Below are 273,168 nucleotides of genomic sequence, written 5' to 3'. Positions count from 1 at the left end.
CACAGCCATCTCATATTCCCTGCTTTCCACGCCCACAGGCGCCTATGATTGGTTGCAGTGAGACACGCCCCCACGCTGAGTGACAGTTGTCACACTGCACCCAATCACAGCAGCCGGTGGGCGTGTGTATACTGTGCAGTAAAATAAATAAATAAATAATTAATAAAACCGGCGTGCGGTCCCCCCAATTTTAATACCAGCCAGATAAAGCCATACAGCTGAAGGCTGGTATTCTCAGGATGGGGAGCCCCACGTTATGGGGAGCCCCCCACCCTAACAATATCAGTCAGCAGCTGGCCAGAATTGCCGCATACATTATATGCGACAGTTCTGGGACTGTACCCGGCTCTTCCCGATTTACCCTAGTGCGTTGGCAAATCGGGGTAATAAGGAGTTATTGGCAGCCCATAGCTGCCACTAAATCCTAGATTAATCATGTCAGGCGTCTCCCCGAGATTCCTTCCATGATTAATCTGTAAATTACAGTTAAAAAACACACACACACCCGAAAAATCATTTATTAGAAATAAAAAACACTAACAAAGTCCCTCATTACCAATTTATTAACCCCGACAAACCCTCCATGTCCGGCGTACTCCACAGTCCTCCAGCGTCGCATCCAGCTCTGCTGCATGGAGGTGACAGGAGCTGCAGAATACACCGCCGCTCCGGTCACCTCCACGCAGCTAATGAAGGGAATAGCGCGATCAGCTGCTGTCAGTCAGGTAACTCCCGGCCACCGCTGGATCCAGCGGTGGCCGCGATTAACCTCAGTGACAGCAGCTGATCGCTATACTCACCTCAGTTGGTGCATGGAGCTGACTGGAGCGGCGGTGAGTAGCGCGATCAGCTGAGCTGTCACTGAGGTTACCCGCGGCCACCGCTGCATCCACCGCTGGATCCAGGTAACCTCAGTGACAGCTCAGCTGATCGCTATACTCATCTCATTAGCTGCGTGGAGGTGACCGGAGCGGCGGTGTATTCTGCAGCTCCTGTCACCTGCATGCAGCACAGCTGGACGCGACGCTGGAGGTCCGTGGATTACGCCGGACATGGAGGGTTTGTCGGGGTTAATAAATTGGTAATGAGGGACTTTGTTAGTGTTTTTTATTTCTAATAAAGGATTTTTCGGGTGTGTGTGTTTTTTAACTGTAATTTACAGATTAATCATGGAAGGAATCTCGGGGAGACGCCTGACATGATTAATCTAGGATTTAGTGGCAGCTATGGGCTGCCATTAACTCCTTATTACCCCGATTTGCCAACGCACTAGGGTAAATCGGGAAGAGCCGGGTACAGTCCCAGAACTGTCGCATATAATGTATGCGGCAATTCTGGGCAGCTGCTGACTGATATTGTTAGGGTGGGGGGCTCCCCATAACGTGGGGCTCCCCATCCTGAGAATACCAGCCTTCAGCTGTATGGCTTTATCTGGCTGGTATTAAAATTGGGGGGGACCGCACGCCGGTTTTCTTAATTATTTATTTATTTATTTTACTGCACAGTATACACACGCCCACCGGCTGCTGTGATTGGGTGCAGTGTGACACCTGTCACTCAGCGTGGGGGCGTGTCTCACTGCAACCAATCATAGGCGCCGAAAAGCAGGAAAGCAGAGAATACGAGATTGATTAATGAGCGGCCGGCTTTTTCAAAAGAGGAAAAGCCGCCGGAACAGTGTGAACAGCCGTGCAGCGCCGCGCCGGAGATCGGGGAACGGTAAGTAAGAGAGAGGGGGGAGAATGACCGACAGACTGTCAGAGGGGGACAGACAAGACAGAGAGAGACAGACAGAGCGAGACCGACCGACGGGAGATAGAATGAAAAAAAAAATGACCGACATCGTTAGTAAAAAGCACAAAACGTGCGTTTTGGACATCGGAGTGCCACACAATGTTTTACGTAAAATCTTTCATGTATTAATCTCAAAAAGTAACATACACCAGCTCTATCTCACTATTGGGTATGTGCCCTTAACATTTCCGCCATGAAAATTCATTTTGGTGTCATTTTGGAAGGTTTTCTGGTGAGTCCGTAAAAATGGCGTAAAACTCGGACAAAATTGTTCACAGCTGTGACTTTTGAGTGATAAATGCTTCAAGGGGTCTTCCCCATGCTGTTGCCATGTCATTTGAGCACTCTTCTGAGACTTTTGTGACATTTTTAGGGTTTCTACATGCTGCCGGGGGGTCATTTCACAAAAATACTCGGGTCTCCCATAGGATAACATTGGGCTCGGTGCTCGGGCCGAGTACACGAGTATCTTGGGATGCTCGGCCCGAGCCTCGAGCACCCGAGCTTTTTAGTACTCGCTCATCACTAGTTAAAATAATGTTATTTTAATTTTATTAAAATGTTCTAGCACACTATTTGGCTCAATTTTTTTTTTTAATTTTCCTCCTCCAAAACCTAGGTGCGTCTTATAATCAGGTGCGTCTTATAAAGCGAAAAATACGGTAATTACCTGGTGGTTATGAACACAATGAGGATGAAAATGTAGAATTTGTGAAAATGACAAGAGGAGGAGAGAACAACTTTTGGTGTTTCCCCTTTATGTAGGAACCTGTAAACCAAAAAAAGTAGATTAGTCTGTGTTGACAGTCTGCTCCACAGTGTGGGGGCTTCCTAAAAAGGGGTGGGGGAGGGGGGGAAACCTACCAGTGCTGGTCTTTTGAGTGCCTGTGTATTTGCTTTTGGAGACCTGATAGATTGGCGATATTTAGGAAAATGTCCTAAAAATATTAGTAGATTGAAATTAGTACTAATAGATAAACCACAGGAATACAAGTGTTACTGGTGGTGATAGAAAAATACCTGATGATATGAATGCTGTCTTTAGGATATAATATGTGTGCTGGTTTCAGCAACTACATAGGATAGAGATTGAAGTTTCACCTGGTAAAAATGGTATAAGATATTGAAAGAGTATGAATGGAAATAAATAACCATATGGAAATAAGGGACAGTATAAAAAAAAGTATCTTTATAATCTATATACAGTTAGGTCCAGAAATATTTGGACAGTGACACAATTTTCGCGAGTTGGGCTCTGCATGCCACCACATTGGATTTGAAATGAAACCTCTACAACAGAATTCAAGTGCAGATTGTAACGTTTAATTTGAAGGTTTGAACAAAAATATCTGATAGAAATTGTAGGAATTGTACACATTTCTTTACAAACACTCCACATTTTAGGAGGTCAAAAGTAATTGGACAAATAAACCAAACCCAAACAAAATATTTTTATTTTCAATATTTTGTTGCGAATCCTTTGTAGGCAATCACTGCCTTAAGTCTGGAACCCATGGACATCACCAAACGCTGGGTTTCCTCCTTCTTAATGCTTTGCCAGGCCTTTACAGCCACAGCCGTCAGGTCTTGCTTGTTTGTGGGTCTTTCCGTCTTAAGTCTGGATTTGAGCAAGCGAAATGCATGCTCAATTGGGTTAAGATCTGGTGATTGACTTGGCCATTGCAGAATGTTCCACTTTTTTGCACTCATGAACTCCTGGGTAGCTTTGGCTGTATGCTTGGGGTCATTGTCCATCTGTACTATGAATACGCCGTCCGATCAACTTTGCAGCATTTGGCTGAATCTGGGCTGAAAGTATATCCCGGTACACTTCAGAATTCATCCGGCTACTCTTGTCTGCTGTTATGTCATCAATAAACACAAGTGACCCAGTGCCATTGAAAGCCATGCATGCCCATGCCATCACGTTGCCTCCATCATGTTTTACAGAGGATGTGGTGTGCCTTGGATCATGTGCCGTTCCCTTTCTTCTCCAAACTTTTTTCTTCCCATCATTCTGGTACAGGTTGATCTTTGTCTCATCTGTCCATAGAATACTTTTCCAGAACTGAGCTGGCTTCATGAGGTGTTTTTCAGCAAATTTAACTCTGGCCTGTCTATTTTTGGAATTGATGAATGGTTTGCATCTAGATGTGAACCCTTTGTATTTACTTTCATGGAGTCTTCTCTTTACTGTTGACTTAGAGACAGATACACCTACTTCACTGAGAGTGTTCTGGACTTCAGTTGATGTTGTGAACGGGTTCTTCTTCACCAAAGAAAGTATGCGGCGATCATCCACCACTGTTGTCATCCGTGGACGCCCAGGCCTTTTTGAGTTCCCAAGCTCACCAGTCAATTCCTTTTTTCTCAGAATGTACCCGACTGTTGATTTTGCTACTCCAAGCATGTCTGCTATCTCTCTGATGGATTTTTTCTTTTTTTTCAGCCTCAGGATGTTCTGCTTCACCTCAATTGAGAGTTCCTTAGACCGCATGTTGTCTGGTCACAGCAACAGGTTCCAAATGCAAAACCACACACCTGTAATCAACCCCAGACCTTTTAACTACTTCATTGATTACAGGTTAACGAGGGAGACGCCTTCAGAGTTAATTGCAGCCCTTAGAGTCCCTTGTCCAATTACTTTTGGTCCCTTGAAAAAGAGGAGGCTATGCATTACAGAGCTATGATTCCTAAACCCTTTCTCCGATTTGGATGTGAAAACTCTCATATTGCAGCTGGGAGTGTGCACTTTCAGCCCATATTATATATATAATTGTATTTCTGAACATGTTTTTGTAAACAGCTAAAATAACAAAACTTGTGTCACTGTCCAAATATTTCTGGCCCTAACTGTATGTGCATTTCTCTTTTTGTATTGAATTACTGAAATAAATTTACTTTTTGATATTCTATTTTACGAAGATGCACCTGTATATTTTTATCTCTTCTCCTTTATTTAAGTATCCTTTTTAGAACACTGAAAAATCTTAGATTGGTGGACTCTTACTGCTAGTAAACAGAGCAATCACTAGAAGGGGTATACTAGTTCCTTCTCACCAGAACAGCCATAGATAGTTGTTAAGTGTTAAATGTATATTCCCATCTTAAAAGAGGATGTTGGATATTTTGTTTACAGTCTGTTACCCAGGAGACCGACCACCGCTGCACTCTATGTTATAAGCACTGCAATGAAGTTGACTTGGATTATGGGATAACAGTGCACTTCAGTAGTCCCCATCCATCTTAAATCTTGTGCTTGCAAGATTAATTCATACAGGCTCTATCCAACAATACCCACATATGAAGATGGGAATAACCCTTTAAAAGCTAGAAAACGTTTTAGACATAGAAATATTCTTGTAAGACATGCACTGTACAATATTTCTAAGTGTGTACAATGTTGAGGACTGTTGTTGGACACCCGTTCCCACTTAATAGTCTTGTTTTATTTTACTCCATATCTATGAAATATGGACTCTTAAGAAGAACATTACAGTTAGAAAGTTGTGTTTAGTCTCACAGGGCCAAGCAATAGAATATCAATGAGTGTATTTATACACAGATTAATGCTTTGCTTGTGCATGTACTTCTTCCAGGCAGGCTTTCACTGCTCTGAATGTATGGTCTGTGTTCCAAATGTTGGCAAAGTTGTTAAGCAAAGAACATGAGACTGAGGAATCGGTCAGCCATCTGAAAAGGGCTATATCCACTGAAGACATATCATCCCTGTGTCAGGACCTTCCTCTCATTACCGTATTAAAACAAATCATTCATTAGTATCTGTCGGGAGCGTCCCCTCCAAACCTTCACTGGAGGGCATTCTGAATGAAAACATGAAGTTTGCATGTGGTGTTTCATTTTTTGCATAAACATACAGAGAACTAGTTATAAACCGCATGCATCGAGGCCTCTTAAAACCAGGGGTGGAACACAGTGAATAAGCATAATGGAAAGATTTGTACTTCTTGGTTGGACTGACTCCTGGCTACGGCTTACAATTACTGATCAAAATGCTGCAATATGCAAGTGGTATCAGAAACATAGCTTACACGAACCATTATGTACAGTGCTGGCCAAAAGTATTGGCACCCCTGCAATTCTGTCAGATAATGCTCAGTTTCTTCTTGAAAATGATTGCAATCACAAATTCTTTGGTATTATTATCTTCATTTATTTTGCTTGCAATGAAAAAACACAAAAGAGAATGAAACAAAAATCAAATCATTGATCATTTCCCACAAAACTCCAAAAATGGGCCAGACAAAAGTATTGGCACCCTTAGCCTAATAGTTGGTTGCACAACCTTTAGCCAAAATAACTGCAAACAACTGCTTCCGGTAACCATCAATGAGTTTCTTACAATGCTCTCCTGGAATTTTAGACCATTCTTCTTTGGCAAACTGCTCCAGGTCCCTGAGATTTGAAGGGTGCCTTCTCCAAACTGCCATTTTGAGATCTCTCCACAGGTGTTCTATGGGATTCAGGTCTGGACTCATTGCTGGCCACTTTAGTAGTCTCCAGTGCTTTCTATCAAACCATTTTCTAGTGCTTTTTGAAGTTTGTTTTGGGTCATTGTCCTGCTGGAAGACCCATGACCTCTGAGGAAGACCCAGCTTTCTCACACTGGGCCCTATATTATGCTGCAAAATTTGTTGGTAGTCTTCAGACTTCATAATGCCCTGCACACGGTCAAGCAGTCCAGTGCCAGAGGCAGCAAAGCAACCCCAAAACATCAGGGAACCTCCGCCATGTTTGACTGTAGGGACCGTGTTCTTTTCTTTGAATGCCTCTTTTTATCCTGTAAACTCTATGTTGATGGCTTTTCCCAAAAAGCTCTACTTTTGTCTCATCTGACCAGAGAACATTCTTCCAAAACGTTTTAGGCTCTCTCAGGTAAGTTTTGGCAAACTCCAGACTGGCTTTTTTATGTCTCTGGGTAAGAAGTGGGGTCTTCCTGGGTATCCTACCATATAGTCCCTTTTCATTCAGACGCCGACGGATAGTTACGGGTTGACACTGTTGTACCCTCGGACTGCAGGGCAGCTTGAACTTGTTTGGATGTTAGTCGAGGTTCTTTATCCACCATCCGCACAATCTTGCGTTGAAATCTCTCGTCAACTTTTCTTTTCCTTCCACATCTAGGGAGGTTAGCCACAGTGCCATGGGCTTTAAACTTCTTGATGACACTGCGCACCGTAGACAGAAGAACTTTCAGGTCTTTGGAGATGGACTTGTAGCCTTGAGATTGCTCATGCGTCCTCACAATTTGGATTCTCAAGTCCTCAGACAGTTCTTTGGTCTTTTTTCTTTTCTCCATGCTCAATGTGGTACACACAAGGACACAGGACAGAGGTTGAGTTAACTTTAATCCATGTCAACTGGCTGCAAGTGTGATTTAGTTATTGCCAACACCTGTTAGGTGCCACAGGTAAGTTACAGGTGCTGTTAATTACACAAATTAGAGAAGCATCACATGATTTTTCAAACAGTGCCAATACTTTTGTCCCCCCCTTTTTTATGTTTGGTGTGGAATTATTTCCAATTTGGATTTATGACAATTTTTTTTTTCTTTTTTCATTGAAGACAAATTAAATGAAGATAATAATACCAAAGAATTTGTGATTGCAATTATTTTCAAGAAGAAACTGAGTATTATCTGACAGAATTGCAGGGGTGCCAATACTTTTGGCCAGCACTGTATAAAGAACATACTAGTCCAAATAGAAATGGTTAATACAGGCACTAGCCAAGAAGATTATTCTCCATACACTATGATGGTGCTCAGTAAGAATATGTACAAAGATCAATTTTCATTATAGAAAAGAAAATGTAGTGCACTTACCCATTCATTAAAACTTCAGCAGACTTTATTCCAATTATGTAAAATCACAGCGTTGTAGCATGTGGAATTCTAGAGAGTATGGTCAACAACTGTTTTGCCCTAAGCAGATGCGTCTTCCTCATTACAGGCACCGCCACAGGTAACACACCTGTTTTATTCACTCACAAGGGTAGGGCATGAGCTGCCCCTGGCTGTTAAATCCCCCAAATGCCGCTACCAATAGCAATCGCAGCATTTAGGAGGCTGGGAGAGGGAGTGTTCTCCCTCTCCCACCATACTGGCTGCCCCGCAACGTCATATCAGGTTGACGATCATTACCATGGCAACTCTAGGTCAATTAATGACGGGTTTGCCAGCTACAGTAGCCTGTTAGACCATGCCAAGAGCATGGTCTAAAAGGCATTCTGTCAGTGTAACACCGACTAAAAAATATATTTAAAAAATCCCAAAATGAATGAAAAAAAAAAATATACCAATAAATTCATAAAAAAAAAAAAAAAAGTGTACACATTTTTAGTTCGCATCCAGAATCCAACCCAATCTATAAAACTGTCACACTGTTTAACCACTTCAGGGAACGGCATAGGAAATATAAACCTGCCAAAAAATATCCTTTTTCATCATACTGCCAAAAAAGTGGAAGAGATATAAATGTGATATCACTGTAATCGTACTGGTCCGAAGAATAAAGCGGTCTTATCAATTTCGCCACAAGATGAATGGAATAAAATAAAAACCCCCAAAAAACCTGAATTGCTGAGTTTTGCTCATTCTGCTTCTCAAAAATTGGGATAGAAAGCAATAAGAAAATGTGCCCAAAAAGGTTACCAATAAAAACATGAACGCATTCCAAAAAAACCAAGTCCATGACTGTTAGCGGAAAAATAAAAAAGTTATAGCTTTCAGAATATAGCAAAACAAAACAAAATCTTTTTTCTATCAAATTATTTTTATTGTGTAAAAGCAGCAAAACAAAAAATATGAAATCTGGTATACCAGTAATTACAATGACCTGAAGAATAAAGCCATGAAGGCCCCGCTTCTGATCCCTGGACCAGCAGATGGGTGAGAACATTCATTTTTCCACATATTTTACTATTGCTACTACTGAAATACTTTTCCACTGCATGTCAGCATTATTTGGGTACTGCATATTGGTATTTTATATTTGGTTTTATTTGAGCACTGTATGCATTATTTGGTTTGCAATACGTGGGCACTGTATATTGGCATTATTTGGGGACCATATATTAATTTTATTTGGGCATTCTGTGTTGATATTTGTATTGTTGATAATATCCGAGTGTCTGCTTATAAGTCTTTGGCTTTACCCAGAAAGAAACGAGATAGGATGATGAAGCTTTACATTTATTCCACATACTCTCCACTGATGTCAATACACTTCTTACATCGGTATTCCAAGTTCTGAAAGCCTAGCAAAAAGAAGGATTTCAGTTGTGCCTCAAACCAGGCATCTGTAGCAGCCATGGCATCAGAAATGGTGTGAAATTTGGTACCCTTGAGGGGTTTCTTCAGGTTTGAAAACAGATGATAGTCGGAGGGAGCTAGATCTGGTGAATAAGGTGGGTGGTCAACCAGCTGGAAGCCCAGCTCTGCCAGTTTTGCCGTGGTCGCTTGTGCAGTGTGAGCGGAGGCGTTGTCCTGCAGGAACAATATTCCTTTGGACAGCTTGCTGCGCATTTTGGCCTTCAGAGCTGCCTTCAATTCGTCCAAATGTTCAATGTAATACCTTTCATTGATGGTGGAACCCTTTTGAAGGTAGTCCACTAGCAGCACGCCCTCCTTATCCCAGAACACAGACGCCATCACTTCAGTGGCTGATTTTTGCACCCTGAACTTCTTAGGATGAGAACCACCGTGCCTCCACTCTTGACTGCTCCTTGTTTTCAGGGTCATACAAATAAATCTAGGTCTCATCCATAGTGACCAGTCGATCCAGGAAGTTCTTATCAGTCCGTAAACGCTGATAAATGGACCGGGATATTTTCAATTGCATGCTTCTCTGATCTGTTGTCAAACATTTGGGGACTCACAATGCAGATAGCTTCATGATGTCCAAATATTTATGGATAATGACACAAATACAATAGTTGGTAAGAGTTTGGGCCCATTCCTCCTGACAGAACTGGTGTAACTGAGCCATGTTTGTAGGTCACCCTGCTCGCATCTTCCTTTTCAGCTTTGCCCATAAATTTTCAATAGGATAGAGAGCAGGGTATTGTGATGGCCACTCCAAAACATTGACTTTGTTATCCTTAAGCCAGTTTGTAACCAGTTCCAACTTTAAGTTCCTGGCTGATGTCTTGAGATGTTACTTCAGTATTGCCATCTTCTTCCCTCATGATGCCATCTATTTTCCGAAGTGCACCAATCCCTCTTGCAGCAAAACAACCCCACAACATGATGCTGGCTCCCCAGTGTTTCACAGTTAGGGTTTAAAATAGTCTCCCTTTTTACTACAGATGTATCAATTGTCATTATGGCCAAAAAGTTCAATTTTAGTTTTGTCAGACCACAGGACGTCTCTAAAAATGAAGGTATTTGTTCCTGTGTGCATTTGCAAGCATTGATCTGGCTTTTTTTTTCTTTGAGTAATGGCTTCTTCCTCGCAGAGCGGCCTTTCAGCCCATGTTGATACAGTATTAATTTCACTGTGGATAATGACACAATCTTACAAGCTCCTGCCAGCATCTTCACAAGGTCTTTTTTTTTTGTTCTTGGGCTGATATGCACATGCCTGACCAAAGCACGTTCATCTCTGGTACACCGAACCTGTCTCCTTACTGAGCAGTATGATTGCTGGACATTGCCATCTTGTTTGTACAGATGAATGAGGCAACCTTAGTTACCTGGAAATTGCACCCTAGGATGACCCAGATTTGTGCAAGCCCACAATTCTTTTCCTGAGATCTTGGCTTTTTTTTTTTTTTTACTTTCCCCATGATGCTACACAAAGAAGCAGTGTGTTTCTGGTGTGCAATAAAATATATCCACAGTTGTGTCTCTAATTAAGTCAGATGTTGCCAATAAACTTATCGGAAGCTTCCAAAGACATGACATCACCATATGGGCTGTCCCATATTGTTTAAAGGCATAGCATTCTTAGTGTACAGTCATATGAAAAAGTTTGGGCACCCCTATTAATGTTAACCTTTTTTTTTTATAACAATTTGGGTTTTTGCAACAGCTATTTCAGTTTCATATATCTAATAACTGATGGACTGAGTAATATTTATGGATTGAAATGAGGTTTATTGTACTAACAGAAAATGTGCAATCCGCATTTAAACAAAATTTGACCGGTGCAAAAGTATGGGCACCCTTATCAATTTCTTGATTTGAACACTCCTAACTACTTTTTACTCACTTACTAAAGCACTAAATTGGTTTTGTAACCTCATTGAGCTTTGAACTTCATAGGCTGGTGTATCCAATCATGAGAAAAGGTATTTAAGATGGCCACTTGCAAGTTTTTCTCCTATTTGAATCTCCTATGAAGAGTGGCATCATGGGCTCCTCAAAACAACTCTCAAATGATCTGAAAACAAAGATTATTCAACATAGTTGTTCAGGGGAAGGATACAAAAAGTTGTCTCAGAGATTTAAACTGTCAGTTTCCACTGTGATGAACATAGTAAGGAAATGGAAGAACACAGGTACAGTTCTTGTTAAGCCCAGAAGTGGCAGGCCAAGAAATATATCAGAAAGGCAGAGAAGAAGAATGGTGAGAACAGTCAAGGACAATCCACAGACCACCTCCAAAGACCTGCAGCTTCATCTTGCTGCAGATGGTGTCAATGTGCATCGGTCAACAATACAGCGCACGTTGCAAAGGAGAAGCTGTATGGGAGAATGATGCGAAGCCGTTTCTGCAAGCACGCCACAAACAGAGTCGCCTGAGGTATGCAAAAGCACATTTGGACAAGTCAGTTACATTTTGGAAGACTGATGGACTGATGAAACAAATATTGAGTTGTTTGGTCATACAAAAAAACGTTATGCATGGAGGCAAAAAAACATGGCATTCCAAGAAAAGCACTTGCTACCCACAGTAAAATTTGGTGGAGGTTCCATCATGCTTTGGGGCTGTGTGGCCAATGCCGGCACCGGGAATCTTGTTAAAGTTGAGGGTCGCATGGATTCAACTCAGTATCAGCATATTCTTGATAATAATGTGCAAGAATCAGTGACGAAGTTGAAGTTATGCAGGGGATGGGTGTTTCAGCAAGACAATGATCCAAAACACCGCTCCAAATCTACTCAGGCATTCATGCAGAGGAACAATTACAATGTTCTGGAATGGGCATCCCAGTCCCCAGACCTGAATATCATTGAAAATCTGTGGGATGATTTGAAGCGTGCTGTCCATGCTCAGCGACCATCAAACGTAACTGAACTGGAATTGTTTTGTAAACAAGAATGGTCAAATATACCTTCATCCAGGATCCAGGAACTCATTAAAAGCTACAGGAAGCGACGAGAGGCTGTTATTTTTGCAAAAGGAGGATCTACAAAATATTAATGTCACTTTTATGTTGAGGTGCCCATACTTTTGCACCGGTCACATTTTGTTTAAATGCGGATTGCACATTTTCTGTTAGTACAATAAACCTCATTTCAATCCAGAAATATTACTGAGTCCATCAGTTATTAGATAGACTATATTACGTACCGGTAATGGGATTTTCCTGAGTCCACGACAGCACCCACGAGAGAGGGATCCGCCCCCTTCAGGACAGGAAACCTACAGATAAAAAGGGGCGGTCCCCTTCCCTCATCAGTTGGTTGCAGAGACCGGGAGAGGAACCGGCAAAGAATTAATAAATAAAACAGACCAATCCCAGGACACCAAAGCGTGAGAAAAAACAAACAAAGGAAGGGCAGGGGTGTAAAGGGGTGCTGTCGTGGACTCAGGAAAATCCCATTACCGGTACGTAATATAGTCTTTTCCTTTCGTCACGACAGCACCCACGAGAGACTTAGAGAGAATACACACTGAGGGCGGGATAACGATGTGAAGAGCCAAGCTGCCAAACGGAAGGTCAGTGGAAGAACAAAAGGCCAGCCGGCAGAGCCCGGAAAAGTGGAAGGAGAAGACCAGGTCACAGCCTTACAAAACCGTCGAGGAGACATCCGCCACAGCCACCAAGGAGGAGGCCACCTCCCAGGAGAACGATCCGTCACCGAGGAGGACAGTAGAACAGGCCGCACCACAGACGCGAGGGAAACAGTAGCCCACAGCCATCGGGGCAAGGGACGACACGACACCAGAGGAGCACAGCCGGAACCCTGAAAGACAAAAAACAAAAGACCCATCCAGCCGCCAAGGGGCCGCCGAGCGATCCAGAAGGGGGGGGGACAGCGCCCCCCCAAGCAAGGACGCGAAATGAAGGAAGGGAGAAAGAGCACACGACAGAGAGGGGCTTGAAGGGCGCAAGGGCAGGGCGCCCAACCCTAGAGCAAGACCCCAGGGAGGAGAGCCGGTATACGGATCGGCCGGCAGCGGCCCCCAGCCGGAAGGAAGCGCACAACCCCGCAGAACCCGCAAGACGGGATTTAAACAGGGCGCCCAGGGCAGAAACAGGCACCCGGAGGGGACCGACCGAGAGACCCATAACCCTTCCCGACAGGAGAACGGCAGAACAGAGGACAACGGAAGACAGCAGAAGAGGAGGTAGGAAGGGAGGGCAGGAAGAGCATCCACAGCCGACCACAAGGTTGGGTGCGGACTGACAGCCTACAGTGCAGCAAGGACGGGAAGGCAGCAACGCCCCGACAAAAAACACACCGGCAAGGGGAGTCCCGCGACGCGGGGGGAAGGAAGGGACTCCGTGACAGGAGGGCTGGCCGGGACGGAAGAACCTAGGGGCCCCGAACAAGCACGGCACCCAGGAGAGAGAACCAGGGACGGCAGGGCCAGAAGGGAGCAGCAAGGAACACCAGAAGCGAAGCATGAAGCCCGAGGCGCCAGGCCCGGCGCAAGGCCAGGGAGGCGCAAGGCGGCAGAGGCGGAAGACCAGAACACAGGCCCCCGCGGTCCAAAGGCCAAGAGGCACAGAGACCAAGAGGCCCAGAGGCCAAGAGGCCCAGGGGCCAAGAGGCACAGAGGCCAAGAAGTACAGACGCACAGAGCGCCAGACGCACAGAGGGCCAGAGGCACAGAGGGCCAGAGGCACAGATGGCCAGAGGCACACAAGCCCAGAGGCACAGAAGCCCAGAGGCACAGAAGCCCAGAGGCCCAGACGGCCAGAGGCCCAGACGGCCAGAGGCCAAGAGGCCCAGAGGCCCAGAGGCAGGAGACACAGAGGCCCAGAGGCACAGAGGCCAAGAGACACAGAGGCCAAGAGGCACAGAGGCCAAGAGGCACAGAGGCCAAGAGGCACAGAGGGCAGAAGGCACAGAGAGCAGGAGGCCAGGAGACACAGAGGGCAGGAGGCACAGAGGCCCGAGGCCAGGAGGCACAGAAGCAGGAGGCCAGGAGGCACAGAGGCGCAGGGCCCGGAGGCCCAAGGCCGGGAGGTCCAGAGGCCAGGAAGCCACAGAGGCCAAGAAGCCACAGAGGCTACAAAGGCCAGGAGGCCCAGAGACCAGGAAGGCCGGAGGTCAGGAGGCAAGGAAGCACAGAGGCCAGGAGGCCCGGAAGCACAGAGGCCAGGAAGCACAAGACCTGGAAGCACAGAGGCCGGAGACACGAGACCAGGAGGCAACAGAGGCACGCGGCCAGGAAGCACAAGGCACAGAGGCAGGAGGCACCGAGGCCAGGAGGCACCAAGGCCAGAAGGGAGAGAAGCCCGAGGCCAGGAGGCAGAGAGGCCCGAGGCCAGGAGGCACAGAGGCCCGAGGCCAGGAGGCACAGAGGCCCGAGGCCAGGAGGCACAGAGGCTCGAGGCCAGAGGGCACAGAGGCCCGAGGCCAGGAGGAACCGAGGCTCGAGGCCAGGAGGCACAGAGTCCCGAGGCCCGGAGGCACAGAGGCCAGAGGCCAGGAGGCACAGAGGCCCAAGGCCAGGAGGCACAGAGGCCCCAGGCCAGGAGGCACAGAGGGACAGAGGCACGAGGCCAGGAAGTACAAGGCCAGGAATCACGAGGCCCGGAGCACGAGGCCAGGAAGCACGAGGCCAAGAAGCACGAGGCCAAGAAGCACGAGGCCAAGAAGCACGAGGCCAGGAGGCACAGAGGACCGAGGCCCCGAAGCACAGAAGCCCGGAGGCACCGAGGCCAAGAGGCACAGAGGACAAGAGGCACAGAGGCCAAGAGGCACAGAGGCCAAGCGGCACAGAGGCCAAGAGGCACAGAGGCCAAGCGGCACAGAGGCCAACAGGCACAGAGGCCAACAGGCACAGCGGCCAACAGGCACCGAGGCCAACAGGCACAGAGGCCAACAGGCACAGAGGCCACAGAAGCCAGGAGGCCCAGAGGCCACAGAAGCCAGGAGGCCCAGAGGCCACAGAAGCCAGGAGGCCCAGAGGCCACAGAAGCTAGGAGGCCCAGGAGGCCACAGAAGCCAGGAGGCCAGGAGGCCACAAAAGCCAGGAGGCCAGAGGCCACAGAAGCCCAGAGGCCACAGAAGTCAAGAGGCCCAGAGGTCACAGAAGCCAAGAGGCCCAGAGGCCACAGAAGCCAAGAGGCCCCGAGGCCACAGAAGCCAAGAGGCCCAGAAGCCACAGAAGCCCAGAGGCCACAGCAGCCAAGAGGCCCAGAGGCCACAGAAGCCAAAAAGGCCCAGAGACCACAGAAGCCAGGAGGCCACAGAAGCCAGGAGGCCCAGAGGCCACAGAAGCCCAGAGGCCCGGAGGCCACAGAAGCCAAGAGGCCCGGAGGCCACAGAAGCCAACAGACCCGGAGGCCACAGAAGCCAAGAGGCCCGGAGGCCACAGAAGCCAAGAGGCCCGGAGGCCCAGAAGCCAAGAGGCCCGGAGGCCACAGAGGCCAGGAGGACCCGGAGGACACAGAGGCCAGGAGGACACAGAGACCAGTAAGACACAGAGGCCAGGAGGACACAGAGGCCAGGAGGACACAGAGGCCAGGAGGACACCGAGGCCAGGAGACCACAGGGGCCAAGAGGTACAGAGCCACAGGGGACAGAAGGACACAGAGGCCAGGAGTCCACAGAGGCCAGGAGTCCACAGAGGCCAGGAGTCCACAGGGGCCAGGAGTCCACAGGGGCCAGGAGTCCACAGAGGCCCAGAGGCCACAGAGGCCCAGAGGCCACAGAAGGCCACAGAGGCCACAGGAGACCACAGAGGCCACAGGAGACCACAGAGGCCACAGGAGACCACAGAGGCCAGGAGGCCACAGGGGCCCAGAGTCCACAGAGGCCAGGAGGCCACAGGGGCCAGGAGTCCACCGAGGCCAGGAGGCCACAGGGGCCAGGAGTCCACAGGGGCCCAGGAGCTCACAGAGGCCAGGAGGGCACAGAGGCCACCGAGCACAGACCAAGAGGGCACCCCAGCGCACACCCCAGGGCAGACACCACCAGGACGCCTTCCACAGAGAGCAGAGGCGGCCAGGAATCCACAGCATGTGGGACGCTGACGGCAGAGGGACCGTCCCAGAAGGGGACCGACCCCGGACAGGAGGGCAGGGGGAAGGGCTGGCAGAGATCCACAGCCGAGCCCCCCCGATCCGCAGAAGCAGGAGCACTGCCAGGCTACCGCCGTGGAGACAGAACGCGGACGCGGCAGGTCCAGGACACCCCCTCACGCGAGCACACGCCGTGCAGCTGTGAAGACGCAGGCACGCGTCAGGGAGAGGCTCCGGCCCGACCGCCATATCAACTCACCATCACCCGCAGCGTCCGGCCAGGATGGAGGGGACCACGGGCTTCACCAGGAACCTTCCCGGCCGCTCTCCCGGAAGCACTCCTGAGCACGTCCGGGTCACTGCAGCAGGGAGCGTGCGCCGACGCGGCAGGGGCCGGTAGAAGCACGCTCTGCTGCAGGCGTCATATCTCTGGAGGCAAAGCCGGACCAGGAGAAAGAGGACGAGGTGCACCGGAGGACGGAGTCCACAAGGGGAGCTCCACCGACCGTGCTTCCGGATCCTGAGCTCCGCCGTTCCCTTGGAGACTGCACGGACTCAACTGGACCCAGGTACTGTAGGTTCCGATCCCTGCAGGACAGGAAACCAACTGATGAGGGAGGGGGACCGCCCCTTTTTATCTGTAGGTTTCCTGTCCTGAAGGGGGCGGGTCCCTCTCTCGTGGGTGCTGTCGTGACGAAAGGAAAATATGAAACTGAAATAGCTGTTGCAAACAACCAAATTGTTACAAAGAAAAAAGGTTAACATTAATAGGGGTGCCCAAAGTTTTTCATATGACTGTATGTAAACTTGACTTTACAGAAAGTATTAAAATTTCCTTAAAACATTCTCGTTCTCTCATTAATCTGACATTTGGCAAATTAACTAATTTTGGTAATCCTAATTAACCTAAAATGGGAGAAGCTTATTCTGATTTCATGTCATATAGTGAAAAAAACATGTATATGTGTCTTTTTAGATAGTGTATGTAAACGTCTGGTTTCAACTGTATCTTTCTATCTAGATAATATACAACTCCCCTCACTGTCTGCAGATTATAGAGAGATCAGCCATGACGGTGGAAGATTTTGAGGAAGCATTGAGTAAACCTCAGAATTAAAAAGTTCTGGGATCTAATGACTTCAAGGGGATTTTTTATAAGGAATATGTGTAAATATTACTTTTAAAATTGCTAGTAGCGTTTGAGGAGGCTGAATCAGTGGAGTTTTAACCTACCTCTATGAATGAAGCAATTATATTACTTTTGTTGAAACCAGGAAAAAGTTCAGAACATCCAGATATTGACCAACATCCTTGCTTCTGTTAAACGTAAAATTGTTAACCAAAGTGCTTGCCAACAGACTAAGGCGGGCTTTGCACACTGCGACATCGCAGGTGCGATGTCGGTGGGGTCAAATTGAAAATGACGCACTTCCGGCATCGCATGCGACATCGCAGTGTGTAAATCCTAGATGATACAATTAACGAGCGCAAAAGCGTCGTAATCGTATCATCGGTGCAGCGTCGGCGTAATTCATAATTCCGATGTTGTTCCTCGCTCCTGCGGCAGCAGACATCGCTGTGTGTGAAGCCGCAGGAGCGAGGAACATCTCCTACCGGCGTCACTGCGGCTTCTGTAGGTTATGCGGAAGGAAGGAGGTGGGCAGGATGTTTACATCCTGCTCATCTCCGCCCCTCCGCTCCGATTGGCCGCCTGCCGTGTGACGTCACAGTGACGCCGCACGACCCGCCCCCTTAACAAGGAGGCGGGTCGCCGGCCACAGGGACGTCGCACGGCAGGTGAGTGTGTGTGTGAAGCTGGCGTAGCGATAATTTTCGCTACGCCAGCTATCACCACATATCGCTGCTGCGACGGGGGCGGGGACTATCGCACTCGGCATCGCAGCATCGGCCTGCGATGTCGTAGTGTGCAAAGCCCGCCTTAGGCTAGTTTCACACATCCGTCTTTTCGCCGGATTGGCGGATCTGGCGCATTCCGGTACAGTGTATACAGTACAATGGCAGTGCGACAAGCTCCAGTCACATTCTGTCATGTGACCGGAGCATGTGACCCGGAAGTTGTCGCGCTGCATTTGTACTCTATCACACTGTACTGGAGTGCGCCGGATCCACCAATGCGGCGAAAAGCTGGATGTGTGAAATGGCCCTAAGAGTAAAATAATAACTGAAGTGATCCAGGAAGAACAATCAGGATTTATGCCTAATCAATCTACTGCTATTAAAATCTGAGACGTCACCTTAATTTACAACTGTGCAGTAAAGACACTAGACATAGAGCAACAATGTTCCTTGATGCTGCAATGACAGCATCAAACACAATTATTTGTGGATAGTACTAAACAGAATGGATTTTGTCAATATGTTCATAACTAGAGATGAGCGATGTTCGAGGTTCGCCAATTTCATGTTCGAGTGATTTTGGGGGGTGTTTGAGTCGTTTGACGAACTCGAATGATTTGGTAAAAGTTCGGCAGTTCGAGTTATGTTTGAGAACGGTTCGAGCACCAAAAGCGTGGCTTTTCACAGTAATTATGTGCGCACCTTTCGTATCTGCATGCGTCCTGCGTCCCCAGCACAATCCCTCTCTCTTTCCTACTCACCGATCACGGGTGTCTCGCTGCACGGCTGTCACAAATCTCCAGCGGCATTTCCTCTTTTGAAAATGGCTGCCGCTTCATTATTCAATTAGTTATTCCATGCTTTCCCCGCCCACCGGCGCCCATGATTGGTTGCAGTCAGACACGTCCCCACACTGAGTGACAGCTGTCTTACTGCAACCAATCACAGCCGCTGGCGGGCAGGTCTATATCGTGCAGTAAAATAAATAAAAAAAAAAAATGCGGTTACCCCCATATTTGATACCAGCCAGGCTAAAGCCACACGGCTGGAGGCTGGTATTGTCAGGATGGGGAGCGCCACATTATGGGGAGCCAACCACCCTAACAATATCACCCAGCAGCCGCCCGGAATTGCCGCATCCATTAGATGTAACAGTCCCGGGACTCTACCCAGCTCATCCTGAATTGCCCTGGTGCGGTGGCAATCGGGGTAATAAGGAGTTAATCATGCCAGGTTTCTCTCCGAGACACCTTCCATGATGAAACTGTAAGTGAAAGTAAAGAAACACACACAGCGAAAAATCCTTTATTTGGAATAAAAGACAAAAAAACACCTCATTTACCTTTTTATTAAACTCCCCAAACAGCAATCCAGGTCCGAAGTAATCCACACGACACTGTCAGCTCTGCTACATGAAGATGACATGGAGCGATCTGTGTCCTCTCCACATAGCACCTGAAGTGAGCCGCACTGTCACCAGACTTCACTCTGCAATGTAGACATCAAGATTACCAAATATGCCTATGTTTCTCATTAGAGCCAGTGGCTCAATGGATAGAGCTCCTGTCTAAGAAGCAGTAGTTCACGGGTTCAAGTCCCGGCCGTCCTGGTAAAAAATGTAATTTATTTTAAATTATAATTATTTATTTATAATTATAATTTAATTTAATTATGCACTGAAGGGAGGAGCCGGACATCAGCTGTGAGCCGCGGAACACACCTCTAAAATCGGAGCAGTTCACGAAATGAGGCTGCATTGCTCTCTCTCTCCCTCCCTCTCTTTCTCCCTCTTTCTCTCTCTTTCTCTCTCTCTCTCCTTTTCTCTCTCCTCTCTCTTTTTCTCTCTCTTTTTCTCTCTTTCTCTCTCTTTCTCGCTCTCTCTCTCTCTTTCTCGCTCTCTTTCTCTCTCTCAAATTCAAATATGCTTTATTGGCAGGACCAAATACAATTAGTGTTGCCAAAGAAAGAGAAATACAGTAAGTGTGGTGGGAGGGGATCAGGGTTATAGGGAGTTAGGGGCTCAATTTGGGCTCTGAAAGTCCTTTTAGGGACCTTATGTTCCCCTCAGCTAATAACATGTGGTGACATATTGGGCGGCGATCTCCACCATTGATTCCTCTTCCCCCAGTAGGAAGCGGAGTTTCATCTCCTCATCGATGGATCGAAAGTCCGGGGTATGAGAGGTAAGTTTCTGGAAGTGGGAGGCCCTCACAGCTGAGTATTTGTTACAGTGCAGCAGGAAATGCGCCTCGTCCTCCAGAGCCCCCTGTTGGCAGTGCTGGCACAGTCTCTTCTCCCGTGACATGTATGTCTGTCGGTGCCGCCCTGTTTCCACCTCTAGGCTGTGGGCACTCAGTCTTTACAGGCTCAGTGTCTGCCTGTCTTTGGAGTGGCGTAACCTTTCCAGATATGGGGCCAGAGTGTAGTCCCTCCGCAGTGACCGGTAGATGGTGAGTTTCTGGGAGTTCTCTAATTCACTCTTTCAATCCTCTATGTATTGCATCTTGCAGCTCTCTGAGATCTCTTTTATTTGAGCTTTTGTCAGGGTGTGTTGCTGACTTTGGCTGTACTGGCTGCCGGGGTTCCTGGCTTGCTCTGGAATCTGGCTCAGCAGGGCTTTATGATGGTAGTAGCTGGGGTTGCTGTTCTGTATGTGTGCCTGGTGTGATAGAGCCCTCTTTTTTTTTAATCCAAAGATTTTTATTGTTTTCAAACAAGAAGAAAGACATTACAGAAAAGAAAAGCATAACATCATACAACGGGCGAGTCAGGGCCACATGAATCTTGACCACTGGAAAAGGGGGGGGGGAGGTATGGGGGGGGGGAGGTATGGGTGGGAGAGGTATGGGTGGGAGAGGAGGGGGGGAGCAGGTAACTTACAACAATACACGAAGTTAACTTATTGCATAAGGAAACAGAATTGGTCCGAATGACACGTTATATGACTTCCCGTCCAACCTACTACACAAGCAGGTTGTTACAATTTTAGAGGGGGTGAGGCCCTGGGAAAGGCTGACCACATCGCCCAACGCTTTTGAATTTTTAAGGCCAAGGAGGCGCTACTGGCTAACAGAGTTTCATAATGGAAGTGCGTGTTGATTCTAGCTATCACTTCCTCCATAACCGGTATCTCAGGGGATTTCCACCTAGCTGCGATACACTGTCTGGCTGAGATTAGGATATGAGAGATGCACTGAGCAATGGGGGCTGGAAAGGCGTCTAAACCCATATGTAGAATCCCCATTTGAGGTGAGGGAGGGAGTCTAGTCTCACACACTTCTGCTATTAGGTCGAAGACCCGATTCCAAAAGCTGAGAATTTCCGGGTAAGACCACCAGAGTTGCCCCATCATGCCACAACCCTTCCAACAAAGGGGAGAGTAATTTTCCACAAACCTAGCTATCTGAGCAGGACACCTATACCATCCCATGTGTACTTTCTTAATCTGCTCCAAATGGTTGAGGCAGGCGCAGGACCTAAGCACCACCCGTGAGGCCGCATGCCACTGATGGGCTGGCAAGGAGAGGGATAATTCTCTTTCCCACTTTGTCATGTATGGTAGAGTCTGTCCTACCATTAGAGAGGTGAAGTGGCGGTATAATAAGGACATGCCTCTGACAGATGTCGAGTCCTTCAGAAGAAAGTCTGCCAAAAACTGATGTCTTGATGTTGATGAACTCAGGCGGAAAGTGCTTAAAAAATGCCTAATTTGAAGATATTGGTAGAAGACCTGCCTGGGTAGGTTGAATTTAGACAACAGCTCAGAAAAAGGTAAGAAGGACCCCCTGTCAAATAAATCTGACACTCAAAGGGACGCAATTTGTCCCCAAGCCATAATGTCGACATCAGGAACAAAAGCTTTAATGTCCTTATAGGGTAGCCTCCATATCAAACCGGCCATGAATTCCGAGGACCAATTCCTCCAGCGCCACTTCACCGCCTCAACCGTGCCCAGAAAGGTATGTGGGACTGCCTGATTTTGAATCAATGCCCCCAGCAGCTTTTTTGTGGATCCAAATGGATTGCGGTATCCCTCAATCTGCAGCCATCTATGATCCTCCGCCTCTCTCCACCAGTCCCTGACTGACTCCAAAACAGCCGCCCTGTGATATGACACCACATCAGGCACACCCATTCCGCCTTCTCTAAATGGGAGGTGAAGTGATTGTAAGGGTATTCTTGATTTCTTACCAGCCCAAATAAATTTGCGGATGAGGCTTTGTAGACCTGTCAGGGAGTATCCCGGAATTTTCAAAGGGAGGCATCTAAAAAGATATATCAACTTTGGAAGGTATAGCATTTTAAAAGAGTGTATTCTGGCCAACCACAACAGGGGCAGCGCAGAAAAGCGCGAGAGCTCTTTTCCTGGTTCTTTATTCAGCTCTGAAATATTTTTCCTTACCAATTGTTTAGTTGTTGTGAGATGGATTCCTAAATAAGGAATACTGTGGTCCTCCCATCTAAATGGCAATGTTGTGGCGAGCCTCTCCCTTTCGACCCAGGGAACAAAGAAGGGAAGAATTAAGGATTTATTTGCATTAAGTTTGTAGAATGAAACAGCAGAGAATTCCTTAAGAACTGATAAAACATTATTTAAAGAACCTTGTACTTCTGAACAGGAAATAATTATATCATCAGCATACAATCCCACAACATGCTCAACTTTACCTACACCCCCACAATACCTTTATGCATCCGGATGTACTCCGCCAGGGGCTCCACCACCATAGCAAAAATTACCGGGGAAAGGGGACACCCCTGGTGGGTACCATTGGATATAGAGAAGCTTCGCGAGGCAAACCCTGAGGCGAGAACCTTGGCGTTAGGGTTAGAGTACAGGGAGAGAATTGCTGTTAAAATTGGCCCCTGAAATCAAAATTTCTCTAAAACACTCCTTAGGAACCCCCAGTGCACCCTGTCGAACGCTTTTTCCGCGTCTAGGGACAGGAGAACACTGGGGACCTTTCTATTCTCTATCACAGCTATAAGGTCTATCAACCGTCTGGTCCGATCCTTAGCCTGCCTTCCGGCTACAGACCCCACCTGATCTGGAACTATCAAGGAGGGAAGGATCCCATGTAGCCAAAATTTTTGCATAGATTTTAAGATCACAGTTGAGCAGCGAGATAGGGCGGAAGTTACCTGGAGAAGTGGGGGGCTTCCCCGCCTTAGGGAGAGTAATTATGGCTTCTAAGTTGGAAGGGGAGACCGAGGAGTTATTTTGCCAAAATGTAAATGTCCTGCGCATGTAAGGGCCCAGGAGATTCACAAACTGTCTATAATATGAATTAGAAAAGCCGTCTGGGCCTGGAGCAGAATGCGTTTTAGTAGATCTGACCGTTTTTTGGATTTGTTCTAGAGAAAAAGGGGCATTTAGAACCTCCAGATCCACTTGAGACAGGCTTGGCAGCTGTAATTTTCCCAGAAAGGTATTAATAGCTGCCTCTGTTGGCTGCGGGATGTTCGGGTCATCTTTTAAATTGTAAAGGCCTTGGTAGTAGTCTGCAAAGGCATTTGCAATATGGATAGGATTTTTGATTATGGAGTCCTCTGGGGTTTGCAAAAATTAAATTCTGGACTTCATTTCCTGGCTTTTAACCCTCCTTGCTAAAATGGATCCGGCTCTATCTGCCAAGGAGTAATGTTTGATTTTTAAAGCTCTAAGATTTTTTTCATATTTAGAGATAAGAATTTGCCTTAGCGGTGACCTCAGCTCTTTTAATTGGGCCAAACGCGAGGGTAGGGGGGCAGTTTTATTTAGAGATTCTAAGGTTTGGATCTGGGCAAGGATATTCGCTGTCAACTGTTCTCTTTTCTTTTTTTCCATAGCAGCAATTTTAATACAAATTCCCCTAATTACCGCCTTATGAGAGGACCAAAGGATCTCATCCAAGACTGAAGTGGGAGTGGGGAAGGGGGAAGAGCAGGATAAGTAAAAGAAGAAAAGCAGTAAATGACAAGAATAACATGTAGAAAACAGGACTTAAAACCAAAATACAGTAGATTCTGAACAGTCAAATTCACAGCTTTATCAGAAAAGCTGTTTCACCACCACCACAAAGGGGGGTAGCTGGTGGCTGAAAATGAAACTGAGCCACTTGGGGCCACCTGGTAACAGAAAATAAAAAAAACAACAGACCAAGATCTTGAGCAATGGTGAGCTGGCTCTTTATATCAGGATTGGATCCATTCCTCTGAGATCTTTGCCATCTGGAAATTGCCCTGCAGCCCCAAGTTGTGGGAGAATGTTCCAGGATTCCATCAATTTTGCTAGCTGGGCTGGAGACCAACAAACATGGAGGGCACTATTATATGAAACTGAAAGTGACTGGGATGCCCCAACGGTACTTTATTCCAGCATCTCTGAGAGCTTTGGTAAGTGGAGCATATTCCCTTCGTTTTGCAAGTGTCCCTGCAGATAGATCCGGTAAGACCACAAGGGCGGCGTACTTTTGGGGTAGATCCGGCTGTCTCCACAGGGGTTGTAAGAAGGCTTCTTTAGACTTAAAAAAATGAAGTCGGGCTAGGGTATCTCGTGGGATGTCAGCTCTAAGCGATCTGGGCTTAGGTACCCTGTGAACCTGATCCACCATGAGGCTGGCTGCCTCTGCCTCCGGGAGCACCACAGATAACAGGCCCTACAGATATTCCGGCAACTCTCCATCAGACACCAACTCGGGGATTCCACAGATCCTCGCATTGTTACGGCGGGACCGATCCTCCAAATCAGTAACTTTAGCTTGTAGGCTGTTGACGTGATCCTCTAAGGCAGAATGGGCATCTATAAGATCATTATGGGATTTGGTCAGCTCCGCCATCTTAGATTCTAAGTGAGCCGTTCTGTCCCCTATAGCCGTTATGTCTCCCTGGATCCCAGTCAGCATACCTCTCAGATCCTCCTGTAAAGAAGATCTCAGTGCAACCAGCAAGCTTTGCATTGTTTTCTTCGTCAGCGGGATGTCTGTCGGGTCTGGCGCCGTGTCAGAGGCTGCCACTGAGGCCCTTCTGGAGGAGCGAGAAGAAGTGGAAGCAGGGGAAGTTGCCATCTTTCCCTTCACCATGCTGCCGTCTCTGAGGAAGAAATCTGTAAGTTTGGCTGGGGATGGGCGTTTTGCAGCTTTCCCTCTGGTCATCTTGATCCCTGAGGACTCGCAAATGAAGCCTTCACCCCAGGTCATGAGAGAAGGAGGAATGAATCTGTTTGAGCTGATTTTAGAGCAGCTTGCACAGGAGCTCAGGAGTTATGCAGCCAGGACCATAAGCAGACAGGCCACGCCCCCAATAGCGCCCTCTTGTGTTTACTGAGCCATAAGGGGAATCGGCCCAGCTCTGCCCGACAGGCTATGTTTGAGGTGCTGAGATGGACTTGGAGGAGATATTTACAGAACTCCATGTGGAAGACTTCGGTAGGGCTGGAATCCCACTTTGTGTGGTCTGGGTAGGTCACTGGGCCCCATACCTCACTGCCATACAGCAGTATAGGGGTGATGACGCTGTCAAATATCTTGAGCCAGACTCTCACAGGTGGTTTGAGGTGGTACAGTTGTCTTCTGATGGCGTATAAGGTTCTGCACGCTTTTCCTTTCAGGGCTTCTGCTGCTTGCTTGAGGCTCCCGTTATTGCTTAGCTCAAGACCGAGGTAGGTATAGTTGCTGATCTTCTCCAGTGTGGAGTCATTTAATGTGAAGCAGGGAGTGGGTATTTTATTCTGGTTCCTCTTCTGAAACACCATGACTTTGGTCTTCTTTTGGTTGATGGGAAGCGCCCATGTGGTGCTGAATGTTTCCAGTACTGCCAGGCTATCTTGGAGGCCTCTTTCGGTTGGGGAGAGTAGCAGGAAGTCGTCTGCGTACAGCAGGAACTTCACCTCTTGGTCATGCAGACTGAGGCCTGGAGTGGGGGAGGACTCTAGAGCTGCTGCTAGTCCATTTATATAGATGCTGAATAGAGTTGTATAACAAAGAAAATCCAGCGCAATCCTCGGGGTATAATAAAAGTCCAAAATTTATTTGAAAATTTCCATTAAAATACAGCGATTTGGCAGAAAAATGGGATAGGAGTATACCTCATTGAACTACGCATTTCGACACATAGTCTTAAGGCCCTGTCACACACAGAGATAAATCTTTGGCAGATCTGTGGTTGCAGTGAAATCATGGACATATTGTTCCATTTGTACACAGCCACAAACCTGGAACTGATTGTCCACAATTTCACTGCAACCACAGATCTTTCGCAGATTTATCTCTGTGTGTGACAGGGTGTTTAGTCTTGTTCAAGTGAGGATTAGAATGTCGGTTGTTTTAAAGGAAACACTCACACCCATGCTAATCACTAGCATGTGTGTGTTCCCTGCCAGAATTGTAGCATGTTAAAAACCAAAGAGATACAAATGAATAAAGTAGAATATATACAGGAAGGGAGAATTTAAAAATTATCCATAGCCTGGGTAGGGATGAATAATATTGGTAGATCTGCGGTTTTATTCATTTTCATAACTATTTCATGTGGCTCATATTTTATCATACAGTTCTGTCATTCTATATGTACATAACCCATAAATTGGGATCATTTTATATAAACTGTCCTTATACATTATTTAATGTTCCCCACTATTAACTATTTACCATATTTTTCGCTTTATAAGACGCACTTTTGTTCCCCCAAATTTTTGGGGAAAGTAGGGGGTGCGTCTTATAAACCGAATATACGGATTATATACTGCAGGGTCCAGGGGAGGTGGGGGCCGCTCTGGAGCGGTGCTGGGGGGGCTGGTGAAGCTGAGGGAGGGAATCCTTGATCTCCTGCTCCCGCTCATATAATATGCAAAGCCGCTGTCCATAGCTGTGGTGCTGAAACCGCACCGCGGCGATGGGCTGGGGGAGCATATTATACCTGCCTGCGCCCCTTTGATCGCACATGCACCCCTGTGTTAGCTATGGCCCCCATGCTGCTGCCCATAGTAAAATAAAAAACTCTTTACTTACCCCCTCCAGCGTGTCTCCCTTCTGGTGCTGTGATCAGGCATGCAGAGATTTCACTCTGCTGTGCTGATCACATGACCGGACCGTGAACCAGGAAATGCAGGCAGGAGCTCAACCCTGAGGAGGGGGACACGAGGGAGCACAGTGCTGGAGAAGGTAAGGAAAGAGTTTATTTTACTAAAAGCAGCAGCCTGGGGGCGATATCTAACACAGGGGGCCGTGTGTGTCAGCCACAGGGGGGCCGTGTGTGTCAGCCACAGGGGGGGCCGTGTGTGTCAGCCACAGGGGGGCCATGTGTGTCAGCCACAGGGGGGCCGTGTGTGGCAGCCACAGGGGGGGCCGTGTGTGGCAGCCACAGGGGGGGCGTGTGTGGCAGCCACAGGGGAAGGCCGTGTGTGTCAGCCACAGGGGGGGGCTGTGTGTGTCAGCCACAGGGGGGGGGCCGTGTGTGTCAGCCACAGGGGAGGCCGTGTGTAGCAGCCACAAGGGGGCAGTGTGTGGCAGCCACAGGGGGTGTGTGCCAGCACAAGGGGGCTATATTCAATATAAGGTTGCCATATCCAGATTAAGGGGGCTAATTTTAGGATGGGGGGGCTATAAGGGACATATACCCTATATGATTTGTTAGACGGACACTGGCATTATAAGACAGACCCCATTTATTAAAAAAAAATCTCTATTCCTTCACCAAATTTGGGGGTGCATCTTATAATCCGGTGCGTCTTATAAAGCGAAAAATACGGTACTTTAATTGTTTATATTATACCAGTTATCAGAAAATTTTATTAAACTACATGAACCACATATGAAAATATCCATGAAAATAGGCAATGATAGTGCCATTAAGAAAAATCGCAGATCTGTACAAAAACTGCTTGCGATCATTATTTATTAAGGAGGAAACTACATTAAATACAAATATATATTGAATAGAGTTGGGCTCAGGCTGCAGCCCTGTCTGACCCAACGGCCCTGTCGGAAGAAAGCCGTCCTCTTCCCGTTCACCTTCACGCTGCACCGGTTCTCAGTGTATAAGCTCTTGATTACGTCATAGGTTCTGCCACCTATTCTGCTCTCCAGAAGTTTCATGAACAGGCCAGGGTGCCACGCAAATGCCTTTTTGAAGTCCACGAAGCATGCATATATTTTCCCCTGTTTTTTGCTGCGTACGTGGGTCTTGATGAGGCTATGCGGGGTATAGATGTGATCGGTGGTGCGGTGGTTTGGCATGAACCCAGCTTGGCTTCTGCTGAGGCTGTCACCCTGGCTGAGGAAGGCGATAATCCTTTTATTAATGACACAGATCCCTCTGTAGTTTGCTGAATCATGTCGGTCTCCATTCTTGTAGATGGGCGTTATTAGACCTTGATTCCAGCTTTGAGGGAAGTAGCCGGCACACAGGACGTGGGTGAATAGTTTTGCCAGTGTTGCATGTAAATCTGGGGAACTGTATTTGATCATCTCTGGCAGGATGCCGTCACTGCCCGCGGCCTTCTTGCATTTCATAAATTTGATTTTGTCTTTTATTTCCAGCACACTGATTGGTATGTCCAGAGGATTTTGAAAGTCCTTGATTGTCTCCTCCATGTCCCTGAGTTTAGTCATTAGATGGTCCTGGTCTAGGGTTAGGTCTTCTTATGGGATATTCTTGTAGAGGCCCTTAAAGTAGCTGTGCCAGATGTTGCCATTTTGAATGTGTAGGGTGCTTTGCTTGGGATTTTTACCGATATGGCTCCATGACTCCCAGAATGAGTTGTCCTGGAGGGAGTCTTCGAGCTGCTGCAGTTTGTGGGAGATGTGCTTTTGTTTTTTCTTCTTGAGGTTTTGCTTGTATTGCCTCTGTAGGGTGTCATGGACCACTCTTAGGTCCTTGTTGTCGGGGTCTCTGTTTTTGATTTGAGGCTACCCTTAGGGAGTTGCGCAGTGCCTTGCATTCTTTGTCAAACCATTTTTGCCCTTGTTTAATTGTAGGTCTCTTGGAGTTGGTCCTTCTGAGGCCTGCTAGCTCTGCCATGGTATACAGGATGTTGTTAAAGTCATTCACTGCCCGGTTGACCCCTTGCTGGTTTGATGGATAGGATTTTGTGTGAAAGTTTATCTCTCTCTCAGACCTTGCGATGATCAGCTGACGCGGTCACCTGACGGAATCAGCTGACACTATAAGTCGAGCGGTGAGGCCGGCTTTTTACCGCCCGGCCGGCTAAACTATCAGCTGATGCTGTCGGACAGGAGTCTGCACAGAAGTGTGTAGTTTTTAGGTTGTTTTTTTTTTTTTTTGCACTGATGCATCAGCTGATTGTATAAAAGCCATTTATACAATCAGCTGCTGTGTCATGTGATTCAGGCCCTTGAACCTGACACATCATCTGATCGCTTTGCCTTCCAGCAAACCGATGAGATGACATTGAATCCGGATTGGACGGCGCGGGGTTCTTTATTTCAATAAAGATGGAGTCACTAATTGTGTTGTGTTTTATTTCTAATAAAAATATTTCTGTGTGTTGTGTTTTTTTTTTTTAAGCTGTACTAGAAATTCATGGTGGCCATGTCTAATATTGGCGTGACACCATGAATTTTGGGCTTAGGGCCAGTTGATAATATACAGCTAGCCCTAACCCCATTATTACCCAGCAAGCCACCCATCACCAGGGCAGTTGGAAGAGTTGGACACAGCGCCAGAAGATGGCGCTTCTATGAAAGCGCCATTTTCTGGGGCGGCTGCGGACTGCAATTCGCAGCAGGAGTGCCCAGAAAGCTTGGGCACCCTGAGCTGCGGATTCCAATCCCCAGCTGCCTAGTTGTATCTGGCTGGACACAAAAATTGGGCGAAGCCCACGTCTTTTTTTTTTTTTATTTTATTTTTAATTATTTCATGAAATTCATGAATTAAAAAAAAAAAAAAAAAAGGGCTTCCCTATATTTTTGGTTCCCAGCCGGGTACAAATAGGCAGCTGGGGGTTGGGGGCACCCGTAGCTGCCTGCTGTACCTGGCTAGCATACAAAAACATGGCGAAGCCCACGTAATTTTTTTGGGGGGCAAAAAAAACCTCCTGCATACAGTCTTGGATGGAGTATGCTGAGCCTTGTAGTTCTGCAGCTGCTGTATGTCTGTATGGAGAAGAGCAGGCAGCAGCTGCAGAACTACAAGGCTCAGCATGCTCCATCCAGGACTGTATGCAGGAGCTTTTTGCCCCCCCCCAAAAAATGACATGGGCTTCGCCATATTTTTGTATGCTAGCCAGGTACAGCCGGGAGGTGCGGCTGCCCCCAACCCCCAGCTGCCCATTTGTACCCGGCTGGGAGCTAAAAAAAAAAAAAATAGGGAAGCCCTTTAATTTCATGAAATTTAAAAAAAAAAAAAAAAACAACAAACATCGACATGAGTTTCGTCCCATTTTTGTGTCCAGCCAGGTACAACTAGGCAGCTGGGGATTGGAATCCGCAGCACAGGTTAGCCCGAGGTTTCTGGCCCCCTCTGCTGCGAATTGCAGTCCGCAGCCGCCCCAGAAAATGGCGCTTTCATAGAAGCGCCATCATCTGGCGCTGTATCCAACTCTTCCAGCAGCCCTGAAGCCGGGTGGCTTGCTGGGTAATAATGAGTTAATACTAGCTTTGTTTTACTAGCTAGTATTAAGCCAGAGATTCTTAAGGTCAGGCAAGTTTGACCCGGCCATTAAAAATCTCCAATAAAGGGTTAAAAAAAAAACAACAAAAAAACACCACAGAGAAAAAAATACTTTAATAGAAATACACAGACACATTTAGAGACTCCATGTTTGTTTATTACTCTCTGTCAGCCCTCCACGATCCTGCTCTTCTGTCTTCTTTCTCCTTCAACCCATGCAACTCTGCTACATCAGACAGCACTGCATGGGAGGAAGACGCTGCTGCTCAGAGCAGTCTATTCACTCAGTGAGTGAGCAGAGGCTGCGTGCTGTAAGCGGTGACGTCACCTCTGACAGGCGGGTTACCATAGCAACGGTGCTCCGATCACGTGATTCCTGGTGCCGCTATTTAGCGGCTGTGACAGCTAGTCCCTGCATGTGGGCTGACTCTGTAAAGAGCGCACACATGCAGGAACGTGGAGTCGACCATGTGCCAGAGCATTTCGCCAGTACACGGAGATGCTTGAACGATCACCGCGTACCGGAGAGATGCACTGACAGGACCTAGCAATGACGTCTAGCCATGTGACCAGTCTGTAGCCAATGAGATAATATAGACACGTGACTGGTCACATGCTATTTTGACGTCACGATAGGTCATCAGTGTTGGTTACCGGGAGGACTCAGCGATTATCGGATGGAAAAGCGGTGTTAGACAGAGTGCAGGACGCATCGCGGGGACCTGTAAGTGTTATGGCAATGTTTATTAACTGTATGTGTACATGTATAATGTGTTTTTATGTGTTTGTGTTTGCCTCCCATTGTTTTCACTGGGGTTCGAGTGGTTCGTCGAACGGTTCGTTGAACGTTCGTCGAACGGGGCCTCCGTTCGATAAACCGAACCGAACTCGAACGCCAGGGGGGTGGCTCATCTCTATTCATAACTTTGGTTAAATTACTTTATGGATCTTCAACTGCAAGGTGGCGAGTACATGGTCAATTATGTCCGCTTGCGTTAGGTAGGGGCACTAAAAAGGATTGCCGCAGTTGGTCCATTATATTTTTGAAACAAGTAATGCTGTATCTAAGATTCCAATTCATGAATAACATATGATAATGTCAGATGTTCAGAAATAGCTACTTCCCTTTAGAAGTCTGATATATCAATGGCGCCCTGACTGGTGGAACAGAAGTTATCAACAGGAGCACATTCAGCATGAACCACATCCTGGTAATGTATTCTGTTAAGGCCTCCTGATAAACCTGTGAGGCAGGAGAAACACGTTGAGGCCAAGATACGATATCAGACTTCTAAAGGGAAGTAGCTATTTTAGAAAATCTCTGACATTATCATATGTTATACATGAATTGCAATCTTAGATAGTTATTTGTTTTAAGAGTATAATGGACCAAGTACTTTAACATTATTGGTGGTTACTGGTGGCGTCTCTGGCTCTTTGTAAAACACTCATTAGCATAATAAACACTGTTACACCAGGGTCAGGGACCCGTTTGCTAAGTAGTGGTCAAGCGATTTATTTTGGCAGCATACTGAGATGTTCATGATAGTTTTTGTATTTATTTAGTGGATTGGTGGTGGTTTGGTACCCATACGGTGAGGGAGTGATTCAGGGACTCAAAAGGGAGAGACATCGGTGAGCCATTTACGTTGGGTGCCGACCTCCGAAGCCAGGTAGGGTGGTTTATTAGGGATAGTGGCAAGGCATTTGAGGCCTATTTATCTGGACCTGCAGTACTGTCATTTACCCCCTCCGTAAGCCCTGCCCCCACTGTGGGATCCATTTTAAGGGGGAGTGTTTGTGTGTTTATATCCCTTAATATTAATAGGCTGGGGTCTTAATATTAAGCCCCTTAATATTAAGAATATTGAATAAAATTGTGATTTTAGGAATTTTTGTTTTTGTTAACTTTAAAAGATGACATTTCCTTTGTATTATAGGCAAAAAAAATAATAAATTTCATCTTTTACATTTTAAAAATTACAAAAAGGAAAAATGGGACTATGCAAAAGTTTGGGCACCCTTGGAGATTTGTGTGTTGAGATAATTTTGACCAAGATTTCAGATTTTAATTCACTATCATTGTTAAGAAAGACCAGAGGATGCAAATTTCACAGCTTTATAAAAATCCAGCCTCCTGTAACCTTGTGCGAAAAAACAGCATCCATAGGTTTTTCTAAGCAGCTGTCAAGCACTCTTAAAATGAAAATGGTGGATACTACAAAGCAGGAGAAGGCTATAAGAATATAGCAAAGCTTTTCAAGTTACCCTTTCCTCAGTTAAAAATGTAATTAGAAAATGGCACTTAACAGGAACAGTGACGGTAAAAGGTAAAGTCTGGAAGACCAAGCAAAATTTCTGTAAAAACTGCTCGTAGGAATGCTGGAGAGGCAAATCAGAACCCCTGCTTGACTGCAAAAAGACCTTCAGGAAGATTTAGCAGACACTGAATAGTAGAATAATGTATCACAACTCCAGAGACATCTGCACAAATATGGACTTTACGGAAGAGCTATCAGAAGAAAACCTCTCCTGCGTCCGCACCATAAAATTCAGCATCAGAAGTATGCAAAACAACATCTAAGGCTGGAAACACATCTATGCGAGTAAAATCGGTCCGACTGGGCTGAAAAATACTCGGCTGATTTTAGTTCACGTTAGGTGCAAGTGCGATGCTTTTTGCTCGCGTGTGTGTCGCGTTGGCGATGCTAGTTTCATGCAACATCTTAATTATATAAAAGCTATTACACATCTGTCATTTAATTTACCTTTGGGAATGTGATGTCACATTCATCTGTTGAATATTTAATGAGCGAAGTTACTGCCACACTCGCAAATGTGAACGCTGGTGCGCGTGTGTGATCCTACTTTTAATCCCCTTCCATAGGAAATCATCGGGACAAATGGTGCGAGAAACTCGCAAAAAAGCAGCATGCTGCGATTATTTTCTTAGTCAGATTTGGACTGAGAAAAAAAAAAATCGCAGATGAGAGCTGAATCATTCACTAACATGTGTCCGATTCCAATGCGAGTTTTTCTCGCATTGCTCTACTGCGAGAAACTCGCAAGTGAGAAGCAGCCCTAAGCAAGCCTCAAGCATTTTGAAAACAAGTGGACTGAGAAGGTTAAACTAGAACTCCTTGGTCACTAGGTATGTGTGGAGGAAAAAGGGCACAGAATTTCAAGAAAAGAATATCTTGCTAACCGGTAAGCATGAGGGTGGATCAATAATGCTTTGGGCTTGTGTTGCAGCCAATGGCATGGGGAACATTTTACGGGTACAGGGGAGAATGGATTCAACGAAATTTCAACAAATTCTTGATGCAAACATAACACCATCTGTAAAAAAGCTGAAGTTGAAAAGAGGATGGCTTCTACAAATGGATAATGATCCTAAACACACAACAAAATCCATAATCCTTTTCTGTGGCTAAGGGTCAAATTCACGGGGACCGCAGTGCTTGAGCAGGCAGCCACGTCTTGCTGGCTCTTTAATCCCCCATGTGCACAGCGATAATGTGCATGCAGCATTCACTACTGAAAGTTGCATGCACATACCATTGGTCCAACATAAGGATGTACTTTATGGGCGGGTTAGTGTGTGATACGCTCCCATTCTACAGAGGTAAAGGAGCTGCAGCATCACCATCCCCAGTGCTGTACAAGCCTCCTGGTGCTGTCCCCCCCCCCCCCCAGTGCTGTCCGTGCCACCCTCCTGTGATGTCTATGCTCCAAGCTCTCCTGTGATGTATGTATGCCCCCAGCCTCTCCAGCGATGTGTAGATGTTCCAGTGTCTCCTGTGATGTACATGCCTGAGCGACTACTGTAATGTATACGCCCCCAGCTTCTCCTGAGATATATATGCCCCCCACCCCTTCTATGATGTATATGCTGCCAGCCACTTCTGTGATGTCTATGCTCTAAACACTCCTGTGATGTATATACTGATATAAATATAATACTGTAGCCTCATGTCTCCTGTTATGTATATATGCCCCCAGCTCCTCCTTTTATGTATATACCCCCACCCCATCATGTGATGTATATGCATCTAGCCTCTCCTGTGATGTCTATGCTCCAGGCTCTCCTGTGATGTATATACAGAAGCCCCCATGTCTCCTGTGATGTATATGCCACAGCCTCTACTGTGATTTCTATGACCCCAGCCTCTCCAGTGATTTATAGATTACTCAGCCCCTCCTAAGATGTATAAGCCCCTGTCACTCCTGTGATGCATATGCCCCCCCAGCACCCCCTGTGATGTAAATGTGACCCCATGTCTCCTGTGTATATATGCCCCCAGCTTCTACAGTGATCTATATGCTCCCAACATCTCCTGTGATGTATATGCCCCCAGGCTCTCCTGTGATTTATATACTGTAGCCCCAGTGTCTCCTGTCATTTATATTTACCCCCAGCCCCTCCTGTGATTTATATACCCCCAGCCTCTCATGTGATGTCTATACTGAAGTCCCCATGTCTCCTGTGATGTATATGCCACAGCCTCTCCTGTGATGTATAGATGACTCAGCCCCTCCTATGATGTAAAATCCCCTGCCACTCCAGTGTATATATATATGTGCCCCCATGTCTCCTGTGATGTATATTCAGCAGTCCCAGTGTCTATGTAATGTATATGACACGCCCAGCTCCAGGGCCTGTGGGTACTAGTTACTGGGCCGGACCAGTCCGGTGATGTTGCGTCTGCACGGCTCGGTTCCGTGACCCTGGTGATGTCTTTCAATAATAAAGGGATGATTATTGTGATGATGGGAGTTGTAGTTAAAAGTGGAAGTTTGTGGTGCCACCTGTGGTACTGCGGCTATGTTGGCCACCACTGTGCTGTGTATTCCCCGGGGCAGATGTTGATAACGCAGCTGAGGTGAGCTTGAGGCCCGGGGATCATGAGAGGGTGCGGGAAGGATGTAGACAATACTGGGGGTTGCAGTCAAAGTCTTTACTCACAGTACCAGTTCCAAAGGTGTACAGTAAGCTGGCAATCACCCGCAGTATGCTGGGATCCACAGTGATGGGCTCCCGCCGATCCTGGGCAGCTCAGGTAAATACCGATACACCCCTCAGATGTGCCTTTCCTGGTCGTCTCTACTGCGCTGACTCTCACCCTCCTGTCCCGAATGACTATCGGTCATGCGCACTAAGTCAGTTTGAAGGCGGGAGGCGTACACCCAGCTTCATAGTGCGCATGACCGAAATTCCAGGGTCATACGCACTGAGCCTAAATCCAGCGTCGGGAGTCGATGGCAGCGGAGAGGCGAGTGAGATCATCTTCTGACGCTGCGCATTCAGTAGCACGTTAGCACACCCACAGGGGCATGCTAACATGCTGCTGGGGCCGACTAGCAAGGGAAGCTATGCCCTTCGGACTAGTCCCCGCACTCATTAACATTCGATAAAAGATCTTGAGAAATACTTTTTCTAAAGATCTCTTTAGCTATGCTACCAGATGCAGGGACGCTTAGGCAGGGATTAGCAATATGCACCCAGAACCGCTCGTGGTTCTGGATGCATATTGGACCTGACAGGTTCCCTTTAATTAATTGTTTGGCAAAAAAAAGGAAGGGTACCCCCCCAAACCCCCCCCCCCCCCCGCTTTAGGCCATAGTAGACAACCAAAACAGGGGAAGGTTGCACATTTTGCACAGTGGTCCTGCTGGAGCTTAGTTATACCACTCACGGTAAGATCTAATGACAAATGTGGTAATAACAGACAAATGTTGGTGGTAAGATTAAAAATATTAAGTAGAACAAAAAAAAAGAAATATCAGAACATATTCTGTTTTATTTAAGGCATAAAATAGGTCATAAACATTACATGTTCATTGGTTAAAACAAGAAAGTAATAGAACAGTGGTAATAAGTTTCTGAAAAATATTAAGTGCTTTAAAGTTTCTTGCAAATTGTTTTATCTGTAGAAGTTCAAATTTAGAATTGAAGATAACTACTGTGCCTGGACAATACAATCAAGGGAAAAAAAAAAAAAAAAAAGTGTATTATGGTGTTCGTGCAACAGTATTTAATATTCACTACTGTTAGTCTATCCAGGCCCGCTCAATAATTAGAAAACACATCTTATTTCCTTCCAATAAGTGCTAGTACCCTTAATTAAACAAGAAATCATTTCATTATAGAGCTTGAGGACAACGGAAGCGTTATAAAGGACGAGCTCTTCTCCGGGTTACATGGAAATCAGGACATCAGTTACAGGTTGATTCTCTCTCCGTGCACAACACGTGCTTTAGCCATCCATGCATCCTGATGAAAAAAGAAAAAGTCAGTAAGACAAGAAAATGTAAAACTGACATGTTACAGCAGCAAAATGAAATTAATATGACACTTGGAATCCATTTGTATAGTACCTCCAATGCATTGCTAAAAATAAAATAAAAAAAAAACCAAAAAACAACAAACCCAAGACCATTTACATGGGCTTTAATGGAGGCAAGAGTAATCTATACAAAGCAATTTGTAATTTGCAGGATAAATTATATTACATACATTATTTAGCTTTTATATACACAACACGTTTGCTGGTCCCAAGTTACAGCCTGAAATATGAACACATACAGTCATGGCCGAAAGTGTTAGCAGATGTTTATTTCCCTTGTGTGTATTGGAACAACACAGAAAGAAAAAAAAAAAAGAAAAAATATGCAGATTGGACATGATGTAACACAATTCCAAAAATGGGCCAGACAAAATTGTTGTCACCCTCAACTTAATATTTGGTTGCACATCCTTTGGAATAAATAATCAATCGCTTCCTGTAACCATCAATAAATTTTGCAAACTATGACCTCAAATCCTTTGGTAATCTTCAGATTTCATGATACCTTGCACACAGTCAAGATACCCAGTGCCAGAGACAGCAATATAACCACAAAACATCTTGAGGGTACTTTACACGCTGCGATATCGGTACAGATATCGCTAGCGAGCATACCCGCCCCGTCGGTTGTGCGTCACGGGCAAATCACTGCCCGTGGCGCACAACATCACTTACACCTGTCACACGGACTTACCTTCCCTGCGACGTCGCTCTGGCCGGCGATCCGCCTTTCTAAGGGGGGGCGGTTCATGCGGCATCACACGGCAGCCGTCCAATAGCAGAGGCGGAGCGGAGATGAGCGGCCGGAACATGCCACCCACCTCCTTCCTTCCTCATTGCTGGTGGACACAGGTAAGGAGATGTTCGTCGTTCCTGCGGTGTCACACATAGCGATGTGTGCTGCCGCAGGAACGACGAACAACATCATACCTGCAGCAGCAACGATATTTGGAAAAGGAGCGACGTGTCAACGAGCAACGATTTTTCACGTTTTTGCGCTCGTTGATCATCGCTCCTTGGTGTTACATGCTGCGATGTCGCTAATAGTGATGGGTAAAATGCGATTTTTTGGTGAGCCGGCTCTTTTGGATCGGCTCACCAAAAAGAGTCGGCTCTTTTGGCTCCGAAAACGGCTCTTCATTTCCTATTACCTTTGGCTTTAAATTTGAAGCCCAATTCTGGTATGTTTTAACCCATGATTGTATACCTTTTAGTAAAAATCTACACATGTGCCAATTTATGACATAAAACAGAATAGTTTCCAGAATAACCAGATTTTATATTATTTGCTGTAAAAACTTTAACAAACACAATGTTTGATAAAAAAAAGTGCAGAAATCAAACAAGTGCAATTCAATTAGCTCAACACTACTGGCAATTGTATGCAGAATGGGATGTGATGTGAGAGGCTGCACTGCCTGGTATAGGACTAGTTCTGTGCATGAAGTTGGTCCCTCAGATTGGCACTGCTATCATGTAACAGGGGCTGCTGGGAGGTTATTCACATACCAGCAACAACAGAACCATTCCAAGTTGCACTAGCTAATGGTGCATTTACACAGTCGATGCAGCACCCGAGCCTGCGATCCAGTGATGCTCCATCCAGCATCGCGGATCATTTGTTCTCTTCCATTCAAGTGAATGGGAGAGAACAAGGGACGCACATTTACATCCGCTGTTTCTCCCGCGCTCAGCGAGGATTTACAAACTGGCGGTAAATAACTATAATCAGGCTAAATCCAGATGTCAGTGTTCCTTTAATAAAGTGCCTGACTGCTGCTTGCTTGTCACAGATTGGAGGGGGCGGGGCTGTGAGTCAGTGCTATGTGCGGCAGCAGGAGGAGCATTCTCAGTCTCCTGGATAAGATCAGAGTGACTACTGCCGGGAGGGAGGGGCCGAGAGGGGCGGGGCAAGAGGGGAGGGGCGGGGCAAGAGGGGACTGACTGTGGAAGGGAACTGGCAAAGAGCCGTTTACATTTCAATTGGCTCCCTGCCAGGAGCCGACACATATGATTCACTATGAAGAGCCGGCTCTTAGAGCCGGCTCGTTCAGGAGCTACCCATCACTAGTCGCTAACAACGCCGGATGTGCATCACTAACGACGTGACCCCGACAATATATCGTTAGCGATGTCGCAGCGTGTAAAGCACCCTTTAGGAACTACAGTCAAATCTAGTGGCGGTTTGGTGTTCTTTTCTTCGTAGGCCTCATTCAGTTTTCAGTAAACAGTAAAATGATATGATTTACCAAACCACTATCATTGGTCTCATCTGTCCACAAGAAGCTTTCCCAGAAGGATTTTGTCTTACTACATTTTAGCAAATGGCCTTCTAGCTTTTTTTAGGTCTGTCAACAGTGGGGGGTTTTCAGGATCTCCTGCTATAGTGTTTCTTTTCATTCAAATGAGGATGTATAGTTCACCCTCACACTGATGTCAGAAAACCCCCATTCTACTATATCCTGATAACACTGCTTCATGACCTTTGTGACAGCAAGTTATTAGGTTGTCACCAAAAGGTCTCTTCATTGCAAGAATCTAAAACTGAAGAGGGGACAGGCTGGTATGTGTGTGCAGTGTGTGTGTGGATGGATGGATGATAGTTAAGAGATATATAAATAAAGGATAGATTAAAGATATATAATTAGATAGACACACATATTACACACATGGTTTGGAGAATTATGTTGATGATCCAGAATGCAATATGATTATATTTGAATAAATGTTGATTTTCCTGTTCCGAATAAATGTGGATTGTTCATGGAATAAAAATTGACATCCCTGGAAAAAAGCCTTAGGCCATCTTTCAGATAAAAAAATAATAGCCATCTTATTTTCAGAGAAATATGGTATTAGTATTGCTAACACATCAAGGGCCACTAGATAGTGCTAGATTAACAGTTGACAAAGTTATTCTAGTCCAGCGCTGTATTCACAGTTCTGCCTGTTGTAAATGCAAACACTAGCAACATACTGTATGTCAGAATACACAGTCATGGCCAAAAGTTTTGAGACCGACACCAACTTTAGTTTTCTCATAGTTTGCTGCTTAACTGACCTATTAGTCAGATGTTTCTATGGTAACTGAAATACGCTAAGCATTTTAAATAAACTGATAATGTGCCCTATCAATCACTATTAATGGTTCGACCTACCATGGCAGTTTGCACCCTATAGATAAACGTAAATGGCGTGCTCGCTCACAGACAACTGTCCCAAGGATGCCCTACATGTTCCTCATACAATATATTCAATTAACTGAACAGATCTCCAACATGATATACAGAAAAAACAAAAAGCAGCACCAAATGTGCACTACAGCACTAAACATTCCAAACTGTACTTATTTTAAAAATTTTGAGATTTTTGGCAAAAAATTGCAATTTCTTGAGCTGCTTCGCCACGTCACGGCAAATCTCATTTGAAGCAGTCCTACACTAAAATATTTTTATAAAATGTGCCATACGGCCTCACATATGAATAGTAGAACTGCTCCTAGCAGCACTCACCTGGTCTATTTCAATCCCGTACCCATGACTGAGTCATGGCTGTGGGCGGGACAGGTCCAAGCAAATGCTGCATGAAGTAAATAGCCTGTGGACAAAGCCTGATGACTCAATGTGAACAGTCACCAACCGCCAAAATCTAGACAGATGGAATACATCCCAAATTGGGGTGCAAAGCAAGGTGGAGGTCAACCACCGACCAATTCAATGAAGAAAAAACAAAAAGCAGCACCAAATGTGCACTACAGCACTAAACATTCCAAACTGTACTTATTTTAAAAAAATTTTGAAATAGACCAGGTGAGTGCTGCGAAGAGCAGTTCTACTATTCATATGTGAGGCCGTATGGCACATTTTATAAAAATATTTTAGTGTAGGACTGCTTCAAATGAGATTTGCCGTGACGTGGCGAAGCAGCTCAAGAAATTGCAATTTTTTGCCAAAAATCTCAAAAATTTTTAAAATAAGTACAGTTTGGAATGTTTAGTGCTGTAGTGCACATTTGGTGCTGCTTTTTGTTTTTTCTTCAATGATATACAGAAATAACCTCTCTGAATATTGATTCAAATAACTTCTTTGATGTGTCAAACAAATACACAAGGCTGATACTCAAGTATATATAAACAAAAAAGGACACTTTGGAAAATAAATATTTCACATTGACAGCATGAGTCTGTTGTAAATCACCATCCACAGACTGCACCTCAACACATTTCTCCTCAGGATAGCGGTTCATCAGGAGGCCCATGGAAAGGAGAAATAATAGATGTCTTCTACATACCCATCAGATAGATTAGAAACGGGGACAATTGTCTTCACCTTACTTCTGCATCAACCTGATCCTGCGTCGCCATCTTGTGACCGTAACTACAGACTGACTGGAAGTCAGAAGTTATGTCACAAGCTCTCAATGTAAGACAATGAGATACAGTGCATGCCCATGATCAGTATTTGCAGCGGTTTGGACGCAGCATACGTCAGCTGCATCCAAACCGCTGCGGTGTACAGTACAAGCATAGTGGACAGGATTCCTAGAAATCTCTGGCCCACTGTGCTTGTTTTTTCTGCAGCAAGCACTGACCTGCGGAGCGTCTTTCCAGACCACAGCATGTCAATTGTTCGCACTGAACCCTGATCGTGGGTACTGACAGCTGCAGTCTCCTGCTTTCTCCTGCAGAGGAGATGCGCGGCCCCCCTGGTCAGGACTCGCTGCGTTCTGAACGCAGGAAGTACTCATCGTGGGCACATACCCTAAGAGATTTGTGACCTCCAGCTCACTCAATGAAACACTGGAGCGAAGACCGACAGGAGTGATGGCGATAACAGATGAAGACGCTGGCGGCCAGAGGATTTAGATTAGAGGCACCACTCCAGCAGTGAAAGAAAAAAGAAAAAAAATGCTGGAGTGGTGCATTAACACATTGCAGTACGGTTCTTTAAAGAGCTCAACTGAGTATGCTGTCTTACAGGCAATGCTTTAACACTAGAACTACTGGACTCGTGACACCTATATAGAAATACAGTTAGGTCCAGAAATATTTGGACAGTGACACAAGTTTTGTTATTTTAGCTGTTTACAAAAACATGTTCAGAAATACAATTATATATATAATATGGGCTGAAAGTGCACACTCCCAGCTGCAATATGAGAGTTTTCACATCCAAATCGGAGAAAGGGTTTAGGAATCATAGCTCTGTAATGCATAGCCTCCTCTTTTTCAAGGGACCAAAAGTAATTGGACAAGGGACTCTAAGGGCTGCAATTAACTCTGAAGGCGTCTCCCTCGTTAACCTGTAATCAATGAAGTAGTTAAAAGGTCTGGGGTTGATTACAGGTGTGTGGTTTTGCATTTGGAAGCTGTTGCTGTGACCAGACAACATGCGGTCTAAGGAACTCTCAATTGAGGTGAAGCAGAACATCCTGAGGCTGAAAAAAAGAAAAAATCCATCAGAGAGATAGCAGACATGCTTGGAGTAGCAAAATCAACAGTCGGGTACATTCTGAGAAAAAAGGAATTGACTGGTGAGCTTGGGAACTCAAAAAGGCCTGGGCGTCCACGGATGACAACAGTGGTGGATGATCGCCACATACTTTCTTTGGTGAAGAAGAACCTGTTCACATCAACAACTGAAGTCCAGAACACTCTCAGTGAAGTAGGTGTATCTGTCTCTAAGTCAACAGTAAAGAGAAGACTCCATGAAAGTAAATACAAAGGGTTCACATCTAGATGCAAACCATTCATCAATTCCAAAAATAGACAGGCCAGAGTTAAATTTGCTGAAAAACACCTCATGAAGCCAGCTCAGTTCTGGAAAAGTATTCTATGGATAGATGAGACAAAGATCAACCTGTACCAGAATGATGGGAAGAAAAAAAGTTTGGAGAAGAAAGGGAACGGCACATGATCCAAGGCACACCACATCCTCTGTAAAACATGGTGGAGGCAACGTGATGGCATGGGCATGCATGGCTTTCAATGGCACTGGGTCACTTGTGTTTATTGATGACATAACAGCAGTCAAGAGTAGCCGGATGAATTCTGAAGTGTACCAGGATATACTTTCAGCCCAGATTCAGCCAATTGCCGCAAAGTTGATCGGACGGCGCTTCATAGTACAGATGGATAATGACCCCAAGCATACAGCCAAAGCTACCCAGGAGTTCATGAGTGCAAAAAAGTGGAACATTCTGCAATGGCCAAGTCAATCACCAGATCTTAACCCAATTGAGCATGCATTTCACTTGCTCAAATCCAGACTTAAGACAGAAAGACCCACAAACAAGCAAGACCTGAAGGCTGCGGCTGTAAAGGCCTGGCAAAGCATTAAGAAGGAGGAAACCCAGCGTTTGGTAATGTCCATGGGTTCCAGACTTAAGGCAGTGATTGCCTCCAAAGGATTCACAACAAAATATTGAAAATAAAAATATTTGGTTTGGGTTTGGTTTATTTGTCCAATTACTTTTGACCTCCTAAAATGTGGAGTGTTTGTAAAGAAATGTGTACAATTCCTACAATTTCTATCAGATATTTTTGTTCAAACCTTCAAATTAAACGTTACAATCTGCACTTGAATTCTGTTGTAGAGATTTCATTTCAAATCCAATGTGGTGGCATGCAGAGCCCAATTCGCGAAAATTATGTCACTGTCCAAATATTTCTGGACCTAACTGTACATGGTGCAAAGTAGTCAAAATGACTACCTCAGTAGTTCTAGTGTTAAGGGAGAAAAGTATACAACTTTTTCTTTCAGGGAACATTGCCTATATGACTCCATCAGCTGGTCCCTTTAAGGAGAAGCAGTTCTTTCCCCACATTGCTTCCAGGTAGTTGTACACTGCTGTACAGTGGTGATGATGGGCAGAGACTGAATCAGGCTGTCTGCCAATGAGTTTCTGCCTTAACATCCCTGATTTTGCTTGTTACAAGGTGGTACACTGACTTATATAGCAGCAACCTCACTTAGGTGGTACGTAAAGAGATCGTTTGTTATAGGAGGAGGTTAATTTGTGTGCTTTCCATAGAGAATCTTTACAAAATTAAACCTTTAAAATCTTGTGATGAGCTCTAAGCTCTTTCCCCTGGGACTACATAGTGACAGCATGTTATTTGCAATGAGACGGTGTGCTCCATTAACCCCTATCAGCCCTTTAAAACAAACGGTAACAGTAATGTCATACCCTTAAGGATATTTCAGATTCCATTCCATAACGTTTCATTGCAAGTTCCACAACCTCTTTCTCAATGCTTTCCTGACTTGTTCCCTTGACATCTATGTAGTAACAATCTGAGCTAGCGTAATGGCAGGAAATTGCCTGTAATGACAAAATATCCACAAAACAGTGATTTATCTTCACATGGAAAAAAAAAGTAAAAAAATAGTACCAATTCTAAAGCTTACAAATTAAAAGATAGAATGTGCAGCAGAAAACTGAGAAGTACATTATGTGCTCAAAATAGTAAAGGAGGACACATTGAAGATAATAAAAACATCTCAATAAAATAGAATATCATCAAAAGCTTAATTTATTTCAGTAATTCAATACAAAAAGGGAAACACATATATAAAGTCATTACAAACAGAGTGATCTATTTCAAGTGTTTATTTCTGTTAATGTTCATGATTATGTCTTACAGCCAAATGAAAACTCAAAAGTTATCTTAGAAAATTAGAATAATTACCACAAAACACCTGCAAAGGCTTCCTAAGCCATTAAAATGGTCCCTTAGTCTGGTTCAGTAGGCTACACAATCATGGGGAAGAATGCCATCTTGACAGATGTCCAGAAGGTAGTCACTGACACACTCCACAAGGAGGGAAAGCCACAAAAGGTCATTGTTAAAGAAGCTGGCTGTTCACAGAGTGCTGTATCCAAGCTTATTAATGGAAAGTTGAGTGCAAGGAAAACGTTTAGTAGAACAAGGTACACAAGCAACCGGGATAACAGCAGACTTGATAGGACTGTTAGGAAAAAGCCATTCAAAAGTTTGGGGATATTCACAAGGAGTGGACTGCTGCTGGAGTCAGTGCTTCAAGAGCCGCCACCACACACAGATGTATCCAGGACATGGGCTACAACTGCCGCATTTCTTGTGTCAAGCCACTCATTACCAATAGACAACGCCAGAAGAGTCTTACCTGGGCCAAGGAGAAAAAGAACTGGACTGTTGTTCAGTGGTCCAAGGTGTTTTCAGATGAAAGTAAATTTTGCATTTAATTTGAAAAATAAGGCCCCAGAGTCTGGAGAAAGAGTGGAGAGGCCACAATCCAAGCTGCTTGAGGTCTAGTGTGACGTTTCAACAATCAGTGATGGTTTGGAGAGCCATGTCATCTGCTGGTGTAGGTCCACTGTGTTTTATCAAGACCAAAGTCATCGCAGCCGTTTACCAGGAAATTTTAGAGCACGTCATGCTTCCCTCTGCGGACAAGCTTTTTGGATATGGAAATTTCATTTTCCAGCAGGACTTGGCACCTGTCCACACTGCCAAAAGTACCAATACCTGGTTTAATAACCACAGTATCACTGTGCTTGATTGGCCAGAAAACTGGCCTGACCGAAACCCCATAAAGAATCTATGGAGTATTGTCAAGAGGAAGATGAGAGACACCAGACCCAACAATGCAGACGATCTGAAGGCTGTGTGAGACTGTGACCGGGGTTATCTATGACGGCCGGTATGTCTCGCCCAGGTTGTGCTCACTCCATGATAGAAAGTAAATCCACTATAGGGTTAATGCTGTTTCCCTACAGACTGAAGGAAGGGTTAAATAGAATCAGGAACAAGGGCAGGTGTGCCGGGTGTGAGGGAGTGAACAGAACTCCCTGAGTTTTCTGCTGGAGAGGCACATGTATTGTGTTATGGACTTTTGTTTGAAGATTAAAACCGAGTGCTGTGAACCTATATGCCTGGATCCCGTGTCTTCTGCTGCGCAGCCGACCGTGCTACCTCACATATGGTGGAGAATGCGGGCATCACAGCCGGTGAGGTGTAGCATCCATCCCTGGTGACCCAGCTGCGCATGTCCTGGATTCGAGCGGCTATACTACAGCCCAAACCCGGCGACGCCATGGAGGACATACTAAAGCATTTGGCTCAGGCTAATGCACAGCAACAACAGGCTAATGCACAGCAACAACAGGCTAATGCACAGCAACAACAGACCAATGCACACCTGCTCCAATCCTTGCAAGTGCAGGAAAAAAAATTCCAAGAACAGATGGATCAGGCCAATGCACGTCAGCAGCAAGCCTTGCAATTGCAGGAAAAAAAGGCACCAAGAACAGATGGTTCTCCTGGCCAAGTCGATCCGTGCCGGACCGGCAGCAACAACCCCGGGACCGGGTGATGACGGCAGCGTCCGGAAAGCGGTGAGACAAGCGTTGCAAAAGATGACCCCGGGGGACGATGTGGAAGCGTTCCTGGCGGTGTTTGAGCGGGTGGCCGAGCGGGAAAAGCTGCCGACCCCCCAGTGGGCTGAGGTATTGTCGCCCTATCTGACGGGGGAACCCCAAAAAGCGTACCTGGACCTCTGTACCGAGGACGCCATTGACTATGTGACCCTAAAAGCCGAAATACTGGCACGGTTGGGGGTGAATACCTATGTACGGGCTCAGCGGGTAAATCAGTGGTTCTATGAGGAAGCCAAACCCGTACGCTCCCAGGCCTATGACTTGTTGCATCTTGTAAAAAAATGGTTGCAGCCTGACACTCTGAGCCCGGCGCAGATGGTGGAAAGGGTAGTAGTGGATCGTTTTGTGCGCACTTTACCCGTCACCGTTCAACGGTGGGTAGGACAGGGTGACCCGAGTACCCTGGACCAGTTAGTGTCCCTGGTAGAGCGGCATGTGGCTACGCAGGACTTGATACGGGACACTGAGACTTTGCGTACCGCCCGTCGGTCCGGCCCCTCCAAGCCTAGGGCCAAGGACCCACCGCCGACAACGGTGCAGGAGTCCCCTACCGTCCCGCCTGAGGCCGCGGCCGCCAATCCTGAGGTCCGGAAGGTTCTGTACCCTAAACGACAACCCATCAAGGGTGTTTCCGTCCCCATTAGATGTTGGCGGTGCCAGCGGGTGGGACATATGGAAGCCCAGTGTCCACTCACCACGGAGCCCATGGATTGTGGGGTTACCCGGCGGGGTTCAATGTATGCTCAGGTGGTGTGTACCGCTGACCTGGTCTCCCCAGAGACGGAGCCCCACTTGTGCCAAATACAGGTGAATGGATGTCCGGTTACAGGATTGTTGGATTCCGGAAGCTTAGTGACCCTTGTGCGATCCACCTTGAGGGCTAAAGTAAAGGCCACAGGACGTACCGTGGGGGTGGTTTGCATACATGGGGACCGCCGAGACTATCCCACGGGGATTGTCACCATCACAGCACCTTGCGGTCAGGTGCAACATGAGGTGGGACTTCTTAACACTCTTCCCTATGACGTGATCCTAGGAAGGGATCTGCCCTATTTTTGGACTTTATGGAAGGGACCCCCTAAGTCTCCTCAGATATTGGTCAGTCCGGGACCTGAGCCCTACAATCCTGAATCCGGGACACCTGCCGTAGGGGTCCCCATGATAGGGACAGAATGTGAACCCGATAGGTCGCCCCTAGAGGTATTGGCAGGAGAGGCTGAGACGGTCGAACCCATCCCGGAGTTGGAGGCGTCCCCGGATACGTTTGGGACTGCCCAACTCCAGGACCCTACATTAATACATGCCCGGAGTCGGGTGACAGTAATTGACGGGGTGGCACAGCTGCCCGGTGCCCAGGTAAGGTACCCCCATTTCGCTCTTAAGCAGGATTTACTCTACCGGGTAGATGAAATACGGGGCGTGGGGGTAGAGCAGTTGGTGGTGCCCCAGCCGCATCGTCGGCGGGTCCTCGACTTGGCTCATAAACACCTGATGAGTGGCCACCTGGGGGTCAAGAAAACGCAGGAGCGAATATTGCAAAGGTTCTATTGGCCCGGAGTCTTTGGGGAGGTAAAACGGTTCTGCGAAACCTGCCCGGAGTGTCAGCTTACCGCACCCCTGACCCATTTTCGCAGTCCGTTGGTACCGTTACCCATTATAGAAGTCCCTTTTGAACGGATTGGGATGGATCTGGTGGGGCCCCTCGTAAAGTCCGCTCGAGGGCACCAACACATCCTAGTGATCGTTGACTATGCCACCCGGTATCCCGAGGCGATACCTCTCAGACATACTGCAGCAAAGCTTATAGCTCGGGAGTTGTTTGCTGTGTTCTGCCGGGTGGGGTTGCCCAAGGAGATCCTTACGGATCAGGGGACCCCATTCATGTCTAAAGTGACCAAAGAGCTATGCCGGCTACTCCAGATCAAGCAGTTGCGTACGTCTGTGTACCATCCTCAAACGGACGGTTTAGTGGAGCGTTTCAATAAAACCCTGAAAACCATGCTAAAAAGGGTGATTTCAAAAGACGGGAAAGACTGGGATATGATGCTTCCCTATTTGATGTTTGCCATCCGTGAGGTGCCACAGGCATCCACGGGGTTTTCGCCTTTTGAGTTGTTATACGGGCGACATCCCCGGGGATTGTTGGACCTGGCAAAGGAAACATGGGAGCAAGAGCCCACCCCCCATAAAAGTGTGATTGAACACATTTTGGGTATGCAGAACCGCATAAGCGCGGTCATGCCAATTGTGAAGGAGCATTTACAGGAGGCTCAGGCCGCGCAAAGCGGCCGCTACAATAGACAAGCCACCGTGCGGACCTTTAAACCCGGGGATCGGGTGTTGGTATTAATCCCCACGGCGGAGAGTAAATTCCTGGCTCAGTGGCAAGGCCCCTACGAGATAAAGGAAAGAGTCGGGGTGGTTAACTATAAAGTATTGCAGCCCGGTAGGCGGAAACCTGAACAAATATACCATGTCAACCTATTAAAACCCTGGCAGGAACGGGAAAGCCTGATGGCTGTTTTTTCCCCATCTCCCTCCTCTTCGGGTCCTTCACCTCCGGCTCCAGCGACCTCCGGAGAGGACGAACCGGAAGTAAGGATTGGAGAAGCCCTCACCAAGACTCAGAGGCGAGAGGCCAGACGGTTGGTTCAGCAGAACCCCGATGTCTTCTCCGAGCTGCCCGGTAGGACCAGTCTGATACGACATGATATTGTCACCGAGCCCCACCTGAAGGTACGCCTGAAGTCATACCGGGTACCGGAGGCTCGACGACAAGCCATATCGGAGGAAGTAAAGACAATGTTACGCCTGGGGGTCATCGAAAAATCCCGGAGTGAATGGGCTAGTCCGATCGTCCTAATACCAAAACCCGATGTCTCCTTAAGGTTCTGCAATGACTTTAGGAGATTGAACGAAATATCCAAGTTCGATCTCTACCCCATGCCCAGAGTGGATGAGCTGATTGATAGGCTGGGACAGGCGCGGTATTTTACCACGCTCGACCTGACCAAGGGGTACTGGCAGGTGCCACTGACGGAGTCCGCCAAGGAGAAAACCGCTTTTGTTACGCCGGAGGGTCTCTTCCACTATGTTGTCTTGCCTTTTGGGTTACATGGCGCTCCAGCCACGTTCCAGAGGTTGATGGACTTAGTGCTGGAACCCCACCAGGCGTATGCATCAGCGTACCTTGATGACATCATCATTTACAGCTCCGATTGGCAGACCCACTTGGAACAGGTACAAGCGGTGGTGGACGCGCTTCGAACAGCCGGACTGACAGCCAATCCCAAGAAATGTGCATTGGGACTCACGGAAGCCCGCTACTTGGGCTACGTGATAGGCCAAGGAGTGATTAAGCCCCAAATTAACAAGGTTGAGGCGATCCAGAAGTGGCCTAGACCCCTGACCACGAAGCAGGTTAGGGCCTTCCTGGGTATCGTGGGGTACTACAGGAGGTTTGTAAAGGATTTTGCGGGACTATCAGCCCCCTTGACGGACCTTCTCAAAGGCAAGAAGTCCGTCATGGTGCGCTGGACTCCGCAGGCCGAGGACTCCTTCCGGGCCCTGAAGGAGGTCCTGTGCGGACAGCCCGTTCTGGTCAACCCTGATTTCCGGAAGGAGTTCATTGTACAGACTGATGCCTCGGAGGTCGGCCTGGGGGCAGTACTGTCTCAGGTGGTTCAGGGGGAGGAACACCCCGTCACCTTCTTGAGTAGGAAGCTCACCCCTCCCGAGCGGAATTATAGCGTAGTGGAGAAGGAGTGCCTGGCGATCAAGTGGGCCTTGGAGTCCCTACGCTATTACCTGCTGGGACGGCAGTTTCGCTTGGTGACTGATCACTCTCCGCTGGTCTGGATGAGGTCCGCCAAGGAACGGAATGCCCGGGTTACCCGGTGGTTCCTTTCTCTGCAGAACTTCCGGTTTACGGTTGAACACCGGGCCGGTAGGTTGCAGGGCAACGCCGATGCCTTGTCCCGCGGCCCGTGTTTGATGGCTGGAGTTCAACCCCGCACGCTTGAACTGAGGGGGGGGGTATGTGAGACTGTGACCGGGGTTATCTATGACGGCCGGTATGTCTCGCCCAGGTTGTGCTCACTCCATGATAGAAAGTAAATCCACTATAGGGTTAATGCTGTTTCCCTACAGACTGAAGGAAGGGTTAAATAGAATCAGGAACAAGGGCAGGTGTGCCGGGTGTGAGGGAGTGAACAGAACTCCCTGAGTTTTCTGCTGGAGAGGCACATGTATTGTGTTATGGACTTTTGTTTGAAGATTAAAACCGAGTGCTGTGAACCTATATGCCTGGATCCCGTGTCTTCTGCTGCGCAGCCGACCGTGCTACCTCACAGCTGCTATCAAAGCAACCTGAGCTTCTATAACACCTCAGCAGTGCCAGAAGCTGATCGACTCCATGCCACGCCGCATTGATGCAGTAATTCATGCAAAAGGAGCCCAGAGCAAGTATTGAGTGCATTTACTGTACAGACTTTTCAGTATGCCAACATTTCCGAGTTTAAAATAAAAATTTTTCAGTTGGTCTTATATAATATTCTAATTTTCTGAGAGGACTTTTGGGTTTTCATTGGCTGTAAGCCATACTCCTCAACATTAACAGAAATAAACACTTGAAATAGATCACTCTATTTATAATGACTCTATATATGTTTCCCTTTTGTATTGAATTACTGAAATAAATGAACTATTGATGTATTCTAATTTAGTAAGATGCACTTGTGCATTACAGAAGCACTCCCACCAAACTTTGTATTTCCTAAACCTGTATAAATATATAGTGTATATGTAGTGTAGAATAAATGCAGTAATTTACCTTATTTGCCATCTTGCCCTGTTTCCAGCACTATTACGGTCCTTTTATCATACACATGACTGCTATCCCGACTCACTAAGTCGCTTTTTCAATGCAAGTGCCAGAATGAGACTTCATAGGTTTACCCTGTAAAAGCGTCTTTCCCTCTCGCATAGAGCGTTCTGTGAGCAGGCAAGTCAGAAAAGCAGTCACGTCACCCAGAGTGGCAGTGGAAACCATGGAAGACTATGACTGATAAGTATTTTACACATACATTTACACAGGTTTAGACAATAAAAAGTTTGGTGAGTGGTTCTTTAAGATGTTGGATTTTTAGTACGAAAGCTTAGGAAAGAATATTATAGGGATTGTCCACTAGTAGGACAATCCCTTCTCATTCCTCGGGTTTCCCTCAACTAAAATAAAAAAAAGCCTATACTCCCCTCCTGTTCTAATATGGGCCCAGCAGTGTCAGGGCTCACGTTCATAGGGGTCATGTGAGGTTGTGACGACACATTAGCCCAATCACCGCCATCTTCTCTCTCCCGACCTTTGGACATATGAATCAAATCAACAGGAAGTGAGAGATGTGGCTGACACTTCCTGTTGATAGGGCCGGCTTCTCTCTTCCTACTTTCAGACGCCGGAGCAGATTGGGCTCATGTGTTGTCCCAACCTCACGTGAGCCCCATGAACGTGAGCCATGACATCTCTGGATCCCTACTGGCACGGGAGGAGAATATAGGCTTTTTTACCCTATTTAGGGCAAACATGAGGAATAACAAGGAACTGCCTTAGTATTGGAAAATTCCTTTACATATAGTGTTATGGAAGTACAAGCCATCAATGTACAATACAGTACTTAAAGAGAACCAACCATCAGCATTTTCCTAGATCAACTAAAGCCAGTGCTATACTGGCGCAATCATGCTAATGCTAAACATACCTTTAGTTGTGAAATCGGATGTATAGTTTCTGAAATAAAGTAAATAAATAAAGTAAATTTTGTGAAATACACTTATTTTTTTGATAGGTGCTGCAGAATATCGAATAGGTGCGTCGGATTTTGCAAGTTATTCCTGCCCCTGTCTGCCTTGCTTCCCCCTGTCCTTCCTCCTTATGTAATAACAAAAACAGGTGGAGGAAGGACAGGTAGGCAGAGAGAGGCGGGAATAACTAGCAAAACCCAACCCACCTATTAGATATTCTGCAGCACCTATCAATCAAATACCAGTATATTTTAAAAACTTTACTTGCCTGTATTTCAGAAATTATACATCTAATCTCACAATTATAGGTATGTTTAAAATCACAATCCTAGCGCCACTATAGCACTGGCTTTAGTTTATATATGAAAATCCTGGTGATGGGTCCTCTTTAACATGTTATGTTGGTCTTATATTAGGTTATTTTGAGGTTATTACTTAAGCAGCGCAATCTTTTCTTTTACCTTTCTGAATCCAGCTGTCTTGTTCATTCCAGATCCATGGATAAGGGTGGGATGAAAGAACACGGTGTCTCCCTTTTCCATTGTCAAATGGACTCTAGGTAGATTTGGATCAAAATCTCGAACTCCATGGTACAGCTTATTGACACCACCCTAAAGACAGAAAATCTACTTGTATTACTGGACACTATTGAGTTTAAAACCACACATCTGCGCCTAACCCCTTTAAAGGTTTATTTTTTATAGTGCATGGGAACTGAGATAAGAGGTTGTTAAGAGGTGGAGGAGATCCATAACATTCCCCCAAGTGGGGAATAATATGGGCTCTGATATCTAGAATCATTGGCAAGCCAGTGGAGAGCTACAGGATTGTGTACTGAATCTGGTACCAAACAAAATAACTAAATGTTTACACAGATGAATAAATGTTCGATTAGCAATAAACGACATTAAGAATATGTCTCATAAGATATATTCAGACTAATTACTATTCATATTATGAGTAGAGATGAGCGAACCGGTCCCGGTTCGGCTCGAGGTCGGCTCGCCGAACGGGGGTCCCGTTCGAGTTCGGTTCGTCGAACGTTCGACGAACCGAACTTGAACGTATAGGCTAGAATGGGAGGCAATCACAAACACATAAAAATGCATGATAAATGTACACAAACAGTTAATAAACATTGCCATAACACTTACCGGTCCTCGCGATCCCTTCTGCACTCTGTCTCCTGCCGCTATTCCATCCGATGATCGCTGAATCCTCCCGGTGACCGGCACTGCCAGCAGAGATGCAGGACCTATCGTGACGTCAAAATAGCCATGTGACCAGTCACGTGGCTATTATCTCATTGGCTACAGACTGGTCACATGACTATGACACGTCATGTAGGACCTGCGAGTGCATCTCTCCGGTACACGGTGCACATATGTGTATCGCCGTGTACCGGCGACATGCTCTAGCACACGGTCGACTCCCCGTTCCGTTAGGGACCGGCTGACACAGCCGGTCATTAACGGAGATCACCGTTGCCATAGCAACGCAGTTAGCGGTGATGTCACCGCTAACCGCGGCTCCGAGAGCACCGTTGCTATGGTAACGCGTCTGTCAGCGTTACCGCTGTTACCGCTGACAGCCAGCACTGATCACTCATGGAGTGAAGGCTGCACGATTGTAGTGAGCATTGTAGTGAGGATGGAGGTTCCCCAGCCCCAAGTGATGAGCTGGTGAATCTCATCCTCACTACAATCGTCACTACTACTACACTAGAAAGAAAGAAGACAGAAGAGCAGGATCGTGGAGGGCTGACAGGGGGTAATAAAGATGGAGTCTCTAATGTGTCTGTGTATTTATTTCTATTAAAGTATTTTTTCTCTGTGTGGTGTTTTTTTTAACCCTTTATTGGAGATTCTTAATGGCCGGGTCAAACGTGCCTGACATTAAGAATCTCTGGCTTAATACTGGCTAGTAAAACAAAGCCAGTATTAACTCATGATTACCCAACAAGCCACCCGGCTCCAGGGCTGTTGGAAGAGTTGGATACAGCGCCAGATGATGGCGCTTCTATGAGAGCGCCATTTTCTGGGGCGGCTGCGGACTGAAATCCGCAGTAGAGGCGCCCAGAAACCTCGGGCTAACCTGTGCTGCGGATTCCAATCCCCAGCTGCCTAGTTGTACCCGGCTGGACACAAAAATGGGGCGAAGCCCACGTCATTTGTTTTTTAATTATTTCATGAAATAAGTGAAATAATTAAAAAAAAACGGGCTTCCCTATATTTTTGGTTCCCAGCCGGGTACAAATAGGCAACTGGGGGTTGGAGGCAGCCCGTGGCTGCCTGCTGTACCTGGCTAGCATACAAAAATATGGCGAAGCTCACGTCCTTTTTTTTGTAGTTTTTTGGCAAAAAAAATAAAAAATGCTTCCCTGGATTTTCCATTGCCAGTGAAGGTAACACCAAGCAGTGGGGGTTAGCAGCCAGTAGCTGCTTGGATTACCCTTAGCTAGCAATACAAAAAATGCAGCGGGAGCCCATATATATTTTTTTTAATTATTTATTTAAATAACTAAAAATAAAATGGGCTTCCCTGTATTTTGATTGCTGGACATCACAGTGCTGTAAAAATAAATCTTTAAAAAAATGACGTAGCGCTCCGCGGTATTTTTGATTCTCAGAGCAGATAAAGCAGACAGCTATGGGTTGCCACCCCCATCTGCCTGCCGTTACCTTGGTTGGCAATCAAAATACAGGGAAGCCCATTAATTTTTTCTATTTAAAAAATGGTTAAAAAAAAAAATGACGTTGGGTCCCCCCATTTTTGATAGCCAGCTAGGGTAAAGCAGACGGCTGTAGCCTGAAAACCACAGCTGGCAGCTTTACCGTGCTTGGGGATCCAATGTGGAGGTCCCCTCAGGCTCTTTTTTATAATTATTTTATAAATATTAATAATTACACAATAAAAGTAGGGTCCCCCCCAAATTGGATCACCAGCCAAGGTAAAGCGGACAGCTGTGGTCTGGTATTCTCAGGGTGGGAAGGTCCATAGTTATTGGGCCTTCACAGCCTAAAAATAGCAGGCCGCAGGCACCCCAGACGTGGCGCATCCACTAGATGCGCCAATCCTGGCGCTTCACCCCAGCTCATCCCGTGCCCTGGTGCAGTGGCAAACGGGGTAATAAATCAGGTTGATACTAGCTGTAAAGTCACCTGAGATCAAGCCCAGCAGTTTGTGATGTCATGGCGTCTATTAGATACCCAACATCATAAACTGTCAGTACTAACAAAAACAAAAAAAAAAATCGACAAAAGAAATTTATTTGAAAAAACAGTCCCCAAAACATTTCCTCTTTCACCAATTTATTGTAAGAAAAAAAATAAAGGGGTCCCACGACGACTCTGGACCGTCTAGAATATGGGGGGGAGACACTCAGGGAACGTATCCCCCATTTTCTAGGAGTGCGGACCCTTCATGTGAGGAGTGTGGGTGCAATGAATCTGCACTCACTCTCCCCGGGTCCACAGCAGCAGAGTCCATGTCGTAATGGTTGCTACCAAAGCTGCAATGCCCTGCTCATGAGGTAAGGGCATGCCTAATCAGAAGAACTACTGTGGAGGAAGCTCTGCTCACTGGTATATAGGTGCTCAGAGGTAATAATAGATAAAATTAGTGAGTAACCTCGGCACTCTAAATCTCCCAGACTAAGTCAGTAAGTCACAACGGATAGTAATGCAAAATCACTCTTTATTGGTCCGTATTAAGAAAGAAGGGAATTTTGTTACTTACCGTAAATTCCTTTTCTTCTAGCTCCAATTGGGAGACCCAGACGATTGGGTGTATAGCTACTGCCTCCGGAGGCCACACAAAGCATTACACTAAAAAGTGTAAGGCCCCTCCCCTTCTGGCTATACACCCCCCGTGGGATCACGGGCTGCTCAGTTTTAGTGCTAAAGCAAGAAGGAGGAAAGCCAATAACTGGTTTAAACAAATTCAATCCGAAGTAACATCGGAGAACTGAAACCGTTCAACATGAACAACATGTGTACCCGAAAAAACCAAAAATCCCGAAGGAAACAGGGCGGGTGCTGGGTCTCCCAATTGGAGCTAGAAGAAAAGGAATTTTCGGTAAGTAACAAAATTCCCTTCTTCTTCGGCGCTCCATTGGGAGACCCAGACGATTGGGACGTCCAAAAGCAGTCCCTGGGTGGGTAAATTAATACCTCAAGTTAGAGCTGCAAAACAGCCCTCCCCTACGAGGAGGCAACCGCCGCCTGCAGGACTCTTCTACCTAGGCTGGCGTCCGCCGAAGCGTAGGTATGCACCTGATAATGTTTGGTGAAAGTGTGCAGACTCGACCAGGTAGCTGCCTGGCACACCTGTTGAGCCGTAGCCTGGTGTCGTAATGCCCAGGACGCACCCACGGCTCTGGTAGAATGGGCCTTCAGCCCTGATGGAACCGGAAGCCCAGCAGAACGGTAGGCTTCAAGAATTGGTTCCTTGATCCATCGAGCCAGGGTGGATTTGGAAGCCTGCGATCCTTTGCGCTTACCAGCGACAAGGACAAAGAGTGCATCCGAGCGGCGCAGGGGCGCCGTGCGGGAAATGTAGATTCTGAGTGCTCTCACGAGATCCAACAAATGCAAATCCTTTTCATACCGATGAACTGGATGAGGACAAAAGGAAGGTAAGGAGATATCCTGATTGAGATGAAAAGAGGATACCACCTTAGGGAGAAACTCCTGAATCGGGCGCAGCACTACCTTGTCCTGGTGAAAAACCAGGAAGGGAGCTTTGGATGACAGCGCTGCCAGCTCGGATACCCTCCGAAGAGACGTGACCGCTACCAGAAAGGCCACTTTCTGTGAGAGTCGAGAAAGTGAAACATCCCTCAGAGGCTCGAAGGGCGGCTTCTGGAGAGCAACTAGTACCCTGTTCAGATCCCATGGATCTAACGGCCGTTTGTACGGAGGGACGATGTCACAAACCCCCTGCAGGAACGTGCGTACCTGAGGAAGTCGTGCTAGACGCTTTTGAAAAAATACCGATAGCGCTGAGACTTGCCCTTTAAGGGAGCCGAGCGATAAGCCTTTTTCCAAACCAGATTGCAGGAAGGAAAGAAAAGTAGGCAATGCAAATGGCCAGGGGGACACTCCCTGTGCCGAGCACCAGGATAAGAAAATCTTCCACGTTCTGTGGTAGATCTTAGCAGACGTGGGCTTCCTAGCCTGTCTCATGGTGGCCACGACCCCTTGAGATAATCCTGAAGATGCTAGTATCCAGGACTCAATGGCCACACAGTCAGGTTCAGGGCCGTAGAATTCAGATGGAAAAACGGCCCTTGTGACAGTAAGTCTGGCCGGTCTGGTAGCGCCCACGGTTGGTCGACCGTGAGATGCCACAGATCCGGATACCACGACCTCCTCGGCCAGTCTGGGGCGACGAGCAGGACGCGGCGGCAATCGGACCTGATCTTGCGTAGCACTCTGGGCAAGAGTGCCAGAGGGGGAAACACATAGGGCAGCTGGAACTGCGACCAATCTTGCACTAAGGCGTCTGCCGCCAGAGCTCTGTGATCGCGAGACCGTGCCATGAAAGTTGGGACCTTGTTGTTGTGCCGGGACGCCATTAGGTCGACGTCCGGCCTTCCCCAGCGGCGACAGATTTCCTGAAACACGTCCGGGTGAAGGGACCATTCCCCTGCGTCCATACCCTGGCGACTGAGGAAGTCCGCTTCCCAGTTTTCTACGCCGGGGATGTGAACTGCGGATATGGTGGAGGCCGTGGCTTCCACCCACATCAGAATCCGCCGGACTTCCTGGAAGGCTTGCCGACTGCGTGTCCCGCCTTGGTGGTTGATGTATGCCACCGCTGTGGAGTTGTCCGACTGAATTCGGATCTGCTTTCCTTCCAGCCACTGCTGGAAGGCTTGTAGGGCAAGATACACTGCCCTGATTTCCAGAACATTGATCTGAAGGGTGGACTCCTGCTGTGTCCACGTACCCTGAGCCCTGTGGTGGAGAAAAACTGCTCCCCACCCTGACAGACTCGCGTCTGTCGTGACCACCGCCCAGGATGGGGGTAGGAAGGACCTTCCTTGTGATAATGAGGTGGGAAGAAGCCACCATTGAAGAGAGTCCTTGGCCGTCTGGGAAAGGGAGACTTTCCTGTCTAAGGACGTCGACTTCCCGTCCCATTGGCGGAGAATGTCCCATTGAAGTGGGCGCAGATGAAACTGCGCAAACGGGACTGCCTCCATTGCTGCCACCATCTTCCCCAGGAAGTGCATGAGGCGTCTTAAGGGGTGCGACTGGCCTTGAAGGAGAGAGTGCACCCCTGTCTGTAGTGAACGCTGCTTGTCCATCGGAAGCTTCACTATCGCTGAGAGAGTATGAAACTCCATGCCAAGATATGTTAGTGATTGGGTCGGTGACAGATTTGACTTTGAAAAGTTGATGATCCACCCGAAAGTCTGGAGAGTCTCCAGCGCAACGTTCAGGCTGTGTTGACATGCCTCTTGAGAGGGTGCCTTGACAAGTAGATCGTCCAAGTAAGGGATCACCGAGTGTCCCTGAGAGTGCAAGACTGCTACCACTGCTGCCATGACCTTGGTGAAAACCCGTGGGGCTGTCGCCAGACCAAATGGCAGGGCTACGAACTGAAGGTGTTCGTCTCCTATAACGAAGCGTAGAAAACGCTGGTGCTCTGGAGCAATCGGCACGTGGAGATAAGCATCCTTGATGTCTATTGATGCTAGGAAATCTCCTTGAGACATCGAGGCAATGACGGAGCGGAGAGATTCCATCCGGAACCGCCTGGTTTTCACGTGCTTGTTGAGCAGTTTTAGGTCCAGAACAGGACGGAAAGAGCCGTCCTTTTTTGGCACCACAAACAGATTGGAGTAAAAACCTTGACCTCGTTCCTGAAGAGGAACAGGGATCACCACTCCTTCTGCCCTTAGAGAGCACACCGCCTGCAGAAGAGCATCGGCTCGGTCGGGATGTGGGGAAGTTCTGAAGAACCGAGGCGGAGGACGAGAACTGAACTCTATCCGGTACCCGTGAGACAAAATGTCTGTTACCCACCGGTCTTTGACCTGTGGCCGCCAAATGCCGCAAAAGCGGGAGAGCCTGCCACCGACCGAGGATGCGGAGAGAGGAGGCCGAAAGTCATGAGGCAGCCGGCTTGGAAGCGGTTCCTCCGGCTGCTTTCTTTGGGCGTGAGTGAGTCCGCCAGGAATCTGAGCTCCTCTGCTCCTTCTGAGTCCTTTTGGACGAGGAGAATTGGGCCCTGCCCGAACCTCGAAAGGACCGAAACCTCGACTGTCCCCTCCACTGTTGAGGTTTGCTTGATCTGGGCTGGGGTAAGGAAGAGTCCTTACCCTTGGACTGTTTAATGATTTCAGCCAATTGCTCACCAAACAGTCTGTCTTGAGATAATGGCAAACTGGTTAAGCATTTTTTGGAAGCAGAATCTGCTTTCCATTCCTTTAACCATAAGGCTCTGCGTAAAACCACAGAGTTGGCGGACGCCATTGACGTACGGCTGGTAGAGTCCAAGACCGCATTGATAGCGTAAGTCGCAAACGCAGACATTTGCGAGGTCAAGGACGCCACTTGCGGCACTGATGGACGTATGTCCACCTGCGCCAGACCAGCTGAAATAGCTTGGAGTGCCCACACGGCTGCGAATGCTGGAGCAAACGACGCGCCGATAGCTTCATAGACAGATTTCAACCAAAGGTCCATCTGTCTGTCATTGGCATCTTTAAGTGAAGCCCCATCTTCCACTGCAACTATGGATCTAGCCGCAAGCCTGGAGATTGGGGGGTCCACCTTTGGACACTGGGTCCAGCGTTTGACCACGTCAGGGGGAAAGGGATAACGTGTATCCTTAAGACGTTTGGAGAAACGCTTATCTGGATAAGCATGGTGTTTCTGGACTGCTTCTCTGAAGTCAGCGTGGTCCAGAAAAGTACTCAATTTACGTTTGGGATACCTGAAATGGAATTTCTCCTGCTGTGCTGCTGCCTCCTCCGCTGGAGGAGAAATATCCAGCAGTCTATTGATGGCCGCTACAAGATCATTCACCATGGCGTCACCATCAGGGGTATCCAGGTTGAGAGCAGTCTCAGGATTAGACTCCTGATCACCTAGCTCTGTCTCATCATACAGAGAATCCTCTCGCTGAGACCCTGACCAGCGTGATGACGCCGAGGGTCTCTCCCAGCGAGCTCGCTTAGGCTGCCTGGGACTGTCGTCCGAGTCAGAGCCTTCAGCCTGTGATGCCTGGGACCCCCTTGGAGCACGGATTAGTTCCAACTGAGGGGGACCGGGGAACATTGAATCAGCAGTGCCCATGGTCTGAGTGACCTGCCTGGACTGCAAAGTTTCTAGAATTTTTGTCATAGTCACAGACATCTTATCAGCAAAAACTGCAAACTCTGTCCCCGTCACCGGGGCAGGGTTCACAGGCGTCTCTGCCTGGGCCACTACTAGCATAGACTCCGGCTGACGTAGAAAGCCTGTGCCTTGGCACCCTTGCTTTTTGCGGATGACATGCTGTTGTCTCCTCAGAGCAATATAGGGGTATAAGCCAAGAAGCGACCGTACAGTGCAATATATAGGTACAGACAAAAGTACACAAAACAACACTGTGGCACTAGTGGGGTCAGCACCTAGGTGCTGCTTACCGCCCGCTTAACAGCGGGTGTGTGGTCGCCAGAATCCCCTGTCTGGGTCTCCCAGGGCTATGTCCGTTCTCCAGCTCAGACTGCGTGCAGGAATGGCTGCCGGCGTCCTGTGAAGAGGGGCGGGCCGTGGGCGTGCTGCAGACAAAGAGCGGGAAACTGGCGTCCCACTGTGCCCAGTGAGAGGGCTGGAGTATGTAAATAAGACTCCAGCCCTCGGCGCTGACTATTGTACAGCGTCTCTCCCCTTCTCTGACTGACAGGGCTGGGGGCGGGAACGAAACGTAACTAGGCCGCAGAAGCCGGGGACTAGATTTATAAGCGCTGCCGTCGTAAAAGCACGGTCGGCGCGAAGTCCTCGGCGCACCACAAGTCTCAGCCACGCCGCAGTCTCCGGGGGCGGCCGGCGCGGTAGTTCCCCACACAAACTCACTCAGCTAAGCTGCAGTGAGTATAACCCAAGCGCGCAGCGCTACTGTCCCCGGCGCACTAGAACACCCAGCAACGCTGGAGTGTGTCTGTGCCTGTCTGTACGGGGACACAGAGTACCTGAATGTTGCAGGGCCTTGTCCCTGACGGTACCCAGCTCCGTATCCAGCAGGATCTCCGGGTCTGTGGATGGAGCCCGGCCTCAGAGCCTGGAGGCCGGTAAGATCCCACTTCACCAGAGCCCTCAGGGGGATGGGGAAGGAAAACAGCATGTGGGCTCCAGCCTCCGTACCCGCAATGGGTACCTCAACCTTAACAAACACCGCCAACAAGAGTGGGGTGAGAAGGGAGCATGCTGGGGGCCCTTTAGCATGGGCCCTCTTTTCTTCCATCCGATATAGTCAGCAGCTACTGCTGACTAAACAGTGGAGCTATGCGTGGATGTCTGACCTCCTTCGCACAAAGCTTGAAAACTGAGCAGCCCGTGATCCCACGGGGGGGTGTATAGCCAGAAGGGGAGGGGCCTTACACTTTTTAGTGTAATGCTTTGTGTGGCCTCCGGAGGCAGTAGCTATACACCCAATCGTCTGGGTCTCCCAATGGAGCGCCGAAGAAAAATTTTTTTTCATAAGCATATATGTTTTTGTCCAAAACAAGTTACAAATGACGTTTCAGCCTGAGCCTTCGTCAGATTGGACTTATCTGCATGTAATCATGAAAAATGACAATAATCAGTATCACATAAGAGTGAGAGAACAATAACATAAACTCGAACAATGTAGAGGTACAATTGGGATGCAGCAAAAAAATTGCAACACAGCAAGAAATGAAACACATGATACAAATGTCATAATACAGTACAAGGACAATATAGTAATGACAAATATGGGGTCAGAGTAGGCTTAGACAGCTCTGGTACGAAAGAGATGTCAATCATAAAGTAACATGTGCAGTAGGTGTAGAGCTACAGTATGCATAGCAGAGCTAATGGGTAGACCGACCATAGAAAAAGAACGGCGAAAAAGTGGAGAAAAAGTGGAGAAAAAGTGGAGAAAAAAATGGAGAAAAAGTGGAGAAAAAGTGGAGAAAAAGTGGAGAAAAAGTGGAGTAAAAATGGAGAAAAAGTGGAGAAAAAGTGGAGAAAAAGTGGAGAAAAAATGGAGAAAAAAGTGGAGAAAAAATGGAGAAAAAGTGGAGAAAAAGTGGAGAAAAAGTGGAGTAAAAATGGAGAAAAAGTGGAGAAAAAGTGGGGAAAAAAGAACGGAGAAAAAGTGGAGAAAAAAAGGAGAAAAAGTGGAGAAAAAGTGGAGAAAAAGTGGAGTAAAAATGGAGAAAAAGTGGAGAAAAAGTGGAGAAAAAGTGGAGAAAAAGTGGAGAAAAAGTGGAGAAAAAGTGGAGAAAAAGTGGAGAAAAAGTGGAGTAAAAATGGAGAAAAAGTGGAGAAAAAGTGGAGATAAAAAGTGGAGAAAAAGTGGAGAAAAAGTGGAGAAAAAGTGGAGAAAAAGTGGAGAAAAAGTGGAGAAAAAGTGGAGAAAAAAATGGATAAAAAGTGGAGAAAAAGTGAAGAAAAAGTGGAGAAAAAAAATGGAGAAAAAGTGGAGAAAAAGTGGAGAAAAAAATGGAGAAAAAGTGGAGCACCCTTTGGTGCCTTTCATGTGGCACTAAGGGGTGCTTAGCTTTGTATTTAGCCAAAAAAATGAAAAAAAAAATGACGTAGGGTTCCCCCTAGTTTTGTAGCCAGCTAGGGTAAAGCAGACGGCTGCAGCCTGCAGACCACAGCTGGCAACCTCACCTTGGCTGGTAATCCAAAACTGAGGGCACCCCACGCTGTTATTTTAAATTAAATAAATAATTAAAAAAAAAACACGTAGGGGTCCCCCAAAATTGGATCACCAGCCAAGGTAAAGCAGACAGCTGGGGCCTGATATTCTCAGACTAGGGAGGTCCATGGTTATTGGACTCTCCCCAGCCTAAAAATAGCAGGCCGCAGCCGCCCCAGAAGTGGCGCATCCATTAGATGCGCCAATCCTGGTGCTTCGCCCCAGCTCATCCCGCGCCCTGGTGCGGTGGCAAACGGGGTAATATATGGGGTTAATACCAGGTGTGTAATGTCACCTGGCATCAAGCCCTGGGGTTGGTGAGGTCAGGCGTCTATCAGATACCAGACATCACGAACCCAGTCAGTAATAAAAAAAAATAGACGACAAACACATTTTTATTTGAAAAAACACTCCCCAAAACATTCCCTCTTTAACCAATTTATTAGAATGAAAAACAAATCCAGGTCTGGTGTAATCCAAGGGGTTGCCATGACGATCCACACTGTCCCAGTCAATGAAGAGCAGGATGTTCCCCATTGGCTGGGAGAGCAATGCAGTGACCTGAGCTAACATCAATGGGTCAGCCCAGGTCACTGCAGGGCATGACAAGTGCTGCTGTCAGCGAGGTACATTACCTGCGCTGATCTCCTGCACACTGACAGCCCCTGTCACTAAGTTCAATGACCGCCGCCTTCACAGCCAAGAATCGCGAGAGGCCCGTGACGTGACCGCTAGTCAGTCTCGGGTCGGAAGCGAGAGAAGGTGATGTGACAAGCGGCGGCCATGGAGGACAGTGACAGCGCTGAGGTCGGGATGGCGGGACTTCATCACCGCAGGCAGGGCCGGCTCCAGGTTTTTGTGGGCCCCGGGCGGAAGAGTCTCAGTGGGTCCCATACACACGCAGACACACACACATACACAGATACATACACGTACATATACATATTTAAAGACAAACTCACAAAAATACATATAAACAGACAAATCTATACAGTCATATACACTGACATACATAGATACACATCATACATGCATACATACATACATACAGACACGCATATTGCTCTGCTGCATATATACATACATACAGACACGCATACTGCTCTGCTGCATATATACATACAGACACGTATACTGCTCTGCTGCATACATACATGCAGACAGACACGCATATTGCTCTGCTGCATATATATATACAGACAGACACGCATACTACTCTGCTACATATATACATACAGACACGTATACTGCTCTGCTGCATACATACATGCATACATACATACAGACACGCATATTGCTCTGCTGCATATATATATACATACATACAGACATGCATACTACTTTGCTACATATATACATACATACATACAGACACGCATACTGCTCTGCTGCATATATACATACATACAGACACGCATACTGCTCTGCTGCATATATACATACAGACACGCATACTGCTCTGCTGCATATATACATACAGACACGCATACTGCTCTGCTGCATATATACATACATACATACAGACACGCATACTGCTCTGCTGCATATATACATACATACATACAGACACGCATACTGCTCTGCTGCATACATACATACATACATATAGACACGCATACTGCTCTGCTGCATATATACATACATACATACATACAGACACGCATACTGCTCTGCTGCATATATACATACATACATACAGACACGTATACTGCTCTGCTGCATACATACATGCATACATACAGACAGACACGCATATTGCTCTGCTGCATATATATATACATACATACAGACATGCATACTACTTTGCTACATATATATACATACATACAGACACGCATACTGCTCTGCTGCATATATACATACATACAGACACGCATACTGCTCTGCTGCATATATACATACATACAGACACGCATACTGCTCTGCTGCATATATACATACATACATACAGACATGCATACTACTTTGCTACATATATACATACATACAGACACGCATACTGCTCTGCTGCATATATACATACATACAGACACGCATACTGCTCTGCTGCATATATACATACATACAGACACGTATACTGCTCTGCTGCATATATACATACAGACACGCATACTGCTCTGCTGCATATATACATACATACATACAGACACGCATACTGCTCTGCTGCATACATACATACATATAGACACGCATACTGCTCTGCTGCATATATACATACATACAGACACGCATACTGCTCTGCTGCATACATACATACATATAGACACGCATACTGCTCTGCTGCATATATACATACATACATACAGACACGCATATTGCTCTGCTGCATATATATATATATACAGACAGACACGCATACTACTCTGCTACATATATACATACATACAGACACGTATACTGCTCTGCTGCATACATACATGCATACATACAGACACGCATATTGCTCTGCTGCTTATATATATACATACATACAGACATGCATACTACTTTGCTACATATATACATACATACAGACACGCATACTGCTCTGCTGCATATATACATACATACAGACACGCATACTGCTCTACTGCATATATACATACATACAGACACGCATACTGCTCTGCTGCATATATACATACATACAGACACGCATACTGCTCTGCTGCATACATACATATAGACACGCATACTGCTCTGCTGCATATATACATACATACATACAGACACGCATACTGCTCTGCTGCATACATACATGCATACATACAGACACGCATATTGCTCTGCTGCTTATATATATACATACAGACACGCATACTGCTCTACTGCATATATACATACATACAGACACGCATACTGCTCTGCTGCATATATACATACATACAGACACGCATACTGCTCTGCTGCATATATACATACATACAGACACGCATACTGCTCTGCTGCATATATACATACATACATACAGACACGTATACTGCTCTGCTGCATATATACATACATACATACAGACACGTATACTGCTCTGCTGCATATATACATACAGACACGCATACTGCTCTGCTGCATATATACATACATACATACAGACACGCATACTGCTCTGCTGCATACATACATATAGACACGCATACTGCTCTGCTGCATATATACATACATACATACATACAGACACGCATACTGCTCTGCTGCATACATACATACATACATACAGACACGCATACTGCTCTGCTGCATACATACATGCATACATACAGACACGCATACTGCTCTGCTGCATACATACATACAGAAACGCATACTGCTCTGCTGCATACATACATACATATAGAAACGCATACTGCTCTGCTGCATACATACATACAAACACACACCTTGCTCTGCGGGGCCCACACACGCGGCTCCGGGGGTCACACACACGGCTCTGCGGGGCCCACACACGCGGCTCCGGGTGTCACACACGGCTCTGCGGGGCCCACACACGCACGGGGGGACAGGGAGGGGCGGGGAGGGAGTGATGTCCCACATACTGATCAGGTCACGGTGCAGATGGGGCCCACACAGCGCCGGAGGGAAGCGATGTGCTGGGGGTCGCTGGCTGGCACTGTGACTCCTTCATCTGTGCGACCGAGCAGGACGCCGGGCGGTAGCTCCGCCCACAGATGATGCTCAATGCAGGAGAACACAGTGGCCTTAAAGGGCCGGCAGGCACAGTTTCCAGTGCCAAGGACTGCTGCCCCCGGGCCGACCGCAGGTAAGCCGAGCGGGACCGTCTGTGTGTGTGTGTGTGTGTGTGTGTGTGTGTGTGTGTGTACATGCCGCGGGCAGGAGGGGGTGGAGCGAGCTGAGCGGGGAAGTGTGGGCTTCCTGCACGTAACTAGGGTAAACATCGGGTTACTAACCAAAGCGCTTTGGTTGGATACCCGATGTTTATCTTGGTTACCAGCTTCTGGCAGGCTGCCAGCGATGGCTCCTGCACACTGTAGCTGTAAAAAGCCCTGCTTTTTGCTGCTAGAACTGTTCTCGAACGTATCTAGAACTATCGAGCTTTTGCAAAAAGCTCAAGTTCTAGTTCGATCTCGAACAGCCCCCAAAATCACTCGAGCCTAGAACTGGAGAACCTCGAACCGCGCTCAACTCTAATTATGAGCAAGGCAAATATGACTTCTGGCCTAATGCTCTAATAAAAAGCTACAAAAATGTTGCAATTAGCAAATTCAATAACATCCAATTATATCCCCAAAAAAGCACACCAAGCAGTGAACGGGGTAAAGAAAAACAACTAATATGTGGAATAACATAAGAAAAACATAAACAAACATTTACAATAAAGATGACATTTCAGTATAAAAGGTAGTAGAGCGAGACAATACAACAACTACCGTATTTTTCGCTTTATAAGACGCACTTTTGTTCCCCCAAATTTTGGGGGAAAGTAGGGGGTGCGTCTTATAATCCGAATATACGGGGGGGGTGTATATATATATATATATACACACACTACAGAGTCCAGGGGAGGTGCGGGCAGCTCTGGAGCTCTGCTGGGGGACTTATGAAAGCTGGGAGCAGAAGCCTTTGATCTCCTGCACCCGCTCATATAATATGCACAGCTGCTGTCCACCACCATGGTGCTGAAAGTGCACCGCGGCGATAGGCTGGGGCAGCAGTGTATATTATATCTGCCTGCCCCTTCTTTGATTGCACATGCCCCCTCCCCCGTGTTAGCTATGTCCCCTATGCTGCTGCAAACAGTAAAATAATAAACGTTTTACTCACCTCCTCCAGCGTGTCTGCCAGGCCTCCCTCCTGCTGCTGTGATAAGGCACAAGAGATTTCACTCTGCCGTGCCGATCACATGACCGGCCGAGAACCAGGAAATGCAGGAGGCTGGAGATCAACCCCGAGGAGGGGACACAGACAGGACAATGCTGGAGAAGGTAAGGAAAGTTTATTTTCCTAAAAGCAGCAGCATGGGGCGATATATAACACAGGGAGCTGTGTGCCAGCAATAGTGGGCCATGTGCCGCTACATGGGGCCGTGTGCAGCCACATGAGGCCGTGTGCCAGCAATAGTGGGCTGTGTGCAGCCACATGGGGCCGTGTGCAGCCACATGGGGCCATGTGCCAGCAATAGTGGGCCGTGTGCAGCCACATGAGGCCATGTGCCAGCAATAGTGGGCCATGTGCCGCCACATGGGGCCATGTGCCAGCAATAGTGGGCCGTGTGCAGCCACATGGGGCCGTGTGCAGCCACATGGGGCCGTGTGCAGCCACATGGGGCCGTGTGCAGCCACATGGGGCCGTGTGCAGCCACATGGGGCCGTGTGCAGCCACATGGGGCCGTGTGCAGCCACATGGGGCCGTGTGCAGCCACATGGGGCCGTGTGCCGCCACAGTGGGCCGTGTGCCGCCACAGTGGGCCGTGTGCCGCCACAGTGGGCCGTGTGCCAGCCACAGTGGGCCGTGTGCCAGCCACAGTGGGCCGTGTGCCAGCCACAGTGGGCTGTGTGCCAGCCATAGAGGATGTGTGCCAGGCATAGGGGACATGTGGCATCACTGGGCCATATCCAGATTCAGAGGGCTAATTTTAGGATGGGGGGGGCTATGAGGGACATATACCCTATATGATTTGTCAGACGGACACTGGCATTATAAGACGGACCCCATTTATTAAAAAATTCTCTATTCCTTCACCAAATTTGGGGGTGCGTCTTATAATCAGGTGCGTCTTATAAAGCGAAAAATACGGTACATATAGGGAAGAGTAGAATATTTATCCTAAAAAAATAAAAAATAAATCACTTATTTACCATGCAGCATATATTCAGGTTCAATTGTGCAAATTGCTGACCTTACCCATAATGTATTTTGCAAGTTTAGCCCACCATTATGCCCCGTTACTATATGTAGTCGCTACTCAATCTCGGCTTCCTTCAACTCTTGATGCCATCTTTATAGTAAGTAAATGTTAGTTTCTGTTCTAATTATGTGGAATTCAAGTAATGAATAGTTTTTTTTTATTGGCCCATTCACTCATTAAAAAGCTTTTAGGATGTGTTGGCATTAAACTCTATTTGTTCCTTATTATCTTCAAAGTAAAATATTAAATGAGCAGGTAAAAAACATACTGACTGCAAAGTCTTCATCCAAACCATTACTTAAAGGGAACCTGTCACCGTTTTTTCGGCCTATAAGCTGCGGCCACCACCAGTGGGCTCTTGTATATAGCATTCTAACATGCTGTATATAAGAGCCCAGGCTGCTGTGTACAACATAAAAAACACTTTATAATACTCACCTAAACCGGTTGCTGCGGTGGATGTGGCTCAGATGGGCGTCTTCGTCCTCCGGTGCCATATTTGTCGCCGCCTCTGTTGTCCTTCTGAAGCTGTAGTGCATGACGCGTCTGACGTCATCCATACTCGCCGGCATTCAGGTCCTGAGCAGGTGCACTTTGATCTGTCCTGAGCAGGGTAGATCAAAGTATTGTAGTGTGCATGCACGGGACCGGCGAGTGTGTATGACGCGTCATGCACACAGGCTTCAGAAGGAGGACGAAGATGGCCGAAAGAGGAGGCGCCCGCACCGGAGGACGAAGACGCCCATGTGAGCCACATCCACCGCAACGACCAGTTTAGGTGAGTATTATAAAAGTGTTTTTTTTATGTTGGACACAGCGGCCTGGGCTATTATATACAGCATGTTAGAATGCTGTATATAAGAGCCCACTGGTGGTTGCCGCAGCTTATAGGCTGAAAAAGGATTCATATGGCCTTTTCGTGTCAGTCTTGATGTGTCAGTCATGAAAAGGTGTGCACCATGTTCCATTGCAAAGAAATGTACCCCACTAAAATACTGTCATAATTTACGCCAAAATTCTGCTGAATTTGACGACTGTGGTCGGCCATGCTGCTTCCCATGAAGCTCCGCTCATTTTTCAAATAGTTGGTGGCACTGGATAGGACTGATATAAACTCACTAAAGGTCACTTTTTTCTCCAGAAATCCGATTTACCTAAAAAAATTTGTATTATTTATATAAATTTGTGAAAAATGTTTAAAGAAATGGTCCGTATGCAAGTTAAATATCTAAGTATTTCGTCTTGATTTTTGCTGAAATCATAAAACTGCTCCTTACCTCCCACTCTGGATAATCATGCTGTTTGAGGACCCCCTTGTGAGTTCCTGGTAGGACCACAAGGCATCCATTGCTTCGGTCAATACGCTCCATTGCTGTCCAAGCACAAACCATGAGGTCTGCAGGCCTGAATGGAAAGTAATGCAGATCCTGATGAAGAGGATGCCGGGAGGTCTTCTTACCTGGAATAAGAGTTATTTCAAATTCAGAAATTGATGTTGTAATCAGTCACATAACTAAGTACCCAGGGGTGTACATAGAAATCATGGGGCCTCATAGCAGAAGTTTTAATTGATGATTTAAAATAAATAAATAAATAAATAAATAAAATAAATAAAAAAAATATCACCAAACAAAAAATTCTGACAATCCATAAATGTTAAATAGTAGCACTGTCTAGATAAGACATTCGTCCCTGCTACATTGCTTTTGCTTGGCATCAATGGTTCTCCTGGTTTGGAGAAGACTTCCTCTCCATGGGCTTAAAAGGTTACCCTAAGGCCGGGGCCACACGGGGATCTACTGCGATCCTCTCATGACACTCTGCTTATGCTGGCAGCACAGCAGGAGCCGAGTGTTATGCGAGTGTCACTGCTGCTGAGGTCCGATCATGCGATCCGACCTCAGCTGTGGGGGGCGGGCCGGCACTGAGGAGGGGAGGGAGGGATTTATCTCCCTCTCTCCTCTGTAACCGGCAATTGCCATTCTCGCCCTGCACTCGCGGTACACCAGTGTCCTGCGAGTGCAGTTCGATTTTTCTCTCGCCCTATAGACTTGAATGGGTGCGAGAGAAACTAGGATCGCATTACAGTCGCAGTATGCTAGGACTGTTTTCTCAGTCCGATTAGGGCTGAGAAAATAATCGCTCATGGGTGCTGACACACAGGCTAATATTGGTCAGAGTAGAATGAGATGTTTTATCGCACTCCACTCGCACCGATTTTCATGCCGTGTGTCTTAGGCCTAACGGGAATGTTTATCGGATTCTTTGTATACTTTTCCCATCATCTACTCTACATGCATGGTGAGGATGGAAGGCGTCATATTGAGTATTTTCACCACACTGAATATTATAAAAACAAAACCCCCCAAAATAATGGAAGAATTGTTTTTTTCCCATTTCACTTCACAATTTTTTTTACCCGTCTTCCAATATACACCCTTCAGCATTGAATTTGCAGTGCTAAGAAGGAAAAGTCATGAAGTTATAGAACTCAAAGGATTGATAGACATGTTAATGAAACGCGGATTATGGAAAAAAAAAAAAATGAATGGAAATGATCATTTCAAAACATCTTAATTTATTCAGTATTGGATAAAGATTTTCAAAATACAACAATAACCAAAAATATGATGTCATATGAATTCCATTAACAACACAAAAAAAACCCCCACCTGATTCCACTTGTTTCCCTCAGTTAAAATAAAAGACCCTGTACTCACCTCCCATTCTGATGCCATTCCAGTGCTGTTGGTAACCGCGGTTCGGGGCTCACATGACATTGTGTCATCATGGGAACTCCGCATTCAAGCACCGCCAGCTTGTCTCTCCTTGATTTCAGACCAAATGAGCAATCAATAGGAAGTAACAGCTGCAATATCACTTCCTGTTGATTAACTCATTTGACCCAAAGGAGGTGGGAGAGAAGCCGGAAGTGATTGGAAGTGGGGTTCATGTGACATCAGAATGTCACGTGAGCCCCGAATTGTGGTTACTGACAGCATTGCATTCTTACAGACAGCATTGCGCATTGTTTTTAGCATCTTGCTGGATGACCGGGATTTAGTCTTCTAATGTAGTCACTCTTCCCTTACCTTCTTTCATCCTCTCATTTACTGTTTGTACATCTTGTTTTTTTATTATCAGGGACATGTTCTCTTTAAGATTCCCCATATGCATATTCAAGGAGGCCAAAGTGGTGTTGCAGTGGGAAACTGCTGCAAATACATTCCTTAAGGTTGGTTCAGTTTGCAAAGCCTCACCCTCCACAATTCTCAGATCAGAATCCAGCTGCACTTCAGCGCTGTTGGTAGGCAGAATTTCTGGAGAAGCAGGACAGTCAGTTTTGAAGGGAGGCAACTCCATCTTAGAGTCTTCCTCTGCTCCATGAGCTCTAGGATACACCGGCTACTCTCCCAGCGCAGAAGATGAATCCCGGGTCCCTGAAAAGATACCCTTGCAAAAACACTCCAGGCGAGCTATGCTGCCCTATCTTTTTCAGACGGATCCAGTGGCACCATATTGGAAAGGCAAACATCGCGTCCCGCTCTGCTTTTTTGCTAAGTCATTATATTGGCTATTGTGCTCTCTGTTGTTTTTGGAGGAACGCTATCAAATCCAGGAGGCTTTTAAGTCAGAGAGACAGGTGTTCAGATGGTTAAATCTGAATAATTTCAGGAGCTCCTCAGCACACGTTTGCTTGCATCTCCCTGCTAGGTATGATCCAGAAATACACACACTTACACGCCTTCGCTGCTATCAATGAGGTTATTACCGATTACCTGAAGAATCTTCTGCCATGTTGAATGTATTTGGGCATGCAAGTCATGAAGATCTGATAACAGTAGCTGCCTTTTCAATTGCCAGGCAATGATGTACCAGATGTGCTCGATGGGTGACCAATCCAGAAACATTGCAGGCCATGATTCCATGTTTAGGCAACATGCGGCTCAGCATAGCCCAAGCAACATGCGGTCTAAAGCTGCTGTGTAGAAAAAGGACTCCTTTGAAGAAACAGCCATACAATGGTTTCACAACCAAATCACTAACTCTGAGCTATTAGTAAACCAGAAATGAAGACTGGAGGGGTCTGGCCAACAGCCATTGTGCCACTAGAAAACCATAATTCCAGGAGTAGGATTGAAGACTGGTATGATTTTCCATTGTGAAGACATATTCATGGCGTTGCACATGGGATCTCGTCAGGGTCAAAGAATGAGACGTAGTGATCTATTCTGTACGGTAAGTGAAACTGGATGTCACATAACAAGCCTAAGGCAAAACTGTCTATACAAACAAACTGAAAGTGATTTCACGACATTGAGCAAAGAGCAAGATGTCTACCTATGAGTGTTCCACTGACCTCATGCCACCATTCTCAAAGGCTACTATGGTTAAAAGAAAGATGGTAATGGAGATTGGAATAGAAGAAGTCTGACTTCTTCAGAAATGAGTCCCGCTTTTGTATTAGACACAATGTTAGCCAGAGATTGGTCTAGAGACCACATGGGAAACACTATGAAGAGGCCTTGATGAGGGAACATGAAAGTGTCCCAGGAGTCTTCTTCAAACACAATATCGTCATGCAGCATGTTGCTGGTGCTACTATGAGCAGCCTGTGTGGCCTAAACGTGCTATCATGGCTTGTAGTGGCCCTGAACTTGTCTCCCATTGAACACATCTGAGAAATTATTGGCTGGCAATTGCAAAGAGAGCTGCCAACAGTGGAGATTGAAAATGTGCTTGCCCAAGTGCATTCAGTGTGGCAGAACATTACTCAGACAAACAAGAATAACCTCACTGGTAGCATGTCAAAGCATGTAAATGTGTATTCTGTATGGGCTGCTCAATACTGAATAAATCCAGACGTTTAGAAAATTTAGTTTCAATTTTTCATCAATTGCATATAATATATCTATCAATCCTGTGATTTCCATAATATCATGACTTTTCCTTCTTGGTGTTGCAACGTAAAGTATTGAGGAGTAGAGGTTTTTGCAGTTATGTCTTGGCTCCTGCAGCCTGGCTACTATCGTTAGTGAATGGGTGAGTGCTATAAAGTTTTATGACCTATGCCTGGCAGTAGGATGCCTAGTTTAGTGCAGCCTGCAGCACAGACTTCTAGTGGTCTGTGCTGCAAGTTAACAGAAAAACCTCTAAGGCCTTGTGCGCACTAAGCGTTTTTGCTGTGTTTTTAGCGGCGTTTTTTACCGCGTTTTTGTGCTGAAAACGCAGTGACATTGCTTCCCCAGCAATGTCTATGGGTTTTCATAAGTGCTGTCCGCACACAGCGTTTTTTTGTAGCTGCGTTTTTGTGGTGACCACAAAAATGCAGCATGTGAATTATTTCTGCGTTTTTCACTGCGTTTTTCACTCATTGAGTTCAATGAGATGTTCAACAACGCAATGAAAAACGCATATAGCTGCGTTTCTATGACTAAAAACGCAGCTATAAACGCAAGGGGTGGGCAGCAAAGTGACGTGTACAGGAAGAGGATTCCTTCTGTTGTTAAACACAGAAGCATGAATCCTCCCGGTACCGTCACCGCTGCGTCCACAACCCGCCCGGTGCCATGTCAGCTCCGTGCGGCGCCATGTCTGGGCGGGAAGTGGAGGCAGCGGCGAAAACCAAAGTGAACAGTAGAAAAAAAAAAAATGTCATACTCACCTGTCTGCAGGGTCCCGGTGCCATGCCCGCTCCTGTCCCGGTACCGCCGCTCTGGCTGTGTGCAGTCTCCCCGGGGCACGTACGAAGCTTGCGGGACCTGGCGGTGGATCACCTGATGCAGTCACCTGACGCATCAGCTAATCGTAATTCTCGCGGTGTCGCCGGCTTTTTCGCGCCCGGCCGGCTATCAGCTGATCCTGCCGTCAGGGGACTTCATCAGCTGATTACCGGCAGCTCCTGCAGCGATGGGACAGGATCAGACTCTCATCCGATCGCTCCAGGAGCTGCCGGTAATCAGCACAGACGTGAGTATTTATTTATTTATTTATTTTTTTGCACTGATGCATCAGCTGATTGTATAAACGGCTTTTATACAATCAGCTGATGTGTGATGTGATTCACGTTGTTTAACCTGACACATCATCTGATCGCTTTGCCTTCCAGCAAACCGATCAGATGATATTGGATCCGGATTGGACGGCGCGGGACCCTTGACCCAGGATTATTGCGGAGGGGGTTCTTTATTTCAATAAAGATGGAGTCACTAATTGTGTTGTGTTTTATTTCTAATAAAAATATTTTTCTGTGTGTTGTGTTTTTTTTTTTTATCAGTACTAGAAATTCATGGTGGCCATGTCTAATATTGGCGTGACACCATGAATTTCGGGCTTAGGGCCAGCTGATAATATACAGCTAGCCCTAACTCCATTATTACCCAGCGAGCCACCCGGCATCAGGGCAGCTGGAAGAGTTGGATACAGCGCCAGAAGATGGCGCTTCTATGAAAGCGCCATTTTCTGGGGTGGCTGCGGACTGCAATTCGCAGCGGGGGTGCCCAGAAAGCTTGGGCACTCTGCACTGCGGATTCCAATCCCCAGCTGCCTAGTGGTACCTGGCTGGACTCAAAAATTGCGCGAAGCCTATGTCTTTTTTTTTTTTTAATTATTTCTTGAAATTCATGAAAAAAAAAAAAAAAAAAATATTTTTGATTCCCAGCCGGGTACAAATAGGCAGCTGGGGATTGGGGGCAGCTTGTACCTGCCTGCTGTACCTGGCTAGCATACAAAAATATAGCGAAGCCCATGTCATTTTTTTTTTCTTTTTGGGCAAAAAACTCCTGCATACAGTCCTGGATGGAGGATGCTGAGCCTTGTAGTTCTGCAGCTGCTGTCTGCTCTCCTGCATAAACTAGTTCTGCAGCTGTCTGCTCTCCTGCATAAACTAGTTCTGCAGCTGTCTGCTCTCCTGCATACAATGAACATTTTGAAGAAGGAAATGACATCAGACCTTTTTTTTTTTTTTTTCATCAACAATCTTTAATGGCATTGTGCACCGATTAAAAACGCAGTGAGCAAAAACGCAGCAAAAAAAACGCACCAAATCGCGGTAAAAACGCATGAGTTTGTCGCGTTTTTTAGCCGCGGGTGCGTTTTTTGAGACAAAAACGCACATAAAAACGCAGCGTGAAAAAAAAAAAAAACGCCTAGTGCACGCATACCCTAATAGAATTATTTAGAAAAATGATTATACTGCAAAGTCCTACTCTGATAGTTTTTTAAAGTGGAGATGTGCTTTACATCCCTGATCGCTCGTCTGTTCATTAATGTTGTGCAAATAGCATCTGTATAAAGAATTGTGTTGTGAGACTTTTCTTTTTAGAGTTTATTTGGATCTTTAGTTGTCTGCTGTAATAGAGCACTTCATGTTTATTGGAGGAATTAAAAAGAGGTGGTCCACTACATAGCATAGTGGCCACGTCGATTTAAAGCGGGGAAAGAAGGCTTTTTCTAAATACCTTCTTTTTCCAATTTAGCCTGTGAGGCCCAATCGCTGGTGTGCTCATCCCCATCATATGACCCGGGTTGGTGCGGCCTCTGATGTCCAGTGATGTCACGTCAACTTCCAAAATTGGAAGTTGATCCGACATCACCGAAGCGAAATCCAGTCTCTGTGTGTGACTGGGCTGTGGGTGGAGTTTCATCGCATGCTCTGCGCACATAGCCTATTTCCATGCGTAAACGCATGCGTCCTGTGTCCCCAGCAAATTCTGTGTAACTTGTGCAAATTCCATCCGCACATTGCGTTTTAGAACGCAGCGATTTGCATGCTGAAATGTGTTGCCGAATCGCTGCGTTCAAAAAGCAACATGTCACTTATTTTGTACACTTTGGATGCTGCTCGCACTCTGTCTATAAGGAGAAAAAGCATCCAGAGTGCATGAATTCAGCATCAACTCTGCAGTCACAATACATACGTTTTGAAAACGCACATGCACGGCCAAATCGCTGCAGAATTTTCTGCATGACACTACGCAATGTGCGCACATAGCCTAAAGGTGAGAGTGTGTGAGATGTTGAGCTGTGATGTGAGATGAAACTCTGCCCTTTTTTCCCTGCTTTTAAATCAATGTGGCCTATGCTTTGTAGTGGATCAACTCTTTTAAGGAGTAGTTATTTACTGCACTTCTATACACTAAACAAAAACAAACACAACACTTCTTTTTACTCCCATTTTTTAAAAGTGTTTTTAAAGTTTCCTGCCAATATCCAGCAACTTCACACGCAGCCATTGAAGAGGAGTGGGCCAATATTACACCATTAACAACCTGGTCAACTCTATGCTAAGGAGATGTGTTGCATTGCATGAGGCAAATAGTGGTCACAATGCAAATATAGAAAGAATCAGGACATGTTGAAGTGCGGCTTGGCACACGCAAAACGGCTGTCGTCTAGACATTCTCTGTTCCCCCTTCCCTACACCCCGCAATTTGGTGATTTTATGGATTTAAAATAAAGAATCATAGACACAAATAGTGAGTGCTGCTGCTTCAATTCTTACTATTTTTGCATTGTCATGAGTTTTAACTTTATGTAGCTCACCGCCTATAGTCCTTTTTACTATCAGTAACATTGTTGCCAAGTGGGTCTAGTGAGTGGGCAAGCGGTTAGTGCTGGACCTGTACATTGTTGCAAATAGTGGTCACACCAGAAACTAACTGGTTTTCGAACCCTCCCAGTACTGTAAAATGGCACATTTTAGAGTGGCCTTTTATTGTGGCCCGCCTAAGGCAAACCTGTGCAATATTCATGTTGTATAATCAGCATTTCAGCATCTTGATATGTCACACGAGTAAGGTGGATCCACTACCTCGGCAAATGAGAAGTACTTACTAACACAGATTTAGACAAAGTTTAAGAATGATATTTGGGAGAGAAAAAAAAAAAAAAAGAAGGTCTTTTTTGTGTACATAGATAAAGTCATGGATATTTGAGTTCAGCTCATGAAAAATGGGAGCAAAAAAAAAAGTTTCTATTTTTTGTTCAGTATATAACTAAACTGGAAACAAGCCAGTCTCTTTCATTTTACAACCATGGAAAAAAAAAAAAAAAAGGAAATAAATGTGTTAAATTACTAGTGTGCAGTTTACATCAGCGATACAAAGAGTAACCCACATGATTATTATTAATAAATAATAAACACACAAAAACAAATACATAATCAGTTATTGCTAGGATTGTAGAAATCATTTATTAGGCTATGTGCGCATGTAGCGTTCTGCCCTGCAGAAATTTCTGCAGCTATTTGAACAGCACACGTGCGCTTCAAATCGCTGCAGAAAGAGTCCGTAATGAAAAAAAAAAAAAGCCGATTCCATGCGCTCTGAGTGCAGCCCCTCCCATAGACAGAGCAAGGGATGCATGCAGAGCGCAGGAAAGAAGTGACATGTCACTTCTTAGAACGCGCGCTTTGGGCAGCAGCCGAAGCGCTGCGCTCTAAGACGCCACGTGCGCAGTTGCGCACGTCTCCTGCATAATCTTCATAGATTATGCTGGGGACGCAGGACGCATGCAGTTACGCTGCGGTGCAGATCGCAGCGTAAGTGCATGCAAATACGCAACGTGCGCACATAGCCTTAGTCTTTTAGAATCTACTTGCCTGCATCTGGAGGCTTATTGATCAGCATAGTGTGCATGGACATGATGTTAGGGCCAATGAAGCACTCCACATACTCAAGAATCTAAGAGACAAGAACAAATTGTCAACATACAGTACTATGCAAAAGTTGTAGAATGGTGAGTAAAGAATGCTGCAACGAAAGAATGCTTCCATAAATAAAAGGTGTTAATAGTGGAGTTAAAGTCTAAATCAAATTGCATCATTTTGTATAACAACCCTTTTCCTTTAAAACAGCATTAATTCTTCTAGAGTCAAATGTACAAAGTCAGGTATATGAGTAACCAATTGCACCAAACAAGTGATAATGATCATTGGTATATGTAGGTTGAAATACAGTTATTAACTTGAACACAAGGTGTATAGAAGGTGTAAAAGTAGATTAAGAAAAGCCACTACTGCTACAGAAGGTGAGGTTGTGGAAGAGATAGTTATGTCACAGGTCACCATTGCAAGACAAATTGACACATCAACATGCCAGATAGTTATACAGTGGATCCTTGGTTAATGAGAACAATCCGTTCTGGGAGTGTGCTTGTTAACCAAGTTACTCGTTCAGCAAAGCAAGATTTCCCATAGGAAACCTTGTACTTCATCAACAAGGTCTCTCCCAGGTAAATAATTCAAAGTAAGCTGGTGTTTAAAGATGTGCTGTCCAAGCTCTTTTGAAGAAGTACAAAGAAATGGGCAAAGTAGACCCAGTGAACGGGAAAGAAAATTTTGTGCAGGAGATGTAAAAACACATCATGCTTATTTCTCTTTGACACTGGAAGACGTCCAGCAGAGCAACGAGTTAGACCAGGGTTCCCCAACTCCAGTCCTCGAGGGCCGCCAACAGTGCATGTTTTCAGGATTTCCTTAGCATTGCATGGGTGTTGGAATCATCAACTGTGTAGGTGATTAAATTATCACATGTGCAATACTAAGGAAATCCTGAAAACATGCACTGTTGGCGGCCCTTGAGGACTGGAATTGGGGACCCATGAGTTAGACCCAGCTATACCCATCTACTATTTGGAGAATTCTAGCTAGATGTGGTCTTCATGGAAAAAAACTGTGGCCAAAAAGCTATACTGTTGATATAGAACCCAGACCATGTGACTCAACCATGCACTAAAATCTAGGTTCTGGGATGAAAAAAAAATGTCAAGAGGTCCTCTGATGAGTCAAAATGGGAAATACTTGGCTGTAACTAACAGGCAGTTTGTTTGATAAAAGCCTGGAAAGCAGTACAAATTTAGTGTTTGCAGCCAACAGAGAAGCATGGTAGAGAAGCCTTGCAAGTCTGGGGCTGTATTTGAGTTCGGAATTTGCTGAAAAATGAAGCTGAGAATAAAAACAGATACTTATCCATCATGACAAAAAAAAAAAAAAATTGAGTTTACCACTGACTACCTGAATTCCTAGAGCTCTGTCATAACCAGTCCACACGCCAGCCATGTGTCTGGCAAACAAGTACCGTATTTTTCAGATTATAAGACGCACTTTTCCTCCCAAAAATTTGGGAGGAAAATGGTGGGGTGCGTGTTAAAATCCGAATGTAGCTTACCGGGAGGTGGAGAATGGGCGCTGTGCTGGCTGCTGTGGGAGCTGTGGAGCAAGGTTGTGTGGCGGCTGAGATGCTCTGTCAGCGGTGCGGAGCTGTGCTGGCTGCTGCGGGTGAGATGCTCTGTCGGCGGTGGCGGGCTGTGCTGGGCGCTGTGTGGAGCAAGGCAGTACCAGGGTGGGATGCTCTGTTGGTGGTGCGATCTTCAAATAATGCCACCAGGAGTCGGCGCGTGCGCAGGTGCCGTTTCCAGGCATTGTTTGAAGCTTTGTTGGTGGTGTGATCATTTCACCCCTGCACTGCCCTGTTCCAGACAGCCAGCACGAACAGCCACACAGCAGCCAGCACGGCCTGCCACGCTGCTGCCATCATTGCCCTACTCCAGCACCCCCCTTCCCGCCTCCTGTGACACCTGCTCCACCACTGCTGTCGCCCCCTACGGTAAGACACCATTGAAGTATAAGATGGACCCCATTTTTTTTTTTTAATCTCTATATTTGTGGTGCGTCTTATAAAACAAAAGATACGGTAATTTTTTTTTTTTTTTTGTTACAAAAGTGGCTTCCGGACTAAATGAATAAAATCCAACTATTTATTGAAAACGGCTATTAAAAGTCCATACTGGAACAGGAATAAGGTATCTTATAAATTTCAAGTGTCCACTACGCTAATAATAATATTTATACATTTATATAGCACCATTAATTCCACGGCACTTTACATATATTGTGAGCCCCAATGGGGACAGTATTGTAAATCTAAATTCCCTATCAGTATGTTTTTGGAGTGTGGGAGGAAGCCGGAGTACCCGGAGGAAACCCACGCAAACACAGAGAGAACATAAACTCATTGCAGATGTTGTTCTTGGCAGGATTTTAACCCAGGACCCCAACGCTGCAAGACTACACTGCTAACCACTGAGCCACCGTGCTGTCTATCATCTATTATTAAGAGTGCAGTGGACGCTTGAAACGCGCAAGATGGAAACGTGCAGTGGGTGGGAGGGAGTTGGATTTTTCTTTTTTTTATCTTTTTACTTATCCATCATGATATACCATCAGGAAAGCGTCTTAACTCCAGATGTATTCTGCAGCAGGACAACCTCAATCATACAGGAAATTTAATTGAAAACTATCTCCAATGTACAGAAGAACAAAGAGTCGTGAATGTGATGATTTGGGTCTCCACAGAACCCGGATCTCAACATCCGTAAGGAGGTGGACAGGCTGCTACCGCCCCAAGCCACATTACACATTGACTCTGTGTTGAATTACAAGACATGACAGACATTTGCACAATCCTACATCCACAGAAGATCTGTGGTTAATTCCTGAAGTTTTTTCAAAAACTGTGTGCAAGTGTAATTCACTTTCCCTTTCTTTTGCCTTGTGTAATTTTATGAGATTTTTGGAACAAATTCTTCAAAATCACACAGGTGGTTCATAAAAGTTTACCTTTGTTAAGACTTCAGTGCAAAAAGGCTCATATTCCGCTAAAATGTCTGAAAAATTTCTGTAGAACATAAACACCCCAAAACTTCAGGGGGGCGTGGAGTACATTTCAAAAAAGCCACAATTGATGAATCAGCTGTAACCATGAGGAATCCCCAAATCAAACCCACCATGACGAACATAAAAATAAACAATAATGCACAAATGAAAAATATGTGGAAAAAACAAAACAAACAAAGTAGACAAGAAAAGGCACAACTGCAATAATAAATCAGTTCCTATATATCAATCTGTGTAGCCACTTCAGGTATATAGCATGCTGCCTGCAGATCAGACACCATGTCCCCATGTTCAGTAATAACATTGTAATATTTGGATTCCTAACATGTTATTTGAAGCAGTTCTGAGGTAAGGCAAAGCATAAAAAGTACATTTACAATTAAATCTTTCAATATGTGGGGGGGGGGAATCCTAGAAACAATGCAATTCCCATCTGTAAATACCCGTGGCAGGCTGCAGTATCGGAATAATTCCGGAAGCTCCTGGAAGTCCTGTACTTTTGTAATAGCTTTTTGATCCGGAACAAACTCTGAGTTCAAAATGGCCACATCTCGCATAGCAATCAATCCTGGTGCTGTCAGTTCTTTTTTACAAACTTTCTCAAAGACGCCTCTGGAAATAAATAGTGATCAATCAGTAATGGAAAAAAGAAAAAAAAAAAAAAAAAAGTAAATGACTGTCTACAAAGCTCCAATGTATTACCTTAAAGTGTACCTGTCAGTCCATGTAACTTTTCAGAAAAGAGGGAAAAAAATATATATACTTTCATGTGTGTGTATATGAGGGGTTAAGGCTATGTGCGCACGTGTGCGCTCTGCATGGCACCTAAAAGGTGCCCTCCAGAGCGCAGCTGAAAAGCTCCGTTCTGAAGCGCATGGTGCCGGCAGAGAACGTGTGCTCTGCCTGAAGCTCCTGCCATAGACAGAGCAGGGGCTGCAGGTAAAGCGCACAGAAGAAGTGACATGTCACTTCTTAGAACGTAGTGATTCGGGAAGCAGCCGAAGCGCTGCGTTCTAAGACGCCACGTGCGCACGGCCCCTGCACAATCTCCATAGATTGTGCAGGGGACGCAGGACGCATGCAGTTACGCTGCGCTACAAAGCGCAGCGTAACTGCATGAATTACGCACACGTGTGCACATAGCCTAATACTGTTTCTACAAAGCTCTCCACAGTGCGGCACCCTCCTACATCTCCACCCTTATCTCTGTCTATCACCCTACTAGTTATCTACCCTCTGCAAACGATTTTCAACTAACACCCACACTAATCCAAACTTCCCACTCCTGGCTCCGAGACTTCAGGCCGCTTTACACGTTGCGATCTCACTAGCAAGATCGCTAGTGTGGGTACCCGCCCCCATCGTTTGTGTGTCACAGGCAAATCGCTGCCCGTGGCGCACAAAATCGCACTGACCTGTCACACATACCTGCCTAGCGACGTCGCTGTGACCGGCGGACCGCCTCCTTTCTAAGGGGGCGGTTCGTTCGGCGTCACAGCGACGTCACTAAGCGGCCGCCCAATAGAAGCGGAGGGGCGGAGATGAGCGGGACATAAACATCCCGCCCACCTCCTTCCTTCCTCATTGCGGGTGGCCGCAGGTAAAGTGAGGTTCCTCGTTCTTGCGGTGTCACACAGAGATGCGTGTTGCCATCAATAACATCGTACCTGCAGCAGCAACTATAATTGGGAATAAGGGGGCATGTCATCGATTAGCGATTTTGAATGTTTTTGCGATGATTCAAAAATCGCTCATAGGTGTCACATGCAACGACATCGCTAACGCGGCCGGATGTGCGTCACAAATTCTGTGACGTAGCGTGTAAAGCGGCCTTTCTCCCAAGCTGCACCAATCCTCTGAAATACTCTACGCCAAGAAACCAGGATGATCCACAACTTAAACAGCTTCAGACGCTCCCTAAAAACACATCTTTTTAGGGTGGTCTATCACACCCCCTAATCAAATTAACTCCAAATAACTCCTCTCCACGACTTCTCACAACATAACTCTCCAAGCTCCACCGCAGCCAAAAGCATCTCAAAGATTGGCTGACTGGTTCAGGCAGCCTTTATCTAACCCCCATTTCACCTGTACCCTGTCATCCCCCCACCTTATTGTAGATTATAAGCTCTCACGAGCAGGGTTGTCTTCGTTGCTTTAAATTATTATATTTTCTATAACTATTTTTTGTATATGAACCTCTGAATTGTGAACGCTGCAGAATATGTTGGCGCTATCGAAATAAAGATCACTATTATTTCTGGCCATTCCTCCCTCTACAGGCTCTAATTTTCAGTTGTCGCTGAGTTAGTAGGTGGAGTCTAGCTACTGTAATATTTCCCATACACCGCGCACAAAGTCTTGAGGGCATTCTACTCTTATTCCTCTGTGTAGCACACAGATAAAATCAGCAGTAGTATGGAAGACATTATACAACAGAACTGAGCTGTGTAGCTGTGAATCCAGCACTGGAGGGAGGAAAATAGTGCAAGAGCTTCTTGGCTCAGTGCCTCTCCTTCCTCCTCCATAAATTTTAATAGGAGTTGTATACTGATACTTGAGTGGCAGTCCGTGTACTCCAGAGGCAGGGGCAGAAGAAGCTGCTCATAAATGGAGAAAGATGATGATTTTCCTATGTATTACAAAGGTTTTTATATTTGATTGTACTGTGTAAAGTTTGATGAAACGACTCAAACCACTTAACTAAAGGAGAAATCTGCTAAACAGTAAATCAGGCTGTACCTAAAGTCATCCAAATCCTCGTGTGATACCAGGTTTTTAATAACAAGGAATCCATTATCCTCATAGAACTGTCTCTGCTCTGTTGTCAGGCGATCATTGTCCAAGGTATAGCTATTGGGAATAAGCACAAAAGCAAAGACAACATTAGATGTTTTTGAAACACAGATTGCAAGAAAACAACCCAGAAATATAGGCGACAGGTGATATATGATCTTTAGACTTTTCTTATTGCTTTTTGAAAGCAGAAGAAAATGTGCATGAACTTTGTCTAAAGGGCAAACTATGGATGTGCATGCTGTCCCTGAACTGTAATCAGTCCTCATTGCTTCTCCCCATCTTATAGCACCATACATAATATCAATGACGTAGTCTATCACCGACATACTTGAAATCTTGAGCTATGTATTCCTGTTTGATCTATTTTTATATATCGATTTCTTTCAGCCATTTTGATTTTTTTTTCTCCTTCTTCCCTTACTCTATAACGTCAGCCTGCATGCCATAATGAATGCCATAACTGTGAAACGCTGTCTAATCTTCTCAAACATCATGTGATGAAATGAGGAAGCCCCATAGATATTCAATGTGCATATCAGTGGGATTGGCCAAATTTGTGTATAGAGGCCCTAACGTTTGACTGATACAGGGCTATATGAACATATACATACATAAATTTATTAACATGCACAGAAATCCATACACATAAGTTCAGATCACAGAGAAATGACTGTAGAGAGATGACCTAGGTCCTGTTCTTCCGAAAGGTGTCCAGAATCTTACTCCATCCATCAGACATGTATGACATATCCTACTTCTGTTCTTATATCTACGTTCTTTCCTTATTAGATTGAAGGTTAAAATGAACTTACTGAAACCTTGGTGCATGGGTGGCTGTTGTAACCTGTCCTGACACAGGAACTGCCGTCTGAAATTCTATGTAAGGAAAAAACAATTCTGCATCTGTACACACACACACACACACACAATTCCATTACTATGACACTGACAGGATCTGTCAGTTGCAGGATTAAAGGGAACCTGTCTTTAGAGTCCTCCTGCCCGAACCATGGGCAGCATGACTCAATCAAAGCTTCACTGTGCGATTGCAGTTGTGTATGTTTTACTCTATAATGCACTGGCGTTTCACAAAAAACAATTTGAAAAGTTTTCTCCCCATTCTCTACCTTTTGTTGAATAAACAAACTAAAAAAGGTTCTGTTACACTCAGCAAACAACACAGGTTTGGCCTGTTCTTTTTCTAGAAATGCGGAAAACAATTTAAATGTGAGTCCTCGGTGAAGATTTCTTTTTTTAAAGAAAAAAAACCAAAAGAATCAAGTTTTATTCACAATCAGTGAAGATTTCAATTTACGGTCTGTCTTTAATAGTGTCATGTATGAGATTTCTCTTAGGAGCCTGATGGAAACCTTGTGCCGAGCTTGAAATGCGTTGTTTGCTTAGGTCACTAAAGAAATATTAAAATTACTTATACAGAGTATTCACTGTAGACATGGTAGAGGAGCGCCCTTGAAGAAACCAGACGTCTATTGGAATCTTCTTTGGATTCACGTTTTAAGTCATTTGCACATCGGGCGAGATTTGGGACGGCAGCTACCCCAGACTAGTCAGCCTTTCCCTATGGTCCCTGACTGACTTTTTAAACTATGTTTTCCCATGAAATACCGGAGCCTTTCAGAGTAGAGCCATAGTCTGCTACAATCTCACATCCAGGCTGATTCATGCCGGCTGTGGTTCGGACAGAATAAATATAACAACGGGTTCCCTGTAACAAATGGTCATATAAAGTTACCTTACATGCTTCAATAAGACACAAAACAGCGATTTGTTCACTTATGGTGATAGATAAAATGGTGCACACAAGTTATTTTTGCACAGCAAAACCCTTTTAATAAACATTTACGCACAGCAAAACTAACTATTTTAGCTTACCTAAATCGAGAAGTCTGCACATGGAAGTTGGTAAACAAAATATTTTAAAATTGGTAAATTAATGCATACAAAGCTAACCTAAGAAAATGCCAAGAACCTCCTAGAAAAAGCGACAACACAGAAGACAAGCTACACGTGGTGTCAGTAAGGTCACATACTGTATCTTATCAAGAATATAAATCGGTATTAGTCTGTACATGGAAGTAAGGGCAGTGACCTGTGTTGTGTAACACAACTGTCTGAAGTTCATCATTTTCACCTTTAGTAACGCAACTGTGATAAAAAAAAAAAAAAGGTTATTAGAAAGCTCCTAAAGGTAAAATTCTAACTAGCGTCCAGAAAGAAGCGCTATCACGTATGTATTTACTTTATGTATATTATGGTCGGTTAACTTGAATGGCAAGAACGAGAACAAAAATGACCCACAAAATAGTCTTTGGTTCACATTCTTCACTCTTTAGACAGGTGTGACGCCTTGGCCTATCAGGTCATCACAAGGGTAATGTGCAACCTGCCCTTATGCATGGTACCTGCTCCTCCTTGGTTACGGGTCCTGTCGCTTTGGTGTTGATAAGAACAGGTGTACATAAATCCTGAGGAACACTCTGCAGCACGCCCACCAGACACCCATTGGGCAGCCTGAGGGGAATAGGGCAGCCCAAATGGAGGGATGGTAGAAGGAGGGCCAGAAGTGTCAGTAGTCAGTGAGTAGTCGGTTCGAGTGCAGCAGTGACAGTGAAAGGTCACGCTGCGGAGCTGGGCTCCTGTACCCGTCCCAGGTGCCGGACGTTGGCCTGGCCTGGAAGGAGCTGGAACCCCGGTCGCAGGGGGTAGTGGCAAGGAGCACGGTACTACCATGGAGGGCAGTGCGGCGGCCTTGTGCTACAACCGGGCAGGGGCCAGGGCACGACAGTGTACGCGGACCCTAGGCTGGGAAGTAGCTTCACGCAGCCCAGTAATTTACCCGACGAGAATGGAGTCTTCACGAGCCGTTCTCCACCCACTCCAAAAATCGGGGTACTAGCGCAACGAAAGGGATAGGACTTCCCGAAATCGGCCAGAAAATACTAAGCGTAAACCCTGAGAGCAAGCTCACTCCGTTAGCCACGCGGGTGAGCAGGACCCAAGTAATTTCAGGCAAAAGGGATCTACACAGAGTAAACACAGTGCCAAGGGACAAGGCTTCAGACCAACCAGCAACGCCAAAAGGGCACGGACCCAGCGCGCTCCAACAACATCTACTGGGCATTCAGGACTTTGGTTTACCCGTTGTCACTGTCAGAATTCCTGGACTGTGTAAGTTGTGCCCCTCTCCTCCCGTCAGGTCCCCATCCTTCCAGTACTGAGCCCCGGGACACCTTCCCCCTGCCCACGGAGGGGTTAACATCAGAGCTGCCACCCCATCGCTCCCCCAAACGCGGCAGCACGGTATCCCACATTACCACGACCCGTGGGAGGCGTCACGAACTTTGTTTTTCACCCCCCTTTTGTAAATAAATTTTTCCCCCCTTTTTCATTTCGAGCGGCCGCGCGACCCCGCCTCGGGTCCGGAGACCCCTCGAGCCACTGCGGATCTGGGTCCGAGCAGCCCGTCGCCTGTCACAGGGGCGGCACACCGGTACTTCACAGAAATAGGAGGGGAAGCAAATACCTCCCAGCATGGAGATAAAAGGAAAGAGGGAAACATAAAAAGTTGCCCCGCACACCGTTGTATTTTAGGCTGCTTTCACATTTCGTTTTTTTAGCTATATTCAGTGGTCCCATTGGAGCGTCTGTCCAAACCCCCTTCAAAACGTGTTTCGGTCGCATGCACCGACAAGGCCATTGACTATAATGGGGAAGACTGAGTCAGCGTGTGCTCTGTCTTGCACCATTTTCGGGCATACGCGCTTTCTGCAGACGGACACCCAGACGTAGCAGACTATGTATACGCTTTCTGCAGGTGGACACCCAGACTAGTCTGGTTTTCCGCCTGCAAAAAGTGTATATGCCTGAAAATGGTGCAAGACTGAGCACATGGTGACTCCGTCTGCTCCATTATAGTCAATGGCCTTGTCGGCGCAGGCGTCCGAAACACATTTTGTGGGGGTGTTCGGACAGAAGCTCTGACGGGACCACTGAATGGAGGTAAAAACGAAATGTGAAAGCAGCCACAGAAAACTACTCTAACCTCGACTCATCTTTTGCATGTGCCAGCACACAAAAGTGGAGTCCATTTGTGTTTCCATGCAGCACGGTACCCCTTTAATGGCCTGCGTAGTTCCCACCACGCACACAGTATAATGCCACCACAGTGCCCACCATACAGTATATTGTCCCCACTAGTAGATTCCCCACACAAACATTATGCAATTATAGCAAGACCCAAAGAGTTATAGTACCAGCCAGTCTATATATTAAAAACCCCCAGAAAAGAGAATTTGTTAGGAGCCATTTCTAGCACCGCACTTAGTAAATCAGTGTATTATCTGCACAATGCTGCAAAATAAATTAGAGCCATACAAATATTAATAAAAACTATCCCGTACAAGTCCCTAGACTATACATTTTCATTATACAGAAATATAGCCTATATAATAAAGCATGAAATGGGATACACAATTGTTCACTCCTTAGATGTTGCTTAATGGATACCAGACCCAGTTAACCTATCAGAGACCCTATGAGAGACTCCAGGTACTTGAAATCAGCACCCGAGCACAACACTTAGACATATTGTTTATGCATATATTTCAGCAATTGTAATTTAAAAAAAGAAAAAAAAAAAAACCTTTCAAGTTTATATGCAGGTTTTGCCATGGATTTAGTCGTAGAATTGTAGCAGATGTCAAGAGTGAAATCTCCAATGATGGGACATGCTGCATATTTGAAAATCCACACCGCTTATCAATTTATATGCAGCAAATATCTGCCACTTTTCCACTTTCAGTTAAATTTCATCCCGGAGCGCAGTTTGCTATAAAAAACAAACAAACCACGCTGTACTTGTCGTACCGGGGGTCCACTGATGAGTCTCCGCTGCTGCTCCTGGTGCCTGGCATTGGCTGCGGCACCAACATCACGTCAACAGCGTGGCAGCTAATCCGTGAGTTCAGCAGCATATAAAGAATCTTCCTTTCAGAGCCACTGACTTCACTGATTGGCTGCTGCACTGTCTACGCCGAAGCCAATGCCGCGCACTGGAAGCAGCGGTGGAGACAGAGAAGGGGAATAGGATGTGGTTTGTTCTTTTCTAGCAAACTGCTAAGGAATAAACATTTACTTGAAAGGGGAGAACCCCTTTAAATCCGCATTTACCTTCCAGGTACAGTATGGGGACTCCCAGCTGCTCCCATGACAGATGATGTCTGGGGAGAGAAGGCTCCAAAATGCCTGATCTTTTTGTTACAGCAAGAGAAATGTTTCGACCACAGGAGTTTGACAGTGGTGATCTCTAAGGGTATTTGCGCACGTTGCAGAAATTTTCTGCACAAAAAAAAAAAAAAAAAAAAAAAAAAGAAGTGGAGAATAAAATGCACCTTGTGGCCAAAAAAGAAAAAAAAAAAAAAAAAAGCATGCGTTTTTTGGTGCTTTGTTTAGTGAATTCAAGGGTTGGAAGTGCTAACACGCAGGAAATTAAAAAAAAAAAAAAAACCAGAACAGTTGACGTGTTGCTTTTTGTTCTGCACCAAAAAAATGTAAAGAAAAAAAAAGGGACGTGCACAGCATTTCTGATTTGTCAGACTTTTCTGGGATAAGGATGACATGCAGAATTAAGCAACAACTGCACAAAAAAAAAACAAAAAAAAACATCAAAAACTGCACCGTGTACACAGGGACTTACCCTTCTGAAAATTTCTAACCACAAAGCAAAGCGAAGTGCATAGTATCTGGAAAAACCGGGAGAGAAAGCTGCCTGCTTTTACAGCTGACATGCACATGGGCATGTGAAGCCCCACAGGTGCCGTTGCTGCTTCGGTGCATTACCTTCAGGGACTCCACGTGGCGGGACGGTCTGGTCACAGGTAAGATGTCTAAGGATTGTCGTGACGCCACTCTCGGTATTGCGGTCATTGGGGACCGCCACTGCAGATTAAGGGGTGCCTGGGGCTGATTGTGGGTGCAGTCAGTTGTAGTGGCCTCCCGAGAATGAAGCAAGCCCCAGGGCCCTGTGTAAGTGTGTGGAACCACAAGGCGCAGAATGACTCAGGCACAGTCCAAACAGTCTTTCAGGGATTTTACTCACTGACGGTGGCAGGGTGAGTAACCCGGGCGTAGCTGGGATGAACCAGGCTGGAACGAGGTGTTCTTCAGGCTGACTTGTGAGGGTGGCTACTGACTCGCCTTCTTTAGCCCTTTTGTGTTTGTGGTGACCCCGACTTGCAGTCCCTACGGGGGTCACCCAGGGAAGTTACTGCTCCCCTCGTTTCGGCCCATTTGCTTGTAGCCTGGACCAGGTCAGAGGCACCACAGGCACAGCATGAATGAGACATTCCCTGCAGGTTTGTGTTGATCTCCTCGGGCAATAAAAACGGCATGAAGGTACTACACTTTCTATATACTAAACAATCCGGCAGGGAGATACAAGTTCTATTCAATGACCCTGTAGACTTGGGCACTAGTGGTCATCATCCTGACAATATCCAATAGTGTTAAAAGCAAATACCAATAGGTCACCTGGTGTTGACCCCCATAGTAGACAGACACGTCAGATCACTAACTGTCAGCTGCACAGCGCGAGTAGCAGTGCTAAAAAGTGATACATCAGATGGGCTAATCCTGAGTGAGAAAGATCAAAGGATATCTGCATCAATGGTGGCTCTGCTGTAAATACGTAGCCGGCATCATAGGGATAAATCCTCCATATAAAGCCAGGGTCACACTGGCGTATAGCTTCATATATGATATGCTAATGTTACTGGGCTCAGACTCTGCTGTGACTGTGATCCAAGTAAATATACAAAAAGACTGACCTGCAGATCCAACAGGTGACAACAGGTGCTAGCTGATAACACTTTAGAACTACAAAACATATACAGCTGCACACTGAAATGATAATGAATAAGGGAACTCTGGTATTGCATTACTGCTATAGGAATATTTGAAAGAAGAAATAAAAAAAAAAATAAAATGATATTTAGCATCTGTATTGGCGAATGCATGTGAGCCCAGTCACCATGGCAAGGTAATCTCTGTATATCGGGAACCTAACCTGAAATGCCACTATCTGGGTTAAAAACCACCATGTCTGGGCAGCTAGACTAAAAACCTAACTTGATATGCCACTATCTGGCATTCCAAATATTCCTATAGCAGTAATCCAATACCAGAGTTCCCTTATTCAATGTTAGCATTTCAGTGTGCAGCTGTATATGTTTTGTAGTTATAATGTGTTTTCAGCTAGCACCTGTTCACACCTGTTGGATGTGCGGGTCAGTCTTTTTGTATATTTATAGTGCATCTCTCCGCCCTACAACCAGGCAGTGTTCACGCCCCTTTATAGCTGGAATCTAGCTGCCCAGACATGGAGGTTTTTAACCCAGATAGTGGAATTTCAGGTTAGATTCCCGGTATACAGAGATTACCTTGCCGTGGTGACCGGGCTCACATGCATTTGCCAATACAGATGCTAAATATCTTTTTTTTCTTTCAAATATTCCTATAGCAGTGATGCAATACCAGAGTTCTTTTATTCATTGTTAGCATTTCAGTGTGCAGCTGTATAGGTTTTGTAGTGTAATCTGAGTGACATCTACTGTGATCTGATTCTATCATATGCGATAATCAGACCACAGGTGATGAGAAGGAGAGATTAATTTCTCCATCTTCTCCATTGCCTGTATGTGTACATCAGACTGCACTCGGATGTCATCAGTATATTCCGATGTTTCACATGCACCTATAGACTTGTATGGCTGCATGTGATCTGAGATACACTACCAATTACAGCATGCAAATGAGAATCAGCATGAGAAAAATAAATACAAATCAATCTGCATATCTGGTCTACTTCATTGACTAGCATTTGTCCGAGTGTACTGTGAGGTTTTATCGTGTTGCAATTTAAACACTAATGTGAGTGAACCCCAAGACTTTGTCTATACCTATAAACGTATCAATAGAATAAAACACTGAAAATCGGTCTCCAGAGGAATGCATTTTAAAACTACTTTTTCACAAGAAAATAATTCATACAAAATGTCAGGCTAGAAGAACAGACACTGAGCTCTAATTATTCTGACAAAAGCCCTGATCAGGGACTAGTGAAAAACCCTTCACACCTTCCAGACCGGGATTGTGTTTACATGGAAGTCTATGTTATATCACCATAACACCTAAGATGGTCCATGGTGGGTTCAGTAATACAGCTTGGGGTCCAGCTGCCCCTGCTGTAAAAGGGCTCTAAAAATCCTACAGTGGGCAAATAAGTATTTGATACACTGCTATTTTGCAAGTTTTCCTATCTACAAAGAATGGAGAGGTCTTTACTATTTAACGTAGGTACACTTCACATTGTATGATACTTAATTTGCATTTTATTGCATGAAATAAGTATTTGATACAATAGAAATACAGAACGTAATATTTAGTACAGAATCCTTTGTTTGCAATTACAGAGGTCAGCCGTTTCCTGTATTTCTTGACCAAGTTTGCACACACTGCAGCAGGGATTTTGGCCCACTCCTCCATACAGATCTTCCTCAGATCTTTCAAGTTTCGGGGCTGTCACTGGGCAACATTGAGTTTCAGCTCCCACCAAAGATTTTTTTACTGGGTTTAGGTCTGGAGACTGGTTAGGTCACTCTAGGATCTTAAAATGCTTCTTACGGAGCCACTCTTTAGTTGTCCTGGCTGTTTTTGGGGTCATTGTCATGCTGGAGGATCCAGACACGACCCATCTTCAATATGCTCACTGAGGGAAGGAGGTTGTTGGCCAAACTCTCACGATACATGACCCCATCCATCCTCCTTTCAATACAGTGCAGTTCTTCTGTCCCCTTTGCAGAAAAGCACCCCCAAAGTATGAGGTTTCCACCCCCATGCTTCACGGTTGGGACAGTATTCTTGAGGCTGTACTCATCCTTCTTCTTGCTCTAAACATGGCGAGTGGAGTTGATACCAAAACGTTTTATTTTGGTCTCATCTGACAAACAGGCCCGCGCATGTGGTAGCATGAGCAGGGGGACCTTGCGTGCCATGCAAGATTTTACCCCATGACAGCATAGTGTTACTAACACAGTAATCTTTGAGACTATGGTCCCAGCTCTCTTCAGGTCCTCTCATGCAGTTCTGGGCTGATTCCTGACCTGTCTCAGAATCATCCTTACCCCACGAGGCGAGATCTTGCATGGATCCCCAGGCCAAGGAAGATTGGCAGTCATCTTGTGTTTCTTCAATTTTCTAATAACTGCAGTTGTTGCCTTCTCACCAAGCTGCTTGCCTATTGTCCTGTAGCACAACCCAGACCTGTGCAGGTCCTACAATTTTGTCCCTGGTGTCAGACAGCTCTCTGGTCTTAGGGTATGTGCGCACGTTGCTTTTTACCTGCTTTTTTGCTGCTTTTTCTTCTGCGCTGTTTAATGCCAAAATGGATGTGTTCTTCTATTCAAGCAAAGTCTATGGGAATTTGGGTTTCTTGTTCACACTATGTTGTTCAAAATGCTGCCTTTTTGTGGCAGAACTTTGGTCAAAAACTCAGCTTTTCAAAGAAGCAACATGTCAATTGTTTTTGCCATTTGGGTTTTGCACTGCAAAGCTGAGTTTTTGACCAAAGTTCTGCCACAAAAAGGCAGCATTTTGAACAACATAGTGTGAACAAGAAACCCAAATTCCCATAGACTTTGCTTGAATAGAAGAACACATCCATTTTGGCATTAAACAGCGCAGAAGAAAAAGCAGCAAAAAAGCAGGTAAAAAGCAACGTGCGCACATACCCTTAGCAATGATGGAGAGGTTGAAGTGTGATTTATTAAGTGTGTTGACAGGTGCAATTAATACAGATAATGAGTGCAGAGTAGATGGGCTCTTAAAGAAAATTAACAGGTCTGTGAGAGCCAGAAGTCTTTCTGGTTGGTAGATGATCAACTATTTAATTCATGCAATAAATTGCAAATTAATTAGTTAAAAAAAAATAAATTAAGAATCAAACTGTGATTTTCTGGATTCTGTCTGTCACTGCTGAAGTGTACCTACGATAAAAATTACAGACTTCTCCAATCTATGTAAGTGGACACTTGCAAAATTGGCAATGTATCAAATATTTATTTTCCCCACTGTGCTGTACTATTGCCATACACAGATATATGGAGACTGTACCACTGCCCTATATGGATGGTACACAGATATATGGAGACTATACCACTCCCCTATAAGGATGGTACACAGATATATGGAGACTATACCCCTGCCCTATATGGATGGTACACAGATATATGGAGACTGTACCACTGCCCTATATGGATGGTACACAGATATATGGAGACTGTACCCCTGCCCTATATGGATGGTACACAGATATATGGAGACTGTACCCCTGCCCTATATGGATGGTACACAGATATATGGAGACTATACCACTGCCCTATATGGATGGTACACAGAGCTATATGGAGACTGTACCACTGCCCTATATGGATGGTACACACAGCTATATGGAGACTATACCCCTGCCCTATATGGATGGTACACAGATATATGGAGACTGTACCCCTGCCCTATATGGATGGTACACAGATATATGGAGACTATACCACTCCCCTATATGGATGGTACACAGATATATGGAGACTGTACCACTGCCCTATATGGATGGTACACAGAGCTATATGGAGACTATACCCCTGCCCTATATGGATGGTACACAGAGCTATATGGAGACTATACCCCTGCCCTATATGGATGGTACACAGATATATGGAGACTGTACCCCTGCCCTATATGGATGGTACACACAGCTATATGGAGACTATACCCCTGCCCTATATGGATGGTACACAGCTATATGGAGACTGTACCCCTGCCCTATATGGATGGTACACAGATATATGGAGACTGTACCACTGCCCTATATGGATGGTACACACAGCTATATGGAGACTGTACCACTGCCCTATATGGATGGTACACAGATATATGGAGACTGTACCCCTGCCCTATATGGATGGTACACAGATATATGGAGACTATACCCCTGCCCTATATGGATGGTACACAGATATTTGGAGACTGTACCACTGCCCTATATGGATGGTACACACAGATATATGGAGACTGTACCACTGCCCTATATGGATGGTACACACAGATATATGGAGACTGTACCACTGCCCTATATGGATGGTACACACAGATATATGGAGACTGTACCACTGCCCTATATGGATGGTACACAGAGCTATATGGAGACTGTACCACTGCCCTATATGGATGGTACACAGAGCTATATGGAGACTGTACCACTGCCCTATATGGATGGTACACAGATATATGGAGACTGTACCCCTGCCCTATATGGATGGTACACACAGCTATATGGAGACTATACCCCTGCCCTATATGGATGGTACACAGATATATGGAGACTGTACCCCTGCCCTATATGGATGGTACACACAGCTATATGGAGACTATACCCCTGCCCTATATGGATGGTACACAGATATATGGAGACTGTACCACTGCCCTATATGGATGGTACACACAGATATATGGAGACTGTACCACTGCCCTATATGGATGGTACACACAGATATATGGAGACTATACCACTCCCCTATAAGGATGGTACACAGAGCTATATGGAGACTGTACCACTGCCCTATATGGATGGTACACAGAGCTATATGGAGACTGTACCACTGCCCTGTATGGATGGTACACAGAGCTATATGGAGACTGTACCACTGCCCTATATGGATGGTACACAGATATATGGAGACTGTACCCCTGCCCTATATGGATGGTACACACAGCTATATGGAGACTGTACCACCGCCCTATAAGGATGGTACACAGAGCTATATGGAGACTGTACCACCACCCTATATGGATGGTACACACATATATGGAGACTATACCACTGTCCTATATGGATGGTACACAGAGATATATGGAGACTATACCACTCCCCTATAAGGATGGTACACAGAGCTATATGGAGACTGTACCACCGCCCTATATGGATGGTACACACAGATATATGGAGACTAACACCGCCCAATAAGGATGGTACACAAAGCTATATGGAGACTAACACCGCCCTATAAGGATGGTACACAAAGCTATATGGAGACTATACCACTGCCCTATATGGATGGTACACAGAGCTATATGGAGACTATACCACTCCCCTATAAGGATGGTACACAGAGCTATATGGAGACTGTACCACTGCCCTATATGGATGGTACACAGAGCTATATGGAGACTGTACCACTGCCCTATATGGATGGTACACAGAGCTATATGGAGACTGTACCACTGCCCTATATGGATGGTACACAGAGCTATATGGAGACTGTACCACTGCCCTATATGGATGGTACACACAGATATATGGAGACTGTACCACTGCCCTATATGGATGGTACACACAGATATATGGAGACTGTACCACTGCCCTATATGGATGGTACACACAGATATATGGAGACTGTACCACTGCCCTATATGGATGGTACACACAGATATATGGAGACTATACCACTGCCCTATATGGATGGTACACACAGATATATGGAGACTGTACCCCTGCCCTATATGGATGGTACACAGAGCTATATGGAGACTGTACCACTGCCCTATATGGATGGTACACAGAGCTATATGGAGACTATACCACTGCCCTATATGGATGGTACACAGAGCTATATGGAGACTATACCACTTCCCTATATGGATGGTACACAGAGATATAATGACTGTACCACTGCCCTATACAGATGGTATACACAGATTCTAGACGGCTGTACTATTGCCCTATACAAACAGTATATACAGATATGAAGACTGTACCACTGTCCCACACGAATGGTATACACAGATATATGGCGGCTGTACCACTGCCCTATATAGATGGTATACACAGATACAGGACAGCTGTACCACTGCACTATACAGATGGTATACATAGATATATGGCAGCCGTACCACTGCACTATACAGATGGTATATACAGATATATGGCAGCCGTACCACTGCACTATACAGATATATGGCAGCCGTACCACTGCCCTATACAGATGGTATATACAGATATATGGCAGCCGTACCACTGCCCTATACAGATGGTATATACAGATATATGGCAGCCGTACCACTGCACTATACAGATGGTATATACAGATATATGGCAGCCGTACCACTGCCCTATACAGATGGTATATACAGATATATGGCAGCCGTACCACTGCCCTATACAGATGGTATATACAGATATATGGCAGCCGTACCACTGCACTATACAGATGGTATATACAGATATATGGCAGCCGTACCACTGCCCTATACAGATGGTATATACAGATATATGGCAGCCGTACCACTGCCCTATACAGATGGTATATACAGATATATGGCAGCCGTACCACTGCCCTATACAGATGGTATATACAGATATATGGCAGCCGTACCACTGCACTATACAGATGGTATATACAGATATATGGCAGCCGTACCACTGCCCTATACAGATGGTATATACAGATATATGGCAGCCGTACCACTGCACTATACAGATGGTATATACAGATATATGGCAGCCATACCACTGCCCTATACAGATGGTATATACAGATATATGGCAGCCGTACCACTGCACTATACAGATGGTATATACAGATATATGGCAGCCGTACCACTGCACTATACAGATGGTATATACAGATATATGGCAGCCGTACCACTGCACTATACAGATGGTATATACAGATATATGGCAGCCGTACCACTGCCCTATACAGATGGTATGTACAGATATATGGCAGCCGTACCACTGCACTATACAGATGGTATATACAGATATATGGCAGCCGTACCACTGCACTATACAGATGGTATATACAGATATATGGCAGCCGTACCACTGCACTATACAGATGGTATATACAGATATATGGCAGCCGTACCAGTGCACTATACAGATGGTATATACAGATATATGGCAGCCGTACCACTGCACTATACAGATGGTATATACAGATATATGGCAGCCGTACCACTGCACTATACAGATGGTATATACAGATATATGGCAGCCGTACCACTGCACTATACAGATGGTATATACAGATATATGGCAGCCGTACCACTGCACTATACAGATGGTATATACAGATATATGGCAGCCGTACCACTGCACTATACAGATGGTATATACAGATATATGGCAGCCGTACCACTGCCCTATACAGATGGTATATACAGATATATGGCAGCCGTACCACTGCACTATACAGATGGTATATACAGATATATGGCAGCCGTACCACTGCACTATACAGATGGTATATACAGATATATGGCAGCCGTACCACTGCCCTATACAGATGGTATATACAGATATATGGCAGCCGTACCACTGCACTATACAGATGGTATATACAGATATATGGCAGCCGTACCACTGCACTATACAGATGGTATATACAGATATATGGCAGCCGTACCACTGCCCTATACAGATGGTATATACAGATATATGGCAGCCGTACCACTGCACTATACAGATGGTATATACAGATATATGGCAGCCGTACCACTGCACTATACAGATGGTATATACAGATATATGGCAGCCGTACCACTGCACTATACAGATGGTATATACAGATATATGGCAGCCGTACCACTGCCCTATACAGATGGTATATACAGATATATGGCAGCCGTACCACTGCACTATACAGATGGTATATACAGATATATGGCAGCCGTACCACTGCACTATACAGATGGTATATACAGATATATGGCAGCCGTACCACTGCACTATACAGATGGTATATACAGATATATGGCAGCCGTACCACTGCACTATACAGATGGTATATACAGATATATGGCAGCCGTACCACTGCACTATACAGATGGTATATACAGATATATGGCAGCCGTACCACTGCCCTATACAGATGGTATATACAGATATATGGCAGCCGTACCACTGCACTATACAGATGGTATATACAGATATATGGCAGCCGTACCACTGCACTATACAGATGGTATATACAGATATATGGCAGCCGTACCACTGCACTATACAGATGGTATATACAGATATATGGCAGCCGTACCACTGCCCTATAGAGATGGTATATACAGATATATGGCAGCCGTACCACTGCACTATATGGATGGCATACACAGATATATTGGAGATACATGCATACAGCAGCCATAGCAATAAGTGTCAGAGAAATCACTAACATTCTCCCATACAATGTGCAGTCCATGACTTGTGGAGCTGTGGCACATGCCCGCTCTGTGACTCCTGCTGTGGGCGTTAGATGCCTGTGCCAGGCTGCCCTTGCTTGTGCCCAGCACTCAGCCCTCCCTGTGTGCTCGGGACTGGTGTATACAGAAGGATACGAGGTGTCTGTGGAGCACGGACAGGCGGCCTCCTCCGGGAGCGATCCCACAGCCCTGGGCCTGCATGCTTCTACGGTCCGCCGCCTACTTCTCGGGTGTAGGTCACACCGGCCTCCCTCCTTGCCTGATAAACCTCCGTCCCCGGAGCCTCCTCCTACCGACCGGAGCCTGCACCGCCCCGAGCAAAGGGCAAAGAGCGCAGCCATAGCGGGCCCTGCACTACCCGGCGGAAGGGCACACACCAGCCCAGGGCAGGCGGCCCCACAGCACGCAGCGATCGTTACCGAGCCCAGTGCCGCCTGCAGTACACAGAGCCCATCACCTCAGAATAGGAGGCGTTAGGTTCCAAGTGTCAGGTGTCAGTCCCTCACAAGAGCTCTGCATGCTGGAGTGAATGGAAACTTTTAATCCAGCAGGGACTGATATCAATAATCCAGTTCATGAACCCACAATCTGGGGGGTATCTGGGGGGTATCTGGGGGGTTTTAGGGTATACAGTAGGTATAGTATTTTGCTTTGCACTTTAATTCACTGTGGGTGATTTTGGATGTTTTGGGGTTTTTTTTAAATAAGTTGTTTAAAATTGCTGTTTTAAGGGTTATATATTTTGTTATGCAACATTTTTCCCTTTAGCTATAATTTTTGGGTTTTAGGGTATGCCCGCACACTGCGTTCTTGATTTGACAAAAAAAATGCAGCCGCTGGCAGACTTGGCAACTGTAAACACTGCGTTTGACAAAAACGCATCCAAAACACGTTTTTTTTAAAGGAGAAATAAAATCTGATAGGATAATTAATAGATAGCTAGAATAGAAAAAATAGAAAGAAATAACAGAATAGCTCGATAGAGCGACAGCTAGCTTGGACAGCTTTTTTTTTAAATTTTTTGGGGTACAAAAATGATGTGGGGTCCTCCCCATTTTTCTAAAACCAGCCAGGGTACAGCAGACAACTGGGGGCTGAAATTATTAGGGTGGAAAGGGTCATCGTTATTTGGCCCTTTCCAGCCTAACAATAGCAGCCCACAGCCGCCCCAGAAGTGGCGCATGCATAAGATGCGCCAAATCTGGCGCTGAACCCAGCCCTTCTCGTTGCCCTGGTGCAGTGGCAATCGGGTAATAAGGAGTTAATGGCAGGCCACAGCAGCCACTAGATCCTATATTAGTGATGACAGGCATCTATGAGATCCCGCCCCCATCACTAATCTGTAAGTAAAAGTAAATAAACACATACACCCCCAAAATCCTTTATTTGGAATACAATACAAAAAACACCCTCTTTCACCACTTTATTAACCCCTAAACACCCCTACTGGTACGAAGTAATCCAAATGAGATTCCACGGTGATTCAGCTATAGTACATCCCTGACCTGTCACAGGAGCATCATAGAGCAAGACTGCCCACTGACAGCAGGCAGTAGACCTCAGAGGTTCACCCGAGTTCATTCTCATCGCGCCACTCTGTCTCTGTGTCACGGCCTGATTTGCGGTCACAGGTGAAGGACTCCAACTGTGACCGGAAATCACCTGAGTGATGACACCGCTGATCGCGCTGCTCACTTCAGTCACTTAGGTGATTTGCTGTTACAGTTGGAGAACTCCAGCTGAAGCAGTGGCTAACCTGAGTGACTTCACTGCTGATAGTGCGACTCACTCCAGTTTCTGTGTGGAGCTCACAGCGGCAGTCTTGCTCAATGGCGCTCGCTGTGAGTGTCAGATGTAGCAGTGCTGGAAGCGTCGTGGGACCAAGTATGGATTACGTCGGACGTGGAGGGGTGTTTGGGGGTTAATAAAGTAGTGAAAGAGTGGCTTTTTGTCTTTAATTTCAAATAAATAATTTTTTGGGTGTTTGTGTTTATTTACTTCCATTTACAGATTAGTAATGGGGGGGGGGGTGTCTCAGACGACTGGCATCACTAATCTAGGACTTAGTGGCCGCTATGGGCTGCCATTAACTCACTATTGACCTGATTGCCACTGCACCAGAGAAATCGTGATGAGACGGGTAAAGTCCCAGGACTGTCACAGCTAATGGATGCGGCAATTCCGTGTGGCTACTGGCTGATAATTTTAGGCTGAGGGGTTCCCAATAACACGGGTCTCTCCAGCTTCAGAATCCCAGCCCTTAGCTGTGAGGCTTTATCTTGGCTGGGTATCAAAATTGAGGGGGACTGCACGCTGTTTTTTTAAAACTTATTTTACTTTTGATATACACCCGCCCACCGGCGGCTGTGATTGGTTGCAGTCAGACAGGTGTCACTAAACGTGCAGGCGCGTCTGACTGCAACCAATCATAGGCGCTGGTGGGCAGAGGAAGCAGTGAATATGAGATGAGTCTAATGAGCGGGTGTAGTGAATATGAAATGAGCCTAATGAGTAACCGGCACTTTCAGAAGCAGGAGAAGCTGTGGGAACAGTGTGAAAGCAGCACCGCACCAGTGATTGGTGAGTATGACAAAAACAAGACAAAATGGTGACAAAACGTGACCAAAAACACAAAAAGAATGAACATGCTGCATTTTTTTTAGGCAAAGATTTTGACATACAGTGGAACCTTGGTTAATGAGAACAATACGTTCTGGGAGTGTGCTTGTAAATCAAGTTACTCATTCAGCAAAGCAAGCTTTCCCATAGGAAATCATTGCAATGCAGACAATTCGTTCCACAACTTGTTAAATGTCCCATCCTGGTCCTCTATTGTGCCATTCCACACATGCAGAAACACACACAAACACACACACACACACACACACACACACACATATTATGCTCACCTTACCTTCCGTTCCATCGCCGGCCCGCTGGAACTTGCTGTTCGCCAGTACGGGATGTGTATCTGGTAACCATCACGACGAGGGAGGAACTTCCGCTGCCAGAGTGCTGACGTCAAAGGCAGGAGCCGCTTGCCTCTGATTGGCCAGCACGCTGCCTTTGAGTAGCGGCTGACAGGGGAAGTTCCTGCCTCGTCACGATGCTTGCCGATACACAGCCTATACTGGCGAACTACAAGACCCAGGAGGCCGGCGATGGAACGGAAGGTACACATATCATGCTCACCTTACCTTCCATTCCATCGCCGGCCTCCTGGATCTTGCAGTTCGTCGAGAGGATTCCTCCCTCGTCGTGATGTACCGGCGAACTACAAGAACCATCAGGCCGGCGATGGAACAGAAGGTAAGGTGAGCATAATACTGTATGTGTGTGCGTGCGTGTTTGTTTGTGTGTGTTTGTGCGTGCTTGTGTGTGTTTGTGTGGACTGCAAGTGCGGGTTAGAGCGCGGTGGATGTATGGAACCGGATGTGTGTGCGGTGAGTATTTTGCTCGTACAGCAAAGCTTTCTCGTAAACAGAGTTACAAATTTACAGAAAGCTTTGCTCGTTCAGCGAAATTCTCGCTAACTGGGTTACTCGTTAAGCGAGGTTCCACTGTATATTTTGTCAAACAAAACGCTGCCTTAAAAAATAGCAACGTGCGGATGAAAATTTTGATTTCTCATGGACTTTGCTGGTGAAGCAAAAGCATGCAGTTTGTGAATGACACAGTGCAGTTTAAACGCAACCAAAACGCAAGAAAAAAACGCAACATGCGCACATGGCCTTAGGTCCAGTTGCCAAATCTTTGTGATTTGTCTCTCTTTTTTTATAATTGAAGTGTAGATGGATCCGCTCATCCCTAATGAGGAAGATTTGAAGAAAAACGGTTGTAATTTTTAAATATTTCACTGGATATTTTTGTCCAACACCTTTAACTAGAGGGGTTGTCAACTACTAAGACAATCCTTCTCATTCTTCATGTTCGCCCCATAAATATAACAAAGCCTATACTCCTCTCCGATGCAGGCGCAGTTCCCGCAATGTTTGAATTCCTGAGGCCCACATGACATTGTTATGACACATGAGACCTGCAACCAATCTGCGCCCACTTCCTTCTCTCCAGCTTTGGACACTTAAGTAATTAAAGAGGTTGTTCATTACTAGGGCAAACCCCTTCTGATTCCACTTGATTCCTCCAGTTAAAATATAAGACCCTGTACTCAGTTCCCGTTCTGGCGTCGTTCCAGCGCTGTCGGTAACCGTGGTTCGGGGCTCATGTAACATTCTAACGTCACATGCGCCCCTACTCCAACCACTGTCGGCTTCTCTCTACATGCCTTCTGATCAAATGAGCAATCAACAGGAAGTTGGTGGCGGCTGCAGCATCACTTCCTGTTGATTAACTCATTTGATCCAAAGGTGTTGAGAAAGAATCCGGCGGTCATTGGATGCGGGTCTTGAGTGACGTCACAATGTCACGTGCGCCCCGAACCGCGGTTACTGACAGCGTTGGAATGGCACCAAAATGGGAGAGGAGAACAGGGTATTTTATTTTAACTGGGGGAAAGAAGTGGAATCAGAAGAGGTTGTCCTAGTAGTTGAGAATCCTTTTAAGGCTATGTGCAAACACTGCATTTTTGTGTGACCACAAAAATGCAGCGTTTTTGGCCGCTAAAAAACGCACAAAAAGGCACCCGCGGTAAAAAAAAAAAAAAGAATAAAAAAAGTAGACGTTTTTGCACAGTTATTGCTGCGTTTTTGTTCCTGCGTTTTTTCCAATGCATTGCATGGGTGAAAAATGCTGGCAAAAACGCAGAAATAATTGACATGTTGCATCTTCGTGGTCATCACAAAAACGCACCTAAAACAAAACTGCACTGTGTAGACAGCAAAAATGAAAACTCAAAGACTTTGCTGGGGAAGCAATATTATGCAGTTTTTAGACCAAAAACGCACCCAAAAAACGCGCGAAAATGCGGCAAAAAACGCACTGTCCGCACATAGCCTAACAGGAAGTGAGAGAAGGAAACCGGCACAACCTCTAGTTAAAGAGGTTGAACAAAAATATCCTGTGAAACATTTAGGAATTGTAACCATTTTTCTACAAGTTTTTTATAAGTAATGTTTGTAACAAGTAATGAAGGAAGGCTGAAGGGGGTAGCGGAGACTGAATAATGGAAATATACACTGACGAAGAAGGGGAAGGAGCAAATTTGATGACAGTGACAAATATTTGGTTGATAAATTGTAGAGACTGTTATTTGCTATTTTGATTTGTTGACCCTTATTTTCTTCATTCTGTACCCTATTTTACCATTGCAAGAAAATAAATAAAAATATGGTTTAAAAAAAAAACCAAAAAACACCTCTCAGTTTCCTATGAACACCAGCCACAGGCTAGTTTTCACAGGAGTACTTTAATGACAGACACAGGAGTCTTCAGCAGAGCCCTGACTATCATGACAACCCATTGGTGTCCCACGGGACCACCAATGAAAAGTCAGCACGGCATGTATGCCCTTTGCTGGGCCCGTTAAATGCACCTGCAGAGATTCACAGCTACATTTAATAGGTTAATCTATTAGAGGCAGCTGATTGCTGATTAATTTGAACCCGCATCAAAGGCTGGGAACTGACCTATGATGGCATTATGGGGTGAATATTTGGACCCTGGAATAGAAGATCTGGAATTTAAGGAAAAGACCAAAAGGTGCTGTCTCCAGTAATAGGATCGTCCCTAAATACCAAGCTCTTGTCGGCAAGTCTGAAGCTATAGGGATAACCCTGGCTCTATCCTCCCTTATATCACTATAGCTTTGATATTAAATTCAGCGGTGGAAAGGCATAACTCAGGGAAAATCTCCATTCCTGGATGAGGACATCTATTTCTAGAGACTGGTCCTGTTTTTGGTTTACAGAAAAAAACCCAAAAACCCTTGTCTTTTTATTTGCCCTTGTGGCAAATAATTCTACTAGTGTCCCCCACTTTATATGATCATGATGTACACTGCTTGATTTAGACACCATTCTGGCTGGGCCAGGGGCTGGCGACTGAGGAAGTCTATGGATTGCAGATAGGGCTGAGGGCTTTGCCTTCTAGGAGGTCTATAATCTGACTGGTCATTCTCAATAGATCTGCTGACCTTGTACCCCCATGGCGATTTAGGTGAGTGACGACTGTAGTATTGTCTAATTTTATCTGGACATGTTGACCCATTATTTGAGGGAGAAACTTCGAAAAGCTTTGAGAACAGCTGATAGTTCTTTCAGATTGGAAAAATTGCTGGACGAAGAACTTTCATCTTCCCTGCGCTTTCTACTAGCCTGTACGGTCCCCCACAACCATAGGAACTGGCATAGGTCCTTATTGTTGGGTGTCACTCTCCAGGGAACTCCAACAAAAAAGGTTTGACCTGATCAGTCACCATCCTATTCTTTCAAGTGTCCTTGGAGGGAGTCACCTGGCAGTCTGATGCACGTCCTAGTCACTCAAGCTACTTAAAATCAACACCTAACACCATCTGGAGTGGCTCTGCGCCCACTGTACCCCCGGAATGTAGGTGGTCAGGGAAAATAGGACTGACATAGCACATCTCAGTCTCCCTTGACCGTGAGATTAAATCCTAAACCAAATTTTTACCTCTGGCAGTAAACAACACAGGTGTCTGACACTAGAAGGGAGTTAATTTGATTTTGCATAATTTAAAGTCATCCAAGTGTGTAAGAATTTCCTGCATCCTTGTTACGTCAGGGCCACTATGAGGAAGTTGTTCAAGCAGTAAATGAAAAAGGATACCCTTTTTTATTATAAAAGCCACCATTTTGAAAACTATTGAGAGCCTGAAGGGAAATTGAAATTTAGATAACTTTAGGTCGGTAGATCATGGCTACTCTTAGAAATTTTTGGTGGTCAACTCCTGAAGAATCGGTATATGGTAGTAAGTGTCCTGGATATCTAGTATAGCCAGAGATTTGATGTAACCTCCTTCCAACGCTGATTAAAACTGTCTAAGGGGTACTTTGCACATGACATCGCAGGTGCGATATCGGTGGGGTCAAATCGAAAGTGACGCACATCCGGCGTCGCTGTCAATATCGGAGTGTGTAAATCGTTTTTGATATGATTAACGAGCGCAAAAGCGTCGCAATCGTATCATCGGTGTAGCGTCGGTCATTTCCATAATTAAGGAAGGACCGATGTTACGATGTTGTTCCTCGTTCCTGCGGCAGCACACATCGCTGTGTGTGAAGCCGCAGGAGCGAGGAACATCTCCTACCTGCAGCTCACGCTGGCTACGTGGAAGGAAGGAGGTGGGCGGGATGTTTACATCCTGCTCATCTCCGCCCCTCCGCTGCTATTGGCCGCCTGCCGTATGACGTCGCTGTGACGCAACACGACCCGCCCCTTTAGGAAGGCGGCGGGTTGCCGGCCAGAGCGACGTCGCAGGGCAGGTAAGTGCATGTGAAGCTGTCGTAGCGATAATATTTGCAACGGCAGCTATCACAAGATATCGCAGCTGCGACGGGGGCGGGGACTATCGCGCTCGGCATCGCAAGCATCGGCTTGAGATGTCGTAGTGTGCAGAGTACCCCTTAATCTCTCCCCAACTACCTTAATCATTTTTGTTTTTTTGGTTAAATCTGGGGACTATTTTTTTCCCTGGAAAACCTCCACTTTGGCTCTTTCCTCCTGGGGTTTCAATCCCTTTCAAATCTTCATCTACAAAAGGATTTACTGGGTGTACTTGAAGGAGGAAACACTTTTTTTTTATCATTAGCAGCCCATGCCAACAAGTCATCCAAGAATGAAGCAAACACATTTTCCCTCACAGGATCAATTCTTAAACCAGAGAGAGCTCTGTGTCTGTGGGATGAGTGGATTAGGGATATGGAGCAAGAGGCTAACCTAACTTCAGCTGCCGAGAAACCTGCTGCCTTTTGAATAATGGGTAGATAGGCTAAGCTTTGCTCTCTGGGGGAGGGGGTGGGTATTCATGAGTTGGTGACACAGCTATTGTAATCATAAAATCAGGGATCTAGGTGTGCAGGTACCTGTAGCTCCAGCATCCCTGCACTGCTTCTGCTTCTTCCCAGCAGGGACACACACTCACTGCTGCGGCCGGACTGCACTGCTCTACATTTTCTCCCCGCAGTACAACAGGTGTGAGTCTACTTCCTCCGCCTCCAAGGGCCTGTGCACACTACACAGGTCCCCCGGGAGTGTACTTAGGGCGTGCACGCATGCATATATGCATGCTTGCACTCTTAAAGGGCCAGCCCACCTATTTGCAGAAGTGCTTCTCAGCCTATGGCTGAGGAGCACTAGGTACTTAAGGTACCCTCCAACTAGGGGAGGTGCCTGAGCAACATGGTCAGTTAGTTATTCCATTATATAGAGAGAAGGTCTGCACACCAGTGACAGTGCAAGGAGAATAAATGTAAAGCAGAAACTGCTGTATGAATACTGGCATAAAGAAATACAATAGCTATATGTGAGAATGAAAATATGACAATGGAATCTGCATAACTGCCATGAACTTAAGAATAGAGAGAAATTTAGCTATTGAATTAATCAATACAACAGAGCCCCAACACCTCATCACGGTATTCTCTTACATTGGGGTCCCTAGCTAATGTGTGTCCTCTCTTGCAGTTAAAAAATTTACAGTGTGTGGGAAGCTGAGACCCAGGCTATATATGTATAATGTGGACTGGCGATAGGTGTGGGTTAGTTAGACCAGGTCTGTCTAGCTAGATAGTGGTCAGATCTCGTTGCACACTGTCAATTACCTGTAACTGTGTCCACCCCCCTGTACTTGTCATCTTGTCCCGTTCTCGCCTGCTCCTGCTGTCCTGTCTGCCTCAGCCATCCTGGCTGCAACTGTCAGAACTAGAGTCTTCCTGTCCGCCTAGCGGTCCTGTCTGTCTCAGCCGTGCCTGCTGCATCTGTCAGTACTATAGACTCTGCTTGTCCGTAGCGGAGCCCGCCCCTGTCCTGGGGCTCAGCTGCCACAGTCCCGGACACTGCCCTAGAAGTGGTATCTGATGTTTACTCAGTAGGTCCAGTTGGCGAGCGTAACCGTACCCACTATACTAGGTTTAAAAAACAAAGTTTTTGACTGCCTAGCTCTTCTAAGAAAATTGTTTAAAATAACTGAGTTATCAGTGGTTGATACCTTTTAATGGCTAACTGAAAAGATGGTAATAATAGCAAGCTTTCGAGACTACTCAGGTCTCTTCATCAGGCCCAGTATAACAAAATCTGAAGAGTAGCTCTTCTAAGAAAACTCTTAGGTTTATCAACCAAGCCTAGGTCATAGAACGGAATCTCAGGAGATAAAAACATCGATCTTTGGGGCATTATCACTGATAGTTGAAACTTTTTCCTCAAACTGATATTTGCATCTGACACTCTTTGGAACAAATCCTTTTTTATTAGTTGTTTTCTATTCTTTCATAATTACGGCAGAGACATTTTTATGGGTAAAGAATGTCCTTTTATTCTTAGTCTCTTGTCCCCAGGACATAACGTCCTGTATGGACATCAATTTCTTGACCTCCTCAATACCCATAGTGGCCCTAGTAGCATTCAGTAATTGACTTCTATCCTCGGAACAAAAAAAATGGTTTCCCTGATCCCTCGCCTTTGGAAGAGGAAGATGAAGCTTCTAAATCTGACTCCCTGCTATTGAAGTTTTTGTGATCTTCACTAGAATCTGAATCATTTGAATAGAGATCCCTACCCTGTGATGTACTAGGAGTGTAATATTTCCCGGCCTGTTTCAGTTTCTTGCTCTAAAGGGTATTATGAATTTTCCCTTTAATCATCGGTCTGATAGATTTAAACATAGATGGGGTCTCAGCAGATATTGTCTCCTCAATATACTTTTGAATAGAAGCTTAGTGTAAGAGGCACACAGTTTAGATTTACAAACCCCTCATTCCTTAAACCTTGTTTTCGCTGAGGCATTCCTTGACCTTTCCCCCCCAAATTTTATGAGGTAGCTATCACAATTCACTTTTGTTTAGACTATCCATCCTGGCAGCAGAAGAGTCTATGAGGAGAATCCTCTCTCCCACCACCAGATCTGTCCGTATGATCCTGGGCTGGCTGCCAATCCACTCCATTCCTAAATATAGTCACTTGGAAGAGCCCGTCTCCAGCTAATTGCTTGCAGTGATCACCTGCGCCTTGTGCCTGTGGGCTGTGCTTCCTGAATAACCTTCTAGTCTAGTCTTTTGATTCTCCCACCATACGAGTGCACACATGCACTATTGATGTCCTTCCGGCACATAGAAAGGCACTGAGGCTTGCGAGAAGCCCTCACCCACTCGCTGCCTTGCACACGAAGACTCATGGCTGAGGCCACGGAAGACTAATCTTGGACCTGCACAATGTTTTTAGGTCTGAGCCCGGTCACAACTGATGGTAAGCGGACTTCTCACGTGCCCGGGACGTGGTCCTACTGGGGAAGCTACCCTTTACCAGTTGCCCTGTGGGAAGACAGCCTCCTGTTTGGCAAAGAAAACCTATTTTTGCCTGATCCCAGGTACTCCATATGAGTCCACAAGGACTCGAACAGGAAATCACTTAAGAATGGTGGGAAGTTCTACCTTTTTGTATCCATACCTTTCCTGTCCTAGAAGGCTGGCCCTCTCTCATGGTGTTGTCATGTGTGAAGAGCAAACAAAGAAATATTCCTGTCCTGAGATAATCCTATAAATGTTTTCCTGCTATGTACTCTTTAATGGCTGTGTCTGACTGTGCAGGACATGTTCTGAGCATACCACATCTCCTGGGCAGGGGAGGACCCAAAAGACAGTACACAGACATTCCATCATGGGATCAAAGATGCTACTTTCTGTGAGGTAAAACATTTTTAAAAACCAATCATCAAAAGCTTTACCTCACAGAAAGAATCAGAGGTAATCCCATGCTATAATATCTGTATATTCCTTTTTGCATCCTCCCCTGCCCAGGAGCAGTGGTATGAGCAGACCATGTCCCTAAATGTCAGCCACAGCGATTACACAGTACAAAGCAGAGGCAACTTTACAAGGTTATCTCGGCATAGGAACATTTTTGATTCACACAACTAATTGTGGAACCGATTATTCCAACACTTATTGATTAAATTGTACATTGTTCGTAGGACAACTGTTGAATATAAAGCAATAATCAGAATTAAAACGGATATCCTACGAACAAAGTACATTTTGATCGATGGATTTTGGAATAATAGCTTCCACAATCAGATGTGTTAATCAAAAGTGTTCTTATGCGGAGATAATCTTAAAAATGACTCCTTGCTATGTACTGTGTAATAGCTGTGCCAGACTGTCAGGGACATGGTCCGCACTTACCACAGCTCCTGGGACAATTTTTTTTCAAATCTGACATGTAAATTTATGTGACAATAACTCGGTAATACTTCCAAAGTATCCCAGTGATTTTGAGATTGTCTTTCATTATGTACTTTATGTTAATGGTAAATTTAAGTCAATCTAATATATAAAGCTGAATGTGTGTATGTATGTCCGGGATTGGCATCTGCACCGTCGCAGCTACAGCCACAAAATTTTGCACACTCACATGTCTGGACCCCGAGAGCGTCATAGGCTATGTTTTGAGGGGAAATTTTAACCCCGCTCTTTACAGTTATTCACCAAAAAACCTGCCTCCATTAAAGCGAATGGAGCTGGGAGCCACAGTGCAGCCAGAACTTCAGAAGAATGCGCGGCCACGCCCTTATATGGAATGTTGGCGTGTCACAATGCAGCCAGGGAAAGAGGCAGACACAGACAGGGAAAGAGGCAGACACAGACAGGGTAAGAAAGACATAGACAGGGTAAGAGACAGACACAAAGAGACAGACACAGACAAAGAGACAGACTGACAGGGAAAGAGAGGGAAAGAGAGGGAAAGAGAAAGACAGGTTAAGAGACAGACACAGACAAAGAGACAGACTGACAGGGAAAGAGACAGACAGGGAAAAAGAGGGAAAGAGACAGACAGGGTAAGAGACAGACAAAGACAGGTAAAGAGAGACAAAGAGACAGACACAGGGAAAGAGACAGAGGGAAAGAGACAGACAGGGAAAGTGACAGAGAAAGACAGACAGGGAAAGAGATAGATAGACAGACAGGGAAAGAGACAGACAGACAAAGAGAGAGAGAGAGAGAGACAGACAGAGCTATACACAGAGGGGGAGACAGACAGAGAATGGGAGAGAAATAGAGAGACAGTTACAATCCCGGGCAGCGCAGGGTGCCATGTTGTGAGGCGAAATTTTAACCCCGCGCATTCCAATTTACCAATCAATTTTGCCCCTACAGTTAGGTCCAGAAATATTTGGACAGTGACACAATTTTCGCGAGTTGGGCTCTGCATGCCACCACTTTGGATTTGAAATGAAACCTCTACAACAGAATTCAAGTGCAAATTGTAGGAATTGTACACATTTCTTTACAAACACTCCACATTTTAGGAGGTCAAAAGTAATTGGACAAATAAACCAAACCCAAACAAAATATTTTTATTTTCAATATTTTGTTGCGAATCCTTTGGAGGCAATCACTGCCTTAAGTCTGGAACCCATGGACATCACCAAACGCTGGGTTTCCTCCTTCTTAATGCTTTGCCAGGCCTTTAAAGCCGCAGCCTTCAGGTCTTGCTTGTTTGTGGGTCTTTCCGTCTTAAGTCTGGATTTGAGCAAGTGAAATGCATGCTCAATTGGGTTAAAATCTGGTGATTGACTTGTCCATTGCAGAATGTTCCACTTTTTAGCACTCATGAACTCCTGGGTAGCTTTGGCTGTATTCTTGGGGTCATTGTCCATCTGTACTATGAAGCGCCGTCCGATCAACTCTGCGGCATTTGGCTGAATCTGGGGTGAAAGTATATCCCGGTACACTTCAGAATTCATCCGGCTACTCTTGTCTGCTGTTATGTCATCAATAAACACAAGTGACCCAGTGCCATTGAAAGCCATGCATGCCCATGCCATCACGTTGCCTCCACCATGTTTTACAGAGGATGTGGTGTGCCTTGGATCATGTGCCGTTCCCTTTCTTCTCCAAACTTTTTTCTTCCCATCATTCTGGTACAGGTTGATCTTTGTCTCATCTGTCCATAGAATACTTTTCCAGAACTGAGCTGGCTTCATGAGGTGTTTTTCAGCAAATTTAACTCTGGCCTGTCTATTTTTGGAATTGATGAATGGTTTGCATCTAGATGTGAACCCTTTGTATTTACTTTCATGGAGTCTTCTCTTTACTGTTGACTTAGAGACAGATACACCTACTTCACTGAGAGTGTTCTGGACTTCAGTTGATGTTGTGAACGGGTTCTTCTTCACCAAAGAAAGTATGCGGCGATCATCCACCACTGTTGTCATCCGTGGACGCCCAGGCCTTTTTGAGTTCCCAAGCTCACCAGTCAATTCCTTTTTTCTCAGAATGTACCAGACTGTTGATTTTGCTACTCCAAGCATGTCTGCTATCTCTCTGATGGATTTTTTCTTTTTTTTCAGCCTCAGGATGTTCTGCTTCACCTCAATTGAGAGTTCCTTAGACCGCATGTTGTCTGGTCACAGCAACAGCTTCCAAATGCAAAACCACACACCTGTAATCAACCCCAGAATTTTTAACTACTTCATTGATTACAGGTTAACGAGGGAGACGCCTTCAGAGTTAATTGCAGCCCTTAGAGTCCCTTGTCCAATTACTTTTGGTCCCTTTAAAAAGAGGAGGCTATGCATTACAGAGCTATGATTCCTAAACCCTTTCTCCGATTTGGATGTGAAAACTCTCATATTGCAGCTGGGAGTGTGCACTTTCAGCCCATATTATATATATAATTGTATTTCTGAACATGTTTTTGTAAACAGCTAAAATAACAAAACTTGTGTCACTGTCCAAATATTTCTGGACCTGACTATCTACATAATGGGGAAAAAGTGAAACGAAAAGTGTTGGGGGCAAATTGACAGCTGCCAGATGTGAACAAGGGGGACTTAAAAAAGGAGGCGATGGCGCCAAAGAGTATATACCGTACAGTTGCTAAGGTGGGGCCCCGACATGGGATACTCACCACACCTGGGGATATGAACACACACACACAAAATGCGCCACACACTACCACGTGCTTGAACACATATACCACCCTCAGCACACATATACCAACCTCACCACATAATCGCCCTAAAACACACACAAGTCTGGTATTATCCTTCAAAAATAAAAATCTGATTAATAAGCAGCCAAACTACAAGAACAACAAATGCACCATATAGGAAATACGGCAGCTGTCAGTCACATGACCTGTCTATTTTGTGTATGTGTGAGCTAATATATACTGTCAGGGGGGAGGGCTTTCTGTTGCCTGGAGATTTATCAGGCTGCCAATAGCAACCAATCACAGCTTAGCTTCTATTTTGCTACAGTTAATTAATCTGAGCTCTGATTGGTTAATATAGGCAACAATTTAATAATTACATTTCTATCTATTTGGTTTGTGGTTTTTTTGTGCAGAATACATTTTTGTTAACAGCAGTTATTAACCCGGGCGAAGCCGGGTAGTACAGCTAGTAGATTTATAAAAATACATGACATTTGTTTTTTTGGGTTTTTTTTTTACATTTTTCAAACTTTGATTATCCCTTTAATAAAGATAGTCAGACAACAACAATAATAAATAATAATAATAATAAGTTAATAAATAACATTTACCTCATGTCTGCTTTAAATCAGCACCATTTGAAAAATGTCCTTTTATTTTGTTAGGATGCTAGAAGGTTTAAAAATATGGCCGCAATCTTTCATTTTCTTCAAAATGGGATTAAAGATGGGATTAAAGCGCGAGCCCCCATGCTGTTAATCATCTAGATGCTGTAGCCACTATTGACAGCAGCATCTAAGGGGTTAAACGGCCATGGTTGGTGCCAGCATTGATGGTGGCTGATGCAGCAGGTTGTCATCTGTAGTATACAGCACAGTTTCTGCATTTTCACCCATTGGGAGAGGCTATATCTCCGGTCAATAAAAAGATGTATTTGTGGACACTAAGGGCATGATCTGTATAACTAGTATTGACTAGAATTAAGCGGTTACTGCTAATACATGCTATAATAGGGCTCCACTTTATTAAAAAACGTAAATTAAGTTTATAAATCATACCGCACCTGGTATTCAGCCTGTGTACCTTGATCAACAGCTCACAACACAATATTTCATGGTCCCACCACAGTATATAGTCCCCACACAGACCCCAAAGTAGTATTATGTCCCAGAGTTTGAGGTCACGCAGCCCCTCCCATGCAGTATGAAGTCCTTACACAGTCCTCCTCATAGCATGTTGTCACACAGTCCCTTCCACACAGAATGTCATTACACAGCCCCTGCTTGCATTAGAATGTCCCCAAAATTACTAGAATACCAAAAATTTGAAACAAAATAAACCTACTCACCTAACCGTGTTCCATGTACCGAGACTCCACACCACAGCTGGAGCGATTTAACATTGGGGAGCAGGATGTCAATCAACATTACTCTGGCAGTCACGTCCTATCTACAGAACAGCCCGAAAGAGGAAGAGCTGCTGTCAGGTTTCTGGGTCTTCCATTGAACCTTCTGGTTTGTTGCCTTAGTCAAGATGGAGTTTGCTGCTTCATTATTACCATAAGTTTCTGGTCAGTCTGCCTATTTAAGTTCCGCTTCTTCTTTCATGCCTTGCCATATATTTGTTACTTAGGCCTAAGCCACACGGCGAGAAAAACTGTGCGAGTGGAGTGCGATAAAACATCGCATTCCACTCGGACCAATTTTAGCGATTATTTTCTCAGCCCTAATCGGACCGAGAAAACAATCGCAGAATGCTGCGACTGTAATGCGAGACTCTCTCTCTCGCACCTATTCAAGTGTATGGGGAGAGAGAAAAATCACACTACACTCGCGGTACACCGGTGTACCGCGTGTACAGAGCGAGAATGGCAATAGCCAGCTACGGAGGAGAGAGGGAGATAAATCCCTCCCTCTCCACCTCAGCACCGGCCCTCCCCCCGCAGCTGAGGTTCGCTCGCACAGTCGGACCTCGGTCGCACGGATACTAGCATAATACTCGGCTCTGCTGTACTGCCAGTGTAAGCAGAGCGTCATGCGAGGATCGCACTAGTGCCCCGTGTGGCCCCGGCCTTACTTTGCTGCTCTCAGTGGATCTGGTTCCACTGACTAGTATTGCTGCACACTTTGTTGGCTTCTAACAACTGGCTGCCCCGGCTCCTCTCCTGGCTTCCAGATCTACCTCTGCTTCATCTGTTCCCAGCAAGCTTGCTCAGTTGGAGGATCGCTGGGTTTGCTGCAGTTTCCTGGCCTCTCCTCAGTAGGACCTGTCTCTTTTCTGCATCAAGGGACTAGCTCAAAGAAGGAACTCTCAAGTCTGCCTGCAGTTATACAACCAGAACTTGCGGCAAGTGCGTACATTCTCCTATAGACTTTTCCCTGCAGTTTGGGTTGTGCTACTAAGGACTGTTTTCTGGACTTGTTTTCAGCTTCGTAACTTACCCGCTCTACACTATGTGTGAGAACTTTTGCTACACTGTTATTGCACCCGTGTGAATACAGACTTGTTTCAGTGATGGTCGCACTGTGTATAAACTATTTTCTGACTTAAGGAAGATCTTGCTATGAACTTTTGTAGACTTTTTCCTTCACTTCATCCACCTGCTTATACTTGTGTCTAAACCTGTTTTTGTGTGAACTTTTCTGCACTGTTAGGCTGTGTGCGCACGCTGCGTTCTGACTTGACAAATAAACTGCAGTGTTTTGACAACTGTAAACACTGCGTTTAACAAAAAAAAATGCATCCAAAACGCAAGCATTTTTGACGCGTATTGAATGCATTTTTGACAGTGTGGTCCCACTCTGCTCTGCTACATCCCCGTAGAGCATGGCTGGCTGTGAGACAGAGCCGCAGAATGAACTCGGATGAACTTCACCCAACTTCATTGTCATCGCGCGGCTCTCTCTGAGTGCCGTGGCCTGATTTGCAGTCACCGGTGAAGGACAGGTTACCAGTGGCCAGCTGGAGTTCTCCACCCGAGACCGCTAATCACCTGAGTAAGGGCACCGCTGATCGCGTGGCTCAGTCACTTGGGCGACTTGCTGTCACAGTTGGAGGATCCAGCTGTGGCCACGGGTAACCTGAGCGACGTCACCGCTGAAAGCATGACTCAATTCAGTTGCTCCGTGGAGCTGACAGAGAGCGGTCGTGGTCTGTGGCCGCTCGCTATCTGCTTCCGATGTAGCAGAGCTGAAAGCGTCGTGGGACCTCGTGTGGATTACGTCGGACTTGGAGGGGTGTTTGGGGATTAATAAAGTGGTGAAAGAGGGTGCTTTTTTTGTCATTTATCCAAATAAAGGATTTTTTGGGTGATTGTGTTTATTTAACTTATAGATTAATCATGGGGGGTCTAAAAGAAGCATGCCATGATTAACCTAGGACTTAGTGGCAACGATGGGCTGCCATTAACTCCTTATTACCCAGATTGCCATCGCACTAGGGCAATTCGGGATGAGCCGGGTAGAGTCCCGGGACTGTCGCATCTAATGGATGTGGCAATTCCAGGCGGCTGCTGGCTGATATGTTTAGGCTAGGGGCTCCCCATAACGTGGGGCTCCCCATCCTGAGAATACCAGCTTTCAGCCGTGTGGCTTTACCTTGGCTGGTATCAAAATTCGGAGGGACCGCACATAGTTTTTTTTTTATTCAATTTACTGCACAATATAGACCCACCCACCAGTGGCTGTGTTTGGTTGCAGTGACACAGCTGTCACTCAGCACGGGGGCTTGTCTGAATGCAACCAATCATAGGCGCCAGTGGGCGGGGGAAGCAGTGAATATGAGATAGAATAATAAGCAGCCGGCACTTTCGGAAGAAGAAGAAGCCGCCACAGTGTGACAGCCGTGCAGCGCCGCATCGGTGATCGGTGACTATGAGAGAGGGAGAGAGGGAGAGAGACCGACAGAGACAGAGAGAGACCGAAACAAGAGACCGATAGAGACCGACTGACAGAGAGAGACTGACCGACAGAGAGACCGCCCGACAGAGAGACAGACCGACCGACAGAGAGACAGACCGACCGACAGAGAGACAGACCGACCGACAGAGAGACAGACCGACCGAGAGACAGACCGACCGACAGAGAGAGAGACCGATAGAGAGAGAGAGAGACCGACCGACCAACAGGGAGAGACTGACCGACAGAGAGACCGTCCGACAGAGAGAGTGGGTGCAAAATGCAACCAAAACGCACTGAAAAAAAACTGACATGCTGCTTTTTTTACGCAACGATTTTGTCAAATATTTGGCATCCAAAACACTGCCAACAACAAAAAAAAAAAAAAAAAAAAAAAAAGCAACGTGCGCAAGGAATTTTCTGACTTCTCATAGACTTTGCTGGGGAAGCAGAACGCATGCATTTTGTCAATGACAGCCAAAGCGCAGGAAAAAACGCAACGTGCACACATAGCCTTACTGCACTTGTGTGAATACAGACTAATTCCAAACTGTCTTCATCTCAGTTCAGTCCCACGCCACCAGGTTCCTAGGTATCCACTAAATTTTAACAGCTGCTATGTTTATGTGGAGAAGCTGAATCGCCAGCAGGAGCAATCCAGGTAGAAAAGGCAGGTACTAAGTAACTACTGGCACCTGCCTATTAATTTTTACTAAATAGTCCCGGATAAGTCCTTTAATAATTAATACGTTTACTGTATGTGAAGATAAGGACAAATACAGTTTACTGGAGAACCATTGCTTACCACTACACTATTGTAAATGGTAAGAAGTCAGTGATCCTGTGCAGATCAGAGGTAGAGCTACAGAAGGACTACCGTAGTACTGGCATGGATGGTTGGGGAAATAATTGCTACATCTCATTTAATACTAAGGGAAATAATTCCACCTGTTCCCAGGCGTGGGCTGTGTCCACAATATCAGCGTTGTCCTGGGTTTTTGAAGGCAATGGTGTAGCCTGCAGAGCTAGTGCTGAACCACCAGAATCCTAATGGAAACCTCACAGGTTCCATTTGAAGTCGTTTTCAGAACAGATCCATCCTACCACTCATGGTACCTAAAGAGGAATTCCCATCTCAAATATTTTTGTCATATGCAAACACACTTTAGAGACCCACATCTAGTTTGAAATTGGGGTTTCCTTACCTCTGTCAATGGGGAAGTGGAAACATGTCCAAATCTATATTTTTCCCCATGGAGTTCAATACATAGTGGAGCAACAGTGACTGTGGAACAGGAGTCCATGGAAGATGGAAAAAGACTTTTAAAAGAAATCTGTCACCAGTTTTTTTACCACCTAATCTGGAAGCAGCATAATGAATAAGGCTATGTGCGCACGTAGCGTTCTGCCCTGCAGAAATTTCTGCAGCGATTTGAACAGCACACGTGCACTTCAAATCGCTGCAGAAAGAGTCCGTAATGAAAAAAAAGCCGATTCCATGCGCTCTGATTGCAGCTCCTCCCATAGACAGAGCGGGGACTGCAGGTAGAGCCAAGGAAAGAAGTGACATGTCACTTCTTAGAACGCACGCTTCGGGCAGCAGCTGAAACGCTGCGCTCTAATACGCCACGTGCGCACGTCTCCTGCATAATCTTCATAGATTATGCAGGGGACGCAGGACGCATGCAGTTATGCTGCGCTGCAGATCGCAGCGTAACTGCATGTAATACGCAACGTGCGCACATAGCATAATGATGTGACTTCATGCTATCACAGTTTTATCAGCAAGAGATTAACAATATAGCATTGGTAAACCTGCTGTCCTGTAGTCACCCATATTCCTCAGCTCTCTATAGTCCTGTCCCCACCATTGATTGGCAGCTTTCTGGGTACACCGTATAGGGAGAAATCTGTCAATTAGTGGTGTAGATGGGGTTATAAAGACCTGGATATTTATCAAACTGCTAGATCAGCAGTAAATAAATTGGTGATTTTTATAAAAACTGCATTAAATCAGACCAGTAAGTGATAAATCTCTGGAGTTAGGATCATTGCCCCTACATCATGCTGCTCACAGATGGGGTGTGGCAAAAACTTGGCGATGGGTTCCCTTTAAGATGGGAAACCAAGTCTATCAACTTTTTTTCGCCAAGAAAAGAACAAAACACACACAGGTTGTACAAGAGCAATAAAAAAAATTAAATATTTATTTGAATAACAAGTTTGGAGTTTAAGCTGCAATGTTGGCAATGTCAATTTTCTTTTTATTAGATCACAAACTCATGCACCAAATTGGAAAAAGGAAAGAGCTACCAACTACTTAACAGCTGCTGATTTATAAAGAAAAAATATAAAGGCATGTAATCACTATACAAAATATAAAAATGTATGAAACACTATCAACCACAGAACAGAAAAGTCATTGATTATACTTAAAGTGTTGTGTACTTACTGTATGTGTGCGCACATTTAGAATTACTGAAGTGACTTAAGTTACCTTTAGATTTCTTTGTATGTGGTCTGCAATAATGTTGTACTTTAAACAGATCTAACCACGCGGCAATTTTATGTGCTACTAATAAGAAAAAACTTTGTTAATATGGTAAATATGAGATTTACAGAGGAGAAAAAAAATTCTTCTTAAACAGAAGTGCTTTAAGCTAATGGTGCACCCTTAAGACCCTTCAATGCCGCAGTAAAATGTGTACCTAGCATAGAAATGGTAAAAGAGCACTGCATTAAAGGAGGAGTGGAGGGTACAAGGCTATAAGAGCGCAAGTCTAAATAAGTCTAGTTTTTTTTAATAATTAAAAAAAAAAAAAAAAAAATCATGCACCCTCCTGCTATGATCCACAGCTAATTTATTTATTGCCTCTCCATAATGACCTCCAAAGCCATCCAACATTGTCAGATCAATAGTGATAAATACACATATATAAATGAAGACACTAACTGCTTCTTTGACACTACGAATGGCAATGTCCGTGCTGAGTGAAAGCACCTTTAAAAAAAGAGCCTATGCGGCAAGAGATAAGTGTCTATAGATTCAAAATGAATCAACTGTATCGGATAACAATTCTTCAACTTAGAAGCTGCCTCAATATTAGGTGCATCTTCAGTTAATGTAACAGGAAGGAGGGAAAAACAGACAGATTATAGAAAATAAAAAACAAACAAACAAAAAAAACGAACAAAAGGCAATGATTTTTTTTTTACTTCTTAAATCCTACCCATTCGCATAACTGACTCAAGGCCACAAAATGGGCAGACACAATGATATATATTTATATATATTTTTTTCTTTACAATTATTTAAATTGTATGATGGTAAAGTATAAGGTCTATTTAAAAACAAAACAAAAAAAAAGCTAGGTAAACCTAAATTAAGAGGTGGCGCCAGGCGTTGGGTTTACATTTTGAGTAGCAACTTGGGGGGCAACTTCTATGATTCGTGGCTTATCTATGATTCTGGCAGTGCGGTTGCCCTTTTCTACGATTCCAATGATCCATGCTTGATGACCTTCTCCATACTTTGGTGACTTGATCTCAGCACAAAACCGTGCAGCCTGTTCTCGTGGTAGACAGATTAAGAGACCTCCTGCAAAGACAAGAAATTGTGAATATTGCAGGCTAAACATTTACTGTTTGTATGGATTTAAAAAGACACCTAAAATCAAATATATACCATATTTTTCGTTGTATGAGACAAAACCCAAATTTAGAGTTAAATGGTTAAAAAAAAAAATATAGGGTCAGTCTTATACTACGGTGGTGTCTTACTGGAGGGGGGGGGGTGGGAGTGGTGGTTGAGCGTGGTCACAGGAGGCAGGGGCGGCGCTGCAGTAGGGTGATACTGCAGGCGCTGCGGTGGGGGCTGTGCTGGCTGTGGTGGGGACGCACGGCTGTGGAGAGCAGGGCAATGTGGCGGGTGTCACAGATGCTCTGTCGGCGGTGCGGGCTTCAAAGAAATGGCGCCCGGAGTCGGCGCTGGTGCAAACTGAGCTCTAGGCTAAATGACAAGCCGAGATCCCATCTGCACATGTGCCACCTTTGGGCACCATTTTTATTAAGTCCACTGCTGGGAGATCAATGGGCCGGAGGCGGCGCGTGTGCAGATGAAATCTTGAGCCGAGAGCCCCACCTGCGTATGCGCTGACTCCAGGCGCCATTATTTGAAGCCAGCATCACCGACAGAGCATCTTACCTGCCACACCACCCTGCGCAACACAGCCCACACCACAGCCAGCATAGCCCCCATTCTCCATCCCACGGTAAGCTACATTCACATTTTAAGACGCACCCCTCATTTTCCTCCCAAATTTAGACGAAACCACTCACTATAATGAGTTAGATGGATACACTTTGGATTTCGTTTGGCATCTGTTCTGGTGGTATCGATCATTTTTAGGTGATGTTGACAGAACTGTATTTGTCCACACTTGTGGGTTAAAGAGAGATGCCTAAATGATGGAACACCGCTGAAACAAAGACCAGACGAGTACAAAGCGACTCCATCTGCCTTATTATAGTGAGTAGTTCCATTGGGGTTTTTGCCTGAATTGTATATTTTGGGATTTACACAGAAACCCAGACGTAAGCGCTCAGTGGAGAATAGAGGACAAATGGCATCAAGCCTTATTATGATTTCTGAGCGGTAGATAGACAGCACTACAAGAATAGGTCTTATGTCTATTTTTATATCTCTTAACCTTTTAGATACCGCTGTCGTCATTGAGAACAGTATTGCAGGGGTCAGTGCTCGCGGGTGTCAGCAGTTATGTACAGTGGTCACCAGCGGGGGGCGCTACCCACTGACTCCTAAGGTATAATGTCACTAAACGACCGCCGTTAAAAGGCATTAAAGGGTTAAATGGTTTTTCAATAAAAACAGAATATTCTCAAGTTAGAGCCACATTTTACTTTTAAATATCCTGAGGGTGTAGAATTTACATGAAAAAGGAAAAACAGACAAGAAGCAAGCTAAAGTAATATTTAAAAAAGGTATTGGACAGGTTTTCCTGCAAGTATTTTAAAAATGAAAATATATATATGTTTTGGACTTATTTTTACCAGCGAACCTCTTGTAGTGGAGAGAGGGGCTTTTAGTGACTTACCTGACGTCTCGGGGCAAGATCCATGCATAAGACCAAACATATTCCCACAAGCCTTGCTAACAGCGGCCATTTTCGCCAAAACAGGAAGGTTATGGATGACAAAAGAAACTTCATTCCGCTGCTGTTTGGCCAAGTTTTGTGCATGTCCTAAAATCCCGAAACCTGTTATATCAGTAGCAGCATGTGCATTAAACGTGTGCATAAGACCAGCAGCTAGAAAAAGAGGTGAGAGACAACAATATTAAAAATGTATGATCAGATAAGAATGAAATTAGAAAAGAAACAAGTAAATTGGATTTCAGCAATTCTTGAATACATACTAAAAGGCTGTTAATACGGTACATATGCCTACTTCATTTTTTTTTTTTTTTACAGTATATTCTACTACAATACCAGTGATAGTTGAACATCAGAATCTAGTTTGGGATTGCCAACTCCCTTGAGAACTGCTTTTATGCTTTTTATAACTGGTTTACAGAGGTAAAGCTTGGTCTAAATGAAGATTTCTGGTACTTGACATAAAATCTTTTTTTTCCAATATCCTTCAATGGAAGGGGACCCAGGAACTATTGGTTAAGTCTGCTGCCACCTTGAGGCTGACACTAACAAATCATATAATTAAAAAAATGTCGGCTCCTCCCTAGCAGACTATACCTACTGAAGCAATGGTGTGTGCATGTAAAACGTAGAAAAGGTGTGAACCAATGACCAAGTATCTGCCTTACAACATTTCAAAACAAATGCCCAGTAAGGAACAGCCCAGGAGTCGACAACAGCCTATGTAGAGTGCGCCCTAACCCTAAATGGGGAGATCTGAGCTGCACCCTATATTCTTCGAGATTGTCTGATTGAATCCAGGGAGGAATGTCGTCTTAGAGACAGCCAGTACTCTGTATGGGTCTTCCAGAATGACATATAAGGAATCTCACCTTGTAAATGGAGATGTGGCTGACAAATAGGAACCTCCAGCATGTGCAAAGCTCTCTCAGTAAGATGAGAGGGTGAGGGGCACAAGTAAAATAAGAATATGTCGTCATTAAGATGCAAAGCAAAAACCATCTGAGGGAAAAGACTCAACCAGCCACACCACCACCTTGTTCAGGTGCAGGATGAGATAAAGCAAGTGACAAGAGGGCAGCCAGCTTAGAAACCGCCTAATGGAGGTACTTGCTATAGGAAAAGCCAACCTACAAGAAAGATGGAAATGAGAGGCGTCACTAACTAGTGCAAAGGAAGGTGACAAAAGCACATCCAAAACAAGATTCAGATGCCAAGGATCAAGAAATCTGGTATGGCGGCCTCGTGGAAACCACTCTGTGGAGAAAATTCTTGATTTGATTTTTAACAAGGCAGATCTCACAAATAGAACGGCCAAGGCGGAAACCTGGCCCCTGATGGAACTAAGTGGAGTCCTGAGTCCACACCCAATTGCAAAGAGGAGAGAAGCATCATCAAGAAGAAAGATATTGTGGCACCGCTGCTGGTTTCAAAGCAAGAAAAATAGTCCTTCCAAGTGCAATAACATATATGCCACAAGGAGGGCCTTCATGACTTAATCATAATCTGGAAAACGGGATCCAAAAGGCCTGATGCCCTCAGTATCATGGCTTCAACAGCTATTTTGTTAAAGTGAATGACTGTGAATTCTGATGGCAGAGCAGTCCCTTGGGAAAAAAAAATCATCTGGATGGTCTGGGAGAACCCCAAGGACGTCTGCCAGGATGTTGACCAAGTCCACATAGTAGGATCTATGAAGCTAGTCAGGCGTGATTAGGATGATGGGCAACCCTTCTGCCATAATCTTCTTGAGAAACCTGTGTAGCAGCAGTAAAGGTGGAAACAGGCATGGGCGGGTGAATTGTGACCAAGGGACTGTCAACACATCAGCCACATCCACATTTCGATCTTATGACATGGTCACAAACCTTAGGACGTTGCGGTTAAACCTGGATGCCATTAGATCAATGTATGGAGAACCCACTGAAATAAAAATCTGACTGAAGACTACTGGATAAAGCACTCTCCGATGGATAACCTTTAGTCGCTTAAAAGTAAAAAATCAACAACCCAATTGTCCACTGTGGGCATGTGAATTGCCAAGATCAACAGTACTGGACAGTATCCCTCTCAATCAAAAGTCTTTGTGACCTCTTCCATGGCTAATCGACTCAGAGTTCCACACTGTTGGTTGATGTATAAGAGAACAATGACATTGTTGGACTGAATCCATATGAGTAAACCCGAAAGCAGGTACAGTCAGTGAAGAAGTGTCAGGCGGATGGCTCTGAGTGCAGTGATTGGGAACAGCCTGTCCCATCTCTTTCATCAGCCCTGAATGGAAGGAGAAGTGACAGAAGACTGCTCCCCAGCCGAGGACACTCGTCTGTCGTCAGAATCTGCCGATAAATTGGACGTGATGGACTGGACAAAACTGGATATTATGGTGGGTTTTCTGGAGGGACGGAATCTGAAAAACCTTTCATGTAGGAGCATGGCAAACAATGCTGTAACTGGAGAGGACTTCTCTTATCCAGATTTTGTTGGCCAACCCTAGCCATGCATCCTGGAAGAGAAGGAGATGGCCACCCACCTGGAAGAAATTCCCGAGTGTGTAGCTTGTCACACATTCGTGGAACTGATGAGACCCGCGACGCCGATATATACTGCTAAACCTGGACAGAGAGCAACGTGCTCTTGTCCATCATGGTCAAGAACAGTTGAGAACCCTAAAACAGAAGACCTGTAAGAAATCCCATAGAAACGAGATCAGGATGTGAAATTATTGAAATGAATGTCCTTCCTCATATTTTATATCTCCTTCAGACTCTGCCTATTAAACGTCTTCGATCCTTTTTTAAATCAGTTGATTCTCTGCAACTACTGCATTTCTCTGAAAATAAGACACACCCCGAAAATAAGACCTAGCAAGATTTTACAGGATTTTCAGAGTATGCTTGAAATATAATCCCTATTCTAAAAATAAGCCCTAGTTACAGTCAGGGCTGGCATTAGGGGGAGTGAAACTGTGCAATTTTTGCCAGACCCCCACTCTTTTACGTACCCCAGCAGTTGTATTCTGGGGTTAAGATTGTTTAAAAGACCTTTGATGACTTCACAGTCATGTGACATTTCAGGAGTCTAAAAGAACGGAATATGAGACAGGCTGATATGCAGGACTAGCATTAGGGGGAAGAGAGCAAACTGGGTAATTTTACAGGGCCTTCATTCTCCTAGGGGCCACAGTGTTTATATCCTGTTGATAAAACTGCTTAAGGACCTTTGTGAAATCACGTCATGTGACTAGGTTGTCACCAAAAGTGCAGGTGTCTAAAGCTGAAGAGGAGATAGGCTGGTGTGGGTGTGTGGGTGTGTGTGTGTGTGTGTGTGTGTGTGTGTGTGTGTGTGTGTGTGTGTGTGTGTGTGTGTGTGTGTTGGAGAGTTACGTTGATGTTCCAAAATGCAATATGACTATTTGAATAAATATTGATTTTTTTTTTTTGTTCAAGAATAAAATGTTGATTGTGTTTCATGGGAAAAAAAAATCCCTTGAAAATAATCCACAACCCATCTTTAGGAGCAAAAAATAATAGAAGGTCCTGTTTTATTTTCAGGTAAACACTATAGGCTGTTTTGGGGCAAATAAACCAGCTAGAATTGTATGGTCCCTTTTATATCTACCTAAAAATAGGCATGGTTTGGGTTTCCCGAGATTAACCCCTTCACGACCTATGATGTATATATACGTCCTAGGCTGCCTCCCTCTGGCGAGCCCACGGTCATCCCCGCACATCAGCAGACATGTGCAGCTAACAGGCACGGGTGGTTTTCTGATCTTCCAGCGCCTGTTAACCCCTTAGTGTTGTCAAATTTAACAGCACGATCGACCATGCTCTGGCAGGGATTGCACAGTTCCCAGTCGCCATGGATGGCCATATGACGCGATCACGGGGCGCCAATGTGTTATGACAGCGCGGGATCAGGTGATAACTGATATCAATGGGAATGAACTAGAAATGTGTAACAAATTCCAATAAGAATATTTTTTAATTAACGTTAATGTCAACCCCAAACAATTAATAAAGTGCATGCAACATTAACTTTATCATTTTGGTTTGTGGTGTGATTTTAACTTTTATTAATAAAAATATTTTTATTGGGAATTATATGTTACCCAAGGTTTAGGGCTAATCAAATTGAAGTGGATAGAGACTGGCCATCTCGTGAAACTTTACAGGACATAATTTCAACTCAATTGGGAAGATGGCGTTCCCTTCCAAGCTATGCTCAGTATAGGCATCATCAGTTTTTGAAATCTCTGTGAAAAAAGAGATATGTCATACACTTTCATCAGTATACTATGTTGGTTAATCCGATGAATCAACCATCCCACCCAGATTCTTTTTACAGTGGGAGGAGGATTTGGTTATTATTTCCCTCTTATCAGAACACAGAGTTAAAGTTGTATCCTTGGCATATAAATTCTCACTAAGTGCACAATTGCAGGAAACATATAAAGTTTTGTCAAGATGGTATAGGGTCCCGACAAAGTTAAACAAAATGTTCTCATCTACTAACTCAAGGTGTTTGAGGTGTAGATCTCATGAAGGTGATTTTCTTCACATTCTTGGTCTTGTGCAGTTTTACGGTTGTTTCGGACCAAAGTGAGAAGTGTGATTCGATTGTCATAGGCCTTACTTCAGATATGAGTCCTGTGCTCTTCCTCATTCAGCTTTGTGGAATATCTATATCCTCCTACAAACGCTCTCTTGTAAAATTTCTGCTAAAGGCTGCTACAGCATGTATACCACTGTTGTGGAAGAAAACTATCCCTCTCAGTTTGTTCCTCTGCATTTCTAAAAGGTATGTGCCCACGATTAGGACTCACTGCGTTCAGAACGCAGCGAGTCCTGACCAGCGGGGCAACATGTCTCCTCCACAGAAGAAAGCAGGAGACCACAGCTGTCAGTACCCACGATGAGGGTTCAGTGCGCTGCGGTCTCTTGCTTGTGTTCTCCCTACGGAAGATGCAGGCAATTCCGCAAACAATTGACATGCTGCGGTCTGGAAAGATGCACCACAGGTCAGTGTTTGCTGCGGAAAAAAGAAGCATAGTGGGCATGGGATTTATAAAGATCCCGTCCACTATGCTTGTACTGTACACTGCAGCGGTTTGGATGCAGGTGAAGCATGCTGAATCCAAAACGCTGCAAATACTGATCATGGGCATGCACCCTAAGGCTAATTGTGACTTGATGCCCTTTTGGGTGGGTGTGAATGGTCATCTAATATAAATTATAACTGTCCTCTTTTCCTTGTTTGACTTTATTGTGATATAATTGTCTACTTTCATTCTGTCAAAATTGTTTGGCTATTCATTTCCTAGTCATGTTAAAGTTTTATTGCTAAATAAAGCATACAAAAAAAAAAAAAAAGCAGCAAGATCCGCCTTCCAGGGGGTGAGCCACAGAATGCAGCAGAGAGCCACACGATTGCTTGCCACCTGATCAGAGCAACTGGCCTCATCCAAAGACGCTGAACACCAGTATATGCTTGCTTGAGCAATCTGGTTGTCTTTGTCCACTATGTCGGGCCACCTAGCAGGAAACAGCCTACTAGGCTGTGACCACAGCTGCTGAAAGTGCACAGGTAGTGCAGATGCCACGAACGGAGCAAAGGATGGACAGCTGGATAAACAATCCTGCAGAAATATTCAGGAAAAATGCAGACCGCCAAGACCACGGGAAGTGGATGGGGCAGGGCCTGCAGGCGCTCAATCATCTGCTCTGATTGGCTGAGGACTTGCCAGTCACACTGATTATCCGAGAGGTGAAAACACAGGCCATGCTGATTGGCAAGTAGATGGGCGCAAACCGACAACGTAATTTCATCAGGATAGGTATGAAGGCTGGTTGCAGTGGTGAATCGCTGGTGAGAGGGGATTGGGGAGGGACTATTCTGCCGGTGGACGAGCACCCAACAATTAAGCTAATAAACCAGGTAGCGCACAAACGTCAGATGCCCTGACCCAGCCAGCGGCCATGGCCAACCGGCTATGTATAACATGGTCTGAAGAAACAAAACAAAAAACCTCAACAAAACGTATAATGGCCAACAGACAAGGACAGGCACAGTGTGAAACACACACCATCACACAGGACTGCACACACTCTGAGAAAAAGCCAACACTTTGAAAAGTTTCAAATAAGGAAACATTTTTATCTCTATTGGCACTGCCATGTTTCCCCTACCAACATATGTCTAACACAAATTTCTGGGGCCTTGGAAAGATATCATTGCAGAAGGTTGGTTTATATGAATGCAGGTAGAGGTAAGCCATGTGGGTGCCAGAAGAAAGGACTATGGTGTGTGTTTTGGGGGGAGGTTTCGCAGCAGCATATTCACACTCATCTCTGCACCATTTGTGGATTACTAGATGTGAATATTTTCTCAGTTTCTGGTGGATTTGCTCTGTTTAAACTCACTCTTACTGTGACCGGTTCAGAATTAATGCAGAATTCTCAAGTTGGTGAGATTTACTAACCTCCAAAATGTGTCAGTGACTGCCACAGTAGCTTGAAATTGTACTGCAGGCATAATTTTCCATGGAGCTCTAGGCTTAGTGGATGTACATCCACTAATAAAAAAACAACTATGTTATGTTAAAAATATAAATCAGCATTTAAAATAAAATCTACAGTCATCACACCCACCCAAGCACTGATAAGATTAAGTATCTTTATTACCCCACGTAACTAGAGTAAAGGTTAGCTGGTAAAACTGATCTTTATACATACAGTAGAAAAATACTTAATGATTAAACCATTACATAAACAGCTGCTGACAGCAAAATAATTGTATAATGTAGGCACACAATGACATGATAAATATTTATAATATCTTTTCTTAAAAAAGGTTGTTGTCCTGTGGACATTACATATGAGAACAGTGTTACCCCTATGGTCGGTCATTTGATGGTCCAGACTGGTAACTAGTGTGTCCAGTGTTGAATCACTGAGCTCAGGTGACAAACAGAAATGGACAATGTAAGGTTAAATTCACACAGTGAGTTTTTCGCGGCGTTTTTGCGCATTTTTCGGGTGCGTTTTTGCTCAGAAAACTGCATGAATTTGCTTCCTCAGCAAAGTCTATGAGTTTTCATTTTTGCTGTCTGCATACAGCGTTTTTTTTAGCTGCGTTTTTGTGGGCACCACAAAAACGCAGCATGTCAATTATTTTTGCGTTTTTCACTGCGCTTTTCCACCCATTGAGTTCAATGAGATGTTCAAAAATGCAATGAAAACCGCAAATTGCACGTTTTAGTGCGTTTTTATGACTAAAAACGCAGCTATAAACGCAAGGGGTGGGTAGTAAAGTGACATGTACAGGAAGAGGAGATTCCTTCTGTCAGTAAACACAGAAGCGTGAATCCTCCCGGTACCGCCACCGCTGCTTCCATTTCCCGCCCGGTGCCATGTCCGCTCCCGTGCAGGAGGTGGAAGTGGCTACTAAATCAAAAGTGAACAGTAGAAAAAATCTCATACTCACCTGTCTGCAGACTCACGGTGCCATGCTCCATGCCGTCAGAAGACTTCATCACTGATTACCGGCAGCTCCTGCAGTGGGACGGTAGTCAGCACGGACGTGTGTAGTTGTTTGTTTTGTTTTTTTGGGTTTTTTTTTTTTGCACTGATGCATCAGCCTAGACTGTACAGCGAGCGAGCGCCGAGTGACAGATTCCCCGGCGATTGCAGTCATTTAATGACAGCTGCAGACAGGCCAGGGTGATCTCCGGAGTTCAGGTGAGAGCACCCGAGATTAGCCCGGGATGTCTGCAGCTGTCATGAACTGAACCACAAGTGCCGGGGAATCAATCACTCGGCGCTCGCTGTAAAGTCCAGGCTGCACGCCGGAGCTCAGGTGAGAGCTCCGGAGTGCAGTGCAGGTACCTGAATCCAGGCCTGGCATTACTGGAGATTCCTCCGGTAGCCAGTCCGACGCTGCACAGAAGTGTTTAGTTTGTTGGGTTTTTTTTTTGCACTGATGCATCAGCTGATTGTATAAACGGCTTTTATACAAATCAGCTGCTGTGTCATGTGATTCAGGCCTTGAACCTGACACATCATCTGATCGCTTTACCTTCCAGCAAACCGATCAAATGATATTGGATCCGGATTGGACGGCGCGGGACCCTTGACCCAGGATTACTGCGGAGGGGGGTTCTTTATTTCAATAAAGATGGAGTCACTAATTGTGTTGTTTTATTTCTAATAAAAATATTTTTCTGTGTGTTGGTTTTTTTTTTTTTATCTTTACTAGAAATTCATGGTGGCCATGTCTAATATTGGTGTGACACCATAAATTTCGGGTTAGGGCCAGCTGATAATACACAGCTAGCCCTAACCCCATTATTACCCAGCGAGCCACCCGGCAGCTGGAAGAGTTGGATGCAGCGTCAGAAGATGGCGCTTCTATGAAAGCGCCATTTTCTGGGGTGGCTGCGAACTGCAATTCGCAGCGGGGGTGCCCAGAAAGCTTGGGCACCCTGCATTGCGGATTCCAATCCCCAGCTGCCTAGTTGTACCTGGCTGGACACAAAAATTGGGCGAAGCCCACGTCATTTTTTTTTTTAATTATTTCATGAAATTCATGAAATAATTAAAAAAAAAAAAAAGGGGGCTTACCTATATTTTTGGTTCCGGCTAGCATACAAAAATATGGCGAAGCCCACGTCATTTTTTGGGGGGGCAAAGAAATCCTGCATACAGTCCTGAAAGGAGGATGCTGAGCCTTGTAGTTCGGCAGCTGCTGTCTGCTCTCCTGAATACACTATTGGATGGAGGATGCTGAGCCTTGTAGTTCTGCAGCTGCTGTCTGCTCTCCTGCATCCACTAGTGGATGGAGTATGCTAAGCCTTGTAGGTCTGCTCCCCCTGACTCTCCCTCCAGCATACAGTCCTGGATGGAGCATGCTGAGCCTTGTAGTTCTGCAGCTGTATGCTCTCCTGCATACCCTTGTGGAGAATGAAGAACATATTGAAGAAGGAAATGACATCAGACCTTTTTTCTTTTTTTTTTCAACAATCTTTAATGGCATTGTTCACGGATAAAAAAATGCATAAAAACGCAGTGAGCAAAAAGCGCACCAAAACGCGGTAAAAACGCATGCGTTTTTGCCGCGGGTGCGTTTTTTGCATCAAAAAATGCACAAAAACGCAGTGTCAAAGAAACTCAGTGTGTGAACTTAGCCTAAGGGGCTGGCTGGCAAATTATGGCCTGGAGGCTAATAACACAGCAGTGGCCCTTGAACAGTGGCCCATCCTTATTGCATTTACTTCCAGATACTTCTTAAAGGGAGTAGAGATCAGAAGGTTTTAAAAAGATAAAGTTGGAGTAATGAAGGGATAAATGCCAAATGCTCGTGACCTCAACTATGCAAATCGCATACTTCCTATCACTATGCTGGGAATACAGAGGAATCATGACAGTGTGCGCATAGCAGACTATCACTATTCAGAGCAACTATAGAAATAGGACCACACCCCAGAAAATGGAGGGTGTATGGATTGGAAACTGTAGGTCATCCTTATTAATTCACATAGACAAAACAGTCCATCAAAAGAAGCATCACTACCTTTTTTTTGTCTAAACCTTTAAAATGGTTAGTGTAGTGCCAGTGTGTTTTATAGTCACTGGTCGCCATCTGCCCCGGTGTCCAGCGTTGTTCCGCTCCTCTTCTGTGTCACCTGACCGCTCTTCAGACTCTCCGACTCAGACTGGGCTCGGTATGGCCCAGAAGTGGCTTCTACAACGCAAGTCTATGGAGAACAAGGCTCTATCAACTTACATTGCAAAAGAAAATTCCAGGTCAAATAGAGTGTAGTGTGACCCCGAGAGTCTGAAGAGCTGTCAGGACACAGAAGAGGAGCGAAACAGCGCTGGACACCGGGGAAGATGGCAACCAGTGAGTATATTAACACAATTACACTACACTAACATCTACACAGGATTAGGGGAAAAAAAAAGTTAACGGGAGGCTTTTTTAAAGCAGAATATAAGTGACATACAGTTAATATTCTTTCCTTGTAGTAGACCTGATTGCATTTAGAAATATGGAGCATAATAAGTGACTGGTATATGACAGATCAGTGATACATAATCTTGTACCGTAATATCTGATGTCAGTGCTCACACTGTTTCATATAAGTCACATAATATCCAGTATACTTCATGTAATACATGATGTGCACAGACATCAGATGGTATATAGGGTACATGATTATATATCACTGATCTATACCAGTCACATTCTGTACACTGTATGTGCTATACTTTGTGCACAGACAGCAGAGGTTTTATACAAGATAAAATAACACTGGTGTAATGTCTATAGTCAAAGTATAATACCATATATACTGACAATTATAATTCTGTATACACATCTGATAGCACAATATAATACATGCAGTTTACAGGATTAGAAATATTTTTTTTTATTTAGTGCCAACATATTCTGCAGTGCTTTACAATTCTGAGGGGACATTTACACACAATAAAGACTTTATAGAGTAATATATACATTTAACAGATACTATAGGATAATACACTGGTGTAGGATATACTGAAGCTACAGATATCGTATATCAGTCAAATAATTTCCTGTAGGTTTGGACACACCTTCTCTTCTCTAGAACAACTGTTAAGAGGAGACTTTGTGCAGCAGGCCTTCATGGTAAAATAGCTGCTAGGAAACCACTGCTAAGGACAGACAACAAGCAGAAGAGACTTGTTTGGGCTAAAGAACACAAGGAATGGACATTAGACCAGTGGAAAAATCTGTGCTTTGGTCTAAGGAGTCCGAATTTGAGATCTTTGGATCCAACCACCGTGTCTTTGTAGAAACGGTGAACGGATGGACTCTACATGGTTGGTTTCCACCGGGAAGCATGGAGGAGGAGGTGTGATGGTGTGGGGGTGCATTGCTGGTGACACTGTTGGGGATTTATTCAAAATTGAAGGCATACAGAACCAGCATGGCTACCACAGCATCTTGCAGTGGCGTGCTATTCCATCCGGTTTGCGTTTAGTTGGACCATCATTTATTTTTCAACAAAACAATGACCCCAAACACACCTCCAGGCTGTGTAAGGGCTATTTGACCAAGAAGGAGAGTGATGGGGTGCTACGCCAGATGACCTGGTCTCCACAGTCACCAGACCTGAACCCAATCGAGATGGTTTGGGGTGAGCTGGACCGCAGAGTGAAGGCAAAAGGGCCAAGTGCTAAGCATCTCTGGGAACTCCTTCAAGACTGTTGGAAAACCATTTTCGGTGACTACCTTTTGAAGCTCATCAAGAGAATGCCAGAAATGTGCAAAGCAGTAATCAAAGCAAAAGGTGGCTACTTTGAAGAACCTAGACTATAAGACATATTTTCAGTTGCTTCACACTTTAAGTATTTCATTCCACATGTTTTAATTCATAGTTTTGATGCCTTCAATGTGAATCTACAATTTTCAGAGTCCTGAAAATAAAGAAAACTCTTTGAATAAGAAGGGGTGTACAAACGTTTGGTCTGTACTGTACATAGAATGGTAGAAAATCCGACGTCTGTAGTCATAGTACAGTATACACAATCGCATATCCTGTATATGATGACATTGGATGTCTGTAGTCAGCACATCATATTAATCTGTATGCTGTATGTACTATACTATGTGCATAGACATCCAATGTTATATACATATACAGTATGTGACTGGTATAATATCAACTGTCAGTTTATCACACACACCAATCACATTCGCCTGTATACTGGATGTAATATACTATGTACATAGAATGGTAGAAAATCCGAAGTCTGTAGTCATAGTATAGGAAACACGATCGCATATCCTGTATATGACATCGGATGTCTGTAGTCAGCACGTTATATTAATCTGTATGCTGTATTTACTATACTATATGCATAGACATCCAATGTTATATACATATATGTGACTGGTATAATATGAACTGTCTGTACTCAGTTTATCACACACACCAATCACAATCACATTTTCCTGTATACTGGATGTAATATACTATGTGACTAGTAGAAGATACACTGTGACTACAGATGTTAGATATCATACCATCACATATTACACTGTATATAACAGCTGTGCGCATAGTATATCACATACAATGTACAGCATTATATGTGACTAATATATTTTATACTATTTGTACACACATCAGATGTTATATATGGGATAACACTGTATGTGATGTATTTATCATACTTTCTACAGACATTATATGCAGGTAATATATGTGATGACATATATTATACTATCTCTACATAAAGCAGATATTACACCATTCACATATTATCCTGTAAATAACATTGGATGCAAAAACAGGAGGACAAAGTGGATAATATGCAAAATATTACATATATTTATTAAATATATAGGTATGTATGGCAGAGAAGGTAAAACAAAGGCATGAAAATGCTGGCACTAGAAGGTTACAAGGAGTACTGTGGGTACATAATCACAATCATGATAGGTTGCATGGGTAAGTACAATAACAACAATCATGATTGTGATTATGTACCCACAGTACTCCTTGTAACCTTCTAGTGCCAGCATTTTCATGCCTTTGTTTTACCTTCTCTGCCATACATACCTATATATTTAAAAAATATATGTAATATTTTGCATATTACCCACTTTGTCCTCCTGTTTTTGCATTTGATCCATGTGGTTTGCATTTCTATCCACGGTTCATCTCGGATGTTTTTTCCGTGGCTTTCTTTCTATATTATGATTGTACCCTGATGGATGTTTATTGTAAAATAACATTGGATGTCTGTGCACATAGGATATTAAATAGAGTATACAAATTATTATGTGATTGGTATATATTATACTGTGATACATACATCAGATGTCATATACAGGAGAATATGTAATGATATATATTACACCATGACTGTGGACATAAAATATTACAACATCACATATCTTGTATATAATATCTGATGTATAAGATATATCAGTGATATATATTTCATGTACACTGTATGTAATATACTATATGTGCATTTATACAATATATATGCACTGACTGATCATTACTGGACCTGTCTACAGGACTTGAATAATATAATGTATGACTAATTCCTGCTTTACAGGAGTCGATCTATCGTGTGATAGCACGAGCGATCATACCCGCCCCCGTCGGTTTTGCGTGACTGGCAAATCGCTGCCCATGGCGCACAAACTCGTTTAACCCCCGTCACACGCTCTTACCTTCCGGACGACCTCGCTGTGGGCGACGAACGTCCACTTCCTGAAGTGGGAGGGACATTCGGCGTCACAGCGACGTCACACGGCAGCCGGCCAATAGAAGCGGAGGGGCGGAGATGAGCGGGATGTAAACATCCCGCCCACCTCCTTCCTTTCACATAGCCGGCGGGTGCCGCGGGACGCAGGTAAGCTGTGTTCATCGTTCCTGTGGTGTTACATGGAGCAACGTGTGCTGCCTCGGAAACGATGAACAACCTGCGCCATTAAAAATAAACGATATTTTGAAAGTAAACAAGTACACGACTCACGAGTTGTGAGCGATACTGCATCGCTCGGAGGGGTCACACGAGACGACGTCGTGCGCTATGCCGGATGTGCGTCACGAAAACCGTGACCCCCGACGACACATCACACGATAGCTCGTCTCGTGTAAAGCAGGCATTAGTCTATGTGATATATGATGTCCTGGAGCCAGACTAAGGAGCAGTCAGACTAAGGAGCTCACTGTTAGTTACTGCTGCAGCCTGAACTTTCCTACAGATTGGGTGATGCAGGAGCTGATGACTCCCACTGGTAGACCTGAGACATGGGAAGGTTCAAGCTGGTGCAATAAATCAGCACACAGTGCCTCAGAGCATCTGCTAACATGACAAGCCGGCCATGTCAGAGACCTCCTGCGACCGCCCCCTACATTCTGCTCTGCTGACCTCATGAGTCAAGCTCCTTTTGATGGAAGCAGACCAGCAGGTGCACTGGTGATGTAAGATCGGCAGACACGCCCACACAGCAATACTGAGAAGGCCGGGACAAACTTCTATAGGTTTAAAAGTAGATGGGTAGTAGCAAAGAGATTTTAGTTTTAAAACTCTTGGGTAATGTTTAAGATGGGATATTGGGGGAGGGGGTAGTGTCCACTGGAATAAGATAAAAAAAACAAACCCTACAGAAAAGCCAACAGATAGCGCAATTATTTCTTATGCGTGTCAATGACAAACTTAAAACATACTGGTAAAAGAAAGCCAACCACTAATTCCCTGTACTTATACAAGAGGTGTTCAGTAAGTTACGGTATCTACCCCAGCATGTACTGTCAGTTTTAGAGAGCTGAGCTTTTCTGTACATGTTCAGACACTGTAGAAGTTCACTGATGAAAGCACTAGAAGTGACAGGATGGTAAGTGCAGTACAGAGCAGATGTACAAAGAAAGCGAGAAATTTGGAGCGTCGCTACGTGACTAAATTCCTTAAAAGGGAAGAAAAGAAGCCTAAAGAAATCCCTGAAAGGATGATTGCTGTATATAGTGATGATGCACCTTCCTACTACCAAGTTTTGGGCCAAGCAGTTTAAATGGGTAGAGAATCAATTGAAGATAACTCGATCAGAGAACCTATCAAAGCATCTTCAGGGGGAAATGTTCCAAAAAGTAGAGGCTATGATTTTGGAAGATCATCAGGTCAAAGTTTGTATTATAACGCAAGAATTAGGCATTTCAGTTAGTATGGTTTCCAGTATTATACGATGTTTTGAAGATGTCAAAAAGGTGGGTGCCACATACGTTGATTCCGGATCAAAAAAAATATCTGTAATTTAGCCAAGAGAATTTAGGAATGTGTATAGACACCACCTAGATCCCGAGACCAAACATGAGTCCATTCAATGAAAGCACTAGAGGCCACCAACTCCAAAGAAATTGTGTGTCCAGCAGTAAGCTGCAAAGATCACGGCAACAGTTTTATAGGGATACAAAAGGCGTTTTATTACAAGAATTCACGTCACATAAGACAACAATTACCGAAGACACTTCTGCTTCAACAATAAAGGAATTACAAGTGGCAATCAAAAAAAAAACAGCGTGGGAAGTTGTTGGCATGTGTGTTGCTGCTTCACAACATTGACAGCTCAAAAGGCTCGCAAATCCAAGCTGCTGTCAGGAAATGCGGCATCATGGAGTGCAAGGGTAGGCCCTGTGCGCACTAGAAAAAGGATTTTTCTCAAGAAATTTCTTGAGAGTTTGAAAGATTAGCGAACTTGCGTTAAAAAAAAACGCACCGATAATGCACCAAAAAGCGCATGCGGTTTTGCCGCAGGGTGGTCTCTGCATTTTTTACCATTATCTATGGCAAAAAACGCAGGTACCTGCAGAAAAGAAGTGACATGCCCAATCTTTATCTTAAGAAATTCTGCAGAAAGAATGTTCTTGAGAAACAAAAGCAGTGTGCGCACAGCTATTTTTTTTCTCCATAGGTTTTGCTGGGCAATGTCTGCAGAAAGGTTACAACCATTTTCTCAAGAAATTTCTGCAGCAAAAATGCCAAAAAAGCGGGTAAAAACGCAGTGTGCGCACAGGGCCTTAGGCGGGCTTTGCACGCTGCGACATCGGTAACAATGTGTTACCGATGCTGCAGCGATAGTCCCGCCCCCGTCGCACGTGCAATATCTAGTGAAAGCTGCCGTAGCGATTATTATCGCTACGGCAGTTTCACACGCACATACCTGCCGTGCGACGTCCCTCTGGCCGGCGACCCGCCTCCTTCCTAAGGGGGCGGGTCGTGCGGCGTCACAGCGACGTCACACGGCAGGCGGCCAATTGAAGTGGAGGGGCGGAGATGAGCAGGATGTAAACATCCCGCTCACCTCCGTCCTTCTCATTGCAGCCGGCGGCAGGTAAGGTGAAGTTCCTCGCTCCTGTGGCTTCATACACAGCGATGTGTGCTGCCGCAGGAGCGAGGAACAACATCGTACCGGTCGCTGCACCGGCATTATGGAAATGTCGGAAGCTGCAGCGATGATACGATAACGACGCTTTTGCGCTCGTTCATCGTATCAAAAAGGATTTGCACGTTGCGATATCAACTGCGACGCCGGATGTGCGTCACTTTCGATTTGACCCCACCGACATCGCACGTGCAATGTCGCAACGTGCAAAGCCGCCCTTAGGGGTACTTTGCACGCTGCGACATCGCTACTGCGATATTGTCGGGGTCAAATCGAAAGTGACACACATTCTTCTATTGGCCGCCTGCCGTGTGACGTCGCTGTGACGCCGCACGACCCGCCCCCTTAGGAAGGAGGCTGGTCGCCGGCCAGAGCGACGTCACAGGGCAGGTATGTGCATGTGACGCTGCCGTAGCAATAATGTTCGCTACGGCAGCTATCACAAGATATCGCATGTGCGACGGGGCAGATACTATCGCGCTCGGCATCGCTAGCCGATGCTAGCAATGTCGCAACGTGCAAAGTACCCCTTAGGGTTACGTTTTTGAAGTGTTTTTTTTTTTTTTTTTAAAGTAAAAGCTGCTTTTTACAATACCAGCAAAAGCTACGAACTTTCAGAAATCTCATGCTTTTTTCCTGCCTGAAAAGGTAAACTGCTGTGTGTTTGAAAGACCAACATGTGAACTTTATTGAAACATGTACTTTAGACAAATTACACATTAGTCTACACAAACAAAACTACGCAAAACCTTCTTTTGTAAGCAGCTTTAAAACTGACAAAAGAGCAGATTTTGGCTGCAGAAAAAAAAAAAATGCCGCAAAAACGCAATGTGTGAGAAAAGCTTTTCTGTGAATAACCTGCCTCTGCTGAATGAAATCTCAGCAATGACATGTTATTCACAGACAGGAGGCAGACAGAGGGGCGGAGGAGTCACAGACAGGGAGAGGAAAAAATAAAAAAAAGAATGATATAGCTCCCCATGCGGCTCAGGGAGTGTTGAAGCCGGGAATTCCTTTGCGATCACATGTGATAATCCAAAATATGAGAAAAAAACATCAAGTTTCATAAAAATGGAAAAACGTTATTTGAAGAACATTAAAAAAGAATCTATGTCATAGAGACTGACAAGCAACGCGTTTTGAACGCAAGCCAAAGGACCTAACGCACAATGCTTTTAGCCTTAAATCTCCATAACATGGAATCTTTTTTACAGTTTTTCAAATAAAGTTTTTGCATTTTTATGAAGCTGGATATTGTTGTCTCTTGTTAGTGTACTGTCCGGCCCCTGTGCACCGAAACCTAATTACCGGAAAACTTCAAATGGTGATTACAGAAAAACAATAAAGTGCATTGATCCACCAATCAGTATTACAGCTCCATTACAATCATGTCTTAACTTTACATTAGAAAATCGAGCGCACAGATTCTCTACGTCTACATCTTCAGGTACCATGGTTGATATACAAAATGTTTTTTTTTTTTCATCCAGTTCTATATTAAGTGCAAGTTTGGAGATCAGGAATATTTTTTATCTTTAAACACACATGAATAAAAGCTATATTTTATTTTCATTTTTGTCAGGGTTCTCAACTTGTCAATGTTAAAGAGCTTGCCCACTACTTGGAATACCCCTTCTTTCCCCATGTGCGCCCACATGAAAACAAAGCCTATACTCACCTCCAGTGCCGCCACAGTTCAGCGATGTCGGAACTTTGGTTCCCGAGGAACACATGACATTGTTATGACACACAAGCCATGGGACCAATCAACATTCACTTCCTTCTTCCCACCTTCATGTGGTTAAAGAGATCTGTCACCTGATTTTTAACACCTAATCTGAGAGCACCATGACGTAGGAGCAGAGATCCTGATTCCAGCGATTAGAGGACTACTTGGCCTGCTGCCAGGTAGTCCAGTATATTCATAAGTTCCATATAACTACTAGATCTGCAGCAGAGAAAATGCTGATTTTATCAAAATGGCAGCACACAACTCAGTAAGTGCATAAGTGCATCCGCAGCACTCACTTCCTATTATATAATGTATAATATAATAATATTTATTCATTTATATAGCGCTGTTATTTCCACAGCGCTTTACATACAATGGCAACACTGTCCCCATTGGGGCTCACAATCTAGGTTCCCTATGAGTATGTTTTTGGAATGTGGGAGGAAACCGGAGAAGCCGGAGGAAACCCACGCAAACTCCTTGCAGATGGTGTCCTTGGTGGGATTTGAACCCAGGACCCCAGCGCTGCAAGACTGCAGTGATAACCACTGAGCCACCGTGCCCCCCTATTAGTGATTTAACCATCAGAAGCTGGGGAGACAGAAATCGGTGCAGACTGGTCACGGGGCTAGTGTGTCATAACAATGTTATGTGGGCCCTGGGAATGAGAGTTCTAACATCACTGGAACCGCACTGTCACCAGAGTCGAATATATACTTTGGTTTTTTTATAGGGGGCGAACATGAGGAATGAGAAGGAGTTCTCCAAGTAGTGGACAACTCCTGTAAATTTAGAAAACAGCAACAGATCGGCAACACATAAAATAAGCAGTACCTGTTCGGTTTAACCGTGCCATGTTCATCATTGCCTCCTGATATGCTAACTCCACATCTTCTTGTGTAACGACCAGCTTTATTTTATTCCATTTTTCTGGCTGGTGGTGTTGAAAAAGAAATAGAATTCAAAAATTAATACAAAATATCACATGGTGTCTCAATCTTTGTAAGTTACACAAAGAACAGCAAGTTGGTGGGAAATCCCTTTTGAATGGAGGATTGGCCTCCACTTCATTCTCGGTCAATGTGATTGTCGGAAACAGCAGAGTGCAGTACTCTGATTTTTCTGCCACTCTCTGACAAAAAAATGGATTGGAAGGCCAAGCATGTGCAACTATGCATCATTCAAGACTATGCAGTCTTTGGGTCCTGGAGCTCTGTACTCAGGATTATTGGGGGTCCCAGCAGTTGGGCCTCAGCAATCAGCAAGTTATCCCGTGTCCTATGAATAGGGGATAACTTGTAATCTTGGGAAAACCCCTTTAATGTGGGGGTTACTTGTATGTAAGATCTGGAGAATGATCACAATGATATGCTGTGTTAGCACTGGTCTTGTAGTTCTTTAAAAATGGAAACGTTCCTTAGTTGCGCAGCAGTATACAGAGATCATTATCACATTACATAGTCCTGTATCTTAGTAAGGCAGTGAAATAGACTGACTGTTGATCAGAGCAATAAAACACCTAGAATAATTATTATATTGTATAAGCATGAGGGTATAGAGAAGCTTACTTACAATATCTAGCCATTGATGAACTGCTACTGCAACTTGGGTCCCCAAAGGCTTGGTCAATACAAGGACATCCCCAGGTACTGCATTGTCTGGCCTGTGTGGATACACGAGCAGACAATGTATGCCATGCATAGAAATGTAGCTGTCAAATTCTCATTTTGTATCCTGCTCGCTAGTGAAGGCTTCTTCGCAGACTATACGATAATCTGGTCTACAACATGACCGCTGATGGAGGAGCATGTGACTGGACCTGTCCGCCAGCCTCCTCCAATTGGAAAACACTGCACATGGAAGAGTTGTATCTTAAAGAGATGGCTGAAGTAGGGGCATGTGACCATACTACTCTATCATCAGCCTTTGTGAAAAACAGTGCCGTCCGTGAAGAAGGCTGCACCGACAAGTCCAGGAGGAGAACCTGTAATACCTATATATTATTATATGTCACAAAATAATGCCCCCAACACGTTTAGTTGAATAAAGATAAAGCAGACAACCCCTTAAAGTTCATATTAATAAGGCTCCTTACTAATGAAAATAAAGGTTTCCTGCAGTCAGCACAATATTTTGTAACACCTTGTGTGATCCCATGAGTTAAAATTCGCTCAATAAGCAGGTCACACATTGTAGGCCAATTCACAAACATGGGTAGGTCTAAGAAGCAGGTCTGTCCATGGGGCAGCCCACAAGGACAGACCCGTGGCCTCTGCAAGCAACAAGGGCAGGGAGCGGTAAAAGGCACAATTTGTACACAAGCTAAAGAACAGCATTAATATTTGATGCATTGACATTTCACATGTCTACAAAGCCCTTGTTTGATATCTATAAGTGCAATAGACATTCATTAAAGGACAATCCCTTCTCAATCCGAGTGTTTGCCCTAGTTAAAATAAAAAAACTAAAAAAAAAACCCAAAACTTAGGCCACGTGCAGACGTTAAGGAATTTGATGACTTTTTACTTCTGCATTTGTAACCTAGGAGTGGGTAATAAATGCAGAAGTGGTGATGTTTCTGTTATACTTTTCCTCTGATTGTTCCACTCCTGGTTTTAGCTACAAATACTGAGGGGAAAAACTCACCAAATACCACTTGGCCTTATACGTACATCCCATGTTGGTGCCATTCCAGCGGTGTCGGCAATCGCTCTCCCGGGGCTCATGTGACGTTGTTACATCACGTAAGACCTCCACCCAATCAGTACTGGCTTCACTATCCCCATCTTCGAACCTGAGTTGCCACCAGTCCAGAATTTCCAGTACAGTTCATAAAAATGAGACACTTTTTTGCTTTCACTGTAAACAAGAATTTAAAGGGAACCAATCACCAGGATTTTCGTATATAAGCTAAAGCCAGTGCTATACTGGCACCATCAGGCTGATTCTCTCCATACCTGTAGTGGTCAGCTCGGATGTTTAGGTTTTGAAATCCAAAAAAGTAAAAAAGTAAAGTTTATAAAATGAGCTGCTTGTTGAGTGGCAGTTGCAATGGAGCAGATAATATATTCATAGTTATCCCCTCCCCCTGTTACAATTAGCATACGTATTATACAAACAATTTAACTTTTCGCTAGGAAGGACCTGTGTGAGGTCATACCCATGTGACCTGGCATCCAGCTTTGTTGGCCGAGACCCCACCCCTTCTGGTCACATGGGTATGACCTCACACAGGTCCCGCAAGAGAAAGTGACTATTGTATAATGATTATGCTAATTCTAACAGCGGGAGGGGATAACTATGAATATATTATCTGCTCCAGTGCAACTGTCACTCAACATGCAGCTCATTTTATAAACTTTACTTTTTTGGATTTCAAAACCTAAACATCCGAGCTGACCACTACAGGTATGGAGAGAATCAGCCTGATAGTGCCAGTATAGCACTGCTTTAGGTTATATACAAAAATCCTGGCGATTGGTTCCCTTTAAGGCAGAATTTTTTTGAAGCTAAAAAACCTTTTACAGATTGTATTAGATATAGGTACCTTCACTGTGAACAATCTGTAAAAGGTTTTTTAGCTTCAAAAAAATTCTGCCTTAAAGGGAACCAATCGCCAGGATTTTTGTATATAACCTAAAGCAGTGCTATACTAGCACTATCAGGCTGATTCTCTCCATACCTGTAGTGGTCAGCTCGGATGTTTAGGTTTTGAAATCCAAAAAAGTAAAGTTTATAAAATGAGCTGCATGTTGAGTGACAGTTGCACTGGAGCAGATAATATATTCATAGTTATCCCCTCCCGCTGTTAGAATTAGCATAATCATTATACAATAGTCACTTTCTCTTGCGGGACCTGTGTGAGGTCATACCCATGTGACCAGAAGGGGTGGGGTCTCGGCCAACAAAGCTGGATACCAGGTCACATGGGTATGACCTCACACAGGTCCTTCCTAGCGAAAAGTTAAATTGTTTGTATAATACGTATGCTAATTGTAACAGGGGAAGGGGATAACTATGAATATATTATCTGCTCCAGTGCAACTGCCACTCAACAAGCAGCTCATTTTATAAACTTTACTTTTTTGGATTTCAAAACCTAAACATCCGAGCTGACCACTACAGGTATGGAGAGAATCAGCCTGATAGTGCTAGTATAGCACTGCTTTAGGTTATATACAAAAATCCTGGCGATTGGTTCCCTTTAAGGCAGAATTTTTTTGAAGCTAAAAAACCTTTTACAGATTGTTCACAGTGAAGGTACCTATATCTAATACAATGGGCTGTACACATGAATCACTGATAATCAATGATTTATTATGTTTTTTTTAATGGGTCTGTCAAAAATCATTGTCTATCCGTTATTTTTTTTTAATAAGGTGTCGAGAAAAATAAAAGTCAAGTTGGCAACCACGCTTTGGCGGATGAATCAAACATCAAGAGGAAGTCGGAGCTGTGGCTGGACACTAGAATCATACTAATGTAATGTTTGATACAGTGCCGACAAGTAGTATTCAACCCCCTGCAGATTTAGCAGGTTTACACATTCGGCATTAACTTGGCATTGTGACATTTGGACTGTAGATCAGCCTGGAAGTGTGAAATGCACTGCAGCAAAAAAGAGTGCTATTTCTTTTTTTTTTTTTTTTTAAAAATTGTGAAAAGTTTATTCAGAGGGTCATTTATTATTCAACCCCTCAAACCACAAGAATTCTGTTTGGTTCCCCTAAAGTATTAAGAAGTATTTCAGGCACAAAGAACAATGAGCTTCACGTTTGGATTAATTATCTCTTTTTCCAGCCTTTTCTGACTAATTAAGACCCTCCCCAAACTTGTGAACAGCACTCATACTTGGTCAACATGGGAAAGACAAAGGAGCATTCCAAGGCCATCAGAGACAAGATTGTGGAGGGTCACAAGGCTGGGAAGGGGTACAAAACCCTTTCCAAGGAGTTGGGCCTACCTGTCTCCACTGTTGGGAGCATCATCCGGAAGTGGAAGGCTTATGGAACTACTGTTAGCCTTCCACGGCCTGGACAGCCTTTGAAAGTTTCCACCCGTGCCGAGGCCAGGCTTGTCCGAAGAGTCAAGGCTAACCCAAGGACAACAAGGAAGGAGCTCCGGGAAGATCTCATGGCAGTGGGGACATTGGTTTCAGTCAATACCATAAGTAAAGTACTCCACCGCAATGGTCTCCGTTCCAGACGAGCCCGTAAGGTACCTTTACTTTCAAAGCGTCATGTCAAGGCTCGTCTACAGTTTGCTCATGATCACTTGGAGGACTCTGAGACAGACTGGTTCAAGGTTCTCTGGTCTGATGAGACCAAGATCGAGATCTTTGGTGCCAACCACACACGTGACGTTTGGAGACTGGATGGCACTGCATACGACCCCAAGAATACCATCCCTACAGTCAAGCATGGTGGTGGCAGCATCATGCTGTGGGGCTGTTTCTCAGCCAAGGGGCCTGGCCATCTGGTCCGCATCCATGGGAAGATGGATAGCACGGCCTACCTGGAGATTTTGGCCAAGAACCTCCGCTCCTCCATCAAGGATCTTAAGATGGGTTGTCATTTCAAGGTGTTGCAGTGGCCTAGTCAGTCTCCTGACCTTAACCCAATTGAAAACTTGTGGAAGGAGCTCAAGATTAAAGTCCACATGAGACACCCAAAGAACCTAGATAACTTGGAGAAGATCTGCATGGAGGAGTGGGCCAAGATAACTCCAGAGACCTGTGCCGGCCTGATCAGGTCTTATAAAATACGATTATTAGCTGTAATTGCAAACAAGGGTTATTCCACAAAATATTAAACCTAGGGGTTGAATAATAATTGACCCACACTTTTATGTTGAAAAGTTATTAAAATTTAACTGAGCAACATAACTTGTTGGTTTGTAAGATTTATGCATCTGTTAATAAATCCTGCTCTTGTTTGAAGTTTGCAGGCTCTAACTTATTTGCATCTTATCAAACCTGCTAAATCTGCAGGGGGTTGAAGACTACTTGTAGGCACTGTATATCCAAAGACGGAAAGTGAAGCTGGGCGCTGATTGGGTGTAGAGCTTGTGTGATGTAACCATGTCACGTGAGCCCCAGGAGAGCAAGTGCCAACACCTCTGCAACGACGCTGGCACCAGAAGTGACTATAAGGGTACGTGCCCATGATCAGGACCCGCTGTGTCCAGGTCGCGGCGGGTCCGCGAATCTCCTCCACAGGAGACCGCAGCTGCTTATGCTCACGATCAGGGTTTGGGCAGTTGAGGTTTCGCTCTTATGTTCTCCCTGCTTGGGAAGCCGCACCGCAGGTCAGTTTATGCTGCGGGCAGTACACCCACAGTGGGCATGGAAATATAGGAATCCCATCCACTGTGCTTGTACTGTACATCGCAACATTTTGGAGGCGGCCAAAGCATGATGCGTCCAAAAAGCTGTAAACACTGATTGTGGGCATGCAGCCTTAGTGTTTTTATTTTAATGGGAGCAAACTCCGATTAAAAAGATTTTTTTTTGAGTAGTGGACGACCCCTTTAAGACCAATGGAGATTGTTGGGTTTGTTTTTTTTAAATACATTATGAAAAAGCATGGATGATGCCAAACATACATTTTTTTCACAAAAAAACAAAATAAAAAAAACCCCAAAATGAAATAATGTGCTATGTGAGAGGTTTATGACGCTATGCTTGGTACAACATCCATCAAGAGCAATTTCAGAAGAACAGTATGGTGAGGTAAGGTATTGAGGGAACTGTTTCCGGTCTTTTTGCCAGCATTGCTGTAATTTGCTCTATAAGTATCAAAATCTCACATGATGGATAATATATTTGGCTACTTTAAATACAAAGAAATTCTGTTTAAAACTGTTCATCCACTTTTTTTTGCAATTTTTAAAAAAGTCACAATAAAAAAAAAAAAAAAGTGTGCAGCTCATTTACAAAGCTAACCACATATACACACATAGTGGCATAAAAGGAAAAAAAGGGGTAAATTAGTACTAAAAAAAAAAAAAAAAAAAAAAAAAAGGCAAGCGTCGAAATGTCCTAAAACTGATGCAAAAGCCTTTATCTATTTTCCCCTGTTGTGTGTTTTCTAATACCTAGACATGTGGATGTTTTAAACTGATAACCATATGTGCGTTTAATACTTTTATCGATTTCTCTTTATTCTCTGAACATAGATGCAAGGTACATGACTATTTTTTTTGACAACAGCATAATGCGGGCGTCACACGAGACGATCTATCGTGCGATGCATTGTCGGGGTCACGGTTTTCGTGATGCACATCCGGCATCGTTCACGACGTCGTGTCGTGTGACACCTCCGAGCGAGGCAGAATCGGTCACAAATCGTGAGTCGTGTACACGTCGCTTATTTGTAAAAAACTGTTTACTTTTCATGGCGCCGGTTGTTCATCATACCCGGGGCAGCACACATCGCTCCGTGTGACACCAGTCTGTCTTGTACTGTTAATGATTGTTGTACGTATACCCTCTTTCACTTGTAAAGCGCCATGGAATAAATGGCGCTATAATAATAAATAATAATAATAATAATAATAATAATAATGAACACAGCTTACCTGTGTCCCGCAGCACCCGCCGGCTATGCTGAAGGAAGGAGGTGGCCGGGATGTTTACGTCCCGCTCATCTCTGCTCCTCCGCTTCTATTGGCCGGCGGCTGTGTGACGTCGCTGTGACACCGAACGTCCCTCCCCTTCAGGAAGAGGATGTTCGCCGCCCACAGCGAGGTCGCTCTGCAGGTAAGTACGTGTGATGGGGGTTTAACGACTTTGTGCGACACGGGCAGCGATTTGCCCGTGACGCACAAACGATTGGGGCGGGTATGATCGCACGATAGATTGCATCGTGTGACGCCCGCATAACTCCTAACCTAACTCGCAGTTTGTGTCTGCTCAATGCATCTCTAAAATGGATACAAAGGTGAAAGGTACGAAGGTAAAGGAACTACTTTCCTCTCTACTGAAAGCCAAGTGCTGGTAATAAAATGAAACTGATAAGGTTTTACAAGTTTACAACATTACATAATTACATCGGTTGGTAACTTCTAAGCACATTGCTGACTTTATCCGTATTCAGTGCTTCTCGCATAAATGTTTTTATCAGCAAAGAAAGGAGAAAAAGCAAAACTGAACCACTTAGGAAGATGGAAATTTTACTTAGAATTAAAGGGTTATTCCTATCTCCAAGATCCTATCCCAATATAGTTATATGTAGTAGGTGTAATAATAATACTAATATCAGCAAATACCTCCAATTATCTTACCTCATATGCAGGGCATTGCAGGTTAGGAATCTATGGTTACATCCACTCATATAGTGATAGTTAATTACAGCAACTAAGCTGCAATGCCCTGCACATGAGGTAAGAAAGATGGCTACATCAGGAGAACTATACTACATTTCCAATTGGAGGTACCTGATAATTATTAGACCTACTACATATTGGGATAGCTTCCTGCAGATGGGAATAACCCTTTAAGGTATTTTTTTTTTAAGTGTTCTACACCGCCCTCTTCTGGTCAATAATTTGTAGATGTCATTCTATATAAATGCTGTATTAGAACTGCATTGAACCTCACTCTTCTAATTTGGGATAAATCTTTGGTTTTTACCTCTTGTGGTGTCTCTAGCGGTCTATATATCTATTATATCTAATTGTTTCCTTCAGAAGTGTTTTTTTTCCCCCATGTGAGTACTATTTCAGCCAGTAAACGTTTTAATTTACTAGGACGTCTATAGAATTTCCCGTTGCTCATAATGCCAACATTTGAAGCACAGTACATATTTCTGTCCCAAATAAAGATCATAATAGATTCAAACACACATATACACTAGAGACTTTATAATAAGGTTCACTACTGGATGACCGCTGCTCTCTTCAGGGCCCAATTTACAATAAAGACCAAGAATACTCGTCTCCCACAATGGCGTCATTCCAGTGATGTTGACACCGCTATTCTCAGCGGGTCACGGGACATTATTTTGTCATGTGATCACTGAAGCCAATCAGTGGCAAATGATTAGCTGCAGCCTTTAAAATGTTGTCAGAGCGCACACCTACTCTTGATGGAATGTTGTTGATGATTACAGCTAATCAGACGCTGCTGACTGTATTGTTTGGCTGCAGCAGTCATGTAACAACTCAGGAGCCACTGATCAGCTGTATATATCAGATTGAAAATCCACTCTGACGAAATAGCAAATGCCGCAGTTGCTCATCTGCCGCTGTTTGGCTGCAGAATAAGCAGTGCCGACATCACTGGAAGGCTATGTGCGCACGTAGCGTTTGTCCAGCACACGTGCTCTTCAAATCACTGCAGAAAGAGTCTGTAATGAAAAAAAAACAAAAAACGATTCCATGCGCTCTGAGTGCAGCCCCTCCCATAGACAGAGCGGGGACTGCATGCAGAGCGCAGGAAAGAAGTGACATGTCACTTCTTAGAACGCGCGCTTCGGGCAGCAGCTGAAGCGCTGCGCTCTAATACGCCACGTGCGCACGTCTCCTGCATAATCTTCATAGATTATGCTGGGGACGCAGGACGCATGCAGTTACGCTGCGGTGCAGATCGCAGCGTAACTGCATGCAAATACACAACGTGCGCACATAGCCGAACAGTGCCGCTGTGGGAGGGGAGTATCAATTGCTTTTATTTTATATGGGACCCTGAGGTGATACATCATGGGTTGTCTTATAGTGGATAATACATTAAATGTTTTTGATCTCAAGGTGAGACCACTTGGAGAAAATGAATGTAAACTAAGGGAGACCATATGAAACTCCATGCAGATATTGTGCTTGCTTAGTTCAAGCTCAATACTCCAGTGATACCTGGCAAATCTTAGTAATTGTGCTAAACTAAGTTGTTAGTAAATTATTACAGATTTTTAGTTCTGGGTCTTTTCCATTAAGGATAAGAAGTGACTATGTGCAAAGCCTTGGAATGTGATGCTGCTGTAGATAAACTGGATGTCATCTTGGCACAGGGCACTGAATATAAAGCCCTGGAATACCATACGTTTTACAACTCACATTATGAACTCATTAGGCTGACATACAGTTGTCGCAACTCCTCCTAGAACTACCCAAGGGTTTAATACAGTCTGTCCTCCTGTAACAGAAGTCCCAGCTTCTTCTGCGGCATCCTTGAATCCCTGAATGATGAGAGGCATTACCTTGTCTCTTTCCTACAAAATAAAACATATGCAAAATATGTTACTAAAATTAGACAGACTGCATGAAGATGAATATTCATGGTATACAGAATACTGAACGGATGGACTACTCTGGATTCCGCCTTTTACCCATAGGTGTACCGCAAACTTATTCTTCCCCATGCCCATCCATTTGCTACTTTTTTTTTTTTTTAACTCATCTACTTGTATCTTTGTAATTCTATAATTTATCTGTTGCACTACTACTTTTGCCTTCAAATGAAGCAAAGGAAGAATAAGTTGCATAATACATAAGTGTGAAAATTACAAAATTTGAATTAGGTCTTAAAGGGAATCTGTCAGCAGGTTTTTGTTATGTAATCTGAAGACAGCATATTGTAAGGGTAAACAAGAGATTACAGCCAGGTGTCTCTTAGGCTAGGTTTCCGTTGTTTTGCATCAGTCACATGCGTTGCTTAACGCTTGTGACTGATGCGTTGTACAACGGATGAGAATTATTGGAAGAGAAAGCAGATTCCGTTATAAAACAAGAGACAGAGAGAACGATCAGCTGATCGCTCTCATTAGGGGCCGCTGGCTTTTGAGAGCGAACAGATGATCTCCCGGTGGCCTGCTAATGAGAGCGATCAGCTGATCGTTCGGACGCCGAGAGAGAGCATGCGCAGCGAAATCAAAAGGATTCCGCTGCTCAAAAAAACACTACATGCTGCGTTCCTGCCGCCCGACGGTCAGTCGTTCCACGACTGATTAGTCGGGCGGAGGATGCAACGCAGCATCATCAGTCACAATCTGCTGCTCATACAAGTATATGGGAACGTTGTTGACCAGAGCCGCGGATTGTGACTGATACAAATTGACGGAAATGTGAACCTAGCCTCATCACAAAATGTGTTTTTGTTTACCTGAAATGTTAGTTTAAGCATCAGCAGTACTATTATTAGTGGACTGCGGAGCACATGAGCTCTATTCTGACTCCTCCCCCTCACTGATTAGCAGCTTGTCTATAGAAATGTAAACTGAAAGCCTGGTGTGGGTGAGGAAGGCTATATAAGCTCTGCTACATGCAAAATATAAAATATCTTTGATTCTGTCAGAACATAGCAAATGGCCTACAGTGTACCATTTTTGAACTTTATATATATATATATATTGCATATATATATGTGTATATATATATATATATATATATATATATATATATATATATATATATATATATTATATATATATATATATACACACACATATATATACACATATATATATACAGTTAGGTCCAGAAATATTTGGACAGTGACACAATTTTTGCGAGTTGGGCTCTGCATGCCACCACATTGGATTTGAAATGAAATCTCGACAACAGAATTCAAGTGCAGATTGTAACGTTTAATTTGAAGGTTTGAACAAAAATATCTGATAGAAATTGTAGGAATTGTACACATTTCTTTACAAACACTCCACATTTTAGGAGGTCAAAAGTAATTGGACCAATAAACCAAACCCAAACAAAATATTTTTATTTTCAATATTTTGTTGCGAATCCTTTGGAGGCAATCACTGCCTTAAGTCTGGAACCCATGGACATCACCAAACGCTGGGTTTCCTCCTTCTTAATGCTTTGCCAGGCCTTTACAGCCGCAGCCTTCAGGTCTTGCTTGTTTGTGGGTCTTTCCATCTTAAGTCTGGATTTGAGCAAGTGAAATGCATGCTCAATTGGGTTAAGATCTGGTGATTGACTTGGCCATTGCAGAATGTTCCACTTTTTTGCACTCATGAACTCATGAACTCCTGGGTAGCTTTGGCTGTATGCTTGGGGTCATTGTCCATCTGTACTATGAAGCGCCGTCCGATCAACTTTGCGGCATTTGGCTGAATCTGGGCTGAAAGTATATCCCGGTACACTTCAGAATTCATCCGGCTACTCTTGTCTGCTGTTATGTCATCAATAAACACAAGTGACCCAGTGCCATTGAAAGCCATGCATGCCCATGCCATCACGTTGCCTCCACCATGTTTTACAGAGGATGTGGTGTGCCTTGGATCATGTGCCGTTCCCTTTCTTCTCCAAACTTTTTTCTTCCCATCATTCTGGTACAGGTTGATCTTTGTCTCATCTGTCCATAGAATACTTTTCTAGAACTGAGCTGGCTTCATGAGGTGTTTTTCAGCAAATTTAACTCTGGCCTGTCTATTTTTGGAATTGATGAATGGTTTGCATCTAGATGTGAACCCTTTGTATTTACTTTCATGGAGTCTTCTCTTTACTGTTGACTTAGAGACAGATACACCTACTTCACTGAGAGTGTTCTGGACTTCAGTTGATGTTGTGAACGGGTTCTTCTTTACCAAAGAAAGTATGCAGCGATCATCCACCACTGTTGTCATCCGTGGACGCCCAGGCCTTTTTGAGTTCCCAAGCTCACCAGTCAATTCCTTTTTTCTCAGAATGTACCCGACTGTTGATTTTGCTACTCCAAGCATGTCTGCTATCTCTCTGATGGATTTTTTCTTTTTTTTCAGCCTCAGGATGTTCTGCTTCACCTCAATTGAGAGTTCTTTAGACCGCATGTTGTCTGGTCACAGCAACAGCTTCCAAATGCAAAACCACACACCTGTAATCAACCCCAGACCTTTTAACTACTTCATTGATTACAGGTTAACGAGGTAGACGCCTTCAGAGTTAATTGCAGCCCTTAGAGTCCCTTGTCCAATTACTTTTGGTCCCCTGAAAAAGAGGAGGCTATGCATTGCAGAGCTATGATTCCTAAACCCTTTCTCCGATTTGGATGTGACAACTCTCATATTGCAGCTGGGAGAGCTGGGAGTGTGCACTTTCAGCCCATATTATATATATAACTGTATTTCTGAACATGTTTTTGTAAACAGCTAAAATAACAAAACTTGTGTCACTGTCCAAATATTTCTGGACCTAAATATATATATATATATATATATATATATATATATATATATATATATATATATATATATATATATATATATATATATGCTGCTCAAAAGTAAAAAAGTACAGCAGGCCAGCGTTATACGAGATCTGTCTCTCCAAAAGGGAGATTGCACTCATTAGAACCTGGCATATGTGTAGCCCCAGGTCCAAACTCTGCAGCCTTAAAGGGAACCAATCATCAGGATTTTCGTGTATAAGCCGCAGCCAGTGCAGTACTGGCATTATCATGCACAGTGTGTACATACCATTAGTGGGCAGCTCGGGTGTTTAGTCAGTGAAATACAACTTTATAAAGTTTGAAATTTCGTGCACTTTTTGATTGACGTGTGCACCTCTGCAGATAATGTCCGGGCGGGTTATGCAGGAGTTCCCCGCCCCCCCCACCAGCCTGTTCCTCCCTCTCTCCAGGCTGGTTATGCACGTGTTCCCCGCCCCCCCCGCGCCGCCTGTTCCTCCCTCCCTCCCTCTGGCTGTATGTAAATATCTAATCTTCAGAAACATGGCGCCGGAGTGGGCCTCTGCGCATAGCGCTTATCTCCGGCGCCATGTTTCTGAAGCCCCCGCATTACACAACTTGGTGTCTGAGAGGGCGGCGCCACAGCGATGTCACACCGGCTGGTGTGTTGGCCCGGTGTCCTGGGGCAGCACGATACAGGAGCAGCAGGTAATCGCGTCCTCCGATCAGCTGTTCTGCAGTCCTGTTGTGATCGCGCTCGCTCCTGCGGTCACAACGGGATCTGAAGGAGTGAGGGCGCATGCGCCGCCCTCTAACACCAAGCTGTGTGATGCGGGCTTCAGAAACAAGGCGCCGGAGATAAGCGCTATGCGCAGAGGCCCACTCCGGCGCCATGTTTCTGAAGATTAGATATTTACATACAGCCAGAGGGAGGGAGGGAGGGAGGAACAGGCGGCGCGGGGGGGGGGGGGGGGGCGGGGAACATGTGCATAACCCGCCCGGACATCAGGAGAGAGGGAGGAACAGGCTGGTGGGGGGGCGGGGAACTCCTGCATAACCCGCCCGGACATTAACAGAGAGGTGCACACGTCAATCAAAAAGTGCACGAAATTTCAAACTTTATAAAGATGAATTTCACTGCCTAAACACCCGAGCTGCCCCCTGATGGTATGTACACACTGTGCATGATAGTGCCAGTACTGCACTGGCTGCAGCTTATACACGAAAATCCTGATGATTGGTTCCCTTTAATCGATCATATATAGGCAAAAAAGGCATTTATCATCAATTTCTTTACACCAATCTCCTTTGCAGTTATTTTGGTGTTTTCACATTACCCATTATCTTTTCAGAACAAATATAAAGCATAAATGTTTGCCTATTGTAAGTACTACGTACCCGATCAGTCAGTTTATTACTGACACCAAGAAGCATCAGCATGTTGTCACATTCAGTTACCCCCATTGCATATAGATCACTCAATACATTTGCACAGGCTATTCGTCCCTATAAAAAAAAAAAAAAAATGAATAAATAAAACATATATGTAGGTAATGTATCAGGTTTTATTTTATTAAGAATTTTTATAACTGGGGTATATAACCAATTAATAAGTATCTGTTGTTGTTGATGATAATAACAACAACAACAACAACATTATTAGAAATGACAGACTGGAAAATTCATGAAAAAAAAACAATTAAATACCGTATTTTTCGGACCATAAGACGCACTTTTTCCCCCCCAAATGTTGGGGGAAAGTGGGGGGTGCGTCTTATGGTCTGACTATAGGGCTGCGGCCGGGAATGTGGGTGCTGCGGTGGAGCGGGCCATCAGGGGCACGAGCAGGCTGCAGCAGCGCCTGCCGTGACCACGTGGGCCCGCTCATTACATATGCACGCCCATCCTCCCGCCCATTGTCTCTCAGCGAAACCGGCGCTGACAGGTGGGCGGGGTGATGGGCGGCTGGGTGCGCGCATAATTAACAGCCGGACGTGATCACCACTGGCAACTACAGCCTGGAGTGATCATGTGCGGCTGTATTCACTTCCCCCCGTGCATCATTATCAGCGCGGGGAGCAGTGAATCAGTGTACTCACCCGTCACCGCGTGTGGAGCCGTCCCCCTGCAGCATCGCGCGATGTCTTCCTGTCTATGCCGGTCAGCTGATCTGGACACTAGCGGCGCGCACAGCGATGACGTCATCGCTGTGCGCGCCGCTAGTGTCCAACAGCTCAGCTGACCGGCAGACAGGAAGACATCGATTCGCGATGCTGCAGACAACGGTGACGGCTCCACACATCTCACACAGCGGCGCTGCAGCTGAGACAGAGATCGGTGCTTCAGGGAGTGAGGAAAGGTGAGTATAAACGTTTATTTTTTTTTCTGTGCCACAGGCCATATACCAGGATGGGGGTATATCATGAGCAGGATGGATGGGGGGTATATCATGACCAGGATGGATGGGGGGTATATCATGAGCAGGATGGATGGGGGGTATATCATGACCAGGATGGATGGGGGGTATATCATGAGCAGGATGGATGGGGGGGTATATCATGAGCAGGATGGATGGGGGGGTATATTATGAGCAGGATGGATGGGGGGTATATTATGAGCAGGATGGATGGGGGGTATATTATGAGCAGGATGGATGGGGGGTATATTATGAGCAGGATGGATGGGGGGTATATTATGAGCAGGATGGATGGGGGGTATATTATGAGCAGGATGGATGGGGGGTATATTATGAGCAGGATGGATGGGGGGGTATATTATGAGCAGGATGGATGGGGGGGTATATTATGAGCAGGATGGATGGGGGGTATATTATGAGCAGGATGGATGGGGGGTATATTATGAGCAGGATGGATGGGGGGTATATTATGAGCAGGATGGATGGGGGGTATATTATGAGCAGGATGGATGGGTGGTATATTATGAGCAGGATGGGGGTATATGAGCAGGATCATATACAAGGTAGGAGGATCCTTACCAGAATGGGGTACCTTAGTAGAGAATTTGGGGACATTACCCCCATAACAGTGTCAGCAGCAGATCCTCGCCCCATAACAGTGTGTCATGACCATATTTTTTGGTTAAAATTTTATTTTCCTATTTTCCTCCTCTAAAACCAGGGTGCGTCTTATGGTCAGGTGCGTCTTATAGTCCGAAAAATACGGTAGTCAAATTATAAAAAGGAGTGTTTGTATGTTTATTACACATAACATTGACTGCACTATTGTATACAACAGTTCGCAGCAAATATGTATGCTATGCTGTAATATATTTTTTTTTCTTTTTAACACTGGAGCAATAGATTCCATAGTATCACATCAATCAAGAGCCTCACATTTATTGAATACATTGGAAACTCATCTCTCCACATACATCAAATATAAGCCATTTAACACAATATGAGTAGGGCTTAAAGTAGTACTGCTTTTTTATTAATAGCCTATCCTTCATATAGACCAACAGGCCATCAATATCTGATCTGTGGGGCTATGAAACCCAGCAACTCACACCCATCAGCTATAACCGTCAGCAGACAGAAATTTTCAAATGCCGCAAAAACATAGTAGTTTCATCATTTATATAGTAGCTGCGACTAGGATTTGTAAATCCATCCAATATTCATTTGAATAGAGTTGGGTCTGCAGTACCTGGTCAATGCTACTATAGTTTTCATGGATCTGTTAAGTTCTGAGATACTGTCAGAACACATGCCTGCTGTTGACACCAGTAACATCTGATCAGATAGTGTCACACTTCCACTGATTAGATATTGTTGGACGTCACAACGTGTAAAGCCTAGATGCGCCGATAAACGATCGCAAAAGCGGCGAAAATCGGTGATCTGTGTAGCGTCGGTCATTTTCATAATGTCGCACCAATAGGAGATACGATGTTGTTCCTCGTTCCTGCGGCAGCATACATCGCTGTGTGTGAAGCCGCAGAAGCGAGGAACATCTCCTTACCTGCCTCCACTGGCAATGCGGAAGGAAGGAGGTGGGCGGGATGTTTACGTCCCGCTCATCTCCGCCCCTCCGCTTCTATTGGCCTCCTGCCATGTAACGTCGCTGTGACGCCGCACGACCCGCCCCCTTAGAAAGGAGGTGGTTCGCCGGCCAGAGCGACGTCGCAGGGCAGGTGAGTGCGTGTGAAGCTGCCGTAGCGATAATGTTCGCTACGGCAGCTATCAAAAGATATTGCATGTGCGACGGGGGCGGGTACTATCGCGCTTGGCATCGCTAGCCGATGCTAGCGATGTCGCAACATGCAAAGTGCCCCATAATCCTATATATGTTGTCTATAGCAACACAGAAGTTACAAGTTTCGTACCTAAGAGCTGCAAGGTGATTGGATTTGTTATCAATAGTAACCTGTTTTTCTTTTGGACCGTTTTTAATAATCGCTCCCAGTAGATCTATAAAATATAGGTATGTGCACACAACCTACCATCATGTAAGGGTCATCTACGATAGGATATATGTAGTCTGTAGTTTGAACCAAAGAAAGGCCGCCATGTCTTAATGGGATGACGCATGTGTCCATACCAATACCTACAAAAAAAAAAAAAAAAAAATAGAAAACTGATGTTACATTCCTTATTAAAACACATTTTCTTCTTTAAAGGAAATGTGTCAGCAGGCTTTTGCTACTTCATCCGAGAGCAGAATAATGTAAAAGAGACTCTGGATCCAACATTGTATCAATTAGTTTACTGGGTGCAGGTTATCACACAGTTCTTCGATTTCCAATTCAACAGAGCTGAGAAAGATGCCTCCACCCACACCAGGCTCTATGTACATTGTCTACAGACAGTGAGTTGCTAATCAGTAGACGGGGCATGTTAGACTACCAAGCATGAGGCAATATAGTGAGCAATGAGAAGGTCCTGGTGCTTAAAAAAAAACAAAAAAAACATTGCAAGTTAGCAACAGCAGACAGCTTGATGAGATAATTACTTGAATTCTGTGATTTAGCCCCTATAGCGTGCGGTCTTCAGATTACATAGCAAAAGCCTGCTGATAGATTCCCTTTAAGAGCCATATTGTTATGTTTTCACTCACTCATTTGGATATATATTTTGCCATAGACTAAAATTCCTGATCCCCCCACCAAACATATAACAAACATGATGAAAAAAGATTTCAAAAGGGGGTTGTCCATTACTCAAGACAACCAATTTTCAATCAGCATGTTTGTCCCCGATAAAATTAAAACAATTATATGCGCCTCCGGTGCAGGCACTCACTCCCTTGGGGCTCGTGTGAAGTTGTTACATGTGATCCGTGCACCCAATCAGTGCTGGCTTTAGTCTGTCTGCCTTTTGACGTATCAAACTTCAAAAGGGAAGTGAGCAGCCAGCCGCAGCCCTGACATCTTCTTAATGTTCATTTTGTCCAAAGGCTGAGAGAAAGTAGTCAGCATTGATAGGGCGCAGGGTTCGCGTGATCTAATAAAGTCATGCGAGCCCTGGGAGAGCAAGTGCCGACACTGCTGAAAAGGCGACTGCACCGGAGGGGAGTATAAGGCGGGCTTTGCACACTACAACATCGCAGGTGCGATGTCGGTGGGGTCAAATCGAAAGTGACGCACATCCGGCGTCGCAGTCGATATCGTAGTGTGCAAATCCTTTTTGATACGATTAACGAGCGCAAAAGCGTCGTTATCATATCATCGGTGTAGGATCCGACATTTCCATAATGCCGGTGCAGCGACAGGTACGATGATGTTCCTCGTTCCTGCGGCAGCACACATCGCTGTGTGTGAAGCCGCAGGAGCGAGGAACATCCCCTACCTGCGTCTCGGCCGCAATGCTGAAGGACGCAAGTGGGCGGGATGTTTACATCCTGCTCATCTCCGCCCCTCCGCTGCTATTGGCCGCCTGCCGTGTGACGTCGCTGGGACGCCGCACGACCCGCCCCCTTAGGAAGGAGGCGGTTTGCCGTCCACAGCTATGTCGCAGGGCAGGTAAGTGCATGTGAAGCTGGCGTAGCGATAATGTTCGCTACGCCAACAATCACAAGATCCTCCAAAAGAGAGCCTCAGCACCACCAATGAATAATATAAAAACCACTGTGCCAAGTATCTAACAAAACATTGAAACAACAATTGATACAAAAAGGCACCAGGGTTCAGGATGATAAATAACAACTTGGCATGGACCTTGATTAGTGCGAATAATATACATTTTATTGTACATGGGGTGAAAAAACACTCACATTTAAAATCATTTAAAGGGAACCTGTCAGCAGAAATGTCCCCTAAAACCTAACAGATTCCCCCTCTGCAGCTCCTGGGCTGCATTCTATAAAGGTCCCTGTTATGATTGTGCCCACTTTCTGACCGAAAAAAAGTGTTTATAAAGTTGTACCTTTTTGGCTTCTGATTCTGTAAATCCGTCACGGGGGCGGGCTGCCTGATGGCCGTTATTCTGCCCCCTGGTCCTGTATGCCGCCCCCATCGCTGATTTCAATACTTCTGGACGCCGCCCACTGCTCCAGCCATCCCCGCGCATGCCCAGTGCCCATCTCTCGGGGATGAGCACTGTGCCCAGCGTCACCGCTGGTGACGTGCACGCAGGGTTAAGATTATGGGCGGTGCTGTGATGTTTATTCCTAAGCAACCGCCCATAATCGCGGGACCGCGCTTTCGGTGTAGTCACTGCTCCGCGCTCTTCCCATCTATTTCCTGCCTCGGGGCAAGATGGGAAGGAGGCGAAGTGAGGTCAGCAGCAGCGCGCTTGCGCAGAAAGAAGCAGGCCGAGGGGGAAAGCGCGGTCCCGCGATTATGGGCGGTTGCTTAGGAATAAACATCACAGCACCGCCCATAATCTTAACCCTGCGTGCACGTCACCAGCGGTGACGCTGGGCACAGTGCTCATCCCCGAGAGATGGGCACTGGGCATGCGCGGGGATGGCTGGAGCAGTGGGCGGCGTCCAGAAGTATTGAAATCAGCGATGGGGGCGGCATACAGGACCAGGGGGCAGAACAACGGCCATCAGGCAGCCCGCCCCCGTGACGGATTTACAGAATCAGAAGCCAAAAAGGTACAACTTTATAAACACTTTTTTTTGGTCAGAAAGGGGGCACAATCATAACAGGGACCTTTCTAGAATGCAGCCCAGGAGCTGCAGAGGGGGAATCTGTTAGGTTTTAGGGGACATTTCTGCTGACAGGTTCCCTTTAAAAACAGACATACAAAATACTGTTTCCTGCATGGTTCAAACCTGGCACATATTCAATAATTCAGGGAAAACATATATAATCCAAGATGGAGAATGGACTCTGTCCCCTAGGGAACTCTAAGTACTCTATATATGCATCCCATATACAATCAAGTGTGCCTGCATTGCACCTACTGGTTTTGAAAAGCCTGAAGACTACCACCAAGTAATATAAAATCACAGCTGAAATAGCCAGATTTAAGTCTAAATAACGACTATACAGGATTACCCAGGCAGCAATGCAAGGTGCAGGAAACTCAGTACAGGACCCGACGCGTTGCGCCAGTCAAGCTGGCTTCATCAGGAGACTTGCATTGCTGCCTGGGTAATCCTGTATAGTCGTTATTTAGACTTAAATCTGGCTATTTCAGCTGTGATTTTATATTACTTGGTGGTAGTCTTCAGGCTTTTCAAAACCAGTAGGTGCAATGCAGGCACACTTGATTGTATATGGGATGCATATATAGAGTACTTAGAGTTCCCCAGGGGACAGAGTCCATTCTCCATCTTGGATTATATATGTTTTCCCTGAATTATTGAATATGTGCCAGGTTTGAACCATGCAGGAAACAGTATTTTGTATGTCTGTTTTTAAAGGATTTTAAATGTGAGTGTTTTTTCACCCCATGTACAATAAAATTTATATTATTCGCACTAATCAAGGTCCATGCCAAGTTGTTATTTATCATCCTGAACCCTGGTGCCTTTTTGTATCAATTGTTGTTTCAACAATCACAAGATATCGCTGCTGCGACGGGGGCGGGGACTATCGCGCTCGACATCGCAGCATCGGCTTGTGATGTCGCAGCGTGCAAAGTACCCCTAAGAGTTGTTATTTTTAAAGGGGGCAAACATGAGGATTGAGAAATGGTTGTCTGAGAAGTGGACAACCCCTTTAATTTACCTTACGTACTGCGACGATACTAGTAAATGACTAATTTACAGTCACAGATTGCTAAGAAAAGAGATTTAGTGGTGGGGTTAGACCACCTGTGATCCCTTGTATAGGGGACACCTAATGTCATGGGGGCATGCCCAGAGTCTTCATTATCTATGTTTCAAATACTCAAAGAGTGCAGAGATGGGCACAAGACCATCAAGGACATAGCGTACTTTTATGGTGTTTTAGCAAATGCTTAACCCTACCATCTCCCAGGGTTGATATCCACTTTTTATTCAATACTCCTTAATAAGTCTATGGAATCTTCCCTCGCTCCTTTAAGGGAGAAGATGTGAGACAATTAATTAGAGTGGGAGCGGGCAATAATCTCACCCAAATTAGTTTCTTCCAATCACAATAAACATCTTAAGGGGGCTTTACACGCAACGATCTCTCTAACAATATGTCGTCGAGGTCACGGAATTCGTGACGCACATCCGGCGTCGTTAGCGACATCGTTGCATGTGACACTTATGAGCGAGTGCTAACGATCAAAAATACTCACCTAATCGTTGATCGTTGACACGTCGTTCATTTTCAAAAAAATCGTTGCTAGTGCTGGATGCAGGTTGTTCGTCGTTCCTGAGGCAGCACACATTGCTATGTGTGACACCCCGGGAACGACGAACAGCAGCGTTCCTGCGTCCTCCGGCAACGATGTGGGTGTGTTGTTAATGCGGCTGGTCTCCATCCCTCCGCTTCTATTGGCGGGCCGCTGTGTGCCGGCGCACGAACCTCCCCCTTAAAAAAAAAAAAAAAGAAGAGGTTGTTCGCCGCCCACAGCAACGTCGCTAGTATAGGATGTACACGTTACGCATCCTAGCGATATTGTGCGCCACGGGCAGCGATTTCCCAGTGACGCACAAACGACGGGGGCGGGTGCTTTCACGAGCGACATCGCTAGCGATGTCGCTGCGTGTAAAGCAGCCTTTACACAATTATACATCACACATAGGGTACATCACACTACGTCAAGACTAACTAGGTTTAATCCAGATCTAAATAAATGCCACAAATGTCATGCAGATCCTGGCTCTTACTTCTACCTCATTTTCAGCTGCCCGTGGATACTGGGTTTTAGGCTTAAGTTACACGGCATGAAAATCAGACCGAGTAGAATGCGATAAAACATCGCATTATACTCGGACCAATATTAGCCTATGTGTCCTCACCCATGAGCGATTATTTTCTCGGCCCCAATCGGACCGAGAAAACAATCGCAGCATGCTGCAGATGCAATGCGATCCTCTGTCTCTCGCACCCATTTAAGTCTATGGGGCGAGAGAAAGATTGCACTGCACTCGCATTATACCAGTTTACCGCGAGTGCAGGGCGAGAATGGCACTGAGCAGAGAGGGAGATAACTCACTCCCTCCCTTCCTCCGAGTCGGCCCGCCCCTCCTCAGCGCTGGCCCGCCCCACCTCAGTGTCGCCATCGCATGATCAGAACTCAGTCGCAGTGACATTCGAAAGACACTCGGCTCCAGCTGTGCTGCCAGCGTAAGCCGAGTGTCATGCAAGGATCACATTAGTCCCCGGCCTTAGGAGCAATAGATTAGATTCCTAAATGATATAAATGGGATCCCGACTGCCTTTCTTCCCCAAAAAAGTTTTTTTATTGATTTGAAAGCATGTGAGACAAAATAAATGCATCTGTTTTATTATTATTAATATTTATTTATAGAGCACCATTGATTCCATGGTACTGTACATGAGAAGGGGTTACATACAAAATACAGATATAGGCTATGTGCGCACTTACCGGATTTTGCCGCGGTTTTTCCGCGGATTTGCTGCATGTTTCGCTGCAGAAAATGTTCATAACATCTCTGCAGTGAATCACCAGCAAATCCTATGGAGAAAAAAAATCCTGTGCGCACTGGGCGGAATTTGACAGCTGCATGTTTTGCTGCGGGAATCCCGCAGCAAAAACAAGTGCATGTCACTTCTTTGCCGCACATCGCTGCGGGATTTCACTCCATTGACTCAATGTTAATCATGAAATCCCGCAGGGAATAACGCAGGCAGCAAATTCTGTGCGGTTCACTGCGTTTTGCTGCGTTATTCCTTGCGGTATTTCGCGGTTTACCTCCGGTAATGTGCATCGCTTGTCTGCGGTTTTGCAGGGACGTGATGTCATTACAGGAAGAGAAAGCCATGCAGAGAGTAAGCACACACAGATCACAGACACACACACATCACAGACATAGATCACAGACACAGACACATAGAACACACATAGAAAGAAAACGGAAATATAGAAAAAAAAAAAAAGAACGTGGGCTCCGCTGCATATTTACCGTCCAGCCGAGGTAAGCACACAGCGGCGGCCCGGTATTCTCAGGCTGGGGAGGGAGAGGGGCAGGGGTAATGTCCCCCGCCTCACTCCCCCTCCGGTAGCCGAGAATATCAGCCGCAGCTGCCCCGGGACTGTCGCATGCAATATGCGGCACTACCGGAGTGTCCTCGGCTCTTCTTGCCACCGTGTAGCAGTGGTGGCAAGGTAATACAAGGGGTTAATGGTGATGGGGGACCACCGCCATTAACCCCAGGCTTGATCATGGCAGCGTCTATGTGACAGCTGACATGATCAACCCGTAAGTAAAGTGAAAAAAAACACACACACCGAAAAATCCTTTATTTTAAATAAAAACAACAAGCCTCGTTCACCATTTTATTAACCCCCCCCAAACAAAGCTCCTGCGTAATCCACAGGTCCTGCGCTGCTTCCATCCAGCCGCGACTGTCACAGACACAGCGCTGAATGAATGCAGCAGACAGCAGAGGTAATTACCGGTCATTTCCCACGGCCGGTAATGTGAACTCACTGCCGACCGTGGGAAATGCAGCGATCTGTCATCTATCTATCTATCCCTCTGTCTGTCTATCTATCTATCCCTCTATCTATTCTTCTGTCTATCTACTATCAGAATTAAATGTATTTTTTTTTTTCTTCAATGTGCTTTATTGCATTGAAAGCAATAAAGCACATCCCAACCCGCACGCGGCAAAACCGCGGCAATACCGCGAACAATACCGCGGTAAAACCGCAGCAAACCGCATGCGGTTTTCGGGTGCGGTTTCCCGCGGTTTTTTACCGCGGGTGCGGTAATCTTTGAGAGCATGCGGAATTTACGCAAGGAAATTTCATTTCCCAGTGCGCACAGAGCCATAAGTTACTGTAGACAAACTGGTACTGAGGTGAGAGGGCCCTTCCCTTGCAGGCTTACATTCTATAGGATAATGGGGAGGAGAGAGTAGGTGTAGTGGGGGGTCAAGGCAGCTCCAGTGGTGGTGAGGCAGAAGCTCTGGCGGTGGTGAGGATGCAGCGTGGTCATTGAAGACTGTAGGCATTTTTTAAGAGATGGGTTTTCAAGTTCCGTTTGAAGCTTGCAAGTGTAGCAGTTAATCTGACGTGAGGGCAGAGAATTAGAGAGGATGGGATACTCGGGAGAAGTCTTGGAGGCAGTTGGATGAGGTACGGGAGATTAGTTCGGATATATATGAGAAGACAGCATATGGAATGTATTGTAGGTCAGTGTTAGTAGTTTGAATTATATATAGAACTACATGGTCCACTGCGCAAAATAAACAATTAGTATATAGCATAAGAAGCTACTGTATGCAGAAAGAGCAAGAATCAATATACAACAAGAGAAAAGACTGCATAAAAAGTGCACGCACAAATGACTAAAATAATCAAAACATTTTTATTATGAACAACTCACTAAAAAAAATTAAAAAAAAAACGTCACAAGGGTAGAGGGACGTGAACAATCACTCACGTACAATAAAGGTCTGAAGGGCACTCACATAAACCATACCAGGTACATAACCTATAGTGATTTGTAATGCACAAAAAGGTAAAACTCAAAGAAGATTCTGAGTACAAATTGGAATACACTATATAGCAATAAAGAGAGTTATACCAGCCAGGGCTGTGTGAGAAAAAAGGAAAAAGGTCCTACAATCAGGATAACAGTCATAGTTACTCAGATAATGACGGAGACCTGCCACTGCAGCAAGGTGCAGCAATGCATGTAGATGGGGGAATAAAGCCCCGGGGATAGGGTATGTGAGAGCACTACCAGCACTACATCGTCCCCGAGAAAAGTAACCCCACGCGTATCGCTGTAACAATACAGCTTCCTCTGAGGAAATGAATGGTTTGGGTGACTGCCCTCCAGACCATTACTGTACTTCAGTGATTGTTCACGTTCCTTTGACCCTTGTGTTGTTTTTAAGTGCTTTTAGTGAGTGGTTGTTCCCAATAAAAAAGGTTTTCATTATTTTAGTCATTAGTGAAGACTTTGACTTCATACAGTATACTATCAAATAAAGTAAATTAAGTGCTTTGTTCAGTGTATTTACCTGTCGAGAACCTACTAAAATCACTTCCTTGTATTATGATCTCTTTTCGATCTGTCAACACTGCTTTGTAAATTATGTTATCCTAAACACAAGCTTTAACTGAAACTTCCAAGTGATTGCAAGCTTGCTTCTAGTGTCGAGAATTTACTTTCAATTTCTCTACAAAGTTTCCGCAAACACTTGTTTTTTTCCTTCATAATAACGGCAGGCTAGAGAGGTTGTCCCACTAACAAAGTACACTTTAATAGATCTTGGAGTATTAATAAAAAGTTGTAAAACTGGACGTGTAAAAGAAAAAAAAAAGAAAAAAGTTCCCCTGCTATGTTCTGTGTAATGGCCGTGTCTGACTGCAGGAGCAGGGTTGACAAATACCACATCTCCTGGGCAGGGATGGCTGTATACTCGCTTATTATATATTACTTCTACTGAGAAAGATAGCGGCTCGCAGCTGCTGCTGAAGGGACACTTCTTGAGGTTACACAGGAGAGTTTTTACGGCATCATCAGTGTCTGAACTCATAAATGAAGACAGTGACTTATGAGGCTCCAGTGGCTGCTGATCTTGTACCAGGTTTCCCTGAAAATAAGACAGTCATATTTTTTTACCCCAAAAATGTGCTAGGGCTTATTTTCAGGGTAGGCCATACTCTCGGACAGGGTAGGCCATACTCTCGGACAGGGTAGGCCATACTCTCGGACAGGGTAGGCCATACTCTCGGACAGGGTAGGCCATACTCTCGGACAGGGTAGGCCATACTCTCGGACAGGGTAGGACATACTCTCGGACAGGGTAGGACATACTCTCGGACAGGGTAGGACATACTCTCGGACAGGGTAGGACATACTCTCGGACAGGGTAGGACATACTCTCGGACAGGGTAGGACATACTCTCGGACTGGGTAGGACATACTCTCGGACTGGGTAGGACATACTCTCGGACTGGGTAGGACATGCTCTCGGACTGGGTAGGACATGCTCTCGGACTGGGTAGGACATGCTCTCGGACTGGGTAGGACATGCTCTCGGACTGGGTAGGACATGCTCTCGGACTGGGTAGGACATGCTCTCGGACTGGGTAGGACATGCTCTCGGACTGGGTAAGACATGCTCTCGGACTGGGTAGGACATGCTCTCGGACTGGGTAGGACATGCTCTCGGACTGGGTAGGACATGCTCTCGGACTGGGTAGGACATGCTCTCGGACTGGGTAGGACATGCTCTCGGACTGGGTAGGACATGCTCTCGGACTGGGTAGGACATGCTCTCGAACTGGGTAGGACATGCTCTCGGACTGGGTAGGACATACTCTCGGGACTGGGTAGGACATATTCTCGGACAGGGTAGGACATATTCTCGGGGAAACACAGTTGGGGGTAACTAACTTTATTTTAGCTGCATGGACATTTCATTATTGAACCGCAACTAGGGCTCATTTTCGAGGTAGGGCTTATATTTAAGCTTTATGCCGAAAAGGCTGAAAATTCATGCTAGGGCTTATTTTCAGGGTAGAGCTTATTTTTAGGGAAACACGGTATGTCACTGTCTTGATTTATGAGGAGCTCAGGACTTGACTGGTGATGCAGTTCCATCACTTCTGATAAGTGAGTATACAATCTTCCCTGTCCAGGAGATGTGGTATGATCAGACCAGATTCCTGTATACAGAGCTCTGCATTTAGCAAACTGGTAAATCTGCAGCAATGAAAGGGATTTCATCAAAACTACAGCAAGCAGCCCAGTAAGTGATACATCAATGGTATCAGAGTCTCTTCCCCTACATCATGCTGTTCTCAGATTGGGTAGCAAAAACACTGACACCCATAACGATCAGCGAACAGATGTAAACTGCGTATGGAACAGAATGTCATAGCTCAATATACTGTATTTTCTCTTGTAATGAGTTCCTATTCAAGTATGCATGGTATATAGTTTTATTTTTTCAAACAGAAAAACTGCCAGTGTACCAGACTGAATGGGGTTTACATTAAAGCGAATCTGTGAGAAGATGCATGCTGCATGAACCACAAGTGCACAGAATCAGAGACATTGTAAAAAGGTATATTTTATGATGAACCACTGTAGCAGTTCAGAGAAAAAAAATACTTTAAAAATGGGGATGGTGACGAGAGACTTGACAATCATGCAATATGGGGTGAAGCTGGCCGGGACATACATCTGTGACTAGTCTTCCCATTTACCTAGTCCCTGAGCAACAACGGAGCTGGTCTCTGTTTCATGCTGCTCATGGTTCAAGCCTGAATCATCTGGCAGGTTCCCTTTAAAGGGAACCTGTCAGGTGCAATATGCACCCAGAGCCACAAGCAGTTCTGGGTGCATATTGCTAATCCCTGCCTAACTGTCCCTGTATACACTAGCATAAATAAAGAGATCTTTAGATAAAGTATTTCCAAAGATCTTACATCATATGCTAATGATCGTGCGGATTAGTCCCCTGGGTGTTAGTTCCCCTGGCTAGTCACCCCATTAGCTTGTTAGTACGCTCCTGTGGGTGTGCTAATATGCTAATGAACGCCAGCGTCAGAGGATGACATCACTCACCTCTCCGCTGCCATCACCACCCGACACTGGATTTCAGCTCAGAGCGCATGACCCCGGAGTTTTGGTCATGCTCTCTATGAAGCTGGCTTCAAACTGAAGTAGTGCGCATGACCCAAACTCCGGGGCAATGCGCACTGAGCCAAAATCCAGCGTCGGGCGGTGATAGCAGAAGAGAGGTGAGTGAGATCTTCCCTTGATGCTGCACATTCATTAGCATGTTAGCACACCCACAGAGGAGTACAAACATGCTAACGGGGCCGACTAGCCAGGGGAACGAACACCCAGGAGACTAGTCCCCTCGCTCATTAGCATACGATAAAAGATCTTTAGAAATACTTTTTCTACAGTTCTCTTTATCTATGCTAGTGTATACAGGGACAGTTAGGCAGGAATTAGCAATATGCACCCAGAACTGCTCGTGGTTCTGGGTGCATATTAGACCTGACAGATTCACTTTAACATTCAGAGTACCAGTTAAAAAGGTTTTTCCAATTTAAAGAACAAAGCATTTTTATATAGCCATTTAGGGACTTATGAGATAATAGAGGAAGGAATGTCACTTCAATATAGTCAATAGAGGACCTATTCTGTCCTGCATTACACATTCAACCAATGTGTAATGCAGAACAGAAAAGCGGACCCCAAATTTTGTCAGTCATAAAATAAGAAATTACCCCTACCCATATCCTGCTCTGGCTCTCCACCGCTGCTCCACTCTGTGTTTTGGCTGCAGTGCTGACATCACATTGACAGCTTATATTACCACTGCTGCCAATTACTGAACTCGGGAGCTCTGTGAATGAAGTACGGTAGAAATGAGCCACTGTGTTCAGCGATTGGTTGCAGTGGTAATGTGGGCTACGGACATGACACCACCACTGCAGAGGAAAGAAAGAAAGAAAGAAAGAAAGAAAGAAAGAAAGAAAGAAAGAAAGAAAGAAAGAAAGAAAGAAAGAAAGAAAGAAAGAAATTAGAATTGGTGCAGAGCAGTTGCAAAACCAGAGTTGGACTTACAAATCAAACCAGGCATAAACTAGACTTTACGAGAGTTAAACCCACAAGATAGCAGATAGCTTGCTGAATGCAGTCGGTGGACGCTGGGACCCCACTGATCTGGAGAATGGGTGTCACGCTATTTGAAACTCTAAAATTACCAACTTCCGGAATCAGAGGAAGAGGATATGGGTCTCGGATGGTAATCCGATTAAAGGGAACCAATCACCAGGATTTTCGTATATAACCTAAAGCCAGGGCTATACTGGCACTATCAGGCTGATTCTCTACATACCATTAGTGATCAGCTTGGATGTTTAGGCTTCAAATCCAAAAAAGTAAACTTTAAAAAATCAGCAGCTTCTTGAGTGGAATTTGCAACTGAGCAGATAATATATGGGTGGGTATTCATATGGATTCCCGCCCCCCTGCTGCCTGTTCCTCCCTCTCTGTTCACTATGGTATTATACAAACAAATCACTTTGCTTAAGGACCTGTGTGAGGTCATACTCATGTGACCAGAAGGGGTGGGGCCTCAGCCAACAAAGCTGGATCCCAGATCACATGGGTATGACCTCACCACAGGTCATTCAACAAAGTGAGTCATTTGTATAATACCATAGAGAACAGAGAGGGAGGAACAACAGGCAGGGGGGCGGGAATCTATATGAATCCCCACCCATATATTATCTGCTCAGTTGCAAATGCCACTCAAAAAGCTGCTGATTTTTTAAAGTTTACTTTCTTGGATTTGAAAACCTGAACATCCAAGCTGATCACTAATGGTATGTAGATAAGCAGCCTGATAGTGCCAGTACAGCACTGGCTTTAGGTTATATACGAAAATCCTGGTGATTGGTTCCCTTTAAATTCCAGATAACCCAAACAAGGGCGGAGACCCCCATCCTTCTCATTAAAGAAGAATTACCCTGCCGCCAAGGGCAAAGAGGAGGATCTAATATGTCCGTTCTCTAGACTCTCAGCAATGTAATCTTTCATGGCTTGTCTCCTTGAGCCACAAAGATTATACAGTCTGGACTTGGAAAGTTCTGCTCCAGGAAGCAGATTAATGGGACAGTCCTATACACGATGGGGAGGTAAATCCTAAAATCTTCTCTCTGAAAATACATCCTCAAAACCAGAGAAAAATGCAGAGTGCAGAGAGAGAAGTGTTCAGGCAATTATCAAGGCAGTAATTTCCCCACTCCACAATTTTCCTGGATTGCCAATCCACTACAGGATGTTTCACCAACCACGGTAGACTCAGAACAATAGGAGTTGGAAGGTCCTCCAGGATATAACAGGAAATTACTTCAAAATGCAGGTGTCCTACCCTCAGTCTTCTATGATGTACAATCTGTGTCAGGCATATCTGAGCAAGCGGCACATTGGCATAAATGGAGATGGGATTAGTTACCATACTACAGGTAAACCCAAGAGTCCTTACAAACTGAGCATCCACCATGCTGACTCCTGCTCCACTGTCCACAAACAGAATTTTTTTCAGTCCTGCTCTCTAGCCCACCTCTGCTGTCAGGAGAAACCGAGAATTACATGTAGAAGACCGAAGACCACACACACATATACACACACACACACACACACACACACACACACACACACACCTCGATTGTCCACTCCCACACCATCAAGGGTCAGCCGAGTCCCAGATGTTCCTTTTTGTTTAGGAACCATGGAGCAGACTCCAATAAAATGACCTTTTTACCAGAAAAAAAAAACAAAAAACAAACCAACCCCTTTTTCTTGCAGATCTCAGCAGAAGCATGCAAAATAGTGACTCCCCCCTAGCTGCATGGGCTCCTGCAAACCCATGAGTGATGATTCACCCTCAGATCACCCCTGGCAATGGGATGTTGCTACGACAGAAGGTCTTTAGGGAAAGCAGTCTAACTAGTCTATCTCAGAAACGTCAATCCACATGTCTGGCTAAGGACATGGCAGCCTCCAAGGTCTAAGGGATCTCATAAATCACCAAAGCATCCTTCAAACTTTTTGATAGAAGCCAATTTTATCTGGGACTAAGAGAAGGGTCATTCCACCTGGTGTCGGTGGCCCATCTGCGTAATTCTGAACAACAAGTCTCCACTGACCGATCTGTCTGCTGGAGGCGACGCAGCCTAGACGCAGCCAAGGAGACTTGGCCAGGATCAGCAACAATGAAACCAAAGGCCTCAAAAAATACATCCAGCGACCGGAGGCATCCAGTGCCATGTGGAAAAGAGGAAGCCCAGTATTGCAGATCCCCCTGCAAGAGTGAGATCACAATTCCCACCCGCTGCTCCTCATCCCTGGAGGAGTATGGCTAAAACCTAAAGTACAATTTACAGGCCTCTTTGAACACCAAAAATTTGTCTATATCCCCTGAAAAAATGTCTGGTAGAGATATCTTAGGCTCTGGGTAGGCCTGTCTACCCGCAGAATCCACCAAACTAGCAGTCTGTAACCACTGCGGCTACTGAACAGCTAAGGCCTAAGCCACACGGCAAGAAAAACAGTGCGAGTGGAGTGCGATAAAACATCGCATTCCCCTCGGACCAATTCTAGCCTGTGTGTCAGCACACATGAGCGATTATATTCTCAGCCCTAATCGGACCGAGAAAACAATCGCAGCATGCTGCGGCTGTAATGCGAGACTCTTTCTCTCGCACCCATTCAAGTGAATGGGGAGAGAGAAAAAAAAAAAAAAAAATCGCACTGCACTCGCGGTACACCGGTGTACTGCCAGTGCAGTGCAAGAATGGCAATAGCCGGCTACGCAGGAGTGAAGGAGATAAATCCCTCCCTCCCCTCCTGAGAGCCACCCCGCCCCCCGCAGCTGAGGTCTGCTCGCACGAACGGACCTCAGTTGCAAGGACACACGCATGACACTCGGCTCTGCTGTACTGCCAGCACGAGCCGAGTGTCATGCAAGGGGATCGCAGTAGTCCCCGTGTGGCCCCAGCCTAACTGAAAGTCTGCTACCTTCAGAGAAAGACCCTGAAGATGCTCAGCTAGATAAGTGACGGTAGTCGGGACCCATGGGGAAGGGGGGGCCCTGCCCGTCAGTTTTGTTTCCCCCCCAGGGTACGGATTAGATGAGTGTTTAGTCAACCCCACTAAGTTCTAAAAAATACACAGGGGAAAGTAAACACGACTTATCTCCAGATGACTCAGGGGGAGGAATTGCAAAAACAAAAGTTTCTCCAGATGAAAACATGCCAATGGTTTCCACTGAAGACTAAAAGGTTATTAGACCTATCACCAGCACAGAGTAAAGGCCCAGTCACACACACACACAACGACTTACCAGCAATCCACACAATGATTCGACCTGATAAGGATCGCTGGTAAGTCGTTGGGAGGTCGCTGATGAGATGTCAAACAGTCAGACCTTACCAACGACGCAGTAATGATACAGGTCGCAGTAGCGAACTCTATAACGATCTCGGCAGTCATTGGGACCCTGTCACACAGTGTCAAACACAGCGATGTGTCCTGCCCAGCAGGACATCGCCTTTGAAGAAAATGGTCTGGATCATTCTGCAACGACTAGCGATCTCACAGCAGGGGCCTGATCGCTGATAGGTGTCACACATAACGAGATCGCTGGCAAGATCGTTGCTGCGTCACAGAAACTGTGACTCAGCAACGATCTCGTTAGCGATCTCATTATGTGTGACGGGGCCTTTAGTGGGAATGAGGATATTTAAAACACAAAAGGGAAGTGCTACAGATTAACAGCTGAAAAGGTGAGGAAATTTGCAGGGTACTAAAGAGATTGGCATAAATCCCAAGCAGGAAAAAAGGGGAACATCAGAGAGCAGCTTGTGTAGCCAAACGCTGCGTCCTTCTACAGATGAAAACTACAGGTCTGTGTCTGTTATGCGTGACACACCCGTGACAATTGGGCTATGAAATGCATTTCACTCTGGTCTATGACACTGGAGACAACCAAATATAGAGCTCAGCAGTCCCATAGACATTGATCGCTGCTTCTTCTGTCTGTGTTTTGGCCGCAGAGCCCACACAGGACTCAGGGATATTAAAGCACCACTCATGTGGTTTTTTTTCAATGCTGGAGTAGTGTTTTAAAGGGAACCTGTCAGGTGCAATATGCACCCAAAACCACAAGCAGTTCTGGGGCATTCAGATTGGTCACAGCGAACACAGGTACGTGCAGCACCTCTGGTGACGCAGCATTAAATAGCATGTTAGCACGCCCCTAAGAGGGCGGACTAGTTGGGGGATATCCGTGATGGGAAAAAAAAAATTCCATCAACTTAGTCCCAAAATATTTTCTTAAAACTTGTAAGTTTAATTTATAAGTTTAATTCAGAATATTAAAAACAGACATACATGTTAAAAAAGAACATGAACAGCCAGTTGGGGGATATAACGCCCAGGGGACTAGTGCCCTCACTCATTAGCATATGATATAAGATCAATAGATAAGAAATACTTTTTCTAAAGATCTCTTTATGCTAGTGTATACAGGGACGGTTATACAGGGATTAGCAATATGCACCCAGAACTGCTCGTGGTTCTGGGTGCAGATTGCACCTCACCGGTTTCCTTTAAATCCAAAGTCGCCTGCCTCAAGCGTTAAACTTACTGTTTTCATACTTTTTGGCTCCGCTCTAGTCCCACAGCGCCATCTTTTTACTACCTTATCACTATGGGGGGGTGGTGTTAGTTAGAAGTTACATCACAAGTTCTCGATGCAATGCTAAAAGACTGGAACTAGGCTCTCATGGAGATGCATTGATATCGGACCTCCAGTGCACTCCATGAAACACTAGAGCTGTTGGTCAAAAATCCCCGGAAACCAACTCGATGGAGGTAGAAGATGAAGCTGCCAGAAGGTGAGTATAGTACAGGGGTAAAGGGACTTTGATTTAAAGCACCACTCCAGTGGTAAAATTTAAAAAAACATAATAAAAAAAAAAAAAAAACAAACACATACAGAACGCTGGAGTGGTGTTTTAAGTACTATCTAATTTTCTCAAAAGAAGTTCTATCAATTGGGGACCATTCTTTCTTTCTTGGTGACAGAGATCCCTTTAATACAGATGAGGTGAGAAATAGAGCTATGCAACTGCTGTTACAGAACTCATTGCCATGTTATAAGTTTCTTACATTACTGATAATTTTGGGAGTTTTCTATTGGCTCTTTACAAAATAAAAAAGGGAATGTTTTCTCCATTACAATCATTGTATACAGGAAGCTTTAAAGTCATATATAGGTTAAGAAAAAAACAAAACAAAACCCACTTACTTAAGCTATGTTCTCACCACATCTGGCGTATACCCTGGGAAAATCTGACAATTTGTGTCAGACTTCAATGGACCAGAAAACACATTCTCTCCTTCTGGCATATGTCTGGCCATGTGTGTTGATGCACCTTTATTCAATAGTATTGGAGAGCATACAGTTGACTACTGGGATATAAACCAGATTTACAAACCAAACGTGGCATGAACAAGATAGCTTGTTCTCTGTGTGTGTGTACCTCCGCGATCCAGAGAGTAGGGCTCTGAAATGCTCTGGTCTATGACAATGCCGGAGACAGCCACACAGAGCACGGATGTCCCATGGAGCCTAGATGAATCCACTGCTCCATTCTAACAAGTGATTTCACCATCCTTTCCCTAGATCGGTGTGGGTCGGGTGATAAGCATTTGCTAACATGGATATAACCTTTTAATGGTAGAGTTTAGGAACTGTGACCTAAGCCAAGCTTTTCTCAATTGGGCTAGGTTCATATTACTACAGTGCTCTATGTGTACTGTCAGAATCCCAAAAAACTGAACTCTGACGAGAACTGTTAGATAGTCATTCACTTGACTGAAGCCAACAAGAGTCAATGTGTACCTTGTCTGGCCTTTGTCTGTCACGGGTCACAGACAGTCATGTGGTTTCTGGTCATAGAAGGTCACAGTGTTTGGGTGCGCAGAATGCTCCCTGACTTTCCATTGTCCCTGCTGTCAGTATTCATTGGTATAGGTAGCTTTCCTGCTGGACTCATCTCCCTCCCTTTTGGACCCAGCAGGAGCTCGCCTTCAACCCAGGTGTTTAAATACCCCTTCCTTCCTTAGACTGGCACTGGTGATATTAATCAGTTAATTCAAGCCTCAGTTGCAAGCGGGTGGCTTGTACTCCTCTGTTGTATTGTTGCTGAAATCTTTACTGAACTTCTACCCGAGTCATCTGTAGATAAGTAGTTCATGCATTTTCTCCCTTTGTGTCCTCCTTGTGTCTTCTATAGTATTTAGTGGGGTTGACGTAGAGCTCATTCCATCCGTTCCATCCGTTCCATATTTAGGACCCAGCACTATGGATACCTAGGGTCAGGTATCTGGCTCAGAGCATAGGTGCGAATCCTATCTAGGGTGGTGAGGGTCCCCAGGGACTAGCAGTAGTTTTGGTCAGGGGTCACCATCTTCCCCTTCCCTAGACACAGGTTTTCCTTCCCTTCAGCTGTTCGCTTGGTACTTCCCCTGTACCAAGAGTGACATTGTCCAAGTAGTATGCGCCTTTCTCAAATATGCTCATATATGTGTCAAACCACGAACACTGCCAGGACGATGAGGCAGACAGTGTCCCCAGTTTTGCCTCTTTCACAAGAATGGCTCTGTTGGGTTTCACCTCAGAAAACCATTTTTCAAAAAATCCGACAAACCCCTGACACAGTGATGACATAGTGGTGGAGAACACTGAATAAGTGTGAACATAGCCTCACTTGGTTCTTCAAAACTGAACAGAGTGTAGAAGAACAACGTCTCTGTTGTAGTAAACATGCTTGTATAAAAACACATAAGTGGAGAACTTCTTTAGCTATGTTAGTTTCTGGCTTTTGTACATGGAGTACACGGATGAACAGGTTCTCTAATCCACATCAGGCTGCACTAACCTCTTGGCATAAAGCCACACATATCCTGTTTCTTTTCAAGACTGCTCTACAGGTAATCTTTACTTTGTTTGCATCACTGTGCAAATACCTCCGAGAGCTCTGACCAACAAAGTTCCTGCATAGACAGATGGTTCTCATTTCTGCTGATAAAGACGTACAAGGCAATCACAAGGGTCTCCTCGTACAGTACAAAGAAGATGGGTCATTACCCCAAACCATGTGATTGAGTATTCTTTTTTATAACAATCTTCCTTGCCTTTTACCTAACTCCCTAAATAAGTCTAAACAAGTCACAGTTTAGTCCTTACACAGAGTCATTGAGCTTCATAGATAAAAACTCATAGCAATCCATTATGCTTCCATACTCATTCCTGCAGGGTAAAGGTGGAAATGCAAGATGTGCTCTGTCTGGCTGCTACAGACACTTATTAGAACAGTATATGGTTAATAAAGCTGAAACACAAGTTAGGAAAACTCATGCAAATACAAAATTTCATTAAATAAAAAAAAAAGGTATCATTTCTCTAAGGGCCTCTTGGTCCAAATTATCAGCATACACTATTTTTCTTTTGAAGTAGGATTGCAGATCTTAAAAGGAGATTGTGATGGCTTAAAGCCTGGCAACAAGAACAAGATGATAGAGGAAAAGCTGAAATTCCTCCTCTCGGTTGTGCGCATCAGGCATAATTACAGAGGAATCAATCTTCACTTGCAATTCCTACATACTCTTACAAAAGAGGAACTTCAGGCTGTAGAGCAAAAAATGTATAGTCTGCAAGACTTTATAGAAGCTCCTGAAACCGTCTTATCTAGTAGAGATCTGCAGAGCTAAAGGGATTGTCCTGGACCCAAGAAGAACAAGACAAAGCAAAAATAAAAAAATCAACAACACAATTCTCTATTCAGTGTGAAGACCTTTCCCAACTTCATATTAATGCTTCTTGGACCCCTGAATGTTAATCCTGCTATTGAAATAGCCAAAATGAGGGCAGTAAACAGAGGATTTGACAGGTGTAAAGTCACAAAGATACTTTATGTGGAGATGACCATATGGAGAACAAAGCCAGCAAAGTTCCTCAGCAACACAAAAGTTTTTGATCTTTTTTTTATTTATTTTCTAAAGTGACCGCGCGGCACTCAAGGTGAAGCAGTCACTTTAAAAACAATAAATAAGGATTGGTTTCCACTCACAAACCCCAGCAATCAGGTGGTTTCCAAAACGTATTCTCAAAGGTGCTGTCAAGGACAGACGCTGTAAGGCTATGTGCACACGTGTGCGTAATTCATGTAGTTACGCTGCGCTTTGTAGCGCAGTGTAACTGCATGCGTCCTGCGTCCCCTGCACAGTCTATGGAGATTGTGCAGGGGCCGTGCGCACGTGGCGTTTTAGAGCGCAGCGATTCGGCTACTGCCGAAGCGCTGCGTTCTAAGAAGTGACATGTCACTTCTTCCGTGCGCTTTGCCGGCAGCCCCTGCTCTGTCTATGGGAGGAGCTGCAGTCAGAGCGCATGGAATCGGCTTTTTTTTTTTTTTCACTATGGACATTTCTGCAGCGATTTAAAGCGCACATGTGCTCTTCAGATCGCTGCAGAAATTTCTGCAGTGACTGTACGCAACGTGCACACATAGCCTAATCGATGTTTCCACTTAGGAGCTCGTTCCAACAGTCCACCAATAACTCCTTATCCTTTTTGGCAGATGGTAGGCTATTAAAACCAGCGTCTAAGTGAAGAAAAATTGATTGCAGGGTCATTCTCAGACAACGCCTTTGGGAATACACCTTAGAAACCACCCGATCGCAGGGGATTGTAAAGTGAAACCATTTAGGCCAGAGTCACACTTGCGAGTGCCTCGCGTGTAACTCGCGCGAGTCTCTCATTGAATCACCCGGCATGGACTCACACTCTCAGGACAGGAGCATCTCAGCTGCATAGACATACATGCAACTGACCCGCTCCTGTCAGGAGAGTGCGAGTCCGTGCCGGATGATTCAATGAGAGACTCGCGCGAGTTACACACGAGGCACTCGCAAGTGTGGCTCTGGCCTTAGATTGTGTCCTATTGAGTGTTGAGGGGTTACTTTTAAACACTTCTCAAATTGACCAGTCATTCCTGAATGAGTATTATTTGCATGGAGTAATGCTGTCAAACAGAAATAGGGGAAAATACTGTGTAGGTACTAAGGGCCAATACTTAGGATTGATGGAGCGTCAACACCCAGCATCGTAACCGATCAGCAGATATTATTGTCTCAGCAACTGGCTCTACAGTGTAAAGAAGCCAAACAGCACAGCTCTGTGCACTGTGAAGTTTCCATTCTTGGGTGCTACAGCTCAGCTCCTAATCACTTACATAGGACCTGAGCTGCAGTACCAAACAACGGTCACTACACCGTGTAAGAAACATCTGGGAGCCACCAGAGTTGCAAACAGCTTATCGGTCGAGTTACTGGGTGTTGGACCACACCAATGTGGTATAGTGGTCCCATCCTTGGGAAAGGCCATCAATATGAAACTAACAGATAAACCCTTTAAAAGGATAGACAATCACATATCATCACTACTTACCCAACCTTGGCATAACTGCCCCAAGAAACTGCTCATCTTCCTGGAAGTGATTCTCTTGCAAGGACTCCAGCAGTTTTTGCAGGACATCCTGGGGGACTTTGCAACCGGTGCCTTTAAGCTCTGCGAAGCGAGTCAGGCGGAAGTTTTTATCAAGCTCATAACTTTCTGGATTGAAGGACTCCCGGACAGACATGTTTTACAGACTGATTTACGTCAGTTTGTTGTTTAGTGAACAAATGGGTTGGCTCCGTTCTGGATTAACCTAGTAGGAGAAATTCAGAAGAAATGACATGTAACAGTGCTGTAGTTCTAGAATTGATAGGACAAGACAAGCAGTCACTTGGCTGTAAATATTTCATTATTAATAAAAATAAATACAACATTCACAGATATTTCAGTATTCCATCCAAAATGGGTTCCACATTACCAGTGCCAAATCGCTGTAAGAAATGCGCCACCATAAATCTTTAGGTAGCCACTAGTTTTTGAGGAATCGAGACAGAGCCTTCTGTCAGGGAACCTTTGATAGGGACCATTTGCATTGATATGATGCACCTTTGGCCAAGCACTCTGAAGCCCGATCTCAGTGTAAATTCTGTCTTTTTTGTTTTATTTATTTGTGGCAAATATCTGCTGTGTTTAACCACCCTCAAGGACTGGGCGATTTTTTGTCTTTTCCTCCCCTTCTTCCTAGAGCCATAATTTTTTAAGTTTTCCATCGAAATAGCCGCATGAAGGCTTATTTCTTGCAGGACGAGTTTGTACTTTAGGATGGCACCATTTTATCATATGATGTAGTGGTAAGGGGTGGGGCGGGGGGTGTTACAGTGGAGACATTTTTTTTTTGGCTATAGCAGTCATTTTAAAATAAAACTGACCTGGCAGTGTGATTCTCCAGGTCTGTACAATTACGTACAACCCAACATGTATAGCTTTCGTTTTCAGTGGTGTAAAAAAATCATTTATTTTATATTTTGAGTGATCTGACATTTAACAGCAGCGATACCAATATGATGGGGGGGGGGGGGTACCGAAATTGTTTTGTTTTCAATGGGACAAAAGGGGGGGTGATTTGCACTTGTGTTTTTGTTGTTTTTTTTTTGTTTTTTTTTAACAGTTTTTACTAGCCTTGGGGAATTTAAAGCTGGGATCATCAATTGCTTGTGGTATACAAAACAGCGAATCAGCATCAGAATCACGTGACAGGAGCGCCGATGAGAGAAGGGAATGACGCACCCCGCCCAACCCCAGTGCATGTTAAATCGCCCTGTCAGAGACTGACAGCGAGATTTAACTGGTTAATAGTTGTGGGCAGATCTCTGTTAGGCTAGTTTCACACATACAGCATTTCGCTGGCTTTGGCACACTCCAGTACAGTGTACAATGGCATCGCGGCACCTCCGGTCACATGATCCGGTCACACGACAGCATGTGACCGGAGGTTGTCGCGATGCCATTGTACAGTATTAACACTGTACCGGAGTGTGCCGGATCCGGCGCAATGCCAGGTGTGTGAAACTAGCCTGAATCACAAGTCGGCCGTTCAGATCAACCGACGTGCAGGGAGAGATGCATTCAAAAGTTCAGAATGCGATTAACTTGCAGGTTAACCCCTTATCTGCAGGCTAATAGCATTTTTCCACATGACAGGTTCCCTTTAAATCTAAGTCCCCTGCCCCCAGTCCTATACTCACCTACAAGCAGCTTCATCTTTTATCACTGTCGCTTTGGTTGGTCCCTGGAGATTTGTGACCTGCCGGAAGCTCCAGTGTTTCATGGAGCGCACTGGGGGCCACAACACAATACAACTCTACGAGAGCCCCATTGTGGCTTCATAGGGTTGTATGGAGAGATTTAGGGGCCCTTTGCACACTACGACATCGCAAGCCGATGTTGCAATGCCGAGCGCGACAGTCCCCGCCCCCGTCGCAGCTGCGATATCTTGTAATAGCTGCCATAGTGAAAATTATCGCTACGGCAGCTTCACATGCACTTACCTGCCCTGCGACGTCGCTCTTGCCGGCGACCCGCCTCCTTCCTAAGGGGACGAGTCGTGTGGCGTCACAGCAACATCACAGGTGGCCAATAGAAGCGGAGGGGCGGAGATGAGCGGGACGTAAACATCCCGCCCACCTCCTTCCTTCCACATTGCCGGCCGGGACACAGGTAGGAGATGTTCCTTACTCCTGTGACTTCATACACAGCGATGTGTGCTGCCGCAGGAACGAGGAACAACATCTTACCGTCACAGCAGCCAAAATAATGAAAATGACCGACACACCACCAATCATGCGATACCGACGCTTTTGCGCTCGGTAATCGTAGTTAAAACGATTTATACACTACGATGTTGAGAGCGACGCCGGAAGTGCGTCACTTTCGATTTGACCCCACCGACATCGAACCTGTGATGTCGTAGTGTGCAAAGGGCCCCTTAGATGTAACCTCTGACCTTCGGCCAGTCAGAAGTCACAGTTGGGACTGGAGCAGCGCCGAAAAAGCATAAAAATGCCAGAAGATGAGTACAAGACAAAGGGCAGGGGGCTTCCAATTGAAGCACCACTCCAGCGCTGAGAGCAAAATGAAAAAAACAAAAACAAAAAAAAACTGGAGTGGTGCTTTAACACAAGCGTTATGTCCCAAAACAACATCACATCCCATGTACACTGGATGCTAAATGCCAATAACTGATTTGTTTTTGCCAGCATAAATGATCTGTTTTGTGTGTTTATTGGGCGATTGTGAAATTTCACAATCTTGTAGTTTTTGCTTGCACTGTAAAAAAGCAGCTTTTAATTTGCATAGAAAAAACACAACATGACTTTTAAGTCTTCATTGGCTGTAAGCCATAATCATCAACATCAACAGAAGTAAACACTTGAATATATTTTTGTATTGAATTACTGAAATAAATTAACTTTTTGATGATATTCTAATTTATTGAAATGCACGTGATCACCTACCAACCAGCAAGAATTCTGCTTCTCACAGACCTGTTTTTTCTTTATGAAGCCCTCTTACTCTGCACTCATTACCTGTATTAATTGCACCTGTCTGAACTTGTTAGGGTACGGTTCCACTTGCGTATTACTCGTGCAAGTCTCACATTGGACAGGAGCGGGTTGGCTGCATGTATTTCCATGCAGCTGAGATGCTCGTGTCCAGAGAGCGTTAGGCCATGCCGGGTGATACCGATGCGATGCTCGCACGAGTAATACGCAAGTGGAACTACAGCCTTACCTGTATAAAAGTCACCTGTCCATACATTCAATATATCACACTCCAACCTCTCCACCATGCCCAAGACCAAAGAGCTGTCTAAGGACACCAGGGACAAAATTGTAGACCTGCACAAGGCTGGGATGGGCTATAGTACAATAGGCAAGCAGCTTGGCAAGAAGGCAACTGGCGCAATTATTAGAAAATGGAAGAGGACTGTCAATCTTACTTGGTCTGGGGGTTCATGCAAGATCTTGCCTCGTGGGTTAAGGATGATTCTGAGAAAGGTCAGGAATCAGCCCAGAACTACACAGGAGGACCAGTGAATAGAGCTGGGACCACAGTCTCAAAGATTACAGTTAGTAACACACTGCTCAGTTATGGATTCAAATCCTGCAGGGCACGCAAGGTCCCCCTGCTCACGCCAGCTCATGTCCAGGCCCGTTTGAAATTCACCAATGACCATCTAGATGATCCAGAGGAAGCATGTGGTCAGAGGAGGCCAAAATAGAACTTTCTGGTATTAACTCCACTCGCCATGTTTGGAAGAAGAAGGATGAGTACAACCTCAAGAATACTGACCAAACCGTGAGGCATGGGGGTTGACACATCATACTTTAGGGGTGTTTTTCTGCAAAGGGGACAGAAGAACTGCACTGTATTGAAGGGAAGATGGATAATAATAATAATACTAAGTTTTATTTCTATAGCGCAAACATATTCCACAGCTCTTTACAATTCAGAGAGGACATGTACAGACAATATGAGACAATACAAAATAACAGAATTAAGATACCAAGAGGAGTGAGGGCTCTGCTCGTAAGCTTATAGTCAATGAGGAAATAGGGAGGAACAAAAGGTGAATGGGGGGGGGGGAAGAAAAGCTTGTTATATATGGTTCAGACATCGATTTAATAGGGGATTCAAAAGCAGCTGCATGAACCCGTCCTTGGCCAGAATTTATACAGGTGCAGGGGACAAGAATTGGAAGTACATTTTTGGGAAGGGCAGAAAGGGACTAGATTAGATCAGGGCAGTGAGGTGATAGGCTAGTCTAAAGAAATGAGTTTTTAGGGCTCGCTTAAAGGTGTGGATGTTGGGATGGGGGTAAAGTATCTCGAGATTTTAGATAGCAACCTCCTTCTCTCATTAAGATTATTGAAGATGGATCCTGGCTGGGTCTTCCAGCATGGTAATGACCCGAAACACACAGCCAGGGCAACCAAGGAGTGGCTCTGTAAGAAGCATGTCAAGATCCTGGAGTGACCTAGCCAGCCAATCTCCAGACCTGAACCCAATAGAAAATCTTTGGAGGGAGCTGAAACTCAATGTTGCCCAGGGACAACCCTGAAACTTGATATATCTGTATGGAGGAGTGAGCCAAAATCCCTGCTGCAGTGTGTGCAAACTTGGTCAATAAATACAGGAAACGTCTGACCTCTGTAATTGCAAACAAAGGATTCTGTAGCAAATATTAAGTTCTGTTTTTTTTATTGTATCAAATCCTTATTTCATACAATAAAATGCAAATTATTTAAAAATCATACAATGGGATTTTCAGGATTTTTTGGGGGGATTTTTTTTTTAGGTTCACTTCAACTGTCTGTCACAGTTGAAGTGAACCTATGCTAAACATTACAGACCTCTCTGTTTTTTGTACTTGGAAAAACATGCAAAATTGGCAGTGCATGAAATACTTATTTTCCTCACTGTAGTTTTGCAAGTCCCACTTACCTAAATAGAACAATCGCTCACCATGTTGCAACAAATCTGCCAGATGTAAATTTCCTACTACTATGGTAGTATAGGACTGTAAATGCGGAAATTGATCAACATACAGTAGATCTAACTCAGACACATCCAACATAATGATATTCCCAATAAAAGTGGTGTAACAAGTGAAGGGTATGTGCCTCAGATGTTGGGAAGAAACCATCAAGCCGCTCAGTCTGCAAATCTAGGCCAATGCAATTGCATGTGATGTTTAGCAGTAAACTGAATCTTTGCCAGATAAAGGGAAGCCTAGCAATGTCACTCGCTAAACCTAAACTGTCCAGATTTGTTAATCCCTATAAGAGTCCATTTTGGGCTGGGGGAATCTGGCTACACTTTTTACAGTTTGGGATTGCAGATGGACAATTTCTTAGCCAATTCTACACCATGCTTACATCAGGTCTCAAACTCTAAAGGGGGCTTTACACGGTAGCGATATCGCTAGCAATTTGTAGCGATAGCGAGCGTGTAAGTACCCGCCCCCGTCGCGCACACGATTGTTTGTGATCGCTGCCGTAGGGAACATTATCGCTACGGCAGCGTCACACATACTTACCTGGTCGGCGGCGTCGCTGTGACTGCCAAACAATCCCTCCTTCAAGGGGGAGGGACGTTCGGCATCACAGCGACGTCACCGCAACGTCACTAAGCGGCCAGCCAATCAAAGCGGAGGGGCGGAGATGAGCAGGACGTAACATCCCGCCCACCTCCTTCCTTCCGCATTGGGGCCGGCGGCAGGTAAGGAGACGTTCCTCGCTCCTGCGGTGTCACACACAGCGATGTGTGCTGCCGCATGAGCGATGAACAACATGGATAAACAACTCTTACCGATTTTTGAGTTTGGGACGACCTCTCCATGGTGAATGATTTTCACCATTTTTGAGGTCGCTGGTCAGTGTCACACGCTGTGATATCGTTAATGACGCCGGATGTGCGTCACTAACAACTTGACCCCGACGACAAACCATTAACGATATAGCGTGTAAAGCCCCCTAAAGGCTATGTTCACACTAGAAAAAGGATTTTTCTTAAGAAAATTTCTTGAGAGTGAAGGATTAGCGCACCTGCGTTAAAAAACGCACCAAACACGCACCTGCGTTTTTACCGCGATTTGGTGCGTTTTCGGTGCGTTTTTACCGCTGGTTGCTCCCTGCGTTATTGTGCCATTATCTATAGTAACTAACGCAGTTAGCTGCAGAAAAGAAGTGACATACTCATTCTTTTTCTTAAGAAAATCTACTGAAAGAATTTTCTTAAGAAAAAAACGCAGTGTGCGTACAGCTATTTTTTTTTGCCATAGGTTTGGCTGGGGAATGTCTGCAGAAAGGTTACAAGAATTTCTCAAGCAATTTCTGCAGCAAAAGCGCACCAAAAACGCAGGTAAAAAACTCAACCTAAGGCCACGTACACATTAAAGGGAACCTGTCAAGTGCAATATGCACCCAGAACCACGAGCAGTTCTGGTGTATATTTCTAATCCCTGCCTAACCGTCCGTGTATACACTAGCATAGATAAAGAGATCATTACAAAAAGAATTTCTAAAGATCAAATATTATATGCTAATGAGCTCGGGACTAGTCCGGAGGGCGTTTGTTCCCTTAGGCTGCTTTCACACATCCGTTTTTTGCTGAGCGGCACAATACGGCGCTTTGCAGAAAAAAACGCAACCGCTTTTTTTACCGCCAGTTGCGTTTTTTTCTGCATAGACTTGCATTAGCGCCGTATTGTGCCGCATGGCCTTGCGTTGCAACTGTTTTTTGCTGGATGCGGCATATTTTGCCCATGCGACGGCCGGATGGAACGTTGCCTGGCACTTTTTTTGTGCGAAAAAAACCCCCCAAAAACGCATCGCGCCGGATCCGGCGCAATGCGGTGCGATTTACAATGCAAGCCTATGGACGCTGGATGCGGCGTCTTGTGGCAAAAACCGCATTCAGCCGCCGGATGCGTTTTTTTGCACTGCGCATGCTCAGTATCAAGCCGCATCCGTCAAAAAAACGGACGGGCCGCATGGAAAAACTTATGCAACGGATCCGTTTTTTTCGCCACATCTGTTGCATAGGTTTTTGAGCCGGATTGAGTTGCATTGCATAAACTGGATGTGTGAAAGCAGCTTTAGCTAGTCAGCCCACATAGCATGCTAGCAGGCCCCTGTGGGCGTACTAACATGATAATGAATACGCAGGGACACCGCACATACCTCACTGTTCATGTCCATGAAAATGGATGCGCACTGTCCCCAGTCTCATTAGAATATAATATACGATCTTTAGAAAGATCCCTTTATCTATGCTACTGTATACAGGGACGGTTAGGCAGGGATTAGGTATATACACCCAGAACTGCTCGTGGCTCTGAGTGCATATTGCACCTGACAAGTTCCCTTTAAGTATTTGGTGAGGTTTTTTAACCTCCGTATTTGTAGCCAAATTCAGGAGTGGGTAATAAATCCAGAAGTGGTGCTCATGTTTCTATATTACTTTTCCTCTGATTGTTCCACTCCTAGCTTTGGCTTACAAATACTGATCTCACCAAATTCTCCTAATGATAAATTTACACAGCATTAGACAACTGCCAACACGTTAGTTTGCCAGTGGCAAGTGTTTTATAAACCTGTTTACACAGACAGATCGCCCTTCAGAAGTGCACTGAACAACCTGTAATAGATTGTTCACTGTGTATAGGCTGCCATTGCTCACTGCAGCGCAGGTGATGTTTACATAGGACAATGTGCTGCAGAGAAAGGTGAAATTATTTTTTGTGCTGCGCAGAAAAATGATCTGAAAAACGTGCCTTTTTTTGTTCGTTGAGTGATGGGCAGCTTGCTTATACTGCACTTTATAGTGAAATGAGCTTTCCAGGAGCCATCATTCATAATTGTACAGTGGAAATGCCCATTTACACGTCCAATCCCTCTGAAGCTCTTCCACAAATATGTAGATATTAGCACGGATTTATACAGCAAAAACATAAATGCCAATAGTACACAAACAGCAGGACTTTGCTCTATTACCACCACCAATATTGCGTTCTCTGGGCAGACAAAAATTTGCGCACGGCTGGATAAAAAAAACTTTTATTATCAATTATAAAACACACAAGTTAAAAGGTGAGCAAGAATAAGCAGTGAGATAAACCCCAAGGGGCGCACTTCACAGATCAACCAGGCTAGATTAAAGTAGTGGATAATAGAACAGCAATACTTATTTTCAGGTACAGGGTAATTGATTCAACAGGTCTATATTATAGTCAGATACACTGTAGCCAATCCCAAATAAACCAATCTAAAAGTAATACAGTGGAACCTTGGATTACGAGCATAATTGGTCCTGGGAGTGTGCTCTTAAACCAAGTTACTGATATCAAAGCGATTTTTCCCATAGGAAATAATTGAAACACAGACAATTCGTTCCACAACCCAAAAATATTTACTGTATTTATACAAACTTATTACAGTAATACAAAATAATGTACTGTATTCATATAAATATTACAGTACACTAATACAAAATACTGTACAGTACAGTAAAACAACATGTAAAACAAATTAAACTGCACATTAGCTTACAACAGAATTGTTGGTGTGCGGGAGGTACAGTATAAGCAATGGGCTGCACTGGTTATCAGAAAGAAAGTTCAATACTGTATCCACAAATGCAAATTAATAGAAATGCTATATAGTATATACTGTACAATGGTATACTGTATACAGTAAACAGTACATATGTACAGAAAATTACCTCCAGAGCGGGTCAGAACGCGGTGAAAAGACAGAACCGGAAGTGTACATGGTGGGAATTTGCTCTTATTGCAAAGCATTGCTCTTAAACCAAGTTACAAACTTTTAAAAAGCTTTGCTTGTCTTGCAAAACGCTCTCAAACCAAGTTACTCTTAAACCAAGGTTCCACTGTATAAGAAAATTATCTGGGTAGCCAATAACCAAAGTCATATATAATGTCCTATTGTGTCGAAGTAACAGCCCAACCTGCATAATAAACAACTCTCTATAAATCTGTATAGTAATGTAAGTTGAAAAATGTATATTTCCTGATTGCCTGGGGGAGCCCCTGCTCCCAACGCGCGTTTCAGCATGCCGCCTCTCTCAAGGGACATGACCATATGACTCATATCCCATCGTGGGTGGTTTTCACCTCGTATTGTTAAATCGAAGAATGAGCATGTCACTTCTTTTTAACAGCTTCAGTGTTCTAAAACCCTGAGGTAGTTAAAAGACGTGACACAGGACAGAATATGTGCACAGCAATGTCATTTTGACAATGCTGTGCATGATGTTCATTTTATGGGGTGTTTTTTCAGGCCAATTCTTGGTGGCATTGCCTATGAAAAAGACTGTGTTCGCATTTAGCCTTACAGGAGCCATAATAGAACCATCCAGACCTGTTTTGTCATGCAAGGGATGTCTATGAATATCATTGACTCATTAAAAAAAATCCATCAGATGTCTGCGTTTTCTTTTTACTCGCTAGAATAGTGCAGCATTTCACGTTATGTCAAGAGAACCTAAGCCTAGCCGCTGAAGCGAGAACAGCAACTGATTATTTTTCTGTAATCTGTTTTTGATGATATATTCCTTATTTTATTTTCTGTACACAACTGTGGTGGCAGCCACCTAACATGAACTGCTGTAAACAGCATTTAAAACAGCTGCATGGGTCAAGGGTACCTGTGCAATGGAGGTAATTCATCAAGCAGCATGGGAGAGTGTTCTACAGTATATCACGAAAGCGATAACACCCCTCACATTTTTATAAATATCATATGTTTTCAATGGACAACTCTGAAGATACAACACTTTTATATAAAGTATCAAGTGTACAGCTTGTATAACAGTGTACATTGTGTGTGCCCTCTAAATAACACAGCCATTAACATGTAAACTGCTGCCAAAAAAGTACACCCCTAAGTGAAAATGGCCAAATTGTGCCCAATTAGCCATTTTTCCTCCACAAATGTCTCATTAGGATTACACGGTTTTTGGTGTGATTGAGGAGCAAGGGTGATAAATTTAGTGTCATCACTCACAATCTCTCTTATACTGGTCACTGGAAGTTAACATGGCACCTCCTTCCACAGAATTCTCCGAGAACCTGAAAAAAAAATAAAATTGTTGCTCTACATAAACATGGCCTAGGCTACAGGAATATTCCCACCACCCTGAAACTAAGCTGCAGTACTGTGGCCAAGAGCATACAGCAGTTTAACAAGACAGGTTCTGCTTAGAACAGGCCTCGCCATGGTCAACCAAAAAAGTTGAGTGCACAAGCTCAGTATCATATCCGGAGGTTATCTTTTTAAAATAGATGTACAAGTGCTGCAAGCATTGCTGCAGAGGTCAAATAGATGGGGGTCGGGGTTCAGGGGGGGGGTCATCATGTCAGTGCTCAGACCATACTCCACACACTGCATCAACATGGTCTACATGGCTGTCATCCCAGAAGGAAGCTTGTTTTAAAGATGATGCATGAGAAAGCTCGTAGTTTATTGAAGAAAAGCAGGTTAAAGACATGGCTGCCTGGAATCGTGTCCTGTGGTCTGATGAGGCGAAGATAAAAGCTTATTTTGTTCAGATGATGTCAAGTGAGAATGGCGGCAACCAGGCGAGGAGTACAAAGGCAAGCGTGTCTTGCCTACAGTTAAGCATGGTGGTGGGAAAGTCATGGTTTGGAGCTGCCTGAGTGCTGCTGACTGTGGGGAACTACAGTTCATTGAGGGATCCATGAATGTCAACATGTACTGTGACATATTGAAGTACAGCATTATTCATTCCCTTCAGAAACTAGGCAGCATTGCACCATGATAACGACCCCAAACACACCTCCAAGACAACCACTGCCTTGCTAAAGAAACAGAGGGTAAAGGTGCTGGACTGGCCAAGCATGTCTCCAGACCTAAACCCTATTGGGCATCTGTGGAGTATCCTCAAACAGAAGGTGGAGGAGCGCAAGGTCTCTAACATCTACCAGCTCTGTGGTATCGTCATGGAGGATGGAAGAGTGGCTCCTGTAAAGCTCTAGTGAACTCCATCCCCAGGAGAGTTAAGGGGTATTCCCATCTCCAAGATCCCATCAAAATATGTAGTAGGTATAAAAAAGTACCTACACTGGCTCTCACGCTGCCAGTGCCGGCTCCCTGCTCTCTGCACACGTAGCCACAGTCCACATCGGGTAATTAACCCGATGTGTACTGTGGCTAGGAGTGCAGGGAACAGGGAACCACCACTGGCAGTGTGAGAGCGGCGGACGCTGGTAACGAAGGTAAATATCGGGTAAACAAGGTAAGGGCTTCTTGGTTACCCGATGTTTACCGTGGTTACCAGCGTCCGCAGAAGCCGGCTCCCTGCTGCCTGCACACGTAGCAGAGTACACATCGGGTAATTAACCCGATGTGTACTGTGGCTAGGTGTGCAGGGAGCCAGCGCTAAGCGGTGTGCGCTGGTAACCAAGGTAAATATCAGGTTGGTTACCCGATATTTACCTTAGTTACCAAGCGCAGCAATGCTTCCACGAGGCGCTGCTGCCTGGGGGCTGGTCACTGGTTGCTGGTGAGATCTGCCTGTGTGACAGCTCACCAGCAACCCGTGTAGCGACGCTCCAGCGATCCCTGCCAGGTCAGGTTGCTGGTGGGATCGCTGGAGCGTCACCTAGTAACTTACCAGCGATCGCTATCAGGTTGTATCGTTATTGAGATCCCTGGTAAGTTGTTTAGTGTGACTGGGCATTAACCCTTTAAAGGCAGTGCTTGAAAAGAATGGTGGACACAAATTGACACTTTGGGTATTTTCACCTATGGGAATACTTCACTTTTGTTGCCAGAGGTTTAGACAGTAATGGCTTGTGTGAGTTATTTAGAGAGCACAACACATTTACTGCTATACAAGCTGTACACTGTCATATCTTCAATGTTGTCACATGAAACGATATAAAATATCTCCAAAAATGTGAGAGGTGTACTCACTTGTGATATACTGTAGGCATGCTCTGATCTGTGAGGAGGGCCCTATGCAGGGAGCTGTGCCCATTCCCGATAGTACGACCCTTTACTATATCAGGAGCTACAAGAGAATACTTCCATTTTCAGGCTTTATATACTGTGTTTGAAGCCAAAGCAAGGAATGGATCATAAACAGGAGACACCTGCAAAAAATAGACTGGATCAACTTTTTAATTGCCCTGAATTAATGATAATGGGATGACTGCTGAGAGTGATCGCTACAGAAAAGTGCAATTCTGTTAGGGTCAGTGCTCAATAGGAAAATTGACAAGATTTCAGGAGGTTGTCTAGTTCAGAATATCCTGATGCCTGAGCAGTTGGTTTATAAAATAGACACAAAACTGAGCTTTACTGATTGTCCTGGGTAATGTACTGTGCCTCTGTGGCGCCCCTGAGGCTGCCATCGCCATAGAAGTACTGTACCTCAGTCAGAGGTGTGGTGCCCCATCCTGGGTAAGACAGAGGCCATCTATTGGTTCACGCACCAAAAACCTGCAGACAACCAATTATTAGCTCACATATTGGATCAGGGCCAGGGCAGGTCCCATTAATGCCGCATAGCGACCAGTAGTCTGGTTATGGCACTTAAGCCCCGTGCACTGTCTCTAGAACCATCTTGGGGGAGGAGCTTAGTGGGTGAGCTGCCTGAGGTAAAATAGGTGGAGCTAAGTTTGAAAGTTAACAGTTGACCGGTGACAGAGTCAGTCAGGAGGAGGGAGGAGACTGACGAGGAGTGAAGCCCCTTGGGGTCCTGCTCGACTGAGGAGACTGAAGAGAGAATCCCAGTGACTTAGGGGGAAGATTGTCAGACCCCCTATAGTCGTATTGGACAAGCAACAAATTAAGTTGAAGGGATTGGTCGCAACGGGGTCCTGGTCCTAGGCTAGGACAATACTTCAGGACTTCCTAGTAACACCAGAGGCCAGGGTGGCTATACGCACCTTCGGGCCACAAGCAGCACACGAATCCGCTGGAAGGGGGCCACAGAGGATCAGGGAGCCAGGCAAGCAGGAACCCTTCGAAGGTTCCCGGAGTGAGCCACGCAGGCAACATTCCCACTAGAGGTCTGCGGCCCCTGGCTCAGGGAACTGTGTGTACAGGCGCAGGACAGGAGGGAGAAAGTCAGCGCAGAGAGACGGCCAGGAAAGGCAAACAAAAAGAGAACCGGTACTGGCCTCGGACTTACTCAGGATCGGCGGTTGCCCATCACCAGGGCTCCCAGCATACCGTGGTGGAATAAATTGGCTGTCAACCTGAAGAACTGGTTCAGTGAGTAAAAGACTTATGGCAAAGCCCTGGTGTCGTCTCAATTTCTCCTGCATCACAGCGTGCCCTGACAGACTTTTCAAATCCCAACAGTCGCCCCGGGGTCCCACGCCACCTGTGGGGAGCAAGAACAGCTCAGCTGCAACATCATCACCTGCCCCAGGGAACCCACAGCGTACCAGCGGCTCACATAGCCGCAAAGGTGGCGTCACAAACTTTATTCCACTGTAAATAATCATTATCCCCCTTTATTAAAAAGACACCACCAGGGTCACAGAGCCGGACCCCGCCACCGCTGTGATCCCCGGACTAGCCCGGCCCGGTTCAGAGTACCCCCGGCCACGGGGCAGGCGCATCACCTCCACCTCTGCTCATGATGCCTGGTATTAGCTGCAGCGATGACGTCATATTGACAGTGCCGCAGCCATTGAGCTTAGCATATCTGCCCGAGTGGATGAAACAACCCGCTCACAGCCAATTAACTGCCACACTGTCAAATGTGTCCACATCGCTGAAGCCAATACCAGACGTGCAGATGATGCTGGATCCAGAAATGGTGAGTAAAGCGGGTTTTGTTTAATCGTGAACTGCACCGGGGTTTGTAAACTATGTAAGTTATGCGCTCACAGGTAAATAAACAGAAACTGATTTTGCCCACAAGTGCGCATTTTCCTTCCTCCAAGCGCCTGCTATCTAAAAGGCCTAATGCAATTTGGACCTCACTGGTGATCCCGTAACCAGATCTTTGGGTCAGAGCAGAACAGCCACAACAGAGACAAATTAAAGCAGCATCAATCAAAGTGATCTTTGGGTGCAAGTCTCCAAGTTTTCAACCAGTAACTGCCACACGTGCCCCCCCCCCAAAAAAAAACAAAAAACAAACAAACATTACTCAAGTAGTCTTCTATTAAATACAAATTCAGGCTTTGTTAATCCATAAATGGGGATTTAATTACAAATTGAATGACCTGCCAAATACAATAATCTCCAAAATTTCTTAAATGTGGTTTGAACTTTGAGTTAGAGATATGGGAAATGAGGTAGAGAGCAAACATCTTCCTATGTTTTTTACAATATATGTCTTTATCCAGTGATCTGACCAGCTTCAGAGCAGTGCTTGGAGGCTCTAAAGCAGGGGTGGGGGGCATTTTTTCTGCTGTGGGCCATTTGGAAATTTTTATCATCATTCCAGGGCCACATAAAATTATCAACTTAAAAATTACCCTACTATATTTAGTCAATTAACTGACTGGTAGCTGGAGTTTCTCGTTGGTGCGGGTGTGAAGTTACGCGATATTGATCTTGTTGCTTCCCACAATTGCTTTTCCAGGTTTGTGTCAGCTGGGACTGCTATATATGCATCACATAGGAGACGCTGGTAAGAATATACATCATTGGGGAGGGCTGTGAGGAATCTACATCGCTAGGGAAGCTGGGGGCATAGACATGGCTGTGGGGCATGGACATCACTGGGAGTATATAGATCACTGGGGGGCATAGAAATTGCTAGAGGGCACAAACATTGCTGGGGTATATACATAGCTGGGGGCACAGGACAGACAGACCTTGGGGATGCTGGGGGCACAAACAGCACTGGGACAGCCTCTTTTCTTCTGTGGGACAAGAGTGCATTGAGCGCCTAACCCACCCACAAAGTACATCCTCATGTTGACACTGGCCAGCGTGAGGACATAATTCTCCAGTGTATGCATCGCAGCGTTCATCATTGAACAGTGCTGGAGGGGTTTAAAGTAATACGCGGCTGTCAGCCCAAGCACTGCAGTCCCTGAGAATCTGCCAGGGGGGCTGCAGAAAAACGTCATCTGGAGGTTCCCCGCCCCTGTTCTAAGGCCTAGAGTATGCAATCGTGCTCTCTTCTTGCCTAGCAATCTGGGTATACAATATACAGTGCTGATTAAAAGTTTGTGAACCCTTCAGAATTTTACTGATTTTTTTTCTTGCACAAATTTGACCTAAAACTACTTAAGAATTTTACACAAGTTCTAATCTAACATATAAAGCTGAGTGTATGTATGTGTGTATGTATGTCCGCTAAAGGAATCCGCACCATCGCATTTACAATCACTAAATTTTGTACAGACGCCCCATGTGACCCAGGGAGCATCGTAGACTATGTTTTGACAGAAAAATTTAACCCCATGCTTTACAGTTAGTCTATAAAATCCTGCCGCCATTAAACTGAATGGAGGTGGGAGCTATAGGCTATTAATAGCAACTGTCAGTGGTTGCTATAGGAACAAAATAAATGGTTAGTTGAAGCTTATGTGTGAGGTTATATGATGTCGGTGGGGAGATGGATAGAGAGACAGAAAAAGACAGACAGACAGACACAGACAGAGACAGCCCGGGCAAAGAGACAGCCCGGGCAAAGAGACAGACCAAGACAGACAGGGAAAGAGACAGACACACACAGAGACAGACACAGAGATGGAGACCGATAAACTGATACAAATACAGAGATAGAAATACTCAGACAGAGACATAGACACAGACAGACAAGGAAAAAGAAAGACAACGAGACAGACAGCGAAACACAGACAGAGACTGGGAGAGAGACAGAGAGACGCCCGGGTACTACAGCTAGTAGTAGATAAAGGGAACTAATACAAACTAGTAAAAAAAAAAAAAATACTTTTTTTATTAAAGGGATATTATACAATAGCACATTTATAAATGACAAACAATTGGACTATCAGAAGGTGAAATTATAGTATGGAGTTTTTAAACAACAGGATGACAATTTGCTGTGTTTGGACTACATGTTATAGTTAAAAAAAAAAAAAGGCACCTATCACAGTCTGATCTTGACAACAGCATTTAGTGTATTATGGCACTAAGAAAGGAGATTTCCGAGGACCTCAGAAGAGTTGTTGATGCTCATCAAGTTGGAAAAAAGTTACAAAAACCACCTATAGGCTATGTGCGCACGTGTGCGTATTGCATGCAGGAACGCTGCGTTCTGCACCGCAGCGTAACTTCATGCGCCCTGCGTCCCCAGCACAATCTATGAAGATTGTGCATGAGACGTGCGCACGTGGCGTATTAGAATGCAGCGATTCGGCTGCTGTTAAATACTACATGGAGGTGCGTAATACTATCTCGCTCTGCTCTGTGCTATATGTTGGCTGTATACTACATGAGGGTGCCTAATGCTATCTGGGTCTGCACTGTGCTATATGGCGGCTGTATACTACATGAGGGTGCCTAATGCTATTTGGGTTTGCACTGTGCTATATGGCGGCTGTATACTACATGAGGGTGCCTAATGCTATTTGGGTTTGCACTGTGCTATATGGCGGCTGTATACTACATGAGGGTGCCTAATGCTATTTGGGTTTGCACTGTGCTATATGGTGGCTGTATACTACATGAGGGTGCCTAATGGTATCTGGGTCTACACTGTGCTATATGGCGGCTGTATAGTACATGAGGATGCCTAATGCTATCTGGGTCTGCACTGTGCTATATGGCGGCTGTATACTACATGGGTCTGCATTGTGCTCTATGGGGGTTACATAGAGAATTACGGGGGCCTCATAACATTATATGGAGGAATATGGGGGCTGCATACTGCTATACCCCCAGAGTTGTATGTCACCTCCACCCCAGTGCTGTATACCCCCCCACAGAGCTGTGTATACTCCCAGAGCTGCATGCCACCTCCCCACCTCAGAGCTGTTTGTCCCCCCACCCCAGAGCCACTGCCCCCCTCTAGAGCTGTATGGCGCCCATTGCTGTATATCCCTTTCCTCAGTAATATGTATTCCCCCAAGTAATGTGTATGTTCCCCAGCCTCTCTTGTGATGTACTGTATATACAGCAGTGTCAGTGTGCTCTATCTGCAGCCATGTCTGTTAGTGATGGCCACCAATCAGCGTGGCATAGACATGCCCAGGAGGAGCTGGATGGACACAAGCGAGGAGGTGGAGGAGGCTGTTGCCGGCTTCCCAATATTAGAAATATCTCTAATGTGTCTGTGTGTGCATGTATGATGTATATATCTACAGTCAGGGCCAGAAATATTTGGACAGTGACACAAGATTTGTTATTTTAGCTGTTTACAAAAACATGTTCAGAAATACAATTATATATATAATATGGGCTGAAAGTGCACACTCCCAGCTGCAATATGAGAGTTTTCGCATCCAAATCGGAGAAAGGGTTTAGGAATCATAGCTCTGTAATGCATAGCCTCCTCTTTTTCAAGGGACCAAAAGTAATTGGACAAGGGACTTTAAGGGCTGCAATTAACTCTGAAGGCGTCTCGCTCGTTAACCTGTAATCAATGAAGTAGTTAAAAGGTCTGGGGTTGATTACAGGTGTGTGGTTTTGCATTTGGAAGCTGTTGCTGTGACCAGACAACATGCGGTCTAAGGAACTCTCAATTGAGGTGAAGCAGAACATCCTGAGGCTGAAAAAAAAGAAAAAAATCCATCAGAGAGATAGCAGACATGCTTGGAGTAGCAAAATCAACAGTCGGGTACATTCTGAGAAAAAAGAAATTGACTGGTGAGCTTGGGAACTCAAAAAGGCCTGGGCGTCCACAGATGACAACAGTGGTGGATGATCGTCGCATACTTTCTTTGGTGAAGAAGAACCCGTTCACAACATCAACTGAAGTCCAGAACACTCTCAGTGAAGTAGGTGTATCTGTCTCTAAGTCAACAGTAAAGAGAAGACTCCATGAAAGTAAATACAAAGGGTTCATATCTAGATGCAAACCATTCATCAATTCCAAAAATAGACAGGCTAGAGTTAAATTTGCTGAAAAACACCTCATGAAGCCAGCTCAGTTCTGGAAAAGTATTCTATGGACAGATGAGACAAAGATCAACCTGTACCAGAATGATGGGAAGAAAAAAGTTTGGAGAAGAAAGGGAACGGCACATGATCCAAGGCACACCACATCCTCTGTAAAACATGGTGGAGGCAACGTGATGGCATGGGCATGCATGGCTTTCAATGGCACTGGGTCACTTGTGTTTATTGATGACATAACAGCAGACAAGAGTAGCCAGATGAATTCTGAAGTGTAGCGGCATATACTTTCAGCCCAGATTCAGCCAAATGCCACAAAGTTGATCGGACGACGCTTCATAGTACAGATGGACAATGACCCCAAGCATACAGCCAAAGCTACCCAGGAGTTCATGAGTGCAAAAAAGTGGAACATTCTGCAATGGCCAAGTCAATCACCAGATCTTAACCCAATTGAGCATGCATTTCACTTGCTCAAATCCAGACTTAAGACGGAAAGACCCACAAACAAGCAAGACCTGAAGGCTGCGGCTGTAAAGGCCTGGCAAAGCATTAAGAAGGAGGAAACCCAGCGTTTGGTGATGTCCATGGGTTCCAGACTTAAGGCAGTGATTGCCTCCAAAGGATTCGCAACAAAATATTGAAAATAAAAATATTTTGTTTGGGTTTGGTTTATTTGTCCAATTACTTTTGACCTCCTAAAATGTGGAGTGTTTGTAAAGAAATGTGTACAATTCCTACAATTTCTATCAGATATTTTTGTTCAAACCTTCAAATTAAACGTTACAATCTGCACTTGAATTCTGTTGTAGAGGTTTCATTTCAAATCCAATGTGGCGGCATGCAGAGCCCAACTCGCGAAAATTGTGTCACTGTCCAAATATTTCTGGACCTAACTGTATGTATGTCAGTGTATATGACATTGTATAGATTTTTGTCTATTTATGTGTTTTTGTGAATTTCCATTTAAATATGTATGTGTACATATGCCTGTATGTGTATGTATCTGTGCATGTCTATGTGGGGATGGGGCCCACTGAGACTCTTTCGCCCAGGGCCCGCAAAAACCAGGAGCCGGCCCTGGCCAGGTGTATAATAGTACTTGATGTCACAAAGAAACTTAAGGTAACTTCTAAGCAACTATAGGCCTCTTTCACATTAGCCAATGTGCTCAAGAGTCGATCAGGATACAAATACACGCATTGAACAATTACAAGGAGTAACGGCTGCTTTACACGTATCAATTTATAGTGCGTTCGCATGTGCGATCGCACCCGCCCCCATAGTTTGTGCGATACGGGCAATTTGTTGCCCGTGTCGCACAAACTCGGTAACCCCCGTCACACGTACTTACCTCCCGAACGACCTCGCTGTGGGCGGCGAACATCCTCTTCTTGAAGGGGGAGGGACGTTTGGCATCACAGCAACCTCACACAGCGGCCGGCCAATAGAAGTGGAGGGGCGGAGGTGAGCGGGACGTAAACATCCGGCCCACCTCCTTCCTTCCGCATTGCCGGCGGCCGCAGGTAAGCTGCAGTTCATCGTTCCCGGGGTGTCACACGGAGCGACGTGTGCTGCCTCGGGAACGATGAACAACCGGAGCACAGAAGGACGTTCGATTTTTTTAAAATGAGCGATGTGTCAACGAGCAATGATAAGGTGAGTATTTTTGCTCGTTCACAGTTGCTCATTTGTGTTACAAGCTACGATATGTCAAACGAGGCCAGATGTGCGTCACCAACGACGTGACCCCGACGACATATCGTTCGATATATCGTAGCATGTAAAGCAGCCTTAAAGGCCCTGTTACACACAGAGATAAATCTGCGGCAGATCTGTGGTTGCAGTGACATTGTGGACAATCAGTGCCAGGCTTGTGGCTGTGTACAAATGGAATAATATGTCCATGATTTCACTGCAACCACAGATCTGCCAAAGATTTATCTCTATGTGTGACGGGGCCTTAAGCCATATCACTAAAATGAAAAAAAACACTGACGCGCATCTGTACTTCAATAAAGATCACCTGGACAAGCGAAAGACTACTGAAAAAATGTTTTGTAAACTAGCTGAATCTCAGGAGAACATGTGCCACACTACAATACATTGACCCAAAAACACTCAAGTCATTCTATGAAAAAATAATTTCTGGAAGAACTTGAAGCGAGTAGTTCACGCTAGAAAACCCAACAACATAATAGAGTTGAAACAGTTTTGTAGAGAGAAACGGAACAAAATTATTCTGATATGCAAGACTAATCAACAATTACCAGAAATGTTTATGTACAATGTGAGGACACTGCAGTTCTCATGAGCGGTAGTGTGTTCACATTACCAACCGTGAGAAATGACCTGTGGTTACCTCTGCAGTCTCGTTACGAGGCTGCATTCAGTACAGTGTGTCAGACGTGGCTGCAGCACTCTGCAAGCGTCGTGGGACCTCGGTGGATTACGCCGGAGCTGTGTGTTGGGAGGGGTTGATAAAAGGGGTGAAAGAGGGGGCTTTGTGTTTTATTTAAAATAAAGGATTTTTCGGTGTGTTTATTCACTTTACTAATGGGTTAATCATGAAAGCTGTTTCATAGACGCTGCTATGATCAAGCCTGGACTTAGTGGCAGCCACCACATAGTGGCAGCCACCTGGATTGCCACCGCATCACGGCAATCTGGAAGAGCCGGTAACACGCCAGGACTGTCGCATAATGGATGCGACAGTCCCAGGGCAGCTGCGGGCTGATATTCTGGGCTGCGGGAGGGGGGTAAGCATTAACCCTGGCCCTCGCCCTCCCCAGCCTGAGAATACCGGGCCGCCGTTGTGTGTTTACCTCGGCTGGACGGTAAAAATACAGCGGAGCCAATGTTTTGAGGGTTTTTTGTTTTTTTTTATATGTACGTTTGATCTCTATATGTCTGTGTCTGAATGTGATCTGTGTGTATTTACTCTGCTCCCCTTCCTCTTCCTGTCATAAGAACATCATTTCCTTGCAAAACGCAGGCAGTGATGAACATTACCGCAGGTAAACCGCAAAATACCGCAGGGAATAACGCAATGAACCGCACAGAATTTGCTGCCTGCGTTATGCCCTGCAGGATTTCACGATTACATTAGTCAATGGAGTGAAATCCCGCAGCGACGTGCGGAAAAGAAGTGACATGCAATTGTTTTTGCAGCAAGAATCCCGCAGCAAAACATGTAGCTGTCAAAATCCGCCTAGTGCGCACAGCATTTTTTTTCCCATAGGATTTGCTGGTGAATTACTGCAGAGATGTTCTGAACATTTTCTGCAGCGAAACATGCAGCAAATCCGCGGGTAATCCACGGGAAATTCCGTCCAGTGCGCACAAGGCCTTATAGATCTGAAAAGGAGACAGGCAGGTATACAGGACTGGCATTAGGGGGAAGGGACATTTCAAAAGGGCCCCCAGAGTCTATATCCAGATGATAAGGCTGGGGCCACACGGGCACTACTACGATCCACTTGCATGAGACTCGGCTCGTGCTGGCAGTACAGCAGAGCCGAGTGTCATGCCTGTGTCCTTGCAACTGAGGTCCGTTCGTGCGAGCAGACCTCAGCTGCGGGGGGCGGGCCGGCACTCAGGAGGGGAGGGAGGGATTTATCTCCTTCACTCCTGCGTAGCCGGCTATTGCCATTCTCGCACTGCACTAGCAGTACACCGGTGTACCGCGAGTGCAGTGCGATTTTTCTCTCGCCCCATACACTTGAATGGGTGCGAGAGAAAGAGACTCAGCTTACAATCGCAGCATGCTGCGATTGTTTTCTCGGTCCGATTAGGGCTGAGAAAATAATCGCCCATGTGTGCTGACACACAGGCTAGAATTGGTCCGAGGGGAATGCGATGTTTTATCGCACTCCACTCGCACTGTTTTTCTCGCCGTGTGGCTTAGGCCTAACCCTACTTCAGGATCTTTGTGACTTTGTCACTTTGTTTGAGTTTGTCACTTCATGTGACTAGGTTGTCACCAAATTGTCTCCTAATTGCAGAAAACTAAAGCGGAAGAGCAGTCAGGCTGGTAGGGGTGTGCAGTGATAGATAGACACGCGTTACACACAGGGTTTGGGGAGTTATGTTCATGTTCTAGAATAAAATATGACAATATTTGAATAAATGTTTTTTTTTGTTTTTTTTTAATAATCAAGAATAAATGTGGATTGTTGTTCATGGAAAAACAATTGACATCCCCTGAAAATCTGTTGGAGCAAAAATTAATATAAGACCCTGTCTTATTTTTGGAGAAACACTGCACTTGCTTGACTTGTGTAAAAATCTGATGTAGTTTTAGGTCAAATGTATTCAGTAATCAGGGAAACTGAAGGGTTTGGGAGAGGATTTTTCATAAGAGTTTAAAAAAAAAAAAAAAAAATGTTATAAGCAATTTTACACAATCCTTTTACTGTTAAAGGCAGAAGGAAACACGTGCCACTCTGACAAATGGCTACTTCTACTAAGCAGGCTGTATTCTGCACCCTATATAAAACAGCACAGACGTAGTTTTACACACAGGCACTGATTAACCAAGGTTTTGTTTTTTTTAGCATAGTTCAGGAAAAGTACAACTTGAAATATCGCAAAATGTTAGTGCAACTCCAAATTGCATACAAAATTCTGCAACATGGCATTTTTACACCAATCCCAGTCATCGCAACCAAAGTGGATGCAGAACAGCAAATTCATCATGATTTGTTCTAGTAGAGTATTGTAGACTAAGCCAGAAACGTACGCCAGCCCTTGAGTGACATTTCTGGCATGCGCACTCAACAGTTGTAGATCACTTAATTCATTAACATGCACATGCCTCTAAATTAAATTTGACATGTTACTCTAACTCTGCCTTTCCCGTTTGGTGTACAAAATGCCAACCTCAATGGAGTGGGGCCATAGCTTTAAATTGGCATTTATGCATTTTTGTTCTTGTCAAAAACACTATAGGTAGGTGTGTTACAGCGGCATGTAAAAGTGTGGGCACCCCTGAACAAAATTTCTGTTATTGTGAACAGTTTATCAAGTTGTAGATGAGATGAGCTCTAAAAATGCATGAAGTTAAAGATGACACAATTCCCTTGTATTTTAGGCAAAAAAAAAGAAAATTTTAATCTTTTACTTTTGGGGAAAAAAAATTGCAAGAAGGAAAAATGGGATGATGCTAAATTGTGAGCACCCTTACAGACAGGGCTGTGGAGTCGGTAAGGGTACTTTCACACATCCGGATTTTTGCTCTGCGGCACAATACGGCGTTCTGCAGAAAAACCGCAACCGGCTTTTGTAACGCCGATTGCGGTTTTTTTTTGCATTGACTTACATTAGTGCCGCATTGTGCCGTAGGGGCTTGCGTTCGGTCCGGTTTTTGCCGCATGCGGCAGATTTAGCCGATGCGGCGGCCGGATCGAACGTACCCTGCAACGTTTTTTGCTCCGGCAAAAAACACCGCATCGCGCCGCATACGGCCGCTGCGGCGCATTTTTCAATGCATCCCTATGGAGGCCGGATGCGGCGCGATGCGGAAAAAAACCGCATCCGGTCGCCGCATGCGGTATTTTCCACTGCGCATGCTCAGTAGCATGCCGCAACCGGAAAAAACCGGACCGGCCGCATGTAAAAACTGATGCAAAGGATGCGGTGTTTTCACCGCATCCGTTGCATAGTTTTCACAGCCGGATTGAGCCGCAGGGCTCAAACCGGATGTGTGAAAGTAGCCTAAGTCAAACCTGCGACTCAGACTCCTCAATTTCCCTTGCACCGATTCCGACTCCAAGGCTTCGACTCCCACATATATTGCTTATATTTAAGTGAAAAATGTATTGTAGTACAATGTGAACATCAGACATTTAATCATGTTTATGATACAATAATGGAGATATTTAGATAGAACATAAAATATATTTATTGGAATACAACTTTAGAACACAAAAAAATAATAAATTGTAAATATGCAATACACTAGGTAATGTAGATTACACACACATATTTATATATATATATATATATATATATATATATATATATATATATATATATATATATATATATATATATATATATATATATATATATATACATATACATACATACATACATACATACATACATACACACACAAACACACACACTAAGTAATAGACTACCGTATTTTTCGGACCATAAGACGCACTTTTTTTCCCCCAAATGTTGGGGGTGCGTCTTATGGTCTGACTATAGGGCTGCGGCCGGGAATGAGGGTGCTGCGGTGGAGCGGGTCATCGGGGGCACGAGCAGGCTGTAGCAGCCTGCTGTGACCACGTGTGCCCGCTCATTACATATGCACGCCCATCCTCCCGCCCATTTCTCAGCGCAGAAGCCGGCGCTGACAGGTGGGCGGGAGGACGAGCGGGGACGCGCGCATAGTAAAGAGCCGGTCCACATGATCACCCCTGGCAATTACAGCCTGGAGTGATCATGTGCGGCTGTATTCACTGCCCCCCGCGCCTCATCATCAGCGCAGGGTGCAGTGAATCAGTATAACTCACCCGTGTGTGTGGAGCCGTCCCCCTGCTGCACGCGATGTCTTCCTGTCTGTGCCGGTCAGCTGATCTGTGCCGGTCAGCTGATCGGCACAGACAGGAAGACATCGCGTGCTGCAGGGGAACGGCTACACACACACACACACACACACACACACACACACACACAGGTCAGTGGTGCAGAGAGGAAGATGATCGGCTGCAGGGAGTGAGGAACAGGCGAGTATAAACGTTTGGTTTTTTTTCTCTGTGCTGTAGGATACAGGCCATATACCAGGATGGTATATGAGCACGATGGGGGCATATAGCAGGATGGGAGTATATGAGCAGGAGGGATGGGGGGTATATGAACAGGATGGGGGTATATGAACAGGATGGGGGTATATGAGCAGGATGGATGGGGGGTATATGAACAGGATGGGGGTATATGAACAGGATTGGGAGTCTATGAGCAGGACGGATGGGGGTATATGAACAGGATGGGGGGTATATGAACAGGATGGGGGGGTATATGAGCAGGATGGGGGGTATATGAACAGGATGGGGGTATATGAATAAGATGGGGAATATGAGCAGGATGGGGAATATGAGCAGGATGGGGGTATATGAGCAGGATGGGGGTTTATAGCAGGATCATATACAAGGCAGGAGGATCATTACCAGGATGGGGTACCTTAGTAGAGAATTTGGGGACATTACCCCCATAACAGTGTCAGCAGCAAATCCTCGCCCTATAACAGTGTCATGACCACATTTTTTTGCTTAAAGTTTTATTTTCCTATTTTCCTCCTCTAAAACCAGGGTGCGTCTTATGGTCCGGTGCGTCTTATAGTCCGAAAAATACGGTATGTAAGGGGCAAAAAAGTTTTTCAACACAAACATACTAAATAATATTTGTGCAGTCTATGAATTTGTTGTAAGAAATAGAATTGCCTCCATCAGATCCTCCTTCGCAGATGACCTCAAATCTGACCTAATAATGTTAAGGCTAGAGAACAACCTCTCTACACTAACTTGGGTTGGAGGCAAAGCCGTAACCACATGGGCAACATCTCTAACAATTTCCAGGTATAAAGGAATTGCCTCATGCACAGTCAGTTTTGATGAACGGTTGAATTTTTCTATTTCTTTGAGAGCAAGTGAAAACTTTTGCTGAAATATGATCAATCTGCTTGTTATAGGAGACAGAGTGAAATCTTTTTCCTTACAGCAACGCTTTGCTGCTCCATGTCATCCAAATACTTGTCAAAGTTAAACTCCTCATCTGATGAGGTGAAGATATGGCAGCAGTAGCACTGTCAGGACCCAAGTCCTCTTGCACCTGGCAGTCCTCTAGGCCACTCATCCTAACTGCTACATCAGTCAGAGCTTCTTTTCCTTTAGTAAGCAGTTGATCATCAAGCAGTATGCGATGACTTGGGTCCACATAAACAGCTGCAAGAAGAATTTTATTTTCCAATAGCTGTGTCTCTATCCATTTCATTAAAGCAGAAATGCCATCTGCAATTAAGCCTCCTCTTTGGGACAGGCAAAATAGCAAGTTCTTCCACTCCCTTATGAAAATGCCAGGAGTTAAATCCTCAGCTTGTAATTTTTTAGTCACGGTAAATGGGTGATTAAGCAATTCCTTCAATTCAGCCACCTGTGTCCATTGACCTTCATTTAGTGTTACCTTAAGTTTCACCATATCTATAGTAAACTGTTTTTGTTCAAGCAATCGTGAAACATTAAAAGGGTGATTCACCCATATTTTTTATTGTCTAGTTCGATATATATTGAGAAACAATATTTCTCTCAGATACCTTGTGTTGGCAATAGTGCCTGTGAGAGGCGCTATTGCAGACTGCTGTTCCCGCTCCAGTGACGTCACCGTCAAGTACCGCACACATCACATCCGTGCAGCCGGCTGCATTCTTCCAGACTCACTGAGCTGTGGCCGGTGTTTCACCGCTGTCACAGCCCATCTGTTCCCTGCTCCCCCCTCCCTCACAGCAGAACGCTGCAAGCAAGAGACGCGACGCGCTGTGAGGGAGGAGGGAGAGGGGAGCAGGGAGCAGATGGGCTGTGACAGCGGTGAAACACCACGCACAGCTCAGTGAGTCTGGAAGAATGCAGCCGGCTGCACAGATGTAACGTGTGCGGCCCTTGACGGTGACGTCACTGTAGCGGGAACAGCAGTCTGCAATAGCGCCTCTCACAGGCACTATTGCCAACACAAGGTATTTGAGAGAAATATTGTTTCTCAATATAATATCGAACTAAACAAAAAATATGGGTGAACCACCCCTTTAAGTTCTGCCCCACCGAGTGACTTGATCGACAATTGCCCCTTTCCCAGCACGTCTCTTCAAGACGGAATCCATTTTAGGGGTTCTAATGGCAATAACCAACTTCCTCACTTTTCCAATTAGATTTCCAGCATGTCCCTCTTGCAGACTCTCTCTTATTGCCAGCTGCAGCGTGTGCACAACACAGCGCATGTGATGAATATGAAAGTGTTTTGAAGCAGCTTCAACAAGATCATCTAATCCTAAAGTATCATTTTGATGTTCTTCTGTTGTAATATCTGTTTGTTCCTCAGTTACATGAACAGCACTGTGGCTCCATCTCACACATACTGAATCCTAAATTTTCTTCTAGCTGTTGTTCATTACTCTCATTCATCAGTTTAATTGTACTTATCTTTAAAGCATTGTCCTTACAATAGCAAGAACCTGTTCTTTTTTGCGTTCCTAATCTTACAGAACTTTTTCCACAAAGGCCTGGAGAAACTGGCTGCTGTATTAGCTTTACTTCCAGTGTCTTGGTAACAATTTCTTTATTGTCACAAACATATCAAACATTGATGGCAAAATAGTTCAGTGAAATGCAGTGACTCTGGCATCCGGCAAAGTCAATGGGTTTCAAGATAGGACATTCAGACATATTGTTTTGTGAGGATCCATTTTTGTGCTCAAAAACGGATCCTCACAAAGAATGATTATGTCAGTTTGTGTGGCGTTTTTCTAATCTGCTTTTGCTATTGAAAGCATTATTTATGAGCTCAAAAACCTTTCAGGTGATGCGGTTTTTTAAAAAGCTGATCTGCTTTTGCAGCTGAAAAATGTATCCTCATTGTGTGAATGCAGCCTTAGATCAGGAATAGAACAGCCATTTATAGGACATTTCCTAACTTTCCCAAATTCCTATGAAAAAATATTCAGCACATTCTGCATTGAACTACTGTCCCCAATTTATTATATATTTTAGGAGTCGGAGTCGGTCCATTTTATACCGACTCCACCAAAATGTACAGACTCCGAAACTGATAACAGATGTGTGGTTAGATAACTTTGCCAATGTTTCAGACTTCAATTAGCCTGTTAGGGTTATGGCTTATTTACCATCATTAAAAAGGTCAGGTGATGCAAAATTTCACTGTTTAGTTTTTTTTTGTTTTATCTTTTATAAGCCCAGTCTCCTTTAACCTTGTGCCAAAAACCAGCAGCCATGATTTTCTTCTAAGCAGCTGCCTAGCACTCTGAAAATGAAAATTGAGGCCCACAAAGCAGAAGAAGACTATAAAGAAGATGACAACTTGAAACCGCTTTGCTCTTTCCTAAGTTCGAAATGTAATTAAAAAATGGCAGTTACCAGGAACAGTGAAGGTCAAGATAAGGTCTGGAAGACCAAGCTAAATTTCTGTGAGTTGCTCGTAGGATTGCTAGAGAGGCAAATCAGAACCCCTGCTTGACTGCAAAAGACCTTCAGGAAAATTTAGACTTAAGAGTTATGGTACAGGGTTCTACTGTTCAGACACACCTGCATAAATAGGTCCTTCATGGAAGAGTCATCAGAAGAAATCCTCTCCTGTGTCCTCTTTATAAAATTCAGGGTCAGAAGTATGCAAAAAAAAAAAAAAACATCTAAACAAGCCTGATGCATTCAGGAAACAAGTCATGTGGACCAATGAGGTTAAAACTCAACAATAACCATATTTATTCATTTATATAGCGCCATTAATTCCACAGCACTTTACATACATTGTGAGCCCCAATGGGGATAGTGTTGCCAATCAGTATGTCTTTGGACTGTGGGAGGGAACTGAAGTACCCAGAGAAAACCCACGTAAACACGGGGAGTACATACAAATTCCTTGCAGATGATGTGGTCCTTGGTGAGATTTGAACCCAGGACCAGAAAACTGCAAGGCTGACCACTGAGCCACCGTACTGCCCTATCAAGGTATGTGTTGAGAAAAAGGGCACTGATTTTCAGGAAAAGAATGTCTTGCCAACCATTAAGCATGGCGTGGATAAACCATGCATTGGGGTTGTATTGCAGGCAATGGCACAGAGAACATTTCAGGGGTAGAGAGAATACATTCAATGAAGGTTCAACAAATTCTTCACGAAAACATTACATCGTCGGTAAAAAAATGGAAGTTGAACAGAAGATGGCTTCTACAAATGCATAATGATCCTAAACACAGGTCCAAATACACAAGACTACCTCAAAAGGCGCAAGCTTAAGGTTTTACAATGGCCCTCTCAGTCCTCTGAACTGAGCATCATTGAAAATCTGTGGCTAGACCTCAATAAAGCAGTGCATGCAAAACGACCCAGGAATCTCACAGAACTGGAAGCGTTTTCCAAGGAAGAATGGATGAAAATCACTGAAAGAAAAAAAAAAAAAAAGGAAGAAGAAGAATAGAAAGGCTCTTGGTTGACTCCAAAAAGTGTTTACAAGCTGTGATACTAGGTAGTAACCATGTAGGGTGCCCAGGCTTTGCATCAGCCAGTTTTCCTTTTTTGTTAATTTTAAAATGTAAAAGATGAAAATTATAATTTTTTTGCCCAAAATATATATGAAATGTGTCATCTTTAAACTTTATGCCTTTTAGAGATCATTAATCTTCAACTTGTTAACTGTCAACTTAAGTTAAGTCATTTTGACCAGGGGTGGCCCAAATTTTTACATGCCACTGTATATTGAACTTAAAAATAAAAAAATTAAAAAAAAAAGATTTTAACTGACCAAGTCAATAGTTTTTCTTTTTTCCATATATTCCATACTGTGCGCAGATCTGTCAGCCAAGTCAGTATTTCCACCATGTCATTTTTATGCACAATTTCCAACTCCAAACTGTATAACTGTGAATAGCTCTTGGTGTAAAGCAGATCAGGTGATGTGTATTTGTGTAGTGAGGGAGGGAATCTTTCAAGAAAACCATAGTTTTTATGCAGGACAATGCTCCATCACATACATCGAAGTACCCCATGGCTTGGCTGCCAGTAAAGGCATTTAGGCAAATCGTCCAGCAGGTTTGTGCCACCTCACCTGATAGCAGCATGATGTAGGCAAAGAAAACCTGAATCCAACGATGTACCACTTCGTTTACTGGGGTTGGCGGTTTTGACACAGAGTTCTTAGATATAGTATGGCAGCAGAGCTGATAAAGCTTCCCCCACCCATACCAGGCTCTGTATGTACAATGTCTATAGACAGTGAGGTGCCAATCACAAGAGAGGGGGGGGGGGGTCAGTCTACCATGCACTCGCTGATGTAGTCAATTAATCTCCTGGTGGTAAAACAATCAATTCAAGAAATCAGCAGCCAGCCTTACAGACACACTGCTGAAATCTGTATTTTAACCCCTACAGCACGCTATCTTCCAATTATATGGCAAAAACCTGCTGACAGATTCACTTTAAAATAATAAAACAATAACATGACCCATCTCACCTGACCTAAACCCTACAGAGAACTTGTGGGCTTGTCTTAAACGGGAAATTTATGGTGAAGGAAAACTGTACACCTCTCTGAACAGTGTCTGTCTGGGAGGCGGTGGTTGGTGCTGCCCAAAAAGTTGATCATCATGTGGCTATTTTGGTCACTGATTTTTTTCTTTAAATGTATTTTTGTACAGTTTTGAGTTATTTCACTAATATTCTCACTTTAATAAACTATTGGGACATGACTGCAGCAAGCGGAGGGTGTTCATGGCAGCCACAATTTGGCAGTCAGACCTTTTTCTTCGGGATTGTGCAACCAGCGTCTTGCGCTTGGAACCCACATGAAAAAGCACTCGTATATGTTAAAAATAATGAACCTATGCACAGCAATGTCAAAATGATTTGCTGTGGCTAAGGTCACCCTTTCAGTAACTTCCTTAGAAGAAGAAGTGACTTGACCACCCTTCAGGCAGCTTCCAAGTGGAAGCGGCCACAAGAATCTAAAAATATATATTATACATACATACATACATATATACATACACTGCTACTAAGAAATGCTGCGGAAAAAGACGCAGTGTGCAAATACCCCTAGACTGCACAAGCCGTTTAAGATACGCCATAGAAAACTGCAAGTTACAGATCTAATCCCTGAAAATAATGTCTCCAAAAACACTTCCAAGTCCATATTTTCCTCAATTCATCTGACACTAAAGTGAGCAGCATGCATAATGCAGCTTTATTTACGGTACATATGCATTACCTCTTCTCTAAGAAGCTCATATCTCACACCCGAGACCCCTATCTAGCAGATATTTAGGCTATGTGCGCACGTGTGCGTAATTCATGCAGTTACGCTGCGCTTTGTAGCGCAGCGTAACTGCATGCGTCCTGCGTCCCCTGCACAGTCTATGGAGATTGTGCAGGGGCCGTGCGCACGTGGCGTCTTAGAGCGCAGCGATTCGGCTGCTGCCTGAAGCGCTGCGTTCTAAGAAGTGACATGTCACTTCTTCCGTGCGCTTTGCCGGCAGCTCCTGCTCTGTCTATGGCAGGAGCTGCAGGCAGAGCGCATGGAATCGGCTTTTTTTTTTCTCTACGGACATTTTCTGCAGCAATTTGAAGCGCACATGTGCTCTTCAGATCGCTGCAGAAAATTCTGCAGTGACTGTATGCAACGTGCGCACATAGCCTTACAGCATAACTTATGGCAATATGATTTTCCCCTTTAAGGCCCAATTCTCTGTTATTTTCAGTTTATTCTATTGTTCTCAGCCAATACTGCTTTGAAGGACTTTACCAAGCCAGTGCAAATGGGACACACGTAATCTATAAAGTGCTCCAAATATTATTTTATGTAAGTTTGCCTGCAATACCTGAATCCTGGTTATCCCCTAGAAAGTGAGAAATGGGATGTGGACATGCCTACAGACTTTACCAAGTAACTGGCCCCGGATTTGCTGGAAAATAAGATGTACAGCTTTGTACCCTACAAGGGTCTTTCCGTGAAATAAAACATACATGTTAAAGCACCCATACTGACCAAACAACCAAGCCAGCTCAGATCCTCCTTATCTAGCCTAGAATTAGAAACAGATTTGGGGAAAGAGCTCAGATGAATTATTGAGAAGTGATGGAAAGAAAGGAGAGAAGTGGGCAGAAATAGGAACACCTTAAGTTTCAGATGGTGCCTTTAATGCAGCAGAGAGGCCTTTATTGTGTGTGAGCGCCAGGCTGTGTGTGCACCAACTACAGCGGGTACCTGCGTCTGCACACTGCCAGGTCTGCAGAAGAATAATAACTCTTCAATGACCAGGCTGATGTCACTGCGGCCCTAACAAAGCAAATCATTCATCACACAAGCACATTGCCCGGGTATAGATGACCACGTCACAATAGGAACCAGGGCACACTGACAATGTTGACTCTTGAAATCCATGTAAATCACTTTCATCTAAATGAAGAGCAACTTTCCAGAGGACCTGTCAAAGTGCACAAGCTGACCCCACTAATCAGCAACCTTCTCAGCAGCTCCTTATCGGTCACCTTGGCCTCAGATAAAGTAGCATACACCTGACAGGTCCTGCCCTGCAAGCAATCTTACTTCTGACACCCAAACAATCATGGCAAGAGAAATCCCCCATCCAGTGAACCCTGTGTGATATAAATGGAGATAATGCAAGCACTGCATGGAGCTCTACCCCACCAGACAATGTTCTCACATTAGCTAATTGCTTACAATGTCATCTCCTATAAAAATGGCAACAAAGATGTTTTTGTTTACGCGGAAATGTTCAAACATTCAGGATCTGAGACCACAACACTAATCCTAGTCTGGTCTGACACGTTTTTTGTGCATGTGTGAAAAAGATGGATAATGTCAGGACGGAGGCCAGGCAGTGTTCAGAGGCGGTTTCAGTTAAAAGCACTTGCACGTGTGACCCCGGCCTTACAAATGAAAGAAAAATGCTATCAAGTCAACGCAAGCCCAAATGAAGACCAAAACCACAAGTACGAAGTAGGCTTGAGTTAGGGTATGTCACACCTCTGTGACATCTAAGGCCCTGTGCGCACGCTGCAGATTTTGCCGCGGATTTACCGCAGAAAATGTGTAACATTGCTGCAGTCAATTCCCCAGCAAAACCTATGGGTTTTAAAAAAATGCTGTGCGCACACTAATTTTTTTTTTTTTTTATACACATGGATTTACCCGCAGATTTTCCGCCGTGGAATTAATGAGCATGTCACTTCTTTTCTGCAGGTACCTGCGGTTTTTGGCATACATAATGGTTATAATCCGCAGGGACCAACTTGTGGAAAAACTGCACAAAATCAGCGGCAAACCGCAATAAAACCGCATGCAGATTTCGTGGCGGTTTTGATGCATTTTTTTACCGCAGGTGCAGGATTCTTTAAGAGGGTCCAGTTTTTCCTTAAGAAAAAGGCACTTTCTAGCGCTCAGTGTTTCTCAGACAGCACACTGACCCATGGTTTCATTGATGCATATACACAAGTTTTAAAAACTGATTGGTGTCTGGGGTCCGTGATACTCCGGGTCCCGTCCTCTTCCGCTTTACAGATCAGACACGGGCATTATGTCTATGGGGGATCAGTGTAAAATAGATGACATTTTGAAGACACACTGTACTTCAGAGATCCATCAGGAGTTTCATTTGTTTTTCACTAATCCATTGTTAAAAGGGTTGTCCACTACATAGGAGAGCCTCTTCTAAATGTTTCCCCAATATAAAATAACACCTATACACACCACCGGCGTGGGCGCTGTTCCAGCGGTGTCACCTCTGGCTCTCTACCCATTAGGTTAGCGGCCATTCAGACATCCAATGGAAGAGAGCAGCAGAGGAAAGAAGAGAGTGAAGAGGCAGCTGAATGGCTGAAATAATAGGGAGAGCCACTACTGACACTGCTGGAACAGCACCCATATTGGTGGTGAGTATAGGTGTTATTTTATATGGGGGAAACATAGGGATTGAGAAAGGGTTTTATGAACGGTAGAGAACCCCTTTAATTATCAATGGATAATAAACTTTAGAGACAGTCCACCTGCTTGAGCTCTTAAACATTGGTGTAAAAAAAATGGAAGCAAAACAGGTGACATGAGAGAAAATGGTCTGCTTCTCACAGATGTGTACATCCTTCAGGAGGATATCTCACCTGGAGAAGGCGAGATCATAACGATCGAGGACTGACAATCAGCACCTTCCCAATGAAGAAGGTTATAGCCCTCCATATATCCATGGTCCGGCCAATGGGAAAGGTCACCAAGAGGTGACGGGAATACAGACCCTGCATGTCCAATTTTGCATTATCCATCCTATTGTTCAGTAAGGGGTAAAGCGCACCAGTACAGATGGACAGAGGCTCTCAGAGAACAGTGCAGCGCTCCAGCGTATGGCAGAGCTGGGCATCATAGCTACCGAATGAACCATCGCCAACAGCTAAAGTGTATGGTAAAGGCTGAAAACAGGCTGATAACAGGGACTAATAGAGCTAAGGTGTATGGGGGAGGCTAAACACAGGCTGATAACAGAGAACAAGAGTGCAGTGAACAGAGAACATAAACTGTAGTGTCACTGTAACTACCACCATTGTCATCCTTCATCTCCAAATCATGGCCAACCACGTCTCACCCAGACAGCCAGCACACGTCACTAGTTATGAAGTGCACCTCAGTGCAGGATCACTTCCTCCTGACCTTATGGTAACCCCAACAGTAAGGTTACCTGAGGTCACAAGACAGACTGCTGCCACTGATGACAGACAGCTCAGCACCTCTGTGCAGTGGTGGAGGCAGAGCATGGACTGGCACAGGCTGGCAGCAGCATTGTGTCCGGCAGCGGGGTCACCAGTGTCAGTGCTGGCTCGGGGCCAGGCACACAATGGCACTGCAGAGGTGGGGGCCGGCTGGGTGCAGCCACTGCTGCCCAGAGATGCACAGGACCGTCTGTGGTGGCTCTGGGCCCCAGGCCCCGGGCTGCTCCCTCCTCCTCACCCGCCTTAAAGGCGCAGGGAGCCACCAGCCGGCCGGACCGCCTCGTCCCGTCTCCCAGGCCTACGGTCCAGGCTGCTAGCAGTGAAGATGTCGCCACTTGGAGAGCATTAACCCCGCCGCTGCCAGCCCTCCCGTCCCTTAAGGCGGCACGGCCTGCTCCCCACCCTCCACAGCTCACCGGCCGGACACGCGGATCACGTGTGGGGGGCGAGCCGACCCTACTCACCAGATCTAGAATCTTTACTTAACGGTTCCCCTTTAAGCGGCGGTGGCGGGCGCCCTCCCCTGTGATTCCTCCGCTCCTCCTCCCTCCCTCTCACTTACCGGTTCTCCATCCGCCTCCCTCCGCAGGCTCCCGCACACCCACAATGCACCGCGCCGCCTGCTCTCTGCACACATGCACTTATACGTTATTCTAATGCTGCGGTGCACGGCTGTGCTGCCCAGCCCGTGTGGATGGCACGGTGCACTGCGAGGCTCACAGCTCTGACGTTACATGGAGGCCCGCGATATGAAACACTGGGCAGCAATGATGGAACTGCTCTACGTGCTGCTGTCTGGAGAATGTGTGAAAGCTGGCAGCCAATCCGATCACCGCTTTCACAATCACAGTGTAGGTTACAAAATGGAAGGAGCGATGTGATTGGTTGCTGTGATGCTCCTATTGTCCTGGTTACTATACTAATGGATATGTAACATATGGACAGGAGGCAAATCTCACTGAAAATTACAGCTCTGTGAAATGTGTACTTAGGCTAAAGTCCAACAAGCTGCAATTTTTGGGCCAGTTCCCTTCCTAAATGAAGGCCATGACAAGGTCTTGAGCTTGGAAGGTGCTGCAGAATGGCAGGGTCACGTCTCTTAACCGCATTGTGTCTTTGGAAACCAAGCTTTAAAGACACTATATGCACAGCAAGTCATTCCACCGCAGTGCATGGGTTCGTTTTTAAGGTTGCGTTCATACTATGAGTATTTAGTGCGTTTTTGATGCTGTGCAGTTTTGTTATGCAGAAAAACGTATCGTCTTCATTCCAGCAAAGTGAACGTCGAGCTCTTGCGGTAAATATGTTTTATATGTGGATTTTCCCTTTAGACATGAATAAGATGAGGAAAATCTGCGGATAAAAAACATGTTCTATATAAAACGTAACATACCAAAGGGAGACGAGGACCGCAGATGACAAAAGCATGTAAAAAACCGCACTGAAAAACACAATGAAATAGCGCAAGTAACCTATGCTGAAGAAAGGCTCCACGTCAAAAGCGCAGCCAATATTCATGGTATTTATTTTGCACTTTTCATAGTACTAAGGGAGTGTATTTTAGAGGGGAACCTCTTAGGCAATGTGCACACATTGCTTTTTTATGTGCTTCTTTTCTGTACACAAAAAAGCATGTTTGGCAGGAAAAAAGCAGCTGAAAAACACCCATTTTTTTATTGTGTTTGTGCGTTTTTTCCTGTTTGTTTTTGTGCTTTTTTTTTTTTTGTCATCGAGATCGCTGAGGTTCAGGCACTGTACCCTCGTGATCGCCGTCAGGTCTCCAGCTGATGTTACGTCTGGGACTCAGCTCTCACTGTCTGGAGGGGAGCCTGCGCCACTCCCGGCAGTTTAAAGGGAACCTGTCAGGTGCAATATGCACCGGAAAACAGGGGCAGTTCTGGGTGTATATTGCTAATCCCTGCCTAACCGTCCCTGTATACACTAGCATAAATAAAGGGATCTTTAGAAAAAGTATTTCTAAAGATCTTTTATCTTATGCAAATGAGCTTGGGGACTAGTCCCAAGGGCGGTTTTCCCCTTAGTAATCGACCCACATAGCATGCTAACACGCCTCTGCGCAGTGATGCCTCACATACCGAACTGCTCAGGGCGGCCGGCGGAGGGCATGATGTGGAGCACCCAGGACTTCCAGTCATGCGCACTACACCTCACTGGTTTCGGGAAGCTTACACCCGGCACAGTTTAGTACATATGAGCAGAAGTCCTGGGTACTCCGCATCATGTGCAGAGTGCATCCATCTTCCTCTGGCTGCCATGAACAGTGAGGTATGTGCAGCAAAGCTGCACATTCATTAGCATGTTAGTACGCCCACAGTTGCAAGCTAGCATACTATATGGACAGACTAGCTAAGGGGAGAAACATCCTTGGGACTAGTCTCCTTGCTAACATATTCCGCAGCGCTTTATATACATCAGGAACACTGTCCCCATTGGGGCTCACAATCTAAATTCCCTATCTGTATGTTTTTGGAGTGTGGGAGGAAACCCACGCAAAAACGATCCCACCAATTCCTGGATCACTTTGCCACCTGGCTTCCACACTTTCTATCCTGTGACAATCCCACTCTCATCTTGGTGGTCTTCAAAAACCCCACTGATGATTTGCTCTTACCATCTGCCGCTCATTCGCTGTCCCTAACCTTTTCTCTCAGACTTTCACAGCTGACTATCCTATCATGAAGATTGTAATACGTTGGACCTGGTCTTCTCTTGGCTCTACTGAGTAGATGATCTTACTACATTCTCTCTCTATACACCTCCCCTATAGGACAAACCATCAGCAGATTTGGTTTCCAGTTCCATCTCCATGTTGATGACACCCAATTATACATTTCCTCTTCTGACATCATGCCCACATTACTACAAAATACAAGTGATTTGTCTGTCTGCTGTCGCCTGCGGCAAAAAAACGCAGAAAACCACACCCGAAATCCGCATTCAGTTTTACCGCGGATTTGCTGTGGTTTTGCTGCGATATGTCTTTGCGTTATTTTGATAGCACAGGGAGACACTCACCTGTCCCTGCTCCTTCTGTCCGTGGTGGTGAAGTCTCTCGCGATGCTGTGTCCCGTGTGGCTGTCTCCGGCGCTCTGCTACTTGCGGGTCGGCTGTGCAGTGCATAACTGCATATGCATGACCGGCCTGGAAGCAGGAGACCAGCTTCCGGAGGCATCCTCGCTGGTGAAGGTAAGTAGAAGATCAGCGGTGACTTCAGTCAGCTGATGTGCAGTGACAGCGGGAGTCCACCTGTCACCGCAAAGCACATGAGTGAAGTTACCGCTGATCCCGCGCGGCTCACTTCACTTGCGGCCTGACCCTCACAGTGAGCAGTCATGGTCTATGGCGCTCGCTATGAGTGTCAGGTGTAGCAGAGCTGGAAGCGTCGTGGGACCTCGTGTGGATTACATCGGACCTGGAGGGCTCTAATTCATGGGGTTAATAAAGTGGTGAAAGAGGGGGCTTTATTGACTTTTACTTCAAATAAAGGATTTTTGGTTTTATTGTGTTTATTTTCACTTACAGTTTTGTGATGGGGGGGTGTCTTATAGACGCCTGCCATCACTAAACTAGGACTTAGTGGCAGCTATGGGCTGCTGCCATTAACTCTTTATTACCCCGATTGCCACCGCACCAGGGAAATTCGGGATGAGCCGGGAAAAGTCCCGGGACTGTCTCATCTAATGGATGTGGCAATTCCGGTCGGCTTCTGGCTGTTCTTTTTAGGCTGGGGGGCTCCCCAGCCTGAGAATACCAGCCCCCAGCTGTGAGTCTTTATCCTGGCTGGTTATCAAAATTGGGAAGACCTCACGCTGGTTTTTTTTAATTATTTATTTTGCTGTACGCTTTAGACCCGCCCACCGGCGTCTGTGATTGGTTGCAGTCAGACGGCTGTCACTCAGTGTGGGGGCGGGTCCATTCTAACACCTGGATACGTTTATTTGTGAACCATTCCATTGTAGATTTTACTTTATGTTTGGGATCATTGTCTTGTTGGAAGACAAATCTCTGTCCCAGTCTCAGGTCTTTTGCAGACTCCAACAGGTTTTCTTCAAGAATGGTCCTGTATTTGGCTCCATCCATCTTTTCATCAATTTTAACCATCTTCCCTGGCCCTGCTGAAAAAAATCAGGCCCAAACCATGATGCTGCCACCACCATGTTTGAAGGTGGGGATGGTGTGTTCTGAGTTGTGAGCTGTGTTACTTTCCGTCAAACATATCGTTTGGCATTGTGCTTAAGTAGTTTGATTTTGGTTTCATCTGACCAGAGCACCTTCTTCCACATGTTTGGTGTGTCTCCCAGGTGGCTTGTGACAAACTTTAAACAACGCATTTTATGAATATCTTCGAGAAATGGCTTTATCCTTGCCACTCTTCCATAAAGGCCAGATTTGTGTAGTGTACGACTGATTGTTGTCCTATGGACAGACTCTCCCGCCTCAGCTGTAGATCTCTGCAGTTCATCCAGAGTGAGCATGGGTCTCTTGGCTGCATCTCTAATCAGTCTTCTCCTTGTTTGAGATGAAAGTTTAGATGGATAGCCGGGTCATGGTAGATTTGCAGTGGTATGATACTCCTTCCATTTCAATATGATCGTTTGCACAGTGCTCCTTGGGATGTTTAAAGTTTTGGAAATCTTTTTGTAACCAAATCCGGCTTTAAACTTCTCCACAACTGTATCATGGACCTGCCTGTTGTGTTCCTTGGTCTTCATGATGCTATTTGCACTTTAAACAGAACACTGAGACTATCACAGAGCAGGGGCATTTATACAGAGACTTCATTACACACATTTGGCTTATATTTATCATCATCAGTCATTTAGGACAACATTGGATCATTCAAAGATCCTCAATGAACTTCTGGAGTGTGTTTGCTGCACTAAAAGTAAAGGGGACGAATAATATTGCACGCCCCACTTTAGAGTTATTTATTTTTAAAAAAAGTTTAGAATAAGGAATACATTTTTATTAACTTCACAATTGTGTCCCACTTGTTGATTCTTCACCATAACATTAACATTTTTATTTGTATGTTTGAAGCCTGAAATGTTGGAAAAGGTTGAAAAAATTCAAGGGAGCCGAATACTGTATTTTTCGGACTATAAGATGCACTTTTTTCCCCCCAAATGTTGGGTGAAAGTGTGGGGTGCATCTTATAGTCTGAATGTAGGGCATGGCTGCGGGGAATGAGGGTGCTGCGTTGAGGCGGGTTAACGGTTGCATGCGCAGGCTGTAGCAGCGCCTGCCGTGACCACATGGGCCCGCTCATTTCATATGCATGAATCCTCCCGCCCATCATCTCTCAGCGCTGAAGCCGGCGCTGACACGTAGGCTGGATGATGTGTGGGGGATGCAAGCATAATTAGTAGCCGGCCCGCGTGATCACCCCTGGCAACTACAGCCTGGAGTGATCATGTGTGGCTATATTCACTGCCCCCCGCGCATCATCATCAGCGCAGGGGGCAGTGAATAAGTACGGTATACTCACCATTCCCTGCAGCATCGCGATATCCTCCTGTCTGCTGGCCCGCTGATCTGTGTAGAGAGCGGTGAGCACAGCGATGACGTCATCCCTGTGCACACCGCTCCTCACACATCACCGGGCTGGCAGACAGGTGGTCATCGCGATGCTGCACGGAACGGTGACCGGCTCCACACAGGTCAGCGGTGCTGCTGCTGGCACTGACTGGAAGACGAGCGATGCTGCTGGAATGAGGAAAGATGAGTATAAACGTTTATTTTTTGTGTGCCACAGGATGCAGACTATATAGCAGGATGGGGGTATATAGCAGGATGGGGGTATATAGCAGGATGGGGGTATATAGCAGGATGGGGGGTATATAGCAGGATGGGGGTATATAGCAGGATGGGGGTATATATCGGGACGGAGGTATATATCGGGACGGAGGTATATATCGGGACGGGGGTATTTATCAGGTTGAGAGTATTTATCAGGTTGAGAGTATTTATCAGGATGGGAGTATATAGCAGGATGGGAGTATATAGCAGGATGGGAGTATATAGCAGGATGGGAGTATATAGCAGGATGGAAGTATATAGCTTGATGGGAGTATATAGCTGGATGGGAGTATATAGCTGGATGGGAGTATATAGCTGGATGGGAGTATATAGCTGGATGGGAGTATATAGCTGGATGGGAGTATATAGCTGGATGGGGTTATTTATCAGGATGGGGGCTATACCAGGATGAGGGACATATATATACAAGGAAGCGGATCATATACAAGGCAGGAGGATCATAACCAGGATGGGGTACCTTAGTAGAGAATTTGGGGACATTACCCACATACCAGTGTCAGCAGCATATCGTCGCCCTATAACCGAGTGTAATGACCACTCTTTTTGCTTAAAATGTTATTTTTCTATTTTCCTGCTCTAAAACCAGGGTGCGTCTTATGGTCCGGTGCGTCTTATAGTCCGAAAAATACGGTTCTTTCGCAAGGCACTGTAGATACAAGTTCATCTCAATAAATTAGGATATCATCAAAAAGTTAATTTTTTTTTGATAATTCAATACAAAAAGTGAAACGCATATGTTATACAGTCATATGAAAAAGTTTGGGCACCCCTATTAATGTTAACCTTTTTTCTTTATAACAAATTGGGTTTTTGCAACAGCTATTTCTGTTTCATATAGCTAATAACTGATGGACTCCGTAATATTTCTGGATTGAAATGAGGTTTATTGTACTAACAGAAAATGTGCAATCCGCATTTAAACAAAATTTGACCGGTGCAAAAGTATGGGCACCCATATCAATTTCTTGATTTGAACACTCCTAACTACTTTTTACTGACTTACTAAAGCAATAAATTGGTTTTGTAACCTCATTGAGCTTTGAACTTCATTTGCAGGTGTATCCAATCATGAAAAAAGGTATTTAAGGTGGCCACTTGCAAGTTGTTCTCCTATTTGAATCTCCTATGAAGAGTGGCATCATGGGCTCCTCAAAACAACTCTCAAATGATCTGAAAACAAAGATTATTCAACATAGTTGTTCAGGGGAAGGATACAAAAAGTTGTCTCAGAGATTTAAACTGTCAGTTTCCACTGTGAGGAACATAGTAAGAAAATGGAAGAACACGGGCACGGTTCTTGTTAAGCCCAGAAGTGGCAGGCCAAGAAACATATCAGAAGGGCAGAGGAGAATAATGGTGAGAACAGTCAAGGACAATCCACAGACCACCTCCAAAGACCTGCAGCATCATCTTGCTGCAGATGGTGTCAATGTGCATCGGTCAACAATACAGCGCACGTTGCACAAGGAGAAGCTGTATGGGATAGTGATGCGAAAGAAGCCGTTTCTGCAAGCACACCACAAACAGAGTCGCCTGAGGTATGCAAAAGCACATTTGGACAAGCCAGTTACATTTTGGAAGAAGGTCCTGTGTACTGATGAAACCTAGATTGAGTTGTTTGGTCATACAAAAAGGCGTTATGCATGGAGGCAAAAAAACACGGCATTCCAAGAAAAGCACTTACTACTCACAGTAAAATTTGGTGGAGGTTCCATCATGCTTTGGGGCTGTGTGGCCAATGCCGGCACCGGGAATCTTGTTAAAGTTGAGGGTCGCGTGGATTCAACTCAGTATCAGCAGATTCTTGACAATAATGTGCAAGAATCAGTGACGAAGTTGAAGTTACGCAGGGGATGGATATTTCAGCAAGGCAATGATCCAAAACACTGCTCCAAATCTTCTCAGGCATTCATGCAGAGGAACAATTACAATGTTCTGGAATGGCCATCCCAGTCCCCAGACCTGAATATCATTGAAAATCTGTGGGATGATTTGAAGCGGCTGTCCATGCTCGGCGACCATCAAACTTAACTGAACTGGAATTGTTTTGTAAACAGGAATGGTCAAATATACCTTCATCCAGGATCCAGGAACTCATTAAAAGCTACAGGAAGCGACTAGAGGCTGTTATTTTTGCAAAATGAGGATCTACAAAATATTAATGTCACTTTTATGTTGAGGTGCCCATACTTATGCACTGGTCAAATTTAGTTTAAATGCGGATTGCACATTTTCTGTTAGTACAATAAACCTCATTTCAATCCAGAAATATTACTCAGTCCATCAGTTATTAGATATATGAAACTGAAATAGCTGTTGCAAAAACCCAAATTGTTATAAAGAAAAAAGGTTAACATTAATAGGGGTGCCGAAACTTTTTAATATGACTATAGTCATTACAAACAGAGTGATCTATTTCACGTGTTTATTTCTGTTAATGTTAATGATTATGGCTTAGATCCAATGAAAACCCAAAAGTCATTATCCCAGAAAATTAGAATATTGTATAAGACCAACTGAAAAAATGATTTTTAAACTCAGAAATGTTGGTGCCTACTGAAAAGTCTGTATAGTAAATGCACTCATTACTTGGTCAGGGCTCCTTTTGCATGAATTACTGCATCAATGCAGCGTGGCATGGAGGCGATCAGACTGTTGCACTACTGAAGTGTTATGTATACTTTATTGATTTTTATAATGTAAAGTGTAATACAATTTTTACAAATTATGTTGACAACATGCAAAATAAGTAACAAATTGTAGTCGAGTCTATATAAGTTTAACATTTTATCCAGGGGGGGAGGGAGAGGGGAGGAAAGAAAGGAAACAAGGGGAGTAGAATTGTGTAGGAGAAGGAGTTCTAAAATTTGCTTAACTTTTAGTTGTATTTTTGTAAATAAACTTGTCTAACTCTAAAATTGCAAAATATAATCTTAAGATAAACAAATGGAAGAATTCATCTATATTACCCTAAAAACAAAATAAATAACTCTCATCAAGGATTAAACATTTTAAAGGGAACTTGTCACTAGAATTTTCGCTATGAAACTATATGAATCCCCCTCTGCAGCTCCTAGGCTGCATTCTAGAAAGGTTCATCTTGCTACTGTGCCCCCTTTCAGACCTAAATAAACACTTTATAAAATCTTACCTTCTGGTATGCTAATGAGCTTTCCTGGCCACGGGGGCGGGCTGTATTGTAGTGTTGATTGACACATACAGTGCCTACAAGTAGTATTCAACCCCCTGCAGATTTAGCAGGTTTGATAAGATGCAAATAAGTTAGAGCCTGCAAACTTCAAACAAGAGCAGGATTTATTAACAGATGCATAAATCTTACAAACCAACAAGTTATGTTGCTCAGTTAAATTTTAATAAATTTTCAACATAAAAGTGTGGGTCAATTATTATTCAACCCCTAGGTTTAATATTTTGTGGAATAACCCTTGTTTGCAATTACAGCTAATAATCGTCTTTTATAAGACCTGATCAGGCCGGCACAGGTCTCTGGAGTTATCTTGGCCCACTCCTCCATGCAGATCTTCTCCAAGTTATCTAAGTTCTTTGGGTGTCTCATGTGGACTTTAATCTTGAGCTCCTTCCTCAAGTTTTCAATTGGGTTAAGGTCAGGAGACTGACTAGGCCACTGCAACACCTTGATTTTTTCCCTCTTGAACCAGGCCTTGGTTTTCTTGGCTGTGTGCTTTGGGTCGTTGTCTTGTTGGAAGATGAAATGACGACCCATCTTAAGATCCTTGATGGAGGAGCGCAGGTTCTTGGCCAAAATCTCCAGGTAGGCCGTGCTATCCATCTTCCCATGGATGCGGACCAGATGGCCAGGCCCCTTGGCTGAGAAACAGCCCCACAGCATGATGCTGCCACCACCATGCTTGACTGTAGGGATGGTATTCTTGGGGTCGTATGCAGTGCCATCCAGTCTCCAAACGTCACGTGTGTGGTTGGCACCAAAGATCTCGATCTTGGTCTCATCAGACCAGAGAACCTTGAACCAGTCTGTCTCAGAGTCCTCCAAGTGATCATGAGCAAACTGTAGACGAGCCTTGACATGACGCTTTGAAAGTAAAGGTACCTTACGGGCTCGTCTGGAACGGAGACCATTGCGGTGGAGTACGTTACTTATGGTATTGACTGAAACCAATGTCCCCACTGCCATGAGATCTTCCCGGAGCTCCTTCCTTGTTGTCCTTGGGTTAGCCTTGACTCTTCGGATAAGCCTGGCCTCGGCACGGGTGGAAACTTTCAAAGGCTGTCCAGGCCGTGGAAGGCTAACAGTAGTTCCATAAGCCTTCCACTTCCGGATGATGCTCCCAACAGTGGAGACAGGTAGGCCCAACTCCTTGGAAAGGGTTTTGTACCCCTTGCCAGCCTTGTGACCCTCCACGATCTTGTCTCTGATGGCCTTGGAATGCTCCTTTGTCTTTCCCATGTTGACCAAGTATGAGGGCTGTTCACAAGTTTGGGGAGGGTCTTAATTAGTCAGAAAAGGCTGGAAAAAGAGATAATTAATCCAAACATGTGAAGCTCATTGTTCTTTGTGCCTGAAATACTTCTTAATACTTTAGGGGAACCAAACAGAATTCTTGTGGTTTGAGGGGTTGAATAATAAATGACCCTCTGAATAAACTTTTCACAATTTAATAAAAAAAGAAATAACATTCTTTTTTGCTGCAGTGCATTTCACACTTCCAGGCTGATCTACAGTCCAAATGTCACAATGCCATGTTAATTCCGAATGTGTAAACCAGCTAAATCTGCAGGGGGTTGAATACTACTTGTAGGCACTGTAGCTGAGGCCGCCGCCCACATCTTCGACGGTGCTCTTGAAGTCTCGCACATGCCCAGTGGCACTATCGCTGGACTGAGCACTGTTCAAATCGCCAGTGTCTGTGATCTTATTACGCAGGCGCGAGATTATGGGCGGCTACTTGGATGACCGGCACTGGCGATTTGAACAGTGCCCAGTCCTGCGATAGTGCCACTGGGCATGCGCGAGACTTCAGGAGCACTGTGGAAGATGTGGGCGGCGGCATCATCTATGTGTCAATCAACACTGGGGGACGGCGAACAGCGGCAGGAGGGGGAATAACGGACGCAATACAGCCCACCCCGTGGCCAGTAAATCTAATTAGCATAGCAAAAGGTAAGATTTTATAAAGTGTTTATTTTTATGGGCGGCACGGTGGCTCAGTGGTTAGCACAGCAGCTTTGCAGTGCTGGGGTTCTGGGTTCTAGTCCCACTCAGGACAACATCTGTAAGGAGTTTGTATGTTCTCCCCGTTTCCTCCGGGTACTCCAGTTTCCTCCCACACTCCAAAAAACAAACTGATTGGGAATTTAGATTGTGAGCCCCAATGGGGACAGTATTGCCAATGTATGTAAAGCGCTGTGGAATTAATAGCGCTATATAAGTGAATAAATATTATATATAATATATTTAGATCTGAAAGGGGGGCCAGTAGCAAGATGAACCTTTCTAGAATGCAGCCCATGAGCTGCAGAAGGGGATTCTTTTTAGTTTCATAGGAAAAATTCTAGTGACAGGTTCCCTTTAAGATTCGGAGTGAATTTTTTCGACCATAAATTCCATCTTGTTGAATATTTTGTGTAAGATTTCTCCTTTTGATGCAAATTTATATTTGTATATATTGTGTGAAGAGACTCTTTCTATTATGTCATGCACAGATGGAACTTTGTCGTCTCTCCAATTGACTGCTATAAAAAATTTTATCACTTGGATGATGTGACATTTGATGTGCCTACAATTCAGATTAAGTTCATCTAGGCCAATGAATAATAGAACCAATTCCGCTGTAAGATTAATTTTATTAGAAGTCACATTATGGATGAGTATCTCTACATCTCTCCATAATTTCTTCAATTTTGGACAGCTCCACAATATACAGTATGTCGAGTAGTTCTGAGTAGTGCTGAGGTGTTATGGAAGCCCAGGTTGCTTTGATTGCAGCCTTCAGCTCGTCTGCATTGTTGGGTCTGGTGTGTCTCATCTTCCTCTTGACAATATGATCAAGCGAGTTTGCTGGCCAATCAAGCACAATGATACTGTGGTTATTAAACCAGGTATTGGTACCTTTGGCAGTGTGGACAGGTGCCAAGTCCTGCTGGAAAATGACATTTCCATCTCCAAAAAGCTTGCTGCAGAGGGAAGCATGACGTGCTCTAAAATTTCCTGGTAGACGGCTGCGCTGACTTTGGTCTTGATAAAACACAGTGGATCTAAACCAGATGACATGGCTCCCCAAACCATCACTGATTGTGGAAACTTCACACTAGACCTCAAGCAGCTTGGATTGTGGCCTCTCCACTCTTCCTCCTTCTGGGACCTTGATTTCCAAATGAAATGTAAAATTTACTTTCATCTGAAAACAACACCTTGGACCACTGAGCAACAGTCCAGTTCTTTTTCTCCTTGGCCCAGGTAAGATTCCTCTGGTGTTGTCTATTGATCATGAGAGGCTTGACACAAGGAATGCGGCAGTTGTAGTCCATGTCCTATGTCTGTGTGTGGTGGCTCTTGAAGCACTGACTCCAGCAGCTGTCCACTCCTTGTGAATCTCCCCCAAACTTTTGAATGGCCTTTTCTTAACAATCTATCAGGCCTGCGGTTATCCCGGTTGCTTGTGCACCTTTTCTTCCACACTTTTTCCATCCACTCATCTTTCCATTAATATGCTTGGATACAGCACTTTGTGAACAGCCAGCTTCGACCTTTTGTGGTTTACCCTGCATCTGGAGAGTGCCAAGGACTGCCTTCTGGACATCGGTCAAGTCAGCAGTCTTCCCCATTATTGTGTGGTTTACTGAACCAGACTAAGGGACTATTTTAAACACTCAGGAAGCCTTTGCAGATGTTTTGTGGTAATTGTTCTAATTTTTTAAGATAATGACTTTTGGGTTTTCATTGGCTGTAAGCCATAATCATCAACTTTAGCAGAAATAAACACTTGAAATAGATCACTGTTTGTTATGATATATATAATATGTATATAATATACAGTGGGTACGGAAAGTATTCAGACCCCTTTAAGTTTGTCACTCTTTGTTTCATTACAGACATTTGGTAAATTAAAAAAAACAAACATTTTTTCTCATTAATGTACACTCTGCACCCCATCTTGACGGAGAAAAAACAGAAATGTCGCTCCACAGCTGGCGTCCTCCAGCTGTCACAGCAAACCACCTGAGTGACTGAAGTCAGCAACGCAATCGGCGGTGCCGTCACTCATGTGTTTGCTGTCACAGCTCGAGTTCTCCACCCGTGAGCGCACATCAGGCCGCGACTGAAGTGAGCCGCAGCTGGAGGACTCACGTGAGTGACGGCACCGCCGATCGTGCGGCTCGCTTCAGTAGCGGCCTGAACCACAATGAACATGGCAATGACGTCATTGCTGTGACACCCGCCGTACTGCGGGACCCGTAGCTGTGACGTCAGGGGTTCACCCTAGTTCATTCTGGACGCTGCGGCTCTGTCCACACAGTTGGCAGCCATGCTGTATGACAGCCGGCTGTGACAGGACTGGAATGTAGCAGAGCTGGAAGCGTCGTGGGACCTCGTGTGGATTACTTCGGACCTGGAGGGGAGTTTTGGGGGTTAATAAAGTGGTGAAAGAGAATGGCTTTTTATTTTATTCCAAATAAAGGATTTTTTTTGGCTGTTTGTGGTTATTTATTTTCACTTACAGATTAGTGATGTGGGGTGTCTCATACACGCTCTCATACACATACACATGACCTCACTGCTTCACCACCGTGCGGAGCTGCCGCCCCACCACCGTGCGGAGCTGCCGCCCCACCACCGTGCGGAGCTGCCGCCCCACCACCGTGCGGAGCTGCCGCCCCACCACCGTGCGGAGCTGCCGCCCCATCTACACCCCACCTACTGTCTCCTCCCCATAATCCTATAGAATGTAAGCCCGCAAGGGCAGGGCCCTCTTCCCTCTGTACTAGTCTGTCTACTGTAACTTGTATATGTATTTTGTATGTAACCCCCTTCTCATGTACAGCACCATGGAACTAATGGTGCTATATAAATAAATAATAATAATAATACACATGATGTGGGGTGTCTCATACACGCATCACTAACCTAGGGCTTAGTGGCAGCTTAGTGGCAGCTATGGGCTGCTGCCATTAGCTCCTTATTACCCCGATTGCCACCGCACCAAGGCAACGGGAAGAGCCGGTCCCAGCGCCAGAATTGCGCCTTTTATGGATGCGCCACTTCTGGGGCGGCTGTGTGCTGCTATTGTTAGGCTGGAAAGGGCCATAAAATATACTTTAAAATATATATATTTTTTTTTAATAAATCAAATAATTAAAAAAAAGCGTGGGATCCCCTCTATTTTCATAACCAGCCAAGGTACAGCAGAGACCTGAGGGTTTCAGCCTGCAGCTACTGCTGTTCCTGTGCTGGATATGAAAAATGGGGGAGGACCCCATGTTATTTTTTTTTGTCACCAAAAAATAAAAAAAACTAACCAAGCTGGCTATCCCTCTATCAAGCTATTCTATTATTTCTTTCTATGTATTCTTTCTGTTCTTTCTTATTATCTAATCTATATGTTCTTATTATCTATCTATCCATCTAGCTATTCTTTCTATTTTTTTCTATCATCTATTCTAGCTATCTATCCATTTATCCTTTCCTATCATATTTTGTTTCTCCTTTAAAAAAACGCAATTCCAAAAACGCACCACAAACGCACCAAAAACGCACCTACATAGTCTCTGGTAAACCATGGTGATGGTGGTCGGTGCCCGCAGCCGGCTGCGTTCGGGTTCTCCCACCCGGCTGGTGGTCTCTGTCTTTCTCCTACACCTGTTTTGAAATGGTGGACTGCCTGCGCTTGCAACTTCAGGAGTCTGCTCCCGGCTGGTTGTGGCCTAAGGAGCCCTTGCCCACAGACGCTGGCCCATGGGATCTCTGAGCCTTGGCGGTGGCCTATTATCCCCCTCGGTGGGCTGTTGCCTTCAATCCGGACTTTGGGTGGGACAGGACCTCTAGTCCTAGCCGCAATCAGTTAATTAACTAGTTCCAGTCGCTTCTGGACCTAGCTTCAGGGTCTGAGTACCCCCCTGTGTGCTCCAGTTTCTGAGTCGGTTCCCTGGGTCGGTACCAGCGGGCTACAACCCTGTCCCGGTCTACCACGGTTCCACCGAGCTTTCTTCCCGGCTCCTGGAGACGGAGACCGCCATCTGCCTCTTAGCCAAAGGCACCAGGGCTCCTACCCTGGTACCTGTCAGTTTGCCTCAGGCCCAGACACAAGCCTGACCTCTGCTCTTACTGAACTCTCAGACTGATCTAACTCGACCTACTGTTTTCCCCGCCCCGGGCTGTCTAAACTCCTAGGTGAGCGTCTTCCAACCGCCTGGTTCCGCCCCCTGGTGTGTCTATCAAGCCCTTTGGGGGTGACTAGTGTTTTAAGGTTGGCTGTGTGTTACCTGTGATGGAAGGGTGTAATGCGGGGCCCTATCTGTGACTACCTGGCCCGGACAGGGTGTCACACTGGGATCCTCGGTTCAAATCCCAACAAGGACAACACCTACAAAGAGTTTGTATGTTGTCCCTGTGTTTGGGTTTCCTCCTGGTACTCCAGTTTTCTCCCACTCTCCAAAGACATACTGATATTGGGGATAGGGATAATGATGTCTAAAAACCACTGTGGTAATTAATGGTATTGTATAAGCAATAAAAAAAATATTAGGAGGAATTCATAGATCACTTTATGCAAAAAAAAGACCAATCAGCAAACTGGATTACATTTTCATCAGTTTTTGGTCAGGGTGTACTTTGCTTTTCTTGTATGCAAAGAAAGATTGAAGTTTCTCAAACTTGGACAGATGGTTTCTGTGTTTTTCTTTTTCATGCAAACCATCGGTCACCAAAAAGTAAACTGACTGATGTGAACTGCCTCATGCAAAATAAAATAATGGTGAACCGAGTAAAACAGTGACAGTATATAAATGTGAAGGAACTAATGTCGATGTTTTTAATGCCATGGCTGATTATATATATATATATATATATATATATATATATATATATATATATATATATATACAGTGCCTACAAGTAGTATTCAACCCCCTGCAGATTTAGCAGGTTTGATAAGATGCAAATAAGTTAGAGCCTGCAAACTTCAAACAAGAGCAGGATTTATTAACAGATGCATAAAACTTACAAACCAACAAGTTATGTTGCTCAGTTAAATTTTAATACATTTTCAACATAAAAGTGTGGGTCAATTATTATTCAACCCCTAGGTTTAATATTTTGTGGAATAACCCTTGTTTGCAATTACAGCTAATAATCGTCTTTTATAAGACCTGATCTGGCCGGCACAGGTCTCTGAGGTTATCTTGGCCCACTCCTCCGTGCAGATCTTCTCCAAGTTATCTAGGTTCTTTGGGTGTCTCATGTGGACTTTAATCTTGAGCTCCTTCCACAAGTTTTCAATTGGGTTTAGGTCAGGAGACTGACTAGGCCACTGCAACACCTTGATTTTTTCCCTCTTGAACCAGGCCTTGGTTTTCTTGGCTGTGTGCTTTGGGTCGTTGTCTTGTTGGAAGATAAAATGATGACCCATCTTAAGATCCTTGATGGAGGAGCGGAGGTTCTTGGCCAAAATCTCCAGGTAGGCCGTGCTATCCATCTTCCCATGGATGCGGACCAGATGGCCAGGCCCCTTGGCTGAGAAACAGCCCCACAGCATGATGCTGCCATCACCATGCTTGACTGTAGGGATGGTATTCTTGGGGTCATATGCAGTGCCATCCAGTCTCCAAACGTCACGTGTGTGGTTGACACCAAAGATCTCGATCTTGGTCTCATCAGACCAGAGAACCTTGAACCAGTCTGTCTCAGAGTCCTCCAAGTGATCATGAGCAAACTGTAGATGAGCCTTGACATGACGCTTTGAAAGTAAAGGTACCTTACGGGCTCGTCTGGAACGGAGACCATTGCGGTGGAGTACGTTACTTATGGTATTGACTGAAACCAATGTCCCCACTGCCATGAGATCTTCCCGGAGCTCCTTCCTTGTTGTCCTTGGGTTAGCCTTGACTCTTCGGACAAGCCTGGCCTCAGCACGGGTGGAAACTTTCAAAGGCTGTCCAGGCCGTGGAAGGCTAACAGTAGTTCCATAAGCCTTCCACTTCCGGATGATGCTCCCAACAGTGGAGACAGGTAGGCCCAACTCCTTGGAAAGGGTTTTGTACCCCTTGCCAGCCTTGTGACCCTCCACGATCTTGTCTCTGATGGCCTTGGAATGCTCCTTTGTCTTTCCCATGTTGACCAAGTATGAGTGCTGTTCACAAGTTTGGGGAGGGTCTTAATTAGTCAGAAAAGGCTGGAAAAAGAGATAATTAATCCAAACATGTGAAGCTCATTGTTCTTTGTGCCTGAAATACTTCTTAATACTTTAGGGGAACCAAACAGAATTCTGGTGGATTGAGGGGTTGAATAATAAATGACACTCTGAATAAACTTTTCACTTTTTAAAAAAAAAGAAAAAAAAGAAATAACATTCTTTTTTGCTGCAGTGCATTTCACACTTCCAGGCTGATCTACAGTCCAAATGTCACAATGCCAAGTTAATTCCGAATGTGTAAATCTGCTAAATCTGCAGGGGGTTGAATACTACTTGTAGGCACTGTATGTGTGTGTGTATATATATATATATATATATATATATATATATATATATATATATATATATATATATATATATATATATATATATATGACATTTAAAAATGTTGTGAATAAAGCCTTAGCTAAATTTTTACTCCACTATATTTTCTGGTGTGACATTTAACTTTATATAATTTATTGCGTTGAAGTGCACAATAAAGGAAAATGGCTTGTATTCTAAAATTTCACAAATCATTAGTAACATTAGCACAATCATGGAGAAGTTCACAGACAGATCATGGTGAAGTAGACAGGAATGAAGAATGAGTCATTGATATTTGTCATTATTTTAGTACCTCATTGTCTGGATTCAGTGGGGATTTTTATAGTTTTCTATTTGCTTGTGGCTTTTTGGTTTTCCTTTTTATTTTCACATGGTAAATAGGCAGCTTTATGCATCCTTCAATTGGCTACAAATCTGCATGTCCAGTAAACCCAAGAATCTAATTTAGGTTTACATTCCTGTGGTGTTTTCCATTGGTACATTTAGCATATACTGTATATAAGGGTAGTTCCCAGGACATGTGTCAAACTTATCACCTGCTGGATGCAAAAATATTTTATTATCTTATCACAGTCTCCACAACATTGTTCTTTCTATGACAGCGGTGCCACATCCCTATCCCTGCCTCTCTCACTCTGCTTCCACCGTAGCCACCTACGAGTCTTTTATATAACCAAGTCAGTCCTCTTGTCAATCTATACTTTTTATTTCATTATATTATTATATTATTTTACATCTACAGATACATTTTAGTCTCCACTCAGCACCTCCAGTGCTTCAGCAGGAATTCCACGGTTTTCAGAGTCCCATTAGTCGCTCAATTATGAGCAAGGTTTTAGCATTTTTTAAGCTATAACACATGTAAACAAGAAAATTGGTGCCTGAGATATTTAAGCTGTTTCTAGGTACGTTTTTGTCAATGATTCTAAATTTGCTGTTATTTTTCTTCCATCAGCTCTAGTTAAGGAAATGTGATGTACCCTATGTAAATGTGTAGCGCCCCTGAACCCATCAGGCGCTACAAGGTACTGCATCCTGTCAAAGATGCAGGGCCTAACCCCAGGAACCCAGAAGACCAGTGCTGTTAACACCAAAACATATATAATCCCTGTTTTTCCCTTCCCCAAGGACTGGTGACAGACTAGAGTTGAACCCAATGGATGTCCACCTAGGGGTGGAGCCGATCCAGTCCACTAGACGACAACCAGGGAGGAGGGGTCAAGACAGTCAGTAAGTGGAAGTGAGATGTGACGGACGTAACCGTACTGACTGGAGTGTGTAACAGTGACCTGTCCGGCGCAGGCATGTGGTTGCCGAAGGAGTACGGTGGAGTACTCTTGGAACCATAGCACCGATGGGGTACAGAGCCCTAGGTCAGGCAAACGCTCCAGGCAGACCTGATCAAATCTGCACAGTGAGGGGACCATCCAGGACCTCACTGACCATTACGTCCGGGGGTACCAGCAGTGACGGGAGAACCATGGCCCGGAACCGAACACCAACCACCCTACAGGGTTCAAACTGCCTGCCGTACAGACTAAAGACTGAGAGACTACCAGGAGAGGACCCCCAGATGCTCCAAGCCACGGGGACCCACCAACTTGAGACAGGTGAAGGGGAAAGAAGCCACCAGGTCACCAAACCGGCAGTGGAACTAAGGAGACCAGTAGTGAGGACCAGCCTTCCTTGGGAAACCAGCCATAAGAATGCTGTGAGTAAAGAAACCAGTTACACTGCAATCCCTTGTGTGGCCTACCTTCTTTCCGCGCCTAACTCCATCACCTACCCCCTGGGGCCAGGCCCTACTTGCGGAGGGCTACAACATCCAGGCTGCCCCCTAACATCAGCCCCAGCGGTGACAGACTGTGCAGCGGCGGTTCCATCACCATAACCGCAACCCGCAAGTAGCGTCACAATACAAACTTTATAAATATTCCCCTGTACATAACCCCCTTCAAGCGACCCCCATGGTCACGGAATCGGGCACCGACCACCCAGTGACATATCCCAGCAGTACATCGCCCGGGACCAAGTACCCCATAGCGCTGGGGCGAGTCAAATGCATACAACCAATTGAACATCTACTGAAAATTAATATTTTTGCCTTCTTGTTTATTAAAACAAATTCATACATGTATATTTATTTTATTTATGAAGAATTTAAAGCTCAGAATAAGAATTAAGCATGCATAAAAAGTTGTCATTGATACACTGTTCACTTACTGAGATACCTCGCAAACTGTTTGTGGGCTTTCTTGTACATCATCTTTAGAAGAGGCTTCCTTCTGGGATGACAGCTATGCAGTCCAACCTGATACAGTGTGGTGCATATGGTCTGAGCACTGACAGGCTGACACAAACCTCTTTAACCTTTGCAGCGATGCCGGTAGCTCTCATGTGTGGTCTTGGCCACTGTGCTGCAGCTGAGTTTCAGGATGTTAGCAATATTCTTATAGCCTAGGACTTCTGTATGTAGAGCAGCAATTCTATTTTTTCAGATCCTCAGATAATTCTTTGCCATGAGGTGCCATGTTGATCTTCCAGTGACCAAGAGTGTGTGAGCAATAACACCAAATTTAACTCACCTGTTCCTCATTTACACCTGAATCCTTGTAACACTAATGAGTCACAGAACACCGGAAGGGAAAATGGCAAATTGAGTACAATTTTGCCATTTTCACTTAGGGGTGTACTCACTTTTGTTGCCATCGGTTTAATGGTTGTGTGTTGATTTATTTAGAGGAAACACCAAATTTACACTGTTATATAAACTGATTTAAGAGAGAAGCCGGGGGGATTGAGAGTGGGGCTCATGTGATTTAACAACCTCACTGGAGCCACAGGAACGTGAATGCCGGTACCACTGGTACGGCACTGACATGGGAGATGACTATAAACTTTTTTTTTTTTAATGGAGGCAAACATGAGGAATGAGAATCGATTATATTATATTTTTATATCTATAATTTTTTTCCTTCTTGGATATTAAAACAAAATCAATTATGTAGATTTATTTTATTTATGAAGAATTTAAAGCTCATAATAAGAATTAAGAATGCATAAAAATTTGTCATTGATACACTGTTCACCTAGATACCTCGCAAAAGCAGCGCTTTAAAGATTTCTTGAGGTGAGTGCACTCACTTTGAATAGCCCAACAGTAATCTGCCATCATGTTATCCCAGTGTCTTCGGTATCTTTCTTGTATAGTTTTAAATCTTTGTGGAATCGTTCAACGTGCTCTTCACTTAAGTCACCAAGATTTTTTAGGAAACAATCCAAGTGGCTGTGGAGAATAATGCACTTTAATACTCACTGTACAGCCAAGGTGACAAAAAAAGATAGCATTCTTTTGACCAGTTCAGTGCAAATATCTGTTTTATATTTCCCAAGAAAATTCTGTAGAACAATAGTAAAAGAAAACCATGCATCTGCCTTGGCAACGTTCAATGACTCTTTGAATTGTGGACCTTTCGTGAGTCTTCTGGTTTGAATTAAGTCTAAAATACCTGCCTTTAGCTTCTCAATGGTTATTGCTAGAAATTTTCTGCAGATGTAGTCAAAACATTTTCCCTCTTTATTTAGAGCCGTTACAAACTGTTTCATTAAACCTAATTTGATGTGCAGTGGTGGTAAAATGAGCTTATACCTCAATGGTTCTGCAATTACATTATTTTACTACCATGTGTTCTCTAAGAGGCCACTGTTTTCTCACCCAGTACTCAGTTTTTGATTGACTATCCCAGAGACAGATAAATCGGGATCGCTTTGTGTATACACTCTGCTGTCCCAGGAAAATATTCACTATCTTTAGATCCTCAGAGATTGACCACTGTTGATCCTGGTTGTGGCCTAAGGAGCCCTTGCCCACAGACGCTGGCCCATGGGATCTCTGAGCCTTGGCGGTGGCCTATTATCCCCCTCGGTGGGCTGTTGCCTTCAATCCGGACTTTGGGTGGGACAGGACCTCTAGTCCTAGCCGCAATCAGTTAATTAACTAGTTCCAGTCGCTTCTGGACCTAGCTTCAGGGTCTGAGTACCCCCCTGTGTGCTCCAGTTTCTGAGTCGGTTCCCTGGGTCGGTACCGGCGGGCTACAACCCTGTCCCGGTCTACCACGGTTCCACCGAGCTTTCTTCCCGGCTCCTGGAGACGGAGACCGCCATCTGCCTCTTAGCCAAAGGCACCAGGGCTCCTACCCTGGTACCTGTCAGTTTGCCTCAGGCCCAGACACAAGCCTGACCTTTGCTCTTACTGAACTCTCAGACTGATCTAACTCGACCTACTGTTTTCCCCGCCCCGGGCTGTCTAAACTCCTAGGTGAGCGTCTTCCAACCGCCTGGTTCCGCCCCCTGGTGTGTCTATCAAGCCCTTTGGGGGTGACTAGTGTTTTAAGGTTGGCTGTGTGTTACCTGTGATGGAAGGGTGTAATGCGGGGCCCTATCTGTGACTACCTGGCCCGGACAGGGTGTCACACTGGGATCCTCGGTTCAAATCCCAACAAGGACAACACCTACAAAGAGTTTGTATGTTGTCCCTGTGTTTGGGTTTCCTCCTGGTACTCCAGTTTTCTCCCACTCTCCAAAGACATACTGATATTGGGGATAGGGATAATGATGTCTAAAAACCACTGTGGTAATTAATGGTATTGTATAAGCAATAAAAAAAATATTAGGAGGAATTCATAGATCACTTTATGCAAAAAAAAGACCAATCAGCAAACTGGATTACATTTTCATCAGTTTTTGGTCAGGGTGTACTTTGCTTTTCTTGTATGCAAAGAAAGATTGAAGTTTCTCAAACTTGGACAGATGGTTTCTGTGTTTTTCTTTTTCATGCAAACCATCGGTCACCAAAAAGTAAACTGACTGATGTGAACTGCCTCATGCAAAATAAAATAATGGTGAACCGAGTAAAACAGTGACAGTATATAAATGTGAAGGAACTAATGTCGATGTTTTTAATGCCATGGCTGATTATATATATATATATATATATATATATATATATATATATATATACAGTGCCTACAAGTAGTATTCAACCCCCTGCAGATTTAGCAGGTTTGATAAGATGCAAATAAGTTAGAGCCTGCAAACTTCAAACAAGAGCAGGATTTATTAACAGATGCATAAAACTTACAAACCAACAAGTTATGTTGCTCAGTTAAATTTTAATACATTTTCAACATAAAAGTGTGGGTCAATTATTATTCAACCCCTAGGTTTAATATTTTGTGGAATAACCCTTGTTTGCAATTACAGCTAATAATCGTCTTTTATAAGACCTGATCTGGCCGGCACAGGTCTCTGAGGTTATCTTGGCCCACTCCTCCGTGCAGATCTTCTCCAAGTTATCTAGTTTCTTTGGGTGTATCATGTGGACTTTAATCTTGAGCTCCTTCCACAAGTTTTCAATTGGGTTTAGGTCAGGAGACTGACTAGGCCACTGCAACACCTTGATTTTTTCCCTCTTGAACCAGGCCTTGGTTTTCTTGGCTGTGTGCTTTTCGGTCGTTGTCTTGTTGGAAGATAAAATGATGACCCATCTTAAGATCCTTGATGGAGGAGCGGAGGTTCTTGGCCAAAATCTCCAGGTAGGCCGTGCTATCCATCTTCCCATGGATGCGGACCAGATGGCCAGGCCCCTTGGCTGAGAAACAGCCCCACAGCATGATGCTGCCATCACCATGCTTGACTGTAGGGATGGTATTCTTGGGGTCATATGCAGTGCCATCCAGTCTCCAAACGTCACGTGTGTGGTTGGCACCAAAGATCTCGATCTTGGTCTCATCAGACCAGAGAACCTTGAACCAGTCTGTCTCAGAGTCCTCCAAGTGATCATGAGCAAACTGTAGATGAGCCTTGACATGACGCTTTGAAAGTAAAGGTACCTTACGGGCTCGTCTGGAACGGAGACCATTGCGGTGGAGTACGTTACTTATGGTATTGACTGAAACCAATGTCCCCACTGCCATGAGATCTTCCCGGAGCTCCTTCCTTGTTGTCCTTGGGTTAGCCTTGACTCTTCGGACAAGCCTGGCCTCAGCACGGGTGGAAACTTTCAAAGGCTGTCCAGGCCGTGGAAGGCTAACAGTAGTTCCATAAGCCTTCCACTTCCGGATGATGCTCCCAACAGTGGAGACAGGTAGGCCCAACTCCTTGGAAAGGGTTTTGTACCCCTTGCCAGCCTTGTGACCCTCCACGATCTTGTCTCTGATGGCCTTGGAATGCTCCTTTGTCTTTCCCATGTTGACCAAGTATGAGTGCTGTTCACAAGTTTGGGGAGGGTCTTAATTAGTCAGAAAAGGCTGGAAAAAGAGATAATTAATCCAAACATGTGAAGCTCATTGTTCTTTGTGCCTGAAATACTTCTTAATACTTTAGGGGAACCAAACAGAATTCTGGTGGATTGAGGGGTTGAATAATAAATGACACTCTGAATAAACTTTTCACAATTTAAAAAAAAAGAAAAAAAAGAAATAACATTCTTTTTTGCTGCAGTGCATTTCACACTTCCAGGCTGATCTACAGTCCAAATGTCACAATGCCAAGTTAATTCCGAATGTGTAAATCTGCTAAATCTGCAGGGGGTTGAATACTACTTGTAGGCACTGTATGTGTGTGTGTATATATATATATATATATATATATATATATATATATATATATATATATATATATATGACATTTAAAAATGTTGTGAATAAAGCCTTAGCTAAATTTTTACTCCACTATATTTTCTGGTGTGACATTTAACTTTATATAATTTATTGCGTTGAAGTGCACAATAAAGGAAAATGGCTTGTATTCTAAAATTTCACAAATCATTAGTAACATTAGCACAATCATGGAGAAGTTCACAGACAGATCATGGTGAAGTAGACAGGAATGAAGAATGAGTCATTGATATTTGTCATTATTTTAGTACCTCATTGTCTGGATTCAGTGGGGATTTTTATAGTTTTCTATTTGCTTGTGGCTTTTTGGTTTTCCTTTTAATTTTCACATGGTAAATAGGCAGCTTTATGCATCCTTCAATTGGCTACAAATCTGCATGTCCAGTAAACCCAAGAATCTAATTTAGGTTTACATTCCTGTGGTGTTTTCCATTGGTACATTTAGCATATACTGTATATAAGGGTAGTTCCCAGGACATGTGTCAAACTTATCACCTGCTGGATGCAAAAATATTTTATTATCTTATCACAGTCTCCACAACATTGTTCTTTCTATGACAGCGGTGCCACATCCCTATCCCTGCCTCTCTCACTCTGCTTCCACCGTAGCCACCTACGAGTCTTTTATATAACCAAGTCAGTCCTCTTGTCAATCTATACTTTTTATTTCATTATATTATTATATTATTTTACATCTACAGATACATTTTAGTCTCCACTCAGCACCTCCAGTGCTTCAGCAGGAATTCCACGGTTTTCAGAGTCCCATTAGTCGCTCAATTATGAGCAAGGTTTTAGCATTTTTTAAGCTATAACACATGTAAACAAGAAAATTGGTGCCTGAGATATTTAAGCTGTTTCTAGGTACGTTTTTGTCAATGATTCTAAATTTGCTGTTATTTTTCTTCCATCAGCTCTAGTTAAGGAAATGTGATGTACCCTATGTAAATGTGTAGCGCCCCTGAACCCATCAGGCGCTACAAGGTACTGCATCCTGTCAAAGATGCAGGGCCTAACCCCAGGAACCCAGAAGACCAGTGCTGTTAACACCAAAACATATATAATCCCTGTTTTTCCCTTCCCCAAGGACTGGTGACAGACTAGAGTTGAACCCAATGGATGTCCACCTAGGGGTGGAGCCGATCCAGTCCACTAGACGACAACCAGGGAGGAGGGGTCAAGACAGTCAGTAAGTGGAAGTGAGATGTGACGGACGTAACCGTACTGACTGGAGTGTGTAACAGTGACCTGTCCGGCGCAGGCATGTGGTTGCCGAAGGAGTACGGTGGAGTACTCTTGGAACCATAGCACCGATGGGGTACAGAGCCCTAGGTCAGGCAAACGCTCCAGGCAGACCTGATCAAATCTGCACAGTGAGGGGACCATCCAGGACCTCACTGACCATTACGTCCGGGGGTACCAGCAGTGACGGGAGAACCATGGCCCGGAACCGAACACCAACCACCCTACAGGGTTCAAACTGCCTGCCGTACGGACTAAAGACTGAGAGACTACCAGGAGAGGACCCCCAGATGCTCCAAGCCACGGGGACCCACCAACTTGAGACAGGTGAAGGGGAAAGAAGCCACCAGGTCACCAAACCGGCAGTGGAACTAAGGAGACCAGTAGTGAGGACCAGCCTTCCTTGGGAAACCAGCCATAAGAATGCTGTGAGTAAAGAAACCAGTTACACTGCAATCCCTTGTGTGGCCTACCTTCTTTCCGCGCCTAACTCCATCACCTACCCCCTGGGGCCAGGCCCTACTTGCGGAGGGCTACAACATCCAGGCTGCCCCCTAACATCAGCCCCAGCGGTGACAGACTGTGCAGCGGCGGTTCCATCACCATAACCGCAACCCGCAAGTAGCGTCACAATACAAACTTTATAAATATTCCCCTGTACATAACCCCCTTCAAGCGACCCCCATGGTCACGGAATCGGGCACCGACCACCCAGTGACATATCCCAGCAGTACATCGCCCGGGACCAAGTACCCCATAGCGCTGGGGCGAGTCAAATGCATACAACCAATTGAACATCTACTGAAAATTAATATTTTTGCCTTCTTGTTTATTAAAACAAATTCATACATGTATATTTATTTTATTTATGAAGAATTTAAAGCTCAGAATAAGAATTAAGCATGCATAAAAAGTTGTCATTGATACACTGTTCACTTACTGAGATACCTCGCAAACTGTTTGTGGGCTTTCTTGTACATCATCTTTAGAAGAGGCTTCCTTCTGGGATGACAGCTATGCAGTCCAACCTGATACAGTGTGGTGCATATGGTCTGAGCACTGACAGGCTGACACAAACCTCTTTAACCTTTGCAGCGATGCCGGTAGCTCTCATGTGTGGTCTTGGCCACTGTGCTGCAGCTGAGTTTCAGGATGTTAGCAATATTCTTATAGCCTAGGACTTCTGTATGTAGAGCAGCAATTCTATTTTTTCAGATCCTCAGATAATTCTTTGCCATGAGGTGCCATGTTGATCTTCCAGTGACCAAGAGTGTGTGAGCAATAACACCAAATTTAACTCACCTGTTCCTCATTTACACCTGAATCCTTGTAACACTAATGAGTCACAGAACACCGGAAGGGAAAATGGCAAATTGAGTACAATTTTGCCATTTTCACTTAGGGGTGTACTCACTTTTGTTGCCATCGGTTTAATGGTTGTGTGTTGATTTATTTAGAGGAAACACCAAATTTACACTGTTATATAAACTGATTTAAGAGAGAAGCCGGGGGGATTGAGAGTGGGGCTCATGTGATTTAACAACCTCACTGGAGCCACAGGAACGTGAATGCCGGTACCACTGGTACGGCACTGACATGGGAGATGACTATAAACTTTTTTTTTTTTAATGGAGGCAAACATGAGGAATGAGAATCGATTATATTATATTTTTATATCTATAATTTTTTTCCTTCTTGGATATTAAAACAAAATCAATTATGTAGATTTATTTTATTTATGAAGAATTTAAAGCTCATAATAAGAATTAAGAATGCATAAAAATTTGTCATTGATACACTGTTCACCTAGATACCTCGCAAAAGCAGCGCTTTAAAGATTTCTTGAGGTGAGTGCACTCACTTTGAATAGCCCAACAGTAATCTGCCATCATGTTATCCCAGTGTCTTCGGTATCTTTCTTGTATAGTTTTAAATCTTTGTGGAATCGTTCAACGTGCTCTTCACTTAAGTCACCAAGATTTTTTAGGAAACAATCCAAGTGGCTGTGGAGAATAATGCACTTTAATACTCACTGTACAGCCAAGGTGACAAAAAAAGATAGCATTCTTTTGACCAGTTCAGTGCAAATATCTGTTTTATATTTCCCAAGAAAATTCTGTAGAACAATAGTAAAAGAAAACCATGCATCTGCCTTGGCAACGTTCAATGACTCTTTGAATTGTGGACCTTTCGTGAGTCTTATGGTTTGAATTAAGTCTAAAATACCTGCCTTTAGCTTCTCAATGGTTATTGCTAGAAATTTTCTGCAGATGTAGTCAAAACATTTTCCCTCTTTATTTAGAGCCGTTACAAACTGTTTCATTAAACCTAATTTGATGTGCAGTGGTGGTAAAATGAGCTTATACCTCAATGGTTCTGCAATTACATTATTTTACTACCATGTGTTCTCTAAGAGGCCACTGTTTTCTCACCCAGTACTCAGTTTTTGATTGACTATCCCAGAGACAGATAAATCGGGATCGCTTTGTGTATACACTCTGCTGTCCCAGGAAAATATTCACTATCTTTAGATCCTCAGAGATTGACCACTGTTGATCCTGGTATGGTATTTTCTGTAGGACCAGAGCAATTGTGTTTTGCTCTTTAGTCATCCTAGTTGAGTGTCCTATTGGGATTGATACATATTTGTTCCCATTGTGTAAAAGCACATATTTTAGGCCCCGCTGAGAACTGTCTATGAACAGCCGCCTTCGCTTGGTTGTTATAGAATCACAGATGGTCAGTAATGTAGGTAATTTATGTATTTGACTAATACCATAAAACTTGTGTAAATGTGCTTTGCATTTAATAAATATTCAAGTATTTATCACATAACTACTACAGGCCATCTTTGATTCCATAATTAATATCCCTGTTGAGGAAAAAAATCACAAATTCCTTTGTGGGCAACTGTACATTATCTCAAAAAGTAGAGCCGCTATAAAAAAAGAATGACATATTCTGATTCAGACTACTGAATATACCTAAGCCCAATACCTGAGTCACCCAAAAATGTTTTCTTTTGTTCCCCAGTGTAATATTTTTATGAACACGTTATATGCAATATCTATCTAATTTAACCCCTTTTATATTATTTTATATTATTGCAACAGATACTTGCTACCTGGGCCCTGAACCATTCACCCACCAAGTTCATTATTTTTCTCCTCCTCAATCCCTCAGGTATTACACCATTCATTTGCTCACCCACCAGGTCGCCAAGTGTATGGTAGCGTGGTAGTACTTACTCTCGTTTATCTTTCTTATCTGACAGGCTGTATGTGGACCCTGCCTACTACCTGCAGTTCCCAAGTATATATTATACTCTTTTATTACATCTTATTTGTTCAATAAATTATAATTTTAATTCACCTTTAGAGCTCTGATCCCTTTAATTCTTCTGCACTGGACTCACTTTCCACCTCCTTCCCTAGAGCGCCAGTGTCCCCCTTCCTTTTGTAGTGCTGATATCACGTCAACTGATGTCATATCCTACGGGCTGCTAATGCATTCCCCATTGGCGGCAGGTCTTCACTGACATTCTGTTTCAGGATGGTCTATTGGGAAGTAGCTGAATCCATGCAATTGAAGAACAAAGAAGAGTGTTTGTCCTGTTCTACAATATAGATAGACTATATTCTGTTCTGCACTGTTCTGTATTGTAGAACATCTCTGATCATTTGGCCTCATTAGTATGTATGGCCACCAATGCAAACAGCTATGGACTATGCATATCTTTCTCAGGTCAAATTAGAGGGCGATAAATAGAATCTGTCACCAGGGAACAGAAATGAGGAGAGCAGAGTGTGAGCATTACAGGAATGTTGTATGGGAGGTGGCTGGGTTTTTTTTGTTGTTTTTTTTACCAATTTCAGGGTGGCACAGTAGCTCTTCTAGATGGAATGATAGCTTCATTTTAATTCAGGGTTTTCAGTATCTTCATTTTAATTCAAGGGGCACAGTAGCTTCCTTTTATATTTAGGGGTGCACAATGGCTAATTATATTTTTAGGGGCACAGGGGCTAATTTTATATTTAGCAGGCACAGTGGCTAATTTGGCTTCCTTACTCTGCAGACAACAAATCGTTGCTGGGAGAAATTGTTAGAAACGTCTAGAGCCAGTGAAGAAGTGAAAAAACTACTCCAATCACAGAAGATGTCATCTATAAATCACTGATGAAAGTGAAAATGTTTATTCTGCCTCTAACTATAGCTGATCAGTACTACAATACCTGTCAGTGGCATAACTAGAGTTTGATGGGCCCTAGTGCAAAATTTGGACCGGGCCCCCCCTCCTCGTACACCGACATTTAGGGTACGGGTAATGACACTGACACTCGGGGTACAGGATAATGATGCTGACACTTGGCTTTTACCCACAGCACCATTTTCCCATAATCTGAAATCCCTCTATCAGCACCCTGTTTTCCCATGATCTGATATCCATCTTGTCCTCTGCACCCAGCTTTCCCATGCTCTGCCATATATCTTTACCTCAGCACCCAGCTTTCCCATAACAGAGCATGGGAAAGCTGTGTGCTGAAAGAAGATGTACAGCAGAACATGGGAAAGCTGGGTGCTGAGGAAAAGAGCCTTTTTCCCTCAGCACAAAACATTTCCATCCCATACTTGTATCTTTGTCCCCCCTAGTATATAGTTCTCCAAATACTATGATGGCCCTCACAAAGCCTTCCATATAGTATAAAGGGTCCCACATAACCCTCCATATTTTATACTGCACCACATAGTCCTCCATGTTTTATAATGCACCCACATAGTCCATGTATAAGGCAGCCTCCATAGTTCTCCATATATTATAATGCAGCCCCCATAGTCCTATATGTATTATAATGCAGCCCCATAAATCTTCATATTGTATTATGCAGCCCCATACTCCTCCATGTATAATGCACTCCTATATACCATGTATAAGGTGTCCTTCATTTTGTATTATGCAGCCCCATAGACCTCCATGTATAATACACCCCTATAGTCCAAGTATAAGGTGTCCTTCATGTTTATTATGCAGTCCCATAGACCTCCATGTATCATGCAGCCAGCCCCCCCAGGGTCTTTATGTATCATGCAGCCAGCCCCCCCAGGGCCTTTATGTATCATGCAGCCAGCCCCCCCAGGACTTCCATGTGTCATGCAGCCAGGCACCCCATGGCCTCCATGTGTCATTCAGCCAGCAAAATAAAAAAACAAGTACCTCTCTTCTCCTTCCGACCCCTGCGACCTCGGTAGTTACACCCCTGCCCCCATATGTCACACACCCTACTCCCCATACAGCCTGCACCCCCCCTATCACACACAATACACCCCCATATATCTCACACCCTGCCCTACATATCTCACCCTGCCTGTACCCCAACTTACCCCTCTCAAACACTATGCACCCCTTCACATCCTTCTGTCACAGTCTGTAGCCCTCATATGCTACTTACCCTGCACCCCCCCCATGTCCCCTCTTTTCTCATTACCAGTCATGTGTCCAAATCTCCTTCAGGAATCAGTATCTTCTGTTGCTTTCTGCCCCGCAAACCTATGTCTCCTCCCATACAGTCACATGGGCATGACATCATCGCAGGTCCTGGCTGGATGGATTCCGTCTTCTGTGCAGGAGCACTTCTGCTCTGCTGCAGGTCAGAAACGCCTGAAGGGCCTCTCCAGGTCAGGGGCCCCTCTACTGACACCAGGCCCCCATGACTCACAGGCTGGCCCCCTGGTAGTCGGCCACTACACAGCGCATCTCCTCTCTTACAGAGAGGAGCCGGCTCTGCAGAGCGGCTGATGGGTCCCTATAACCCTGCGGGCCCGGTCGCAGTGGCGACCTTTGCGACTGCCGTCGTTACGCCCCTGATCCCTGTACAAATTAATGATAGGTGGTAATGTTACATTTTACTTGTATATTACAACTTCCAGTATACCCTTCCCATTGTTAAGATTATACTAAGTGCATTTTCATGCAGTACACAAATTATATAGGGCAGCTATAGTGCTGTGTAAAAGTTGAGAAGGGTGGACAAAATGCTACAAAGTAAGAATGCTTTCAAAAATAGAAGTGGTAATATTTTTTTTTTATCAATTAACAAAATGCAAAATATGGATGTAGGTTTGCTCAAGTTTTCATGTAATCCGAGACAGATTCGATTTTGAGATCACATAGACATCTGATCTTAACATCAACTCTGTCTGGGATTACATGAAGAGGCAGAAAAATTTGGGGACAAATTATCACTTTCGGGGCCAAATTATTACTTTCAAGACTCTTTGTTCTGAATATAGTTCTTAAAAGGGACAATGCTGTCAGGACTCTGCAGTGTCTGCAGCGAGTTCGGGACCTTGATTGCATGTACACTCTCTGACAGAAGTTCTGTCGCTTATCCATGTTATGTGAATAAAAGCTTATAACCTGACTTTAAATTCATCCATTGGTTTTATAAATTACTCTTTTGAAAGCTGAAACCCTCCCAAATTAGGTTTAGGTGATGAAAATAAAGTTGCTGAAATATATTGATCATTTAATGAACACAGAAAGGTCAGATTTTGGCAAGACAAACATTTTGTCGCCCACAGAAAGTAATGTGAAATTCAAATGAATAATTAACTTCTAATACAAAGATATGTTGCATAACATTGGTAAATGAAGTTGTGGTGCTATTAGAGCCATATTTAATATTTTAAAGTAGAAGAAATCCGCTGGGAATCCATCAGGTAAGGTAAAAATTAACTTTTAATTCTTCCAAAATAAAAATTCATAACACTGGCATTTTCAATACTGGATAAATAGGTGTACAGACGTGGAAAAAACAACGCGTTTCGGCGGCGATGCCTTCCTCCTGGAAATGGCCAGAAGACACCTCCTGACAAAGCCATTTGGTGAAAAGCACGTCTGTTATCTTTTCTTCTCTGGTGCCACTTTTTGGTATATATGTACACATATCTCGTTAGCAGTCTTTACTGCCATCTTATGGCCATTTCCAGGCATTTTTTTGTGGGTTGTGTTTCTGAGCAAGGATTTTTTCATTCTTTCCTTGCTATCAGATGTAGCAGAGCCTGGATTGTCGGGGGTCCTCATGGGAATTATGTTGGACCTGCAGGGGTGTTTTGAGGGTTAATAAATTGGAGAAAGATGGAGTTTTATATTATTTTTTTTAAATGAAGGATTTTTTCTGTATTTAGTGTTTATTTCTTTTGACTTATCGGGTTAGCAATGGGGGATCTCATAGACCCCTCCCCATTACTAACCTCAGGCTTGATGACAGCTGTGATTTATTGAAAAATCACAGCGGTCATTAATCCCTTATATTACCCATAGCCACCACACCAGGACAGTCAGGATGAGCTGGGTAAAGTGCCAGAATTGTCGCATCTAATGGCTGCGGGGTGTTACTTTTGGCCTACAGGGGCCAAATAACCATGGGCCTCCCCAGCCTAAGAATAGCAGTCCGCTTTATTTTGGCTTTGTATCAAAATTGAAGGGGGACAGAACACAGGTTTTTTATTATTTTAATAATTTTAAAAAAGCCACATGGGCCCTCGTATTTTGATACACAGCCAAACTAAAGCACACAGCTGGGGGCTGCAGCCTGCTTGGCATCAAAATACAGAGACTCTACGCCATTTTTCCCCAATTATTTATTTATTTTTACACTCCACAACCAATCAGGGATGCCGGCACGCCGACAGTCTGATTGCAACCAATCACAGAGGTTAGGTGGGGAAGCAGTGAATATGCATGAGATTTAATCAGTGGACCCAGAAATAGTGTGACAGCTGCGTGGGTGACTCGGTAAGTATAACTGTCCTGCTCTAATTCCCCTAGCCCTTACTAACCTCATTTTACAGAACACATGTTCGGGTCCCCATATACTTGTATGGGGTTTGGCGTCTGGTCTCATGTTCAGGTCCAAGTCCCGTCCCAAATTGGACTTTTTTTTAAAGTCCAGCCAGAACCGCTGAACCAGAACATCTGCAGGTTCGCTCAGCTCTACTCTTTATATATGTTTAGTATATAGTGTTCTACTTTATTGTGTAGAGCATCATACTTTATTATTCCTCCCTTATTGTTATATGCAGTAACTAATGCTTTTGTGTGTGTGTGGTTTCCAGTTGTTTCAAGGATTTCATATTAATTTTGGAGTGTGTTAAACGGAATTTGTACTTTTTATGAGTGAAATGCCGTACTCAATGCATTAATGTATTTTTTTTAAGTCTTCAGAGTATAGCAGATTTCCTTCTCCAAAGATACCTAATATTGTTACGGTATATGTCAAAATAGCAGCAAAACATTGCCATTTATGTTATATTGTAATGCCCTTACCAGCGTCCCCGCATTGTCCTACCCCACTGCCCCGGCAGGTACACTGCCACACTCACCCTCCTGGCCACTCAGCCGTGGCTGCTCAGTCCCTGCCACCGACTCCCGGGGTTTGCCCATGCCACACTGGCCTCCTGGGAGCACTCTTAGGCCGCACAAGAGCACCTTTTCTTAAGGGTAAACCTAGAAATGCATCTCAGCCTATCCCTGAGAGGCACTATGTATTTAAGGTACCCTCCCCTTATGGGAGGTGCCTGGGCAACATGCATGGTCTAATCCTAGAGATGTGTTGATAGTTGTTCAGATCCCTTATATATATGTGCTGTTGCAGTCTTACACCTATCTGTTTTGTAGTCACGGCTGCTGCTGCATTCTTCCATGTCGGCTTAACCTAACTGTACCGGCCGCTGTTGCATCACTCCATATCGTCCGAACCTGCTATAACAGCCATCACTGTTGCCTCATCAGAGACTGTCAGAGTTCATACCCCTGGGATCAGCTGTCGCAGCACCAAGTCTCCCTTAGTGGCACCTGATTTCTATCTGCAGCCAAATCCACCCTCACCATCAGAGGCTGTGGTGAAAACCTGGTGCGAGCCATATTCATTACCCTCGTATTTTTGGTGCTGTGGCCCAGTGGGCTCACTCCCACTCGCACGCAAGCATTACATATGCTTAGTATGTAAATAAGTGCCGTATGAGCAATGTAATAATTACATAAACCAGGCTGAATCATTACACTATATAACTTCTCACTATCTCTGGGACACTGAATCCCTCCCACCCAAGTTAAATTTCTGGGTGCACTCCAGATGTCACGATCCACAGCTGCAGCTTCAAGATGTCAACAAAACTTGTAGTAAAAAGCTGTACAATCGAAGGAGGATCATTTTTCATAATAAAAGGTATGGTTATACGCCAAATAAATTAAAATGGCTATTAAATCAATCCTAATTATTTAAGAAAAGGCACAACACAACCTCCACTATAATCTATGTGTTCCCCATAAAACAAGACCAGAGTGAAACATGCTTTATGTACTGACACTTTGCTCAACTCTTTTAAAACCAAAAAGAAACACAGGAGAAAGAAATCGATCAAGAGTTAAACAACAAATTTATTGAGAGGAACAATAAAAATATGTATAAAATAGGATTCTCATGAGGGGTATAAGCAGCAAGAAATGTAATTAAGTACCAAACTATTGCAATACACTATTAGATATATAATAGTTATAGCACACGGCATTTTGCAATTCTAATTTATTTAGTTTACTTTGATCCATGCTGTTTCACCTATTCTTTACCGTGTCCTTTGGTACGTACTTTCCATCTTTTTTTCTGCACCTGTGGTCTTCTCCTTTTTATTGATTACAATTATCTATGTGTGTATTTGAGTTTAAATAAAAATTATTCATATTTTTTATTAAGGAATTTGACTCCAGTTTTTCTTGGATTTTCTGTGCTTTAGGAGTTTCCTAAAAATTGTCCTTGATGTTACTATGATTTCTCAGATGATATTAATTTTAGATAGATCGAACCTTAAATTTATGAAATCTAATATATAAAGCTGAGTGTATGTATGTGTGTATTTTGTATGTCCGCTAAAGTAATCCGCACCGTCGCATTTACAATCACGAAATTTTGCACAGACCATTCATGTGACCCAGGGAACGTCATGGACTATGTTTTGACAGGAAAATTTAAGCCCGTGCTTTACAGTTACTCTCCAAAAAACATGCCTTCATTAAAGTAAATGGAGCCTGGAACCTCTGGTTTTAATAGCAGCTGTGATTGGTTGCTATAGGAACAAAAGACATTGTTAGTATAAGAAGCTTATGTGTGAGGTAATATGATGTCGGTGGGGAGACCGAGAGAGACAGAAGGAGACAGACGCAGACAGAGTAAGAGGCAGACAAGGAAAGAAACAGACAGAGACAGACAGGGAACGAGACAGAGAGATAAAGACAGACAGACAGAGACAGACGGGGAAAGAGACAGACCTGGAAAGAGACAGACAAACAGGAAGACAGAGATAGGCAGACAGGGAAAGAGGAGACAAAGATAGATGTGGAAAGAGACAGACCTTGATAGAGAAAGACGGGGAAAGAGACAGACAGAGACAGGCAGACAGGGAAAGAGACAAACATGAAAAGACACAGACAAAGAGATGAACAAAGACAGACAGGGAAAGAGACAGGGAAAGAGGCGGGGAGTCAGACGGGGAAAGAGACAGATGGAGAAAAAGGCAGACAGAGAAAGAGACAGACCTGGAAAGAGACAGACAGAGAGACAGATAAAAACAGGCAAGGAAAGAGACAGACGGGGAAAGAGACAGACGGGGAAAGGGACCGACCTGGAAAGGGAGGGAATAGCACCAGTGAGATAATATACAAGGACAATAATAGGTTCAGTTGTGGACCGTCCTTGCTGTCTATCTTGCCCAAGGGACGTATCTGTGGCCCTTTTGAGCTTTATATACAGCTCTGGGCAGTGTGTGATTTGTGACCTGCATGGTCAAACCTTTGGTTTTTTAATATTGCTTTTTGTGTGTTTTGTGTGTTTTAAGGAATAAAATAAAGGTTAAATTTTAATATTATCTCACTGGTGCTATTCCCTAACAAATTGTGAGCCCTTGTCCTGGAAGGAACACAAATCTTTGGTTCCCTTGCTTACTTGCTGACCTGGAAAGGGACCAACCTGGAAAGAGACAGACAGAGACACAGACAAAGACAGACGGGGAAAGAGACAGACCTGGAAAGAGACAGACGAGGAAAGAGACAGATGGGGACAGAGACAGACGGGGAAAGAGACAGAGACAGATGGGGAAAGAGACAGACCTGGAAAGAGACAGACCTGGAAAGAGACAGATGGAGCAAGAGAGAGACAGACGGAGCAAGAGAGAGACAGACACAGAGATAGAGACAGACAGACAGAGAGACAGATAGACTGATACAAAGACAGACAGAGAGACAGACACAGAGACAGATAGACTGATACAAAGACAGACAGAGACTGGGAGAGAGACAGAGACACAGTTACTATCCCAGGCAACACCCGGGTACTACAGCTAGTACACTACAGTTAGGTCCAGAAATATTTGGACAGTGACACAAGTTTTGTTATTTTAGCTGTTTACAAAAACATGTTCAGAAATACAATTATATATATAATATGGGCTGAAAGTGCACACTCCCAGCTGCAATATGAGAGTTTTCACATCCAAATCGGAAAAAGGGTTTAGGAATCATAGCTCTGTAATGCATAGCCTCCTCTTTTTCAAGGGACCAAAAGTAATTGGACAAGGGACTTTAAGGGCTGCAATTAACTCTGAAGGCATCTCCCTCGTTAACCTGTAATCAATGAAGTAGTTAAAAGGTCTGGGGTTGATTACAGGTGTGTGGTTTTGCATTTGGAAGCTGTTGCTGTGACCAGACAACATGCGGTCTAAGGAACTCTCAATTGAGGTGAAGCAGAACATCCTGAGGCTGAAAAAAAAGAAAAAATTCATCAGAGAGATAGCAGACATGCTTGGAGTAGCAAAATCAACAGTCGGGTACATTCTGAGAAAAAAGGAATTGACTGGTGAGCTTGGGAACTCAAAAAGGCCTGGGCGTCCACGGATGACAACAGTGGTGGATGATCGCCGCATACTTTCTTTGGTGAAGAAGAACCCGTTCACAACATCAACTGAAGTCCAGAACACTCTCAGTGAAGTAGGTGTATCTGTCTCTAAGTCAACAGTAAAGAGAAGACTCCATGAAAGTAAATACAAAGGGTTCACATCTAGATGCAAACCATTCATCAATTCCAAAAATAGACAGGCCAGAGTTAAATTTGCTGAAAAACACCTCATGAAGCCAGCTCAGTTCTGGAAAAGTATTCTATGGACAGATGAGACCAAGATCAACCTGTACCAGAATGATGGGAAGAAAAAAGTTTGGAGAAGAAAGGGAACGGCACATGATCCAAGGCACACCACATCCTCTGTAAAACATGGTGGAGGCAACGTGATGGCATGGGCATGCATGGCTTTCAATGGCACTGGGTCACTTGTGTTTATTGATGACATAACAGCAGACACGAGTAGCCGGATGAATTCTGAAGTGTACTGGGATATACTTGCAGCCCAGATTCAGCCAAATGCCGCAAAGTTGATCGGACGGCGCTTCATAGTACAGATGGACAATGACCCCAAGCATACAGCCAAAGCTACCCAGGAGTTCATGAGTGTAAAAAAGTGGAACATTCTGCAATGGCCAAGTCAATCACTAGATCTTAACCCAATTGAGCATGCATTTCACTTGCTCAAATCCAGACTTAAGACGGAAAGACCCACAAACAAGCAAGACCTGAAGGCTGCGGCTGTAAAGGCCTGGCAAAGCATTAAGAAGGAGGAAACCCAGCGTTTGGTGATGTCCATGGGTTCCAGACTTAAGGCAGTGATTGCCTCCAAAGGATTCGCAACAAAATATTGAAACTAAAATTTTTTTTTGGGTTTGGTTTATTTGTCCAATTACTTTTGACCTCCTAAAATGTGGAGTGTTTGTAAAGAAATGTGTACAATTCCTACAATTTCTATCAGATATTTTTGTTCAAACCTTCAAATTAAACGTTACAATCTGCACTTGAATTCTGTTGTAGAGGTTTCATTTCAAATCCAATGTGGTGGCATGCAGAGCCCAACTCGCGAAAATTGTGTCACTGTCCAAATATTTCTGGACCTAACTGTATATATATATTCAGGCCCGGCGTCAGCACCCGGCAAACCCGGTCAAATGCCGGGGTCCTGGGCTGCCGGGGGGGGCCCACAGGCGGTGGCAGGGGGGCCCGGTGCCCGCGCTGTCACCGGCTTCCCCCTTCGCCGAGGATAGCACTTTCAATTGTATCGGCATCGCAGTTGCCGATGCAATTAAAAGCAATGATGAAACCATTCTCCCCGCTATGTCTGACACTGTCGGCGTTCTGAGCCTCTGCCAGCTCAGCAGCGGAGCGCGGTGACGTCATCACTGCGCGCCTACTCAGAGGACAGAGCGACAGCGGTGAACGCGCCGAGGAGACTGGAGCAGCGGGGGAACGAGGAATAGTGAGTATTTATGTAATCGTGGTGGCCAGGCGACCATGGAGGTGCATTAAATGATATGGGGCTGTGTACTACATGGAGGTGCCTAATGCTATCATGGTTTGCACTGTGCTATATAGGTGCTGTGTACTACATGGAGGTGCCTAATGCTATCAGGATCTGCACTGTGCTATATAGCTGCTGTATACTACATGAGGATACCTAATGCTATCTGGGTCTGTATTGTGCTATATAGCTGCTGTATACTAATGATATGCCTAATGCTATGTGGGTCTGCACTGTGCTATATAGGGGCTATATACTACATGAGGATGCCTAATGCTCTCTGGGTCTGCACTGTGCTATATAGGTGCTGTGTACTACATGAAGGTGCCTAATGCTATCAGAGTCTGCACTGTGCTATATATGGCTGTATACTACATGAGGATGCCTAATGCTATGTGGGTCTGCACTGTGCTATATAGGTGCTGTAAACTACATGGAGGTGCCTAATGCTATCTGGGTTTGTACTGTGCTATATGTTGGCTGTATACTACATGAGGGTGCATAATGCTATGTCGGTCTGCACTGTGCTATATGGCGGCTGTATACTACATGAGGGTGCCCAATGCTATGTCGGTCTGCACTGTGCTATATGGCGGCTGTATACTACATGAGGGTGCCCAATGCTATGTCGGTCTGCACTGTGCTATATGGCGGCTGTATACTACATGAGGGTGCCCAATGCTATGTCGGTCTGCACTGTGCTATATGGCGGCTGTATACTACATGAGGGTGCCTAATGCTATCTAGGTCTGCATTGTGCTGTATGGCAGCTGTATACTACATAAGGGTGCCTAATGCTATGTGGGTCTGCATTGTGCTATATGGGGGCTGCTTAATGTTATATTGGGGTTGCATAGAGAACTATGGGGGCTTCATAACACTATATGGAGGAATATCGGGGCTGCATACTACTATACCCCCTGAGTTGTATGTCACCTCCACCCCAGTGCTATATACCCCCTCAGAGCTGTGTATACCCCCAGAGCTGCATGTCACCTCCCCACTTGAGAGCTGTTTGTCCCCCCCACCCCAGAGCCACTGCCCCCCTCTAGAGCTTTAGCTTTAGATTTAAAACAGATTTACAAATGTAATAACTTTTGTACAAACTTCAAGGATTTTTTTTTAAATCTTCCCTTGCGGGTGGCACACTCTTAAACGTTGCAAACATAAAATACTTTCATCAACACGGGAACGGGACCGGGTCCTTTTATTTGCCCACCCAAACAAACCTAGCCTTGGTGTTGCCCCTAAGAAACGGGCAGCACCCCTTTGGGGAAAAGGCCAGGAACGGGCCCAGGTTTTGTTTTACGGGACGGGTACAAGGTTTCACACCTGGTTGTCTCTCAGGGGCCCCACGTCCAGGGGACCCCGGGCCCGGAGGATCGCCACTGGTTGCAGTGGTGACGGGGCCTCGGCCATCACTTTCCCGCAGGCCCATCCTCCAGTCTGCCTCTCCAGAGGTCGTGAAACGGGACAGGCCGGTCAAGGGATTATTTACAAACCCAAACGTTTTTGGGGTGGCCTGCAAGTTCTCGGCCTTGTCTCTTTAAACGGGGCAAAAACAAAGTCCCAACGGGGATGGGCAGTATGGTCCCAACCTGGACTGTTCAACTTGGCAGCCGGGATCCGCTGCCTTTAACCTTCATGTTAATCAGGTGAAAGTCTCGGATAATTGGTGCTCATTCATTCAGCTATTTACACAATCAACATATTGCACCCCTAGATGACAGTCTCCCTGTACCTAAGTGGAGGCCTACCTAGGTTGGGTCGTGTTGACCTCCTGGGCCCAGTGCTGTCAGGGGGAGGCAATGGGATAGAGGGGACAACCGGTCCCTCTTCCCGTATGTCAGGTATAGCTGGTAGAGACCTACGGGGGCGTGGTATAGGTGTATCCCTGGGCGTTTGTTCAGGTGGATCGCTGCCGGGCGTCTCTGTCTCTATTTCTTCCACAGGTTGTGGGAACATTATCACGAGAACAATTACCGCGCCATTCTGCATAGGCCAGTCTGCTGGGAAGTCACCCATCACGGTATGAATCACCTCTTTCTTCTGTTCCCCGCTCGGCACGGGAACCAGAGCCTCATCTACCAGTCTCAAGGGATCCGGGCATCTCTTCAGGTGGTCCCTGGAAACAGTAGCCGTGGTCTTCCCCTGGTCGCGACTGATCAAGTAGGTCTTCTTGTTTTCCTATTCAGTAGGCTGTATGACGTATGGGGTCCTTTCCCACTGGTCGTCGAGCTTATGCGTCCTTCTCTTACGTTTCAGCACCACATCCCCGGGTTCAAAGGGGGTAGCTGGAGCCCGCTTCTTGAAGCGCTGCTCTTGCTTTTCTCGGCTCTGGCGCAGATTCCTCTCCACATACTCCTGGATCCGTTGGTACTGCGTCTGTCGCTTGGCATCCCAGTTGTTAGTGGAGGGAAGGGCTTCGGGTGCTCCTATGTCCATTTCTAGGTCCACTGGCAGCTGTCCCTGTTGGGCTCTCATCAGGTACGCAGGCGTGCACTTGTTGGAAGTGCAGGGGATGTTATTGTACATGTCCACCAGGTCAGGCAGCTTTCCGGCCATAGGTTCCTTTCCTCCAACGGTAGTGTCTTGAGGAGGTTCAGGACCAGGTGGTTCATCTTCTCACTCATCCCATTAGTTTGGGCATGGTATGGCGTGGTCCGGATCTTCTTGCACCCGTACAAGTGGCAAAACTCCTGGAACACCTCTGCTTCAAAGACCGGGCCCTGGTCTGTGAGCACCTTTTCCGGGTAGCCATGCGGTCGGCAAAAATAGGCCTGGAAGGCTCTGGCCACGGTACGGCCCGTCAAGTCCTTAACGGGGACAACCACCATGAACCTTGAGTAGTGGTCCACAATGGTCAGGGCATAGGTATACCCACTTTGGCTGGGCGTAAGCTTGACGTGGTCCAAGGCGATCAACTCCAGCGGCTGGTGTGTGATGATCGGCTGCAGCGGGGCCTTCTGGCTGGCCTCGTCCCGCCTTCTCAGTGTACAGGGGCCACATTCTCGACACCAGTCCTCCACAGACTCACGTATCCCACTGCAGTAAAACCGCTCCCTCAGCAACATTTCTAGCTTTTTCCAACCGAAGTGCCCTGCGCCATCATGGTAGGCCTGCAGGACCTTGGGCACGCTGGCCTGGGGGACCACCAGCTGGCGAACCTTCTCATGGATTTTCGGGTTGATCAGCTCCCTATACAGCTTCCCTTGATGTAAGTACAGCCGGTCTCTATCCTTCCACAACCGCTGAGCTTCTGAGGGGGCTGCGGGATCCATCCTGGAAGAGCCCTGCGCAATCATGGTTTTGACCAGTTGGACTGCAGGTTCTTGGTCCTGAGCTTCTTGCCACCCTTGGATGGGCAGCGGATCAAGGTTCACCTGCTGTTGGTTAACGCAGGGCTTCTCATCCCGTGGACGATGGAACGCAGGTAACTCAATTTCCTCCCTCCACCCCTTCATCGGGTAGGTGCAGCATCCGTGACAGCGCATCCGCGTTGTGACCAGCCCTGTACTTGATATTGAAATCGTATTTGGACAGTCGAGCCATCCACCGCTGCTCTAGGGCGCCCAGCTTAGCTGTATCCAGATGTTTCAACGGATTGTTGTCCGTGTAGGCAGTAAACTTCGCCGCCGCGAGGTAGTGCTTGAACCTTTCAGTTATTGCCCAGACGAGGGCTAAGAACTCAAGCTTGAAGGAGCTGTAATTTTCGGGGTTCCTTTCCGTTGGTCGGAGTTTTCTGCTAGCGTGGGCGATCACTTTCTCCTTCCCATCCTGTACCTGGGACAGAACCGCACCCAGGCCCACATTGCTGGCGTCGGTGTAGAGGGCGAACGGGAGGCCGTAATCGGGGTAGGCCAAGATCTCTTCCCCTGTCAGGGCTGACTTCATCTGGTGAAAGGACTCCTCGTGCTTCTCGCCCCAGACAAACGTGGGGCCCAGGGGCTCTCCCGTTCTTGGTCTGTCCCACGAGGAGGTCTTGCATGGGTGCGGCCATCTTCGTGTACCCCTTGATGAAACGGCGGTAGTAGCCCACCAGGCCCAGGAACTGCCTTACCTCCCTTACCGTGGTCGGTCGTGGCCAGCTCTGGATAGCGGCAACCTTTTCAGGATCCGGGGCTACACCTTCTGCGCTCACTACGTGTCCGAGGTACTGCACCTTGGGTTTCAGCAGATGGCACTTGGAGGGCTTCAGCTTCATCCCGTACTTGGAGAGGGCCGCGAACACTTCTGCCAGGTGCTCCAGGTGGGCTTCGTATGTCTTGGAATACACGATCACGTCATCCAAATACAGTAGATCAGTCTCGAAGTTGAGATGCCCCAAGCAGCACTCCATGAGCCGTTGGAAGGTCCCGGGGGCATTGCACAGCCTGAACGGCATGCTCCGTCCAGTCCTCAATCAGTTGATTTGACTCAGCCCGGTTGTTTCTGGGCCTCATACTGGGTCTGAGTACCCCTCCTGGTGCTCCAGTTTCCAATCGATTCCCCGGTTCGGTACCGGCGGGCCACCACCCGTCCCCGGTCCCTATGGTTCCACCGGCTGTAATCCCAGCTCCTGCAGGTGGCCACCACCGTCTGCCCCCTTGCCAGAGGTGACTGGGCTCCAACCCAGACACTTGTGTAGACTATGGCAGACCTAGGCACAGGTCTGCCCTTGAACTTCACTCCACTCCACTTCACTGTCAAAGCTAATCTACTGTTTTTTTCCCGCCAACCACCTGGCTCTGCCCCCCTGGTGTGAACATCAAACTCGGAGGGTGGTAACAAGGGTTTCTGTAGTTTGGCTGCTGTCACCTCACTAAGGGGGGCGAGTGTGAGTATGGGACTACCTGTGACAGCCTGGCTAGTCCAGGGCGTCACAATCGTACATGTTATCGTAGTTGTGTTGTAGCTGTGTCTAACTCATCTACTCTACTCCAGGCAGAAAAGAGCCGTGTAATTCCCCTAGCATACAGTAATTGGGCTAGTCCTCAGAAAGGATGCGATTTGCCTGCTTCACTGAACAAGACCTGGTTGTCAAGGGAACAAAGCTTGAACTTAGTATTATTGTGACTGCTGACTACTTATATTGTAAATACTGGGGAAGTCTGGCCATAGCAAAGAGTAAGGGGTACTTTACACGCTGCGACATCGCTAGCGATATATCGTCGGGGTCACATCGTTAGTGACGCACATCCGGCGCCGGTAGCGACATCGCAGCGTGTAACACTAATGAGCGACGATCAACGATCGCAAAATTGTTCCAAAACAGTGATCGTTGACACGTCGTTCATTTCCTTAATATCGCTGCTGCCACCGGTACGATGTTGTTCGTCGTTCCTGCGGCATCACACATCGCTACGTGTGACAATGCGGGAGCGACGAACATCTCCTTACCTGCGTCCACCGGCAATGTGGAAGAAAGGAGGTGGGCGGGATGTTATGTCCCGCTCATCTCCGCCCCTCCACTTCTATTGGCCGGCCGCTTAGTGACGCGGCAGTGACGTTGCTTTGACGCCGAACGCCCCTCCCCCTTGAAGGAGGGATTGTTCGGCGGTCATAGTGACGTCGCTGTCAAGATATGTGCGTGTGACGCTGCCGTAACGATAATGTGCGCTACGGCAGCGATCACACAATATCGCACACACGACGGGGGCGGGTACTATCGTGCTCGACATCGCTAGCAAACGCTAGCGATGTCACAGCATGTAAAGTACCCCTAATTTACACTGGTCTGTGGAGAAACAAAGCTTGGGGTGAACCAAGAAGGGGTGAGGAATGCTGAGCTCAAACATATGCAAGACTATGCTATTCATTATAAATTGATTACGATGATGTTACAAGGCGCTAAGGTTCTGATTCATCAAAGCTTTTATGCCAGAAAACTGTTGCAAAATTTTTATGCAAAAAAATGACAATATTTGCCATTTTTTTGCCGTTTGAATCAAGAGTATGCGTATTTTGTACACCAGAAATACTACTCCAGTTTTTGACTAGAGTAGCATTTCTGGTGAGGCGACAAATTAATCAAGTGGTGCACACCTCATAATTCGGAGCCTTGTGAGCATGTACTACACTACCCTTGATTGATTAATCAGTCACCTTATCTTCATTCAGGCTGTGTTCTATTGTGATGATGTCAAAATACTGTTTCATTTATTCCTAGTTTGTGTGTTAACTCTATGCATAGCAAAGATTAAAAAAACATGTCAAAAAATGGAGATGGAACATGCTGTGGATCTAAAAATCTTTAGAGCACATCAATTTCCTCACAGAAATTTTCTTCCGCCTATGGAACAGATTTTTGAAATCACATTTACTTTGTTTCTGTTGTTTTCTACTTTTGATTAGTAAATCCGGATTAAACAAGCTCCTATTATGATATCATAGTTGTAATTGTTCTTCTTTCTAGACTGTGTTTCTATTTGTTGTTAAAACATCATGCCAGCAGTTTTTTTTTTATTTCACCGATGAAGCACTGCTTTAAATGGAAGTTTTAACACCGTTACTGGCATCCTGGCACTGTACTGCCCTCTCCCCCTGGCGGAGATGCCGACACAATCACCCTCCCGGCCGCTCAGCAGTAGCATCTCATCTGGTCCCTGCCGCCGGCTCCCAAGGCTTGTGCACACCGCTCAGGTATTGCTAGAGACACATTGCTAGTTGTCTGGTCCCGTTTCCTTATCCTGTGTCTATACCTGTGCTTCACCACAGGTAAACACATATTTAATCTTGTGTTGACGAAGCCGAAACCCCACTCACCTGGGGCTAAAACCCTGCCCACTCACAACGGACCAATTACTTTGCTAAGTGGGCAGGGTTTCGCCCACCAAACAGCCATATTTTACGCCCAGTGAGAGCCGTTTGGAGAATTTAGTGGCTCTCACTGAGGATCCGACTCCTGTCAGTCACAGCAGGGAGCCTGACCGACCCGACCGATACATCACTATTGTCTCCCTGAGTAGCACCTGGAAGCTACCTTCCAGCACAAGCCTATCCTCACCATCAGAGGCTCTCTTAAAGAAGAGGTAGGCACTTAAATACACCCCTCAGGTCGAGCCATTACTGTTGCCCAGTGGGTCCACTTTGACGATCATAACAGTTTTCCCAGGTCATGGATTCTGCTGTCTTTAGTACTACTCAATTCGCTGGTCTGCAATAAGAGATGGTCCATCAACGGGAACAACAAGATCGAATCCTGACCTACTTGTGGTCAGTGGACGCCCGTCTACTCGCATTGACACCAATGGCTCCACCTGCTCCGTCAGCAGTACCTACTCCTGCAGCATATCTAGCTCCTTGTTTTGGTCCTCGGTTATCTTCTCCCCCACTGTTTGACTGCAATCCAAAGCAATGCACAAGATTCATAAACCAGTGCTTACTGCATTTCGAACTTTTTGTTTCACCAGTTCATCTCTGATCAGGCCAAAGTGGCCTTTCTGATGTCCCACCTGGCCAGTGAAGCCCTCGCTTGGATTAATCCATTATGGGAGAGGAAGTGCTCCTGTTGTCTCATGCAAGCCTTCCTGGAGGCGTTCCACATGGTATTCGATGAGCCGGGTTAAGGCTTCTCAGCGGTAACTTAGCTTTTCAGACTACGTCACGGAAGTCTCACCGTAGGCCAGTATGCTATACGTTTCTTCACCATGTCCTCACAACTTAGCTGGAATAATGAGTTGCTGGTGACTGTATTCTGAGAGGATCTGTCCGAAAGAATAAAGGACGAACTGGCAGGTCAAGATGTTTCTTCTATCATGAACGAACTGGTATCTCTGGCTATCCACATTGATCCAAGAATGCTCTAGAGAGGCAAAGCAAGAGAGAAGGTCATTGCACCTGGCTCCCTCCTTCCAAAGATCCACTGTGTGACGGTATGTCATTCCTACTGCTTCCCCTGAAGTGGATTGTGCAAACTTGGCAACGCTTCGCTTGGAAGACTGTGTTCCACCGGAGAAGGGTGCTTCTCTTGTGGGAGTCCTATACAGTAAAGATGAGTGAACCTGAGGTTCAGGGTTTGGTGTTCGTACCAAACACAGACTAAAAAACCCCCAGAGTTCGGGTACTGAGTTTGGATGCTTTACGTCTGCAAACCACTCACACGAGCATTGCTGTGCTCGGTTACGTTCAGTGCTCAGCCCAGTGCGACCTGCTTTCAGTGTTTGCATGGTTTGCACTGAGGGTAACAACAGCATGATCGTAGGTAGTGTGCACTAAACAAAAAAAATGGAAAAACACCTCCCTCATTTCCCCTGGGACTAATCAGTTTATGGCTTGCTGCCTGTTGGTGGAGACCTGAACTGCCCAATTAGTAACTTCCATTAGTGTTCAGATCAAGTCTGGGTCCCAAATCAAACTTTTCCTAAAGTCCAGCTGAACTCGCCGAACTGAACTTCCACGGGTCCTATCATCTCTACTAAACACCTTATCCTTTTCTGTCCTATGTAGCTGGGAAACTTCCAAGCTTAGGGTCCGTAGGGGAGGCTACGCTAGGTGAAAGCAAGTCCTCTCTGTCCCTATCTCTGTCAGTGACCTTATCCTGTGGCAGCACTCGATTCACTGGGCAGGCCTGCCTTGACTCCGATTCAACAGGGAATTTCATGCAACAGGCCATAGTGGATCGGTACCGAATTCCCATCCAGTGACTTCAAGTTCCCATAGCCATGATATACGTGGATTGAAAACCTTTGACCAACGCCATCCAGTTCATCACCAAGCAAGAGGAGCTCTGCGTGGCAATGTAGATCTCCTTCCACGTGCTTCCTGGTCTGTCACATTCACTGCTACTGGGCCTGCCTTGGCATCATATGCACAAGCTGGTCTTGGACTGAAGATCCGGAGATGTGCTCAGATGGGGTCAGTTGTGTCACGAGAAATGCTTTTTTCCAGGCTGTCCTGCCAGACTGTCTGTGAAGCATTTAAATCTTCCTGGTCTGCCATCTGCCTACTGGTCCTTTGCGGATGTCTTTGACAAGAAGGAGGCCGAGACACTATTGCCACAAACGCCGTATGATTGCAATATCTACCTATTCCCGGGTTCCTCACTTTCCCATGGCTGAGGAGGTGTAGATTGGGTCCAGGAATAGGGTGTAAAAATTTCATCACCAAATTTGCATCTCCTGGCCCAAAAATGCAAAAAAAGTGGGGGGGGTTTCTGCCATAAGGTGCAAATTTGGTGCTGAAATCTGGTGCAGATGATTGCAGCTCCAAATGTGCACCTCCTGGCAGAAAATCAGGGCAAAAACCACGGCAACAAAATGCGTGAAAGAACATATTCTTTTACCAGAAAGTGTAGATTGGGTGCAGGAATATGGTGTAAAAAATTCATCACTAAATCTGCATCTGTTGGCGAAAAAAACTGCAGTTTTCTGCCAGGAGATGCAGGTCTGTGAACTCACTGACCGCCACCTGAGGTCAGGTTACTTGCGATCACAGGTGAAGGACCGTGGGAACCTCCAGCTGTGACCGGAAATCACCTGAGTGATGTCACCGCTCATTGTGCAGCTCACTCATTCTCTGCACTCACAGCAGGCGGTCATGTTCTATGGCCACTTGCTGTGACTTGGATGTAGCAGAGCTGAATCATTGTGGGATCTCATGTGGATTACTTTGGACCTGCAGGTGTGTTTGGGGGGTTAATAAAGTGGTGAAAGAGGGCGCGTTTTTGACTTTTTATTCCAAATAAAGGATTTTTTCAGTGTTTGTGTTTATTTACTTTCATTTACAGATTAGTGATGTGGGTGTCATAGACGCTGCCAGCACTAATCTGGGGTTTAGTAGCAACTGGGAGTTGTTATTAACTGCTTATCACCCCAATTGCCACAGGGCAATCAGAAAGAGCCAGTAAAGCGCCAGGCTTGTCGCATCTAATGGATGGCTTGAGGCTGATATTTTTAGGCTGGGTGTCTCCAGTGGGTATGAAAATTGGGGGGGGGGGGCCGCACGTCATTTTTTAAAATTATTTATTTATTTATTTAAATAATAAAGAAAATTTGCATGCGGTTTCTTTTATTTTGCTACACAGCCAAGATAAGCCCAGGGCTGGTAAGTAGGAAGCACTTGCTTCATTCTTGTTTTCTTTATTTTTCCTTTATTTTTTTTTATTTTCTCGAGTGCCAAATCCGGATCAAACATTCGGAATCCCATGCCCGGCATCTGGGCATCATTAAAACCGCACGGATCCGGACTTTTACAGTCCAGGTCTGCCCAGCTCCAGTAACAGGAAAAATTGGACCGTACAATTTGTTGTGCAATTTCTCCTGAGTACGCAGAGACCCCATATGTCGTGGAAAACTATTGTTTGGGTGCACGACAGGGCTTGGAAGGGAAGAAACACCATTTAACTTTTGGAAAGCAAAATCATCTGGAATTGATAGTGGATGCCATGTCACATTTGCAGAGGTCCTGATGTGCCTAAACAGTGAAAACAGCCCACAAGTGACCCCATTTTGGAAAACTACATGTTGAGCTGTGAATATAAAAGATCAAATTTTCCTAACAAAGATGTTGCTTTAGCTCATAATTTTTTATTTCCACAAGAGTAACAGGAGAAAATGGACCCCAAAATCTGTTGTGCAATGTCTACTCAGTATACCAATCCCTCATATGTGGTATAAAAGTACTGTTTGAGCACACTGTCGAGCACCAAAAGGAAGGAGTGATATTTTTTTAGCACAGATATTGATTGAATTGTTTGCATGAGCCATGTTGCAATGGCAGAGGCTTTGATGTGCTTAAACATTGGAAACCGTCACCATTTTGAAAACTCCCTCTCCCCAGGGAATTTATCTAGAGGTGTGGTGATCACCTTGAGCCCCCAGGTGCTTTACAGAATTTTATACTGCTGAGGCATGAAAATAAAAAATTCTAATTTTTCCCACAAAAATCTGGGTTTAGCACAAATTTTTTTTTATTTTCATGAGAGATCAACTTCCCCCCATGTTCTTATTATACCACTGGTCACAGTGTGGTTTAGGGAGCTGTGGAGTGGTACCTCTGACAGTGGTATGGGTGCAGCCATTAAAATGTAATGTGGTCAACAAAATGACATCCCTCTTGTCTTTATACTTGACCACTAGCATGTTGTTGCAACATTGGCCCCTGCTCACCCCCTTTTGGAGCATCTACCCAATTATTGATCTAGGGAAGCCTCTCTGGTTTTTGTACATAGTACCGCATGCTGCAGTAGCTCTGGCAGAGAGGGACTTGAAGAGTGGGAATCTGGTGTAAAAGTTATCTACGTAGAAGTGATAATCCTGATCCAGCAGTGGGTGCACCAAATCCCACATAATTCTCCCACTCACTTCTAGGACAGAGCGGCAGCATTCAGCGGGTTGAAACCAGGTGTCCTTCCCTTCATAAACATAAATCTCTGGGTGTACCCTGAAGTACTCTTGCACAGTTTGTACAATTTTTTTCCATACCTCACCCTCTTACTAGGAAGGCATTGTCGGAAATTAAGCTTCCCCTTGAAATGTATTAGGTACTCATCCACACAGATGTCCCCTTGGGGAATTTATACCTCTGCAAATTTATTGGTGAAGTGTTCAATGACCGGACGAATTTTAAAAAGTTGGTCAAAGTTGGAGTCATCTCAGGGAGCACATTGTGCATTATTAAGAGAAGAGTTTTGATCCAGCGAATTTAACTTCAGAATCCATTCTGATAAAACTTATCAGTTATTTCTATTAAAAATACAAAAATATTGGCAAGGTGAAATATATTGCAAAGGCACCGCACAAAAAAGGAGCAGATCTAAGCATTTCCACTGTCTGTCTTAACCCCTTCCCGACTTTGGACGCATATATAGTCCAAGGTCGTTTCTCCCCGGTTGCCGCAGACATGTGCAGCTAACAGGTGCAGGTAGATTAGCTAACCATTTAGATTGTGCTGTCAAAATCTGACAATGCAATTTAAATGGCTGTGACTGCAGGTCCCACGTAATCCATAGACAGAACATCCCATGATGATCCCGGCTCTACTACATCTGAGGTTGCAGTGTGTGGTCTTATTAGAAAATGTGACTGATTATGCATTGTCAGGGACACACTGACACAGCCGCAGCTGTGAGTGGTTAAATCAGTGAGTTCACCTGAGGTCACAGCTGTTGGTTCACACTGTACCCCAGCTGTGACCGCAGGTGAAATGACCCTAGGTGAATGTTTTTTGTACTCAGTAACCTCACCTCAGGTGAAGTTATTGATCTCAGTGCTGGATTACCAGATTACACGATTTGTATGCATTGAGTATTTGGTTGCAGACATTTCTGCACCAAATCTGCATCTCCTGGCAAAACCTCATCAAATATATATACGGTTTCTGTGCATTTTTCTGCCAGAAGATGCAGATTTAGTGCAGAAATGTCTGCATCCAAATACTCAACATGCACACATCACCTAATCCAGTAATCCGACACTGAGTTCAATTACTTTACCTGAGGTGAGGTCACTGAGTTCAATGAGGAACCCCAGCTGTGACCTCAGCTGTGACCTCAGATGAAGTCATTTAACTCAATGCCAAATTAGGCAATGTGCACACATTATTTTATTGCAGACATTCCTGCACCAAGTCTGCATCTCCTGGCAGATAAGTGCACCAAAACTGCATCCAAAATGCATGCGATTTGGGTCAGTTTTTCTGCCAGTAGATGCAGATTTGGTGCAGAAAAGTCTGCAACCAAATACTCAACGTGCACACATCACCTAATCCGATTATCCGGCATTGAGTTCGATGACTTCACCTGAGTTTGATGAGTTCACCTGAGGTCACAGCTGGGGTACCGTGGGAAACTCAGCTGTGACCTCAGGTGAAGTCATTGAACTCAATGCTGAATTACCATATTAAGCGCTGAGCACACATTGAATATTTGGTTGCAAACATTTCTGCACCAAATCTGCATCTCCTGGAAGAAAAATGTACTGAAATCACATCAAAAATTACTTCACCTGAGGTCACAGCTCTCTACTAAAATTCTTGCTAAGAGACCAGATACACTTTTACATGATTGTGGAATAAGGTTACATGCTGTCCATAGGAATCTGCAGAGAGGCAAGGAGTGAGGAAAAGGAACAAAGAGTAAGAGACATAAACACACTTACAAGCACCAATCATTTATTTCACTCCAGTGCTGGATTTGCAGCTACACTGCTCATTACTGCTGTATAGTATCCTACATGCTTCTACTGCTTCTGGGGATACGCAGCAGTGTGTGTGGAGTGTTTTGGAGATATGATATCACCTAGTCTCATCTGTTAGCTCTGGTAAAACGGACAATTACAGATAGAGTCTACAGAAGGAAAAAATAGTGAAAAATGAAGGTGTCATGAACAGGCGGGGGAGTCACTCAGATATCCCGCAGCTGTTCACGGATTTGTCAAGAACACGACTACTCTCTAGCGCCCCCTTAGTGTCAGGTCAATTTCGGAACTGCCGGACAATAAGTAAATGAGGCACCAATTCCCGCTAATGGAATATATATATACCTCGGTACCCTTAATGATAGCACCACAATAATTCTACACCACAATAATTCTGCTGCCACCACCGAAACTTGGTACAGGAAATTCGGACACCCGTTACAGATAGCATAAGGCCCTTCGGGTTTTGGATTCATAGATATAGAGCATGAGGAAAGAAACTATTAAATTTTATATATTTAATCCGAAAATAGGCAGTGTTTATAAAAATATACAAGAATTTACAAGAGGGAACAATACAAGTACAGTATACATAAAAATACATAAAAATAAAAGGGAACAAAAATGAAAGATTACTACACTTGGTCATGGATTATGGCTCAGATATAGGGGGGAGGCAGCCCCTTGGAAATGGACAATCCTATAAACAGAATGTATATCCTCTGGCATTGACACAGAGCGTACTAAGACACTGGCTTTTATTAACCTAACCGACCCGCAGCCCCCACCTCTGCTGACATCATGTAAGGGAGGGTATTTTCCCCTCTTCCAAGATTATAGAATCGTCATGGTCCTTATATCTCCGTGTGGGAGCATCCCATGCGGATGATATTACCGTCGTATTTTATTTTAGGATTTTAGCAAAAGGTGGATACCACACAAGGGGATCTGGCATGTTCTGGGGCGCAGATATTAATTTGTGGCTCTTCCGTATGTCCTACGATTAAGCTTAAATATGTGAGATGTGCGGTATGGAATTTCGAGATCAGCGGTATGCCCGCCATATCTGGGGGACATATGTATCTCACAATATTAATACTTGCCCAACGGAGACAATACTGCTGCCCTAGCCTTTTGATCAGCAAAGCTATATTCCTGCAGGAAACTTGTACTCCGCCCCTGTGTATACAGATTGTAGTCGGATAGTTGGAGCGTCTCTGGCTACGCAGGGGGTCTTTGAAGAGCTGGGAAGAGGTGTTGTAAGATAATTGAAAGGTACCTGTTACATCTCCTAACAAGGAAATTGTTTTCTGGCTGTTAATTTGGTAGGGCTCTGGAGGGAGGGAGGGAATCACCCCTAATCCAGAGACCATGAAAACATATCTGCTTATTATATTTTCATGACACTTCCCCCTTCTTGAATGCGCTATGGAGGCAATACCTCTCGGTACTCCTCCAGGTGCAGCTCCGCAGTCTCCCCTCGCCGGGATAACCCGTCAGCATTGCCATGCTCGCTGCCTTTCTTGTGAAAAACGGCAAAGTCGTACTGCTGGACCGCGAGGCTCCAACGCAGCAACCTCCCATTGGTCCCGCACACGGTGTGTAGCCAGCTGAGGGGGTTGTGGTCTGTCACCACAGTGGAGGAGTGCCCGTACAAGTAGAGTAGGGCTGCAGACGTTGCAGGGCCCACATGATTGCCAGGCATTCCTTCTCCATAGTGGAGTAGGCCACTTCCCTCGGCAGGAGCTTCCGGGTTAGGTACAGCATGGGATGCTCCTAGCTTCCCGGATGGACCTGGCTGAGCACAGCACCGAGGCCAAACTCGGTAGCGTCGGTCTGCACCACAAACGGCTGCGTGAGGTCAACTGCTTGGAGTACAGGGGCGCTGGTGAGGGCGGTGTTTAACCCTCGAAAGGCCACCTCGCAATCGTTTGTCCAGTTGACTGCATGGGGTAGCCTCTTTCTGGTGAGGTCTGTCAGGGGCTTTGCAAGGCTACTATAGTTTGGTACGAACCACCTATAGTACCCTGCGGTACCCACGAAGGACATCACCTGCTTCTTGGTCCTGGGGGTGGGCCAGGACGTGATGGTGTCCACTTTCTCAGGCTCTTGCTTGAGAGTGCCCCCGCCTACCCGGTGCCCAAGATAGTGAACCTTACTCATGCCCAGCTGTCACTTCCCTGGCTTGATGGTCAAGCCTGCTTGATGGATGCACCCGAGCACCTGTCGTAGATGCCCGAGGTGATCCTCCCAGGTTGGACTGAAGATGGCAATGTCATCCAGGTACGCCACGGCGTACCCTTCCAGTCCCTCAAGCAGGTGATTGACCATCCGCTGGAAAGTAGCAGGAGCATTTTTCATGCCGAAGGGCATAAAGGTGGACTCATACAGCCCAAAGGGGGTGATAAAGGCTGATCTCTCCTGAGCCTCAGGGCTCAGGGGAATCTGCCAGTATCCCCGACTCAAGTCCATGATGGACAGGTACCTCGATCCGGCTAGCCGCTCAAGCAGGTCATCGATGTGTGGCATGGGGTGCACATCGGTGACCGTTATGGCGTTGAGCCCCCTGTAGTCCACGCAGAACCGGGTGGTCCGGTCCTCCTTTGGCACTAGGACTACCAAGGAGGCCCACACACTCTTGGACCTCTAGATCACCCCCAGTGTCAGCATCTCGTCGATCTCCTGGCGCATGACATGCTGTACTTCCAGTGAGATCCGAAATGCGGCCCGCCTGATATGGGGGTGATCCCCGGTGTCCACATGGTGGGCTGCTAACTTTGTCCTTCCGGGCATGTTGGTGAACATGCCTAGGAAGGTTTACAGTACCTCCCGCAGCTGGGACCGCTGACTGCTGGACAGCAGGTCACTTACCCTTGCATCCTCCATGGACCCACTCGACTTGGACTGGGCGAGCATGTCCAGGAGGGGGTCTTCCTCCCCGTCTTCGGGCAGGTTGCAGACCGGTAGAGCGCAGGCCTCATGTTCTTGATGCGCCTTCATCATATTGATGTGGAAGGCCTTCCGCCTGCCCCGGGCATGGTCGAGGGTGACCACGTAGGTGACTGGGTTGAGCTGCTAGTGTATGACATATGGGCCTTCCCAGACTACCTGAAGCTTATCTTTTGGCACTAGGACCAGGACCCACACCTTCTGACCTACCTGGTAGGTCCGCTGCCGGGTGTTTTGGTCGTACCATCGCTTCTGATCAGCCTGGGCCTGCGCCATGTTGTCATGCACCAGCTGCGACAAGGCCTGCATTTTGTCACGGAGCCGCATGACATACTCCACAACAGACACCTCTGGGGGGTTCAGTTCCTCTTCCCAGGATTCCCTTACCAGACCGAGGGGTCCCCGGACTTGTCTGCCATACAGGAGCTCAAAGGGGGAGAATCCCGTTGAGGCCTGTGGGACCTCTCGGTAAGCAAATAGCAGGTGTGGGAGGTACCGCTCCCAGTCGCGTCCCTGAGACTCAACCAGCATCTTCAGCATTTGCTTAAGAGTGCCATTAAGTCGTTTGCACAAACCATTGGTCTGTGGGTGATACGCACTGGACACCAGATGCTGCACCTGCATTTTCTTACAGAAAGCCTCCATTAAACGGGACATGAACTGAGTCCCTGGTCGGTAAGCATCTCCCTGGGAAATCCTACTCTGGAGAAGATGGCCAAGAGGGCATCTGCCACCTTATCGGCCCTAATGGAGGACAGAGCCACTGCCTCCGGATACCGGGTAGCATAGTCTACCACAGTAAGGACAAAATGTTTGCCAGAGCTGCTGGGGATGGCCAGAGGCCCAACGATGTCCACAGCGATCCTCTGGAAAGGTTCCTCTATCACTGGCAGAGGGATCAGGGGAGCTTTGGGAGCAGGCCCCGACTTCCCCACTCTCTGACACTTGATACAGGAGCAGCAGTAGTTGGCAACATCTGTCCCCATCTTGGGCCAATAGAAATGGTGAGACAGCTGGGCCTTGGTCTTGCTGACCCCCAAGTGTCCAGCGAGGGGGATCTCATGGGCCACCCGCAACAACTCTTCCCTAAAGCAGTAGGGCACAACCAGCTGTCTTTCATTCAGCCCCTCCTGTTGGGAGTTACAGGGAACAGTCTCTCGGTACAACCTCCCCTGGTCCCAGAATACCCTCTCCTTATTGGTCACAGAGACGGGCTTCTCCGCAAGGTCCCTCAATGTCTCTAGGCTGACATCTGAGTACAGAGCCGACTGGAACTCCTGGCTGGAGGCAGCCAAAAGTGACGTTAGGGTCCCAACCTGGCTGTAACCCTCTGTGACCCCCTCGGAGTCCGCACCTGGTTCTGTTATCCCCCTGTGTGGAGAGGGGCCAGAAGTCAGCGCGCTACCTGCCTTCTAGGCACTCTGACTGTGGGTGACAGCGCCGATGTAGGCTGTCTCCCCGGGGGGTAACAACTCTTCCCCATCAGCCTGACCGGCTCTGGGTGCTACTTGCTCCTGATCCCGTAGTACCTAAGGAGCAGTGCTAATCCTGGGGCAGCTACCACCGGCCGTGTCACCGTCCGCTGTGACACTGGTCAGCTGCATTTGACCACCTTCCTCGTGATTCTCATGTCTGCCTCCATCTCTGTCAGCACAGACAATTACTACCTTGGGGATGGCCTCAGCCACGTCACCCCGCAGCGTGGCATGGCTGAGTTCCCCTGTACAAACCTCCACTTTATTTCCATGCACAACATTTGTAATCACATTCTGGATATCCACATTCGGGTCACATGACTTAACAGTGCTTGCATCACATGACTTATCAACAACATTTGCATCACAAGACTTATTGGATTGGAGAGGGTCATCAGGGACAAATTGTGCAACCAATCATCCCAGATCAGTCCCCAATAAAACATTTGCTGGTAGATGTTCGGACACCCCCACTTCCCTCCACCCTCTCCCAGCACCCCAGTCGAGGGAAACCCGGGCCATTGGTAAAGATTGGCGAACACCCCCAACCCCAGTGACAGTCAGGAGTTTTCCCGGGATAAAGTTTTCAGGAGGCACCAATTCGGGGCGGATCAGGGTTCGGTCGGCTCCAGTGTCCTTGAGCCCCACAGTGAGGGTGCCGCCCACTGTGACAGAGTGTAGGTTGTCACAGGCCCTACCATTCGCCTCCCCCACCAAAAAAACTGCTGCACTAGGCCCTTGGGCCTTGGATGTGGGGTTCCTCTTCTGCCTCTCTGGGCAAGCAGAGCTGAGGTGTCCAGGCTGGTTGCAGGAAAAACACCTGCGTGGGTCAGAGGTGGGTCGGGCACTAGTAGATGAGACAGAACCTCCAGGAGGTCGGCTGGCAGGGGCAGGGGTGGTAGTAGTCATCTTACCACCCCTTTCCAGCTGGTGGTGGAAGGCTTCAGCACCCCCGATGCACGGTTGGCCTCATAGGTGTCAGCAATCTGTGCGGTTGTATTCGCATCCTTTGGTTCCCGGTCCATCACGAACTGTCGCACGTCTGCAGGACACAGGTGTAGGAATTGGTCCTTTACCATCAGGTCTGTTATCTGCTCACCAGTGGTGGTGGACAGTCCTTGGGCCCATTGGTTAAAGTTGGTCCGAAGCCCATCCACAACGTCTCTGTTGCTGTCGTGTGGTCCACACTGGAGGGTCTGGAACTTTTTGCGGTACATCTCTAGAGTCAGCTGATACTTCCGTATTAGGGCCTGCTTTATGGCCTCATAGTCTCCACTATGCTCTTGAGGGAGACTGGCAAACGCGTCCAGGGCCTTGCCTCGCAGCCCTGGGGTTAAGTATCATGCCCATTGTGCTGAGGGCAACTGGTACTGCAAGCAAGTCTTTTCAAATCCCCTCAGAAAGGTATCCAAATCCCCATCCTTTTCCATCATAGGAAAGTGCTCTGGTCGGGGCTTAAAGCTGCTGGCATTATTGGACTCACCGTTCAGTGAGGAAGGTGTCTGCTGCCGGGCTTGGAGGACCTTCAACTCATGGTCTCTCTGGGCTTGACGCTCAGCTCTCTCAGCCTCCCGCTCGACTCTCTCAGCCTCTTGCTGGGCCTGGCGCTCAGCAAACTCACGCTCTGTTTGGCGTTCTTGTAGCACAAACTGTAGCCGTGCTCGAGAGTCACATTCTCCAGTTGCTGCAGAATCATCGGCAAGTAAGAGTCCCTTCCACTCCGGGAGCTAGGGTTGCTGCCATACCCCTCGGAATCTGACAGTTCTGCGGACCGTCCTGGAGCTAGGTCCGTGGCAAGGTCTCCTGGTGCTTCGCTGGTCCCATGCTCTTGGGCCACATTGCGCTGGTCTTTGAGATCATCCTCCACCAAGCCACAGATTAGCATCTCTTTGGTCTTGTTGGACCCATCGAGGCCTCGCTCCTCACACATTTGGATCAGCACAGCTTTCTCATGCTTCTTATAAGCAGCTGCCATTCTAGCAGTCAGTTGCCAAATAAAAGATAGGCTAGAAAAACAAAAGAGGGGAGGGGGTAACTGCTACACGTACAGTATTGTTCCAGGTATATTTAAACACTGAGTTTGATCCTCAAAACTTTTGCAAGTTTTTAGTGAAAGGGATGATTGCTCAAACCAGATCACTAATGCTCTATATCCCACCGCTTGCCACGAATTTGTCATGAACAGCCGGGGGAGTCACTCAGATATCCCGCAGCTGTTCACGGATTTGTCAAGAACACGACGACTCTCTAGCGCCCCCTTAGTGTCAGGTCAATTTCGGAACTGCCGGACAATAAGTAAATGAGGCTGCTGAGCTAATAATGCCAAATATTGGAGGTCTCACAGCAAGGGTAAATGTATATATCCCCGATTCCCGCTATTGGAATATATATATACCTCGGTACCCTTAATGATAGCACCACAATAATTCTGCTGCCACCACCGAAACTTGGTACAGGAAGTTCGGACACCCGTTACAGATAGCATAAGGCCCTTCAGGTTTTGGATTCATAGATATAGAGCATGAGGAAAGAAACTATTAAATTTTATATATTTAATCCGAAAATAGGCAGTGTTTATAAAAATATACAAGAATTTACAAGAGGGAACAATACAAGTACAGTATACATAAAAATACATAAAAATAAAAGGGAACAAAAATGAAAGATTACTACACTTGGTCATGGATTATGGCTCAGATATAGAGGGGAGGCAGCCCCTTGGAAATGGACAATCCTATAAACAGAATGTATATCCTCTGGCATTGACACGGAGCGTACTAAGACACTGGCTTTTATTAACCTAACCGACCCGCAGCCCCCACCTCTGCTGACATCATGTAAGGGAGGGGATTTTCCCCTCTTCCAAGATTATAGAATCAT

At 45.1% G+C, this 273,168-nt stretch overlaps 2 protein-coding genes and 1 pseudogene across 6 annotated transcripts; all 3 read right to left on the bottom strand.

Annotated features, from left to right (window-relative positions):
• Positions 1–36,429: 36,429 nt before the first annotated feature.
• Positions 36,430–100,170, bottom strand: PHYH (phytanoyl-CoA 2-hydroxylase). Its single transcript, XM_075342587.1, has 9 exons — positions 99,881–100,170; positions 85,231–85,286; positions 84,362–84,472; positions 82,063–82,231; positions 78,545–78,626; positions 70,221–70,402; positions 52,676–52,825; positions 44,184–44,318; positions 36,430–36,922 (listed from the first exon to the last, which is right to left on the bottom strand). Exons 1-9 carry the CDS (start codon positions 99,944–99,946, stop codon positions 36,869–36,871), a joined length of 1,005 nt encoding a protein of 334 aa, XP_075198702.1. The 5' UTR covers positions 99,947–100,170; the 3' UTR covers positions 36,430–36,868.
• A 19,713-nt stretch (positions 100,171–119,883) lies between these two features.
• Positions 119,884–214,593, bottom strand: SEPHS1 (selenophosphate synthetase 1). 5 transcript variants are annotated; one of them, XM_075345263.1, is made up of 10 exons: positions 191,221–191,348; positions 189,289–189,353; positions 179,252–179,513; positions 158,138–158,241; positions 155,075–155,182; positions 150,610–150,764; positions 142,132–142,222; positions 141,394–141,493; positions 122,823–123,035; positions 119,884–121,306 (listed from the first exon to the last, which is right to left on the bottom strand). In XM_075345263.1, the coding sequence occupies exons 3-10, from the start codon at positions 179,442–179,444 to the stop codon at positions 121,092–121,094; spliced, it is 1,179 nt and encodes a 392-aa protein (XP_075201378.1). In that variant the 5' UTR covers positions 179,445–179,513; positions 189,289–189,353; positions 191,221–191,348; the 3' UTR covers positions 119,884–121,091. The 5 variants fall into 5 exon arrangements, with proteins under 5 accessions (XP_075201378.1, XP_075201374.1, XP_075201376.1 ...); XM_075345259.1 differs by lacking the exons at positions 189,289–189,353; positions 191,221–191,348 and adding an exon at positions 214,368–214,593; XM_075345261.1 differs by lacking the exons at positions 189,289–189,353; positions 191,221–191,348 and adding an exon at positions 214,270–214,351.
• Positions 214,594–215,046: 453 nt separating this feature from the next.
• Positions 215,047–272,263, bottom strand: LOC142302443 (uncharacterized; annotated as a pseudogene).
• Between the last annotated feature and the right edge of the window lie 905 nt (positions 272,264–273,168).

This window comes from Anomaloglossus baeobatrachus, chromosome 4 (assembly GCF_048569485.1).
Source record: "Anomaloglossus baeobatrachus isolate aAnoBae1 chromosome 4, aAnoBae1.hap1, whole genome shotgun sequence".
Lineage (NCBI taxonomy): Eukaryota > Metazoa > Chordata > Amphibia > Anura > Aromobatidae > Anomaloglossus > Anomaloglossus baeobatrachus.
This window is presented reverse-complemented; position numbering and strand designations above follow the sequence as displayed.

Bases quoted from the DNA above. Each gene is read 5' to 3' on its own strand.
- PHYH (XM_075342587.1), bottom strand. From the start codon at position 99,946: ATGCAGGCCCAGGGCTGTGGGATCGCTCCCGGAGGAGGCCGCCTGTCC. The intron at 84,473-85,230 runs GTAAGTTCATTT...TATTCCCAATAG, and splicing joins ACCCATGCACCAAGGTTTCA to CTATACCTTGGACAATGATC. The intron at 44,319-52,675 runs GTAAAAGAAAAG...TTGTCATTACAG, and splicing joins AGACAGCTGGATTCAGAAAG to GCAATTTCCTGCCATTACGC.
- SEPHS1 (XM_075345259.1), bottom strand. From the start codon at position 179,444: ATGTCTGTCCGGGAGTCCTTCAATCCAGAAAGTTATGAGCTTGATAAA. The intron at 150,765-155,074 runs GTACGTAGTACT...TTTATTTTGTAG, and splicing joins GTAATAAACTGACTGATCGG to GAAAGAGACAAGGTAATGCC. The intron at 141,494-142,131 runs GTAAGTAAGCTT...CAACACCACCAG, and splicing joins TTCATCAATGGCTAGATATT to CCAGAAAAATGGAATAAAAT.